This window comes from Centruroides vittatus, unplaced genomic scaffold, assembly GCF_030686945.1.
Source record: "Centruroides vittatus isolate TY-2023 unplaced genomic scaffold, ASM3068694v2 scaffold_149, whole genome shotgun sequence".
Classification (NCBI taxonomy): Eukaryota; Metazoa; Arthropoda; class Arachnida; order Scorpiones; family Buthidae; genus Centruroides; species Centruroides vittatus.
In genome coordinates this window covers 3,180,949-3,469,306 of record NW_027122681.1, presented here as the reverse complement: position 1 = coordinate 3,469,306, position 288,358 = coordinate 3,180,949, and the positions used below count along the sequence as shown (strand labels likewise).

The following is a 288,358-nucleotide window of genomic DNA, read 5'->3' as shown; positions in this document are numbered from 1 at the left end:
TTGACTTAAAAGCTCACCCTATTTCTTCTTCTAGCCGACGCTTCAGTGCTAAATTAAAACCTAAGTGGTCAGGACCGTACGAGATAAAAGATCCCCACACTGGGGCCAGCCACAGAAGTCAACATATCGCTAATCTGAAGCGATACACCCTTTTCCCAAAGAGAAAAACTACTACACCCCTACCCGAAACCGATAGGGGCAACGATAGAGGATCACGCTCCGTTACGGGATCGTCGATGGATCACGGAACCCTCGCACCATCCATCGCCAGAGCCAGACCATTTGGAGTCATCCAGCGACGATTACGACCGATACAACGAGTGGATTACAGACAACTTGCCAGTCTCACAAGGAAGCCGAGAGCTCAAAGATAGAGAAGGAAGCCAGAGGTGAATGTAGTTTTCTTTACATATGGTCCTTGACCAAACTAATTGTAATCCAAGGATCCCTAAGGGGAAAGGGATTTTGGCTAAACGGGGATGAGAGAGAAGAAGGAAAAAAAAAAACTACGTTTTTCTCACAATAACGGACTGGAGTAACCACTCACTAAAACAATTAACAATGCTAAACTATAACCCGACAATCAGTCCATAGCGTGAAGAAAGATAATAAATCATTAGGAAAAATTTTGGGGTTAACGCTTCACCCTGTGCACGCCAACCCAGAGCGTGAAAATGGCAACAAACCTTGGAATCCGCACATGATTGTATGTCAACATTTTCCCCTCTATTGTATAACTACATTAGAATAAATTTATTAAGCAACGAGTCACTCTCGCTTATGTCAAATCACTGTAAGGGATGTATTCATTTGTAAACCTGGCAGCAATTGTATATAAGGCGCACTCCTTTAGAAGAAATAAGAGTTGGAGGATTTTGGCTTTAAATAAAAAGAGAAATAGATTTCTCTTTAATCTAAAGGGGAAAGGGTGTAAAGAACCAAGTCCGAGCGTTATTTTTATTTACTTTTATTTTTTGCTTATTATTCTATTTTTTTTGGGGCTTATGTTTTGTTAGGACGAAGGTTTCCTCACCATTCACCTTAAGAACTTAAAAATAGAAGAAAAAAAACCCAACTCACCCACGAAAGAAAAGCGCCGTAGAACTCGCGCACACTTGCGCTTCCGAGCAGAAAAAAGTAAGTCCGCACCGAGAAAGAAGGGGGGAAGACCCCACAAGCACGAAGTAGGGACTCGCTAAACCTTAAAGAATAAAAACGTCCCGAAAAATTGTGGAAACAAATAGTGTAAAAGGTTAGCGAGTATTGTCGGAAAATAGGCTGCCAGACAAACGAAAAAAGTTTGTTGTTAGCATTAAGTATGTAAATGAGGGGAGTGATCTCATTCAGAATTGTGACGTCACCTCACACTATAAATCCAGAGTCTCAAGTGAAGACGGAGAAGTGAATTCCTGATAGCACCGAGTTTTGGTGAGCTTCGTATCAGTGAACGAGAGAGGTGTCCGATAGGATCAAATAGTTCCAAGGCAATTTTGAAGTTATTCGAATTGTGGATCGACGATTATAGGAAGTCGAGAGTTTGAGAAAATAGGTTCCGAGTATATTGAGGTGACGGTTAGGATCTGTAATTTATAAGAATTATTGTTTATAAGTTAAGTCTTTGATTTTGTCGGATTCCCAAGGGGAATAGAATTAAGTTAGAAATAGATTGAATTGAGTATTGTCGGGTTGATTCTTGAATTTCATTGAATAAATTATTGTTTGATTTTTTACTAAATACTGTATATAGTTTATTGCTAGAAGATTAATTAAATATTTGATTTTGTTATTGACAAACCTTGTCATTATTTAATTCGGTGCACGCTTAAAGTCCAGGCCTGGCACGCCAACGTGAATCTGCGTAAAGTATCCGTTAGGGAATGGTTATTTCCGGCACACAGTAGTGTCAATAATCATTGGAAGAGTCAGAAACTAAAACAGTACTTTACAATAGTAAGTATGAAAAGCCTTGTAATGCAGATAAAGTTATAAACTTCAAATCTTATTGTCCAATTAGCCAAAAAAGGAATATTTATCTGATAAAAATATGTAAGATTCTTTCTAGAACAACTAGATTCAATAAAAGGGAAGAAGAAATTAAAAAAGTGAACAAGAAGTACTCATTAAACGGTTACCCAAGAAGATTGTTAAAAAGTTGGTACGACAAATATTTAGAGAACAAATATCAAGTAAAGAAAAGGCAAGAAATCAATAAGTATGTCTCTTTTCCATATATTAAAGGTTTTTTATGAAAAATATCAAAAAATTTTTTGTGAAAATACAATTAAATTGCTCTGACCCAAAAAAAATAGGTTATTTCAACCGATAAGGACAGAACCTTATAAGGATAAACAGTTATTGAAAGAAAGAGTGATCTATAGACTTCAGTGTACAGTACATGTGGAATACAGAGTTACTATGTTGGAGAAATGAAGAAGAAATTAAAAGTGAGGTTGTCAGAACATCTGGCTGCATTGCGGCTTAAAGTTAATTCCTCTCCAGTGTTTTTACATTGACATGAATAATTGCCATATTGATATTAATAATATAAAGATCTTAAATAAGGAAAATAATGTAGTAAAAAGAAAATTCAAAGAACATTTCGCGATTGTTATACAAAATAATGTAATGAATTTAAATAATGGCGTGATATCCATGAAATGCTGGGAAGATTTGACGGTAAGAGCAACGGTTTGTCTGAAAGGGGTGGGAACCCCCCAAATTGTAGACCCCCCTGTGCAATCAAATAATGCCTAATGAACCACACCCCTACGAGCGACCCTTCACAAGATATAGCCCCCCAAAATCGGGCCGCGTGATGAAAAAAACAAATTTTTGGTATATGTAGGTGTCACGTGACCGGAAATGACATAGGTATAGCTCTCATCACCCGATCGGTCGATCATCGAGCAGCCCGATTTTGGGGGGGCTATATTTCGTGAAGGGTCGCCCGTAGGGGTGTGGTTCATTAGACATTATTTGATCGCACAGGAGGGTCTACAATTTGGGGGGTTCCCGCCCCTTTCAGACAAACCCTTACTCTTACCGCCTTTGAAACGTTTTGGATGGTTCTGATAAGGATATAACAATAATTAATAAAAAATGCAATATATAACTTATACAAACATTAAATAAGACCTCATTCTTATAAACGTCTCTAACACTATACAAAAAATTTTTTAAATTTATTTAATAATAGTTTGATAAACACCTGCATACAGTAGAGACGTGAACTCCGATAAGATCACCGGCTACCCTCTGGTAGCTTCTGGTGGCATAAAATCGTAATGCCGTCAATAATTGTTGTTCGGTAGTTAATGGCAACCCTCTCCCATCTAGATGCCTAATTTCATCGCCAATGTGATTTAACCACTTGTTGTCCGGACCCGAGTTAACTGGGGCAAGTTTCATAGCGTTACAAACAAAACGGTACTTTTGGCCCGGAAAAATTTTTTTTTTTTTTGCATCTTTGGAATGTTTTCTAAGTCTCCAAATTTTTTGAAAAATTTTTACCCGCGCGAAAAAATTTTATTGCGATTTTAATTAACCTTTAATGACGCACGATTAACGCTCAATTGTTTAAATATGAAATTTTTTTATAAAACTTCATTCATCCTTCTAAAGTTCTAGAGCGCCGATTTTACTTCGGTAAAGTTATTTAAAGCTATTTTCTGTTGTCAAAAACAACATCCAATAGTTTTTAATTTTTTTAATTAATAGATTTTATTATATATACGTTTAATTAAGTCGGGGGAATCGAAAATTTCAATTAAAATCGTAATTTTAAAAAAATATTTAGAAATATACTGCCATCTAGTATTCACCCTACTTTTTACCCTTCTCCTCCCGAGAGTTTCATGAGAATGTCCCGCGAAACACGACACCAGCTGTTCTCAAGGTCATCCAGCTGTGTAAACAATGACTCATCAGTGTCAAGTTTCGCACTAAGGCGAGAAAAAGGAAATTGTACTTTGAAGCTTTTTCTTCAAAATTAACACATTTCTTTCGTTTTTTTTCAGTTTTAAATATTTTTTATTGCTTTTAATATAAGGTTCTAAAAAAGTCTGCGTTAAGAGGTTAAAATGCAAACGAATCCAGATTTAGAAAATCTATACCGAATTCGAAATTCGTCTTCAGAATAGATTTCCATAGGATTATTCCGATCTCGCATTACCCTCTCTCTTCGTAATTGTCGAGATGAATAATGTTCTTGATTCGTCCCATTTGCAAGATGTATTAAATTGAGAATATCCATTATAACACAACCAACAAATGAATATGGCATCTTATACTCAAGTAAAATGCTCTCTAAACCTGCTATCGAGGGAGTCTAGAAAGTAGGTCAAATAACTTGTTTCTAATCGCTGTCTACATTGTGGCAAGCATGAAACTCTGTCTCTGCAATGAAATTTTTCTGAACCGTGGTCTACTCAATCTGTAAACTGCCGTTGGCCTCTAAACGTTCTCTCTGCAATCGGCCCCCAGTGTTCGGGGAACGAAGACCGCTTGGCCACTGGTGGGCAGCGTGAGGTTGGTGCTCTGTAAAGCGTATGCGCGAATGCATAAAATCTTCTTTACACCATTCAAATATTTTCGCCGTGGAAGCTGTTCCGTATTCGACAAATGGCACTTCCGTTGGGAATACGCATATACAGTACGAATTGGTTAAAGTTTACCTAGGGAACCCCAATGGCCGTGCTTCCGGTAATCTCGACGGCAGGTGATGTTAGAAATTTGGTGTAGGTGGCGCAATTTTTAAATAACGCTATCGTATGCAAATTTTTTGTTTTTCGTGATGGCTCGACTGCTGCGAGTGGTTTTTTTTTCACCAGTTAAACATTTTTGAAGAAAAATTGCTACTTTCTGCTATTTTTAATAGTAAATAGGTAAGTTTTTATTCTGTCTACTTTTCGTGATGCAACGTGCGGCAAATTTAATAATTCTATCGTATTCGTAATTGTTGTAAAAAGTTTTTTCTTTTTTTTTTGGCAACAAAATGGAAACTGCATACATTAATTCTGAAAATTTTTGGATTAATTGTACCTCCGGTCGTTTCTTTAGATTAATGTGCTCTGGTTTCGATGATTTGGCAATAGATAAGAAAATACCTAGTGATGTGAAATTTGCAATATTCTTGAATTTGCAACATGTAGAAGAGGTAGGCAACAAATGTGGGAAACGTCGTAAATTAATGTATAGAGCAGATAAAAACTCTGTATTGATGTGATGTAATGTTTGCAAGACGAATTATTCAGCTTTCCAAGGAACCTTTAAAGGGAGATGTGGTCGTTTGTCGTGGGAGAGTATTTTGTCATTTATCTGGCACCTACTGTGTTTAGAGTGTTCGCTAACTGTTGCTGCTGGAGCTTCGGGAATCTCCAAAAAAACAGCAGTCAACTGGGCAAACTTTTTACGTTTTGTTATGATGGTTTCCATTAATTCCTATGTACTTTTAAGATTGACGGGATAAATAAAGTTGTGGAAATAGACGAAACAGCAATTGTAAAGAAAAAATACGAGAAAGGTAGAAAATTGAAGAAGACAAGGTGGGTTGTAGGAGGTGTGTGCAGAGAAGAGTCCGGAATCGAGCTGAAATGGAAAGAACCAGAGTCCATTCCAGCTGCTCCACAAAGTGACGAGTATAAGAAGGGAAAAAAAAGTAAGGCACATTCGTGTAGCAAAACTAAAAAACGTGTAAAAATATCAAGTAAAAAGAGAAACATCAGCAAATCAAGGAAAAACGAGAAGAAACGGAAAGGAAATGTATGACAGAGCGTCAAACATGTGAGTAACAGTTTGTTTTATATTTCATAGCTATCTGAACTTGCAAAATAATCTTAAAACATTTATTTTTTACTAATGTAATTATTATTTTTTCAAAAAATTATACATACTAACTAATTTGCATAATTTTTTGAACGTAGTACAAAACAAAACCGTGCGTAGTACAGCAAACAAAATGGCGACCGGAAGCGCGGCCATTGGGGTTCCTTAGGTAAACTTTAACCCGAATTTATATTCGAATATGAATTTTAACTAAGTACTTAAAATAATTGATCAAAAGTACGAAAGAAGCAAAGATATAAGAATGAGTAACATAGTTTAAAATGTCACATACTAAGCTAATTTTCACAGAATCGAAGAAACCTCATATAATATGAAAATAGCGTGCAGACGATTGGGTTATTACAGAATTGTGATACTATTGTAGATACGTTCAGAAAAATCACTTAGTAAAAGATATTGTCTGTATGGAAAAGAAAGATTGGATCGAGATAGCAATGATGAGTCCGAGTTCAGAAAATTTCTGGATCCAGGCAAGACTAAACAGCAGTGTGGAGCTGAGAAGAAATAGCGTCATATCAGGCTTGCCGATAGAAACAAAACTAACTCCAAAAGCGCTACTTTTCACTACGACAATCTTTATTATCCGAGGTCTATAAACACAAAGACATGAACGACACAAATATTGCAAATTCGGTTCCTTGGTTCATGGCCATGGAATAGCTTTCATTGTGCACTGTACATGCAGTAAATTGCATGTTTCTTCAAGTTGAAGCCGAGAAATTCCTTATATAATTCCAAATTTAGTATCTTTTCATTCAAAGGCTATTCTGGACTTTATCCAATTAATAGTGTGTGATCCACAAATTAAGGAATTAATTATTATAAAATATTATAACAAGATATTTTATTTCTTTGATAAAATTTTAACAAAATGGATGTACATTTTTCATTTCCAAGAAAGGGAGGAAACGAACTTCCTTTCTAGGCTGACTAAAAACTACTCACCGTCCTAAGACGATGAGTCAGTTATACAGCCGTCCCTATAAAAAGGGGTCGATTTCTCGCCTTTTCGCGCAGTTCTTTGAGGACAGAATTCGCCAAATAACCGGGCAGCGGCTGATGAAAGGTTCGACCTGCCATAGGGCAGCCACATAGAAGTCGGCAATACTTTACAATGCACACGTAGAAGTTACGCTACAAGATTCACATTCTCCTCCCAATCTTCTCTCAATATAACAAACGCAAAGTCAACCAAAGACAAGAATAAGCCTCATACTGTAAAGGTAGTATAATATGTAGATTTATGTAAAACCTCTCTCACGTGCATAGATTAGATTAATATATTTTAATCTCTCAGTATATTGTATTTTATTCCATTTGCTTTATTAAATATTGTTGTTGTTTACTGTATATTATGGTCTGGTCGATTGAGCTCGTACGAAGCCAGTACCGCAACACACTCCATTAATAGAAAAGCTCTCCTAGAAATCAGCTTTAGTTTAGGCGTGATAGGGCGTGAACTCACAACCTTATCTGGTGTCAGCATCCTGACATTGATCGGGTTTCACAATCTTGATCATCTATTACCGCTCATAGAAACACTAACCAATTAATGGTGTGAGATGCAGTGAGCGGATTTAACGATTCGATAGGGTGAACACATTACAAGTTCTTAGTAAGGACCCCCGTATTCTCACAATAGTATCAGAATATTAGACACTTCAAAGAATTAGCTCAAGTTCAAATATTTTCAAAATAACCTTAATTTTATTCATAGTTCACGTTATTTTATGAAAGCGAACTATGTATGTATGTACTGTACGTTACGTGTATGTATGTTGCTTTGCCTTATTCCATAGATCCAATTATTAACCTAATTTAGAATAAAATACCATAAGATTATAAGAAAAAAATAATAATAATAAATTTTTTGGGACTTCTAAACTGGCGGGTCTCTTTTTCATTTGCCAACCGAATAAATCTGCGCGCCATTGTGTTTTCATCTGAATTGACAAATTATTTCGTGTTTTTCCGCGAAATTCTTGTTAAAACAAAAAGTTATTACGAATCTTAATAAACGTATAAACCCTCGTTTATTTTGTTGTAAATAAACCAAATTATCCATAATTAACAGTAATCAAATTTTATTGATGTAGAATTTAAACGGAAATTTTACGGCAACGAAACATTTCTTCTACTGAAATTATTCATTCAAATTTTATGGTGTCTTAATTTAATAAAGAAGAACAGAAGATAATTTAATAATCTCTGGGAAAGATTCTTCGTCCAGCATTCCAAACAGATAAATGGGTTTCTACCCCTCTTCTATTTTAGGAGCTTTAATATTCATTGCCAGAAATGTTCTTCTTGCATCGTACACATTTTATGATTTTCTTAAGAGTTGATCTCTTTTTTTCCATTTTTCACGGCCTTTTCGCATTTCTCTGAGTGATTACGTAATTGTGATAAAATAATTACTTTTTCACAGCAGTTACAAATGAGGTAATGGGTCCACATGATTGACTTGATTTTGTCTATTTTATCTCCTCGCTGTTCAATGCGAAATATTGGAGTTCTACAAAGTGGACACCGATTTGTGAGCTCTGTGACCCTATCGATGCAAGACTCGCAGAACACGTGTCCGCAATTTGTGGAAACTGGATTGATGTACACTTCCAGACACACAACACACATGACTTTGGAAAGGTATGTAAGTTCTTGGCTGGCCATTTTCGTGTCCCGATCTTCAAGAATGAATCCAACGAGATTGTTTTGCAATACAAATTAGGTGACAATTGTTTATTTATTCAATTAATTATTTCGTATCTCAAGCTTTATATAATTTAGTTACCTAAATTTACAAAAATATATTTTTTTATATAACAAGTTTATAATTATTTATTTAGGATTATAAGTATTTCATTTGAATTTTAAAATAATTCTATAATTATTTATTAGATTTGTTCCGCTTTTACAGAGTTAATTAATGTTGAATAATAAATCGTCACTGTCAAATATGAACTCAAACTGTGGTCCGCGGACTGTCACAAAAATGGAAAATTGTTGATGACGTCACTTCAAATGTTCAGTCCAAAAAAAAAAAAAAGTCTTCATCCAGGAGAATAAATTGTCGGGAATTTGTCGCAAGGTTTATAAACATAGGGGCAGGAAACGATACATCGTGGCAAGAGAAGACTAATCTGGTTAATCTGTCAATCACTGTTTATCGTCATACACATTAACGCTATTAAACTTCTGTCTTATTGTTGGAATTAAGCTCATGACACCAAAAAAACCATAAACTTTTTGAAGTTATTCATTCATTAGACAATAATTGTAGTATAACAGTAATGATAATAAACTTAAGATCATAAATGGCGTCATAAATGCGAGAAAACCAAATATCTTCCCGCACTTTAACCCTTTCCATGCGGTTATATGCCTTTAGGCGTATGTCACATGACCTGCCGTTAATTCGTGATGCGGCATACGCCTTTAGGCGTAATTAATAAAAAAAATTTGATTATTTTGCGTTATATTCGATTTTCCAGCAATCTTAGCTTTGATTCACTCTTCTGTAGGTCGATTGACTTTCTTTAAGCCAAAAAGTGTTTTGTGACCACCCCTGGGCCATAAATATTTCGGTAAAATGATGATAAACTTTTACGTGTTGCTTTACGATAACAATTGACTCCGCTCCCTGCCAAGTAATTAGAGACATAGTGTAAATAATAGCAATAACCTCTCCCCCGCTCTAGCTAGAGAGCTGCGGTTTCTTTTATTTAGAAGAAGACAGATGTATCTAACTAACAAATGTACAAAGTTTAGCGATTTTCTGTAAATTAATTATTTTTTTCTTTTGTTCGTAAGCTTCAAATTTTAATTTTATTTTAAATTTCTATTAAACTAAAAATTAAACAATCGTAAACTGTGATATGTTTTTAATCAAACACAAAAAACAGATTAAACATAGCGCGATTTTGAAGCGAAATATCGTGATTTAAAAATTATCCAAAAACTGCAAAAAATGCGCCACATGACGAATTCCACTCAATTATTTGCTGTAGATCGCCAGCATGGAAAGGGTTAAAGAGGATAGTAAATTGCCTTCGCAACTGCGCATTCGAATGGATGTTTACAGCTGAAAAATATATAATATATTGTCTATATATTTTAATTATATATGCTACCTCTAATTTTCGGTATATTCACATTTCTAATGCAAATCTGACGTTTTCGTAATCCGTCATATTCCCCACTATACGACAGGGTTGGCAAATTTGTATTTTTTGTTTTTTTTTTTTTTTTTTTTTGCATTTAACAGGTGCTTATGATTATATACTCATGGGTCCTGAAGCTGCCGGTCACCGACGCCGCGTTACAATGCGGCGTGTCACGACAAACAGTGGTAGACTGGTACAACTTCTGCCGGAAAATTGCAGAGATTTTCATCTCCAACAACCAAAATCACCAGCTTTGCGGTAAAGGGCTGCACGTCGAGGTGACGATCGATCCAAGTTTTTGACTTCGCCGATATACCGTCTATGTCTAAATACATATGTTTTTCTTTCCAGATTGACGAAACTTTTACTAGGAGACGAAAATACAACCGAGGGCATGTAACCAAAGGCACCCAAATAACTATATTTGGTGCCTATTGTCGGGAAACGAAAGAAGTTATGTACTGGCATGTAAGTAGTAACAAAACATTATTTCTTGTTATTATTTACTTTTAGTGGAAGTTTTGTGTTATATTTTCTCGTATTCTTTCAGGTGGAGAACAAAAGCAGGTGCGTTCTTTGGAGCTACATGTCCAGATACATACATCCTGATTCCATAGTCCTTTCCGACAGCGCGCCCCAATATCGCGACTGTACGAAGATGGGCTTCTCGGAACGTAAGACCGTGAATCACAGCCAGCGGGGCCCTGGGAGGCAGTGTTGCCAATTTAGCGAAAAAGTCGCTAAATTTGGCAAGTTTTTGTTCTAGTTGGCGCCTTTTTTTGAAATTTAGCGGAGATTTTTCTAGAGTTTTTTAAAGTAAATTTAGCTACATTTTAGAGATTTTTCACAAAATCAAAAAATTTCATAAAACTATTAAAATTTAATAAATTTCTTCATTTATATTAGCTTTTATGTGCAATAATTATGTGCATGAGTCGCAAATCTTATTTTTAATAAGTGGCAACACTGATCAGAGCTCAAGTTTTCTTATCATGACCAAATATGGTAAACATTTGTAAAGGGGACGGAGCTTAATGGACATTATCGTCGCGACTACCAGTAGCAGGTCCAATCCTGATTCAAATAGTTTGTCAATTTTCTTAAACTTAAAGTTTGATAGTCATCATTGTTACATTCAAAATTTGGGAATCCTTATAAGTTACCTATCCTGCATCATGACTCTCGTGAGTAACCAAGTGCTGTAATATAGTGTCATTTTGTGATAATATTATTTGCTATTATTTATTGGTATTGCAATTTATTATTTATTACCCTGTTATCAGTGAAAATGCCAAATGAAAGAAAATACACTCAAAAATTTTGAATAGAATGGCTATGTGACGATAGGTATAAAAACTGGTTGCAGGAAATAAAAGGAGAAAATACAAAGTGTCGCTGTAAATATTGTAACTGCATTTTGATAGCAAAAGTAAGTGATTTAGAAAAGCATAGGAAAACTCAAAAACATAAAAGCCAAGCCATTGTTTAGTATTCAGCAAAGTGCAAATATTCTTCCATTTATGAAAAGTTCAAATGTTCATAGAACAGAGGGAAATATGGCACTTTTTGTAGCAAAAAGTTGTCCTATAAGTCATGTAGACAAACTAACTAAATTCTGTACAACAAATTTTTCAGATAGCAAAAGTTGTAATAATCTGACTATTGGTCGAACAAAATGTTCAGCCATAATTTCAAATGTTTTAGCACCACATTTTAAAGAAAATTTAATAGTTGATATAGGTGATAGCAACTATAGTTTACTAATTAACGAAGTAATGACATTTCAATTTCCAAGCTTTTGGGTATTGTAATTAGATATTACTCTGAAAATAAAAAATGCATAACTACAACTTTTTTAGATTTAATACCACTTAAAGAGTGCAATGCCGATGCAATTTGTGAAGCAATTAAATTTTCCTTGAGAAATAATGCCTTGGATTTGCATAAACTCATTGCAATTGGAACAGATAACGCTTCTGTAATGATAGGAATCAATAATGGTGTATATGCTAAACTCAAAGCCGAAGTACCTGCTTTGATTCTGGTACGTTGCCTCTGTCATTCATTACAATTAGCTATTTCCCATGCTACAAAAGAAGGCCTTCCAAGAAATATAGAATTTCTTATTAAAGAAACATGTAATTGGTTCTCTCATTCTGCGATTAGACAATCCAAATACAAGGAACTCTATTCTTTGATGAATGATGGAAATGAACCATTGAAATTAGTACAAAGTACTGAGACTCGGATGTCAATTCAGACCACTATTGATAGAATTTTGAAACAATGGAATGATTTAAAGGTAAATTTTAATTTGGCCAGAACAAACGAAAGATGTTATACGGCAGAAATTTTGTTCTCAATGTTTGATGATCAAAGAAATTTCTTATTTCTTTTATTTCTTAAACCTGTACTTGATGAAGTTCAGAGATTAAATAAAATATTTCAATCTGAGAATAATGATCCTATGAAGTTGCTACAGGACTTGCTAAATTTAATAGAATCTTGTTGTTCTAAGATTGTTGTTCCAGGAACAAAAATAACAAATGATGTAGTGATTGAAAACCATTTAGCACTCAATCTATATTTGGGTTATCAGTTTGAAACTGAAATAAACAATTCTGCACTGTTAGATGAAGAAAAGAAAAATATTCGTAGTTGCTGCATTGCCTTCCTTTTGTCTCTTATAAAACAACTTCAGCAAAGGTTACCTGACAATATATCAATGTTGAAAACCATGACGTCACTAAGTATTGACCATTGTCTCAACCCAATTAAAAGTGATATAATAAACCTTGCGAAAATGTTTTTCACTGATGATGCAGTATTAACTCGCATTGACTTTCAATGGAAACTGGTGGAAAGAAACTTCCAGCACGATAAACCTGTGGATGGAGGTAGCTCAATACAGAGATGCTGCCACAGAAAATCCTTTTCAAGACTTGGTCAATTTCGTTTTAAAAATTCTTTTATTACCTCACTCAAACACAGAAGTAGAGCGTTTATTTAGCCAGATGAATATTGTTAAGACCAAACTGCGGAATAGATTGAATATTATTTCGCTCAGTAGCATATTAACGATTAGATATGGTTTGAAAAGATTAGGAAAATGCAGCTATGATTATGAATTGCCAGCAAATGTCATTCGAAACATAGGCACTTTAAAATCATATCAACATTTACAGTTTGAAGCAGGACCATCTTTTGAACACAATAAAGAAATTGAAGAAGTAATGGAATTTAGCGACGAATGGACTTTTTGAATAAAGTTAAAAATAGATTAATTAAAGGTAGGTTTTTATTTTTTGTTTAGCTATTTTTTTAGAGAATTTTGAAAAATTTTTAGCTATTTTTAGAGAGTTTTTTTGTTTGCTTTTAGCTACTTTTATTTTTTCCAGTTGGCAACCTTGCTAAGAGGTAAGGAGGATGATACCGTGCTATGTGCCGCGTTTTCCCCCCGAAAAAAAAAAACTTAAAGCGTTACAATAGAAAACAATAGCGTGTACATCATTACAAAATCACAAATAAAAATTCTAAAATAAAGTAAATTCAAGCAAAAATTCGATCGAGAACAGTTCAAAAATAATTAAAAAAAACTCACCGGAATTTCATCTCCAACGGCCGATAGCGTGAGACGTTATTCAGGAACATGTGGTGATGGCAACTAGAAAATACTGTCGCAACACGTGGTGTTCCGATAGGAATTCCGTGGTAAAAATCTAAAACAGTAAACATTTCTGAAGAAGTAACGTATGCGTAGAATCTACTTAAATTGACAGATCGATGTCTAAAGCATGTCTCTCTATTCAGACATTTTTCAGAAACTTTCCCGCTTAATGTAGTTTACTTTCTGGCCACTAGAGGCGGTAAGGTCGTGGTGCGAATTTTTAATTTTCATTCAGTAATTGTAAGTTTTTTTGGTTTTTAGAATCAATTTAAATTAGGGATACGCTAGACATTTTCTGAGCAGATAAATAAAATTATTTCTGTTTTCAGTCCACTTTCGGTGGACTGAAAACAGAGTTTGGCACTGCTCAACTTCTTTATTTTCGTGTACCACGCTACACCTTTTTGCTTTTTTAATACTAAAGAGAGTAACAAGCATTTTATATGTAATCTTATATTAAATTTTGTATAAACTTTGTAATAAAAATACAATATTTGTTTATTTAACGTAAATAAATCAGGGCCGTACCGTGCTGTGATGCAGAGAGGCGCCGCATCAGCAACATAAGCTGTGATATCAAAATATTATTTGAACCATTCAATAATTAAAAATTTTTACGCAACGCTTTTCTATATTATATTGGTCTATGTTATTCCGATATTGATATATATGGTTTATGATTAATCGCACGCCTCTGCCTAAGTGCTTTCGGTACCCTTTGATTTCGGTTTATGGTGCAGATGCATTGCTGGCGAGCGCTCGCCAAAAGGTTTTTGACGTAACAGCGCAAAGCTATTGTTTTTGCTTGTAATATGCCGGGCGACTGCTCCTAAAAGCTGAGGCGGCAATTATCATAAAAGACAATACATTGACAAGTAAACCCTTTCCATGCTGACGATCTACAGCAAATAATTGAGTGGAATTCGTCATGCGGCGCATTTTTTGCAGTTTTTAGATAATTTTTAAATCGCGATATTTCGCTTCAAAATCGCGCTATGTTTAATCTGTTTTTTGTGTTTGATTAAGAACATATCACAGTTTACGATTGTTTAATTTTTAGTTTAATAGAAATTTAAAATAATATTAAAATTTGAAGCTTACGAACAAAAGAAAAAATAATTAATTTACAGAAAATCGCTAAACTTTGTACATTTGTTAGTTAGATACATCTGTCTTCTTTTAAATAAAAGAAACCGCAGCTCTCTAGCTAGAGCGGGGGAGAAGTTATTGCCCCTATTTACACTATGTCTCTAATTACTTGGCAGGGAGAGGAGTCGATTGTTATCGTAAAGCAACACGTTAAAGTTTGTCATCATATATTTCTGTTTAAAATAGTGAATATTTGACACTTTTTTTATATTTTTTCAAGGCTTTATACAATAGACACTAAAATAAGCGATTAGTTAATTTTTTCCTGCAATTACGCAATATCCGGAAGTAATGAGTTATTCGGTAAATTTTTCAGATAGAAGCTTTTGGTAAGAAATCTTCTTGTCTAAATAAAGTCAAATAACATGAAAACTAGTAGAATTACGGCTCTAAAATGATGAATATAGCTATTTCTTAACGTTTGTTTACATTCTGACTTTAATCACGTGGATTGGTTCTTCGCGGGAAAATCCCGACCAAATGGTTTTAAAAGAAACTCTCATTCGTTGAAGTTGATTTAGTCATACTATAAATTACCAATTAGAGCGTAATAGGCGTAGAAACAAAATTTTTAAGCCAATTAACAGCAAGAAGATTTTCCATAGATTTACTATAGGGAGGTGGAGTTTCCTAGAAATATTTATTGCTAGATAGTTTTAAAAACATATTTACTAGCCGAAATATTGTAGAATTAGCTAATTTAATGTCTAAGTACATTAAATTAGTTAATTAATGCTAAAAAAACGATTTAAAAAGCGGATTTATTGCGATTGTTCACATTTTACTTGGAAGGTTGAAGACGGGATTTTTCGCGGCAAATTTTCCTTTCACAAGTCTGTTATTAATTAAAGTAATGTCGACAAAGACAGAAGATAAACCAATAAAACTGTAGAAGGAGTTTCCCTTTCATTGTTTTCAGTCAACTCTGTAGTTAACGGGGAAGATTTGCTGTAGAATGGTAGGGGGTCTATTTTACCGAAATATTTATGGTCCAGGGGTGGTCACAAAACACTTTTTGGCTTAAACAAAGTCAATCGAAGAGCGAATCAAAGCTAAGATCGCTGGAAAATCGAATATAACGCAAAATAATCGAATTTTTTGATTAATTACGCCTAAAGGCGTATGCCCCATGGAAAGGGTTAAGGAAAGTCATATGTCAAAACGGCTGCTAGCTGTCAATTTGACAGATATTCGATAATTATTTACTAGCAGATGAGCCCGGCATTGCTCGGGCAAAAAGTAACAATAGCGAAGATTGAATTTTAGATTATAGCCGATCTTACCCGTTTTCACCGGGTGCAAGAATTAGGTCTCCCTCTTCCGAAATTAACTGAAAATAAGAAACAACTAAATTATTTCCGCTGTTCCTTGCAATAGAAACGATTTTATTTATTTGTCTACTAGTTCAATCTTTATTTCTTTTGCTTTATTGAGCTTCAATTTAAAAAATTTGTAGACAGATTATATATAAATTGTTCAGAAAATAAAAATTTTCAAGTATGATTTTTCGCATTGAGACAAACTGTTTTAAAAATATATTCAAATTACTTTCTAAATTCCAAGATTTTAGGCATTGTTCGTTTGAAATTCCTTCACGAGTATTGTCGCAAGAATGGAATTTAGAATTCATTTTTACATAGTAATTCGAATTTATTTGATATTTTTGAATGATTAGAATACATTTTATTTAGTAAATGCCATTATTAGAATAATTTTACATTCATTGAATATTTCTTTTGCTAACCGTTGGAAATTATGTGAAAGCGATTTCCTTCAGTTATGTACTTTTAAAATATCTTTCGCAAGGTAAAGAGCTTTCTACAGAGATTATTAATTAAACTTACAGGGAGAATCTTAAATACTTAAAAGTTTTATGCTGTTTAAAAACGAAAAATCAAGTTAAAATATATACAAAAAATAAAATTTGCGCAAAATTTTCGTAACGCAGCAGGCTATGTAAGTGGGTACGAAAAGTGGAATTTACAATAAATTGGTTTCGACTACGAGTTAAAATATATTACCCTATATCTATTCTAAAGCATGGCGTACTTTATGAGCTGCAATATCGGGTTTAACAGAAGCGCATATATTATTGAATTGGTTTCACGGTAAAAGTAACAAGTCGTGTCGTGAATATTGCAGACAAAGAGAGAGCGAAAATTAAATTTAGTATAATTTTGTGGTAAATGATACAGTGACTCATAAACTGGATAAAGGTTCTGTATGACTTAGCCACTGTACGAATTAGCCATACAGAAAGTGATATTGTAAATACTTAGACGAAGAATAAGTAAGAAAGTAACTATATAACTGTATTTTTCATGATTTTACGGACAATCTTATATCGAAATCACATAAACACGTAAAATCCACATGAAATTCCGCAATATACCGTTAAAATGCACAGTGTGTAAACAGAATATTTGCAATATGTTTTAGGGTTATTAGGCCGTAGTTTAAAGCCGAGAATAGAGCCAACGTGCTATTTAATTATATTTAATCTTTCTCGTAAAAGATATTTGGCCGCAGGGCCGGATTTACATAAAGGCATTTGGGGCCTGTGGGCCCCCACAAAATAGGGGCCCCCACAAAACTAAAAAAAATTATGTTTAAACATAATTTTTTTTCTATTACTGCGACAGCCTAGTGTGGCCTAATCCTGTTGCCCTCATGAGGGCAACAGGCAGAGAAAACCAAACCGGGAAAAAACCTATCAAACATCGGAAAATTTCGGGAAAAAATTTCACATAGGTATTTTTCAGTTAACTTAAAATAATTAGTTTTACGCTATAAAATATATGTATGTTTACAATAACCTTATTTTTAAATGAAATTTACAACTTCCTAGTTCAAATCTAATTGAAAGTACAGTATTTTGTGTAAACTTTCTAAATCATCAAATTTGCCTACTCTTAAAGGGGGAACCCCCACCGAATTTGTGCCCAGGGCCCCTGGATTGGTAAATCCGGCCCTGTTTGGCCGCGTTTCTTTATGCAGCGAGAGTGTAGCGAAATGACGTCACGAGCAATATTGGCCAATTAGAAACCAGTTTCAGTGTGTTCGCTGTAAAGCGCTTCTCGAGCGCTGCATAAAGAAACGCGGCCTATTCTACACAATTAAAACAACTAGACAATATTTTTACGTAACACGTCTGCATGCTTTAATGAAATTCTAAACACTAGGCGAATTTAGTTCTAAAAATGTCTACTTTCACGAAAAACAACGATATACAGTCGAGTCCGCATAAGTCGACACCCAGATAACTCGACACCGTCGGTTAAGTAGTCATTTTTCTGTGGTCCCGGCCGACTTACATAAGCATTAATGTTAAAAAACTCCGGTTTACTCGACACCGTTTAACGCCTCACCACTGGATAAGTCGACATACTTTTGCCGTCCCATACTCCGATAAGTCGTCACCCCTCCTGAAAAAATGGATTCACTCCGCACTTGTGGTGCGAACTCATCTTTTTTCAGGAGGGGGAGTCGATTTATTTATTAATATATAATTAATATATTTAATAATATAATAATACATTAATGTTATTAATATATATACATATTACGGTTAATGTTACTTTAGGTAGCCAAGATGGCGGCTCGTCTCTAATTTCAGCAAGGAAACATTGGGACGCACGTTCTAACCTAACCTAACCTATTCTAATGATTATGGTAATTTATTAGAATAGGTTAGATTAGGTTAAAACGTACGTCCCACTGTTTCCTTGCTGAAATTAGAGACGAACTGCCATCTTGGCTACCTAAGGTAACATTAACCGACTGGGTTTAAAAAGATATTAAATACATTTCTTCTACTGTAGCAGCAGTTTATTTGTTTTAAAAACTTGCGCTTTCCCATAAAATTGTACACAACATATAAAACACAAACAAAAGATATTACAAACACTCGAAGCATTTAATCGATACAAATATAATCGTTTGATTAGGCACGTGTACTAAGTCACGTGGCATAAATATATAGAAAAACGGTTGATAAATGCGAGCGTTTAGAAGCAAATTGCAGTTATATCTAACGTTGAAGAATAATTTACAGTACCGAAAACTCTTCGCAACAATTCTATTACCGAAGTAATTACTAAAATTGGTCAATTTCCGTAACGAATCGATACTTCGCAATGGATACGGAAAGCAATATTCGGATCGAATCTTCGAAATTCGAACTTCTTTGCAATCTCGGACCTCTAATATCGGTAGGAAAAGTATGTGGAGGAACCGAACCGGTGCTTTCGTGTAATTGTCACGGCAGAAAGAAAAATTCCTGGTTTAAGATTTATACAAATATTATAGAACTTTTGTTATGGTCCATGGTGGTTCACGCTATCGTTGTATCGTTCGATGATAATTTGTTATGCGGTAGTTTAATCAAAAAATTAGAAAGTGATGAATACTTTCAAATAGCAAATCGATTATTCGTTGCACTGTTTATTGCTTCTACACATAGTATCTTGAAAAGAAGACAATTCGTTTGGACAATGGATGAGAGTGGATACGAAGGAGAAGAAAAACATTTCCTACAAACACAATTAGTTTCTCTGATTTTTCTTATTCAGTATTTTACCGGAATATTTATTCTTGTATTGACTTTAAATTTCGAATATTTTCCGAGACAACAAAGAAATGGTACGAGTTTGTTCGCTTCCCTTGCATGCGACATGTTCTTCTTATCGTGGTGTTCTATCGAGATAGGCTTGAAGCATTTTATAAATGCGATGTTGGTCACAATGAGTATGTTGATATATAAGAGATTTGTATTTTTGCAGAAAAAGTTAAATTCGATTCAAAATAACGAACGAAATCTTAAGAAGAAACTGAATAAAATAATGGAAATCCACACAGAACTGTGGGAAATTTTTCAACAAGTGAACCATATTTGGAGTGATCTTATCTCCATTATGTACTTTTTTTTCACTCATCTATGTTGTTTAAACCTTTACATCTGTATATTTCACAGTTTAAAAAAGAAGTCTTTATCGGAAATAATACTTCATTACAGTGGATTTACTTTTTACATTTTAGTTTGTATCGTTGGTTCATTAATTATTTCAAAGATAATTTCTTCGGTGAGTATTAATTAAAATAAATATAGGCTTATAACTGATCATTTCTGTAGCATTATTCTACTTACGAGACTCTTTATTTATATAAGAAATTTTCATATTTACTTATTTATACAAAAAATAAATTTTTCAATGTTTTTAATTTGCAGATTTACAGCAACTTTGTATCAATCCGAAAATTTTCAGATGCAAATCTCAGCATAAAATACAAACTGAAAGTAATTATTAACTATTATTATACTAATTTAACTTTCGTTTAAATCTTGCCTATTGCATTATATTTAATGTGTTTTTGTTAATTATTATCATTTATTTACTTTTTTCATCTCTTCTCAGATTTTAGATTTTATGAAGCGATTCAATGGAATGCCACTCGGTATTAGTGTTGGCGAATTTTTTGTCATGCAACCGGATTTCCCAATAAGAGTAAGTAATGACATTTTTAAAAAATCCACCACTGCGTGTCGCTTCGTGTCGCAGTTGATTAACCTGCTATTATACGATCTTATTCAGAAAGTAACTTTTATAATTTTAATTACAATATAACCTAATAAAACTGTGAGTGGCGCTATTGTTATAAGATTTTGTAACAAGAATTTTATATTTTTAATCAGTACAAAATGGTAAAAACGTAATTTTGAAGGTAGAGATGAGTTTAGAAAAAAGCATAAATGCTGGTAACGGGTAAAATAGTCTTTCAGTCTTATCTGTTTTTGAAACCGTGTTTTACTATATATTGAGTTTTCAACACAAGATTGTGTTATTTATTAAACACTTGGCTTTTTCCACCTTTAATTAGTTGGTACGGGTACTTTCACTTGTTTCGGGCATTTTGCCCCTTTCAGTCAACTTGCTTCCTTTCGATGTTTAATAAATAACACAGTCTTGTGTTCAATACTCAACTTTCAGTCTTACTCTACAGGAGATAGACACGATCCCATTTATCTGCCCATTCCCCGACTTTTAATCACCAAAATTTAATATCATCAAAGCCCCTCATATGCAAGCCACTATGCCAAATTTTGTTACTTAAACTTTACCCCATCCTGAGATATTAAGTGAAATAGACGCCAACGCACACACACACATCCATGGAATGTTTTTGCCGGTTTTTTTTTTTTTAACTTTTTTGGGTTCATCGGAGATTTGCAAAAAACCCTAAGGGTCAAACTTGGCTCTTAGAGTTCCCCTTGTTCCCATATTTTCCCTTGTTATGTATACAGAACATACAGGAAAGTAAAAAAAAGGTAATTTTTTAAAAATTTTGTTTAATTTGAACATATAGAAGGGTATGGGTAGTTATTGTAGTAGCGTTGAAATTACAGTAGAGAACCGAAAATCGCAATCAATTGGGGACTGGGGTTGTTCAGATTAGTGATTTGTTCCGATTACCGATTATGTACGAAAAAATACATTAACTTGTCTGATGTTCAAATTTTTCTCCGTTGCGTGTCGCTTCGTGTTGAATTTTCGTCGACTTTAAGCCTAACGAAAAATTTTATAATAATAATCGAGGCTATCGTATCGTTAAAAATTATTTCTTCATTTTGTACAAACAAAATAAATATATTAAAAAATATAAAAACAAAAAAAAATTTATACTTTAGAAGTTAATTTAGTATGAAAAACGTTCGATTCAGCACGACACAGTCCGACTGAAAATCGTTCCGATTACCGGCGATTCCGATTACCGGGATTCCGATTAACGAGTCTCTACTGTAGTTGTTTGCCGAAAGAAAAATCACGAAGTCTCAGCTGAAAATGTTTTGGTGGAAGATTCTCTCATTTTGCGAAATTCTCAATTTCTCTGTAACATCAGCATTTGTACTGAAATTTATTCTCGAGGGTATTTAGCTATATCCTACTATCCTACTGGTAACCGGACATTCAAAATTTCGTAGAGACTGTGAGGAAGAATTAATATGTCTTGAATTAATGTGCCTTAATTTTACTTTCGAACAACTAATTCCAGTTATTTTCTAGCATGCAAGAAATTTTATACGTTTATCTTATGGAAATATTAATTGCTTATCGTATTTATTATTAATGTTTTAATTAGACAATCATTAGCGTATGCCGATGAAATTAGCGATTGAATCATTACTTCGCCACCGATGGTTCAATTATCAAAAAAAGTTTTTCGATGAATATATGGTTTATATATTAATAAACACTGCATTATATGGGATTTTTTCAGATATAACTAAATGTTGTATTTCATGTTTGTACGATTTTTTAAAACTTAAATCTGTTCTGTAGATAATTGAAAGTCTTTATTCGATCTTCTCTACTCTTCTGGAACTGAGACAATTGACTGAAAAAACAACATGCCAAAGAAGAATTGAAATGGGTAATTCCACAAAATGGAATGGTACTTCTATTTAATTCAACTGAACAGCAATAACAACTAATTAAATATTCAAAGAAATAAACACTTAATTTCAAAAGAATTTAAATTTTGTTTATATTATCGATACTGTATATTGAAATACGCTTGTAGACATAACGTATGCAGAACTATAAACAACTGTTATGCGCATACGATAGAGGTAAGCAAAGGGAACATAGTATATATATATATATATATATATTATGCAAATAACGCATTACGTAACGTATTTCGATACGTTAATTATTGCAATTACAATAGAAAATGTTTGATAAAACTTAACATGTTCTTACCCGGTTAATAATCAAGCCCGAGTAATATACACATAATAAACAAAAAATTAAATGAGATAACAATAAGAAAAATAAGAAAACACGCGAAACAAATTACTAATGAGAAGTTTTAAGGATTAAATTGAACGTTTTTACAAACGCCTAAAACAATTTTTTCATTAATTTTTTAAAGCATGTATTAAAGAATCATGCATGTAACAACTACTATAGCCAACTTCCTCCTATTCCAATAACAGAACGAGAAGCTTTTATAACACTATAATGGCCGTGACATGTTTAACAAATGACTACGAAACCGGAAGTAACGAGCCACAACTAAACGATTAATGGCTGACGCTCATTAGTTAAATCCTAGGTAGATTCTTTCCTTACACAGACTATAGTATCCACGAGTAGTAAATGTTAATTGTTAGCAATGTTACGAGAAATACGCTGAAACTATAATCTTTGTGAGATGAAAAGTCTGAAATTATTATATATATATATGTATATAAAATATTGCATAATGTAAATGTTTCAGTTCTTCGGAGATTTTATTTAACTGTAAGGAAAAGCCATGGCCAACATCAAATAAAAACAATGTATTTTGAGAACATTTACATTACACTTTTAACACCTCTTGATATTCTGCACAAAAGAACTGCAGGAATTTCTGCAACAGTTATACAAATGATTTCATTATATTAAATATTAGGAAATAACTCTGATACATTACGAAATAAATAAAGATAATAGCGAGGTTGAGGCCGAAGTTTTCAACGCGAAAACGTGCACATCGGACGTTCAGCGTAAGCCTAGAAGTTTGACAATGGCCTTTGGAATGTCGAGCATGATTCCACTGTCTTTTCAAACGCCATTGTCAAACTTCTAGGCTTACGCTAAACGTCCGACGTACACGTTTTCGCGTTGAAAACTTCGGCCTCAACCTCGCTATTTATTATTTCCATACTTCTGTATATATACATATATGTACCGATGTGCTGTAAAAATTTTTAACCATCAGAAATTCTAAAAGAAGAAGACTTTAGGAAATGTAATTATTAATCACCTGCTAGCCTACATTATTCCGAAATTCAAGCACTTTTAATTTTGAAATTATAGTAATTTACTGTACGAATTTACCAATTTCTGTAAAACTAAGTTGTATGTGAATCGAATCTCCAATATTAAAAAAAGACTAGAAGTTTTGCAATGAATGTTATAATTTGTATTGTAACTCACAAATATGTCGCAAACCAATATTACTCTATAGTTCCGCATTAATAAACATTGATGTCAACGATAAAACTTGTTTCTATAACTTGCACAGATTCATAGTCACTTAAGAAGAAAAATCAACACTTTAAAATTTATTTAATCATGAAATTTTTAAAAATTTAATTATATTTTTGTTTTTATTTTTCGTTAATAAACTTTGCATTTATTGTTCTACCTTTTACTGTACTCGGATTATTTGGGACCGGTCATCCGGAATTCGGTGGCCGCTCCACCGGAAGTGAGGGGACTCTCTCGCTAGAACAGACAGTGAGTACTGTATGAATTTTTTAGGGTCTTGAGACCAATATTTTGTGATTTTTAAGATGACCCTACGCGGGCTTTGGAGGGACGCATCGGGCCTATTTTTGGTGCTAACCAAAATTTTAATATCCATTATTAAGAAGAGTTATTCGGCATAGCTGTACCAAGATTTCAATAATGTAGTGTTAATAGTATTTGAACTAAAGCGATATAAACTTTTAAAGAATTTTATCACTTATAAAGTTGAACGGTCTAGCAGCCGTTGCCGTAACATTTGCCGCGAGCAGGAATTTGTGCCGATTGTTGGGACACGTTATAAAAAATAACCTTTTTCGATAAGTTTTTAAATTGCGATAGTTCGCTTGAAAATCGCGCTACATTAAATCCGTTTTCTGTTTTTAATCACAAACAATTTGTAGAACTTTATTTAAACAGATTCGGTGAAATTTTTATATCAGTTTTCTTATAAACAAAACAATCTGCAGTTGTCTAGCTATAGCAGGAGAGAAGTTATAGCCATTATTTACACTACATCTCTAATTACATTCTTAGCTGATATAGCATAAAACTGTATACCTCGCGTTGTCAAATTTTCATATCGAATCCACAATGAAACCCCTTTTCACTTCTGTATGGAAATCCTGTTAAACCCCGATGAATGAGACGATGTATAAAGTAGTAGTACCCCCGATCGTCAGAATGTGACGCCCACTTCCTCACAAACTGGGATGAATTTTGTTTTTGTGGAAAACGGGAAAGAACTGTCTTGTGTTCGGCTTGGATGGTTCTATTATTTAGGCTATCTGAGCTGTTCTACATGAGAACTTTTTTACTTCCATACCGAATACTTGTTAAACTCGATGGCATGGATAAGTGAGAGAACAACTAACACACAAACACTTCTCGGGAAAGACCAAATAGTCCATCTGTAAGGAAAGGAATAATGAGAAGTCAAAGAGATCTAGAGGATCAGAGGATTAAGAGTCCTGCCTCTGGGACTCTTAAATTTAGTTCCCGTGACCAGAGACTTCTTAGGAAGGATTTGCCTCTATCTACCCTCACATCTCGCCTCTCTGAGTTACCCGCCACCTACTCAAAGCATAGTGACGACGGAACGCATCCCACTGCTCTTAACTCCTACCTCGGTGGAATTGAGATTTACTCTAAATACGAATTCGGAATTTCCATTGGAGGAGCTTACATTATTGACGAATTATAAAATCAACAATCTTCCAAACCCATTAGTTTCGTTCACTTTACCGAAGGTTGACTTTATACACAGCATCCGGAAAGGTATAATTGACTGGAAAGCTGAATTACTGACTTGTTGTACAAGTCTACTTGATTCCCTATGTGGTTGAGAATCAAAGATGAACCAAATTTGTTACATACAAAATGAATTCTTGCAATACACATTTTAACAATGGCAAAGGTTATGCAAATTTCAGAATCTGTATAACTACATTTGATATATTTCTTTGGTTCAAGTTTATATATTTAATGCAGACATTAAATTCTTTAATACACAATTTATTTAACAAAAATATTCAAAAAGTACAGTACATTATAATTAAACATTTACAACTGCTACTACATATGTTATTTTACAGCATTTTAAGCAACTTTAATACAGTAGATCTCTGTTATCTGACACATATCAGACTGGTGTATCAAATTACTGAAGTTTGTGTGTATTTACTGTACAGTAAAAAAAAATCACTTGGTTCATGGGATAGTTTACTGTATTAATCACAATTGAGACTGTTTTGCTGATCACATATGCAATCGCTAGCGACTGACAAGTATAAATGTACAATGCGTCGGTCTCTTTCCATCACATACATCAACAAGTAGTAACACGAACACTTTATGTGCGCCATCCTGCAGAATACTGGACTTATCAGACTGGCAGGTGACAGACTACACAGAGACTACTGCAATTACATCTGAAATATTTTAGTAAAATAACAACTTAGTAAGAATCGGTAATAATTTGATTTTACCAGATATGAAACTAAGGCACATTTTCCTTACTTTAAATTAAATTTCTCATTTATGTAAAATATTTACAGTTATATATTACAAAAGAGAAACAGACTAGACATTTTAAATGATTAATACTGAAGACTGCCTACCACTATGGGAATGCGGAATTGAATTCAGACTATCAAAATACCCCAAGAATTTTCTGGGGTAATCTGACCTGAATATATTGGCTCCATTCCTCACCACCTGGTTGCCTCCTGCTTCCATTATGGACCTGGCAAACTCATAATGGAAACAATTCTTAGTGCTCATGGGAAAGAAAGAGTAAAATAAAAACAAATGTAAACAACCTTATTTAATATACAAAGACGGAACCATCATTAAAGTATTTTATTCAGAAAGAATATTTAAATGGTTTTATTCTAGTAAAACAGATTAAAAACAACAAACAAGAAAAATTTGATTTATTTCAAATTCACAACAACTAAAAATATAAAATTTCTTATTATAATCAAAAACAAGAACAGAATTTAAATTAATATCCATTCAAGTATTTTAATTTTACAAATTTTCTTGTAGACCCATATCCAACCAGGCTTAATTACAGGCTGATCTTTACAAAAAGTTGTGAAAGTAATAAACAAGGGTAGACAAAGGGTTGTAAAAAGAGAGAAGGAATAAAATAATGTAGACAAAGTCATAAAAAAGGGAGAAAAGGCAGGAAAAACAGGAGAGAGGAATGAGTCGGAGAGTCAGAGTAGAGGTTGGAGGACAATTGAGTTAGTGAAGAGAGGAGAAGTGGTAGAGTTTGAAAGTGGGCAAGGAAGGGTAAGAAGGATCTTGTTAACTTCATTGGATTGTTTCTACCATACACGATCAAGTGTGATTAAAGTTTGGTTTTTTCTAAGATATTTTACTGTTTCTCTACAATTATGGATTCAAGGATGGATTCTCTACAATTAGGTATCTTTAAAAATAAAAAATGCTGTTCTTTTCAATCATTTGTAGATTTACTTTGTCTTTTTAATGCATTATCCAGAATATAACAGTAGTGGTTCTACCATATCTACGCACTTTGCTAGAAGTTTCAGCACATCACAGACTTACTTATGGAAATATAAATTTTGTGTCCATTGTCTCAGTGCCCTGTGCAAAATAAATTTGGCATGCACAGTAATTTACTCAAAATAATGGGCATGTCAAATTACTTCTTAATTACAGGCTGATTTTACTTTGGAATAAAATGTGCAAATTTATTTAATATTGTATCAGTTTTGAAATTTAAATTTATGTAATTTGCTGGACAGAAATTTAATCTACAGAGTGAATTTATGAAATGTGAGCATCATATATATATATATATATATATAAAGTATTATAATTATATATATAAGATAATTGTCTTGAAAACAAGCTCAATAAACATATTTCATTCTTTCAAAATAAACAACATATACGGTAAAACCTGTGTAAAGAGGAATCACGTCATGAATATTTTTTTCAGTTTGGCAAGTTCGTTTTTTAACACAAAATTGCTCCATTCAAAAGAATTTTTTCCATTTAGGCATCTTTCCTTTTTATTCAGGATCCATTTTTGACAGGTTTTACTGTATATTCAATCAAGATTTCTAGGATTAGCAATGCAAGCATTAGAAAAATTACTTAAAAATTTTATAAATGTATATATATATTTACATAGTATACAGTATTAAAATAAGCAAAAATATTCTTTTTCCTACTGAAATCCTCTTTTGATTGTAAGTTTTTGGTGTTCAGTAGAGCATCGATTATCCGAATCAATTGGAGACTGGGGTTGTTTGGAAAATCGATTTTTCAGATAACACGAAAAAATATATTAACCTATCCCATGTTGAAATTTGTTCAAATCCTGGCACATCCCTAAGTACCCTCTCATGGTCGTGCCAGTGCTGCCAGCTAAAGCACGCACATCAACAAAAATAATATTGGAGTAGCTGAAGACATAGCCAAAGGTTGAGGTGCCACAGCAGAAATTTAAATTCGCCGACTGGTAAGGTTTCGGTTGCCGACTGGTAAGGATAATTGATGCTGTACTGTATTTTTAAAATTTGTTTACAAATTTTTTACAATTATTAAAAACAGAACTCTCAGTAAAGAGTTGTAAATTTTATATCACAAATATTTATTTCAAATTCATAATGTTTATATAAATATTAAAGACATAGTTAAAACATATGTAACTATGGCTGTCTCAAAATGTTTAAATAGTACACGACGATAAAAATAGAGTAGTTTGTGATTTTAAAAATGATGAAATGAATTTACTGTTGCCAAGTTTCTCCATGCATTGTTTTAATAGCAGTTTCTGCATCATCCGTACGATATTTACAATGAGAAAGTTTGAATTATTATGGGTGCATATACTTCTGTAATCAAACTGATCCAAGATTACTCTGATCATTCAAATCGTGTAAACAAATAAACTATAGCAATCCAATCAATCTCTATCCGCATATACAAATGTCATCTAGGAACAACTGGATAGCGATCAAACTAATCCAAGTGGAGGGTAGGATCACTTGGATTGGAAAAAAAGAATTAAAGATGGCCTCCGTGGTTAAAGTCAAGTTTATAGTCGAGAGCAAAGAAATACATTTAACTGTCAAAATAAAAAGTATTTAAAACTTATAAATGGTAAGTACAAACATAATTATTAAAATATCAGATAAACTAAGGTGAAAAAAATAAATATTAAGAGAGAATTTTGAGAAATTGTATGTGTGGTTTGCACTCTCCCATTTTGCTGTTTTGTGAGCAATTTCGTTCAGAGTATACACAATTTGATCTTGTATACTTTCCGCCAATTAAAACACACGACAGTAGTGATCTGTATCAAGTGAGAAAGATCGATCTTATCTTCCAGATCAATCTAGCTGAAACAAAAAGTATAGGCACCCTATGAGAAAGTACATTGTCTTTAGAGATGTGTGCGTGCCAAATCATATCAATTACCATTTTTTACAACACAAGATGTCGAAAACTACATGGATCAGAAAGACCATCTCTAACTGGTTTGTCCAACAGGTTTGACATAAGAAAAATGTTGATTTTAGAAATGCTTGCAAGCACCTACCACTCTAAGTTAAGAAATGGTATAATTTGATCTGGTTAGACAACATTGACTTTAGAAACTCAGCATGTGTTTTCATAGCAAATAACTTTATATCACAAACTTCAAAATATATCAGTATATTTTAAAATAGTTTTACTTTCATATATGCTTAATACGAAATAATATATTATTATTATTTTTATAAAGATATGTCTATTGTATTCCTCCCTTTTACATGTAACACAAACATAAAAAAAAATTATGAAAAATCAAAAGCTTAATACTTTCTTAATCTATTGAAACACAGCTTTCAGAACAACTTCAACTTAATATAGATATTACATATAATCATTTCTTTTGTACCAAATTAATTTTTCCTAACTTACTTTAAATAACTAATTTACAAAATAACACAACAATCATCATAAACTGGTGTTGGTGGCTGTGGCATCAAATGTGCTGGTGGATCTGCATAGTAACCATCCAAATATAATCTAAAAACGTAAATCCAACGTTCGTTGAGCTCGGAACGATTGTACGTAAAAGTGGTTTCAATTCCGTGCCTGGCTTCTCCGCCCGTTCTTAATCTCATTGCGGCCGTTTCTGCACTCAATACACGAGCCCCTAAATAAAGACTCTAATTAGTTATTAAAACTTTAGATAAATTACAAAAAGATATACAAATATTACCTGTTAATTCAACCCATCTCTTCAATCTTTCTTTTACCATTGTCAAACCTTCATATTCTTCAGAAAGTGCACCTACAGTTACTTGATAAGGAACAATAGTTTTGCAATTTAAATGAAGGGGAGGTGGAAGTGCATTTAACTCAGAACATTTTGTATAGGTCACTCGTAATATTCTCACGTAGTAGGTATTTCTACCTCCGTGTTCTGTATAACTCATTCGTTGTGTATCTACAGCACCATCTACAACAGTTTTAAACAAGTTTAAAAATCACATTCGAAAAACTCAATTGAATTCATGTATCTACATACAAGAACAATTAAAATACTCTAACCATCTATCCAGATTGTACTTTATACATGCATAAGTACAGATAAGGAGATACACATACAAGAAATTTTTACGCAGATAACCCATATTGATGTATACCTTGCAAAAGATTGCTGGAACACCATCACATAACTCATCTCTAAAGTGAAAACATGACATGAATACTAGTGCTGTAAGCTAGAACTTCCAGATATTATTAAAAACACCTTTCTCACTTTTTATAGCACCTTTTTAATTAAACAAACTAATGTTTTCAGCTATTTTGAATAGCCTTCCTCGGGTTTAACATAATTTCCAACATCAATTAGAACAAGATGTAAAATTTCCTACAGAATTTCCCAGGAAATTTTACATCTTATGTTCTAATTCAGGAATTCCAAGTTGAATGGTAATAAATTTATAAATTATTCAGTAGCCATATAATATCTGAGACTCGATTTTTTCCCTTTTATCTATTTTTCAGAAGTACAATAATATCTAAAAAACAAATATTCTATGTAAGAAAGCTGTTTAAGCAATCAACAATTTGCATGGTTTTGTTGTACCTGCCACATTGATCTATCAATGTTGCAACCATTCTCTCTTTCTATTTGCTATCAATTTTCACTTTTGAATACAATAACAGAAAATAAACATTTTAAATTTTGATTTTCTGGACTATATTAGGGTAATAAAATTCTTTTGTTTCTGTAATACTTTTGTGCAAGTGGAACTGTGGCTTTTATTTGGTGTAAATAATTAGTATATGTTAAAATCAATAATCAGTTTCAAAATAATTTTCTGAGATTCAGTACATAGAGGAAGAATTACCAGATCTTAATGGCTTTTGAAGTACAAGTTCAAGTAAAGCCTGGTTTAGGCAAAGCCTAACAAGCCAATATTCATTGCACAAAACTGTAGCTTGTGACTAAAATTTGTTCGAACATTTAGCTTAAATAATCACACTTCCATCTAGCATCACGTGTTCAACTAAGTCACAGAGAATCAGAAAATTTGTATTTTTATGGAAGTCGTGTGACTCCATGATGTGTGCATTTCAAAATACATTGTACAAAATACAGTGGCTATGTGATCAAAGAAGTGTTAACATCAAAACTATTATTAAAAAAGGTTTAAGAAGGATGCTTACAAATACTCCTTGAACAATCAGGTAAATTACATCAAATATAATGAAAATCTGTAGAATGACGTGCTTCATTATTATTAGATATTACTTTTTATGTATATATAGTAGACTGAATAAAGATTATTCTTCTTAATAATTTGTTTTTAAGAGGCTTCTCACCATAGATATATAAGTACATACAAGCTAATGAGCTTTTACACTCACTTTTGAATTATCCAAGAAGAATTCTCAGGTGGACTGACCCGATTTGCGCCGTAATAGGGGTGAGGAAATCGAGCTGGAGGGACTAATTGTGCAGTCAAGCGTGCTGCAGGTTGACATTACTAATCGCTCATCGCTTGCCTAATGCTGGGTTCGAACCATCGGTCGTTTGTTTTTTTTATTGTAAATTTCCGCCATCGATTAGCAGAAATTATGATTTTATCTGTTATTTTTATACTTTTCTTTCTTTATAACGTTTTTTTACGTTTATTTTCCTGTAATTTGAGACGATACAGCTTTAAAATAAACAGATCACGTTTCACTTGCCAATAGACTATCTTTATTGACATCGGTTTCTTTGTAATCGGAGAGGAATAGATCCTGGGTCAATTACAAGCGTGTATTGCTTTTGTAGTAATCTGAGTAGAGCGGGGGAAGTCACTTAATAAACTGCCAAGTGTTTTATTACCCTTTAAACAACTCCTTCCCACTTGTTATTCTTAGTAATCGGAGAGGGGTAGATCGTGTGTCAAGGTCAGTAAAAGTTTATTACTTTAGCAACAGGGTGTCATATGAGCTGCCACCCACTCCCCACTCTTAATGACAACAACGTGCTAAGTGTATTATTACTATGTAAACAAAAACTCCTTTCCCTGTGAGAAGTGGGTCAGATGTCAAGGCTACTGTTTGATTGTATTGAACAGAATGCTGTCCTTGATATTTACGAATCATTTTGTCAGAACTGTTTACTTTTAATACCTTTCTTGTAATTTATTTCCGTTTCGGTTATAAAATTGTTTTTATCATGTTTTAAATTTGCGCGTTTTATAATACGCTTGTATAAAGTAACGAATTAAAATTGAAATGCACATTTCATTGTTTCATAAAATATTTATTGATTATACAGAGTTGAAGTTTGCAAAAATGTTTCCATATCTCTACATCTTCGTTATTACATATATATGAATAAAATATATTGCCATTTTATAAACAGATCTTATTGAATTCAATTTGTTTTATTTTATTGTATTTATATTCGTATTGTATTCGAATTCACCATTTTATAATTTGTAAATATGCACGTATCACATTATATTTCATTCGTTTAATTCTATACTACTTATGTAAAAACTATTTTTATATCATTTAATTTCCTTTTATATGCACACCAGTCATAAAATTGTTGCACAATTAAATGTTATAATAGTTATTATAACTGTTACTTGATATTAATGTGCATTGCTGGCAGATTGGTCGCTTACATATATTTGTGATTTCTGATTGGCGATTCTGATATAGGTCGGTAATGATTTACGGCCAATACGCTTTATGCAGGGTGTGACCAACAAAAATGACCAATCAAGCAATTAGAAGAAGGTGTGGCTAAAACCATTTAACAAATCATGTTCAAGGAAGTTTTCCAATGTTTTATTGGATAATAACAAACCAATACACTTCGTGTTTTGTCTGTCAACTTTCAAAACTTAATCAGTAAGCAATACAGTGGTGAGTTTGCGAAAAGAGGAGGGGAAATAAAATTCAGAAGGAAAAAGTGATTAGGAAAGAAACGTAGATGTGGAAAAAAACAAAAGCATGTCACCTTTATAGTTAAACCCGTTTACTTAGAAAAACAAATTGGAATCTTAAAGAGTGGGTCTTCGAAGTAACACATTAGTCCCAATTTCCTGTCGTTGCTCTCCAATTAATTTCTTTTCTATATCCAGGTAACGGCAGACTAGATCAGTTGTAGAGAAAGGACAATGTTTGATATTCATCAACCGAATTGTAAGAATAAAAGTTTCATTACCTGGTTTGACATTCGTAGCATTACAAATCGTGTGTTTGTCGAGTCTACTCAGAACCCGAAAATTGATGATGACGATAATGCGATGTATCGCTCTTAATTATGCAATTTAGAATAATTATTTTCATTGTAGTTCAAAACATCTTCAGATTGTTTCCAATATGTTAACTTCTTCATTAGAAGGCTTCTATCGAAATCGTGCTCAGAAAAATGTATAGCTTTGTTAAAATAAAAAAGTATTCATTAAAAATTTAAACAAGTGTGTATATTTATTTTCTTTTAAAATGTCGAAAAGGATTCCTGAATGGCATGTTTCCCGGATAAACAACTTTACAGAGGCAACTTTACGCCTGCAATGATGGCTTTCCCGTAGAATTCTATGTGATGCGTGGGAAGCTGCCATTCGTAGATTAGGTCGCATTAGCTTAAAAAACTAATTAAAAACATATAAAAGGAAATTAAATGATATAAAAATAGTTTTTACATAAGTAGTATAGAATTAAACGAATGAAATATAATGTGATACGTGCATATTTACAAATTATAAAATGGTGAATTCGAATACAATACGAATATAAATACAATAAAATAAAACAAATTGAATTCAATAAGATCTGTTTATAAAATGGCAATATATTTTATTCATATATATGTAATAACGAAGATGTAGAGATATGGAAACATTTTTGCAAACTTCAACTCTGTATAATCAATAAATATTTTATGAAACAATGAAATGTGCATTTCAATTTTAATTCGTTACTTTATACAAGCGTATTATAAAACGCGCAGATTTAAAACATGATAAAAACAATTTTATAACCGAAACGGAAATAAATTACAAGAAAGGTATTAAAAGTAAACAGTTCTGACAAAATGATTCGTAAATATCAAGGACAGCATTCTGTTCAATACAATCAAACAGTAGCCTTGACATCTGACCCACTTCTCACAGGGAAAGGAGTTTTTGTTTACATAGTAATAATACACTTAGCACGTTGTTGTCATTAAGAGTGGGGAGTGGGTGGCAGCTCATATGACACCCTGTTGCTAAAGTAATAAACTTTTACTGACCTTGACACACGATCTACCCCTCTCCGATTACTAAGAATAACAAGTGAGAAGGAGTTGTTTAAAGGGTAATAAAACACTTGGCAGTTTATTAAGTGACTTCCCCCGCTCTACTCAGATTACTACAAAAGCAATACACGCTTGTAATTGACCCAGGATCTATTCCTCTCCGATTACAAAGAAACCGATGTCAATAAAGATAGTCTATTGGCAAGTGAAACGTGATCTGTTTATTTTAAAGCTGTATCGTCTCAAATTACAGGAAAATAAACGTAAAAAAACGTTATAAAGAAAGAAAAGTATAAAAATAACAGATAAAATCATAATTTCTGCTAATCGATGGCGGAAATTTACAATAAAAAAAACAAACGACCGATGGTTCGAACCCAGCATTAGGCAAGCGATGAGCGATTAGTAATGTCAACCTGCAGCACGCTTGACTGCACAATTAGTCCCTCCAGCTCGATTTCCTCACCCCTATTACGGCGCAAATCGGGTCAGTCCACCTGAGACGCCTTTGCTAACAGGTAGGACGACCTGGCTTATCAAGTGATCAATTTCCGGAAGCTGCGCTGTTCATCAAATATAATGAAAATCTGTAGAATGACGTGCTTCATTATTATTAGATATTACTTTTTATGTATATATAGTAGACTGAATAAAGATTATTCTTCTTAATAATTTGTTTTTAAGAGGCTTCTCACCATAGATATATAAGTACATACAAGCTAATGAGCTTTTACACTCACTTTTGAATTATCCAAGAAGAATTTCAAATCCATAAAATGTGCTTAATGTAAATGTTGAAGCAATTGATAGTGTGGGATTACAGACTACACAACGTTAACTGCTTTACACTTTTGTCTAAATCAGGCTTAAGAACGTTTATTATTATTAAAGCTTGGATTAATGTACAGAAAAACAACAAAAATCTATTTTGTCATCTTGGAATTCTCGAAAGTCCTTTCGATAGCAACCAATTGCAGATATTACTTGAATTTCTATTTCCCACGAAAAGAACGTTCTACATTTTAAAACCGAGTTGATATATGAAGGGTGCAATGCCATAATGTTATAAATGCCAAAAAACAAACTTTTTAGGAGAGAGAAAAAACATTTTTTCTAATGAACAAACTATAATCAAATGCTATAAAAATTATTTTAACAATTTACACTTTGGAATAAAACATTGGGTTTAATTTCAAACACCTAAGTATGCTGGTAAGGAAACAAAAAAAGTTTAAAAACAGGGTTAGAGCCATAATGTTGTAAATGCCAAAATTGTGCAAGTGCATAAAGTTGTAAATGCCAAAAACAATCGCAATCATAAAATTAATGTTTCTGCAGCTGAAAAACAGTTTTGAATACCAAAAACTTACATTTAAATTATTAAACACAATTTACAAATTCAATATCAATTTTAACATTAAAAACAGGCAATAATCTATTAGTGACTGCTTCCTGGCTTCAACAATGTTGAGCCCACAGTTTTGGTACTTGAACTGGGCTGTAATCTTTATCAATTGAAATATAATTATGATAAATAAAGGAAAATATAAACAATAAGGTATTAATTTAGTGTAATAATAGTTAAAATGTATTTAAAAACTTCAAATTTAAAAGATTAATGGAAGTCCGAATATCATTTTGAAATATTAAATAATAAGGTGATACAGGTCAACTATTAATAAACTGGGATTCAGTTATCCGGTTCTGCATAAAAAAACTCACTGCATTACAAATTGGAATAACAAAATGATGTAAATGTAAACCGTAACATTTTACGCCCAAAAGTCACGTGGCTTGCACTTTGGCACTTAAAACGTTATGGCTTGCACATAAATTCATCTTCAAAATATAGCCACTTAGAGCGCCACTATCGCCACAATATTTTTTTGTAGGAAAAAACATTGCATTTAAAATTCATTTCTTCAATAAAATGTATTTTGAGAAAAATGGCATTTACAACCTTATGGCATTGCACGCTTCATATAAACAATTTTTGTTTTCTGTTTGTTTTCTTTTGCAAACACCTGTAGGCGTAAGAGCTAATTGTGCACCTTTGATAGTTTTGGAAAAAATTATCTTGGCAAATGAAAGTCTGGCAGCCAAAATCATTTTTCACATTTTTTAAAATAGCTCTTGCTATTAAGTTTAAGAAAAGGGAAAGATGTCAAATGAGGTTGAATGAGTAATTGTGAGTTATAATCATTGGCGATCCATATCATTGCATTATTGATGCCAGTCTTCAAACAGCTGAGGGTTATCCACATAAAATTATAGCAATTATTTTATTTACATACTTTTTCTTCATTTCTTTCCATTTGTAAAAGATTAAAAATATGAAAAAATAACTTATGTGATGAGATTAAAATTGACACATTACTTTATCTGGTCAATTTTACTATACATTCATTTACTTTTCAGTATCATTTCATTGCATTTAATTTCAATTAATTATAAAAAAATAATACATTTTTTTGATTTGTTTAACTAACTGTAAATATGCATAAAAATAAAACTAAAAATCCAGCAATGAGTTGCATCACTTTCCCAGCAAGATTTAAAAGTTGCGTGTGATGCCATCTGTTATGAGATTATATTAAACAGCTTTTATATTATTTATTTATTTTAAAATGGCAAAAAGCTTAATTTTGAAAATAGATATGAGTATTATAAAACATTGTAAATGCTAATAACAAGAAAAATCTTTATTAAGTCTGACTCTACTAGAGATACAACACACAACTCCCTCTATCTCCTCCTCAATTTTTAAACCACTAAAATTTAATAGCATCAATGTCCCTAGCACACAAACCATCCTGCAAAATTTCAGAAATTTTCAACAAAAGGCACAGAATCTTAGTCAAAAGTCAAAACAAAATATCTTTATTTTCACCTGAAAATAAAGATATTTTGTTTTGACTTTAGACTAAGATCTCCTCTATTTTCTAATCAAAAACTACAGCAGTATATACAGTAAGACCCTGCTTAACGCTGATTCAATATAACGCAGTCTGCTTGATGCCTAAAAACACTCAAAATTTACTCTGATTTGAATCAGCATAAATGTTAAAATGGCCTCGTTTAACACTGTTTCGCTTAGCGCTTTGTCGTCTAGGAACGCATCCCCCGTGTTAAGCGGGGTCTTACTGTAAGTCCTGTCAATAAACAAGGTCCAAGTAGACAGTATATACACAGAAATGTAAAACAGTAAGGACACAGAGGTAAAAAGAATTAATATTTTGTTGTTCTATTGACGAAACTTGTGTCAAGAGACATTTTACTCCATTTTTAAGTATAGCACATATTAATGCTTACAGCATTATTTAAACAGTGAAGAATCTATGAAAGGTCAACCATGCTGTGTGATATCATTTTCCTATGATGTACACTATGAAGATCAATTTTTGTTGGCTGTCTTTATTTTTGAATTCTTAAATTAAATTTCAGTCAGAGTAATTTAATTAATTAATGTTATATAATTTAAGATAGTATATACTGTACTTAATGAGAAGGTTCTAGTAAATCCCATATTTTGACAAATAGTGACTATTAAATGCTGGTTAACATGGTCTATAAGGTTAACAAGGCATCCAGTCCACCAATCAACAAGCATGCATATTTCAAATTGGTGTGTTCCATCTTGTACAGTTCAAATTTGGAATGTTAAGAGCTCAAAGATGTCCATTTAGTATGGAGGAAAATGTGAGTTTTTAGCATTTCTGTTGGTTTTTGGTTTTTTTTGACAGTAGTTTATCATATTTTGACAGTTGAAAGGACTAAAATTTTATTAGTTTTGCATTTAATACTAAAATATGTAAAGAAATGATATTTTACTATAGCTTACCATATTTCACCTTTAATTCCAATGATTGGGCATTGCAATATCTGATACATCTTTGTGCTGCACACCACTGAGATGCCATTTTAACAACATTGGAGAAAGGTTCATATTCTGGATTGGAAAGTAATCCTCCTTCATATATTGTCCGAGGAACAAAATCTGCTATACCTATTAGAATTATTATTATGGTTATTATTCTTTTATATGTTAAAACTACTAGAAATTAATTATTGAGTATTATTAACTAATAAATATAATGTAGCAACAGCAATACACAATGACTGTAAGTATAATTTGTAAGTTAACCTTGAACAGGCAACTGCAGGTTACAGCTGTTTGAAAGTTGCTCACTTACAATATAACAATGTGAGTACCTTTTGATCAGCTATCAAGTCGGAGGGACTTGCCTACTAGTCAGAGATGGCTTATTTTTCTGTAGTTTTTATCTCGAGGGGACGGGACTAATTTTTTGTCGGGTCGAGTGTAGGAGGGAGGAGGGTCATTGGTAAGGCAACAGCCAATATATCAGCAAAGGAAGACACCAATTAACAAGGAAACGACGGTTTATTGGATAACTAATTAGACATTACAAAAATCTAACATTGAGTGAATTTACTAATCCCTAATTCGCAAAGGGGAGAGAAGTTCACAAAAAATGGTTCCATACCTCTTTGATAATCCGTATATAATCCTTATATAATCCGTAGGCAATTGGAGGTTAGGAACAAGGGTAAAATTTAAATCCACAGCGACTCGTTCCCAGTCAATGATTGACTCCCCTGAGGGGGGAGAAGTGGCTTTTATAGTTTTGCAGTGGGAAAACTGTCGCGTGATCAATGATCTTGGAGGTAAAGGTATGTGTGGAGGTTAAAGTTGTCCCTGAGATCTAAATAAAGTGACAGAATCGGATGGTAACTATAAACTTTAAGTCTTGTTGTGTGCAAATAATTGACGGTATAGGTGAATGTTTACATTAATAAAAAGGGAGGTTAACATTCCTTAGCAATATCATTTCTTTGTGTTTCATGTTTGTTAGGAAAATAGGAGATTAATCAGGGAAAAAAAATCGGTATAAATTCCCAGATTTCACAACAATAATGAATGAGTATGTGCCTTAGTGTTCCAAAGACAAGAGTCAAACTTTATGTTGCTTTGGATTACATCCCTATCACTATCAGCATAGCCAACATTTGCTTCTGGGAAATGCAACTTGCACTTTGTCAATGGACACATAATCATCATCACTGAGTAACTCAGAGAAATGATGTTACCTTCAGACACGAGTTGTGAAGTATATCAATGTTCACAGATCAATTTTTGAGCATTCATTGAGAATGTAATAAATATGTCACTCATTATTATTCTATGTATTTGAGCAACTTCCAAATAACTAAATCTCTAAAAACTACTAAGAATAACACACGTGTTTATGAAGTTCTTTTGTTTACGATGCCCATTCTATAGTCTCCAAACTGATTTCTTTCTCCTCCTGACTCACGCTGTTTAAAATTTATAATTGAAATAAAAAATTTACACTTACCAATTTGTTCTCCTTCTGGTTCACCATGTTCAAAAAATATTCTTATAACAAACAAAAATTTTGTTGCATATTCTCCACTCTCTGACCAGTTTGAACGATCCGGATCAAATCCTGAACTCGACTGTTTCATTTCTTGCGATTCAATAGAAATAATTCTTCCTAATTAAAAACATTCTGTTATAATCAACTTTTTTATTTTTAAATTAAGAATTTAAATCATCACAAAAATTTAGTACACAACTGAATAATTCAGTATGCTACAGTCACGTAATATAGTTTATGCAGTCCAAATTTATTTGACGAGAAAAAAACAGACCTCTATAAATAAACACTTCTCATTTAAATGCTTGAAAAATAAAAAATTGGAAGCATTTTTTAAAATCATACAAAGTAGAACCTCCATTAACGGACACTCCCAAATAGTGGACATCTCTACTTAACAGACATTTTTACAATCTCCAGACCCTTCAAATAGGTCATCTGTTATATTAACATCTAAATAGCGGACACTATAAATAATGGACGCCGTCGTCCATAACCAACCTTACGAAAATGCAATGTCTCACCTTCAATATTCTGAAAGAAATAATTACAAATGAAATATTTTAACATGAAAACAAAGAATCAGTTCAAATACTCTTACAGACGATGAATTTTGACTGTAGGCATTAAATAAAGACTGGCTTAAAATAGGAATAGGGGAAGAGGGCAAGTTATAAAAAGTCAAATATTCTTTATCTGTTTGATTAAGTTGTCAGATTAAAACATCTCTATCACCATTTATCGTATACATATTAATGCTATTAAACTTCTGTCTTATTGTTGGAATTAAACTTATGGTACGAAAAAGCTATAAACTCTCCTGAAGTTATTCATTTGACAAGAACTGTAGTATCTTGATTGATCAAACACACATCTCTCAACAGACTTTCTTATAGACTAATGCTGAAGTTAGAAAGTTTTTTTTATTTATTTAAATGAGAATCACTGGAACATGAATCTGTCTTTGAATCAGGACAAAGATGGATGCAAGTGTTTAATGCAAAACAAAGAAATGAGTCACAGTAACACTTTCCCAGAATGAGAATGAGTGTAAGTGTGCAAGATGCTGCAAGACAATGAAATCTTACAAAAATGGCAAATATTTAGTGTACAATTAAGAATTTTTATTTAAATATTTTTTTTTCAAATTGCCAATAGCATAAATGTGAAAGATGCATGTAGAGTGTCTGCATATGACAGGATTATACTGTGTGTGTGTGTGTGTGTCTGTCTGAGTGGGGAGTGTGTATATCATCATCAATGGATCATCATGCTAACAACTCTGAAAAGTGAAATCCTTTTCCAGAAATATAGGAATAATGATGGAAGGGTGAGTGTCTGGATATTCTCACAATCCAGGGCCTAAGAATGAGGGACCATGGTTCAAGTCCAGATTACATCCTGTAAAATTTTACATTAAGTTAAAACCAATATTTTTCAAAACATTTTGCACATCTCTAACTTTTCATAAGTAACAATAGGTATAAATCAGTAGATTTATAATGTATATTAGAAAACTACTGATTTATACCTATTGTTATTTAAGTACAACTGTATTTCATTCTTAATCTTACTATAAAATGGTAATGCTTATAAAAATATATTAAATGTAAGTATCAATCATATCAAATTTTCTTTTTATTCATTAAATAAACATAAAACTGTCATTATTTAATTGATTATTATTTCAGAAGCGTCTAGTACAGTAGTTCTCCAACTTTTTCGGCTTGTGGCACACTGTGATAAATATTTTTAGCTTTGTATACAAAATTAAAAATATATTAATGTATTTTAAATTGTAAATAGATTTGTACTATAATAAATGTATCTATAAACCTAACCTAGCTATCAGTTTATCACAGATGTAAAAAATTTCTGTACAAACACTAGTTTAATAGATAAAAATCAGATTTTGCAACTATGACAAATATAACTCTGGTTTGATACGGAATATCTTGTGTATACAATATAAAGACATTAAAAATTTTTAAAGTTGTATTGCTTATCTTGTTATATAAAATAAATGTAATTTTATTAAAAGAACATTTTTAATGTGGTAAGGCATATTTACACACAACAGCAGTCTGTTTTTACTTTAATGTTTGAAAGAATACTCTAAGGAGATTCTGGCCTCTTATGAGGTCATTATATTAATAATAAAATAGCATTAAGTTTATGGGAGATTGACTAAGACCTTTCCTTAATCATCGTATTCACAGACTGTTATCAGAATTAATATATTCCAAAGTTTAGAAGTTATGTTTATATTTAAAAAAAACTGCTTACCGTAATCAAAATTTCTGTTTTAGTTATTATTATCTTCATTTATAAACAGGCATTTTTATAAATATGCTATAGTAATAGTATATTTATAAAAACAAAGATGTGGTAACATTTTTAGCTATTTTTGATCAACATTTGGTGATTTTTGGCTACTTTTGAAGCATATTGATTGAAAATATCTGGCGACCTTCTATCCTTCACATATATAGTTGATTCATTACAATACTTAGGTTTTCTCATGTATTAGTTGCCTTGTGCATAGCCACATGTGATAAATTTTGCAAATATAACCATGTATAGGCTGCGACCTATAGTCAACATTTTAAGATATTTAAAAAATAAAACAGAGTCAAAATAAACCAGTCTGAAGTGAAGGTCTGGGAGTCCAATTTGTAATCTAATGAAGTTTTCAGAATTAGTTTATGGAAAGCTGTTTAATTTATTAATTAAAATATAAACTTTATTATTGACTTTCTAAATTAGATAAGGAATGGCTGAAGATGATGTGGCTGTCTGCCGTGCTGTTTTGTATAATTGTATATACAATAGGAACTCCTTTCTTCTTTCCTGTAATTCTTCTTCTTTCTGTCTTTAACCCTTTCTGTCATGTGATAGGAGCTGTACTGTTAACGGGTCCTGATTGGCCAGTGTACAAAGGGAAAGGAAGGGGACCTGGGGAAACCAGGAGTTGATGAGAATCACTTTTGAGTTTTCCACTGAGGAGATAGAGGTCTGATGAGAAGTGACCGAGAGACAAGCTACAAGGAATCAGGCTTAGGAGGAGAGAGGGTCAATATAGTTGACATAGGGACGAGGACTTGGAACTAAGTAAGCGAGCTGTTCCATACAAGTAATATAAAAAAAATTTTTTTATAGTCAATTCCTACTTAGGTCAACAAAGAAAAATTTTATTTTAGTTCACACTCTGCTAAATATCTTATATAACAGAAATTTTTTTCTCCCATATAAAACTAAAATTAATTAATTAATATTTGAAAAAAACTGTATTAACATCAAGTGTCATCCACTACAAGTTTAAAAAAATGTATTTGAACTTGAGTGGATGAATAAAAAGTATTTTATTAACGATTGAAAATTTGAACAAGATATATATAGGGAGAGTGTGAACTAATAGTAGGAATTTAACAAGCTCAAGGACTTTCCTCGGCACCTATTTAAGGGTAACTGGTTTTTATTTCTCTGGATGCTTATGGATTGGATATTCATCATCCATGAAGCGACCATTGTCGACATTACCCTAGTATCAGGACCCATCGATCTAAGCTACCACTAGACTATCCAACTATCCTTCATCCTTTCTTTTCTCCTTCTAGTTGTAAGTAGTAATAGTATTGGGTTTAAGATGAATTGTAATTGTCTTAGTTTTAAGTGACACTGTATGTAAATTAATTGTTGCGGGAAGTTCGTGCGAGAGCAGGGACGTAGTACATATATATACTTTTGTTCTCTGCAATGGGCAGTCTGACCTCTGTTCCCTCATTTCGATCAATAAAAGCACAATTTGACTTATTTGTGTTGTCTTATTATCATGTGTTTCCCACCCTTTTACAATCACATCAGAAGACAATAATAAATTATAAGGGGTGATTCAGCTAAGAACGTACAAACTTCTGGGAGGGATAGATTGAACAAAAGATAAATCAGAAGCAATATAGCAATGTTTGGTCAGAAACACCATCTTCATGCAGTAGATGGTGTTGTTCAGCCACAAGACTGCTTGTATGTTCTTTCAGGATACTGTCAGTTGTAGATCTCATTGGCCTGCAAGATCATTGGACTTAATATGTCTTGATTACTACTTCTGTGATTATATCAAAGGACTAGTGTACAATACCCCCATTGAAAGTGATGAGGACCTTGAAGCATGCATCGCTGTGAATGCTTCAGAAGTCCAAGACACACCAAGAACAAGGACGACGCCAGCCAATGGATAAGGGGGGGCAAGATGATGTAAATTGATAGAGGATATGAATTGTATTTAGGTAAAATAAAAGCGATTCATAAAGTTTTAATCATTTACTATGTACCGGAAAAGAAATATCTCAAATAAAACATTTTCTTTAACTTATAAGAAGCCTAAGAAGATTATTTTAATTAAAACTTAGCATTTAAATAACTTTTTCAAATTTCTAGGGGAGGGCAGCTGCCCCTCTGCCCCTCCCCCTGGCAATGCCCTTGACCAAGAATTTTCCAAACTGTACATGAATCCATACACTGGCAATGTCAAGCATGTGTTACAGTTCACAATTGCAATTTTGAACACCTTCCGTAACTTCGATGCATTTTGCAAATGTCTTATGAGTAATAAAAAGCATTTTGTTCTCTATGTGCTGCTCTTTCATTTTTTGTTCTCTCTGTACACTAGCACATGAAGATGGCATTTCTGACCAGGCATTGCTATATGATTATGATTTGTCTTTGCGCAACCTACCCGAACCAGAAGTTTGTACATGCTTAGCTGAATCACCCTATAGATTAAAAATCAGTAAAGAATGATCTTGAATAAACTGTACTTTTTGAAGAAACACTACTGCAGTGTTGCAACAACATCCCCACTAATTAGTGAGATGTTTTACTAGTTTTTCCATATGGTATTTAAACATGAATTTATAATAAAATATTACTCTTAATCACTAACAGACTGAATGAAAGAAATAATTGTTTTGTGAATCTTAAACTCAGGTATTTGAGAACTATATGTATACTAAAGTCTGAAAGTGATTACAATCAACAGATATTCTTATTACATTATATATAATTTAGTCTTCTTCCATCTTTACAGATATCTCTACTTTTTAAAAACTTTATTAAATATAATTAATGCTGTTGAAGCTTTTTAAAAAATATTTGAACCTCTGCTTCCACGACTTATAAAGTATATATGTTTAATGAATTTCAAGCATTACCAGAAAATATTTTAAAAAATAATATATAAATATCAACATTACCTGGAATATTACGTAAAATGGAATTGTTAAATCTATCCAGAACTTGATTTAATTTCTCATACTGAGCAGATCCAAACATTGGGTTGTCTACTACATTTGGAATTAAATTACAATAACCAATTTTTTGAGGTGGTCTTTGTTCCAATCCATTTCGAACAACGAGCCATAATCTAAATTGAAAAATAGATATTAAATATTAGGCTATAAAAATAAGCTTTTGTTAATATATTTTAATTGTATTTGAGAACAATGAAATTAAAAACTACTGAAAGATAAAGATCTTAAATGGTAACTTATAATAAATTTCATTTTAAATTCTGTGTAAGATTTAAGTTTAATTAAATTTTCTGTTACTGGTTTTGTTGTGGATTTTAAAGAATTAAAAGCTATTGGCATTTTTTCTCAGTAACACATTATACAAGGAGCATTTGTTAATGTAGGTTTTATTAAAGGAAATGCATTTCGGGTCTTAACGACCCCTCTCCAGTCCTTATAATGGTTGATTATTGGTTATAAATTGACATTAACATTAAAGAAAATATTGGGTAATTAACTGGGTAGAATCTGTTTACAAGGATAGAAGATACAAAATACCAAAAGCCAATAGTTTTTTATTCTTTAAGATTTGTGTGTTTGTAAATATTCACTTGCCTTTGATGAAAGATATAATTTTATTGGTCAAATTGCCTTCAGTGGTTAGCTTTTTAAATTCAAATTGGCATATTAATTCAATAGCATGTTTAATTTGTATGAGTTATCTGAAAATGGCCTATAAAGAGAGCCGAAAACATATGTACTGTGGAGAAATAAATGTTGGGATATTACAAAAAAGTGTTGAAATTTTGAGCTATTTCATTTTCCAGTTTTAAATTTATAAGCTGATATCTACAATGTACATTTTTTCAAGTAAATAGTTTAAAGATGAGAAAATGAAACAGCTCTGTTTTCTTTAAAAACTATGAATAAGAATAAACTATTATTAAGTATTTTGTTACTATTATTTTTTAAATCTATAGCATCATTTAAAGCATATCGTAAGTGGAGACCAATTTTCAGATTTTGGTTTTTATTTAACATTAAAATACAATACTTAACTAAATTTTGCAATAAGATTCACAGCCTATTAACATATATGTATTTTGGCATCATGCTCTTATCAGTTTAATATATAATAAAACAGCCAAAAAAATGTAATGTATTTAAAATTTCTAGACATATTTAGAATAATCGTGTTGGATATACAGTGATACCTCAGTTTTCGTCGATAATCCACCCAAAAACAATCGGCAAAATCCGAAACCGACGAAAACCGAGGCAATTATTTCCATATGAATCAATGTAAATCCAATTAATTCATTCTAGACACTCCAAAATACATACCAAAAACACATTTTATAGAGAATTAATATAGCATTAAATACTAGAAGCAATAAGAAATTAACATAAAAGATTAATTAGCATTAAGATGAAAGCAATGGAATTGTTCAGCTAGACACGTGGGGTCTTATCTTGTAGAAGCTAGTTGGACATGAGCTTCTAGCATATATCGCCCCATGGTAAAGTGTGACGTAATTGTCATATAATAGTAGTTGTATGCATTATGATGGTCGTATCAAAGAGAATAATGCCTTCCAGGAAATCTGTTTAAGGGTAACTGGCGTTTCAGACGTTACAGACGTGGAGAAAACCAGAAAATTCCATGTGGCCAGCCCGTCCGGACGATGCGCAAACACACAACCGAACTCCCAGTGTTCAGGAAATGGAACCATTAACCAATGGTAGGCCGTCGCGAGGTAATGTTCACACAATGCAAAATAATGCCACACTGTGCCTGGAAAACACGAGTTGCCCTTTGTTTTCGCAAAATTAGCAGTGAGGTCACTTGAGCACGCTGACAAGATCCGAGGCAATCGACGAAAACCGAGACAAATTTTTCACGACAAAAATTGACGAAAACAGAAACCGCCAATAACCGAAGTCAACAAAAACCGAGGCATTACTGTATTTAAAAAAATTCAACAGTATACTGGACATGCTATTACATTACATATGTTCATTACATATGTTACAAAAAAGACTTAAAGTACACTATTAATAAATTAATATGATTCTTTGTTTTCTTTTCACCAGATTTTCTCATTCCCTCTTCGTATCAGGTTTAACATGGACTTTTGCAGTTATCTGTACCAATTAACCTTAAATTTAACATTACACTCATAAACATTACTACTGTTAATACGAGAAATCCTCGTTAATTAGAACTCGAATAGTTCTTAGCTGTACTTTTGTCCCAGCTGGGGATGTAGAGATTTACACGTTAAGATATTTGGTTAGTTCAAAATTTGAAGTAAAAATTCTGTCCAAACTCTGATATGTGTATGTTGACTCATTCGTTTAGATCGAAGAGCCTCCACGCTATACGAAAACAATATATCAAGTAAAACTCTAATGTGATCAATACCTTTCCTTTTACAGTAACAATTTTTTGGGTGTCACCTTACTTACAGAGTACACTTTTTTTCTCTTGTCTCTAAAATATGGCCGGATTTTGGGATTGCAAGATTGATTTACAAGTAGCAGATTAAAATATCTGTAGGGCTCTAGGCTATTAAACTTGGATGAGTTACTATATTTTTGGCCACTTTAAAAATAATTTGAGCTACATTTCTAGGAATTCTGCTTAACTTTTTATAAAACTCATCTGGCAACCTGTGAAGTTCTCACTGGAAACGTACTGTTTACCCACAGGATTTAACGAGGATTTCCATTATTATTAAACAATGTAATATAATACTTTATTAGGCTTACATTTATTAAAACTTCTGTGCTATTAATTTATTTTTTATATTTTTTTCAAATTTTAACCTGTTGTACACATTACCTTAACATATATGTACATAATTTGTTTAAATAGTATTAAAATAATAATCTTTCAACATATGTATTTATTCATGTCCAGACTGGATTAATTTCAATTCTTTTATTCTTACTCTACCAGTGCCACTTATCATTCAATTGTGTTCCATTGTTATTATTTAATTTTATTATTGCTACATGTTCATGTAATTTTCTTGTAAACAAATTTTTCTCTCTTTTAACTAATTTTATTGAATTTTTAACTATTTCGCAACCTGTATTGTTGCAATATTTTGCAACTGCTGAATTGCATTGATTATTTCTAAATGTGTAAATGTGTTCCTTAATACATGTTTTTAATTTTCTTCCTGTTTCACCAATGTATTTCTTTGAGCCACAACAACTACAATTAAATTCATATATCACTCCTTCATTTATTTTCTAAATTTTCTTCTTTTTTCTTTTATAGACAATAATGTGTTTTTTTGTATGGTATTATCATGTTGTGGCACTATTTGGATATTATATTGTTTTAACATACATTTTAATTCTTCAAATAAATTTTTTATATATGGTATTTTAAATCTTTTAATTTCACTGTTGTTTTTATTTTCATTTTTGTTCTTGTTGTTTATAATTTTTAATCATCTTTTTAAGGTTTTAGGTAATCATTAAGTAAATAATTATATATTACTTCATCTATTTCTTTATACTTATTTCCTTTGTTTGTTGTTCTATTCATTATTTTATTTATATACATTTCAGACGTACAGGTATTCCTTGATTAATGCGGTTAATTAATTCCTCGACATAACTACATATATCAAAATTGCGTTAATCCAATATGGTATCTATATTAAGTAAAGATGGTAAAGCTGCATTAATTAAAACTTCTGCTGCATATATAAAAGGATTACCAGAATTAATTATCACATTAAATCAAAACCAGGTTAAGCAAAGGATACCTGTATTCTTTTTGATGTATCTTGGTACTTTTGAAAAATAATTAATCACCTTTGGGACTACACATTGTTTTGTATTGTTATATTCCATTATCCCCATTTCTGCTAAATTTGGTCCAATGCCCGTTCCCAATACCTTCATTTTGTGTGAAATATTTATCTTCAAATTAAAAGTGATTATTTCCTAAAATAAACATTACTAACTTATTAACAAACACAGATAACCCATGTTATCTATGCATATATCCTTGCATATATTCTGCCTAATAATGTTTTTCCTTGCATATATTCTGCCTAATAATGTTTTTCCTTGCATATATTCAAGGAAAAACATTATATTAGTGTTAGATTAGTGTTAGATCAAGTGTTAAATTAATAGCACAGAAGTAATATATAATTCAGTTCTTAAGTATGTAACAGTAGATAAAATGAAGTAAAACATATATAAGTTAACAACAAGAATAAATATTTAATAATATCATGTAATGTTACATTAACAACCAAATTGTTAAATACTTCTGAACTGAAAAGAATCTGAGTAAATACTGTTTATGTACCTCAAGATACATCTATTTATTAAATCAGAAAGCTCTAGTCTTTCATGTGATCTAAGCATTTATTAAAACTTAATAGTAAATTATTGTTATGAATAAATCATATGATAGGTCAAAGTAATCAAACTAACGTAACAAATAAAACTATCCACAAAAAAACGTTAAATATTTAGTTAATACAAGTAACACTATTTAATTAAGAGTATCTATTAAGTTTTATAGACATTTTTATAAAGAAAATTTCTTACATACTTTTTATTAAATAATTACTGTATAAAATTAGAGCTCGATTTAGATTAGATTTCTAAAAAGCTATTTTAGAAATTTATGTTAATATCTGAAATTCTTATTTAACTAAAACCATATCAACTTTTATATTTACCTCAAGGCTCTCATATAATGTGTGAACGTTTTGCCATATTCCACATAAGTCATTTTTTCAAGTGAAGGCACTTGCCTGGATTTAAATTCCACACTTTCACATGTTTTCACTTCATATAATGGATTCCCTCTCAGCCAAACATTTGCTCTTTCAATAAGACTTCTATTTCAGAATAAATAAAAGTGTCTACTTAATAATTTGTTTTAATTAAATTGTTAACTTATTTTCTTATTTATATTTTCAATGCAAATAGCAAAATAAATTAATAAGCACTTTCGGACACTCCTCGTACGTCTTCAGAATCAATACAAAAACTTCCAATGTTCCAAATAAACACGGACAAGAAGTGTCGAAAGACAATTAGGTTATAGATTATAAAAAATATGAAAAGGATATTTACTTAAATTTCTATTTGTGTTTCTATATCATACCAATAAAATTTGAATTTATGACCTATTCAATTTTTTTTTAAATTCTTTCTACCCTGTGGGCACAAAGAAAGTCTTTTTAGAAAATTCCTTATGGGTTTGGCCAGGTCTACAATAGGGGCAACCAGATGGTGAGGGACAGACCCTTCCTAAAAAGTTCTGGGGGGTTTTCAACCCTTCTAGATTTGATCTAATGTCCCCAGAGCAGTAGACTGCCACCTAAACCACTTGACTATCTGGTTGTGTATCCTGCTATAAAATCACCATATTTACCTTTCTATTTGACCTCCTACGTTGACAATTGTCACTTCTTGAACCATATGGATGGTATATAAAGGAAGTCAAGGGACGAAAAGTGCATTTTCTTGGAACAAGGTGTTCTGGCTTTGTGAACAAGAAAAGGCAAGGGGAAATGGGAGTATTTTATTGTGTTTGTCTCTTCACAGAGACACAGACTAAAACCTTTCACAATGTTGTATAAGATCAAGAACCAACTAACATTGGGTGATTGTACCTGCTCAAAGAATTCAAACGGTGCCGGGCGGAGGGGTGAAATACGACACGTATGTTGTTTATTTTACGGGCAACGCCGTTCTCGCGGTCTGGTAGGGACGACTTTTAGTTCTCAACCTGAAGAAGGCCTTGGTGGAGGCCAAAAACGTTAGTTGGTTCTCTATCGTATACAACACTGTGAAAGGTTTTAGTCTGTGTCTCTGTGTTACGCACTACAGTGTTATTAAAAGAAGTCGTTTATTGTGTTTGTTTCTTCCTTGTTTTTTCGCTAGCCAGCTGACTACCAAAAAGTTAGAGCTACTAAGTATCTAATTCAATTTTGACCTGTATTCAGAAAATAGTTTTGCCATTGATGCAATAAACTTTTGCTAAGTTTTTCATTCCTTACACAGAGGGTGCCAAATTATTGAAAATATATAAGACAAAAGCCAATGAATGGTATCTGTCACTCTTTAGTACCAATTGTTTTGGAAGGCAGGCAGACAGGTAAATAATAAAGTATGTCGTGAACGTGCATCCCCACTGTTTCCTTTCTTCTATTTGGAATCAGACGAGCCGCCATTTTGGAACCATAGGTAACATTAACCAATTAAATTTAATAAGGGTAACAACGATTATCTATAGTTAAAAAAATAATTCAATATACTCACCCAAAAGATTCATATTTTGAAGAAAAAAATCCCTGTTCAATAATATCTGGTATGAAATCTATAAAAGTCAAGCTTCCTCCGAGAGAAGAATGTTGATTAGTCGCTTGACTATACGAAGGCGGGGGTATGTCCATGCTTTATTTTCTAATCTGAATTAAACAAATCTCCAGTTGTTAAACATATAACTTACTCGCACGCTTACTACACTGCTTCTCTAAAAGTGTCGTTCTATGACGCTTTTGGAAATTCCTCTTTTACGTCACACCGATAACCCAGACAATTGTTGCATCACACATCGAAACATACCATTGACAACACGTGATGTAAACAGGCATGTCTTTGCTCCCTAGCGCCATCTGACGAGTGCCGTCAATTTCTTCTTCCAGTTATACTGAGCTTTCGTGAAATTCCCAAGAAGTTTTTACTTTTGCCGCTATTAAGAAATCACTTAGAGACTGATGAACATTAATTATTGATTTGTAACCACGTATATAATAAGAGTTGTCGTCATATGATTTTTAAAACGGTAGAATTTGAATGTACTGTACAGTACATTGGGTGATCGTAATTAATAATCTTATTTAACGATCTCTGGAGGAATATTTAGCATTTAAATGCAGCCATATTGGCATGGTTTAATTGATATTATTTTAATGTAATTTAAAATGTTATTTAAATTTAAAAATATGAGAAACGCACTTCGGTAGAAAAAAAAAAAAAAATTAGTGTCAAAACTTGTCATTTGTGGCATCTTTCAGTGGTGCAAGCGACGAAAAAGAAGCTATATTTGTGAAGACAATAAAAAAATATAGGGTGTACTATAGATTACTCCCTATGGAATTTCAGGACTTTGATTATATATTTGAACTCAGGGGTCCGAGACGAGTTCAACGGTACCCTATTTTTGGACCGGAGACGAAAAATAAAAAAGTTATCACACTTTTTAAGTTACCATACTTTTTTAATGCTCTCATGCAGACGGCACCGTAGTTGCTAGTATTGCCATCTTGCGGTAAAGTCTGAAAACCGTGACGTCGGACTACGGTCATCTCCCGGAGCGTTAAACACGCGATACGAGAGCGGAGATAGCGACGCGACTTCCGATCATCGCGCGATCGCCATTTCGGTTAATCTTACTTAGGGCAGCGAACATGGCGGCCTGACTGACCTCTCGTATGGGCGCCACCACACGCCGCCATGTGCTAAACTAGTGATCGATTTACGGTAGTTCTTGAACAAAGTAAAAAAGGGGGAAACGTCTAAAGGCAATTTTAACGGCAAGCCCGAACGCGACTCACGATCGCGATAGCGAGGCCGACTTAGCAACTCCCTATCATCGCGCGATCGCCGGAAAACTTTTTTATTTTTCGTCTCCGGTCCAAAAGTAAAGTATAGTTGAACTCGTCTTGGTCCCCTGAGTTCAGATATATACCAAACACACGAAATTCCATAGGGAGTAATCTATAGTATACCCAAAATATATAATTTATAGATGTATTGTTGTTAAATTGGCAGTCGGGAAAATCACGATCACACTTTACATCAGGCATGTCAAAGATACGGCCCGCGGGCCGTGACTGGCCCGCGAAACAATTATTTGCGGCCCGCGACATCAATTCAATAATGCTATTCGTTTATTTTTTTTATTAACTTGATACCAAAGAAAATGTGATATTTTGTACTTAAATAATACTTAGTAATAATTGAGTTCAACAATTAAGTTTATTATTATTTGTTTTTGTTTAAATATCAATTTCTTTAAAAAAAAGCTTTTCTTTTCTTAAAATTAATTGATTTAACTTCACAGTTAGCTCAACCGTTGTTATTTTGTCTGTACCACATTTTATCTGAGACAAAGACTATTGGGTTTTATCCTCGTCATTCTTTATTCCACTGTGCATTTCGGGTGCAATCTTTTTTTTTTTTTTTTTTAAAGAAATTGATATTTAAACAATATAAAGAAACCGCACCATTAATATCTACTACTTATAGAAGATAATTATAATAAGTGCTATGGAAAAAAGAGACAAAACTACAGTATTTAAGAAAACTTCAGTCAAGATGCAAAATAGACATACAATATTTTAAATGTTTTTTAAGAGAAGAGTCCACACTAAATACGCTAAACCTACCCAAATCCATTTCAACAAACATACAACGTAGAGACATATGGGAGATCGAGAAACAAATCATAAAAGCCACAATAAAATTCAAAATAAAAAAGATTTTCATATTGAAACGACAAATAAGAAGACTGCAAGGAAATACAGAACCAACTAAAGAATTTACCGATTGCAAATACAGTAGAGCATCGATTATCCGACTCCCGATTAACCGACCGCGTTCTAGTTTGCAAATTCAAATGTCCCCTAGTGATGTGGCGCTACAATATTTGGTTATGTCTTGGCTACTTCAATATTATTTTTGTTAAATTTTTGCATGTTTTAGCTGGCAGCACTGGCTCGACCGTGAAAGGGAGGCTAGTATTTAAACCAGGCCTAATACACTATACTAATAATGTATTTTTTCATACTTTTCGGTTATCCGACTTTTCAGTTATCCGACCAACCCCTGTCCCCAATTGAGTCGGATAATCGATGCTCTACTGCAGGGGTCCCCAACCTTTTTGTACCTAAGAGCACATTCCAGAATACCGGCTGGACGACGGGCACCATTTATTTTTTCAAGGTGAATTTATATTTGGACATAGTTAACAGCGCCGGATTAAGCCTCTAGCGGGCCCTAGACAAAATTTAAATTGGGGCCCCATTTAAATAAGTTGCTTCTAAACAAATCTTATATAATGTGACATTAGCATGGGTGACACCCGGTGCGGATACCGTGGTGTCAACCAGGAATATTTCTAGATGGTGCGAGAGATCGCGTGGCGGAGATTACTTCTGACACACGGATGGCTGTTGACTTTTTTTTTTTTTTTAGTTAACGACTGCTGAAATTTCTAGGTCACTCCAAGTTACGGGCCCTACACGTTTCCCTACTTTGATTTTATGGTATTCAGAACGGACCGATTTACTTCATTTCAGGTATGGGAAATTGAATTGGTGCAGATTTGGCGGAGGGGAAAAAGAGATCGGTCTCATTTCGATTTGTGCTTTCATCTGTGTTGGACGCCATTTCTACTTTTGAATGGTTAATCATTCAAAGTGAAAAAACTTTTACATAGCATTTTATTGAAAACCGAAATATTTTTATTTTTATCGTTTTACGTGTGGTCGCACAGTGGCGGGCACACGTAAAACGATTGGCGGGCGCCATGGTGCCCGCGGGCATAGGGTTGGGGACCACTGCTCTACTGTATATAAAAAAAAAAAAAGAAAAAACCGGAAACTAAAAAAAATGTTCGGATACCCAATGCCAAGTGAAAAAAGAAGATGGGAAAGTAAGTTAATTAATCATCACGGTGATGATCCGAAGCATTAATTACTGGCTGTTATAAAGGTATAAATCTCCACTGTAGTCTGTCCGTGTGATGTCCGACTGTCCTTCCTTAATTAATCTCGAAAACTGAATTAAATAGATGAAATCCGAGACCGAATATGGAAATCTTAAGAGCAAGAGCCCGATTAACTATTAATATATATAAACTTAGGTTTGCAAATCGGAAGTGATGTTATTTTAATTCAAAAATAATCCCCGAAAAGAGATAGATAAGTGGTACGGCTCTATTGCTAGCAGCAAAGTTTGATTTACAAGGGCAAGACATTAATAATTTGAGGTGATGAATTTCAGATATTTAGTCACGTGGTTTAATACGAAGTGTAACTTCATAACAATGAACTACAACAATTGCTAACAATACGCCGCATTTGACAATATTCTATTGTTTAAATAGCTTGGCGATAATTATGCGCTGTGTTCGAAAGTTCGTTTTGCGAATGTGGAGTGAGAGAGAGAAGAGAAAAAAGTAAATTCCGTCGTTAATTACATTTACAATTACGATTTATTTAATATCAATTACGAAATAATCAAATTTCTTTACAGGAGAGAAGAAAAGGCCGAGCCAAATGGTCGGCAGGATAAAAATTATCCTATAAATGTAAGTCGTTACTCTCTCTATACAAAAATCAAACACATTTCTTACTAAGATTCAGTTAATAACGATTTTTTATGATTTTATAAATATTCTTCCGATAATGCCACATTCAACAACAGTTTTTGTTTTTCGCTTTTCTTAGATTGACGATAAGTTTCTTGAAACGAAGTGTCACCCTTTCAAGAAAAAGGAGTCGCAATTCCAAGAAACGAAACCCAAGAAAAAGAAAAAAATTTACAGAATTCTGCAGAAATGCATTCTGCAAATTCTTTTGTTGCATGTCGGACGACATTTCCGATTCTCAGGTAAGACGTCGTTCTTTCTGTCGCCCTTCAATTAACTAATTATACAATTGAACAACTCCATCACTCTAGAAATGTGAATTGGGAAATAACCTGGAAAGAAATTCTAAAATTGAACTCGAAAAATTTAATCAAAATGTTACCGAGGATTTTGAATTCAAAGAAATTGGAAAAGGCAATTTCGGAACCGTTCATTTGTCTCTATGTAAAACTTCCAATGAACGAGTGGCCATAAAAACGATGGAGAAGAAGAAGCGGTTTCGTCTACAAGTACGTTCTTAGCATTATTTGCGATATCCTTCGTTTTCTCGTGGCTAAAAAATAAATACCCGAAGTTAATAAAGTGGATCTAATTCAATAATAAACCATTATATGATTTTAGCAGAAAATATTTATTTTACGTTTTAAAATCACATTATTTAAAATCTTGTTATTTATTAACACTTCCAAAACTATACGTATTGATGTCGCACGAAGAAAGCAGAAATTGTTCTTCTATAAATACTAATTAGAAATGTCTACAGAATATTCTTCATTTGTATTTAGTATATATTAAAAACAATTTCTTTATTTACAGAGGCGCGAAGTAAAGAGAGAATTAGAAGCATGGGCATCCTCATCCAGCCATCCCCATGTTGTTACTTTATTTGGTTGCTTCAAAACCAATACGAGGTAAATTTTAACCCTTTCCATTCTAATTATTTGCTAATATTAAATACATTATGGTTGTATGGACTAATAACTCTCTATTTTAGTTTCTGTTTCGTCTCCGACTACGTGGACGGACCGGACTTGACTAATTATTTAGAAACTAATGGCCGCCTTGGAGAAATCCAAGCCAAATTGATTGCTTCGCAAGTGGCTTCGGCCATTATGTTTATTCACAATAAAGGTAACTTTATAAATCTATTTATTCATTCATTTCGTCAACTAATGGCAGTGTATGAGAAAATTTCTTTCTCTCTTCGACAGGAATAATTCATAGAGACATAAGCTCCAGTAACATCATGCTTGACAAGACCAAAGGAGCCCAATTAATCGATTTCGGTCTCTGCACAGTAAGTAGTGTGTACGGCAATAGCCTAGTTTTCGTTAAACTAGAGAATTCTTATTGATTGATTTTCTTTTTGTCAGTTCGAACCAAACCCGAACGAATTTTGCGGGACTTTGTTCTATCTCTGTCCAGAAATTCTTCAGGGAATGCCATATGGTAAGGTGTTCTATTCGAATTTAATAACCTCATTTTGTTCGCACTCGTGTAATCAATATATTATTTTTAGACGCTTACTGCGATTGGTGGTCATTTGGAACCGTATTATACGAAATGTTAATCGGAAAGACCCCACTGGACATTTACTTAGAAAAAATGCAGGTTGAAATCAGTACATTTTCTCTTATCGACATGATAAACAGTAAGCGAGTATAATATCGAATTTATCCACAATAAAAGAACAATGATAAATATAAAAATGCCTTTTCAGTTGCCCAAAACATGGACTTAGTGTATCCGAGTCATTTGCTACTGTCGACGGATGCAAAACTCATAATCGACGATTTGTTACAGAGAGTAAGTTTATACTTCATTTTACTTAACTCATTGAGTTTCGTCGTGTGACGTAATCCTTGTTTACAATACTTATCATTACTCCTCGAGCATTGAATATTACATCGGCCTTTTTACGATGTTTTATGAGAGAATTTCATAAACTTTATGTAGTTAATGAGAGAAACGTTTGTTTATTAACACTAATTATGTTTATCGCATTTTCTACGATAAGTTGTGAATGTGTTTGCACTTATTTAATCATGTTAAATAACTTTTTGCTATTGACTTATTACTGGGGATTTTAATGCATTTATTCAGAGATAAAAATATTTCTCCAGTAATATTACCACAGCTAATTATTCTTCTTGATCATTTTAGGACCCAAATAATCGTCTTTCGGAAACAGACATCGGTACACACGTGTATTTTGATGGAGTCCCGTGGCCATAATTAGTCCATTCTTGACTGATGAATGAACATATTCAAAAGCAATACTTTGAAAGAATTTGTTATTTGATTTTGTTAGTTTTACTTATAATTATTTTATATTTAATTTCATGTTTAAATGGTTTAGACTGATCATTGTAAATAAAGTTTAATTTACTTCAATTATTTCTTGTAGTTTGTGTGTTGAATTTTTTTCGTTAAGCGTTCGATAAGTGTTCGATGTACAAGTATATTAGAAATAATTATGTCGTATTTGTAACGGTTGAATATGTACAAGTAAGGATAAAGTATATAAGAATACATTATGAAAAATGGCCGACGGTAACTTAGACAGTAAAAGTATTTTTAAGAATACAAATTATATTTTGTCTTTCCTCTCTGTCGTTTCAGTCCTTATTGACCATGAATAAAATACACAAAACTTCACTGACATACACTGATTCTTATTGGAGGCTTTCCCTGTATAAAAAAGAAATAAAAATTACTTTATGAAACGTCTTTTGGCGACGATACCACAAATTAATACAAGTGGTTTGTTGAGAAATGAAATTATGAAAGAAAATTTGGTCTTTTATTCATTTACGTAAAATTAATGTAAAATCATTATGTATGTAAGAGCTCATTCATCGACGTAAAAGCATGTAAGTACAGTACGTACGAGGGATTACGACTGAAAAATACATACTGTATTTACATAATATACGACTTTGATATTAGTACATTGCGATTAAGGTTTTTTAAACAAAGAATAGCTCAATTCTTACCGCGAAACATTTAAAACTAGTTTTTAAATTGTTTTTATAAGAAATTCGGCGTTATTTAGCGGAAATTTTTATGGATTTTTAACAACTTTTAGGAATTTTTCTGTCGATTGTTTTAGATAATCTTCTAAATGACGTCTTGATTTTTAATTTTAGTATATGACAAGTGTAAAATAGAGCATATCAATTTATTGATTTATTTATTATAGGAACGTTGACTCTTCGAATCTAGATAACTTTGGATTATGGAAAATTTAATATTTTATATTTCACCTGTCGAATTTGGTGTTTGGTAACGTAGTAATTAATGAATCATTTTTTAGGAATTTAAACGAGAACATTTTTACTTTAAATTAATAAATTAGAGACAATGGTACGATGTAAACAAGTTCAATGTACAGTACTTGTCTACTTCGTGACGTGGAAAAAATAAGCGAATGAGTGTCTCATTCTAGACATTCAAGTCGTATAATAATGGTAAAACTGATTAGTCGAAGATGAAAGCCGCCAGAATTTTATTATGTTTGCTTATTGTGAAATGGTCTTACTCCGGGGGAACACCAGGATTTCAAGTTACCAATTTGTTTATTGTTTACCGCTTACTGTTTCAAATATTAATTTAAATTATTTTAATAAATATATGTTAAAATAGCTGAAATAAATATAGAAATTTTGAGTTATTCTATTATATTTTTTTTATTGTTGTACATAAGGTGTCAAGGATTTAGAGTTATAAAGATTACTTATATACAATTACTTTTCTTTAATTATTTTAATTTAAGTATGTTCTAAATTATTTAAAATGCTTACTTTTAAGTGGTGATTTTTATGTTGTACGTGTGTAAAATGGTTATTCTCAAGAGGATCTTCAGGAGGCACAATTAGATATACGTTTATTTTACTGTGTTCTTTAATATTAGATCAAAAATACTTAATAGTCAATAAAACAACTAAAAGCATACCGGAAAACATAACATACATACTGAAACTAGGTCTAGAATACAATATGCCACTAAACGATAAAGCAATCAATACAGTGTCCGAAATCGATAAAGCAATAAATCAGTTAAAAATACGGGACAGGAGCAATCTAAAACACCAAATAAAAAATGACATGAAAAGACTAGAAAACAGCACTAATCTAGGTGAAAAAATGCTAAGAGATAGGGGAGGAAAAGATTACTCAAAAAAATGCATAATATTAAAAAATTATTTAAAGAAAAATAACTTAAACCTAATCAAAGCTGACAAAACCAACCAAATTATCATTGTTAATAAAGAATGGGAAAAAAAGAAAAAATCAGAAATAGTCCTAACAGATGACTTTGTTGAACTAACCGAAGACCCAAAAGATGAAATAAAAAATGGATGGGAAAAGAAATTACAAAACTATATAAACAAAAAAAGATAACACCCAGGGCCGGATTTACCAATCCAGGGGCCCTGGGCACAAATTCGGTGGGGTCCCCTCTTTAAGAGTAGGCAAATTTGATGATTTAGAAAATTTACACAAAATACTGTATTTTCAATTAGATTTGAACTAGGAAGTTGTAAATTTCATTTCAAAATAAGGTTATTGTAAACATACATATATTTTATTGTGTAAAACTAATTATTTTAATCTAACTGAAAAATACCTATGTGAAATTTTTTCCCGAACTTTTCCGATGTTTCCTAGGTTTTTTCCCGGGTTTGGTTTTCTCTGCCTGTTGCTCTCATGATTAGGCCACACTAGGCTGTCGCGGTAATAGAAAAAAAATTATGTTTAAACATATTTTTTTTTTTTAGTTTTGTGGGGGCCCCTATTTTGTGGGGGCCCTGGGCACAGGCCCCAAATGCCCTTATGTAAATCCGGCCCTGATAACACCAGTGGAAAAAGAAACAAATATTCAACTACAAAGACATTAGAAAACCGCAACTTAAAATTCGACTTAAAACACACAAACCAGGCGATATATGTAGACCACTTGTAGATTTTAAAAACACAATATTATCTAACCTAGAATTATTCATAAAGAAAAACTAAAAATAGTCCCATACTCAACTTACTCTATAAAAAACACCGACGAATTAATAAGAAACCTGATGACTGTTAAAATGAAACCAACATACAGGTTACTAAGTTTGGACATAATTTCTATGTACCCATCAATAAAATGGCAACTCATTGAGAAAAGCCTACGCAAGATAGACATACATAACTGGGGTGTACTATAGATTACTCCCTATGGAATTTCAGGACTTTGATTATATATTTGAACTCAGGGGACCGAGACGGGTTCAACGGTACCCTATTTTTGGACCGGAGACGAAAAATAAAAAAGTTATCACACTTTTTAAGTTACCATATTTTTTTAATGCTCTCATGCAGACGGCACCGTAGTTGCTAGTATTGCCATCTTGCAGTAAAGTCTGCAAACCGTGACGTCAGACTACGGTCATCTCCCGGAGGGTTAAACACGCGATACGAGAGCGGAGAGAGTGACGCGACTTCCGATCATCGCGCGATCGCCATTTCGGTTAATCTTACTTATGGCAGCGAACATGGCGGCCCGACTGACCTCTCGTATGGGCGCCACCACACGCCGCCATGTGCTAAACTAGTGAGAGATTCACGGTAGTTCTTGAACAAAGTAAAACAAGGGGGAAACGTCTACTAAAAGCAATTTTAACGGCAAGCAACGGGACTCCCGATCGCGATAGCGAGGCCGAGAGCGACGCGACTCCCTATCATCGCGCGATCGCCGGAAAAAAGTATGATAACTTTATTATTTTTCGTCTCCGGTCCAAAAGTAGAGTATCGTTGAACTCGTCTCGGTCCCCTGAGTTCAGATATATACCCAAACACACGAAATTCCATAGGGAGTAATCTATAGTATACCCCATAACTGGCTACTAGAACTAATAAAATACAGTTTTTACAATAATTACTACTATATAGAGGAAAAAATATATAGACAAAAAAATGGCATTAGTATGGGAACAATAATCGGACCAAAACTCGCCGAAATATGCATGACAGAAATAGATAAAAAATTAGCAAACACAAATGGGATAGTTTTTATAGCTAGATATGTAGATGATATAATAATAATATACGACAAGGCAATAACCAATGAAAATATAGTATACAACTATGCGAACACACTAAGCAATACAATAAAATTTAAAAGTGAAACTGAAAGTAAAAAAGCAATAAATTATCTAGACATAACTATAACCAGGAAAAGAAACATCATCAACATAATACCATACAAAAAGAGCAACAATGTAGACAAAATCCTTAACTATAAATCGTATTGGCTCATAACTATTAAAAGAAATAACTTTATACTGTAACAGCATTATCTAAAATATGGAACAGAACATCTAAGGTTAAAGACAGAGAAAAAAAAAAAAAAAAAAAAGATCTAATAAATACTTTTATTTTAAACGATTACCCAAACAGATTATTAAAAAAAATGGATAACTGAATTTATAAAAGACAGATTCAATGTCAAAAATAACAATGAGAATATTACATATACGTCTTTCCCCTATATTAAAGGCACATATGAAAAATATAGAAAGGTCTTCAGAAAAAATGATATTGTAATAGCAGCCAAACTAAGAAATAAAATTAAAAATAACGACGAACTAGATAAAGCGGGAGTGGTGTATGAAATAAAATGTACAGTACATGCAAAAAACCAGTAATATACATAGGAGAAACAGGAAGACAACTAAAAACCAGAATAAAAGAACACGAAGCAGCAATCAGACTCAAATATAACCAATCACCATGGACTAATCACTGCAGCAAATTCGGATGCACAATCGATAAAAAAAAGCGTAAAAATAATCCACAAAGACAAGGACAACTATTTACGAAAATTCAAAGAACACATCGCAATAGTTAATAAAAACAACACTATAAACTCAAACAATGGCACGGAGATAGATGTAGTGTGGGAGGAAATGGGAGGGACTTAAGAAAAACAAATAAACTGAAAGAAGGACCGTTAGAAATGCCTTAGGGGACAGAAACATCAACAAACATCTCGTAACAGAATGTCTAAATGTTATTAAAAAAAAGGTTAGTTCACTATAATATTAATAATAACGCAATTTGTAATAATCTCTTGTAATAATTCTAATTTGTGATAAATTAATCTAAATAATTTGTAATAATTTCTCGTGACATGTACAAAAAATTGTAATAATTTTATATAACTTGTATAAAAAATTCAACTACAATAATCAATATAATAAATATGTTCTCTACCAATTGTAGAAATGTAACCCTGATGAGGGGTGCAAAATAGACAAAAAAGATTGCACCCGAAATGCATAGTGGAATAAAGAATGATGAGGATAAACCCCAATAGTCTTTGTCTCTGATAAAATGCGGTACAGACAAAATAACAACGGTTGAGCTAACTGTGAAGTTAAATCAATTAATTTTAAGAAAAGAAAAGCTTGTTTTTAAAGAAATTGATATTTAAACAATATAAAGAAACCGCACCATTAATATCTACTACTTATAGAAGATTATTGTTTTTGTTTTTATTTTTATTTATTCATATTACTTAAATCTACTACACTCTGGGAGACCCGGGATCGAATCCGGACGGGTCGAAAAATCCCCAGGAATTTTTCGGGGGGTGGTCCGTCCGGATATGTCGCTCCCCGTCCCTCACCACCCGACCGCCCCATTGTGGGCCTGTCCGAACCCATAATGGGCTTGTTATAAGAAGGCCTCTTAGTGCCCACAGGGTGGAAAGAGTTATAAAAAAAATATTACCTTAAAAAATTAATTGTTTAATTTACCTTTTTGGTTAATATTTAAATAATATAATATTTTACCGATGAAAGAAAAATTGAATAATGAAAAAAATAATTTAAATAAAAGCCAAGATAGTTTAAAAAAAGTAAGAATATAAATACTAATAAACTTTATTTAAAAATTCAGAAAAGTAAACCACAGGTAACCCCCGTTTAATGTTACCTTAGGTAGCCAAGATGGCGGCTCGTCTCTAATTCCAGCAAGGAAACAGTGGGACGCACGTTCTAACCTAACCTAACCTATTCTAATAATTTGGTTGCTGATAATTATGGTAATTTATTAGAATAGGTTAGGTTAGGAAAACGTGCGTCCCCATTGTTTCCTGTCTTCCGTTTGCTGGAATCAGAAACGAGCCGCCATCTTGGAACCATAGGTAACATTAACCTTTATTTTATATAATTATAAATTATATTCGTGCTTACGTTAACCCGGAGGTTCCCGACTTATTTTTGTCACGGAACCCTTTTCGGTTTGGGATGTAGAAGCCTTAATAAAAAGTGTTAGATGTTTTTGAATTTTCAAATTTCAAATTAAGCAGATTTAACGATTGTATTTTTATGTATATGTTGGGTCCTTTTTAAGGTTATGATTTTATAGTTTTAGAGTATGTTTTACTGTTTTTATGATTTCCGTTACCTTGTCAAACATTATATCGCGATTTCGGTTCGTTCCATTACCGATAAATTACTCTTCGCTGTTTATAAAGTTGTAAATAACTTTAGCACTTGTTTAGTCTCGGATCTGAGACTAGAACACCTCGTATCCCAATCTGCATTGGCATGTTCATACATCAGTAAACTGAACAGTTTTATTGTGGAATCCCAAATTTTTATTAGTGTTCTGTGGAACACAAGTTGGAACCCCTGCATTAACAAGTATTGAAGGCATTTATTTAATTTGAGATGTTAATCTATATAAATAATAATGTAATGTGCGTTTGTTCCTAGCCGCTAATCTCCGAAAGTTCTTCACCGATTCCTTTGAAATTTTGACACAACGTTGCATTCGAATACACACGTGTTTTTATATAATATACATGTCGAAATTCCCCACCCACTGGGGGAGATGGACGGGATTAAGGCTTACCATGAAGAACTCGGCTTCTATTTATACTATTTTAGATGCGGTTTTTTGCGTTTTTGATTGCGTTTTAATAGGGTTCGTCAAGAGAATGTACACTAAGAAGGGATTTCTTAAAATTCCCCCCACGGGGGAAGTTTCATACATTTATAATAGATACATTTTGAGCCACAACAACGCGTGGCCGGGTCTGCTAGTATTATATAATCTATAATCACTTTTTGTAAAGCAAACTTTGATATAAATACAGCGTTACAAATAGATTTATTTATTTTTACCACGTGTTAACATGTTAGAATTTTATATGTTAAGATTTCAGTTTGTTCAATGGTTCGTTATTTGATTTACTGCGGTCGAAATTTTACAGTACATGGTTGTCATTTTACTGTACCGAATCCGGTGGCCACCGTTTCTACTGTCACCTTTGACACTTAATTGTGACATTCTAACCATGTGTTGATCGTATAGAGATTTTAAATCGGACAGTCGCAGCCACTCACGCTATAACGCCTCGTCATATACTGGTATACAGGCTGATACTCCATTCTCTTTAAAATTATTGTCTAATTTCCGATGCACATTTTACTATGTATTAAATATTTCACCGAGTATATCAGTAACTGTAATTGTATACACGACGAAAACAGCCGCATTTTGAATTTTCATTGATACATTACTGAATGCACGCTTTAATATCAGGCATTTCATCATTGTGATATGCCAACTTCCGTCTGAAATTTTCTACACAACTCTGAAAATCTCCATTGTTTCCTATAAGCGACATATATACGGGCTCTAACACTGTCGAGTTAATTCATCATATTAATTATATTGGACTTTGCATTGCATATGCTACACATAAGGCATACAACATGATATCTAATCTATCGTCAGGCATTTTCCACACATTTTCGAAATTCTATATACTAGCATATGACTATATCCATCGGCTGTTACTCTGTAACTGTAACTAGTTACACAATCAAACCAATTATTTGAAACAAATCCTCACATGATATTCACAGAAATTATGAGTGGAAATCATAGTTACGCCTGGGGCATTTCTGACATCAGGTGGGATATGACGGGTTTCGGCTTAAAATATCTATACGATCAACACATGGTTAGAATGTTATAGTTAAGTGTCATAGGTGACAGTAGAAACGATGGCCACCAGATTCGCAATGATTTCTTTTTTATTGTCTTTCTTATACAGATCGAGAATCCTTTATTTGAAATGCTCGGGACAAGAGTTGTTCCGGATTTTGGGATATATGTATCTGATTTGATTTGATAAATATTAGTCTGATTTGGCTTTCCTCCTGAACGGAGTTAGTTGGATGACCGGTATGATTCCATTGGTAACAGGTAAGGTATGGTGTACGGGGCAAGACACTACTGAAATGAAAGTCTATATTGTAAATGAAATAAATGAATAATTACAGCCGGCATTGTGACAAGCTGTAATTCAAAGAGTGTAAAGAAAACTGCAACGAAAAGTAATTGAAATTTAAATATTTACTCTGACTTATTTATTTTACAGAAATTTTTAAAAAATGATATACGGTATTTCAACTTAAATTATCAAATCACGTAATAATTGATAATGATTCATTTCCTAATTTTAGGTTTAACGTTTGACGTGGTAGAAAATCGGATATTTGTTTTCTGATTTTTGTTCTCTTCTTTGTCTAGCCATAAGAACACATTTATCGCTGCCGACTTTCAGAAATGGCGGATCTGTCGAAATGTATGGTTTACGCCTAGATTTCTCGTATCTATTTGCAGAATCTTGCTCGGCCATAGCATAAGTTTTAGGTTCTGGCTGAGGGCCCTCGCGAATTCTCGACAGATTTAACGATTCGTAAACATTATTCAGTCTTTTTGATTTAAAATCTTCCTCTTGGTTTCCTCTTCGAGGATGCGATCTCGTCCATTCTTTACTCCGAATGCTTAATTTTTCCGGAATTGTTTGGACGTATCGACTTTGCTCGTTTGTTTCGAGAATCATTTTGTTCTCGTGGGCGTAGACGTTTTCATCTTTTTTGGGTTCATTTAAAATAAAACCTTCAATGACTCCCTTCCCTTTTTTCGGAACCGTTTTTAGTCTTTTGTTTAATTTCGGATCGGTTTCCGGTTTATCAGATATTTTCGGTGTCACATATGACGGTAATAAATCGGACAGAGAACAACATCGAACAGAAGTGTCTGTTACGGAATGTTCATAATCTAATTTCGGTTTGGGCTTTTTGCTTATACGTTTAGTCCGAACTTCAAATATATATTTCTTCTCGTCATTCTGTTGGCGTTTCCGACATTTTACATCTTTATCTGTATAAATTTTAAATTATAACAATCGTATAAATAAGAAATATAAGATATTATTTTAAACTATTTCAATATTTACATTCGAACTTACTAATCCGGTTAGCGATTTCATTTCTAGAATTGAGAAATAACTGTTCTTTGTAATAATGGTTGTGAAGAGGAATCGCTTCAGCTCTACTCATTTCCTCGTCGTATGAATCGGGTATTTCAAGAGGAACGCCTGATATAAATTCCTCGACTAATGGCCCCTTTAAGGGATCGGGAGTGGAAGTTTCTTCAGAATAATAATATATTTCCTCATTCGTGCTTTTTTCGGGGATGGAAACAACGGTTTCCAGTGGGCATTCGTCATTATCCAGAATTAATTCTGTCTGTGTTTCCTTTACTAACAGTGGAGGAACGATCTCCATCGTACTAATTTGATTCCGTCGTTCTTTATTTTCGGGTGTTCTGGTATTTTCTGGCCATGCGCTGACTTTTGGCACGAACTCAATATCCGCATCGTGTCTAACCGTTAATTCAGATTTTAACGGTACTTCGACATGTTGAGATTTATCCATTGTTTTTTTAGGATGTTCGTCAAGTTCGTAGTCGGACGAGGAAGTAGTGACGATATTGTAATCGGCCGGAGTAGACATTTTATTTTTTATAAACGCTGGATTCGTTTCTATCTTATTTAAAATAAATACTATGCATGTAATTAGTAAAATCAATGCTACTCCTCCGATAAGACCGGTGATGACGGCATAAGTCTTTCTTCTATACGAAGGCTCGACTGTATTTTGAAAGATTATTCCACGATTCGGAATTATTATTTCTTTTGTCACTCTTTTATTCTTGGAATTTCCTTTTCCGATCATATAAAATTCTCGCGTCTCTTCAATTCGAAATTTTTTCTCGTTTTTCGCTTGCTTAACACGTTTCTTTCTATGGCCGATTAGATTTTTAGGCCTATTACGCTTATGTTTTCCAATTATTCTGTCGTCATTTACAGCATCTTCTAGATCTTTTGGGACGCGATATTTTTTAGTGTTACCGTCGAATTCTTCTAATGGCCTGTAGATTTTACTGTATAAAGTAAAATAATGTTTAAATATATTAAGATGACCGTTTTTCGAGTCTAGGAATGGAAACTTGTTCGTTTTGTTAAAAGAATCCTTATTGGTTTCTTCGCTTCTAGACGATTCGTTATCGTTTTTACTAATGGTGCAACTTGCACGCAAAATAAAGAGACTTCCAATGATCAAACTTAAATGCATAATCGACTTCGTTATCTGTTTAATATTGTTGCGTAAGTATAGTGAATTAAAACAACAATACAGTATTGTTTCAAATAGAACTATTGAGATTTTATTAAGCACGTAACAATAGAAAATGCGAGTAAAAATCTGCTTACAAATGAAAATTTAAATTATAAACTTTATTATTTTTTGTGTAATTTTGTTTTTGTCTATTAGCCTTCGATTTAACGACAATTCGTACTTACAACGCCCGTAATGAAAATATACAAGTCTGCAAAAAATCTTCAAAGTTACACAACACTGTTTTAACACTTGTCTAATTATCTTAATATCCTCGTTTTTTAACACAATACTCAGACTCAGCTGACAGAAACGATCCATTTTTATCTATACTAATAAAGAGGAAATGTTTGTTTGTATGTAACAGGTAATCTCCGATACTACTCATCCGATTTCAAAAATTCTTTAACCAATATTTAGAATGGATCTTCAGGGTGGACATATGCTGTATATTATTCCGTTAAACATTCGTATAAATTATATAAATTAAAAGATATCATCTAGGATTAAGGCGCTAACTCCGACGACTTAAGTTTGCTTTACTGTACGGCATTACGCTTTTCTGTGAGGATGAACTAAAGCAGATCATCTTCTATCTATCTATATAAATAAAAATGTAATGTTCGTTTGTTCCTACCGATTCCTTTGAAATTTTGACACAACGTCGCATTCGAATACGCACGTGTTTTTATATAATATACATGTCGAAATTCCCCACCCACTGGGGGAGATGGACGGGATTAAGGCTTACCGTGAAGAACTGGGCTTCTATTATACTATTTTAGATGCAGTTTTTTTTTGTGTGTGTTTTAATAGGGTACGTCAAGAGAATGCACACTGAGAAGGGATTTTTCAAAATCTCCTCGCAAGGAAAGTGTTATACATTTATAATAGATACATTTTGAGCCACAGCAACGCGTGGTTGGGGCCGCTAGTTTCAAATAAAATAAGAAGTAATAATGGACAGGATATTTTGGCAAAACCATTTCAGAATATTCGAACCGCTATCAATTACTATGTGTGGTAAATAGATTCAACTATTGAGATATATTTGACTCCATTTATCACTACATGAACTAAAAGAGAATAAAAATGCTAAAAAAATTTACCAAATGCTTCTACAAGCTGGATGGTTTGATTAACTCACCAAAAACCTTATTTTAACACCAGCAGAAGATTAATTTTTCATGTGGACAAATGTTTTCAACCTAATTAGTGGGCTACTTTAGGTCTTTAAACCAGCGGCCGGATGGCCGAGCGGTAAAGGTGGCAGACTACCGCTCTGGGGGACCCGGGATCGAATCCGAACGGGTCGAGAAATCCCCAGGAATTTTTCGGGGGGTGGTCCGTTCGGATATGTCGGGCCCCGTCCCTCACCACCCGGTCGCCCCATTGTGGGCCTGGCCGAACCCATAATGGGCCTACTAAAAGAGGCCCTCTTAGTGCCCACAGGGCGGAAAGAGTTTAAAAAAAAAAAAAGGTCTTTAAACCTTCGAGAATCTTCAAGTTCCAAAATAGATCAAGTTGTTTTTAAAGTACAGTACATCAATCTTCTGACTGTTCTAATGGCTTTCCTCAGGCGTAAGTACCTCAGTTTTGGAAGGTGAAGGCATAGCTATTTATCAAAGAGTTTATTGATGTTATGCAATATCAATGAGAAAGCAATCCTACAGGAAAAAGTTTCCAATACATGAAAAAATTAAAATGGATTCTGATAAAGCAACTAATGAACCTTGAAACGAATGGTCATTTTCCCTAATATGTTGGGATGACATCTCTCCTCCGGATTATCTTATATCGATGGAAACAATCAGAAAGTGACCCACGTATACAGTGACGGATTTAGCACTTTAGAGGTCCAAGGTGCAATTCAATTTTGAGGCCCCGTCTAAATATTTACACTACCCCTACACCCTACAGTGTGCGTTCTACGAGCACGTTTTTACTCTGGTAGGCACTATACCGATGGTCCAAAAAAGTGAGTCTGGCTGTATTTAAAAGATTGTATTAATTATGAAAATTGAAACTTATTGGTACAAGAATTATTAAGTTTCAATAGGTAAAAGCATTAAATACAAAAAAAAAATCTAGTAATCCATGGGTATAAAAAATAGTTTATTTTTATATTTACTACTGATTTGCATTTCAAAAATCTAGTAATCTACAAATAAAAATTTATATATAAATTATCATAATAGATTTCACTATTGTTTGGTAAATAATGGAGGACAGTTTGAACATTTGTTATAATTAATTTTATTCCAAATATTCGATTTTATCTTTTGAGTTTTCTGGGAATGTGCGACCGTCGGTAACATTGAAGAACTTCAAACATTTTTAAAAGCCGAGAAATTCTGCTGTAAATTTCGACCGGTAGGTATTTGATACTATTTAATATGCTTTCACAAGAATTAAATTTATGTATCATATTCTGTTGTGTTTATTTCGTAAATAATTATTTATCATTACGAAGTACAGTATAAACTTTTAAAATACAGTAGCAGTCGGAAGTAAGTGGTCGGAATGCAGAATGGAGAAAAATGTCGTGTTTAAATGCACGAACTAAACTTTGTTAAAAATTGGATTAAATTGCGAAACTATGCAAGTCTCGTGTTTTCCGTGATCATTGCTAAGTTTACACTAATTGCTTTATTTAAATAAATGGTTTTTTTATATACCCTGATGCCAAAAGTACATAGTAGTCTGAATAATACCAGATTTATTCCACCTATGTCTAATAAACAAGAGAGTAATTGTCAATGAACTTTTGTAATGTTTCCAGACAAAAGATACAACGAAGCATAAACACTAATAGTTACTTCTTTAATATAGACTGCATCAATACAAGTTAAACTGAAAAGAACACGGAAATCACACCGTGCACAGTACGTGGATGCCATTCCTCCCACCAAGCATTCAAACAGACCAAACCTTTGTTTGCGAATAAATCATCCAGCACCTGTCAAGTTTTCCACCATTAGCAAATATTGGACTGTAATGATATTCGCTGAATCGCCGTCCATTATCATTTACGGAAAAAAATCAACTTTAACCTGGATTGAACCTTTTTAATGCAATCTCAGTTCGATCTACATCAGTAATTGTTAATAGCCACAAACCTCGGTCATTTTGAGGATTCAGATTTTCAATTCCACCAGTCATGGATGTAGACATAGACTCAGATACGTATTCTTGGCTGGTAGTGTTGCAGCAGTGGTGTAAGAGACAATGATGTTGTTAACTCATTATCCTCGCTATTGTTACTAGGTGGCAGCGGCACCCATGACGATGTGGAAGGAATAATTTCAGCTGGGTTAGGGTTACAGCGCAATAATGTGTCACTTTCAGTCAACGAAGGGTTTTTAGAGGTTTCTTCACAATCATTTTTTATATACAGTGGTGCCTCATATAACGTACTTAATCCGTTTCAGGTGCACGTCCGTAAAGTGAAAAGTTTGCTATACGAAACGCATTTTCCCATAGAAATACATGTTAAAACATCTAATTCGTTCCGCAGTATAAAATAACCGTACTGTATCATAAAAAAATGAAAATGGAGCAGTCACCAATTGTGCCAAGTAGTCAGATGTTGGAGGAGGTGAAGGAACACTTTCTTCATACATTCATACAGACACACACTTTTTACACATTGCAGCAGATCTCTTTTTATTGTTTTTTAATCGGCGTCAGATTCAGGAGAGGCTACTGGGGCTTGTTCCATTCTTTGTTTTTTGGCAGCTGGCTTCTTGAAAAACATGTCCAAGGTGGCCTGTTTCTCTCTCTTCTTCAACACCTGTCGGTAATGACGGGCAAGGGTGTCATTGTAGAAATCATTGATCCTGTTGGCCTCAGCTGTGTTTGGATAGTGAGTGTTGGTAAACTCCTGAACCTCTCCCCATTTGACAAGGAAGTCCTTGATGGCAGCAGTTAAAATTGGTTGATTGGATTGCTCCTCTTCCTCATCACATGAAGCTTCCCTTTGAGCTTCATCATGTTCCTGGGCCAGAAGTGCTTGGAGCTCTTCAGTTGTCAGCTCTTCTTGGTGTTCTTCAATGAGCTCTTCCACATCTTCCACCTCCACCTCCAATTTCAACTCTCGGGCCGTCGAGATAATCTCCTGCACCACTTCTGTATCCTCAGCTGGTTCTTCCTGGGTCCATTCAGGAACAAGCCTCTTCCAGGCTGAATTAACGGTCTTCTGCGTGACTTCTCCCCAGACCTTCTGGATGAGTCTGATTGCCACATCAAACTTCTATTTCCAGAACTTTCGGACAGTCATGTCTCCACAAAGCTGACATTCTTCAAACACATTCATGAAAGAGAGCTCTGGTGTACAGTTTTTTGAAGTTGGCAATGACTTGCTGATCCATTGGCTGAAGGATGGCAGTGGTGTTTGCTGGCAGATACTGCACCTTGATGAAAAGATAGCTTTCTTCCAGAATCTCCTCCAGGTCTTTTGGGTGACCAGAGGCATTGTCCAGTATCAGCAGGGCTTTGAACGGCAGCTCTTTGTCCAGCAGGTATTTCTTTATAGCAGGAGCAAAGGTTTCCAGGATCCATTCCTTGAAGACAACGTGGGTCACCCAGGCTTTTTGGTTAGACTTCTAATGGACAGGCAGGTTGGACTTGACAATGCGGTTCTTCTTGAAAACCCTGGGATTTTCAGAATGGTAAACCAGCAGGGGTTTGGCAACCCCTAGCAACGGCAAAAGAGTGGAAACGTCATTCGCTCTTGTTCGCAGAAAGTCCGTTGCTCACCTCACGTAACTGCCGAACGGAAAGTCCGTTGTTCGCAGCATCCGTTAATCGAGGCACCACTGTATTTATATAAAAACCCACGTAGATATTCTTCTACCCGCTTTCTTTTGATAACTTGCTTCCTTTTTGAACTACCCGACTCAAGTTTTCTACCACCATCACGATTACGCGAACTCATTTCGTAAATCTTGTTTTGCACACAAATCTGATTCAGAAATAATTTACAAGCAGTTTTACACAGTTTTTTTAACAATTCACTCTATACCTCTTTACTGTAAGTACTGTTAATAATGTAAGATTCACTAAAACTTAATATCATTTAATGTTTATTTACCTACTGACAGATACTGTGCCTTACAAACGATTATGTAACGCATACAGCTGCTAGCAAAATAAGCGTAAGGTGACAAGAGTTGACAAAAGAAATAAAACACGAGGATTCCCTGAACGTAAATCGTAAACACGATGAATCATGAAAGTAACAAAACCGCGCGTTCAAGTGGGTTTTCTAATGCGCAAGGCACAGGATTCAAATAGTAATGAATTTTTCAAATATGTTTAACAGTCAAATTAGAAAAAATATTATTATTCACTGATTAATTAATTAATTTTTATCATTAATCTTACTTTTTATATGAATGTAAGATTGAATAAATCTAAATGAGAGATTTTATTTAGGCACTTATTAATATTAATATATACTGTACTATGAATTGATCAAATTTATTTTATTGTTATAACTAATAGCTAAGGATAAAATAAAAAGTTTTAAATATCAACTCTTTTCTACTCGGGTTGTTGCGCGAGGCCCCAGGCGATTGCCCGGCTCATCACCCCCTAAGGCCGCCACTGTACAGTACATAGGTACACGGAAGTAGGCTAGTAATCGTTTATTCGTTACATACTTAATTTTGTAATTTTATATTCGGACAAAGTAACATTCTGCATTTATATTTTATATACTGTGTAGAATCTAATTGAAATTTTCTAAGTGGAAGAGGTTCACAAAGAGACATAAAAGTTGCCTTTTATTATTAAAAATATGATAAATTCTGTATTTTTTTTAGTAAATATGAATAAACCTTGTTGGTAATAACAAAATACATTACTCTTGTATTATAAATAATACTCGTTTGTACAGTACTCAACAGTTGTAATGTAAAAATGGACAATACAATGTAGGCTATTTGATTTTAAAAGAATCTTAATTAGCATTAATAAAATCAAATTCCTTCGTGTATAAATGTTTATAAAATCATACTATGTAATAATTGATTGTTTGTGAAATGACTTATTATCGATCTACATTCTTTTACTTAGCACATTACTCTGCTTAAAAATTCCATTTCAAACCAATATAAACATAGGATGATATAACCAGTGCAACACAACGACTGACAGCAGGGCCTCTTGTGGCAACCTCCAATAAAGGGACAGAAAATAAGCTCGATTCTGACACTATATTTTCTAGCCACTTTATCTGTGACACAGTTGTTATTCTCACGGTAGAATCCATTCTCTTTGCACTACATTTTGCAGGAATCACGTGATAGAGCAAACGACGTCTTATTATTAATAATAAAACTCTATTCCCTTAAACTGTATAATTATCTTAAAAAGAACTCTACTCATGAATTTAAAATAAAAAATCAATGCTTTTCCTAAATTTTATCCCAATAACTTTCCAAATAATCCACTTGTAACATTTGTGAATTTCTGTTATATGTATGCAAATTAAAATTTTAGTTGCTTAATATTGATTTAAGTATCTTGTACAATGTAAAAATCAAACTTACTTTTGAATTAGAATTACAGTAGAGAGTCGAAAATCGGAATCAATTGGGGACTGGGGTTGTTCCGATTACCCATTATGTGCGAAAAAATACATTAACCTGTCCGATGTTCAAATTTTCTCTCCGTTGCGTGTCGCTTCGTGTTGAATTTTCGTCGATTTTAAGCCTAACGAAAATTTATATACAGTAGAGCGTCGATAAGTGAAACCAATTGGGGACTGGGGTCCTTCCAGTTAATGATTTGTTCCAGTTTCCGACTTTGTACGAAAAAATACATTAACCTGTCCGATGTTCAAATTTTTCTCCGTTGCGTATCATTAACTGGAATTCTGAATTTGACTTCTCTATATCGATATCAGTGGATTTTTGTTATTGCTAAATCATGTTTTTCTTCTTTTTCGGCAATATTTCTTTCTGGAGAAACAAAATTAGTTATTGAAGAACATCTGGTTGCATTACTATTCTTGTTTTTACCCTTTCGTTGGAAAGGTGTCTGCAATGCTGTTCTCTGCTCAGGATGCAAATCGAAAGTGTTAATTTTCGGAATGATCTTTTTAATATAACGTTCTTTTAGCGACTGCCAAGAGCGTCGAGGTAACACTTTTTGTCTTGCATACTTTTCCGGAAACTACGACCTTTCACCTTATTATATGCTTTCCTTTCCAAGACGTCACTTATTATGAGTCTATCGTCTTCCGGTGTGTATTGCTTCCTTCTTCTGGAAGTAGTAAGTGCTTGATGTTCACTATCATTTGTGTCATTAACTACAACTTTGTGTGAAATTTTTGTCAATTTCGGAATTTGAATTTTCCGTTTTTCCTGTTAAATACGCTGCCAGAAATAATTGGCGAGTCTATTTTAATAATATATTAATAATGAACAAAAAAGTTTAAATTGCAATATAATCGATTATTAAACTTTATATATGAATTTAATGTTTTATGTGTTTGTGTTAATCGGACTAATTATAAAATAATACCATCCAAAAATAAATAAATTAATAATAATAAACAGTGAGATAGTAAAGCATTGTGTTGTCTCAATACCTCGTCTTACTTTCCTTACAACTAATAATGTAAATATTTTAACATAATGAAAGTATTTTTAATATAATCATCCATTCAAACGTTTTTGTATTTTTGTTTGTAGAAAACTATTTCATATAACTGGTTTTTTTTTTTTTTTTGTGGTTTTAGGCCCTTTACCACTCTGAGAGCACAAAAAGGCCAATCATATAACTGGTTAAAATGCTTTTGTTTTTATTCTCTCTGCCCTGTGGATCTACCAGATATTTTTTCCTCTTAGATCCACAGAATGAGGCTCGACATATCCAAAACAGATCACCTATGAAAGATTCTCAAAATGCTTTGATGTGGACATGAACAATTTTCTGAACTTGTGAGAAAAAGCTTTAAAAACCTAACATTTTAACTACCTTGTCAGCAAGGTAAAATTCACTGCTAACATTAACAGTAATATTCATAACAATGTGTAAAAGATTAAAAGAAAAATACGGTAATTGTAATTATTTTAAATATTTCCACAGATAAAACGATAGTCGAATCGTAAAAAAATGCCCCAAAAATCCGGGGTCGTTTTATAAGAGTGAATAGTTTTAGAATACAGTAGAGCATCGATTATCCGACTCAATTGGGGACTGGGGTTGGTCGGATAACCGAAAAGTATGAAAAAATACATTATTAGTATAGTGTGTTAGGCCTGATTTAAATACTAGCCTCCCTTTCATGGTCGAGCCAGTGCTGCCAGCTAAAACATGCAAAAATTTAACAAAAATAATATTAAAGTAGCCAAGACATAACCAAATATTGTAGCGCCACATCACTAGCGGACATTTGAATTTACCGACTAGAACGCGGTCAGTTAACCGATAAGTCGGTTAATCGGGGGTCGGATAATCGATGCTCTACTGTATTTATATTGGTTTAAAGTGTAAATCCAAGCATGTATATATGAGGAATCAGTGAGAGGTGGTACAAGTGTCAAATAGTATAAACTTTAATATATTATTGATAAAACTTAACATTGGTTAAAATGCCATTTTTACTTTTCTGGCTGTTATATATAACAGAAGAAAAGTATGGAGATTGGTCAAAAAATGGCCCCTAAAGATTTTTACATTTTTGAACTTAGGTCACCTTGAAACGTCAAGAAATGCTAAAAAGAATTTGGGGGTAATTTCTGTATGTATGAATGTTAGTGTGGCTGGGAGGGCACGATTATGTTTACCTTCTTTGAAGCTTTATAACTCTTGTGCTTTTTATCAAACATTTCTGAAATTTTGCAGGGAGGCTTGTTTATTAGGTGGATTGATACTATTAAATTTTGGTGGTTAAAGAGAGTGGGAGATAAAGGGGATCCTATGTATGTCCAGTACAGTCTGACTTAATCACGATTTTACTCGTTATTACCATTTACAATTTTCTATAAAACTCATCTCCTACCCTCAAAATTAAGCTTTTTGCCATTTTATAATAGTTAAAAATATAAAAAGTTTTTTTAATAAAATAAAAGAACAGATGAGAGCCACCAAAATTTTAAATTTTGCTGGGAAAGTTCAACAATTCATTGCTGGTTTTTTTTTTATTAAGCTAAATAAATAAATGGATACATTTATTTACTTGATTATTATTGGTATTATACATCAATTTATTTCAAAATTAATACTTTTTTATTTTTAATAAAGAAAACTTTTATCACTCCACTCATCCCTTCTTATGTTTTACTCCACTCTTTCTGCTCTGTAGCAGTAAAAAAACCTATTTGCAAGCCAGATGATAAGGGGATCGGCATATCGTTGTGCAGCATTCCCGAAAAATTTCTGGGGGTTTTTTGACCCATCTAGATTCAATTCAAAGTCCCGAGCGGTAGTCTTCACCTTAACCACTCGGCCGTCCAGCGAGTTTTGTGTATATGCTTTACAAAGTTTTTTCTTTACTATATCGTAAAAACAAGACTTTTCTTTCAAAAACCTGTTTTGTGCAATGAATAACAATGAATCTCTTTATTTAAATAGTAGAACCTTCTGTGGTAAATATACAAAGAATGAAATATACAAACTGATTTAATGTAATAATTAATTAATGAATCATATACACAATATGACTTTTTTTTACATTTTAAAAGAAAATGAAGTTAAGTATAAATAATGATCATACAGAAAGATACTACAATACTTAAAATATTAAACATAGAAATTTATAACAGGTGCTCAATCATCAAGCATTGCATAGTTTAAACTTAACAGTATATAACAAGTGAGAAATTTCACAAATATTGGTGTATTAGGCTGATGTATTTATTAGTGGATAAGTTTGATTTTTCTGATATACAAAGACAAGAGTGTTTAACATTTCACAATATTCATTTATATAGATTAAGTTCATTTGCTGCTGCTTTATCATAATGTACAGTACATGTATTATTTTTTGTAATTATGTGAAAGCAGATGGAAAATGTTCAGTTTTTCAAACTTCATTGAACAATTTTAAAGTTTAAGTAGATGTTTTAAAACTTTTTCCAATTGAAACTTTATTAGGATTTGAAATATATATATATGCATATTAAATTATTTCTGCTTTAGAACATTTTTTCATCTATATTTGTTGTTCTTTTTTTCAATTAATTCATTATTATTAGTTCCGAAAAGCTAAAATAAATGATTTAGCTGAAGTCTATTCTAGACTGTTTATTAATGTAAAATTACAGAAAATAAAATTCACATTATTCAACAGATTAAATATACTACCCTAAATGTATTCAAAAATTTCCTTTGTTATAAGCAAATATCAAGCTTTTTTCTACGAATCTAATAATTTTTTTCTTTCGGAAGATGATCGGATTAAGGAAATCATATTTAAAATATTCAATACGTTCGGTTACGCACCTACTACGGAAGTTACGATTGCAAACTTTAAGATGTATTTTGAGCATAGTCGTGCAGGCAGTGAAATAAGAATGGATTTTTATTATTGTATGACTTCTTATATTTTACTAGTTAAAAAATGTCTATGATGTATAATTATTCAATAAAAATTTTAAAATAATGCATTGATATACTGTATTAAAACAACATACGAACAGAAAATACAATTTAAACTTTTAAATGACTAGTAATTATTGATGATATAAGTAATGATTATGTTATATTATTGATAACGGCATGCACTTTTTCGTATTATCGATTTTCCGACAAGCTTGTTTCGTCTTAACGTTAAATACTTCGTAAAAATCTTCAATATACATTAAACACTTTTCAAAATATAAATTAACATTCAAGCTACCTTCTACATTGTGCAACAATTTAGTTGATTTTTAATTCAACTAAATTTAAATTTTGTCAAATACATAATAAAAAAATAACAGCCTATGACTGTCAAAATATATAAAAGAATTTCTTAATTATTTTATTTGATTGCATATATATTAATTTGAAGGCAATTTAAGAAATATTTCACATGTAAAAGGATATTTGCAAATATAAAAATATAAATACTAATTTCTTTTAGAAAAAACTTAAATCTCGAGATTTGCATTAGATAGGGCATGTGCAGAATTTGACGAATTACTGCTCTGTTTATATCACAACTTATAAAATGGCACAAGTTTTGTTTACTACTGGAGGTGGCGGTGGTAGCAAATGCGGCTCAGGTTCTTTGTAATATCCGTCTAAATATAATCTAATAATATAAATCCAATACTCGTTCATATTAGCGGGATTATAAGTGAAACTCGCTTCGATACCGGATGTAGCTTCTCCGCCAGTTAACAATCTCATTGCAACAGTTTCTGCACTTAACATTCTTGCTCCTAAAACAGACTAGTCTCAATGAACTCGCCAAAAACTATAAAAAAGTTTTTTTCAACTTACCTGTAAGTTGAACCCATATTTTCATTCTTTCTTTTGTTTGAGTAAGGCTTTCAAATTCTGGTATAAACATGCTTGTATTCAGTTGATATGGTATAAAAGTTTTGCACGTTAAATGAAGAACCGGCGTTCTAATCGAGGCTTCCATAATTAAAGACTCAGCGGGTTTTGTATACGTCACGCGTAAAACTCTAACGTAATAAGTCGATTTGCCACCGTGTTCTGTATAGCTCATTCTTTGCGTGTCAACAACTGCACCTGCAGCAATGAAAAATAATAACTAGATAATATTGAAAGTTATACTCTTTTAAAATTTTAAGCAAAATAACCTACCACCTTTCATTTTAATTTCTAATGATTGAGCATTACAAAATCTAAGAAATCGTTGTTGTTCGCACCATTGGGAAGCTCGTGCTATAACATTAGAAAAAGGTTCGAACTGAGGAATTGAAAAAAGTCCACCGTCGGCAAGCATCACCGGAACAAAATCTGCAATTCCTAAATGTTATTGTAAAAATAAATTAAAAACTTATGAAAGAAATTATATATTAAAATATATAAAAACGGTATTTTAAGAAAATATATTTTTATTACCAATTTCTTCTGCGGCTGGGGGACCATATTCAAAAAATATTCTAACAACAAATAGAAAATGTGTTTGACCTCTACCGTGTTCTGTCCACGATGAGCGATCTGGATCAAAATTAGACCAGCTAGGTAATTTCATTTCCTGTGATTCAATAGAAAGTATTCTTCCTGATTAAAAAATAATATAAAATATACTTTAATTCTTTATAAGTTAAATATCTTTTAATTGATACCATATATATAAATATTTCAATTAACAGAAAAAAATTACCAGGAGGATTAGTTGCAGCAGATTTGTTAAATTTTTCTAGAATATCACTTAAAGTTTTAAACTGTCCAGTACCAAATAATGACGATGGTTCTTTAGGCTGTGGCACTAAATTCAGATAACCAATTTTTTGAGGAGGATGCCTTGCATCACTTCTTGGTACCACCCATAATCTAATCAAGTTAAATGCAAAATTGTAAATTCTCTAAATAATAATAAATTGATATCTAGTTAAAATTTGTAATTCAATCATCATATATACAGGGCATCCAGCAGTTTACCTACCATTTGGCAGGAGTATATTCTACAAGTGAAAATAAGAAAACAAAATTTTATGTATGAACTTTGGCTAGAATAAAATTATAAATAAATATTGAAGCAGAATGTGAAAAAAGTAATGATGGATTTTTAGTTGCAGAAAATAAAAGATCAAATGTGTTTATTTTATCTTTTATTTTATTCATATCATATTTACCAGCTTCAATCTTTGCATGTCAATACAAACTTGACATTGATATAGTGCAAAACTTATTACACTACAAATTTCCTGAAAATTCTGTTGCACTTTGGTATTTCAGTTATTAATTCTTTGTATTAAATCTTGACATGAAAGTACTGTATTTCTGTGGTGTAAAACCTCATCTTTTAAAGTTCTATACAGTAGACCCCCCCATAACACAGTAGATACATTTTGTGTTATATGAATCCTTGTTGTACGAGTCACTTAAATATGTGAGCCAATCACAGCCCAGCACGTGTGCAGTTTAGAGGCTACGGCTGTTTGAAAGGTTTTCTTCCATAATATTAATCAATTCTAGACTAATTTGATTCAACATTTCCAAATCACATATAATTTTTTGCGAATAATCCATATAAACTATGCTATAAACAAAAAATTGTAGGATTACTTACCGAGTGTGCACCATTTGACGACTCCATTGCTTAAGCTTGTTTTCGTCACGGAGCGGCTCGTCAAATGGCAGGTGTTTCCCGATTAGCGAATTTTTTGCAGAAAAATAACTTAACTTTGGAGACATCATTAATAAAAATATAATTTTTATGGCCGTTGAATAATAAATGTTTTTTAGTAGGTCTAGTGCTCGTTTAAACTCAACAGTTTGTACAATATCCGCTATTGGTCCAGATTTGACCAATCCTGTCGCGACACGAGTCGGCGATGACGTTTTACCGTGTTATACGAACACAACTGCAAATTTTTTGCCATGTTATACGAATCCATGTTATATGAACCTGTGTTATAGAGGGGTCTACTGTATATCATAAGTAAAAACCTAGAGTCATGAAATCTGGCAACTTCAGAGGCTAGAGAACCAGTCCACTTTGAATAACCTATGAGGATAATGTTTATCAACTAGTTTTTAACTTGTGTAGCATAGTGTGATGGAAAACCATATAATTATATTCAACTGTTTAGGAAAAACAGTAATGAAATATTTTTTTTCAAAATTGATAAATCTTTTCATAAATTTTTGATTAAATATCATACTTTTTCAAAAAGTATGCTATTTAATCAATCAGGCAGAAAGAATGGCAACGAGTAGGCCATTAATTATACCGAACCAAATATTACAGCAAAATTCATTTTGAAAATGTTTTGGTAGCGTGTGCAATATTATGGGTCCCATAATACTGTTATTATAATTGAATATGGCCCTTTCATAAAAGTTACTTTACTTTATCTGTCCATCATATCCTTGATAAAAAACAATTATCACTTGCTACTGCATTTACATTTTGTTAGCTTGCAATGTTCTCAAATAGTGTTTCATGACATCTGCAGTTGAGATAAAGCAGTCAATACTTTCTACAGGTGTATCATCAAAAAGAAATACAATTCTTCCATTATTCAAGGTCAGCATGAACATCATGAATTCATTCAATGGTCAAAATGAACAAAAGTTGATAAATGCGTATGATATAAACACAGTAATATTCTTCTCTAAGATACCTGCATTAATACTCTTATATGGCAGTAATACATTTTCCCCTCAGAATCTATACATCCTGGACTAGTTGAGAATCATTACATTCCATGAATATAATGAGACTCAATCAACCCAGTAATACAGCAATGATAAAAGAAAAGCAAAAAGTTAGAATTAAAAAATAATTTCATTTAAAAATCAGGTACAAGTACAGAAAAGGTGAGTTATTGGTAGACCAAAGGTTTTCATGACTGTTTTTGCAGAGTTGTCTTGACAAAACACAATAAGAAATAAGGAAGATACTGCATATTGAAGAGGGGATAGATAATCCTAAAACATGTCTACAGTCATTAGACAAGTTATAAAATAAAAATGCTTGACAAGACAAGCATTGACATAGACCAGGGATGGCAAACCTTTTCGAGTTTGCATGCCGTATAGTAAGCATACTTAGCTTTAAAGACGTTTATGTGCCAAAGATTTAGACTTTGTTTAATTTCTTTAAATATTATTATTCAAACATGCTTTAATTAGAATACATTAAAAAAACTGACTGAAAAAAGGATGATTAGATGATAAACTGAAAGGATGATTGAAAAAGATTGATAATAAATTGAAATCATTTGTGCCAGATGCTTTCTCCTTACATGTCACTTTGGGCATGTGTGCCATAGGTTCACCACCCAATATAAAACTAATGTTAATTAACATAGAAACAATTTGCAAAAAGCATTCCTATTCAAACTTCATGTAACATTTTTTCCTCATTTCCACTTGTAGAATATATTTCTACTATTTGGCAAATAAACCCTAGCACACCCTCTACATATAATGTTTAAATTAAATGCTTTTTACTACTATTGGGTTGTTCAAAAAGTAATTTCGTTTTTTTATTACTAGAGGGTATTAGATGTATTTTTATCAGCCAATTTGATTTTAAACCACATTTTCATTATATAATTTGACAGCTGACATTTTAAGGCTTATTTGTAAAAAATTTTGTTTGATTCTGTACAATTGTTTTTTTTTTCGGTAACCCATCAAATATGGGCAATTGAAAGCATCATTTTCGGTATATTTTGCTTTTTTATAACTAAAAAACCAAAATGCCGTTCAAACAAGAAAAAAATTGTGATACATGTTTGGAGAAGATGTGTTGAGAGAAAGACAGTGCCAAAACTGGTTTACAAAAATTGTGTTCTGGCAATTTTAATATCGAAGATACACCACATTCTGGATGGCCATTTGAAGCCAACGAAAACAAAATAAAGGTACCGATTGAAGCAATCTGCCGTATAACAACACGTGAAATCGCTAAGAGATTAAATCTGTTAAATTAAACCGTTTATTATTTCTTAAAACAAATTGGTTTCGTTTCAAAGCTCGATATATGGGTTCCACATGTTATTAAAGGGAGATGCTCTCTATGGTGGGATTTTAAAGAAATTTTTTTTTTTGAGCTTTTACCAGACAATTTAATAGTTGATTTGAAAGTGTACTGCCGTCGAGTAAACAAATTGAGTAATATCATCAAACAGAAAAGGCCAGAATTGATCAACAAACAAAGTGTAATGTTTTACCATGATAATGCCAAATTTCACACGAGTTTGGTAACTCGTCAGAAACTGTTATAGCTTAGATGGAATGTGCTATCACACCAACTGTATTCGCTAGATCAGGCACACTCAGATTATTACTTGTTCCGGTCTATACAAATTTTTTTTAACTAAGACATTTACTTGAAATGACAATGTCAAAAATCACTTGGATCAGTTTTTTGTAAACAACAATCAAAACTCTTATGAATGTGAAATCATGCTGCTACCAGAAACAATGACAACAGGTATTTGACCAAAATGGTCATTATATAATTCAATAAAATATATACTTGTTATAAGAATATTGCGTTTATTTTTCTATGAAAAAAACGAAATTACTTTGCGAACAACCCGATAAATTATAATTGAAATAAAATTAATACAATAAAATTTTATTAATAAGAAATTTATAATTTTATAATACAGATATACCTCGAGTTACGTCGTTCCCGATTATATGTCGTTTGTCAAAAAAGTATATGGAAAAATAAAAATCAAGTTTAAATCAGTTTATTCGACTTTAAATCCGTCCGCCACAAACATTGAAGTCGTAATATCACTAGAAAAGCGTTAAAAGCACATACAATCATATTAAAATATGTATATTTACAGTAAATGTTAATATAATCATCATAAATCCCAGAGAACGAAACATGAAAACATCTGTGTTCCTGTGTTGTCGTCTTATTTAGCGGTCTTTAAGTGCTCATTATAGGCGTTTCCTCCATTATTGGCGTTTAGTTACGACGTAAGTCGAAACTACGACTTACGTTGTAATTACACAAGTAAATTCGACTTACGTCGTTTTTCGACTTACGTCGCCTCTCCTGGAACCAATTACCGACGTAAGACGAGGTATACCTGTACACATATTAAATGAAAGAAAGAAAGAAAAATATTCAAATTATATTTTTTGTTCATATCTTCTCAATTAAATTTATCTTTATTTTTACAACTGAAATATACAGTTACGAGAAAAGACAAAGGAAAGAATCCATATAACAGGTAAAATGGAGAATATCAGATTAAGTTCTGTCATGTGGTATCAAGTACAAGTAAAATGGGAGAAGTAATTTATCCCACATTTGAGAACATTTCAATATGATTTTTGTTCTTTACGTAAGTGATATTTGTTCCATTTGTATGTTAAATGAGTACAGTAAGACCCCGCTTGACGCAGGGGATACATTCCTAGATGACAAAGCACTAAATGAAATAGCGTTAAACGAGGTCATTTTAACATATGGTTAGGGGAACACGTGACCAAAAATAAACAAAATTTACTTTAATTTTAAGTTATTTTTATATTAATTTGCACAACAATATATGTTAAATAACACAAACATATGCTCACAGAAACGTAAAGTTCATTTTTTGTGATGAAGGTCCTGGCTCTTCTGAAATTCTTGACTATTTTGCGATGAAGTCGTCTAGTGTCATTTGTTGCTTTTTTATTCTTTCCTTAAAGCAAATGTTGGTAGCAGGAGATTGCATCCAAAACACCTCATCTTGCTTTTGCACTCCTTTCAAAATCTGGATCGTTCGCTACAATTTGATCAACAATTCATGTTATCGTTACCAAACTTTTACTAAGGAAATATATAGAGAAATTCCTTGGGTTCTTCGTTTTCAGAATCACTATTTTCCAGTTCTACATGAATTGCTTGTTCTGTCAGTTCTTGAAGGTTATCATTGGTAAGGCTCTCACCAGAAACTTGCAGTAACTCTTCAATATCCAGTTCACCTACATCTCCTAGTCCTGCTGTATCGATTAGGTTGACAATTTGGTCAACAATAGGCTCTTCTTGTTGAGAATTCTTGGATACCTCCAGTCATACCTTCTTCCACACTCTGTTCATGCACTTATCAGTTAATTCTTGCCAAGCTAAGTCGATATTGCCTACGGCATCCATGATGTTATATTTTTTCAAAAATTGCACCAAAATTGCAGATTTAAGAAAAGTATAGCACTATGACGAATTTTTGACCACCTTGTGCCGATTGGTTCGTGTTCGGGAATAATCATATTATACACGAATCGGTCAAATGATTCGTGTATAATATCACTGATGAGATGAGATTATTTGATATTATCATCACATTGTTTGCATTTGTAGATTTCAGAGCAAGTAAAAACAAACATTTTCTTAAATGAAATAAGAATTATGAATTTGGCAGAGATAATTTGTATTTTGTTCTATCATTAATTTGTTAATAATAATAATTTACTTACAGGAAGTATCCTCTCTTTCTAGAATTCGGTTAACTAGTTAGTAGTATAGGATACAAATAATTGCAAAAAGTATATTTTTGGAATTATGAAAAGGAAAAGCTAATCAGCTACTATGTTTTCCCTTCTGGATCTATGTTACATTTGAAATTTGAATTGCAAGGCATTAATAATGTAGCAAAATGCAATTGTTTTTAGATTTTGCTGATATAAGCTGTGTTATAAAATTATCATCTATCAGATTAAAGGATGTCCAAGTGAACAGATGCAAAATCTATCAATGATGGTCCAGCAAACAGCAACATACTCAAGTTCAATGCTATGGTAATGTGTTTTGAGATTTTCCAATGAGCATTATTGAATTACATAAGCTTGATTTTGAATTAACCATCATCCAAGTCCTTCACAAAATACATTTGTTTTAATGAATGTTGATAACCTTTCACAACAATAATCTGAAATTTAAAGTGAGGTAATTAATTTTTGAAATGTTTGTATGGTCAAAGGTCGTGCTGTATAGCCCCAAATCACCACTAACATGTAAGTTATATTTTTATTAAAGTGGCGATAAAAATCCAAATTCGCTCGTTTTGACATTCAATGCAAAATTGAGTCACAAATCCTCAATGCACTCATGTTTCTTACACTTGAAATATCACAATACTACCATATCTTAAAATAAATATGAAGAAATAAAAATTTTATGCAACAACATAAAAGAGTTAATCTACAGAGACTTGTTTTTACTGAACAGAAAATGATGTCACAATGTATAATCTCTTATTTTGTAAGCTTTAAACGTGAGAAATAATAACGGTAATAATAATACGGTAAAATAATAAAGTTACACATTAAAAAACAGAACTAAACTAAAATTTGAAACATTCGAACCTTTATCATCTAGCTCCGGTGCATAGTGTCTTATCCACTTGGCTATTGGTGCTCAGAGAAATGAACCTTTCAAAGACTTATAAACTAAACACTAAATTTTCAGAAGCCCACTTTTGGGAAATAGTTGAGAAGTGGGTTCTATTATTTGGACAAGGAATGTTTGTGTTTAAGACTACGTGCTCACCAGGTTTCATTCAAATTGGAGACCCGAACGTCTGATCCTCTCCTTGTAAGTGACAGCTTAACATTTGCTTTCCAGGCACCAAAGTGATAAGGTTACCAGCACCTGCATTAATTAGGAAGTAAAACTGGTGGCAATAAATAATTTGAAGTGGCAAAAAAAAAATCTTAAAACAAAACTGGTGAATGGTTGGTGATATTTTTAAATTTTGTATGAAGAAATTTCTGTTGAATTTAGATTTTTCAAAGGAGTAAAAGATGCAGGAGTGTGACTTATTACTTTTAATAGATCAGTTAAAGATTTAGCAGCTAACATTAATAACCTTAATAGTTCTTCTTCAGACGATAAAAAAGAGAAGCAATGTGAGAAGAGAAATTTCATCGCCATCTATCCGCATCGAATGCACATGTCCAATCCAACGATTTTAAACGAGACGTGGGTTCGATTTCATTTTAAATATCGATGTTCTATTTTTGTTCTGCATTCCGTCACTCCTCTTTTTTATCGTCTGAAGAAGAACCATTAAGGTTCAAAAACATTTACGATAATTATTCGTCTTTTCTCCAACACCGGTAACTGGTTCAGGTACATGTTGATTTCAGCCCGGTGTTTTGTAAATGTAGAAGTTTATTTAGCAGCTAAGTTGAGTCATAATATGGTTCAGGTTTTTTTTTTTTTGCATTTTTATCTCTTTTAAATGAACATTGTGTGGCAGTATGCCATAATCTGTTTTAGTAGTTTTGTTATTTTTGTATTATTTCTTTGTTCTTTCTCCTTTCTAGAACTTTCAAATTCCCTTAAATCTTCCTTTATTGGAGTACAAGTCACTTCACGGATGAACCGATTTGAGGAGTTAAGGGAAATGTGGTGAAGAAGGGACGTTTTTCAGCTGGTGCTTGATGAGAGAGGAATGGAAGACAGGAGTGTGAAAATGTCCTTAACCCAAGTATATGTGTGAAATTGGAACTTCATAAAAGAATCTTTGAAATTCCTGAGATGAAATGTAAGGTAGATTGACATCGACTGAGCCAAGTTTCATTCCCTGAGCTAAGTCCTACGAGGAAAAGAACTCCATTTCTCTCATATCAAGTGGTGAACGAGTAGTCCTGGATTGAACTTGACCATTTACAATTCCTTGCTAAGTAAATGACATCTTAGTAATCATAGATTATATGAAGTTCCACATGGCCTCTCAAGACAATAGAAATTCATAGATGACTGAAGGACCTGGATGCCTTTGTTCTTGCCTATCCTCCACTTTTCCAACTTCTTGCCCCCTGGCATCAGTTTTCATATTACTTTTAAGTTTAGTCTTAAAGATTAGTTGTAAGGATATTAATTTTGTTACTATTCTATAAGTTAGTAATATTGCAACTTGGTATATCATGGGGTTGGATAGAGAAAGTTTTGTAATTGTTCTGCCGATAATCAGGTTTTGGGTTACTGCCAGTGTAATTGCAATTGGCCATCTGTAAATGTAACTGCCAGAGAAAATCATGTGTAAATTAATTCTTTTTTCAAATCTACTGTGTTTTGTTTGTTGTGTGTTTGCCTTAGAGGGCTAATGAAAACACTCATATTTCACAATTGATATAAACAATAAGTCAATTTTGAAAATACACAGAGAACAATCAATCAAACTAGCACTAACCTTTATCTTTAGTTGTTATACATTAACTTCAAAATGTTTTCATCCTTGTTAAGGCCATCATAAGTGAAAATTCTTCTAAGATGCATAACAGAACACATACAATATATCTATTTCAATGTATTGGTTGTGTATCTATCATTCTTCCAAGGTGCACAATATATTTATTGTGCATCTTGGAAGAATGTTCAATGATGATAACCTTAAAAAAGCTAAAAACGTTTTGATGTTAATGTATAGCAACTGAAGATAAAGGTTAGTGGTTACTTTGATTGACTTCAGTTTGGACCCATCATACACAAAGGACAAGTTTCTAAAACATTTATATTGTATACTCACCTTAATCCCCTTATGTAACGTGTTCCATATTCGTTGAATTCTAAATATGTCATTTTTTCAACCATTGGAGTCCGGCCTTGACATTTAAATTCTATACTTTCACATGTTTTAACTTCTAATGATGGATTTGATGATAGCCATGCATTTGCTTGTTCAATGAGGACACTAATTCATTAAATAAATAAATAAAAACCATATCATATTTATATTGAATTTGTTACAAAGTATATATAAATACTGTGTAGGCCTAAGAATACAACTATATTATTGTGCAAATTGAAAAACAAATGTCATTAAATAAAGCAAACTAAATAAAATTATGCAAAAATAACATTAAATAAACCAAAAAATACTAGTTTAAACAACTACATTTTATCTAAATAAATTAATTTCACTGTTTTCAGTACATTATTTGCTGTACTATATCTAATTTTTATTTAATAGCACCTATTTTTTTTACACAACAGCCCTGTCATTTTCTAAAATTTATCACAGTTTGATGCTCTTTAGTTTTACTTAGGTAAACTTGATGGAATAATTAATATTAACAACTATTAGTGATCGAGTGAAATATATATTTAATAATACAAAATGTATGAGAGACTTGATTGTTATCATGCACTTATCTTATGCATCATTATTGGTTAAGTATTATGGAGGAATAGTGTAAATGCTAAGATATTTTCCTATAGTTTTTTTAAAAATGTGTAAATATTAAGCAAATTATGTTTTAGATGATGCAAATGTAAAATAAAGTGTGTAACGTTACATACAAAAGAATAATTGTAAAAATTAAGATATTGTCTCGACATAAGTTTTAAAATTTACAAAAAACATTTATGAACAAATTTACAAAATAAACACATTTTTAATCATAATTTTTTATGTAAACTAATTATAATGTTATCTAATAGAAGGCTTATACCATGTCACTAAAAAGGAAGTTATTAGCCATACAGAAGAGTATAAACCAAAATGTGTACATGGTCACAAGTTACAAAACATCACGTCTGTTCTATACCAAAAAAATGAGTGTTGCTAAGTAAAAATTGTATTTAGCATAGCAACTCATGCATTGAAAACAAACTTTATATTATGTATATTGGTTTCTTCTTGTTTCTTTAATGTGTTTATCATCATGGTTCCTTCTAATTCACAGTTGTTTCTTTTCAATTTAATTTTCATATATATTTAATAAAAAGTAAAAATATATTACAGATGGATACTAGTCCAATCTTCACTACTTGCCATGTCCAATCACCAGGAACAACTATTTCCATTGCAGAGACAACCTTTCTTTAGAGGCTATGCCTCTGCACAAATATGCAAAACAGTTTAAAATGTCCACAGGTGACAATCCCAACACAATTAAAAATATAATATTTCTTTGTAAAACATTTTAAACTGTTAAACTGTTTTGCATTTTGTGCAGAGGCATAGCCTCTAAAGAAAGGCAAACAGTGAAGATTGGACTAGTATCCATCTGTAATATATTTTTACTTTTTATTAAATTGTAATTCTGCCAGCCCTTTTTACAAACAAATTTCATATATATTATTTCTGTATGTTACAGTATTAAGAAAGAGTTTTTGTAATTTTCAATATTTCTTTAACATAATTTTCAAAAAAATCTAATTTTAATTAATTTTGCTGTAGAGATATGCATTCTCCAAACTGTGATAGAAGTTACTTGAGAATGCAGATATTATAGAAAACAGCAGAAATTTATTTTAAAATCAAGAATATTTTAGATGAGACTGAATACTTTCTTTTTCATTCATTTTCTAATACTTTGTACAAGCATTGATGTAAAAAATATAATGAAACCTTTGTTTTCAAAAAACTTGTTTATAACATTGAATGAAAAAAAGACAATATTCTGAAAATATAAAAATTTTTCACATGGCATTGGCACTAATATAATACAGGATAACATTGGTAAGAAGGATCACGCAACATCAATTAAAAAATAAAATTTACGAATGCTTTTAAGTAAAACAAACGTTTCCCTCTAATAAAATCTATCTTCAAGATGAAGAGAAGTAAGTATTGATTTTCAAAATAGATTAAAACAATTTTTAATTATTAAAAATAAAACTTTTGTATGAAGACCGATCTGACTAATATCCGAATTTCAATAATCTTTTGACTATCAGAATTGAATAACGAAAAAACTGATACATTACTGGACCAAATATCCTACTTCCAGAAATCCAGAATTACTAAAATTTTGTGTTTTGAATTTGATGGGCTGTATTACAGCTTTAGTTTGTGGCATAGCCACTTTGTTTTGGTTTCCACGGTGTATGCATTGCACAATACCAATTCCAGTGTGACTACTGGCATACAGTTTGTTAAATACAATTTCATTCTTTACAAAATAGTACTCGCATCAAAACCAATAACCGGTGCGAAAACTTTCAAAAATCAAACGTTTTCGACTCCCCTTCTGAGATCTTCGTCAGGCTTATTTATGTTTTCCATTGAAACCCAATGGAAAACATAAATAAGCCTGACGAAGATCTCAGAAGGGGAGTCGAAAATGTTTGATTTTTGAAAGTTTTCGCACCGGTTATTGGTTTTGATGCGAGTACTATATTTTAAACAATCTGGTGTGCTGAGGGAATATATTCATTCTTTACTTTCCACTGTTTATTTTATATTTTGTGTATACATCTAGCTTACGTCCAGAAATATTTAGTCGGATAAGGGAAGTAACTTTGTGATCTAAGGAAACGTGTCGATCGACAAAGTCATATAAGACAGAATGGTAGTCCCAAAGAATATATTGTAAAATTTATTTAAATAAAGTTTTGAAAATTATTAATATTCCATAGGAATAACAGACCTATGTACAGATTCTGCATGGCTCATGTATGTGAAAAATAAAACGTATTGTGCCTAATAGTGTTTGGGAGAATCAAATCTTATATTTAATTCTCCCAAACACTATTCTTTGTATTTAAAAATTATAATACAGTTACCTAGAATGTCGATTATCTGAAAATTATTTATCCAATAAAGTCTAGAAAAAAACCTTAGATAAGTTCTGTGTAAAAGTGTTCTACAGTGGACTTATCTAAGGCTTTTTGAGACTTTATTAAGTATCATCCGGTTTGAGATAAGTGTGTTGTGGTTCAATTACATATATATATATAAAACCCAATACTGAAATTGACTTTAGAGAGTACTAATTCCAGAAACCACAAAGTTTTTACATAATAACAATTGTCAATGATCTTCTGTAGGCCCACTATTGAGTTATCTCATTATTAATTTTACTATAATGTATTTTTTTATTCTGAATTCAAAGTTTCACCAGTGTGTTGTAGACTGGAAGGAAAGACTAGTGCTTTTTTTAAATACATCAAGCAATTTTTCATGATTTCTAATCAATTGCATGTGTCAAATTTCTGCCTTAAATTTTACTAGAATTACAAACAAATTTTTGATTTGTTATTTTATTTATAATCGGTAAAAATTGTTAGATTTCGAACTTTTCAAGTCAGACTTTTCATCAAGATGAAAAGAATCCTGTGATTAAAATAAGTTGGAAACTGATGATTTAGAATATTACAAATTTATCTTTTATACAATTAAACTTCATTTTCAACTTACAAAATTTCATTAAATAAAGAAATTTAACCCTTTTTAAAACAGAATTAATAAATATTAAATGGGGCAAATTAATAACGAGAATATTTATATTCTTATTCAAAATAAAATTTAAAAACTTCTGTAAAATCATCAAATCAATGATTTAATTAACTTTGATTATTATTATAATCAATAAATAATTCTTTAAATCATGTTACTTTTCCTTAAATAAGAAGAAAACAATCACAATTAAATAAATAATTCAATTATGATTCCTAAATCTCGTAATCTCTAATTCTCTTTATCTTATCTGTTGTCAATGAATATATTATAATGCATAGAACATTATTTAAAACATTAAAACGGCAAATTAAATTCCTTTTTTTGCTGTTTATACACTTCACTTTCACTGCTTAACTCCAGTTAAGCATTTAAATGAGTAATAGATTTTATTATGTTGTGAAATACAGTGGAAGATCGATTAACAAACAGTTCAGTTAACGAACAAATCGGATAACAAACACTTCGCGAGAGTTTTATGTTCAGATAACGAACACCTCACAAAACAAACACAAGAAGCAACGTAAAATAATGAATATCGATTGATCTTCCCTTGTCTTCGGGCAACAATTCGAAACTTTTCGGAGTGCGGAAGACATCGACGTCGACACTCAACCCGGTATATACTGATCACATAGTATTCTTCCGAACTTTGAAACTCTTCCTTGTAATTCCAGCCTTTTATTTTTCTGACAGAAACAATTCTTTCATAGTATTCACGAGACTGCCGAGCGAGCACTCGTTAAGCTTTGCGTCAGTTTTTATTTTCGAAAGGTGAGAGTATAATAGCAAAGGTAGAGAGTGGGCAGATGTCTGATGTTGCTGGGCAATATGGCCCGAACAGGTCTACAGTAGGTCACAGTTCAATCTTATCTAAGAAAGATACCATATAATCAAGAAGACTCAAGCAGAGTAAGAAGTAAAAAATATCACATCTGAGAAATAAAGAACATTAAAGAGCTCATAATGGAACCTGAAACTGATCTGATGAGAGAAGAGTGCCAAGAACTCTTGAATGAAGAACACCAAGAAACTAGGCAAAATTTTTCTTCTGAAAAAGAGGATTAATGCCAATGCAATATCTGCTATTAAAGATCTTTTGAAGAAGTGGGAGGATGTCAGAACAATGGTCATCCAAACCAGGTTAATAGGCTTGGGGATCTCTACAATTACAATGATGTTAATTATTTCTGAAAAATCTTGAAGAGAGAAAAGCAATCGACATTAGACAGATTCTTTAACCCCCACAAACAGAAAAAACATGACTAATAAAAATGCAAGACTGTATATATATATATATATGTATTTTTATTATTACATATAAATAAACATAGTAAAAAAGTATATATTTTTTATTTTTGAGGTCTCCAGAACAAATTAATCAAATTTCCATAAAAACGAAACCTATGGTAAATCGATAATCGGTTAACAAACAATTCGGACAGTGAACAAAGTCTCGGAACGGATTATGTTCGTTAACCAATCACCCACTGTAGTAAAAATTAATTTTCCAAAATAATAACTCTGTTATCAAAAGCACAATTGGCAAAACATTCCACTGCACAATAGCCAAAAATTTATTTTCTTGGCTAAAAATGCACGAAAGTTCAAATTGGGCATCCGAAAAGTAACTTAAGGTATGACAGTATTACAAAAGAGTGAGTTGTCCAAATGTCAAATGTCAATATTTGAAAATCAATGGCTATCCTGCCTTTATTTTTCATTTTTGATTCTTTCTGTCCCGTGGACACTAAGTGGGCTTTTTTTCAGACCCATCTTGGGTTTGGTCCACAATACAAGCAACTGACTGGTAAAAGATAGGGCCCGACATATTTGGTACAGACTGCCGACTAAGAATTTCTGAAAAATTATTCATCCAGATTGAATCCCAGGTAGTAAGCTCGAATCCACAGCAGTAAGTTTGCCTTGGCCATCTGGCCATCTGGCCATCTAGCTGTCTGTATTAAGAATCATTAAATTTAATTATTGTTCTATTGAATAAATTATTTTTTATATTCTTGATTTATCTAACAATTTCTTTTATGAGTGTCTGAAAAAAGAAATCAGCAATTTAAGATTCTAAATAAATTTTCTAACTCAGAACAGCAGCAGAAAAGTTGACACTATATTTAATTCAATTATATAAATGTAAAACAAATATGAATTCAGACAAAGCATTTGTTCTCGTGGGATTACCAAGGAAACTATGAATTTATAAAATTAATATAACCATATTTGTTAACTGGAAATATATGAAATTGGAATATAATCTGTCTCTACAAAGGTTTATTATAATAATATAAATTTGTCATCACAGCTAAAACACAGTTTAATTATTTATATAAACAAGAAATTAAACAGATTACATCATTATAATACAAATTATGTGTTTAAAATAAATTTAAATTCAAACATGCGATGTGATGCATCAAATAAATTATTAGATCTCAAATAAATAATATTGTAAATATTGTGCAAGTTTTTTCCATTACTCGGATAAACAGTATTAATCCCTAATACACTAAAACGTTGTTTTGTGACATCCCTAAAATTTCCCTGGAAAACTGCACAAGTTTTAACATAAATCATCCATCTTTGTGGCCACTGGTAAACTCATTCAACTGGCCAAGATAGGAGTGTACAAAAGTGATATTTATCTCCATTTATATAAAGCCAGCAGAACAGGAAAACCTAACATTAAACTTTAAATGGAATTGAGTTTTGCCACTATAGTTTTGGAACAGTTTGCAAGGTTACCAAACTGCAAAAATATAACCGTAAATAAGGGACGATCGGTCTACGTCGCTCGAAACGCTTGGCAAAGAAAAATATCTACGCGCTTACGTAAAAACCAGTTTAATTATTAACGCTTTATCTAACTCTTAAACGCTTCTGCAAAATAACTTTTTTCTGAATTTTCCTGTTAAAATAAATCTTTACTACCATTTCATAAACATATCGATTCTGCCTACCGCTACTAACAATTCCACTTAGTACCGTACTTGAACGAACACAATTGCAAACGGCTCGCATTCACATAAGCACATATTCTGTATTTCGATATTCTATTGGTGTTAACCCACGTTAATTTTTCCACGGCCCCATTTACGTGACCGTTCCGCCAGCGCAGGCGGAAGTCACGAGCCTAAAAGGCGGCCGCGTAAGCTCGATTTTATCGCACGTAAAACCGAACGAACCGCGCAGGTTTTTCTAAATTGGATTCGGTCTCGGTGGTATCAAACATGGCGGCGAAGCGACGGTTCACACAAATCACTTTTTGAGTATTCATAATTTTTTTTTCTCTTAATAAAACTGCAAAATGTGAAAGGAAATATTCAAAATGATTATTATTAATCAGACTAAAAGATTTATATAAATATTTAACAGAGTAAAGGTGTAAAAATATATAAAAATTAATGGGAAAAAAATGTTTTCCTCACCCAAAAGGTTCGAATTTGACGTTGAAGATGCCCGATTCGGTGGGTTGAGGTATAAAATCGACAAAAGTAAGATTTCCTCCCAAAGAGGCATGTTGTCTGGTCGCTTCACAGTAGGAAGGAGGAGGTTCAAAACCTGCCATTTTCTAATTTAATTCTACTTGTCAATTTCTCCAAAATCTCACATTTTAGCACACTTCCAATCACATTTGAAAAAAATGTCGATTTCCAGCCATTAGCGACGACGCTTACAGCTAAGGAAAAGGAACACAATCGTAAATTAAAGATGGCCAATCAGACGTTACGATACAGATCGTCCAGATGTCGCAACGTATCCGCTATTTTCTTCCTCCTTTCCCGTGTATTTAGTCAACGATGAATTTTATCGAAATTATCGTTTACGAATTAATGAATTAATGGACAAATTCCTTAGTGCATTTTAACAGAAATTTTCTATTGGGTTTATATAAATAAACAGAAAAGAAAAAGATCGGATATATTCCGAAACACGGCTTTTATTAAGTGATTAATTAACATAAAATTTATAAAGAAGGCCAAATGGCAGCTGGGGATCCGGAAAAAAATCGGGAATTTTTCGGGAATATGTCGGGTAACCTAATGCGCTATTGTGGGCCCGACCGAACCCGTAATGCGCTGGCTAAAAAGGGTCCTCTTAGTGCCCACATAAACTAGTTTAAATAAAGAAAAGATCTAGAAACGAGTTGCGTAACTTTTCCGGCTCGTATGAGATTTTATTTTAGAGAGAACGTTCGTATTGTCAATGAAAATAAATAAATGAAATTGTTCGTGGCGCCATCTGTTATAACATTTTGTTATATAAATTTTATATATTTCCAATTATTACAAAGACTTAATTTCCAGGGAAGATGTCAATGTTATAGCACAGCGTAAATGCTATCCACAAGTAAAATCTTTCACATTAATCATAACTGTGATAATATCATTCGATATCACCAGTTCCACTTATTACATTCATTAGTTGAATCAGTTCAAATACTTATAACTTTAAACAGATCGATTACAAAAAATTTTTGCATAAATCACGAAATAAACGATACGTTTGATTTTCTTCTTTAATGAAATTTACTTGGTTTAAATTCTCTTTCTTTCTTATTAGTTTATAATTAGTTAATTTCATCGATCTCGTCATATTCTCCTTCTTCTTCAAAATACTCGTATTCTAAAATTTCATATTCGGATTCTTCTTCGTCGCCTTCGTCTTCTCCGCTTATCTTAATTTCTTCACTCGTAGGTTTTTCAATATATTCGTAAACGGATTCTTCTAAAACATTTAACGGCGTTTCACCTTTAATATTAACATCTTTTTCACCGATACCGGTTCGAACATCAACGTTTTCTTTTTTAATACTCGTATCTTTCTTACTCATTATGTCTTCGTCCTTCGTGCAAATTTTTAACAGTTGTAATTCCTCGTTATCTCGTTGTTCCTTTACAGAATCGAATGGCATTTGCATAGACGACGAAGGTTCGGTGTGGACGATGCGTTTCGATTTTATCTTTTCTGCTTGCAATTTACTAATTCGTCTCTGCAGCGCGATGGTGTCTTCGGGGGATGCCGCAGTTTTTACTACGCGCTTACTCGATTTGACGAGGATGGACAATCCTATTACGAAGATGGCAGACATTGCTAAACAGTATCCGACAATTATGACGACATTTATTACATTGGTATCAAACGCGGGTGTTTCTGTTGTTATTTGGGACTGTCCACTTTTAAGTCCTTCGATCCTTCTCTTTGCTTTAATTTCCGAAATGAGTTTTTGAATTATTTCTATATCTTCTATAATATTTTTATATTTATCGTATCTCTTGTTTTCTTCGGAGTCATCCGTGTTTGAACTCCGCTCGTTTCCAATAGCGAGTAAATTGCTATACGATTTTTCACTTACGGGAAACGAGAAAGACTTCTCCAGAATTATTAAAAGCAATAAAATCTTCGTGTATAAAGACATTATTTATATGTTATTATTATTTAATAATTGTTTATAACGCTTAACAATATTACGATTTTTCTTGTTGAAAATGATATAAGATGAATTTATAAGTATCTGAACAATAGAAGATAATAAATTTTTCATTTGATTACGTATAAAAATTCCATGTTTTATTTTTAAGTATAGAGGGATTAAAACACTTGATTCTTGTCAACCTTTCATACGGGCAATTCATATGGATGCAATCTTCCAACCGAGTTTAAGCAATTTTCACAAGTTTTATATTAGTTGCTGTACTTTCCCGGCTCTGTTACATACAACAGGGGAAAGTATTGTGATCGGTCAAAAAATGAGCCCCCTCTCCAAGATTATTACATTTTTGGACTCGGGGGACTTTGAAAGGTCGAGAAATGCAAAAAAAAAAAAGAAATTTAAATCCAGGGTTTTTTCTGCATGTACGGATGCGTGTGTGGGGGGCACGATTTTGTTCATCCTCTTTGAAGCTTAATAACTCCTTTGTGTTTTATCAATAATTTCTGAAATTTTGCAAGAAGGTTTGTGTATTAGGGAGTATTGATAATAATAAATTTGGTGGTTTATGGTCGAAGAGGTGAGGAGATAAATGAGTGTCATTTGACCATATATAAACAATCAATGATTCTGTTGAAGAAAATGACGTGAAAAACCAATACTTATCTTCCAAATCTGGGCGAATTTTGTACAGTTACTCTCTACAATCCTACAGAAAACATACATTACTTTAAAACTCATTTCTTCCTCTGATTTCATTCCCCACAAATTGCCAAACCCTTTGATAGATGTGGACCAAATTTTGCATAATTACTCTATGCCACGAGGACAACTCAACCTTCTCCCCGAGTTCCTGGGCAATGCTGTGCATTCTTTGCTAGTATAATAGTAATGAAGAATCTTAATCTACATTAATGGCTAAGACAAAAAGTGGAATTATAAATCCATTAGTAAGCGCCTACAATTGTAGAGAACAAGGCAAAGTATGTCAATGAGTCATACAATAATATTCTATTCTCACTTAAACTGTAGACCGACTATAAAACTGGTTTAAAAAATAACAGTAAATGTGGATTGTATTGAATTGATGGAATAAGGCAAAGTAACATATCCTGGGAGGACTTTCTGCGGGAAATTTAGGTGTTACAAACCTGAAGAAACCCCGGAAACCTTCACGTGTCCAGGTGCGAACTCGCCACTAAATACCAGTGTTCGGTGACTGATGGACAACGATAAATGTGACGTCAGTTTAGCAGCCATACTGAAAAATTAATTCGATTTCATTATTCAGAAGCATTTTAAGTGCATCTATGTCAATGCCAGATTCGGCATGCTCTACTTATCACTGGATTAAACATTTAAAATTATTTATAAAATAAAAATTATATTTGTTTGTTTTGTTTTGTTTCGATGCGGGAACACCGAGGTGCGATGCCTCTCGGGAGGGATTTCTATCGAAAACTGGCCCATATTTAGGTGTTATAAACGTAAAGAAAACCCGGAAAACGCCTCATCTTTGGCGAGATGCGAACCCACGACAGTGTTCGGCGGGTTTTATACACCACTCCGGTGGCCCCAAATTTTATAAATTTAAAGAAAAAAATAAGCACGATTAACCAGTATTTTCTATATTAATTGATAACTCGTAAGCACGTCTACAGAACAGGTAAACAATGCGGCTCTTTCGATACTAGTAAATTAGGTTAACTTTGCTTAAACAAGCGATAATATAACCTGTATAACGTTTTGTAATTATGGAAACAGTTATTGTATCGGAAATTTCGTTGAATGTTGCGTCGAATACCTTTAAATTCTCGTTGCATTAGCTAGCTCTTTAAAGGGGAGTCAACATTTTCACGTGCTATTGTTACGTAGATATGACGTATTTTTAAAAAACCAATTTTTATAGCGAAATTTTGTATGTTTCTAAGTATAAATCTCGTATAAAAGTAGTGTTAGGCTGTAGGGCTTGTATTATTTTTTTGTATCTATTATATATATATAACGATAGGTTTTATATAGATTATATTATATAGAATTTTTTCACCGGAATTTCCTGTCATATCGATCGAAAACGGATGAAATATAATTACATATTTAACGAAGGGTGATAGTAATTTGCTGTGATTCACAGATTCCTCTGCAAGGTAATAATCACAGTTAAAGGGGGAAAGTTTTCCAGGAACTTGGGCAAAGTAGAGAGTCATTTTGTGACGCAACACAAACCTTGCCAGACTTATTTCTGTAGGTTTTGGGACACAGAAAAAAGGTACTTTCGTTTCGGCTTTGTATCGGAGCGGTCGAAAGTCATTAGTACTCCACTCCGCATCTCGTTCCTAACTGTTCACATGCTCTCATCACTATTGACGTTACTCTCTGTTATCTGCTACTCTTACGCCTTCCAATGGTGAGTTTACTCGCTTAATTCTACTTTATTTATTTATTTATTATTAAAATTATCCTTAATATAGTTAAGTTATACAATTAAAGGTACTGTAGTGAAGTTACGCTTGTCGGAATTATTATAAAACCATAATTTTTGGGGAAATTTTCAAGTTAAGGAAATCGTTATAATTTAAGTAGTACAACGGGGTTTTTTTCTTCTATTATTGTTTGATTTACAATAGTAATTGCTTAGCATGTATCTGACACTCAAGGAAATCCGGTAGATTGACGTCTTAAAATTTATTTTTTGATTGTTAGAATACAGGAATTTGTAGGTTAATAACTAGTGTGACTCATAATAGTAAGCCTCGGCATAATAACGCTTGTACTACTACTCTAATGTTAAAGTTATGTTTTATAACTTAATTTACTTATAATAAACATATATAAACTATAGAATTATAGATAGGTAGACCTACACATAATTTACTTATATATTAATATATAGTGTAAAAAATGTAAAACATGGCACAACAAGGAATAAAATATGACAATTATATAATAGAATAACAATTTATAGACCCCTAGACGAGCCCCAAATTCCACGTCTGTGCCCTTGACTGAAGGCATCAAGTAGTTAGTGTCGAGAGACTCGTATTGCACCTGGCAAACAGTATTTGCTGCCAAGTCCGGGGATGGTGCCAAATTTAAATTTATCGTTATTTATCACGTTTCGACTCCAAATTATACTCATAAATTCTCTCACTTTTTTTTACGTAGTTCCGGAGATCGCTGTAAAGGGTTGAAATTAGGCGATATAGTACCGGAAGGTTACGACAAGTTCAGCCCTCCTATCGAAAATGGTGAGTATGTTTTAAAATATCACGCACTTCCCACCTTTCGGTGATATAAGTAAGAACGTAAATTGCATAATTTAAGCTGATGAATAATTAATTTAAACGATTAGATGATTTATAAAGGATAGACATATCGACCTATTTTCAAGGACTTCATAATCGCCTTAACCTTTCAACACAAATCAAGACCCGTTCCGTCTTTATAAACGGGTTACTAAATCAAAAATTACATAATGCATACTTATTATAACATAAGCTGCGGTGCAGAAACTGTTCTGCACATAATTAACTACACCAGTGCACAAATTGTATCTTTTATGGCCCTTTCTACGAGGCCGTAATTGCGAGTAAGATAAACAAGCTGCAGCTTAGGGCCTGGCATTTTTACGTGTATCATTCGGTGGGAGGAAGGGCCCGTTATATTTTATGGCTTTGGGCCTTTCTACACTATTAATATAAAAAAAACCACTCTTACATAAGGGGCCTTATAACGAAATTGCGCCTAGGGTCTGGAAGGAACTTAATCCGCTACTGAATTCGGCCATGTTTAATGACTTTCGTCGCTTTTGGTAGTGTTAAAATACACGAAGAGAGATCGCTGCTGCTGATAAATCTTCTAAAAATAAATGCACCTGTCTACTGTTTATGACATTAATTAGTTACTTAATTATGAAATTGGTTAAGTTTTTATGTTAATTAGAAAAAACATAGAATGACAAAACTCAGATTTGTTTTGCTGGTTATAGCCTATATGAGTAAGGCCTTGGTGAATATAGGGCATTAGTCGCTTAATCAGAGTTTGCAGCTGGAAATTACGAAAGTATTTGCGAATACGAAGCGTAATTCGACAAACTGTGGGGGGCCAAATCGTTAGGTTATTGACTGGGGTATATTTCGAGTGAAAACAAGGTTGTTAACCTTTTTTCTCAGTTATTTTCATCTCCAAACCCTTTCATCTTATTCGACCATTGCGAAATGCGGTGTAAAGAATGGGTCTTTTTTTTGTCACCAAGAAGAGGAATCCAAATTGACACTTCTGAGGACGGAGTTTATTTTAGGAGAAACGTGAAAAAATGTCAGGTCGAAAACTTTCAAAAGTGGGTGCAATGCGTATTGGCAGAAGGGTAATCACGCGATCTTTCCACTCGCATCTATATTTATCAAAGCATGCAGTTGCATGTCGGTGTACTGTTACGAAATTAATCGAATATTAATAACTCGATGCCAAGATGCCAACTTCGGATTTCTTCTAAATATATCGATGGACGATTGGATGAAACCACCGAACTCCTGTCGTGGGTTCTCGCCTGGTCAACGGCCAGTGGCGGATTACTCAATAGGTGCGCTAGGGCCTCGTCGTCTCGAGGGTCCTCAAAAATTACGTAGCAAAAAGATAGGATCATAATTCTCTACTACCAACGTGGATTCTCTTCGCACGTATTCCTATAGAAAGTCAGCCCGGGTGTCATCCCTGTTGGCAGATGGCCCGTGTATTGCATTGCTGTATCGTAAATTCCGCTTATTTTCTAAGTTTCTAAAACGGTAAAATACATTAAATATTTTCAGGTAAACCAACCGAAGTTGAGGTTTTCATATCGGTTCTTAATATCCGATCCATACGCGAGACGACAATGGTGAGTGATAATAAAATTTGATATTAAGTTGAAGATAAAGGGCCTTCACGGTTACTTTCCCTTGGCAGTCTTATCACGCTGATATATTCTTACATCAGTATTGGAAGGATAACAGATTAGAATACCCCGAAAATGCTACTTACAAGATACTTTTAGACGAAGCATGGGCGAAACAAATATGGAAGCCGGATATTTTGTTCAAGAATTCCCTGGAAGGAAAGGTGCAAAATATTATTGTACCTTACACTTATGTAAACTTTTATCCAGATAAGAGAATATTCTTTGCATCCAGGTAATTATTAAACATTTTTAATTACATCAAAGAGGGGTGTAAAAACTTTAAAATGTCTCCGAATCTTCAGGTTGTCTCTGCAGCTGAGTTGCGAGATGGATCTTCATAAGTTCCCTCACGACTTTCAAACTTGCGATATTTCTATTATGGGGCGTAAGTAACGGAGCTTTTCTTAAAATATTTCACCAGTTAATTTGCTTAATTTCATAAATATTATTAAATTTCACTCCATAGTTACGCATCAAGCGGACGAAATGGTTCTCAACTGGAAAGATGGATGCGGTTTGCAAATCACGGATAACGTTTTACTCCCTCAGTTCGACGTGGTCAATAGCAGTTGCGGCAGATGCGAAAAGTCCTATCAAATCGGTAAGGATTCGTTATAACCAGGTATCTTCTGGTACGTAACTTAAGCAACGTGTTACGCTGTTACAGGTACGTTTTCGTGCATCACCGGATTCATACGTCTGAGGCGAAGAACCGGGTATTACACGATTAACGTCTACGTTCCGAGTATTCTTATAGTAGGAATGTCCATGTTAACATTCTGGATCCCTCCGGAAGCGGTTCCAGCGCGTGTTACTTTAGGCGTAACCAGTCTTCTAACCATCGTAACTAAACAGTATCAAGCATCTCTACCATCCGTATCTTATATAGTAGCTATGAATGTATGGATGTCGTCGTGCATAGCATTCGTCTTCTGCAGCTTACTGGAGTACGCTTTAGTGGTTTCGCTTAAGAAGAAACGAGACAAGAGAGCAAAACTCGAAGCCAATTTATCACCCTTAACGACTACCGAAAAGGTAATTTTGCACGTAAATAAGAAAATAAATCAAATTTTGAGATGATTTTCGCGTTTTTTTGCAGGTTGCAAGCCGCGATCCCGAGTGGAAGTCGAGGATTAATCGATACTTCAAGGACGTGGATCCCGATAGAGTGTCTCGAATCTTATTCCCCGTTGCATTTCTCTTCCAAATTGCCGCTTATTTTTTAAGATACGGTTTATAAAAATCGATTATTTTTAAGAAAAGAGGCGTATCCGGATCTCATACTTCATTATTTTATCAGCTATCAACTAGGAAAAACAGCGAAAACGCTCGTAACTTCCGTAGAGTGTCTGATGGAATGCACTTTCATTTATTTAAATCTCATTATTTTTACATAAAACTAAATTCATTTCCGCTGTTTTGAATAACTAAAAATAAAACACTTCATTATTTTTAATAAAAATAATTAATTTTTAAGTGTTATCCGCGTCGCCATTTTGTTATTTTTTAAAATAAACGCGTGTTTGTGTGTGTTGTTTTTTTTTAATTTGTTATTTCGAATCGAAGTTATTACGTTAACAATGTATTTGTCCAGTACGTGACACGTTAACAAATTATCCTTGACCTATAAAACGTCACCTATTTAACTAATGTTAGAGAATGTAGGATAAGGATGGATATATTTAAACTTTAATAAAATATATGGAAATTAATAAGCATTTTTACCATACTGAATTTCCATAAGGAAGAATTGTGTATCGTGAGACATTATGCTTATGTATGCATTATTTTGTTTTTTTTACAGTTGTAGATACATATAAGAGTTTAATTATCGAAGCACGACTCTGTTTACATGCGCTCTCTCCCTATACGTTATCGGATTTCCACAAGAATGGCTCACAAGTTACCAATATAACACGGGAGTAGTGAGTCAATATGGCTCTTATACGTACTTCTAATGCAATTTTCTACGATATGCAGTTATATATTCGACACACACTCCCACATACTACATGGAATTACACAAAAGTAGCATAAAATTGAGCCTCGTGAGCCATTATGGATCTTACTTAAATGCTTCTGCTAATGCAATTGTCTGTTTTTATAGTTATATATTCGTATAAAAGCGTGACTATTGAAGTGACTTTCTCTCCCCCCACGTACTTTCATCAAGAATGACTCAGAAAACAAGTATAATGTCGTGCCTCGTGAGTCATTATGGCTCACCTATGGTATACATATATGCCTATGTTCTTTTATAGTTCCATACATCGTATAAGAGCATAATTATTCAAGCGTGACTCGCTCTTTACAAGTTGTCCAGCCTATGTATATAACGTATTTACATGACTCTTGTATTATATATGACCTTTATATGTTTCTAAGGTGTATTGTTGATTTTGACTAATAGTATACAGTTACAAATAGATTGTTAGTTGTGAATAAGATTTGCGTTTATCGTGTTTTTGTGTTTATTTATTTAGTAATTGAGTATTAACCTTTAAAAACAAATTGTTACGATTTGTTAAACGTGTAACTTTTTTAATAAAGATATGTTTATTATTTATAAAACGGGAAAAAATAAGGCCTTACATTCTTCGCCATCTCCGTGCCCCGTACAAGCTCTCGATTGCCCCATTCTTGCATAATTATATTCACGTGTTTCCTCAATATTTCCTCACAATTCACCAGAAAAATATGATTTTTGTAATTTTCTTAATAGAAACTCTACGTAAATATCGTTCTAAATAAATATTATTATATTCAAAATTTAATTTTTTTCCATGTTTTTATTCGCTTGTATCATAAAGACAATATTTTCTTGTTAAAATTAATCACTAAAACTGACACGTGATGTTATTCAAAAAATACTATTTGTAGCAGATCGGAATCGATGTCAGGAAACTTTTCGCCTATGGGCGCTTAAAGGGCCTTTTACACATGCCTTTCGTGGGTTCGACCAGGCCCACTACAGAGCGGTTGGATAGTGAGGGAAGGGATATATCCGAACAGACCGCCCAAGAAAGATTTCTGGGGTTCTCGTCCCGATTCTGCAATCCCCGAGAACGATATGCTGAGGCCTTAATTACCTCGAACATCTAATTATTGTTTGTATACGTCAACGCAACTCCTGGAAGGACTGTATACGTTAATCGGTCCTAATTTAGGTGTTACAAACGTGAAGAAACCCGGAAAACTCCGTTGGAGCTCGAACCCAGGACCAGTGTTCAATGGGTTTATCCACTCGGCCATTGGTGGGAGCTTATAATTATAATGTATTATTTAATAGTTTTTGTCTCGTTTTCGGTCCTGATTTGCCAGATTTTAATTGTTTTTGGCAGATGAAGACAGAAAACAGGTACTGTAACTGTTTTCTGTTTGTTCCGCTGTCTTCGTTGTCTTTCCGGTATTTCTTTCTTTTAGAGTGTTTAAAAGCATTGTGATTCTCGTGTAATCTGAACAATCGAACTATCATTGTTGATTATTAAAGTTAAAAAGATCATTTGATAAAAGAATATATAGACAGTATATATACACATGGCGGCCCAATTGTGTAGGGCCTTACTTCCTTAAGGTTCTGGGCAATAAGCTCCTTTTGCACCCTTCTACCTGGACGTTCATGTATATGTAACTTATATGTATACATAAAATATAAGAGGTGAGAAGGGATCATTCCAGTCACAAATGTGGTCTTCACCTCAGTGGCGTAGCTAGGGTTCTCCGGGCCCGGTGCGGAACCAGATTTGTGGGCCTCCGAAAAAAATTTTTCGGGTTTTTTTTTCCTGATTTTGGGGCCCCTATAAGCCTGTCGCTTTCCAGGGGCCCGGTGCGGACCGCACCTACCGCACCCCCCTAGCTACGCCACTGCGTCACCTCTGCCCAAACCCATGAAAATATGCAAATAGGAGCAATAAAACGAAGATTTTTTCGTCAATTCAATCATTTTTTATCGTAATTTTAATAAAACATAACTAAATTTTGGGTACTCAGTAACAGTAATTCGGGCCCAAAGACCTTATTGATCTTTCTCTATATAAGATTGTACGTATATATGAATTTATAACTGTATTTATTAAGATTAAAATAATACTTTTTGTCTCTCTAGTTAGCCTATATAAGCTTTAAAATTTCTTATTACAACCGAATTTACGTATAAGCTAAACAAGCTACAGCTTAGGGCCTCGTTTATATACATTGTCCATTATTATTTGTAAAGAAGGAGGGAGGGCCTTTTGTATGTTAGCGCATTGCCCAACATGTCTAAATCTGACTCTGAGTCTCTCTTCCAAAATAATTTTCGGGTAATTTAATAAAAACAATCATCAACAGAAGTAATTATTGCTGATGCTGAATGAAAGTCAAAATTTATAACCGAGTGACACTTTAAAATTCGGCAATTTTCCACTTGGCATGTGCCACAGGTATCGAGTAAGTCTTCCATTCACATCCATTCGAAATAATAATAGAATTGATCATATCAAATTGCAAAACCCGTAGCATATAATTAAAATATAATTACTTCCACTTTCGTATCACCGTAACTGGAAGACTTACAATACAATGAAAGTTTGAATTATCCACGACGTTACGGAGCCTTCGATGCTATAAATAACACACGCACGAGCGAGAACAACAACCTCTCTTTGTGTATAGAGTACTCTACACATCACGCTTCCCCCTCCCTCGAATTTAGTGCCAACATTCGAGACGTTCAACTTAAAAACTCTCGGATTTTCTTAAGTTATATAATATTTATTTATTTATGATTAACATGTAACTAGATTCAGTAAGTATATTTGAATGAAGTGGAGTGATTGTATAAGGCAACACAACACCACCTCCTCCAGCTTCTATCCTACAATCTTCATAACTGAGGTAGAAGCATACCTCGATATTCTTGAACCAGTTTGTTCTGGGCTTCCCTGTATACTTTCTCGTTAGGCCCCTTGTCATCCTGTAACCTTCTGTGTTTCAAGATCCAAATAACAGAGTGGCACAACACTTGTGAAAAAGGAGCCTAGCAAGTTTCCTTCCGTGTATAACATCAGAATAGGAATCAGTTTCTCACGGATGGTAAGAAGACCTCCCCTTGGCACATGGCTCTCGTGTTGCGTTGCCAAATCCCATCAATCTAATCCAAACCTTCTTTTAACAATACAATTAAAGCGAAGAAAACAATGCTCCATTACATAACTTAAATTTTTATTTTAATTATATATAAATTTACAATTTTGTAATTAAAATTTTCAAGAAAAAACAGCCATTTCGTTTCTGTTTACTGTTATTACAAATGTAATTATTGTATTTTGTTCTTTAACGGTTATATTTATTGTGAAATTCAAAATGTGTCTCGATACGCGGAAAATATTACTCTAATTTCAAAATCAAGGATAATTACGGATAAATATTTCATTATTGAAATAAATAACAGACTTGAATCGAAAAACAGCGCGTGATTTCTACACAAAACAGTAACAAATAATAAACTCGCTGTACTTAAATAATGTTAATTTTATTTTAAAAAGAAAAACTGAGATTATAGTTCTTGATTCGGCTTCTATATTTAACGGTTTAGATTTGAGTTAGGCCCACTTCTAAAATTTTCTTGTTAACTCTTATGAGAAATGTACTTTTACAATACCTCAAACAACGCATATTTATGTTATTTATATATTATTATGATGACAAGTGTAAATGTAGAGAGAGTGCTGAGCCAGCCAGTGGCTCACTGGATATAACTAATGAAGGATCAAGTATGATCTCAAGAATTTTTCCGGGTTTCTTTCAAGTAACTAATGCAATCTGCAGGGAGGAATCTCTTTGGCAGATTGCTGTGGTGTTTCGTTGTCTTATCCCATCGTACTAAACCGGTGGTTTTAGGTTGAGATGCCGTAACGATACTCCAGAGGACCCGCAAAATACAGCACACCATTTTGGAGGACGCGACATTAAACTACAGAAATGTTTCGTGGGCGGTGTCGACCCGCTCCTTCACCACCTAATCGTCCTCATCGTGTCCCTGGACGAACCCACGGTGTGAAAAAAAGACCCATAGAAAGGAGAGCCAAACGAAAAAAATTGTCTCTGTCTCTCGACGTGAAGTCAATGAGATGTAAAATAGTTTAGGTTGATAAAGACACATAAGTCAGCTTCACTGATGACTTACCTGTTTTTATCAACTTATCACGTAGAACTTATAAATGTGGCATCCCTAGGTCCGCAATATGCAGCCCAAAATAATAGAATCCTTCGGTGCAAAAGTGGCACTATTTTATAATTTTAATTCCGCAATAATTGCATTTATTTTACAATTTTTATATATCGAAAGGGCAAAGGGCACTGCTATTGAAAACCCCTCATTAGTACTGCTGTTCGAGCAAAACACATTCGTGTCAGTTATTATTAGCAACCATCTATGGAAAAAATACACTCGATCAATAATTTTTTATGAAGTTTTATGAAGAATTATACTGAAAAGACTTTATAAATTCTCAAATTCTTAGAAATGTTTGTACAGTACATCTATCGATCAGAAAAAAACCAAGTTTTAGTAACCGATTCCATTAATTTAATATACATTTTCCAGAACAATATTGAATGTGTATCACTCCGCTTCCGCAGCTAAGCAACAAATGAAGCAAGCCAAAATAAAAGAATGGTTTCACAGACGTGTATTTTCTGTACTACTTAACTTATACATGTCCCAAAAGAACTGTCCAAGTGTGATGTGCATCAAAGTCCCTCTTATGAGCAAGCTGTAGTCAAACTTCAGCCAGACCCAATCGAGTATGTCAGGTGTGATGACCTCCAGAGCACAAAAGATCCTTACACGAAGATTCTGAAGAGATCTCTTGGTAAGGTTATCACACCAGATATACTCGATCGCCCGTCCTCTTACGTGAATCGTCTCTTTCGAGTACCCCACAGGAAGAGGTCACGTGGAATTAAGTCTGGAAGCTGGGGTGCCACTGATGAAGGTTGTCACCTGCCTCTGCAACACGTCTAATCCTATGTCAAGTAGGAATAAAGAGAAACAACGTCCACCCCAAGTTTCATCGAGTTTCCAGATGAAACTTGGATTATATTGATGGCAATGTGGTTTGATTTGGTATACGTACATGGCAACGCGACACACGGGCGATCTGTCGAGGGCTTTTATGGGAAATTAGCCCCAATTTAATTATGATAAATCATGATTAATTTAATTAATGACTTTATTTAAATACTTATAGTTAATTCTACATATTTCTAATCAGTATATAAGGAAGAACACCCAGAAAGTAGAGGAGTCCTTGATAGAAATTCGAACTCGGATCCTCCGTGACAGGTCGCACGTGTTGCGTTGTCTTATTCAATCAATCAAATCTAAATAAGTCAGCGTGTCTGTTCGTGGCCTAAATCCAATTTGGTTTTAAAATAGTGTGGAAAGATTACACAATGCACTTTCTCGATGTATCAATACGTTTTAAAAATAACATAACCGAAAATGTTTTATCATGACTAAGACAGAGAGAGAGAAAGAGAACTACGTAACCATTCAAGATGGCATGTAAAATTCTATATTTTCAATGAGAAAACACAAGTTTCACTTAGAATGTGTGTGTAGAATTTTCAATTCAGAATATATGCACAGATATATACTATATTTTCTGCACCATTTTCGTTTTATTTATTTATTTTGAAGCCGTTTCAATATACAATAGCAAATGCTGCCTAGAATTGAAGGTTCATTTCCTAGTTCCAACCTGCATAAGACAGAAAACCTTCTTAAGCAAGAAAGCTTAAGCTTATCCTGGCTTTTACAGGTTTTACTGTATATTGCCATGTGCTAAATATGTTTTCATCAACAGCTTGGCTTTAAAATGATTAATTATATATGTAAAAAAATATAATTGAACATACCGTTTCGTGTTAACAAGGATGATTTTCGTATGAAAAGCAAAAAGAAAAATACATTTTACCAAATGTGATTCCTATTTTTCTATCTATAACTCTAAATAAAAAATTTCTTAAACTTTTTAATAAAAACAAGATTAATTTTAAAATGTTACACATTTATCACGCTTAAAGTATGATTTGTAGTCCAGTAGTGGTCAACGCCCACAAACCAGGTGGTCCGCCGATTGGCCTAATCATTTTTCTTATGTACCGTACAATTCTATGCTGTTTAGTCACATGAAAGTATAATTTTACACACCACTTACCTCTTATATTAGGTTATTGAATAGACAAAATTTTTTGACATGCACTCTAGATTTTACAAGTTGGTCCATGTTGTCTTGCAACTCAATCTATCCGGTTTGCAGACCCAATAACTTTTTCGAACCACTGATCTATACTGATCTAACATTCACTTTGATATACATATTGTTATTGAATTGATTTATCATTTATATAATGTCTAACAGTAACAATTTTCTGGCATACCGCAGGAATTCTCTCATATTTTGAAAGTAATGTTATTTAAAAAAAATTATTACTGCTACTGACTTTTCTATATTACTTTAGGCAACACATTTTAGTCAGTAATCTTATTTAAACAATTTGCAATCATTAGTTTGGACAGAGTTTCATTCGTGCAGGCAGAATTTTGAAATGTTTTCGGTTCGTAATCGGGATGATTTTTAAAATATTTACAATTAAAAGAAAAAAACAAAAACAAATTTCGAAGCCTTTACAATTTGTTCCTTCAGACAGAGGAATAGACACAGTCAAGTCAATCTTTATTTTTACACATGTCCAAAACTTAAAGATAGATGATATTTGTACACAAATATGGCAAGAACTGTATTACTCTATGTCTGACACAAAATAATACACAACAACATAATATTTTAAAGATTAAAGCAATAAAAGTAAGTCTTTGGTGAAAAAAATAGTTATGGCAGATGGATGTTAAATGTTTGCCAATACCTAGGTAGAGAGACTTGTCAGTATGGAACGTGTCCACCTTAAACTATAATGCAGCAATCACAATGTCATGGTGGGCTCGTCACCCAACTGGCTTGGCGACTTTAGCTATCGCTGCTAGCAATTGTGTTCATTCTTTTGGACGTGCATATGTAAATTTGCTAAAAGTTCCTTCTGGAATTTATATAGTTTATAACTTGCTACACAAATGAAACAAGTTTTGAATAAGAAGCATCCTTTAAAACATCTTAATTTTATGAAAAATTTTAACCCGAGACAGTTAAAAAGTCACAGACAAATTTGTCTTCCACCAGAGTAGAAAACTTTTAAGACCGAAATAACTCTGTATAAACTAATTAAACCTTCTATATCATTAAATAATCAATTGAAAGAAAGGTTCTAATTGGTATAGTTAAAATAAGAGGTTAATTAAAAGCAGAACAAATTCCTAATACTGATCTAATTAGCTCTATTCTTTGACAACTAATCAAACTGTCATAATAAGTATATTGACTTCAATTATTGAGTAAAGCTACAATAATAATTGGCACAATTGACAGCCATCAGTTTATTTGTATGTGGAAACAAAATTTAGATGACACCACTTGACTGACCAATAATCATAGGGCCAGTAAAAATACACAGCAGGTGCGCTTTTTGGCATCATTAAATTGGCATGTTCCTGGTACCAATATTCATTGCATGTGAAAACCTACTTTAAACCAAGTGTAAAATGCAAAACTCTTTCTTAGTTTTTCCCCTCACTTCTTATTGAGGAACTAGTTAACTTACTGAGGAAATCTAGTGAACTTTTAGCTCATTTATCCCATAAACATTGGAATAATAATATAAATATTTTAAATTATATTTTGTTTCTTTTAACTTACTATTAATGATTCATTAACTTTTTGTAAAAAGCTATAATAATTGATTTCGTAATAAAAAATTGATTAACAACAACAGTAAGTAAATTGGCTTCTCCTATGAGAATTTTTAGGAAATTTCTTGATGATCACAATATTTACAGGAAAAAATATATATATATTTAATAGATGCAATAATTATTTTGAAATAATATATCTAAATATTTAGTTACTTTCATATCGATGGTCAAATACAATATAAATATCTTGCACACGAGACAATCTTAGCTTAAACAACCTGGAATTTATTACAGAATATATCCACATACCTTAAACCTTCAGCAACAAACAGCTTTAACAGCAAGCAATTAATTTTCCCAGTCATTTTAAACGGGATCATCATCACGTGAACTAAAACTACTACTTTGTAATTTCAGTTCACCTAATGACAGTCATTTAAATGAGCCAAAAACGTTAACATGCACTATTAAAGCTGTTTGTTGCTGGATGTGTAAGGTGTGTGAATATATATCAAACAAGTAAACATATTTTGTTTCAATTGTACTTATGTATACGATATTATAGGTTTAATTTAAAAAACATTAAATATAAAAATAGCTTCGATCTGCTGATATTAGTTGGCTTTGTACATATGTATGTGTATAGATTTGTGTTATACAGAAAATTCATACTATATATACACTCAGAAGGTTTATCAGAATTTAAAGATTAGCTATTTTGATGATATAAGTAACTAGTATCAGAACAATGTTGTTAACATTAATAAACTTGTACACACAAATTTTCCAAGCAAAGTTATAAATTAGTGATTTTGTAACTCCAAATACAATATAAATATATGTTATCATTGAAAACTAGTAGCTAAGTTCTTATCGATAAGCATAGTATCTATGCAGTTTCAGGGAAGAGCAGACAGAGAACAAAATCAATTCAAGAACATGAAAAATACACAAATATAAATCATTTATAACTTAAACGTTTTGAATTTTGAAACAATAACATTTTAAATGAAATTAAAGCCATTTTTTATATTTTTACTTAATTTTTAAATCCAGAATATTTTTTGAAAAATCATAGTTGTAAATATACATAAAACGCTTGAAATATGTAAGTTATCACAAAGAAAAAAAAATGGATTTATTTTAATATCATATCCAACAGAAGCTAAAATTAATTCCAGTCAATTATATTTTATTGTTTTGGAAAACAAATAACTTTAAATAATTTAATTTGTTAAAGCAATTATTATAATTATAAATAAATTTATTCAGTTTTGTTTATAATACAATTAGTGAATATTCCATTGAGACAACTGTCGTTATTTAATTATTGAAAGACATATTTAATAACAGAATAATTAGTTGTCGAATCACCATTACATTTTGGTCCTTTATGTTTGCTAAAAATGCACTTATAAATAAATGCAATCTATATCTATATATAAAAATTGAATAAATTAGTTATAATTAATAAATTTTTATGTCCAAATTTTAAAAACAGCTAGACTTAAACGTGTATCAATGTGATGAAATGTCCCTTTATGTTCAATAATATTTAGAAAATAATGATTTGCAATGACTAAAAATATATGAAAATTTGAATTCGTACTTTGAGATAAAATGTAAATTATCATTCTAATTCGAAATCACTATCAGTTTTTTCATTTTGTTTGCCATCCCTTTTGACAATAACGGGAACCAAACTCTGATCGGGTAGCATACCATGTCTAGAAATATACAATCAAAAATATATTTATTATATTCTTAATATAATAACTATAATTAATTATAATAAAAAATATTTGTGTCTTTAATTTTAAGTAAATATAAAAGTTTTAAATACATCTGTAAAAAGTCATTTTTTTCCCTTCAATTTAAATACATTTCTTTATAAAATATTTATTATTAGCAATTCTGTAAGAAATAATTTTTTTATTTAGATATAATTAAGTTTTATTCATCCTAACTTTGTCTTGTTATCGGATTTATTTAAACTGTGTTAAAAAACAAATAAAACTAAACCTGATATACGTTAATTATCAAACAACGCAGCCAGATTTTTATTAGCTATAATACGGATAATTAATTATTAAGATACTAAGTAATTTGAGCTAGGTGGTAGGTGGTTATTGGAGAAATTAAATTTAATTCAAAATATTCTGATAGAAAAGATCAGCCTGGAGCAGAACTCAAACCGATAATGCCTACTTACTACATAAAGACATTACTAGTTACATTACTCATATTTCTGTCTGATCTTTGCTTCCAAATTAGTTAATTTAGAAAATATAGCAGATTTAGATGCTTTGGAACCATAATTTATATTTGTTTTTTAAACATAACAAACAAACAAAAAACACTAGACTGTTGAACAATCTAATGTTTTTGCCTGCATTATCATTGTGTTTTAAAAATGTGTGGATAAAACAAATATCATATCTGAGATGGACTGCCATGAAAAATTCCTGGGATTTCTTGATTGAATTCTATCCTAGGGAAGCTAGAATAGAATTTCATCAATCCTAAGCTAACAACCGAAATGCCTTGGTCACCCGGCCACCAAGTTATCAATAAAACCAAAGACAGGATTTACTTCATTTATGCTAAACTCTAAATTTATGTAATTTTACACAATATATTAAAGTTCAAGTCATAAAAAATATACCTTATAAATATGAAAAGGTAATAACATTATCGGCATTTTACAATTGTGAATTCTTAACAATTTACTATAACCGAATAAACAAAAATATTTGGGCAAGTAAGCTCTTAATATCAGTAGAATATCTGAATTTATTACTTAAAATGTCATACAATAGTAATAAATTAAACCTCCCGTAAAATTGCACAATAAAATAATTTTTTTGTAAATATCACTAAATGTGTATTTCTCTGTGTTATAATAAGTTCTCTGTATATAATGTAATGTAGAATAACAAAGTATTTGACTTTGATTATGAAGGTGCATTGAAAAGGAGCTATCATTTAAAAAATTTAAATTAAGGAAATTTATATTTTATTTACTTGCTTCTATTTAAAATTATTTAAGAATATATAATAAAATGAAAACTCACTCTAAAAGAAAATTTTCAACATCGCCAGCATAAAAGTCGTCTCCAAATTCATCTGTAAGGCGTACAAAATTGCCTATTAATTGTCCACCTTTGTATACTAAAAGTGCTGGAACTCCGTAATTTTCCTGCAAAGAGTTTTAATTCACATATAATTATAAAATTGAATTAAATAAAAATTTCCTACAATAGATTATACTAGGAGAAAATAAATTTTCAATTATACAATCTATTTCATATTCTGCAGATTGTAATTCTAAACTAAATCAAAATATAATTCTTACAAAATGTTTACTCATCCCTGCAGATGATGCTTCTAACCTGCAAAATTTTACAGATGGATATTCTTGTGCTAGGCACTGAAGACAGCCATTCATAGCTTCACACCCTGGAATATCCTTCAAAAATGTAAAATTATTCTTGTTTACATACTTTAGTATATTTTACAAATACTAAATAAAAAACATTTTTTATGCTTAAATATCTAACGTTTAAAAAACATTACTATTAGTTAATTATCAATTCTAATGCATCATAAACCCATCAACTAATGTTACTCTTGAAACGATAACTTCCATTCAAAACTTACAAAGAAAAGGTCCAAGTTTATTCCTAGAGTAGAATTTGCAAGCCAGAAACAATGTTTTACTACACTTTGCTAACAGATTAGCAGTGTTAACAAAAAATACTGTTCCAAGTTTACCAGTTCATCAGAATTATACAGGTATGCCTCGCCTTACGTCGGTAATTGGTTCCAGGAGAGGCGACGTAAGTCGAATTTACTTGTGTAGTTTCGACTTACGTCGTAACTACGGTGGAAAACGCCAATAATGAGCACTTAAAGACCGCGAAATAAGACGACAACACAGAAACACAGATGTTTTCATGTTTCGTTCTCTAGGATTTATGATGATTATATTAACATCTACTGTAAATGTACATATTTTAATATGATTTTATGTGCTTTTAACGCTTTTATAGTGATATTACAACTTCAATATTTGTGGCGGATGGATGTAAAGTCAAATAAACTGACTTAAACTTGATTTTTATTTTTCCATATACTTTTTTGACAAACGACGTATAATTGGGAACGACGTAACTCGAGGTATACCTGTATAACGACGAACACTATAATAAACTATTATAATAAAAACATCATTAAAAATTACAATATTTAAACACTACTAACTCCTTTGAGATTCAAATTCTGAAGCTAATAGTTCAATATTTGGTTCCTAGTTTGAATTTTTTAACTTTATGCACATTTCCAAATTTTCTTCAGCTAAATGATTTCTATATGAATTTATAATACATTCCATCATTTTGAATGTTTGCTCACAGTAGGACATTGTACCGAAAATGGTTAAAAGAACAAAGAAGACTTTCTTCATACATGAAAATCTGTCTGGAAGTTTATTCCACCTTTTAGTTATTAGCGAGATTGAGGCCGAAGTTTTAAACGCGAAAACGTGTATGTCGGACGTTCAGCGCCGCTTTCCTGTAAGCCTAGAAGTTTGGCAATGGTGTTTGGAAAGTCAGTGGAATCATGCTCGACATTCCAAACGCCACTGTCAAACTTCTAGGCTTACAGGAAAGCGGCAGTCAACGTCCAACGTACACGTTTTCATGTTTAAACTTTGGCCTCAACCTCACTATTATAACAAAATTTTAATTTATATCTTATAAATTGTATTTTTATCATTAAAAATATTTTTTATAAATTACTTTTTATTAGAGTATTGAAAAAGTTTCATTAATTGTCATTCTCTAGGCCAGGGATATTCAACTTTTTTCTATGTAAGGGCCACATTTCAAAACTTTTGAACTGAGGCGGGCCACATACAAAAGAAAATAGAAAATAAATTCTGGTAAATCACAATTATTTATTCATATATAATTATAAATTAGCATAGGTATACTTAATTTAGCTTCTGAAACTAATGTGAATGTAATATATCAGAAATATTTGGTTAAATATTAGTCGCTGCTAGTTTTAAATTAGTTTCGATGCGAGTCTGTTAGCTGATTTCTTGTTTTAATTTTTACCAAATTCATTGCAGGAAAAAACTGTTCATATACATAAGTTGTAGAAAACAATGTTTAAATTTTTGCTGCATACTTCCTTAAACTGAGAAATTGATATATTTATTCCTATTTTATGCAGCACGGGTGACAAAAAAATATTAATGCAGGCTGCTGGTCGTCCATCCCTGCTTTAGGCCATGCCACCAAAAAACCTCCGCGTGCCATAGGTTTCCAACCACTGCTCTAAATCACATTCTTTGATGATTCGCAATGCAATTTGGAGATGTAAAATCATAAACTTAGTATGATTTACTAGATTCAGAGTCTAAGTAATTTATTTATGGGGAGTGATCTATTCAGAAATATGAAAATGATACTAATTAGGAAGATGCTGTTTCAAGGGTTGACTGTATATAACTTACATATACAGAATGTAATAAATTTTTGTTAACAACAAATTTTAAAATGGCTTTTATATAATATAAAAATTTTGCTAAGTTATATTTCAAATGTTATAAGTAAAAGAAAATGTTTAAAATGTCTGCTAAATTTTCATAATATAAATAAATAAATTACAATGTATCAATATAAATTTCTAACAAGCCCAGACTAAGTAACATTTATAATTTCTTAATAAAAAAAAAAAAACTGAATGTAATATTTAATAATAAAAATTATTTAAATAACTTTAAAATATATTTTTAAATTTATAACTTAAACTTCAATAGATCAAAAAGTAACTTACGGCAGTGTAAATATGAATAACTATAGTTACGGTGGGTTTCTCCTTCTCAATTGCTTCCAAATATTCTTGCCCGTTTTTTAGATTATATAATGCATTAAATTTTGGTCTGAAAAAAAGGAATCAATGTTTATAAAGTAATTATCTTTTGAAATGTATTACTAATTATTATTAATAAAAATGGTCCTATATAATGTGTATCTTTGGTCTTAATAGAGAGAAATTCAAAACTGGGAATATTAATTAGGGTTGTAGGAAGGAGAGAAAGTGGTCCAGCCCAAAAAAAGAGGAGTTACTGCCAAGATTACAATCACAATCTACTAGTTTCTTTATTAAGATTTCACTATCAATATTTATCTACTCATTTCAACTTTTCGCCATCATCCATTCCTGCTGATAACCAGAGGGTGTACAAATCAATATGGTGAAAAATCAAACTTTTATACTACTAACCACTACCTTTCTCCAAACTCTCCTATCGACAGACAAGTTTTTAGCCTGGAGTAAAGTTAAATTCCTTTCCTCTAAGGTCTGATTAATACTATCAATCTTTGTCTAGGATATACTTTTGGTTTTTTCCTTCTGATTTTAGCTTCAAATACCTGTTTGGCTAGTTGCTTTTCTACCATTCTTTCTAAATGGCCAAACCACCTCAGATTAGCCTCAATTACTCTCGACTGAATATTAGTTACCTTAGTTTTTTCTTATGTCTTCATTTTTAATATGATTTTGCCACTATATCCATCTATTAACACCACTAATTTTTCAAAATACTCTCATTTCCGTTGTTTCTAATTTTCAGTCAATTTGCTTATTTCTTGCCCAACTCTCAGAACCATATGTCAATACAGGTTTAAAAATTGTGTTGTACATAGCCAGTTTTGTCTTATGACTTATTCCTTTCTTGTTCCAGATATATTTGCTCAATTGGCTTTCTGCTTGATCTGCCTTGCTTAATCTATTGCTTATTTCCAAATCTAACTTTCTGTCTTCACTAAAAGTTGTTCATAAGTATGAGAACCTATTGACATGTTCTAAGTATTTGTTATCAAGTTTACAAGTCTCTTTCTCTCTACCAATAGCCATAACCTTTGTTTTCTTGTAGCTGATTGACATACTGAAAATTCCTGCAACTTTCCTCTAAATTATTTAAAGATTGCTGAAGGTCCTTGGGTTTATTGCTTAATAGGACAATGTCATCTGCATAGAATAAAGAACCAACCTTTATATTTCCCAAACTGAAGTTTGTCAATTGTTTTGATTCTTTTATTAAATTAACCATGAAACTTATAAATAATAAAAGTGAAAGTGTATACTCTTGCCACACTTCTAGTTACAGCTGATTTATAGTTCTTATACGAGGTTTGGATTCACCTTACTAGGGTATCCTTTATGCCATATTTCTCAAGAACTTCAAAAAGTAATCCTCTAGGCACTCTATCAAATGCCTTCTCCAGGTCAACGAATCCCAAGTATAATTTATTGTTATATTCCCATATTCCTTGTCAATTATCTTACTGTAAATATTTGATCCTGGCATTTTCTATTTGGTTTAAATTTTATTAAATTATATTTGATCCTTTTTCCTAAAACACTGGCATAAATTTAGCCGGTACACTGAGAAGTGAGATTCCTCTGTAATTACTACATTCTGTTTTACTTTCTTTTTTATGAATCGGTGCAATTAAATCTTTTCTCCAAGCCTCTGGAACCTTCCCTTCAGACTAACATATTTGAATAATGTGATGCAACCACTGTACTACTGTTATTTCTCTATACTTTAGCATTGCTGGTCTTGTATCATTTACATCAGCAACCTTCCCACATTTAATGTATTTGATGGCCTTATCCACTTCCATGACTGAAATAGAGTCTGATAATTCAAAAATTTCAGTACTTTTCTCTTGTTTGGGTAAATCTGTAAATTTAACTCCCTGTGTTGTCAGAGAGATAAGAAAGCAATACTTTAGGAATAACCCTTTCCTCCTGAAAAGTCTATTGATTTGATCTGACAGTGTTTCATGCTAGCGGATGATTTGAAAGTAGTATTGTGTTCAAAACATTCACAGCAAAAATTGGTCTAGCCATGGCTGGACTGGCTAAACTTGTTTCTAAAGCTTTGTCAATAAAACTTAAAACTGAATTTTTGCATGCTATTCTAATAATTTATGAAAATAGCATGCAAAAATACAATTTTAATCTTTTAATCAACAAGTGCATGGAGTAAAACAATAAAAATGTACTGAAATTTAAATTATCTTCTTTTCTCTTGGCAATGTGACATTCAGTCAGATGCATGCTTTCTATAAACATTTTTGTAAAGTATGTAACTTTCATTATCTGTTAGAAACAATATATTCATAGCATTATTTATTATTTTAATTATTTTTAATACACTTTGAGTTTATCTTGCAACAGATTTAATATACTATGATATAAATTCACTTTTTTTAAAGAGATTTATAGGAAAAAATTCAAATAATTGAAGTATAGTTTTAACATTGGTAAATAAATGAAGTAAAAAGGAAAAAAAAACATTTGAGGTCTTGCAAATGTCTATTCATAACCTCGAAGCTGATCTAATTTGTATGGTCTTCTCTACCTATACATGCAAATTGTTTAAAAATCCTGGCATCAAAAAATTTTACAAAAATCCAATGCCAGAGGGAGTTTTAAACAATTCATATATGTATATGTAGACAGAGAAGAATCTACAAAGAAAGGTTGATTTCATTAATGTCTGTCATATTCTGATGGTATGAATGAATGTTTGGAAGATGATTTAAAATGTTTTTAGTATTTAGCCTTTAATTTTATAACGTTTTATTAATATACAGTGGGTGATTGGTTAACAAACAGTTCAGTTAACAAACAAATTGAATAACGAACACTTTCACAAAAGATTTTTATATTCGGACAACGAACACATGTTTTCAGAACATACACAAGAAGCGACATAAAATAATGAATACTAATTGGTCTTCCTTTGTCTTCGGGCAACAATTTGAAACTTTTCGGAGCACAGGAGACATCAACATTGACGCTCAACCCAGTATATACTGATCAAATAGTATTCCTCTGAACTTTGAAACTCTCCCTTGTAATTCCAGCCTTTTATTTTTCTGACAGAAACAACTCTTTTATAGTATTCGCAAGACTGTTGGGCGGCACTCGTTAAGTTTTGCGTCAGTTTTATTTTCGATAAGGTGAGAGTATAATAGCAAAGGTAGAGAGTGGGCAGATGTCTGATGTTGCTGCGCAGTATGGCTTAAACAGGTCTACAGCAGGCCACAGTCCAATCTTACCTAAGAAAAATACTGTATAATCAAGAAGACTCAAGCAGCTAAAGGAATAACAAAAATTACATCTGAGAAATAAAGAGCAATGAAGAGCTCATAATGGAACCTGAAACTGATCTGACAACAGAAGAATGCCAAGAACTCTTGAATGAAGAACACCAAGAAGCTCGGCAAGATATGTTTTCTTCTGAAAAAAAAGATTAATGCCGATATCTACTATTAAAGATCTTTTGAAGAAGTGGGAGGATGTCAGAACAACTATCATCCAAATGGCATCCAAACCAAGTTGAGGTTAATAGGCTTAGGGACCTCTACAATTACAATGATATTAATTACTTCCAAAAAATCCTGAAGAAGAGATAAAAGCAATCAACATTAAACAGATTCTTTAACCCCCACAAACAGAAAAACATGACTAATAAAAATGCAAGACTGTGTGTGTATATATATATGTATTTTTATTATTACATATAAATAAACGTAGTAAGAAAGTATATATTTTTTTATTTTTTGGGGTCTCCAGAATGAATTAATCAAATTCCCATAAAAACCTATGGTAAATCGATAATTGGTTAATGAACAATTCGGATAGCAAACAAAGTCTTGGAATGGATTATGTTCGTTAACCGATCATCCATTGTATTCCATCCTGAAATTTTCATTTTTACTTTTACAAGAATAGTTTTAACATTTTTATTCTCTAATAAACTCTTCATGATATATTTAAAATCATGTAAAAACTAACATAAAATATAAAAGAAAAAGACCAATCTTTCTGGAAATATAATACTGAAATTCATAAAGTGTTATTCAGTTGACAAGCTCATTTACACATGCTTTCTATCTTTGCTTATCTGCAGAAATTCAAATTAAATATTCTTTCTTTCTTTACATTACTTATGTTTGACATTACATTTACTTCCTTGTTCTCTAAAATGATGATTTCAAGACTTTGAATAACAAATATCCTAATTTAATTAGACAGTGAACTAAGCCCAAAATTATAAATCAATCAACGATAACAGATTCATCCAATGTTATCATTTAATTACTATACAGGGAGATTTCGACATTTTCTCCTTTTGTTGTCCAAGTTTATTTAAACTATTCTTATAATTTTTATTGCAAAATTTTATATGGATTTATTCTTTTTAGATCATTTACAATAATTTAGGGTAAAGTACATTTAAATAAACCATATTTATAAACTTTTGTTATTTAAAATAACTCTATTTAATAACCTGTTATGTACAAAAAATTTTGTAGTTTAGCATTTTATATACAATTTATTAATTTTGTAACATTTACAAACAAGAAATTTTAATCATCGGCATTCTTCTGTTGTCAGATCAGTTTCAGGTTCCATTATGAGCTCTTCATTGCTCTTTATTTCTCAGATGTAATTTTTGTTATTCCTTTAGCTGCTTGAGTCTTCTTGATTTCTACAGTATTTTTCTTAGGTAAGATTGGACTGTGGCCTGCTGTAGACCTGTTTAAGCCATACTGCGCAGCAACATCAGACATCTGCCCACTCTCTACCTTTGCTATCAATTATTATAAGTTAATATCTTAACTTATAATAATTGTATTATCTGTTATGTAAAGTATTCCTATCAAAATCTTCTATTGTCTGTCAAGATTATGTTTTGTAACTTGATATTAATAAAAGTTTATTTTGCTTACTTATTTTGAACAGATTTCATCATTTCTTCCATTCTTTTTTGCATATATTCTTTTAAAAATTCATCATTCATTAATTCTTGAAGATCCTTTTCTATGGCTTCTTCCTTCTGTTTTGCTTGTTCATCATCCAACTAAATATAAAATATTCATGCATTAGTAATCATCACAACACATTTTAATACGGAAGTGTTTATTATCTTCGACACTTTTTAATCTACCCAATTTTATCATCAGATGACCATAACAATTAAGCAAAACAAATCTATCTTATATTGAATACCAGAATCAAGTACATAATATTCCATGCATTTGAAACAAGAAACATGTTATGAAGCTAATTAATAGTATAAAATTCCTAAATAATTAAAATTTTTACTCAAAGTAAAAAAGTGCATATAAATTATAAAAAATATTTGGTAGACTTCAGTGGCATGCCATGACATTTGACGACAGGGAAGCTGTGTTTCTGTAAGAAGCCGACTTCCAGGGGCAATCAGTTAATTACGCGTCAGTGATGGCCTAGGGTCCATTCGTACGTGCGTGGTGGTGGAAGAGACGTATTTGACAAAAACCGACAAAAAAGAAACACAAAATAAACAAATACTATGTACAAAATAGTTTGCTTTATGACAATCAGCCATTCGGACATCCTGGGCGTCAATGTGGTTCTTCGATGGTCGATCGAAGGTGGCCCCGGGACAGTGGCATTGACAAGCCTGTACGGTATGAGGAGAGTTCCTCTGTTGGCGTTGGGGACACGGTCTCAGTCCGAAGTGGCACGGGTTACGGGTTGGTACAATAGACGAGAAACTGTTTTTTTTTTTTTAGTTTTTTTTTGCACGTTGACCCACGACATTTTGGTTATTCGAAACATTAACAGAGTGCCAGGTGTCCTCGATTGTTGGGGATTATATCAATCTTCGTTTCTTTCGTCCATTTCATTGGTCATTCTCCCTCAATCACGCTTCCTGAGTGGTTGGCCCCTGGTTACTAAATGTAACAAGACTCTTACCTGGAGCGGGAGAAAAGTCAAAATAGAAGACGAATTCAATCTTCCACCGATCGTACGATGACTTCCTTCCGCGATTTATGGTTTCTGCCTCACAGTTTGATATAAACAATGGGTGTCTGACTACAAACGACTTTTACCTATGTTTTTCTAAACTAATAAATTTTTTTTTAAATTAACCGTTTTTTCGTGTCTTTCGTGACGAGTCAGACCTGTCCGGTACATGACATTTCCATAAAAGTTTTAAACAAATACTGGAAATGACAAAAATAAACAATTTATGTATTTTAGTTCTAAAATACAAATAATACATACATAATACAAATTGATACGATACAAACAATGATAGAAAAACTTGTTTTTTTTAATTTTTTATAAACTAACTCTATTTGGTGATTTTTTCCGCAAAGTCGTTAATTACTTTATCATAAAAGTCGCTGGTCGTCAACTCCATCAACATATTTAAAAGCTCTTTTTCTATTGAAAGCAATGCTAGTGACAATAATTTTTCCCCCGACCGAGTGTTCCTGGCCAATGTATGAATTTGCTTCGTGGTCGAAAAACTGCGCTCAGCAGACCCACCAGTAGATGGTACCATAAATATTAATGATATTAAATCATATAATTCTTTTAGTACGTCTCTGTTCGAATCAACATTAATTACAATATGTTTTATGTTTAAGAGTTACTTGTCAATATAGTCCGGACACGAATATAAATATTGCAATTCACTACGTAATTCAGATAAATCAAAAAATTTCCCATAAAATTTACTTAATTTATAGAATTAAAACACGCTTGGAAAAATTGTTTTTCATAATATTAAAATTATTAACATCTAAGAGTGATAAAAATTCTAAAGATTTTATGTCTGAAAATCTGTCAATATAATTACAGTACAATAAAAAAAAAATTATAATTAAATATAACTTTGCAAAAAAACGTACATAAAATTAACATTAATATTTAAAAAGTAAAGGGTATTCAAACTATTCACTTAGTCAGATAGCTCCCTACCCAGTGGCTAAAGGATAGAATCATTGGAAGCATTACACGTGTGTAGCTTCCACCAGCTAAACCAGCTGAGGTTAGTGCTCTGTAAAGCACATGAGCCAATGTCCTCTGGCTGCTTTACACCATTCAGTTATTCTCGCCGTGGAAGCTGTCTCATAAGCACTTCCATTCCACCACTGATATTCGAATATACAATAGCAATCTTATCGTTTTTTTCACATGTAGAATAGAAATTTGTAATAAGATACATAATGCAGTTATAATAAAATATTAATTTTAATTAATTCAAAGTACGTTAAAATATGAAAATTTATATTTTAGAAACTACAAGGGAAGGTCATTGGAAGGTGGAAGCGGCACTTCCACCGCTTCCAATGACGGTACTCCACTGGTAGACTCTAACACTTAGATATGTAATGTGAAAATAGGGTCCTAAATCAGTCGTGAAAAGTCTTAAAAACCACTAATAACGAACTTCAGATTATAATTTTCTTTTCACTTATATGAAGTTTATTACTATTTTTCTGTACATTAAAAGTTAAATAAAACAAAATTTGCAAACATATTTTGTTATTTTTTAACTACTCAAATTCAATTTTGACCCACTTTTAGAAAAAATCCAGCAATGAGTTGCTTAACTTTCCTGGCAACATTTGGTGGTGCATCTGTTATCACATTTTATTAAAAAACTTTTTATAGTTTTAACTATTATAAAATGCAAAAGGCTTAATTTTGAGAGTAGGAATGAGTTTTATAAAAAAATTGTAAATGCTAATAAAAAGTAAAATTGTCATTAGAGTTTGATTTGAACGTTCATGTTTACTGAATGTCAACACCAACACGTGTTTACTTCCTCAACCCTAAGATCGACAATGCCCTCTGTCGGAAAAACAACTCGTTAAATTTTAACTAGTCTAAATAATATTAAAATAATTTTATTTATATTTAAATCAAAAAATCAGTCGTAATAAAATAAATTTTTCAAAGTATTTTTTTTTATTCTTAATGTAAGATGGCGTGAAATTATTCGACATAAGGTCGCCAGATTTAAAATGTTAGCGAGGTTGAGGCCGAAGTTTTAAACGCGAAAACGTGTACGTCGGACGTTGAGCGCCGCTTTCCTGTAAGCCTAGAAGTTTGACAATGGCGTTTGGAAAGTCAGCGGAATCATGCTCGACATTCCAAACGCCATTGTCAAACTTCTAGGCTTACAGGAAAGCGGCGCTCAACGTCCGACGTACACGTTTTCGCGTTTAAAACTTCGGCCTCAACCTCGCTATTTATTATCATTAGAGTACAATTTTCACTCAAGCGGCAATGGTATTTTGTGCATAAGGAGTTCATTTTGAATAATATTATACTAAATCTACTTAATAAAACGCAATTAAAATTCAAGGATCCACACCCAATAAATGGGTTTCCTGTTAACTGGCAATTAGAAATTATCAGAAAATATTTCTAGTTTTCTGCCAATTGATCCTCTGTTTAGAAGAGAGGTGAGAGTTAGTGGTACGCATTGAGTGGTTTAAGATTATGCGATTAAAAATGGCTAATGTATTGTATTCCGGTGCTACATTAAGGTTTTTCATCACGCTACGTCATTAGATGCTTAGTCTTAAAGAAAAGGTAATTATAATTTTATCACATTTATCTATGTTTTTCCAGCAATAATTTTCGCTTTAACAAAAATGCTTTTTTACATTTAATTGTACACTGTTATATAACTGACCAAGGCACTCCCGTTTGTCGATAATACTAAATACAACTAGCAAAAATGCGTAATGGAAAAATACTTAAGAAAATGGCTGTCACGGGGGCATGCATTTAAAAAAAGTATGCTGTTCTGCTGCTCTGAATCAATGTAGTAAATTCGGTTCGTTAACTTTTATGTAACCTACGCAATTTCTTCTAGTAAACACGAGTTATTCAAGTGCAACGAACATAAAAATGTCTTCCGATTGTGGGTCTCAAAAATTGCTTGGCCCCTGGATTGAGGGGGAAAATTGTTACGGCCTTGCTTTTTACAATTTTGACCAATAATATAACTACGTAACTTATATTTGAAACAAAATTTCATAGATATTTTTGTAATTTTCTATAATGGACACGATTTTCCACGAATTCACCACTCACACTGACATTTTTCGCAAATTTATTACTATCTTCCAATTGCTATATCTTTATGCTTTCTATCGGACAATATGTGTACCACGACGTGTGTTGCAGGACGACATTCGGTCTCACTACTATTTCGAAACCTTAGTCACAGTGTGACGTATTTCCCGAAAACTTTCGAACTCCGAACAGTCCGACGACGACAATTTTTTTTTTTTTTCGTTTTCGGTAATATTCTGAAACAAAATTACGCTTTTACTGCCTTTGACCGGTGCATTCTCTACAAGTTTTTTACAGAAAAGACGTACGATTATCGTTACGCTATTCCTTACGACGTTAAGAACTGTAAACATAATTGAAATGTCACGCACAGATAATCCCTGATATCCGAATTATACGAAATTTAAAGCTTATTGAATATTCGTAGTAATGAGTTAAATGGTTTATCGTAGAAATTTCGAGGTAATAAGTGACGTGATTGATGCGATAAAATACTCAACTAACAATACTGTTGTTAGTTGAGTATTTAACAATACTGTGTTCAATTGTTCTTTTTCATATTGTTTGTAACAATAAATGATTTTTATTGTTGTTTCTTTTCAGGAAGTTTCTGCTGAATTCTGTTTCGGCGAGTCTCACGGAGGTAAGTAATCCTTTGTTTTTGTTTATGTAATTAATATTGAGTATAAATTCTAATAAATATGTTACGGGTCGATGCTCTATGTCTTCAAGTTGAGATATTTATATAAATTATTGTTGAATTAAATTAGCGAGATTGATTTATAAACAGACTTTTGTTAGATTCGAGCTTCTTTTCGTTCAAATTGAGATAATTACCCTCAAATTATTAAAATGAAGGTGCGTAAATGTGCAATAGTTTAGACAGAAATCTGTTGAAAAAATAATGTTAGTTCTCTTAACATATTTTATGTAAATTATAATTTTCTATGAAAAGTAGTTTAATTCCGAGATTTCTAAGCTATATTTCGTGTTTGATTAACAATACAAAGTACAAAAAATAAAACAAAGCGTCTTATGTAAAAATGAATACGCAACGTCTTGATTATATAATCGATACATAAAGCGAAATTCTGCCAAATATAGATAAAATAAGAAACGTTTTATTCAGTTAAGTCTAATTTCAGTATCGAAGTGGAATAAAACAGTGAAAGGAACACTATCGCAGGGTCAGTGTCATCAATTCATTTATAATTTAAGCAACATGAATTGTGTAAGTTATATTGTTGTCTTATAGAACTTTTTCCAAATTTTTACAAGAATATTACTTTCAGGTTGACGACCTTCAACTTGAAATTTTACTTAAAAATTTCTCTTCCCGACGCCAGATAAAAGAATCAGGACAAGTAGCCAGGATAAGTAGCATAATTTCTACACATTCTTTTCATTTAATATCGTAATATTTAATTTAGAAATTTTAAATAGTAATAATCAAATTTATTCCAATTCCAATTAGTATATAAGCTTGTATTTTAGTAATATTTTCCGTTTTAATTTAATTACATATAGCATTTCCACGATAGACCTTTTCAAAATTCTTTTAAAAATATCTTTAATGATTTCTAACGCACACTTACGTCATCTAATAACTTCTAACGCACACTTACGTCATATAATGACTTCTAACTCACACTTACGTCATTTAATTTTATCAGACTTTTTCAAAATTCGGTTAATGTGAGCTTAGATATACAAAATGGCGGCCGGAAGTGCCGCCATCTTGTTTGCACACGCAAATGTGCAAACAAGATGGCGACCGTCGAAAATATCCTAAACGTGCCTATATTTAATCGTTTTTAAAACTAAAAAATTGTTAAAACGTAAATTTGCTACTTACTTTTCCCCCTTCTTTCGGTTACTTTTCCTACTCTTGGACCAGAAACGAAAACTAAAAAAGTCCTCATACTACCTATAAATTCGATCATGGGCGATGTGAATTATGAGATTCTATACATCAGTGGTTCGAACAAAATTTGCCTGTATTGTACATAAATAACACTCCTCTTAAGAACTGCAGTCTTACGATTCACATCTCTCGACTTTTCATCGACGATAGGCAGCGTCTCCATAGAGGTTGACACCTGCAATCCACGGCCACGTAGCCTTCCATGTGTCGTTCACGATGTCTTTCGTGTCGGAAATCACTATTACAAATCCTTGGTTATGAGAAATTTAACACGTTTAACACACATTTGCACACTATAACCGCACATTTTAACTAAGTTTAAACACATTCATCTCACATTTGCACATTTTTAAACACATTAAACTCACATTGGCTCACTTTAAAACACGTTTAAACACATTGTCACACTGTAAACGCAAATTTAAACCTTGTTTAAACACATTTAGCTCACATTTGCACACTTTTAAACACATTTAGCTCACATTTGCACACTTTTAAACACGTTTAACACTTATTTAACACATTTACACACTTTAAACGCAAACTACAACCGCATATAAATCCTTTAAAAAATTTTTTACCTCACTTACACAATGTTAACACACCTTTAATACACTTTTATGACATATAACACGCATTAAACACATTAATGACACGTTTATCATGTTAATTACCATTGACAAACTTTCCTCCTCAATAACTTTTGTCTTCGAGTAAATTGTACAAACTTTCAAAAATACACAGACACTTTTAAAAAAATAAACCCCGTACATAATCCGTCTACATCGAAATCAAAATTCGAAATTCACATTATTCCTCATGTATCCCGAACGGAATTCTTTAATGGATATTTGCATACAAATGCATCATTACTATCCGCGCCATCTACATTTCTTTTCTAAAAACACTTGCCATCGAGGCTACCGGAAGCGCCGCCATTTTGTATACCTAAGCTCACATTAACCCAAAATTCTTTTTAAAATATCTTTAATGACTTTTAACGCACACTTACGTCATATATTGACTTCTAACGCACACTTACGTCATCTAATGACTTCTAACGCACACTTACGTCATATAATGACTTCTAACGCACACTTACGTCATTTAATTTTATCAGACTTTTCAAAATTCTTTTAAAAATACCTTTAATGACTTCTAACGCACACTTACGTCATATAATGACTTCTAACGCACACTTACGTCATATAATGACTTCTAACGCACACTTACGTCATATAATGACTTCTAACGCACACTTACGTCATATAATGACTTCTAACGCACACTTACGTCATCTAATGACTTCTAACGCACACTTACGTCATCTAATGACTTCTAACGCACACTTACGTCATCTAATGACTTCTAACGCACACTTACGTCATCTAATGACTTCTAACGCACACTTACGTCATCTAATGACTTCTAACGCACACTTACGTCATCTAATGACTTCTAACGCACACTTACGTCATCTAATGACTTCTAACGCACACTTACGTCATCTAATGACTTCTAACGCACACTTACGTCATTTAATTTTATCAGACTTTTTCAAAATTTTCTTAAAAATATCTTAACGTGTAGAATAGGATATTTCTAAAATAGTTATTCTACACGTTAGAGACACAATAAAAATTGCAATGTTTCCCGTTTTAATTCCATATAGCATTTCCACACTACACTTGCAATATTTATAATTTATAGTTATTTATGTTTTAAAAATAATCTATTATTCGTTGCTATGTTTATTTTTAAATTAAAAATTTGTATTGAAAATTTGCATTTTTCAATCGGAAAGTTTAAAGAAAATGACATAAAAATTAAATTTTAGTGGTTTATTTTGGTTTACCGAATAAATCAAATAGCAACGAATATCCAGTTTTATTTCCCGATTGTTTTCTGTCGAGCAATCGGGGTCAGTTTCTGGAAATCAAAAAACTACCACAAAATGGGTGTCGCCTTGACGTGGCTTTGTGGCTTAACGTGTGAAAATTTTATCCAAGTTCTAAAGATAATGTTTTCCACAGACTAAGAACACCCGACAGAAATTTCATATGTTTTTAAGTACAGTACAATTTTTTTCAAGCTGTTTTTTGTCAATTACACTGAAACACGAAGCAATGTGTTGAATCTATTGCTTTATTCAGGTAAAAACAGAAACATAAAATGTACTGTTCTAATTTGAGAACGATCATGGTGATACGATTAATATTTCATATAGTACATTATAGGCATAAATTTTAATATAAATATTAAATATTCTACTAGAGCAAATTATTATTTGTTAGAAAGACTGAAAACATTATTTTAGATTCATCTTATGGGGCTTATTACTTCTAAAAGAATAGAATAGTATTTCTGTAATTTTTGTTAGCCCTACCAAAACTTAATTTCCTGTTAAATCACTAAATATAAACAAAATTAATTTCTACAGAAATGTTTTTCATCCATTTCCAGTGATTATTAAGGAATAAACAGAGGGAGAAAACATCTATGTGGAGTGCCCAACAGTGGATTAAACCACCGAACACCGGTCCTGTGTTCGTGCCTCGCCAATTGGCTAAACCGCTTGGAGTTTTCCAGGTTTTATTCACGTTTGTAACACCTATATAGGGTTCAGTATGCCATAGAAAATCCTCTCGAGAGGTGGTAGTACCAACTTTGACAGATCGCTCACGTGTCACGTTGCCGTATACAAATAAACCAACCAATATACAGTACTCAAAAATTAAGACATTTTTGACAGTTATATGCTCGATTTAATAAATTATTTCAGGAACGATTTAAATTTGCTTAAAATGTATAGAATTGATAAATAATTCTATGTAATTTTTAAATTTAAAAAAGAATTCTTTAAATTGTAGTATTTTTAATCGCTAAGCGATGTTTTGGTTAGTTTCAATTAGTGGTGTAATCATCTGCACTTAGGGTCGAGTTATAAACTCCGTAACGTAACCGTATCCGTATTCGTAAATGTTTGCTACACTGGATATCTATAGTGATAGTTATAAACTAGCGTAAGGTCTTTTTCTTATCCGTAAAGGAACAAAATTTTTTACGGTTTACAAAGCAGTCTATCGTGAGCATGCGCAAAATCATCGGTAGTTATTGCCAGATCTAACACTATAATTATTTATTCATTTTATTATTTTTCTATTTTTTTATGACCAAAGTAATTCTTATCTTAAAATTTTATATTATTCAGAAGCAGCATTGTCAGGCAAAAGTTACATTTTAACTAGGGTCCTACTTTGGGAGGACATGTCCTACAATTTGACCTTCAGTCCTTCGTCCTTCCTCCTTTGAACAAAAACAGCAAATGTCCTATTTTTGGAGGTGATCCATGTGTCATCACTACACTTTTGTATAACTTCATAAATGACAGAATTAAAATTAAACTTAGTAGTTAAAATCTGAATACATAATGTAAAATGTTCATCACCGTGTTAGTTATTGGTTTTTTATTTGATTTGTTCAACATACTTCTGTTTGGACTTTCACCTCACTGCATGCTCTGAACGGTGTAACTGTAACCCTTGTATATGTTTCTGTAAAATGAACTCGTGACAATGACCTTAGCTGTCCAGTATCATTCCTCCAGCACGACGACGACACTACTCGTGGATGTAATCGGTGACCGATTTAACCGACTAGCTCCTCAAGAGGAACTGCTTAGTGGCCTCCTCGGATTCCACTGTGAAACAACGTGTTCAGCTGCAAGTGAAGTGCAGAAGTAAGCTGAAATTTAATTTTTTTATTCCCATCACTCGTTAAAACTTTAATTTGAAATATTTATTATCATCTTAGAATCAGAACGAGTAGTAAGCGAAAATGTAAATTTAATGAAAAATTTCAAAAAAGCTTTAAAACGTTTAAAGCTACTAACAAGGATGATGAAGCATTTTGTCCAATTTGTAACCTAACTCTGAATATTGCTTATAAAGGAAAGACATCGTTAGAGCAACATTTAGAAACAGATAATCATAAGAAAAATATTACATCGACTGGAAGTAATGTTCAGATTGAGAAATTTATTGCACCACACAATTCCAAATTAGAGAAGGTTGCTACACTGAATTAACATTAGCTTACCACACAGCCATACATCATTTCAGCTTTAAATCTGTAGATTCCACAAATAAATTGAACTCCAAAATTTTCAATGACTTGATGGTAGCAACCCGAATTTCTTCTGCCAGAACCAAGACAGAAGCTTTGATTAAAAGTGTTTTGACACCCTATTCATTAAAAAAGACATCAGAAGAGTTAGAAAATATTCCATTCATAGGAATTGCAACTGATGGTAGCAATCACAAAGAGGCAAAGATATTTCCAGTTATAATTCATTATTTTAATCACAAAACTATTGGAATTGAACAAAAACTTGTCTAGATGACATCAGTCTCAAACGAAAAAGCAGCTACCATTAAGGACTTGTTAACAAAAACACTGAGAAAAATTAATTGTTCACAAAAATGTGTTGCTTTTGGGGGAGACGACTGCAACACAAATTTTGGGTCATGTGGACATGTCGGAAAAAATAATGTGTTTGCATTGCTAAGACAAGACATTAAGCATTTAGAAGGTAGCAATGTACAGTGCATATTTTAAATAATTGCATTCAACATGCTGTAGATTCTTTACCCATTGATATTGAGAGCATTTTTGTAAAGATCTTTAAACACTTCTGTATTTATACTGTCTGGGTTGAAAAGTTAAAAGAATTTTGTTCTTTTGTCAAAGTTCAATATAAGCAAATTCTTAGTCATTCCAAGACCCATTGGTTATCCTTATATCCAGTAATCACACAAGTATTGTATGAGCCACTAAAAAGTTATTTCTTAACTATTGAGAAGCCTCCAGTTGTGCTTAAATCGTTCTTTGAAAACCCATTAAATGAAGCATATCTAATGTTTGTACATTCATTAGCCTACAGTTTTCACCAAAGTTTTTTAAAAATAGAAAAAGAATCTAATTGTGTTATAGAAACGATGTCTATTTTGGAAGAAGTTTCAGATATTTTAAAAGTTCGGTTAAAAACAAATTTTTTCCTGTTGACAGTGAATAAAATTCTGAAGAAAAAGGCTGAATTGGAAAATGAATGCCAAAATATAAAAAGAAATTGCTTGATTATGTATCAAACTGGACTAGAATATACTTAAATCATTGGACTGTTCAATTTTTGCCATTCAAAGTTTTCAATTGGATGTCACTTACAAAATTCCCTGTCTGGGAGGATGTTATGGAAAGTATTGAACGTCTAAGTGAAAGGAATATTGCAGTTGACGAATCAAAGTGCGTAAATCAGTATAGTTCTTTGAAAAATTATTTTGAAGAAAGTTCTAATTTAAATGAAAAGCCAGTAAATGAAAAATGGCTTGGTTTTTTCAGGCAACAGACAATCCAGAATTAAATTCTAAATTGCTTAAAATTTGCAAATATATGTTTTCAATTCCTGGACACAATGCCGCCACTGAAAGAGTATTTAGTCTGGTGGAATCTCAGTGGACAGATGAACAAAACAGAATGGCAATTGAAACAGTAAAAAGTCTGGTTATGGTGAAATTCAACTTTAACAATTGTAATTGTTTAGAATTTTATGATAAAATCTTAAGAAACAAACAACTGCTAAACAGAGTCAGCACATGAGAAAAATATGATTTTGTGCAGCAACCTTAATTAAAACAAACAATTAAGTGTCTGTTTCATTGGCATTTGTATATGTCAGGGATGGCGAACCTATGGCACGCGTACCCAAAGTGGCACGTAAGAGAAATCATCTGGCATGTAATGTATCATATGATTTCTGTCTTTTTCAATCATCCTTTCTGTTTATCACCTGATCATCTTTTTTTTCAATCAGATTTTTTACATTTATTCAAATTAAAGCGTATTCGTTTAACTTCTTTAAATATCATTATTCGAAGTCTAAGACATTGGCAAGCATTAACATCTTTAAAGCTAAGTATGCTTACAATATGACATGCAGACTCAAAAAGGTTTGCCATCCCTGGTACATGTAAAGGTTCCATGAAAATTACTTTTTTTTTTACAAAAATTTTTGTGTCCTCCCGTGTGTCCTACTTTTTGACTTTTTCCTACAGGAATTGTCCTCCTTTCACATCTGGTTATTTGGTAACCCTAGTTTTAACCAATTTGTCAAAGTTTTGTCTGTTGCTTCCAGCACAACTTCCAATTGTACATCGACTGACGGCGACCTAGCGCATGCGCAGTTGGTCAATTCTCTGTATCCCTACCGTAAAAGTTTGACCAATCCAAACTTTTCTTACGGAACACAGTATGGCCATATGGATACAATACGAAGTTTATACCCACATTATACGGATACGGTACAGATACAGTTACGTTACAGAGTTTATAACTCGACCCTTAAATCTGACTTACTAAAAATACACATATCTCCAGTAAGTCAGATTTATCTCCCCACTCTCTTTAATCACCAAAACTTAACAGCATCAATCCTCCTAATACACAAACCTCCTTACAAAATTTCAGAAATTTTCGACAAAAAGCACAGGGGTTAAGCTTCAAAGAGGGTGAACAAAATCGTGCCACACACTAAAATCCATACATAAAGAAAAAACCTCCAAATTTTTTTCATTTCTCGATGTTTCAAGATGTCCCGAGCCCAAAAATATAAAAAATCTTGGGGCTAAGGGTTTGCCATTGCTCATAAATGTAACACTATTTTACTATCAATATAATGATCCTGTAAATGGTCAGGATCTTATTAGAATGACTTTTCAAAACATGAATTAACAAACTGAAAACAAGAATAAACTCTTAGGAAAATATATGCCTTAATATTTTTAAATCAAAATAACATTTATTGTACTGCACATAAAAATAGTGTGTACAGTAAATAAATAAAACTTCATTAGTGAATTAAATAGAAAAAAATTACAATACTTAAAACCATTAATTTCTTTCAAGATTGGATGATAGATTCTAATAGTAATAACAAACTTCATGCATATTTGATAAACCAATTAACTGTCATTTCACTGTTTATTTTTCATATTTCACCTATCATTTAATTTTTAAAAACAAATTTACTGTTTCGATTAATTTTTAAAATTACTTTAAATAATGTAATTTTAAAGAGTATTTTTCTTACGTAAGCACAAAATAGCTTGACATAATCAACATCTTCCTACCAGTATCCAAAAATATTGAGAAAATTTGGTATATTATGTTTTTTTGATAAGTCTCCTAAACGTTGCTATAAAACAAGTCTACTGTATAATTTTTCAACAATAACAAAATTACATTATATTAGATTATATTTAATAAATCCGTACGAGAAAAAATGAAAATGTGTTACTAAGACTTAATGAGAATAGTACAATGCTAAAATAACTGAAGGAGTGCAAGATTATTTTGAATTAAATGTTTTTGGGACCAAACATCCCATCAGATTTTACAGATTTAGAATAAAAATGTCAAAGAGGCATTCAAAAGTCTTTAAGCATTAAAATGGGATGTTTGTCCTGAAAAATAGTTAATATCAAATAAGTCTTGGACTCTTTTGGTTATTTTAACATTGTACTATTCTTCTTACTTTGTACAGAGTCATGCAATCAGCTTAAATCTAAGATTTAATGAATTGAGGTATTTAAAACCTTTGCTTTTAATTTTACATTTATATTAAAAGTTTTGTTTTCTGCAATTTTAAAGTTTAAGTCTTTATGAATACGAAAGAAATGAATTCAATAATCGCAACAATTAATTTTAATAATCAGAAGTGATTATTTTCAATTTAAACTTGAATAACTTCTAATAAGTATCAGAGTAAAATTTCTTAAAAATTTAATTTTATGAAATAATTTTGTAATTATGTAAGCAAAACTTTTACATATTCTACTTTAAATATAATACAAACTTTTACAAGAAATATTCTAATTTCAATTTACTTACATTTGATCTGCATGTTAATGATAGCTTTTTGAAGAGTTCTAACTTCTCTCTTTCTTGTTCATCTCTTTTTTCATTTTCTAATTGTTTGTATCTCTGCCAATCTTTAATCACACCTTTAGGCCCTGTCTTTATAAAATTAATTAAATTAACAACATTAGACATTATTTAGCAAGAAAACTTTCATATTAACAACATCAAACAATAAAATAAGTGTTAAAAAACAAATTAGTTAAGAAATTTATCAACTTCGGTTCATTATAATATTTAGCTTTAGTTTCTATGTTTTTACTCTTTTAACCTTGGAACCAGTGGAAATATCTAGCATTAACATACCAAATATTAAATCTTTACTTTATTGAACGCCTTGCCTTCTATAAAATCTGTTATCATCTTTATATTTACAGCAATTATATAAATCTTCTATGAACTGTTTTCTAAACATCAATATTCTATTCAACATACACTACTGTATATCAAAACTAATTAGACACTCATATTTGCAAATTGAATCAGACATTAATCATATTTTAATTGCGTACCACATGTTCTAAATTGTACAATATAAAACATGGATAGTTGCCATTCATTATTTACATGCCACTCATAATAGATTCATGTACTTAGAGAGTCTGAATGTGGTATCATTGGTTCTCAGATTAGTAGTTTGTCTGCTTGTGGCACTTCCACTAAATGAAAGTTTTTCAGATTAACAGTGTTTTGTAATCACCACATGGAGAGACAAATGAGGATAAAAAATTATGCAAACTGCCCATCATCTGTTGAGAGACCTGACTGTCCATTTGCAGGAGGAATGGAGGAAAACACCACATGAGATGTATCAGAAGTTAGTGGAAAGTATGCCACACAAAATTTTTAGCATTTTGTTTTTGATCAGGTATCCAATCTCTTTTGGTAGGATAGTGTATATTTAACTTATTCAACAGTATATTTTTATTTAATTATATGTGATATGTATCATATTGATAAATGCATCTCAATGTACTGTTCATACATGATTCAGTACAAAATAATAGTAATGGTATAAAATATAGTATAATCATAAATGTACTAGTATTTAACAATGACTGAATTGTAGTAACAGTACCTGTGTTTTTCTTAATGCTATTATGTATTTGTTCCAAAAACATAATAAAAATATTTTTATAAATACTCTGAGAGAAACTAATTATTGTTCAATAGGAAATCAAATAAAGAGTGAACATGTAGTTGGAGAAATGAATTTTTAACAACTGTAGCAACAAATTATGAAATTAAAAATTTGATAAAACTTTTCATATATAAATATGAATTTTATTGTTGTTGTTTAAAACAAACTTTATTAAAGATGCACTCATCTTTTAAGATTATTATATAGCATCATCTGCAAAGAGTATTTCATTTATAAGAAATATTTATATGATTTCATGATGTACTTTTCATAAGATTAATTGAAAGAAAACTTAGCAATTTTCAACTTGATTTATCTTCTACTATATTGGCTATATCCAAATCTCATCAAATCTCTTCAGTATAATGATCATATCAGTTCAGATAAACTTTGCTGATAACATTCAATTTAAATTCTTTTTCAACATTTAAAAAGCCTTCAAAATGACATTATGAATAATATTACTCACCAATCCTGAAACAAAATTCTTTAAATTTATATTATACTAGCCTCCTTATTATATTATATTATACACAAACCTCCTTACAAAATTTCAGAAATTTTCGACAAAAAGCACAAAGGTTAAGCTTCAAAGAAGGTGAACAAAATCGTAGCGGGTGGGCCCAGCGTTGCTCAGGCAAAAGTAACGATAGCGAAGATTAAGATTATTACGTTATAGTCAACCTTACCTGTTTTCACAGAATGCAAGAATTGGGTCCCCCATGTTTCCAGACTAATTACAGAATTTTTAGATGGGTCTAAAAATGTTCGATTTCCCGCAAAAACGAAAAAAACTGCACCTGTGTTTTGCACATTGCTTTCTCTTAACAATTCCATTGTTACATAACACTTCCAGTGTTGATGGAAGTGTTAAGCCTTAATCCTGTCCCTCTCCCCCGTGGGGAGGAATTTCTCGTGACGTACCCTAACTGTGTACAAAATTTCAACTTTCAACTCCTAACCATTTGGGCTCTGCGCTGATTTTATTATTATCAACTTGTCTTGATTATATATATATAGATAATAATAATATTTATTAATATATTCCTAAATATAGAAGAAAAAATACTTTTAAAACTAACATTTGTTGAAGAACCTTCCCATTCATTATAATCTGAAGAATTAAATTTAGCTGTTCTAATTAAAGTTGTTTCATCTTCATCATCATTGTTGCTGTCTTCATCATCATCATCATCATCAATTTCTTCATCACTACTACAGTAATAATGTAATTTCTCACCAAGTAATTTGTCGTCAAGGGTAGCCATTTTTATGATAATCTGTTAAAATATAATAATATAAATAAAACAACAAAACACTCAAAAGCACATATTTAATGCATTTAATGTATATATATATATAACCTATTTTAGTAAAATAATATAGAAACTTTAATTTGTTAAAGTTAAACATAAAATGTATCATAAGTTCTGATTCTAGATTATAATATGTCTCAAACAATATTATGATAGAGAGATAGTTTATTTACAGTATTTAATGTTTTTCAAGTCCATTTAACTCGTTTTCAAATACAAGTTTCAAAGAAACTCAATTTTTAAAGGGATACTGTTGAGCTGAATGGACTTAAAAAAGGTGGTTAGATTTACCTTAGGTAGACAAAATGGCGACCCATCTCCGATTCCAGCAAACAGAAGAAAGGAAATAGTGGGGATGCACGTTCTAACCTAACCCATTCTAATAAATTACCATAATTATTACCAACCAAATTATTAGAATAGGTTAGGTTAGGTTAGAACATGCGTCCCCACTGTTTCCTTTCTTCTGTTTGTTGGAATCAAAGACGAGCCGCCATTTTGTCTACCTAAGGTAAATCTAACCAAGAAGGTTTAATACCATACGTAAATGTTAACATAATAACGTTTCAGAAATTATAATAAGCATAAAAATCTCTTAAAAGTAAGTATTAATAATTATAAATTATTATCAAATTGAACCATTATAATTGATTTAGATGAAAAGTCTTAGTATATATTAATTTTAATATAAACTGTTTCTATCGGTATAAGTTAGTAAAACTACATATTCTAGTCCTTTTCTGGTTTTAGAACTTGTGTATTGGTTCTCTCGCTTATAAAATTTGGTTTTAATATTCTTACCAAGTGTCAATTGTGATATTAAATAGGAATTTCTTAAAGATCAGACTGATAAGGGACATAAAATTTTTCAATTATTGAAATTATCATTAGTATGAAATAAATCAACCAAAAGCGCTTTATATATTTTAAGAAAAAATTTTAATAGCTTAGCACACAAAATATTGATAGATATATCTATTAACAAGAAACTTACTTTTTAACTTTTTACTGTTATAAGGTATATCCAGATATCTAAGAACATGTCATAAATATTCTGGATAAGCAATAACTAGCCTTTAAAAAATAAAAAGTTTGTAAATTATTCTATATTTCACATTAATACAACATTATTAAATCTAATAAAGAATTAGGGCTGTACTATAGATTACCACCTATGGAATTTCAGGACTTTGAGTATATATTTGAACTCAGGACCAAGATGAGTTCAACGATACCCTAATTTTGGACCAGAAACCAAAAATAAGAAAGTTTTGATATTTACGATTTCTTGCCTTTCACAGGGCATTCCATGCCATTTCAGATTTTTCCGCTGCCTAGCGGTGATGGTCATCTCCCAGAGGGATAGGTTAGGTTTGTTGGACAAGTCGCAATAGTGGTGCATAGTACTAGCCAACCACGAGCAATAGTGAGCGTGCCGGTGTCTGAGCAGCCGTATGCCCCAAGGTCAAGAAGCGCGAGGGTGTGCGAAAAGAACTTAACTTCAACTGTAGACGATCAGTATGCTCGTGGATAAACATCTGCCTCTGTTGAAGGTATATATGGCCAATTTGCCAGACTGCCTGTTAAACAGACAATAGGCTTAGCAGAGAGAGCAATGCAACTCCCAATCATTGAGCAATCGCCAGAAAAAAGTATGATAACTTTCTTATTTTTCGTCTCCAATCCAAAAGTAGGGTATCATTGAACTCATCTCAGTCCCCTCAGTTCAGAAATATACTCAAAGTCCCGAAATTCCATAGGTGGTAATCTATAGTATCCCCAGAATTAGCATTAATCCTACATTTTATATATTTAAGCACTTAATTTTAAAATTAATTCAATTTATATTTAATATTCAATTAATTCATTATTGGAATTTTAAAAACAAAAATTAGAATTATATAAAGATAAACAGCAATAAAGAATTTGCTGATTGTCTTTATATAATGTCATTCAGAAAATGTCAATAGGACTTATGGAGCAGATTCTATGGTATATTTGGAAAAAGAAAAATTCCATATGAATGTGGATCCTATCATGAGTTTAATAAACAAAGCAGAAGTGTAACATTGGTTTTACAGAAAATTTTCAAATCATAATCTGCCAACCTTAATGCATTCTGTACACCGTTCACATAGCAGAAAGGAGGACAATGCAACATCAGCCAGTACTCAGAATGTACAGTACATATTTGAAATGTAATAAAATAAACTGTCAGCAAACAAGATAGCCTTTTTCAAAATATTGTAATTAATAATTACATAGCACACGTCTATTCCAAGTGATAAAAGTTGTCCAAGTTGTTTTTACACTTAAATTCAAATACTATTGAATATATCTGATATTCATGTAGTATTTTTTCCTCCAAATATACGATAGGATCAGGCATCTATACATGCTTAATAAATACATTGCTTAATGATTCCTATGTTTTTATTTGCATGGGTGCTGTATTTATAATGCTATCTTTTAATCCCTTTAATCCTATTATTAGATAGATTTTTCTCTCAGTAAATTTTGGTTTGCTGTGAGACTGATGAATCATGCTATTATGATGAATCATGGGAGGATAATTAATAAGACGCAGGCAATTACAAGAGCCCAGGAAAAGAAGACAGAGACGGCAGAGATCAAAATGCAGAGACAGACACAAGACGTGACAAAGAAGGATAGAATCGGGAATGATTACATAAGAGAAACAGTAGAGTCCTAAAAGTAAGGAGATGCAGGGAAGTAGATTAAGATGGGATTTGGAAATGTGAACAGAAGTGAAGACTATGTTGAAAAGAGGATTGGGATATTAATAAAACTTTTTAAAAAACCAATGGAGTCAGATAATCTGTCTTTACCCAATTGTACTATTAACCAGTTCATGGAAAAATAATTCTTTCTTTTCTGACTTTTGGAGCATGGGGTTAAGTATAATGTAAAATAATAGTTATTTTTTCTCTTAAAGTTAACCTGTTAGTCCTTTTGTTCTTATACCAGTTACCTACTTTCCACTTTGAGTGAATGGATTAAAGATTTGGGATTTTTTAGTCTCCAAAAGTCAGAAAAGAAAGGAGAATTGTTTTTTCCCTGTACTGGTTAATAGTACAATTGGGTAAAGGATTGGGATGTTGGAAGTAATGGAGAGGAGGAAGAGGGAAAATCAAGGCTGAGATGGAGAGAGAAGGTGGCACAGGATTTGGAAGAAAGAATGTTCTGGACAGAAAATGGAAAAGACTGATTAAAGATGGGAATGCTGACCCCATATAAACATGGAAAAAAGCTTGAACAAAGAAGACAGCAGGCCTTTGGTAGAAGTTACTTTTAGGTTATTTTATATATCTTTATGTAATTCATGTAAAAGCAGCTTCTAAAGCATACAAACCATTAAATACTTCAGCTTAATGTGTCAAAGTGACTGTAATCACTACATGTATGAAATATTTGCACTTTCTTGACAAATTAAATAATTAATAAATTTATTTTCACAAACCATTATTAGCTGCTTGAAATTGTATTAAATTAACCAATTTTACTGAATAAACAACATATTATAAATTAATGACTACCTTGTTACATATCCAATAATTTTAGTTCTGTTGATTTACGTGTTGGTTTGTAAACGATACGTATCCATCTGGCGGCAAAAAATTCAAATTAGTGATTCGAAATACAATTATTTAAACTAAATCTTAAATAACATAATTTAATTGCAAATAAAAAGATAAATATAAAAAATTGTATTTTAAATAATTTCTAAATGTTTTATTTAGCGAGATAATCTCTGTTTTTTTATTATTATTTTTTTTAATTTTTTGTTAACACTTTCCTCTCCCATTTTAAATGCTTTCAGTCCTGTGGACACTAAAGGACCTTTTATGATTATACTTATCGTAGATTCGGCCACCCAAATGAGAGCTGACAGGTGGTGAGGGACGGGGCCCGATATATTCGGGACAAACCATCCTTAAAAGTACCTGGGATGCCGCGCCTGGATTCGATTTCCAGTCCTCCAGAGCCATGGGACAATGCCTTGACCACAGATTAGACGAAAAAGGCCTTCTAAGTGCCTATAGGAAAGAACGATACCTTCGCGATATCGTTCTTTACCTACTTACCTGCTTAATGTCTAGCTCTATATTACTGCCGCGATTCAACGTTATATTATAATCGATGCCGTTCCGTGAAACTAGATAGCCAGTAATGGCACTTTACGGAAACCATGAACCCAGCTGGGTAATGTAGCGCGCTATCTGTGGTTCCACCCCATTGTCTATGTACCTCACACCCTTTTAGTAACTATTCATCACATTCAACTCTTGTATTTGTAATTGTTCTGTAACCACAAAGCTTTTCGTACATGTAACGCGTCATAACTATTTGTACACTCTTTTTCTGTAACCTGTACATGCATTATTCTATTTAAACTACTGTGATGCTCGCGCTGACGGTCTCTCCCATCTTCACCATCTTTCCTATCACACTTTCATCTCACCTTATCCATACCCCACTCTTATTTTTCTTTTTCACCCCGGGCGACACCTCTGAGTAGTCCTGATCTTCCGCCCCCTTTCATTATAAAATATCAAATATATAAGAAGGAAATAGATTTTGATTAAAAAAAGAACAAATTAACTTCCAATGGCGAACGGAGGAGTGTATTCATAAGCAGAACTATCCCGTCTAAAGCAGGCCATCTTGTCACTGTAGTTCAGCGGTCTCCAAACGTTTTTGACTTACTTCCGACCCCGACTCTCGATTTTTTAGCAACCCCTTTCGTTTTATTTTGCTAATACAGTTAATAATAACAATTATAAATAGATCTGGGGCCCAGTATTAATCCACAATTCATCGTTTTCATAGAAAAGATGTACTTTATAATGTGTAAATTTACATCCCGAACTGAACTGTCATATACATAACCTACTAGACTAATTATTTTTAATGAATTGTTTTCAATCGACTTCGACTAATTTTCAATCTTCGAAAATGTTTCATCTATTCCTCGGAATGACCACTTTGGGACCCTTGCGCTAGCATTAAATTGAATTGTAGTAATAAAGGATTTTAAGTGGCTTGTTAGCTCAGTCGGTTACAGCGTCGTGCTAATAACGCGAAGGTCGTGGGTTCGATCCCCACACCTGCCATGTTTTTTCACTTTTCTAATTGCTAAGTATTGACTTTATCTGGAGATGTTATTTTGTTTTTTCTTTATCAAGAACTTAATTATTCAATTTTATAAAGCTTTTTATAATTTGCTAGTATCGCCTTTATATTCTATGAAATTCGTATACCTCATTCAAAATTCATACAATAATAAATATATTTTCGTTTAAAAAGTTCTCAAACTTAATGGAATAAAATAAATGTAGTGTGAGTGTAATAAAGCTTAATCAATGAATGTAGTGCAGATGTTTTTATCTTATAATATTTTGATTTTAAAAATATCTTTATACAATAAATATTTAATTTTATATAAATAGAATTTTATTTATATATTAGTTATAATTTATCTTGTTCCCTCTCTATTTTATTCACTACATTATATCGACAATGTAACGATCATTGTCCATGTTTTTCGAGTTGATGTAAACATCAGTAACGACAAGGATATACTGTACAAAATTCATTTTTTTATTAAAATAAGTGACATATTTGAAACGAAACAAGAATAATAATTGTAACTATTTGTAATTAAATGGTAGTTAATTAAAATAATATAGGGCCTATATCATTTTTCTAGATATATATTATTTGAATTAATTAGCTGCGGAAAGATGCCTCCCTGGAGGACTTTATAAGAGAAACTGGCTCCTATTTAGGTGTTACAAACGTGAAGAAACCCCGAAAACTCCAATTGACCAACCCGTTGGCGAGGTGCGAACCCACGACAGTGTTCGATGGTTTTATCCACTGGGCCGCTGGTGGGGACCTTAACATCTATAGAAATATAATGCGCAAGTACGCAGCTTAGAGGGAACGTTTTGTTGATTATTACAATTATTTTTGTTCTCTATCTGTATAATGTCTCTAAGTAAATTGAGTTTGAACCTGGAAAATACTTAAAATATCATAAAAAAATTCATAATAAAGTAATAATAAATATTATATTGAACAATATATAATTCAGCCGACACCCGAATAGAAAAGATATCACAATTTTTTATAATCTACACATACAATTAAAGTATTATTTATATAATTTTATCACCTATGGAGGCAATTTTATGGAGTTTTACGCAAATTTTGTTGGTTGTAATGATCATTTAATCATATATATTCATCGAAAAAGTATTTCATACCCCAAACATCAGCCATTTTTGAAAAGATAGTCATTTATTTTCAACATTAGCAAATCGGCTTATTATCTAAGCTGGTGGATAGATATTTTCTGTAGTTTGTTCAAATCAGGTGTAGCCCACCAATGGCCAAGTGGTTCCGTTTCCTGGGACTCTCATTAATGAATTTTACATTATTGAATTCTATTTGTTTAAATGTTGTATGACAGTGTTTTTCAACCTTTTCCATTGAGTGGCACTCTGATTGCAAAACAAAAAATCGTGGCACCCTTGACCGGCGGCGGATCTAGAATCTGAATAAGGGGGCAATGGGAGGCAGATGAATTTTTTGCGAAAACGAATATTATGCACAACGCTGGGGTGGGGTCCGGCGAGGGGACGCCCTCCCCGAAAAAAAAAATTAAAAATTGACAGTTTGAAGTAGCATTTTAATGCAAAAATAGTGTTTCTAGTGTTTCAAAATTTAAGTCCATTGAATTTTGTCGAAATACTGACAATGAGTTATCTTGAACTACACTTAAGTAAATTTCCAAGAAAATGCTCAAAGGCCCTAAACTTTGCGACACCCCAATCGTGGCGCCGTGGCACCCCGTTGAAAAAACACCGTCGTATGATATAAACAACATAGCATACTTATCAATGTTGAGTTTTACAATGAAAATCGGATTTACTGTATTCAACTAAAACATTGTGTTTACTAATTTATTAACATTTAATACTTATATATTTTAATTTTAAATAAAACGGTTAAATTCACTAGCAATTTTTATAATTATTATTACATAATTTTAAGTTCTCAATGTGTATTTTATTAAATGTACTAATTGTGAAAACATATACTATAATCAGTTTCTGTAGAAACTGATTATAGTGCATGGGTTTAAATGCATTATATTACATAGTAGATTACTGAATAGCATAGAATATTACATTACTGTTCTTCAAAATAGAGAGAATATATTATAAAGTGTATATTGTATGCATGAATTTATCAAAATCCTTGTTAATCTTTCAGTCAAATACATAAAATCTTGTAATTTTAATTAACTGTAATGTTTGAATTTCAAAAAATTTATATCAAAGCTAATGCATACTTAAATATAATTGTTTTTATTTAAACGAAAAATACGTTTAATACTTAATATATGATTCATAAATTACAGAAACTGTCTAGTAATCTAAATAAAGCTTATACATATATCAATTTTAAGATTTTAACTGAAAATTCAAAACTTTTATGTCAATTACAATATTCTAGAATTATAGAACATTGAAAAAATTATATAACATTGGATGCATTTCAAATAAGCACAACGAAGAACGAAATGACACTCGTCACACCTTCTACTTGAATGTAGAATACTTGTTAACCGCTTTCATTCCTTCGGAAACGGCATGTTTAGCCAATTCTCCCGGCAACAATAATCTAACGACGGTCTGAATTTCTCGACTGGTGATGGTGGATTTCTTATTATAAGCGGCCAGACGGGTGGATTCCAAAACGATTCTCTCGAACACGTCGTTGACGAAACTGTTCATTATGGACATGGCTTTGCCGGATATTCCGGTGTCCGGATGAACCTGCTTCAGTACCTTGTAAATGTACACGTTATAGCTTTCCTTTCTTTCTCGTTTACGTTTCTTCTTCTGCGATTCTGCAATTTCCACATTCTCCGGACGTTTCAGTTTTGCACCTTTTCCAGATTGATGCATAAATGGAGCCATTCGGGCTTTGGAAAAATTCGAAGAGCTTCCGGCTTTAGCGACTTCTTTCTCCATCACAAAAATTCGAATCGACCAATTGCTGAATACGTCTAATTAACTACAAACGTGAAGTGCGGCGATTGGACAATTTGAATGACAGCCGTTAATTACGAGTTTTCAAATTAGATTATATTTATCGCCACAAGAGGGCAGTCGCGCGTTGCAAAAATGTAATGTTAACAATATTTTAAAGAATTTAGAAAACAGGATTTTGTATTTTTCACTTTACAAACATTCGAAAAAGTGTAATAAATAAATAATAATAAATATTTAGAAACGTTGCTTCTCAGATCTTCGGGAGGATGAGGTACCAGAGACTTCAATCCTCTCCTCTCAGCTTCCGGTTGATCACTACACAATGGGCCTTTTATGCCTCAGTTGCTGAATAACTTCGTCCACACGGTTTACAAAGTCTCCCTCACCACCCGGCCGTTCCATTGTGGTCCTGACCGAATACATAATGGTTTTGCTAAAAGAGGACCTCTTAGTGCCCACATGGCGGAAAGAGTTAAAAATAGCATTAAAAATTATATTATATTTTTTTAGATAATAAAATTTGACAGAAAATGGATAATTAAAGATATTTTTAATACACAATGAAATGAATAATTTCATTGTGTATTAAATGTTTTTGATATTTCAGTAAATGTGAGAGTCGGGCTAAACGGACCCGCTGACTATCTTGTGATGGCTTCGTGTTAATCTTATTAAGCATCATTAATCTTTATATACTTCCTGGATTCTGTAATCTAAAATTTTCTCATACTTTTTAATTGCTGGTACACGATTTGATATTTTGTGGTTTCGATTATTTAAAATATTCGTCGTTCTGAATTTGATCCTTCGTAGATGTTCTTGCACCAAGGCGTTTATTTGAAATTATCTCAAATGATCGTAGTAAAGAAATATTATAAGTAAATTATTAACAATTACAATGTATTGTTTTAATTCCTTTTGTCATGTGGGTACCAAGTGGGCCGTTTACTATTCCCATTATAAGTTTGGTAATGAATGAACCCATAATGAGGTCAGTCTTATGGTGAGGACGAGGCCCGAGGTATCGGTAACAACTATCTCAGGAAAAATATGAAATTTTCAACCCGGATCGTTCCTGGGTCTTCCGAAAGCGCAGGTTGACACCTTTAGTATTTCTGCCATCATGAACATGGCGGTCATATATAAATTTATTATTTTATAAAATATAGAAAACAAACGATCAATTATTTATTATGAGATGGCCACAATGCCAAGCTGCAATTTTGAATCATATTTTAAAATTTATGTCATTTAAAATATATGCTCTCCACCTCAAATTAGTAGTGTCTTAGCCCATACATCATACTTTTTCTTTAACAATAGATTCATGCTAGTCATGTATCTAACTCCTTTCTAAGGAAATATTTGAATTAAAATAACGTAAACTTTAGTTCAAACCAGAAGTTCTTTTATAGTTAATCGGGGTCTCCTGCTCATAAGCTTTTCATATTTTGTCTCGACTTTCATCTCTCTAACACAATTCTCGAGATTAAAAGAAAGACAGTTGGACTGACTGAAACAGTGGGAATTTATAGGTCTACAATTTTTCAAATAGCAGCCTAAAAATATTTCTTTTAATTTAGTATATACAAAATATATTAACACTTTTAAATGTGCATTTCATAGTTTTCGAATTAAGTTGAATTAATTAAATTTTTGAATTAAAAAAGAAGTTGAAAATCTAATCGAAGAACTATTTACATTGTACTGTATTTTACTTTAAGCCATCTAGAGGTCATGCCAGAATGGTCACTATCTTTTACATACATGAATACAGTGGTTTCTCATACTTCGGGGGGGTGAAAAATCTAGTTTCGGTTCTGAAACTGGAACTAATCCGACGGAACGGTTCCTCGGAACTGCTTAGTTTGTTGGAATAGACGGTTTTTCGTCGTTTTTTAAATATATATAATAGTGGTTTTCTTTGTTCTAAGCTTTTTGATCGTCTGCTCAAAATATCAATATTTCATGCTTATGTTCTAAGACTCTTTTCATTCTTCTGATAAATTTTTAAATTCCTATAGCGGGCGAGCACACAGATATACATTCAAAAATAGATATAAAATCTGTTAATTTTTTATATTTAACCACCCCAATTTTGTCCACAAGTGCCCGTGTGGATAAAAATCACCCATCTGATAGTTGCGCCTGAGTTCGTACTTGACTAACAGTGCGGTTGGAGTTTACTAGATTTTCTTCACATGTCTAACTCCTAAATAGAAGCAACACTATACAAGGGCGATCTTTCTGTCGTTGCCTCTTGGAAGATCGCCCTTGTATAGTGTTGCTTTATTCCGTCACACAAACAAATCAACGTCCTCTTAATCTTTACCTCATTCTGAGACATTAACCGAAATAGACAGCAATGCGCACACATGGAATTGTTTTCCTTTTTTTTTTACTCTTTTGAGCTCAGGAGGGTCTCAAAACGTGGAGATTTGCAAAACCCCCGGAGGGTCAAATTTCATACTCTTCCAAATCCTTGTTACGTATACATAAAGCCGGAAAAATAAAACAAATAATCTTTTATGGCAATCTACAACGTACTAACGAAACTATGCATCAACCTCTGGATTCGTTTTGCGAAGACGGTTTTCTTTATGTATTAGTAAACAATATTATAGACCTGTTAGTTTCTTTGATCAAGAAGCTAAACGATTCGATGAATGCTTATGTTGAAGTAAAATATCGCAAAACGAGAAGACACGAGAACTCACGTATTCGTGTCTGAAAGAAAATTGGGTGAGACACGAAAACACTGGTCTGGGTCAATTCGTTCAGTCTCTTTATCGAATAAACTAATGAGATGCTGATAATATCGTCTCTAACAGATAAGAATTAGGTATATCTCGCGAAACATTACAAACAGGAAATGAACAAAACATATTTTTAATTTTTTGTTATCTGGATGCATCCTAAGTTACCAGAATACTTCATCAGAAGTCTTTAATCACCACCGTACAGTACATAAATTCTCTACCATATTTGCCGATCTGTTCGAGACATAAACAAATCAGTTTTGAGATGTCACAATGCCAGGCTGCAATTATTAATCATATTTTTAAATATTTAATTTAAAATATATGCTTTCCATTTCAAATCAGTATTGGCTTGCCCCTGTACACCATACTTTTCCTTAAACAATAGAGTCGTGCCGATCATTTATTAACTACTTTCAAGGGAAAAGTTTTGAATAGAAATAACATAACTTCCAATTTGCATCGGAAGTTCGTATATTGTTAATCTTGTCCTCCTGTTCTCAAGCTTTCTATATCTGGTCTTGACGTTCATTTACCAAACTCCGTTCTCGAGATTAAAAAAAGACGGACAGACGAACGGACAGACGACAGTGGGAATTTATAGATCTATAATTTTTTTTAAATTGCAGCCCAATTATATTATATTATTTATATATATTATTATATTATATATTTTTAAAAAATTTCGAAAAGTCATATCTTCAAAATATTGGCAACGAAAACTATACATCGTATTATCGCAATAAAATGAATTTGAATTATCGTAATTTATAGATTTGATCCGTAGCAAATGATAAAAATCAAATTAATTCAACGTACAACTAATAAAAGCAACCTTTAAATTCCTCTATAACTAATTATAACTACCCTTATTAGAAAAACGCCACTCGATTGGCTTGTTAGCTCAGTCGGTTAGAGCGTCGTGCTAATAACGCGAAGGTCGTGGGTTCGATCCCCACACGAGCCAGGACTTTTTTGCCTCTTTATTTTTTTAAAATTCTGATAAGATAATAATAAAACTCGTAAAGCTTTTTACGTTTTGTAACTATATTTTCTTCTTTATCAATTTTCGTTGGATAAATTGCTTTGTTGCGATCGAATAGGTCTTATAGGCTACTATCAAAACAATTCTGGATGATAAAACTTTAAAATAAACGTTAAAAACGTGTTTTTGGAAGTTAAGAAGCATTTAGCTAGGTATTAATTAAGTAATAAAAGAAACATCGCTCATCGCGAAAAAATACGAACCGAGCCAGCCAGGATTCGAACCTGGAATCTCCTGATCCGTAGTCAGGCGCGTTATCCGTTGCGCCACTGGCCCCGGTGTTCGTTTTTCTTCATCGAATAATAATGTACAATATACTACGTATTTTTAGCTTGTATAGTGACTAATGTATTTATATTTGAATTCACCGAACCGATTCTTCTTTATCAAATTTTGTTCGCTAAATTGCTTTGTTGCCATCGAATACGTTTTGTAGGCTACTGGCAAAACATAATTCAGGATAATAAAACTTTGAAATAAATTTTAAAAACGAATTTTATTAATAACGGAAACATTGCTCATTGCGAGAAAATATGAACTAGACTCGGTTCATATTCAGACCTAAATCTATGGTTCCCATACTCGCCTTCCCATGGTTACGCCTTTGGATAGTGGCAAGTTATATCTTCATGGGACCAAGGCAAACTTGAATTAGGGGTCTTATCTATGTGTTGACTTCAGACATTTTTCTTCGAGAGAATTTTTGAGGGAAATTTTTTTTATAAAAGATTGGTTTGGAGCCCCCTGTTGGCGGGCCACAGGCAATTGCCGTTTTTTTGTCCATAGGATAACGCGCTACTGTCTCTAAGATGATAGTAAATTAAAATTACGGTATATTTGTATACAGTCCAAAATTTATATTATTTTTAAACATATTTTGTTCTTGTATTTTTGAATTTTTATTTACTATTCTTAATTGATAGTTTAATCAAAGCGAAAACTTTTGGCAAATAATTAAAAAATAAATTTTTACTTTGTGAATTTTTACCTATTTTTACCTTTGTAAAAGAAGTTCGTTCTTTAACCATAGTGACTGTTACTTCTGGAGTAGTGTAAAGGATTAAGATAGACTCGAAAATGTAAAAAATTTTTGTAAAGAGTCTTAACTTCATATTTTGAATTAAAAAATAAATTAACGTATAATATACATAAAACATTCTTTTCTTATTGTATCAAATTAAAATTTTAACTAAATGTTTCCTAATGAGTAGTTTAAAATATTAATTGAAAATTAGTTATAATAAAATTATATAATGATTAATTTAAAATATATGCTCGCTATGTCTTGCCCCTGTACATTATACTTTTCCTTTAGCAATAGAGTCGTGCCGATGTATCTACCTCTTTTCAGAGGAAATTTTTGAATCGAAATAACGTGAACTCTGGTTCAAACCCTGGGAACCTATTCTGAGCTCTTCCGATAACTGAACGAGAGCGATACACGGGACATTCGATAAGTCGCCTTAGCGAAAGGCAGTTAACGAAATTTAGACAAATCGCTATTCTGTGCTCCACGTTAAGTGGGTTTCGCTACGGGTAGTCGGTCGAGATGCGTCTGGGTTCCATGCTATCGATAGCTATTACGCTTTAACCAATCACAGTTTAGTTAACATTGTATTTTGTCACGTGACTGCAACCCGCCATTTTCTAAGCGAAGCACGTGCTTTTAGCATTGTCGTGTACTAGCGCTAGTGATATAGTTTTGTTTTGTTTTAAAATGTCTGGGTCATTACTGGCTATTTTGTCAGCCCATCCGTTAAGCAAATATTTGTTTTTAAAAATTATAATTTATGTGATAGATAGTCATTTATGTATAGTGTATAGTTTACTGTTAAGTTAAGTATATGGAATGTATTTTTTTTTTTTTTTTTACTAAAACTAATGAATTAAAGCCGACATTAAACTTAGATAAAATCTACAAAATAAAGATTTCTATTATTACATAATGCTAACATTTTACAATTATACAAAGTATGTCTAAGTTTCTTTGTATATTTCTATATAACTTCATGTAATTAACGTATTTTTTTTAATTCATTCATTAAGAATAAAATGACAAACTTAATTTAGCCACAAGTTCTACTTCTATAAACCTTATAACCAAATTAGAATTAGTATTATGATTAAATGTCAAATGCAATACATCTTATTAAATGTAAATATTATTTGCATAGACATGGAGTGACTGGAAAGCAAACATTAAAAGTAAAGCCTCACAAATAAAAAAATATCAACGTTTCAAACAGGAGGTGGGCCTTCAGTTAATCAAAAATTAACTGAAGTTGAAGAAAGAGTATTAAATTTAATCGGTGTTACTTCTGTCCTCTCTCTCCAATTGCTCGTGAAGTAAAATCATTCTCACACGAAAAGACGCCATGTTGTTTTCACTTTCGTTACGTTCCTAACGGCAGCTCGAGAGTGACCGATAACAAAAGCTTAGTTATCGCACGTGGCTATCGGCACCGAAAATGAAACGTACGGCTCGGAATAGCATTTTCACAGTTGATTAAAAGCGAATCACGTGGTTCCGATAGCAAACTGGTTTTTATCGTATTCGTTAGGGTTAAACGATACTACTCAGAATAGGCCCCAGAAGTTCTTTTATAGTTAATCGGGGCCTCCTGCTCATAAGCTTTCCATAAGATTGGCCTCGACTGTCATCTGATACCATTCTCGAGATTAAGGAAAGACAGACGGGCAGACGGGTGACAGCTCTTCAATTGGGCTACAGTTTTTCAAATTGTAGCCCAATTGAAGGGCTTTTTAATTATGAGTAATAATCGAAATTCATATTGTACAAATGTTAATATTATCTTCAGCAAAAAAGAAAACTACAGTATTTTATAAGTATAAAATACTAAAAATATTGATATTTAATTATTAGATATAATATTTTTGCTCTAGCGAATAAAGAAAACATTTAGATAAGATTAAATAATCAATTAATTTGATAATATTACGTTATCATTTACAATATTTAAATATTAATTAACAAGAATAGAGTTATTGACGTCATATTCGTTCTTCCATTTGATAATTTTACATTTAATCGGTTCGGCAAGTCTAAATATAAATACATTAGTCACTATACAAGCTAAAAATACGTAGTATATTGTACTACATTATTATTCGATGAAGAAAAACGAACACCGGGGCCAGTGGCGCAACGGATAACGCGCCTGACTACGGATCAGGAGATTCCAGGTTCGAATCCTGGCTGGCTCGGTTCGTATTTTTTCGCGATGAGCGATGTTTCTTTTATTACTTAATTAATACCTAGCTAAATGCTTCTTAACTTCCAAAAACACGTTTTTAACGTTTATTTTAAAGTTTTATCATCCAGAATTGTTTTGATAGTAGCCTATAAGACCTATTCGATCGCAACAAAGCAATTTATCCAACGAAAATTGATAAAGAAGAAAATATAGTTACAAAACGTAAAAAGCTTTACGAGTTTTATCATCATCTTATCAGAATTTTAAAAAAATAAAGAGGTAAAAAAAGTCCTGGCTCGTGTGGGGATCGAACCCACGACCTTCGCGTTATTAGCACGACGCTCTAACCGACTGAGCTAACAAGCCAATCGAGTGGCGTTTTTCTAATAAGGGTAGTTATAATTAGTTATAGAGGAATTTAAAGGTTGCTTTTATTGGTTGCACGTTAAATTAATTTGATTTTTATTATTTGCTACGTATCAAATCGATAAATTTTAAATATTTTAAATTGCCATAAGTAAATGTTTTCACATCTTTAAAAGATATTAAAATTTCGAATTAACATTTATATATGGATACTTTCACAGTATCGATTCATATCATGGAATGCTACCAATAATAATATAACTTGTGATTTTAAACATTAAACCGTGTTTCCATTGACATAATTAGTAAAATTTTAAATTATATCTAATGAATGCAATGATTTGCCTGTATTTTAACAATTCATATTATCTGTCAAAACTTTTATAGATCCTTTGAAAAAGCAATGTTTGATAAAGGTATCAGAGATCTCGTCAGTAAATAATAATGGTTTCATTGGCTATCTTAATGTTCTCTTCTGTTTACCTATACCTATTTTTGTAACTCCGCCATCTAGGCACTAATAACGCCTTTTTGTCTATGGTACTGTACTGTACGTCCATAATGAGGTATAGAGAGGTTTCAAGTCGCATGTCACGTGATAAAACACACGTTTGCTCCGCCCATTCGCCATTTTTGTGGTAGTTTTCGCTCGCTTAGCTTGCACGTGGTCTGTTATTCGACGTCGTTTTTTAGTTTAAACGTACAAAAATACTGCAGTTCTATTATCATGGATTAAGTTAAAAAAGATTCTTTTCTTGCGGGCTATTCTAGCGGTCTAACAGGACGAGATGCAGCTCTGTACGAAGAGAAAATTTCGTTATTTCAAGGCGATCCATACGAAGCCAGTTTATCAGACTTCGTCGTAGATCAAGAGTTGTGGCCGAAAGTAGAATTTGGTGACATTATAAACTATTTGGTTTTGACAACAAATTTCTACACCCTGTCACAAATGAAAGCTTATAAATCTTTAGAGGCCCATAACTATTTAACAAGTGGCTGGGTTTCTCCTGATATAAAAGTAAAAGTAATGAATAACAGCGAAGTAATATTGCTTGGAAAGATATGTTTTCTTTTGTTTGTTTAAACTCGTGTTTTTATGTATTTCTTAACTAAGAATTTTTGTCTGAAAGTAAAAGTCTAATTAAAAACAGCTGTGGAAATTTTTTAATTCAAATTGTTCAGTACCTTTATTTTCTAGTTGAAACTAGCATATAATAAGCCTACTTGCTTTTAGTTTTAACGTGTAATGTTTATAAGTTTGCACTAGCTAAAGCCTGAAATTACATTAGTTATTCGTTTATAAATGCACTATACCTAACTAAATTAATATAAGCAAATCAGTAAACTCTTTTAGGTTTTAAAATATAACTTAGTGTTTATTAACGTAAATATTGAAATGAAATGTTTCTGACAAACTCTTGTATTGGTATTCACTTTATTCGTAACGAAATTTTTCCGGTTAATTCTCGAGAGCCATGCAGTTTACCTTCGTTGTGAAAGCTCCTCGGTTTGGGATCCTCGATGACAAATAATGCCGGGAATTTTAAAAAAATGATGTTCCTCTGTTCTTGAGTGAACTAGCATTACACCCAATTACACAACAAATCACCATAGTGATATTCGCGACGAAAAAAAACAACACCAGAACTCCAGTTAAAGCGCACGCGAACTCACACAAAACGTAAACAAGTCACAAACAGTCACAAAGATGGCGCTGGACAATTGCGCATGCTCATGACGTCACTCGTGATGTCGACATGAAACCTCTCTATACAGGTAGTGAGAGAAAGACCTCACGTATCCAGGATAGACAACTCATGAAAAATTCCTAAGGTTCTTTACCGGGATTCGATCTCGGGTCTCTCAGAGGCAGGTTCAATTTGACGGTATAGGCCTAAGAACGAAACACGAGGGCGATCTACTAAGTGAGATGCCTCGCGTGAAAACATTCTATAGGAAAATGGCTGCTTTAGATGACACACACGTGAAGAGAACTCGGGAAATTACACATGGCCAGTCCGTTGGTTCAGGCGAACCAGGTACTAATTACAAGTGTTCGGTGGTTTTACCCATTCGGCCACTGATGGACAACCTATAGAAGCAGACTGATGCTTTACCTCTGGGTCATCCATTTCTATAGTTCGAAACATAAGGGTCGATTTACACACAACAGTGACGTGCCGGCACAGTGACCGTTTGGTGCATAAACATCGATAAATATCACACATAGCCAATCAGAGTTTCATCTACGACACGTGATCTGTATTCTATCAATCATACAAGTGTCGTACATGAAATTCTGATTGACTATGTGCAGTGGTAATATTCAACGGGTTCGCACAAGTTCGGCCGAACCCGTTAGTAAAATTTTCAGTTTCCCAAACCTTGTTAAACACACGTAACATTTCTCAGTGGTTTTGTTTCTTTTAAAAAAATATATTAAAATATACGTATTATACTCTGTAACACTACTAAACTAGAGCCTTATACCCCGTTCACACCGAGCATTTCAATCTAGATTGTGAGCAAGGTAGGGGACTATGCCTTGGTGCGATCTCTCTCGACCGTTTCAATCTCGACCGAAACGAGGTTTAATCGCGATCATTCAAGAGAGTTCCTGAGACTAGATCCAGTTATAAGAGAGATCCCACAATCTCACGCGCGCGAGATAATACAAGATGGCCATGGAACACGTGTCGGGATATGGACAGCGAAATAAAAAGGATATTGTATTTCGAGAGATTATGACGTCTGTCTATTATCAGCAGTGCCATTCGGGGTGAAAAATTTCTCTGCCAAAAAAAAAAAGGTCGACAGCACTAATATACTATTGTTACCTGGTCTTCGCCCAGGGCCCCTTACGTCCCAAATACGCCACTGATTATTAGATATATCGCAAGAAAAGGTATTGTATTTATTTCTAGCCAAAACTTCCATTTTGTTTGTCGGTGATTGTTAGGGAAAAATTTTCTGCTAGCGAACCCTTTGTTAAATATTTCGAATATCACCACTGACTATGTGTGATATTTATCGATGCTTACTGCACTGTGCCGACACGTCACTGTTGTGTGTAAATCGACCCTAATTCTCCAAACAGCCACGAAAGTGCTGGTAATTCTCCAAACAGCCACAGAAGTGCTGAAACGAATATTTTATGGACCAGAATTGACTAGCTAAAACACCGCATCATTTATGGATAGTGTGTCTCAATATCGGGACGTACGGCAATGATTAAACTCTTGCATAGACATCATCTGGTAAGAACACATCCCGGTGTCCACTTACAGACAACTTCCACGCATTAGAAACGTTTGTCCTGGAAACAGGCAGGAAACTCTAGCCCGACAGAAGAAAAAGTTGCAACGGTTACTATTTCTATATGAAATAGCAGCAAAAGCACTGGTAATTAGGCCGAATGATGACGGCCGGATGGCCGAGCGGTAAAGGTGGCAGCCTACCGCTCTGGGGGACCCGGGATCGAATCCGAACGGGTCGAATAATCCCCAGGAATTTTTCGGGGGGTGGTCCGTTCGGATATGTCGGGCCCCGTCCCTCACCACCCGGTCGCCCCATTGTGGGCCTGGCCGAACCCATAATGGGCCTACTAAAAGAGGCCCTCTTAGTGCCCACAGGGCGGAAAGAGTTAAAAAAAACAAAAAAAAAAAACAAAAAAAGGCCGAATGATAAAATTTAATCGCTTCTCTCCATACATTTTTTCAACGATACAATGATATTTTAATAATCTACGATGGAAAAATTAAAACTTCCAAAAATCAAAATCTTATTGTTTTCTCCAAAGCACATCTAAGGCTTTTGACGGTTTGCTATTAATGTCTAATAATATTTACAAGATTTCACCCCTTTTTCTAGAATATTTTTAAGAAATTATTTTAGAATGTAAACTTCTCAACTTAAGTTAAAAACAATTTAGTAATTTATAAAAGTGTTTTCAATTCTTTATCAGAGATTTAAAAAATTGCAAGATCTTAAAGATGGGTTTATAGAATCTTGTTGGTAGCGAGGTTGAGGCCGAAGTTTTAAATGCGAAACGTGTACGTCGGACGTTCAGCGCCGCTTTCCTGTAAGCCTAGAAGTTTGACAATGGCGTTTGGAAAGTCAGTGGAATCATGCTCGACATTCCAAACGCCAAACTTCTAGGCTTACAGGAAAGCGGCGCTGAACGTCCGACGTACATGTTTTCGCGTTTAAAACTTCGGCCTCAACCTCGCTGGTATATAGATTCAACTAACGTTGTTACATTCAGTAATGTCGACATAAGTCAATAAATTTCATTTAAAATAAGATAAAATAACTGTTCATTTGTCCATTTCGTGCTAGACAGTTCAGACAAGTGTCATGACATCGTAATTTACTACTTTCAATTAACGTTTGCATCATAACCGTGCGTTTAATCATTGCTCTTATGTAATCTTTTGATCAATATCCAATAGTGTGTTAGCGCTTAGAGCACTTCATATAAATTCCTCATCTTAAATAAAATTTAAAATACAGTATAATCTACAGATTTACTTAACAGCTTCAGATTTATTCAAGATAATGATTTTCGTTACTCACGTTCTTTAAGAATCGTATTCAGGCCGTATCGTGAGTATCGTGACTGGATAAAATTCTCATTAATTCTAACTTCTACAGCTTTTATGTTCTTGTGTGTATTCCAGAAAGAAAATTAAGTTAAGCTGTCTTTAAAAATTTTTATGTCATAATGATTGTTTAGTATTAAATCTAAACTATTAATATTGAAGTTATTATATATAATTATAATAATTTAATTGTAGAAATGCAAGAGATGAACTTAACTGTTTTACCAGTATCAATATAACCTTTTGCACTTATCTTAATGAAATTTTTATGATAGCTGTCATTAAGGACAGTCTATTAATTACAGTGTATTTTTTCAGTGTATTTTGACTCCCTCCTTCCCAGTTGTGTACAATGTTGTACTTGTACTTTTGGCAAAATACCCTTCTTTTTATTAGGCGTACAATAGTTTACAGTCACTTCTTAAGTGTCGGAAGCCTATAAAGTCGTGAAAATATTTTCTAACTGATAAATTAGTATACCACTGACACCACTACTAAATAGTCCACCTAGATCATCCCGACTTCCTCATAGCATACAATGATATACTTTTCGTATCCCCTCCATAACTGTATACATATTAAGACCAGACTTAAAATATAAATTTTACATTCAATATTTAACTTATTGTTAATAAAGATAATAAAAGAATATAAAACAATATTGTCGAATTACTGTATGTAACTAAGTTTGAAGTGCTTTATAAACATACTATTATAAAATATATATATATATTCTATGAATCTATTTTGATAATATAATTTATAGTCAAGAAAATTTATAAAAATTTGTGTAATTCTTTATTAATAATTTAATACTTAAATGCAAAAAACAATGCTGCTTTTTTATTTCTTCTAAAAGAATGTTTTAACATAAGAGAAGAGTAAACACTTAATATGTTAACTAAATAAAAGTTTTTCAAAATTAATTAACAATTGAATTATGAATTAAACATAAAACACAAAAATTAAATACATTTACTTACAATTTTAGTGAAAGACATTCAAACAAAAATCTCTTTTTAAGTCAACACTTTATTTTCTTCAAGTAGACAGCTATGTGCATTTTGTTATTTACAATGTTACCAACTACATTAACATTCATTAACACATAAATCAGTTTTGTATTTTCAATGCAGCACGGACACAATTGCTATATGATGTAATGCTTATTTAGAAAGAAAAACTGTCCTTAAATAAATCATTATTTTAACAGAATTATAAAAAAAACCATTTCTGTAGAGTCCGAATTAAAATTTCCCATTATTCCAGGCCAACAATCGTATATATATCATCTTCAACAGAAATGCATCACAATAACAAAAAAAAATATATACTTCCCTGAATAGTAAAGATAAATAAAGATTCAAAGTAATTGAGTACATGATGAAATTAAATATTTTTTACAAAAAAAAGTGAAAAAATATAATTTCTAAATCTGCCTCAACACTAAAACAACTTATACAAACACAGCAATCATAGACTAGTTCTTTTTAGAATCTGATACTGTCTTTTAAGCAAATAAATTAATGCAAGACAGTTTACAGGTTAGGAATTACAACTTATCAAGCTCACAAAGTAATGATTCACAGCAGTTAGATTAATTAGTAATACATAACTAAAATGATTTATTCGACGTGTTTGTGTCTTTTTGGTTCTATATTTTTGTGCCATTTGCTATCATCGTTTCACAGTTTCCGACGTAAGAATTTTATTCGTTAAAACAAACCGACACAAATTCTTCCAACAATATGCAAGTTGCATCTACACTACTTTTAATGAACTTCATTTTTTTAGTGGCAATATTCATAATTTATTCTTTATAATGCCAATATGTATGTACAATTTTTTTTTTTTTTTAAATTTCTTAACCTTCACATATGAAACAAAACTTCAATTGAAGGAAGACAATTTCTTGCATAGTTAATGAAACTTAAATTAATATAATTTGTATTTTATCATATATATATATATGTATATATATAACGTTAAATAATATATATATATTATATAGACTCCGTAATATGTTTCGCTCGGTAAACACGTTAGGAATCGTTCAAAATTATAAAATTACATTCAATATTCAATAGTATATTTCACTTTGAAATGTACCAGATTGTAACTTTTACAAATAATATCAAAAAATTTAAATAAAAAATCTTATCTTTTTTACAAACTTCTTCCCACAAACCAATTAAATACAATGAAAGTAAAACAATAAACAATATAAAATATGTCAAGGTAGAAAACAAGAAATATTTTGCATTATATATATTTTATCATCCTGAATTTTTTAAATTATTTATTTATTTATTATTTTGTATCTTAAGTGTAAACAGTAATTGAAGTATTCTGATTTTGATAAAATTTGTTTTAAATTTTAGAATCTTTTTAGAGAATGAAAAGTTTTGTCAATTTTATCAATGACATTAACTAATTAATATGACAATTCTCTGATTTGATATTTCTTGATACTCCACATGACAAGACAAACTTAATTACAAATACGCATGATTCTAGAAGAAAACACAGATGGCTCCAGCAAAATGGATAAACAGCGTCAGTATTTGAAAAAAATTATAACAAACGTAGACAAAGCTAAATTCTATCCATTTTTATGTTTTCTCCTTCTCTTCAAAGAAAACTTTTGTAATGACAATATCACCTGTAGAGAGGGTTTGAGAAGAACTATCTGATACATCAGAGCAAGTTTTTGTTAGCTGTAAAGAAGACTTTTTGTGACAACCACAATTACAACACTGATCATTGCCACTGCATAGACTTCCAGCTGGTGACCAATAACCACTGAGATTATCAAAATTTCCATTCGTTAGAAACAGATCTGGACTCTGTATCCTTACATTATAAAATGAATGATTTGGTGATCCATGTGTGCCAAATGAATGAATTAATGAATCAAAAGAATTCAGATTTTCTGATTTCTCGTAATCCTCGTAATCCATATTTTCGTCACCACTGCTATCGTCAGAATAAGCATGACCAGATCCCGAATGCACAGATCCGGAGTCGTTACTGGTTCCTCGATTTCTTAATCTCTCTAGTTTCTTTGCCACTTTGTACGAACCTTCAATTTTAGCTCTTTCTTCGTCAGTTAATTCGATGTATCTACATATATTAAAAATTAAGTAAATTATAAACTAAATTTTATCTGTTCAATATATTCTTCAGCTTTATTACTCGATACAATTTAAATTCATTATAAGACTAGGCTAAATTCTTAATAAACTATTACTTGAATATTACCTGAGAAGTCTGATTTCTCTATTACTTAAGACAATTTGTTTATTAGTAGTTTGAGATAACTTTTGTTTTAAATCTGATACTTCCATATCTATTTTTCTTTGTTTCTTTCTTGCTTTAACTTCTTCAGGTTGAATGTAAGCCAAAATTTGTTCCTGACATAAATCCTGAAGTAAATTGAGTGATTCTGGCAGTAATTTCCTGATAAAATAAACATTTATAATTAATTTTAAAGAATATAAATAGTAATAAATTTTATTAAAATATGCAAACTTTACTAACTATTTTAGATAGCTACAAGATTTGAAAAAGATTTAAATAACTGGACTAAAATTAAAACTAATATTTGATTATATGATTTTCAAATAAAGCCTATTAAATTTATTATTATTATATTTTTAAAATGAACTTTAATAATATAAAATTAGATTTTAATGAAATTTTAATAACAAGTATTTTTTAAAATTTGGCCATCTAGTCAACTGTCTTTGTAATATTATTATTATGTAGGTGCGCTATCCTACTCGGCTTATATATTGATGTCTAATGCTTTCCAGACCAAAGTCGAGACATAACTACAGAACAAGCTATTATTTCGTTTACATACTGTTTGTGTATATATATGCTCATAAGTTTACTATGTGACAAGTGTTTAAAATGGTAGCTTTCTGTATTGTGAGGTCTGCAAGAGAGGTCTACAGACATAAATACCTTATCTATTCTTCATGGCAAGTTTATTTATTAATTTTTTCAGTACAGTAGAGTCCCACTAGTCTGAACTAATTGGGACCAAGCCCTGTTCAGATTAGCCAAATAATTGAAATAATGCAGAAGCAAGCAGTAAAACAGGTCTGGTTTATATAGATCCAACACCACCAATGGTGTCAGTGCCCCACCCTTTATTACGTCTGACTTGTACTCAATAGAGATGCCACAATAACCAACTGGAACAAAACCACACAAAGATCAAGCAGTTTTGTGCTCCTACTTCAGAAAAATCAGTTGAAAATCAACAAACAGCAAGGCCCTCAACGTTTGACAAGCTCGATGAAGCCTTATTCACGTGGTTCACTAAGAAAAGAGAAAGGGGAATACACCTAAGTGGACTCCTTGTTAACGAAAATTTCCTATGCATCGATCAAAACATGTTCGGAGTAGGTGGACGTTTGGATTAGCGAAACTCTACTGTATATGTATTTTGTATGTTATGAATGCTTGGTATGGCTATGTCCAAGGCCATCACATCAATAACTTGTATGGGGCAGGAGTAGAGTGGGCCTCTGTTGCTATATTTTAGTTTTTGTTAGTAAAAATAACATTGATTTACAGGGGATAGGAACCACTATAGGGCCCTAAATTTTCTCCAGGTCTGAGGGAAAATCCATTTCTCTTCTCTTAATGGCCATGGCTATGTCTAAGATATATGTGATTTTGCTTTGTTTGTCATTATGTGATGTCTGATGTGTTTATGGCTTGGTCATAGAATGTTTTGTGTTGTTTTCTATGACCATCTGTGATATGCATTTAAAGTATGGTTCTCAGGTGTGTAATAGTTTGTGTTTGTGCCCAACTTTTGATGTATTATGTTTGCTATTTAGTTATATTAATGTAAGTACTCTGTTGGTGCTAAAAGCTTGCAACTTGATAAGACGTGTTGTAGTTTCATTCATGATGTGGCATTCCTTATAGGTATCATCTGTGAGTGTTGTCTTTTAAGATATACTTTCTGTAGTTTTTATTTATGACCTATGACCTAATCTTATATGGCAATCATAAAATTACTATTTTTAAAATGAGAAAATTCTTCTATATTATCTTCATTAATTAATTAAAATCACTTTTTAATATGAAGAAATTACTTAAAATCCTGAATTTTATGTGAACTTCTAAACAATATTCTATAATATCCATTAATTCTAAAAGTAATAATAAAATATTAATAAATAAATATTCATTGTGACGTCTATGCGAGCATAAAACTGCTATAACAGACTTATCATATAGGAAAACCGACAAAATGGTATAAAAATAGGCTTTAATCGAACAGAGTATGCATTTTGGGTATTTTACCCTCATCATCGCAACATATCCAGTTCTTTTCAGTATTCTTTTCTATTAACTGTTCATGATGAGCTAGATTGCTCATGCTTCTATTCAACCGTTAATGCTTTCATGAGAAAGTAATTAAATAATGTAAATATAAGTTTAATAAATCATCCAAAATCATTGTTTTTATATAATTTTTGCCAAGAAAAGTATATAACATTAACTTTTCTTACAAATATATCTTAATATTTCTGATTTTTTCATAGAGACATAAGTGCTTTTAAAATGAAGCTTTATCTGTATGAATACTTTTACTATGTATATATATATAAAGTAATAAAAAAGTTTGTATATTAAATTTAATTAATATCTATCATATTAATAAATTTATAAACAAATGCTTTTTTTAATATTAATAATTATATGAAATTTTACTAAATTACTTTTATTAAATATTCAAAAGATAGTTATGTCGCTATTTATAATGACAATTTTCAAGTAATTGATTATTAAAATATTTAACTTTCAAAAACTCCATCAAAAATATTTATATGTGATTATTCCTGTAACTCAGTTGAGATGATAAATTAGGCTATTTTTAGAAATTAACATTTTTAGTACAAATGAACTATTTTACCCTTTTATATTATGATAAACATTCGGTAAAAGACAAACGACATCAAAAGCTGCGTGAAAAATCATGTCGTCTGTGAGAGGTCGACGACTCCAAAATTTTTGATCTCTTCGGTACAGATTTTTCATTTGATCTTTGTGAGGATTAACAGGGCCACCATACATACTACATAATGTGTTTAAAGATACATTTTTTACTTTGTACACTGGTTTATTTGCATCCTGTTGCTGAAGAACAGCATGAGCAGCCTGTAAAGAAATTAGTAAAATTCTTCAATTTATCTTAAAGACTATCTATTTAAATATTCTTAATAATTAATATTTTATTTCTAAACTTATACATTACATAACACACATATTTTTAAAATTTGTTATCAAAATTCAAACTTGGTCATTTAAAATTTATTTTTCTCTTAGAGATTATATGACATTTCTGATAAATAAATCTACTAGATTAAAAATGAACTAGTTATTGTGTTACTCGGATAAATTAATCAACGCACCTGTAACAGTGGGTGAAGTTTAAACAACACTATCGTTTTCAACCCTATTAACAAGCCCTCTTTAGGTGTTGAAATTAGGATCCTAATAGTATTCCACTTTTAACTTCCATGCCTGAAGACAGAGTTGAAAACAACAGCAACATTTAAATTCAACTCAGTGTTAAAGGTGTATCAATTACTTCAACACTAAATCTAAAATTTTAGAAACAATATGAGAATCGTCATTTGTTTTCAAAAATAACTTCTCATATTTTCCCAATGTTACAGATTTAATAATTATAAATTTTTAAAAATCACATAGATTTTCTGCATTTAAATGGAATTTGTCACTGAACACTTCTATTTCCAGACTACTTGTTTACTGATAGTATAATAGATTATTCTTATCATTTTTGGAAGCATTACAAAATTTGTAGGATATTATCATGCTAAAGAATTTTATAAGACACTACACAAGTGTATACATTCAATAAGAAAACGAATTTAGTAACTTTTAGCCTTAAAATTAATTTTACATTATATAAGAACTTAAAATTTTTTTCGTTAACTTTAATATTTTCACACTTGCGTTGCAATTAAGTAGATATGCTAAGTCTTAGTTTACAAATAGGTATTTCACATACTACAAGTCATTTATTAACTCATTGAAAATATAAAGAGAAATGAATATAATAAGTAGTAATATACAAAATAGCTATGTTATTATGTAATAAGATGAATAATTTAAACTAACATCACAAAATAAATTCATTGTTTCTAAAAAGTTTATTATATAGTATACAATTTCAAATGAAATTATATACTGTAAAAAGTGTATGTAAACTTTTAAATAGTTTTAATTACGTTTTAATAGAAATTTGTTTTCCATCAAAGGAAATTTTCATCTTTATTCACACTAAAAAACAAACTGATAAATCTGAATATGAAAATACTTTGATTTTTCAATGTTTTGGGTTAATGCAATTATTAAATTTTGACTAAAGTGCATGAACTAAAAGGAAAATTACAAAGTTATAGAATAACATGAAATTCTGCAAAACTATTTATATATAATGCTACTGAATTGTAAAAAAAAACAAGTTTGTATTTTTAGAAATAGTGTGAAGCATATTATGGAAAATTGTAACTGTATATAAGTAAAGTGCTTAAGTTTTCAGAACTAAATAGTTTACTTACATTCTAATGTAATAAAATGATACAGCAGCAAAAAAGGTTTGCTAACTAATTTATAGAAATTATTAAAGAAAATTTATTATTTTCTAATTTTATTAAAAATAATAAGACTAGTAATTATATATTGACATAAACAAACGTCAACAGCCAACCCGATATATTAAAGCAATAAACCAATCAAAGCCGAATTTTCGGGCTGGAATCGGCTATATTAATAATAAATTATGAGATAATTTGGTATTAGAGGTAAGCATTAGGCACCATCTCTTGCTAAATTTAATTAGATAATTTAAATAATTTAGAACGAACTGGAAGAAACGTAAGCTTATATTTACTGGAAGAGGAGATCGGCCCGGAGATCCAGGTAGCGTAATTGGCAACGCATCTACACGGTGAGCAGAAGTTGTGGGTTCGAGTCGAACTTCGGGTCGATTCTTTTCTTCCAGTTTGTTCTAAATTATTTAATTAAATTATAATTATTAAATTTAGCAAGAGATGGCACCCAACACCTACCTCTAATACCAAATTATCTCATAATTTATTATTAATATAGCTGATTCCAGCCCGAAAATTTGGCTTTGGTTGGTTTATTGCTTTAATTATATATTGATAACTTTATAATATAGAAAATCTTTTGCTATTCTGAAAGAAAATATTTTTTGTTCGAATATTTTTTTCAAATAATTATGATACAATGAACAATGAGTATAATAAATATTTTCACTCTATAGAATGAAAAAAAAAATTAATCTTAATGGTACTGTACCCAAAAACAGTTGTGGTCACACATTATTTTAATTCCAATGTGCTTCATTGGAATTAAAATGACAACAGACTGCAACTTTTAATCAGAGATAATACAATATTGTATTAAGTACAATTAATATGGTTGTCATTAAATATTAGCTAGTTTCATTATTAATCACATCAATAGAGTATTTAAAAAGAAAAAAAAAATCAAGAAGGATAGTTTTGACCTTGTAACAGATTATCTAAATTATAGATTTAAAATTAAATGTTTTTTTTATAATTTTATATATATTTATGCCAAACAATTGCACATTATATATAAATATAAATTTTATTAAATATCTTGAAAATGAACTATCGTTAATTAGCGAAAGTTTTGAAGGTTATTAAATGACAAAATAATTTAAATTAATAAATATTTTTCTTGAATCTAAAGTGTAAATGACTCTAGAACGTTCTTGACCCAAGTAACTTGATTAAGTTGATTAATGCTAATTTTTGTGATTCAAATGAATTTAATTTTTTAGCTTTCATCACTTAGAAGATTTATAATGAATACCAGAAACATCTTCCCTAGAAATTATTTCTTGACAAATGTATTAAACAGGTAGCATTTCTTTATGAATAAGCTGATGAAGCAGACAAATATTATCAAACTGTGTATATATCAATGGTAATAGTAATGATAATTGGCGGTAAATGAAATTATCACTTTTTAATTATTAGCCAATAACTGATTTTATATTTTAATGATATAATACAAATTTTTTGTAACTAATACATTATTAGTATCAAGAAAAATATATAAAGCAAACTATTTAAATCTTTTTAATATAAATGTGAAAAAATTATGATAAAAACTAGAGATGTATGCAAGGTTCCCACTAAGCTGCGCGCAATTGTTGCCGCACACTAATTTGAATTGTCGTTTACTGATTTCTCACTCTGTCTACGACATGATTATTGCTATGTATATTTCGATTAAATACATTAAATCATTGACAAAAGATAATACTTTATATGAAAGTATGTTTTAAAATGAATTTTAATCTTTACTTTATAATTAATTGTTTTAATTTTTAAAGGAAAAAAAAAATAAGATTGTCTATGTATCTGGTCAGCAAAAATTCTTTTGCTCAGAGAAGTACATGTTCCACTCGGCTACAAAAAAAAAATTAGAGGGAATGTTGGATGTATGTACTAATTCCAGAAATTATGAAGTTTTCACATAATAATGATTGTCAGCAATGCATTGTGAAGTTAATACACCAACCTCTGCCGTAAATAAATCGGGCTAAATTTTGGATATATGATTAAAGATTAGAAATTAATTTGGCACTAGAGGTAGGCGTTAGGTGCCATCTCTTATTAAAATTAATGATTATAATATTTTAAAATAATTTAGATTAAACTGGAAGAAAAGAATTGGTCCAAAGCGAGACTTGAACCTGCAACTCCCGCTTACCATGCGGACACATTGCCAGTTACACTACCCGGACCTTCAGTCTGATCTCCTCTTCCAGCATATATAAGACTAAGACATAACCATCGATGGCTATTAGTGCCAACCGAGGACACCACCATGCCCACAACCAGATACATTCACTCAAGGCACTCAGTCGGCCATTGCAACCCTTGCAAGATATATATACAGTAGAGAGTCGTTAATCGGAATCAATTGGGGACTGGGGTTGTTCAGATTAGTGATTTGTTCAGATTACCAATTATGTACGAAAAAATATATTAACCTGTCTGATGTTCAAAGTTTTCTCTGTTGCGTGTCGCTTTGTGTTGAATTTTTGTCGATTTTAAGCCTAACGAAAATTTTTATAATAATAATTGAGGCTAACGTATCGTTAAAAATTATTTCTTCATTTTGTACAAACAAAATAAATATATTGAAGAATATAAAAACATGAAAATTATACTTTAGAAGTAAATCTAGTATCAAAAATGTTCGATTCAGCACGACACAATCCGACTGAAAATCGTTCCGATTACCGGCGATTCCGATTACTGGGGTTCAGATTAACGACTCTCTACTGTATATACAAATAAACATCAAACTAAACTCGATTTAGCCCGATTATTTACGGCAGAGGTTGGTTTATTGGCTTAAGATATTGGGTTTAGTTTGATGTTTATTTGTATTATGGAGTTATTTCATTATCTACACTGGTGTCAAACAAAGCAAATAAATAACTTCTTTCAAAATCAAAAAAAAATTGTAATAGATTATTTTCATCTGTGAACTGAACTTTATTATTAATAATTTTATTATTGAGGATTTTTCCTTCAAATTCAAAGTTTCATCAGTATGTCAAATTGCAATGAGACTAGTGCTTGTGTTTAATAATTAGACAATTTGAATGCCTTAACCTTTTTTAGTATTGTATTTTTCTAAAGTTGAAATTAACATTTAATCTTAAGATATTTATCTTTTTCTTCTTTCCCTACTAATGTGTTTGATTATCTGAAATTATCCTGCCCTAATTATTTCAAATAATCAGCATTACTGTAATTCAAATAATTTCATAATTCTAACATTTCCCTGATAATGATAAATCAATTGAAAATAATAATTTTAAGATATTCCAATAAAAAATAATTTAACATTATATATATATATATATATATAAATGTTAAATTATGTGTTATATACAGTGGTGCCTCGTATAACGTACGCCTCGAATAACGGACGCTGCGAACAACGGACTTTCTCTTTGGCCATTACGTGACTCGAGCAACGGACTGGCTGCGAACAACGGACTTTCTGGCATAATTGGTCACTGCTCCATGGGTGCGTTCTTTAATCGCAGTCGCTCTGCTTCTCCATTGTTACGGGAGTGCGCTGCTGTTTGTAGGCATTTGGGAACGACAGTGAAAGAAAGAAAGAAGGCGGCGCCCGCGCTATTGATAGTATCGTGATGGAGGAATCTATAATTCTAAAATATGAGCTTTAAAAGGCAAAAGAAGAGTCCCAATTGTAAAATTTAACTATAAAATGGATTATTTGTTGAAAGAGCATTCAAAATAGCCTAGAAAAAAAATTCGTAAAGACAGTTACATCACCGCGTGCGCTAACTCGCGCTTTCACAATTTCTAAATTTTCATTCATAAAACCACATAATGGATCCGGAAACGAAACTATCTGAGCCATGGAGGACGCCAAGTTGCTTTCCACAGTAAATTACTGCTACAAGCGGCTGTTTTTGCCGTTAGACGGCGCGCACTCCCACTGGAATTTAGGAACGCGTTCCTCAGGAATTTTTAAACGGATGTCGCTCACGCAGAGTTACGCGGAGGAATAAAAGAACGCGCCCCAAGTTCATTTTTTTATGATACAGCACAGTTATTTTATGCTGCGGAACGAATTAGTTGTTTTAACATGTATTTCTATGGGAAAATGCGTTTCGTATAACGGACGTTTCACTTAACGGACGTGCACTTGGAACGGATTAAGTACGTTATATGAGGCACCACTGTATATGTTAAATATGTGTTATATATATATATAACACACTACCAACGGACACTTTCGATACCCAATTTAGAAAAATCAATATAAAAAGTTTTAACTGGCATAAATTTGAGTTTTTGTAATTCTGAGTAACATTTTGAATAAAATTCATTTGTTTTCATGCAATTTTATCCTTATAAACATAAAATTATCTATGATCTATTAGATCTGTTAGATCTATGGGAAACAACTGTGAACTTTGACCTATCTATCAAAGTTTCACAAGCACCTCACTGATAACAAGAAAGGCTTAAGTTTTAAATTTAAGCTTTCTAGACCCAGTAGTTTTTCTCTAGCATCTGCAGTGCCTGATGAAGAAAAAGGAAAAGAAAATACAGCTTTTTTTTTGGCAATTTTTGCACATTTCAATTGCTTATATTTCAGCAACTGTTTTATAGAAAATCTTCAAATTTTGAACACTATCTAAGAAAACAATTTTCTATCGAATGGGATGTTTGGAATTACTATAGGTGTTTGGGGAGCAGAGAAATCAACCCCCGAAAATCAGCAACTCTAATTCCTGTATATGTTGTCAGTCAGTGACTTTTTTACTTGGCTGGGAGTCACTGCCATGACTCCTGATCCTAATTCTTTTTGATAAATTTTACAAAAAAAAATATTAAGGCAGATTATTAAAAAAATATTGCATTTTAAATTATTTCTTTATAATTTGTGATTCTTGAATATGCTTGATTTTGTTTAAAAATGAAAGGATATTTGAGATTCAGATGTTTTGCAGTTATAGACGATATTCTCATCAATACTTCTATCTGATTCTTCAATTTGTTATGCAGGTAATGGGCCAAGGGGCCCAATACCCCCAAAGTAAAAGGAAAAGAAACACTAGTAAATTATCCAAAAACTTTTCTTAATTAAAATTCATTTTTTATTCATATTGTGTCGCATGTTCTATTTCTATGTTACTTATGAATTAGTGGTCACATAAAGTGGAAATTTTATTGAGTTTGCATTAAAAATTTTTTTTTTATCTGTTCAACTCGGCTCTCCAAGATTAAATCTTCTATGCCATTGAGAAATATAATTTATATAATTTTTTGGAGGAGTAATATATATTACTATATTTACTCCAAAAATATATATATATATATATATATTACTATAAAAGTAATAAACAATTATAATGCAAAATAATAGATTTATAAACATATTTTTACAAAAATATGATTAATGAGTTTGCGGTATTTAAGAATATATTTGTAATATATATTTATCATTTTATTTCATTATAAAATTACCATCAAATAATAAATATTATTTCAAGAATGGCACATTGGTTGACTGCTCTACCAAACTGCTGTATATTTTCAAGCTATCATCATAATATTCAAAGACAGATCAACAGATACATGTCAAATCCACTCCCACTGAAAACCACTTAAAATACAATGTGGTAAATAGTAGCACCCATTGATGAGAAATTAGAATCAATACTATATCTCTGCATGCCATGGTTACTTACAGTAACTGCAGCCAGTTCTAATATGGCAAGTGTGTTATATCAGTGTACATAAGAACAGTATCAAGCAGTTGTGTTTTTTCTGTGGGCCAAAGGACTGATCACAAAGGAAGTGCATAAAAAAATAGTTGAAGTGTACATTGAAGAATGTATGCCAAGAAAAGCAATATATAATTGGATTCAGCATTCAATAATGGATGAATGAGAATCACAGACAAGGAACATCAAGGTCATCCCATGGAAGTTGCAACTGAGACCAATATAGCATGTGGAGGAGATAATTCATGCTGACTGATATGTATTGATGAACAACATAGCTAGTAGTGTGGTTTATTCTCATGAAACTGCCTACATTGTGCATGAGCAGCTATAAAATCCATAAAGTCTATGCACAATAGATCATATGCCAGTTGTCTGTTGAACACAAAATGAACAGATTGAGCTTATACATGCAGGACCACATGTAGTATCATAAAGAAGGAAAGGACTTCATCAAACAAATTGTTTTAGGATGAGCTATGGATACACCACTTTCAACCTGAATTGAAGTATGGATGCATGGAATAGAAACATCTCTCTTCCTTATCCACAAAAAGTCTAAGATGCCATTAGCATACAAAGTTATGTTAACCTTTTTTGAAAATCACAGGCTATCATACTGGCAGAAATCTAGCCTCAAAATGAAAAACAGTCAATGCCATTTTGTAGAAACTGGAGTTATCCATTTTCCAAAAACAGTGATTCTCCGGGATAATAATGCCCGCCCTCATATGGCCGACCAATGCAGGATCTGTTGAAAACTTTTGGTTAAAAACACTTAAAACAGCTACTTTAAAGCCTCGACTTATAAGTCAGACCCCTTGATTTCCATCTTTTGGGTCTCTGAGAAATCACACAGATGGGTTGCTATTTCAAAGATCATGATGCCTTTGCCAACAAGATGATTTGTTGATTGCAGAAGCAGCCAAAAAAATCTTTGCTGACAGCTTTGAAGCACTTGGATAAGTGTCTTAATGTGTGTGGAAATTACATAAAAAAAAAAAAATTAAGTCAAGTACTCACAGTCTTTTTTCTATCCCATTTTTTTTACATATATTGACTTACCCTCATACACTCAAGTCCAAAAACAGGATGAGCCAAAAGTACCAAAATCTGATTTCAAAAAATTCTGATGGGTTTTTTAATGCAAATAAAAAAAGTTTACATATCATAGCTATGTTTCCTGATTCCTTAAGCTTTGAAAACACTATCACAGATGTTAAAGTATCTGCCATGTTCATGCAAGCACAAATGCTTGCAGCAACATGTGTTTCTAACCATGCATCTTACTATGACTGGAGAAATTTTATTGATGGTAGCACCAATGTTTCCTTTTAAGAACCACAGATCTCTAGGATTATCCCTGTACAAGTATTCCTTTAGATTATTCCATTTATTGTGGACTTGCTTACTAACCACCTGAATTTACAACAAAAACTCTCTCTGAATTGTGCATACATGTTAAAACATTTTACACCAAATTGGTGTAAAATGTTTTAACATGTTGCTGTTTACACGTTCTAAACACAGTACACAAATTATTTATAACACAACAACAAATCCATTTGTAATTTATTTTCAACACTAGTGAGTAACACTCTGGCACTCCACAAGCGAGTAACACTCAGGCACCCGACAATTAATTAATAAAGGCACAACACTGGTTCTTTGCCAGCCACACAGCCACACTCTCTGGTCAGCACTGCTACACACTCCGGTCAGCACTGCCTGGCCACACTAAAGGGAAAGCACAATTTTTCCCTCTCTAGGCAGGACAATCTCTCCCCGCATTCTCAAGTCTATAGTTACACAACACACCTGACACGTGTGACAGAGCTGTGGACTGTACATCAACACTACGTAACATAAACACACGTGTCACAATTTTGTTAAATTGAATATTGAACTTAACATTTAGTTTCAAACTATGTCTCCAAAAAGAAAACACATTATATTTGTAAAAAAGACATGCTTGTGCATGTGGATAGCCTGTATTGCTGCATTATGACATTGGAGAGCCAATAGAAAACTGGTGCAGGTCAGGACATCAGCATGTCTGTGTAAGGAGAGATATCTGACATGTTTTGGAATTTGCCCTTTGCAGAGTTAATTTAAATGCTTAGGGCATTGTTATTGTCTTTACATGTTCTCAAAGATGTGAGTAAAATAATGATTTTAGAAATTCATAGCACGTCAACATTACCATCATAAAAAAAATATTACAATCCGAGTTTAGGGATTTTCGGCTCACCCTGAAGTGTGAGAACCAAGTGACTTTACAAACAAAGTCACTTAGTTCACACACTTTCCTTTAATCAACTTGAACAAATGAAGTCTCAAATTAAACCTCATAATATCTAGATGTGCAGAAAACTATAGAAGTGTGAATATATTTTGATATGATTGAACTATTAATGATTTTAGTGATTTTCAGTTGGACACAGTTGGTTCAGAAATATAAAGAATAAAATATGTTTGTATATATATATATATACAAATGTATTTTATTCTTTAAATATAAATATATATTTGCAAATGTATTTGAAAGTTTTAAAATCTATCAAATTTTTCTTTTTTTCATTTCAAGCTAGCTGATAGTATTTACATTTTTATTTAGTAAATTACAAAATGTCTTCAGATATCAGTCTTCGCAATCACCAAAGATGATCTTTTATAGAGGTTACACCTCTGCAATAATGCAAATTGGTTAAAACATCCTGTGATGACATTGCCATTACTAAAATAAAAATAGTTCATTTTCTTTTTTTTATAATTTATAAAAAACCTAATATATTCTGTACATTCAATGTTGATACCTTGAAATTGTCATGTCAGTCACAGGTTTGTCATCACTAGTTTAGCACTTTGTTAAATATCTATTTTAAGTTATAGTAAGTTATTACTTTCTTTCCTTTTAAAGAACAATTATCATGTCCAGTGGATGTTCAAAAAGATATCATTTTTCTTCCATATTAAGTTGCATCTTAAAGTGTCTGGAATGTTCTTGGTGAAGACCAACAAGATGCAACTCTACAACTTGAGAATCCCACACATTCTATGAGACTCAGATAGGTTGCAGCCATTCCATGAGCAAATAACTTCATTGTCAATAAAGTCATTGACAAATACTGCCATATATATATATATATATATATAGGCATTGTCATCCACGAAAATTAAATCTGCAACCACTGCTTCTCAGAAAAGTCTCACTTGAGATTTCTTTGTCTCTATACTTCCTTGAATAATGGCATCTCTTGCATATAGCTCAGTGCTGTCCTTAAAACATAGTGCTATCTATTCTATAATGCCACCAACTTCAAACAAGTCTTTCCACGATTTTATGGGACTGTATCAGATTTTCTGCTCTCTCATGATTCTAATCTGACAAGGACCATTCCGTAAACTGTACCTAGACTCCGATGTATGAACTAGATGATTATGTTATGTTTGGACATGAGTACAGATAAAACATTATATATACATTATTTTAATTTCAATAAATTTTGTAAATACATTGCTTAAAATAATTATTTCTGTAATTTGTTAATGCATTTAATGAATGCATATTGTATTTGGTTATTTACCTATAACTGGTTAATATAATAAATATTTAATTATTTACTGTCTGACACGTACTTCCTTCAATCTGTCTGATTAGCAATATCAAGCTTTCAGACCCTGTTTTAAAATTTCTGAAATATTAACTATTGTATATATTTTATAGCAATAGATATTTTTTATTTTAAACAATAATTATAAATAAAATGAGTATTTTAAAGTTTGGTATTTACTTTTCTTTCTTAAATGAATATTATGTTATTAAATATTTCCAAGATTATCATATAAAATCAAATATAACAATCTTCATATTTGAAAATTCTACTATCAAATTTATAAAAGATAGTTTAAGTTAATATTTTTTTTACGTTAAAATAATACAATATAAAAATTAAATAGAACTTTAAATTTTATAATATACAGTACTTAAAATAAGAATATAATTCTGTACTGATAACAGTTTTAAATAAAATAAAACTGTTAATACAAAGCATATAATATAAAAAAATATAATCCTATAATCACCTAAAAATTACGATAAATATGAATATCAATTTCATTTCCACTGAATAAGTTAATTAATACTTGTCACATGCTGACAAATAGGAGAGCACTCATAATTTGCAATGTCAATATCAAGGGTGTTGTAGCAGTCAAACAAGTTACTATAACACTATATATATATATATATATATATATATATATATATATATATATACATGCAGTCTTACCTGTGTATCAAAAACATTTTCTAATTTTATTTCAAATTGAAAATAAAGTGCTCCACTATCGTTCCGACAATCGTGAGCAACCTGGAAAAACAAAAAAAGCATATTTAAATTATTCTGTTCGTGAAGTTGATTAATATTGAATTTAATTAACACCAATTTAAAAATATCAAGAATTTTTTAAATATTCTCTCTTCGAATAATTGATTAACTAAATACCTAAATAAATTTATTATTATATTTTTTATAAAATTCAAGAATTTCATCTTATCAATAAATAACAAATAATTTTACCTTTTTTAAAATTCTGATCAAATAACTTCCTTAAATATTATGTTTAACAAGCTAGATATTTAAAAAATGCAGACATAATGTGAAACAAGTTATTTTAAATACAACCTTGACTATCAAGTTTAACGATAGGAAGGAAAATGGAATCGTAAAAGACTACGAAATAATTCGTTTTCACAAACAAATTCTTTTTAACTTTAATATTTTTAAATACGTTTATTATTTATTGACTATTATCTTGTTAGGTAAACGTTGGTATCTTGGTATCGTGTTTACATTAGAAGATCTATCAGATTTTAATTTATGTTATTTAAGATGTAGAATAAAATAGATTATCGTCTGATAAATTAAACATTAAAATTTGTAAACAAATCATATTTAGTTGAGTAACACTGAAGATAAAAACTGAATATTTATTATGCTTGAAAGAAAATGTTAATAAACAAAGTGTAATATAAGAAATAAAACTTTCATTCTTAAATTTAAAATAAATAAATCGTTTTAAACTTTTAGCAAATTTTGATTTCTCAAAATCAAATGTCCTAATTACTATTAAAGATGCTTTATTGACGATATGGATTTCTTATCAATCGAGCCACTGAACGTATTGATAACACGTTACAGATAAGACGAATGAAGCTAATACTTGTTGGCAGATATCATCAAGTTATGGGAATTAACGATATGTACAGTCGAAACACTAATTTTAGAAACGTGTTATTTTGGCTAGAAGACTTAAAATTTAAATTTTATCACAACATTATTTTTAGAATAAAATATTCAAATGTATAAAGATATCGCAGATTATATTATTTGTTCGTCGGATGCCGATCTAAATTATACGAGAGAAATCTATTTAGAAAATTGATATCAGTTCATATCACTTAAGTGGAGTGGGGTAGATTATTTATTAAAGAAAAAGATAACTTTTAATGATATTAAATACATGTTTTGGAAATTATTAATTACTGTTTTACACATTTGACGAATTAATAAAAAACTTGTGTGTACAACAACAAACATTACCATCAACAGCTAAAATGTTAAAGTATAAAGATAACTAAATAAATATATGTAATTTATATGATAATATAGCCAATAAAATTATTAGAATGCATAATGCAAAATTTATATATAAATATCCCATTTTAAAAAAATTAACATGTATAAACTTAATGCTAATATGAATAACAACATAACACATATCTACTTTCGGATAAAATTATAACTAGTTAGAAGTCAAACTATATTATCTTAATTAGTATTGTTTTAAAAACCATTTATGGAATAATTATAGTTTAACTTTCAATAAAATTAGTTCAAGAATTTATATATAGTCTGGTATGCTATTCACGCCAAGTAATGATAGTAATAAGAAGTAAACTCACTGTGTACGGCGTCGTTTTATTTAAATTCATGTGTGTTCTTCTCTGTTTCGAACGTGAACGTTCGATATAAAAATGCTCTTATTCGCCCGAAAACGACGGAAATACATTCATTGAAAGCGCTCAAAAGAAAAATATTTTGTAACGCCGTACACGGTGAGTTTACTTCTTATTACTATCAAGAATTTATTTTTATCATCATCAGAAAACTGGTAATTGTTAATGATAATTTTTTAAACAAAATATTAAACATATATTTTAAAAAAATAACTGATTTTCAACTTTCTTGTTTCTCATTTTTCAGTTTCATAAAATTATTACTCTTTTAGTTGACTTATGACAGAATTATTGACGAAATTTAAATAATTAATAACAACAAAACTACAATATTTAATATTATATGAGCTCAAACTAAATACAGACAAATTCAATAACGTACGGAAAGATTTATTTAAAAGGAAAATTAAATCAGTGCTAATTTAAAATTAAAGAAATTTCTACAATTACCACACGATTTCAATATTTATAATAATAATAATAATAATAAATTTGCTATATTATAAATATGACAAAAATTAAAATACAAACTAAATAGAAACTACTAACAAATAGACATTCTGTACAGGTCAATGATCCTTTATCGGAAAAGTTTCAAAAACTGAATTTTTTTTTGTATTAAATGCAATTCGACACAGGTTTGAAGTATCATTTGTGAATGAATATTGCTACCAGTCAAATGCACTTTTTTTACTCTTATATTTTTTACTTTTTACGATTTTGAACTCATTTTACTGTTAAAATATCCAGAGTTTGCAATATCCCAATAACTTACACTGATATGAAGAAAAGAAAGGTTTTATTGATATTTATATATTGCTCTCGGTATGATCATTAGTAAAATTAATTTCTCTCACTCTAAAATCTGAAACACATCAGTTCCAAGGACTTCTTATAAGACATTAAAACATTACAGTAGCATTTCTATTTGCCTATTAAATTCTATATATTTAAACCTAAAATTAGTTTAAAATTAAAATTTAATTTGAAATAAATTCAGAATATAATTAGCCTTATTATATGAAAACTTTTTACCATTGAGATCATATTTGAAATAATCACTGAAAACAATTGATACGAATTCATGACTTTGTATTTGACAAAAAATTATTATTCGGTAAAATCTATGGTAAGATTTGGCATTTTAAGCAAAACGTTTTTTAAGACCGATTTAATATTCATGCAGAAATAAAAAGTTCACACATCAATGAATTCATTAGCAGTGATGTTAAAATGTTTATCTGCATAAACAATAGGTCTATCCTAATCCAAAAATGGTCAACTAGATGGTGGTCAGCTGAGGAATATTAAAAATATCCGCTTAATATAAAATATAAAAATAACCAGTCTGACAGACACACGTTCGAATTGAGATGAAAATCTCGGAAGTTTTTCACGTATAATCTGATTAAATATGTTGGAACTCATCCCTTACCATCCAATTGATTTTACTATATATATATCTAGTCTATCCATAATGGAAAAAATTTCAAGTTGGGTGTATTTGTTGACGTGCTTGGAGCTTCACATCAATGAATCCAACATCAGAAGAAAATCAAAGCAACAATCAAGAACAAATAATTCAAATATTCCACATTTCCAAGATAAAACACGTTGCAAGAATTCTATAAGTTAAACAGATTCAGAACAATATATTTTCTAATAATCTACTGGTAGATAAAGTCATTCAATTATACTTCTTGATACAACACACCCAACAGCCGCAAGTGAACAGGTCAATTGCTGTTGGGTGTGTTGTTAACTTTTATTATCTGGTTTCATTGGTGTTTATTTGTCTTCTTGATACCTTTGTAAAACATGAAGTTCTATTGGTTATAGTGTAAAGAAAATTTGTATCTAAGCAAAAGTATATATAAACAATGTTACTCTTAAGATAATGTTATGACATATTAAATTGGAATAACATATTACTGTATTCCATTGTATTTAATATAATTATTTTCTTTTTTATTAGATGAATATTCTTTAGTAGTATGTTCTACACCAGATATGTGAAAGATGATGATGTCCTTTCCTCCTCACTTTATAAATTCTCTGAAAGTGATATGCAATTTGAAACTTTCATTCATTATTTGTTACCTGAAAAATGAGGCGTAACTATTATAATCATTCATAACAGCATAATCATTAAAAATAGAAATGAAGATGGATTTAGTTTCTTCACTGTATTTTAATATGTAAATTATTGTTAGCCATTTTAATCAAAAGCATAATCATAGTACACTATAGATCAGGGGCGGCCAACAAGTCGATCACCAAGCCAATTTTGGTCAATCGCTTGCGATGTCTTGACTTAATGTATTATATTTGTAACCAAATGCAACAGTATGCATGCAGTTATGACTCAACTCATAAGCAGTGCACCTCGTACTGAAACAGTGTATAAACAGTATGTATTTCACACCTCCCCTCCCCACTTAGACAAGTTGATTGCAACACATTTTTAAGATAAAAAGTAGATCATATGTACACAAAAGTTGGCCACCCCCGCTATAGATTAATACTCACATCAAATATTGTATAGTAGGACGGAGAATTCACCGAGTTCGATGTTATTTATAAAGCCAAACTCGGTGAATTCTCCGTCCTACTAGCATAATCATATTATATATGATTATAAAAGCATATTTATGTTGTTAAAAACAGGATTATAAATGAGATTTCAAATTAATTTGAAAACGAAACTGTAATATTTAAACACTTAAATACTATATTTAAACTTTTGCAACTTTTTAAATCAAACAAAAATTTGGTTTCTATTCATATTCAAATAATAAACAAATATATCTTACAAGATCTGTCTAAAAAATAGAAAAAATAATAGGCCTACATTTAAATCACTCAATGTGGCATTTATAAACAAAGAAATTTGCTCTTTAGTGTTACTTTACAGATAAAACAGAAAATTTTTAGTATTCAAAATGAATACAGTTAAATTATTTTATCAAAAAACTGCAAAAGCTTTTTCATAAATATTCTAAATAACAAATTATAAATTTGCATGATGCAACATATTACAAAATCAGTTTAAATTATTTATTATGATTACTTTTTCACACACGAACTGTTATAAAAACAATAAAAATTATTCATCATTTACAGATAAAGTAATATAATCTATTTGGCAACCTTCTTGTCAACAATTTTCTTCATATAAAAAAAATTTTATTACGTGAAATTATTATAAAACTAATATTCTGTTTTTGTATAATCTTTCAGACAACGATTCAAAGATAAAGGTGAATAACTGTTAAGGTAAACTCTAAATCATTATTAACTATTGCAAAAAAAAATGTTTATAATGCTTTTCCTACTGTAGAATGAGTGTAATAAACTTTTGTTCTACAATAGAACCACTAATATTAAAGTGGTAATTAATAATATAGGCCAATCAATAGTTTTTCTATTGTCTATGTGCTCAAAACCTCTCTTCCAAGAAATTTATCATCTGTCATTATTACGATAGAGATCCTCTATCCAGTTAATGTGTTCTAATATCAATATAATTTCTCTCCTATATTATTAATAGAAATTCCATAAATTACATTGAGATAACTTCTAGAAAATGGAAACACAACTGAAAACCATTAAAAATTTATCAAAGTATAAATAGACACTTAACACATTTTCTTGTATATTTTAATTCCTAATTAAAAGATATGAAAATGTTAACCATTTGCTTGCACTTTTAATTATTTTATTTTATAAAAATATATTTCAATTACATACAGTTTACAATTTATCTTTATTCTTAGAATGTTGAACAAGTTTAATTTTCGTTAGTGTTTTTTTTATTTATTTATATTTTTATATACTAACTGAATATAATTATCCCTTGTGTATATGTATGTTTTAGGATAATTGACAATCATCATTGGCATAGCCAGGGTTTTGTTATGGGGGGCCTAGTAGAGGCTGTAATTTTCTGGGGAGGGGCACCAGGTTAACTGGGAGGTGGAGCGTGCCCATCCATGCCCCTTCCTGGCTACGTCCATGACAATCATATGTGTTTGCAGGCATATATGTATGCGTTCTGTTAATTTGTATTATCCTGAAAACATATAAAAAGTGTTGGTACTCCTTGGTTTTTATATCTAATTCTAAGAATCTTATCTTAATTTGCAAAAAAATCATATTTATATCAGAATATAGTTGTTTTTACTTCATCAGATTGTGATAAAGGTATAATATTGTATTAAAAAAAAGTCATAGGTAATCAAATTACACATAATAACTTTGACCACAAATTTTAACTAATTAAGTCATTTAAATAGGCTAATTGACTATCTGTAGTGACAATTTTTTCTAATCATAAATAAACTGAGCCAGCTAAAAAATCCTAATTAAAGTTATTATGTTACATATTATTACTATATATTGTGTAATATTATTCAATGTAATTAATAACACAATTACTATAGTAAATAACAGATTCTATATAATATTCAAATATACAATGAATATCCAATTAATACATATATACATATAAATTAGATGCATATATAAATTACACTCTATAAATTAATAATTAGAAATTATATTATGATTACTGTACAGAATCTGTCATTTAATGTAGTATTATTCCTTACACATTATGTTGTAAATAATTTCATATATAAAAAAAATGAGTTGAGTATAACAATTATGATGCTAAGATTTTTACCATTTAAAATTGCCTGATATATTGCTTTCTTTCAATTAGAAAATCATTCCTTTATCTATTTAATACAGAATAGAAATTATTATCTTAAAAACTGTATTTTAATGGACTTATAAATTCCAAAACAATATATAATTTCTATTTAATACTACCATGCAGATCATAGTTGTCGATTCAGAAAGACGTCTCCCATGTAAAATGAAATAAAATGGCCATTTTTTACTTCTGACTTTGAACATTTATTAATTTAATTTAAAACTGACATATTCAATTGAAATTGTCTCCATCACATTAATACACTTTTCCCAATGCAATAGAAATGCATTAATGCCAATTTCATAGAAATCACGAGAACGAGAGGCCAAAAAGTCATTAAAGATACCTTTTATTGTCCCCTCTTCCTTGAAGACTTTCCTTGCCAAAAAACTGTCCAAATGTATAAAAAAAAAGTGATAGTCTGTAGGCAAAAAGTCTGAAGAATAAGGTGTGTGGGTAAGAATTTCATTTGAATACTTTCATTTTTGTGACAAATAATTAAAGAACTGCAGACCTCCAAATGAGGGTACGTGACAACTGGGCAATTCACAATGGGCGACTGTCATCTAGGCAACAGAAACAAATATTTTTGCACACTTGGCAAGTATACAAGTTGGCAGATATTATTTATTTATTTTTTGTAAATATTGGTAAGATATATATATAAATATAAATATAGTTAAGATTAACAAAGTATGAATTACAAGTTATTTCCAACTTAAGAAAAGGAAATGTTTTCAAATAAGGTACTGTAGCATCATTAATTATTTTATGTCAGAAGTGGTTAACAAAGCGCATAAAAACAAATTTTTTCGAAGAACTTTTATACTTTTTTAATTTATATTATATTTAATGTGTAATGTAACAAATTCTTATTTTTATATAATTGTTATCTTTGTTTTTACATATACAGTATTTGTTAATTTTGGGGTAGATATAAACTGTCCTTTGAGAAACGAGTTCATTGTTTCTTAAAAAATATTATTTAAATTTACTGGGTAATAGATCAATAGAAAAGAATGGTAGCTTTTATAAAAACAAAAAAAAAACAAAAAGCCTTGTATTTTGTCTATTGATCATCTCTTATTTTGTCGCCCAGTTATCAATAGCCTAGTTGTCCGTCGTCCAGTTGTCCGTCACCCACTTGATGTCGCCCAGTTGACAGTGTCCTTCCAAATGATACTCCTTATCTCTCTCATTGAATTTGTGTGGTACCCATTTGTTGAGCTCCTTGACTTTTCCTAACGTATTTACATGTCGAGAAATGGTTGAATAATGTCCAATATGTTCAACCTTTCCGTGATTTCCCAGATAGTCAAGTTGATGTTAAGATTTGATGATGTTTTTCACTTTTGAGTTTTGAGATTTATATTCCAAGAATGAAATGTTTTGAACCAATACCTGGTGGCCTGCTCACTCGCAGAACCTTCATCAAAAGTTTAATTGGTATTTCGGTTTGCTTTGGCTGCATTATGAGATATAATGCAGCCAACGTCCCTGCTAATACTAAAAAAAGAAAATTATTCAATTTCCTTTTTTCCATGCCATCAAAAAAAGTACTCTTAAACATGTAGAACTCACAATATAAATGAGATTACATTATTAAATTCAAATATTATGCATGTACTCTTCCAATTACATACAGTAAACCATGTTCAAATGGAAAAAAGTTGAACTGCAAGACCAGACAGTTCAAAATTTTAAAAAACAGCCATTTCATTTCCAACGACACAATAGTATTACTTAATTTATATGCAGGAAATTTTGTATTCGTAATCAGTCACATTATACATTAAAACATTAAAATTAAATCATAATGAATACGAAATTATTATTTAAATTAACAAATCTTCGAAAGTCATTCCATTATAAAGGGAAAAAAATACATTTTTAAATCTCAAACAATGAGAATATATCAAAAAGTTAATCTTTTTTTATTTTTTTTTTAATTATGATCTAAATGTTGCTCTTGATTGTTATAAAATGTTTTAAAGATTTTGTTTAAAATAATATGAGAAAATACCTTAATGAATGATCTCAAACATTTACACACACAAAAAATGATGTACAATCTAAACTCGCAAAAAAATTAATTGATGCGTCCATCAAAAATGATAACGAACAATTAATGATAAGCTATTAAAATGTTAAAAAGTAAGTGAAAAAAACATTCAAGTAAAACTGATTGACAATATTTAATAACATACATGAATAAAATATTGAATATTCTTACTATACGATTGATATATTAATTTACGGAACTACGTAAAATATACAAGAAAGAACAAATGCTATCAGTGTGTGACAAACTATTACTGATTTAATACCAGAAAAAATAAATTAAAAGAAAAACTAATAATATATTTAAAAACGTATAGTTATGCGTATAACAAATATGCTGTAATGGAAGAACTGGTGCATGAATACTGTATAGTTCGTGACATCTCTCTCTCAATTCAACAATAGAAAAAAACTGAATTCATATGTTTATAAAGAAGTCGTAAATCTTTAGAAACAATTTGATTGAAGCTTTTGAACAATACAATGAATATTTTCTGGTTAGAAAATAATCGAGTATAAACTGAAAGTGAATGAACATTATGAAAACATGTCCGAAATGCATTCTGTTAATAAAATAGTGTTTTTTAAGTCTAATTTGATGTCCTGTGGTGGTATAATAACTCTAGCGGTAAAGAAAAGCCAATCTTAGTGCTCACAAACTATTATGAAAACATTTTTGCAATGAAAATAATATATCGGTCACACTTAAAAATTTGTATTTGTGTAATTTTAATTAAATTTTTTGAAAATTTTTATAATAATAATAACATTTCTGAATGTTGTCAAAATATTTTTCATAAAAACTATTTCTGTTCTAAATTATGACTGCTACGGTTATCATTACGTAGATGTAAATTAAACATACTAACATAAATTAATTTTGCAAATAATCGGTCCAAAAATTTTATTTATTTATTTTTTTTTGTTTCTTATAAATGAAGTTAACTTTCAATAACAATTTCTTAACCCAATGACTTTGATACAATATGCATAATTTCACGAAGTATTTTAAGCATGGCAATGCTCATCGTCGACAAATAAAAATAAACATGTCAAGTAACACATTATCAATTAGTGAAAATAAATAAATTATTGCAGACTACTGGAAATAGATTTGTAGTTAAAAAAAAAATCGTAAACGATTTAAAAAACACTTAAAATTATTTAAAATATATTTTTAACAAAACTGATAACAAAAATAAACAAATCTGTCGATATTTTAAATACGATTTGTTTGTTTTTATTAACAATAATAATACTTTAATTACTACTACTTTGATGATCAAATTCAAATGTATTTCAATTTGTTTTATTTTATTTTACTTTATTTCTTGAAATTAAGGAATTTTATATATATATCTGTACATGAACACAAAGAAAACAATTTAAAAATATCAATTAATTTGTATATGTCTAATTAAAAATAATTTGTGTGTGCTATTAAATAATTTTATTTGTTTCATTATTTTTCATGCTTAAACTGTAATACTTTATTTATTAAATGCTACTTTAAACTACTTTAAATTATTAATTGAAGTTCTATTAGTATACTAAACACCCCAACATACATAGATAATCAACCCACGATTGCCTTAACGATTTATAGCCCGATTGTTTAAGGCAATCATTTGGTTGAAGTTCTATTTAAAAATTCTTAAAAAATTAATATCAACATAAACTAAATAACAATTTAACATTATGGTATATTTAGCAATACTCATTTAAATTTTTTTCTTATCCGTTTAAGCTGGAAGTATAAATATATTTTAATAAGTAATCACTTTAATATTTGCTAAAATTCAAAAGTGACTGATAATATATGAAATATTTAACAGTAAACAAATTATATTTTAATTTATATGTCACCAAATAACTGTTTACATTATTCTGATAATTAAAATTGTAATGAAAGTTTCACATAAAAGTGAATTAAATTAGAAATCCCTAAACTTTTTTGACTGTTGATCCTTTCAAGGATTCTTCAAACTATTATCAATCCCCTCTTTTCTTTTTGCTTTAATACAGTCAATAATTATAATAATAATAATAAATTAAATTATTATTGAGCCAGTATTAATTCACACACCTTTTTATAGAAAAGATCTACTTATGGTGCGCAAATTTACAGTATCCCGAACTGTTACCGAACTAACAATTTTTAACAAACCGTTTTAAATCGATCCCCAATTAATTTTTAACCTCCGAAATGCATTATTTAACCTATTAACCACTTCGGAAACCTGATTTAAAATAATTAAAAAATGCCTATAGAGTAATAAAATGCAAATTAATAAAAGAGTAATTATTTTTTTTATCAAGAAATAAATATTCGGTCTACATTGAAATTTTAATTACTTCAAATTAAAAACATTTTATTACTTTTTAACTGTATATTTAATTTTAGAGTAAAATACAATAATTTAAAATTATACTCAAATTATACGTAAATAAATATTTTATTTTATAATGTGACATTATCACGTTAAATACAAATAATGAATTTGTTTATACGCAAATATTTATATTTAGAACGACACATAATTGCATATAATAAATCTTGCTATATTATACATTAATATAAAATGTTGTACAATATTAAATAATAAATATTCCAAAAATAATAATGCAATACTTCATTTTTTAATATTTGATATATAAAATAAATTTAGTATTTTCATGCTGATACAAATGTAAATTTTAGATGTATAAATTGCAAAGTTTAATTAAAATTATCTATCTTCTTAATAAGATTCAGTTTATCTGTCAATTTGATTGTTTCTATACTAGATGATATTATCCAAGCTTGTGATCAGCAGGTAGCAAAAGATAGTTTACAGAAATTAATGACAGAATTCAGAACTCAAATTGATTCTATACTACTTTGTAAGAATTCTAGAGCAGTTTCAGTTAATATTTATATATATATATATATACATACATACTATATATACATTCTTACAATTTAAGGTTAATGTTACCTATGGTAGCGAACATGGCAACTCATCTCTGAAACAGTGGGGACGCACGTTCCAACCTAACCTAACCTATTCTAATAAATTACCATAATTATTGCCAACCAAATTATTAGAATAGGTTAGGTTAGGTTAGGTTAGAACGTGCATCTCCACTGTTTCAGAGATGAGCCGCCATGTTCGCTACCATAGGTAACATTAACCCAATTTAATTTTGCTAAATTTCCATTTTCAAAACAAATTTTCAAACTAAGATCATTATAATTCTGTACAAGAAAGAGAAGATGCTAATCAATCTCTGTTTATTTTTCTATTGAAAAAGATGAAATCAAGCAAACTATTTTAATATTCACATATCTATTAATGGAAGATTTTATTTCAACTTTGCAAATGATTCATTTTGCTTCTTGCATCTCAATTGAATTTTCTCCTTTTTTTTCATATAATTCTGTTAACTGCACTTAATTAAAGTACAAACATGTGTATATAGGGCTATAAAGCAAAACGAAAAACAAATAAAACCAATAAGTTTTGTAATAGGTTTATATAATTATAATTATCATTATCATTATTAGTAATAGTAAGAATTCATACAAATGACATGCAATTATTAAAATGGAAAAACTATTGCAATTCTACAAATATTATAGAGAAAATGCAGTTCACAGTACAATACCAAAAAAAAAAATGAAAGAATATATTGATAATTTCAAAATAATTTTCAATATTATTATTTTAAGTTTATTTCTGAATTTATTGCAATTAATTTTTAATTGTTCAAAATTAAAAACAATGTGTCTAGTAAATACATTGCAGGTTGCTCTTGTTGACCACCAATCTAAGATTTATGCAAGATGAGCAAATACCCCAATATACTAGATAAGCATTCACAAAAATTCCTTACTTCAGCACTCAAAAATATCAAAAAACTTATCTTAAAGAATTCCATTATCTCATATTAATAATTTAAAAATTGGATAATTATACTATTACACTTTTAATTAAATATACTTTATTTTTTATAAAATAAATAATAATAAATAGCCTATATTTAACATGAAACAAAACATGTTATGGAAATATGTAATATAAAATGGGAAAAGTCAAAATTGTAGTACCATACCAGTTAATGTTACCTATGGTTCCAAGATGGCAGCTCGTCTGATTCCAGCAAGGAAACAGTGGGGATACATGTTCTAACCTATTGTAATAATTTTGTTGGTAATAGTTATGGTAATTTATTAGAATAGATTAGGTTAGGTTAGAACGTGCGTCCCTGCTGTTTCCCTTCTTCTATTTGCTGGAATCAGAGACGAGCTGCCATCTTGGAACCATAAGTAACATTAACCAAAATACCTTAGCACCAACAAATCAAATGTGACGATTGAACAAACAGTAATTGAAAATTGTTGTTATCTGTAAAACAATTTAATTTCACGTAAAAATGATATTTGTGTAATTTTTATTTTCATTCCAAACAATTCTTTAATTTTTGAAAAAATTCAGCTTCTTGAAATTTTAAGAAACTGAACAGGAATTGTAAGATCTTGCCAGAAGGTTCCTGTAATAGATTTTGTATTATATATCCAATATTGAAGCTGAACATATTTATAACCAAGCAAAATACAAACACTTAAATTATATGTAGAGCCTACACTATATTTAACTCTTACTATTATAAATTTATTCTAAAAAATGATATAAATATTCTTTTCACATATTGCACACACCCATTATTATTCACTATAAATATTTTACATATTTCTCTCACTTATAATGAAAGCCTTTATTATTCTAGTAATTATTGCTTATTTACACAGATAAATAATTGAATTTACCTTTGTAATTGTTTTGGATTCTAAAACATCTCGCAAATTACCTTCCACCATCATCTGTGGGCAAGAAAGGAGATCGAATAAAAAAATATCTTCATTTTCAGTGGCAATTTGTAAGAGAGTAATGGGTCCCGACGGACCTAAGTTGACTCCTTCGCCGTCTAGAGAAATCACGGAATATTCAGGCGAAGACATCAGCTGTTTTACAACAGTGCTACATTCTTTAACTTTTGTAATAATTTTAACAGTTTTCATTACTTTCGCAAATAAATTGTCATTGGAAGTTTCTCTAAAGCAATGGCTAGTCGGCCCAAAAGACATTCTTTCTTTATAATCTAAAGCCGAATTATCAGCTACAGCTTTCATAATTTGGGTTTTTAACCTCTGCTGAAACGTCTGCGATTTATCGGAGTAACGACCGCTGCCACTAGAGGGGGAAGATTGAGCCGAAGAGGAAGCGGTCGTGGGAGCGGTCGACATTACATTAGTCTTATTATTCGACGACACCATCAGCGCCTGTTGTCGTTCCGGAGTTAAAGATACGACGTTCGACTGTACATGAAATATCTGAGAATTCATCTTCAAGAATGCAATTAGATCTTGAGAATTTTTTACCATAATGGACCACATTTCCTTCGGATACCTTGCACTCAAATGAGCAAATAACTGACCAACAGGTAAAGGTCCTCTCATTCTTATAACATTCTCAAAAAATGTCATTAGTTCATTCGTTAACTGTGGATCCAACGGTTCTTCTTCAGGTACTTTAGTAATGTTAACTTTTTCTTCGCCGTCTAGGTTATCGAGTACATTTTTCAGGACAACGTAATCATCTTTTACGACAAACACATCCGGAAATCTGAGTAAGAAATCTTTGAATTCCTTCACGTGCTGGCCCGAAATGTGTCTTATTTCTGGCGTAGCTTGAGATCTATGACCAAGTAAACTTTTTATTGGCACTTCAGCATTACCGTATTGTTCTAACTTATTAGTAAAGTATTCAACTGCTTCTAAGGCATAATCTCTCTTCCCCTTCTTCCCACTCGGGTCATTACTGGATGAAGTATAACAGGTTACAGTCACTTGATCACCATCTATAGTAAACAGGGAAGGATATTGGGAAAGGAACTTTTTAAGACCAGCCTGGCTACCACCGGCGATCTGTCTCATTTCTTTGGTAAATCCTTTAGTACCAAACTGACAGGATAAATCGTGTAATGTCCTAGGTTGCCCTTTATCGATTAAACGATCTAAAAAGAACATTAATGTTAGATTTCTAGTGTGATCATAGTCTTTACTATCCATTTCTGACCTTGTACAATTATTATCCTATGTTGATTTGGCACGAAATGAAGTCCAATGCAGCAAAGAAGCCGCAGATCAAACCGTCACACAGCTGCCATCTTGAATTGTTGCACTAATCACGTGACATAACAGCAACGATACGTCGAAAAGATTTAAGCTGTAATAAAGGACATTGATTTGACGAAATGATCTGTTAAGCTATAAAATGTTTATCTAGAATAAAATTAGATTAATAACCTACAAAAACGTCTTAATTATTAATGATTTTATTATAAACGAAATAAAACTATTTAATTCGGTAAATATTTGGATAAAAACGAAATATTTTTGCAATTATATAAATAATAAAAAATTATTACATCGATTTAAAATTATTTCGATATTATTTATAAAGTCTAAAATTATTAAAATGAAATTATTTATTTAAATTTTTGTATTTTGTTACTAAAACTTAAGTTATACAATTTTTTTAATATGGTGCGAAATGTTGCCGACAGGGGGACAAAGTAGTTTTTTCGTTTTTTTTTTTCTTATTTCTTATTTCTTAATTTTCGCTATAAATTAGCTTTTGTTGTTTAATTGTAGAATAAGTACAATTATTACGTTGATATTTTTGACCAAACCAATTTTAATTTATAAATTTAAAAATAATAATAAAAATTTTTAAAGAAATTTAAAAACTTTAAAAATAATTTAAACTATTTATTATACTGTATATGCATACATAAACGCGTATATATTGTGTATATAATATTGTAATATATTAATTTCATCTACTAATTGATATAAATTATTTAATATTACAGAAATCCAGAACACTGGGAAAAAATGAAAACAAACATTATTTCCTATATAATGTAATAAAATATTTCTATACCAAAATAAAATAAAATAAATAAATAAGTAAACTACATGGGTATATTTGAATTACTTGAATTATTATTCAAAAATCTAAAGAAATAAATTTTAAAAAAATTGATACCATAGAAATACATATTTAACTAATTAAAAAATTTGTAATTTCATATAAAAAATTTTTTATACATGAATTAATGTATTCAAAGATTTTTTAAATTTTAATACGTTATATTCACTTTATTATTTATAGGTCAATAAATAACAAGAAATTTTACTATGAAGTCATCGGATACGTATAAAAATAATGCGTCATGTTTATTACGTCATCAAACATTATAAAAAAAATTTAATAAACAAACAACTATTTTTTGGATAAATTTTTGAATTTTAATAAATCTAAATTTATGTATAAAAATAATAAATTGAAACTTTTTAGAAAATTGATTATCTCGGTTAATTATAATTATTTTTTTCCCGCCTTTTATCGTCTACTGGAAATTTGACGTCATTTTTATCGTCTGCCTTTTCTTAAAGCAGAAAGTTTTTCGAATAAAGAAAAAGAAGGAAATGATAGCAATTAGAGTCGTAAGAATTGTGTTTATCCTTGAATTACTTTTGTTTTTAGTAAAATAATTAATTTAACTTATCCTTGAATGAGTTTAAAGGTTTTATAAAAATTATTACTATTTTAATGATTGAATAAAGTAACAAATTACACTACATTCATTGTTTTTTGGTTTACAACATTTATAATAATAATAATTTTGAAATCTTTAGACTATTCTGTTGACAAGTAAGTATTGATATATTTATATAAAACTCTATAAAAATTTAATATATTTAACAAAATTTATTATAATATGGATGTACAATTGTTCTATAACACATAAAATACTATTTTTATATATTATATTACACATAAAATACTATATTATATATACAGGGTGTCCCAAAAGTCTCCATACATTAACACAAATCAAGCTCACCAGTGGCCGAATAAATAAAACCATTGAACACTGGTAGTTGGTCATCGGTTTCTGCCTGACCAAGGGCTGGCCATCATGCAGTGTTCTGGGTTCTCTTCATGTGTCTAACACCTAAACACAATCCAATTTCCACATAGGAAGTCCTGCTAGGAGGTACCCCGTTGGCAGATCACCCACGTGTTCCGTTGCCTTACTCCGTCAAACCACTCACACTAATCTTAATGCTGACAATAAAGTTACATTTTACCTTTGTATGGAAACTTTTGGGACACCTTGTACAGTATTATAGATAGAACAGTGTGTACTATATGAAAGACATTAGATGCATTAGTTTTCTGTGAATAGTGTTTATTTTTACGTCAAATTCACGTCATACCACACATTTTACAGAAGAAAGGAAGAAGAATAACGACAAAATAGATACATCCTATGTTTATGTTGTGGCTTTATTAAACCTTATTTATTTTCTTTTCTTTACTTTCCTTATACTATCTTCCTGTAGTAACAATTTTACTTCCGTTTTCTGTTTACTTAACCACGCGGTAGTTAGTCGACACATGTGGCCTGGACGGTAATAAAAACAAAAAGGGTGTGACACCGAGGGGTCGAGGGGTTACGTCAGAGGAGATAGGAGGACAGGAGCGAGAGGAAGGAAGATTTTTCGGAGAGAGAGAAAAACGGGACGAACAGAAACAAAGAAAGTTATTAAGGAACGGATCCGAGGTTTTTTTTTTCTTATTTATTACCGCCAGTCACCCCTTCGAACCAATTTTCAGTCTTATCATCTCTGTTTAATTCTCTTCCACCTTATCTTTCTCTAGGGCCCTGTACTTAGTTAAGCTAGATATAAGTTAGAATAAGTTCTTTGTCTTGTCGGCACGCGGGGACTAATTGATGACATTGTTACGCGCAGTCCCAAATGTATTTGTATTAGTAATTAGTAAGTGTGTGTAATCGTTTCTTTGTAAATTATTTATGTTCGCTGAAATTAATAAACCTTTTTTTTTATTCTATCAAAGCCGAGCGACTCTCAGGGTCTTGTTATTTCATATACTCGGCTAACAATGGCGTCCGCGACAGGATTCTGTTAGTAACGGGATACGGTTTTTATTGTATAGAACGTAGCATTGTATTATCGTGCCTGTAGATTTAAGGCCCTACAATTTGTAATCAATTGTATTATTTTTATATCATTAATTATGGATGATTGTAACCAGAACAATCTTGCTACATCCTCAGGAGGCGAGGGTGAGGGGATCCCTCCGGTAGTCACAGGGTTTCTAGGAATGGTTCCCATTTTTTCTAATAGTGGCAGTGATTTGGTTAATGTCCGCCAATTCTTCAAGACCATAGATAATATATCTCGCCTGGCTGGGTGGAACAGTGAAGTGAAATTGGCTGTCTTACAAGCTCGGTTAAAAGGGGGGCCATTATCGACGTTCTTCAGCTTGGCTGACCAAGATCCTTGTACTTTTGAGGGAATTAGGCAAAAATTAATTCAATGTTACGAAAAGCGAGAACTTAAGGAAAAGAATGCACTCGACCAACTCTTAAGTATTAAGCAGAACCATGATGAGACGGTATGTGACTATGTCATCCGCATGAATACACTGTTGTCGAAGGCCGCTTCCAATAACGAAAAAATTGGTGCCTTGAGGGATGACATTATTAGAGAGAGATTTATAAAGGGCCTAAGGCCCCAGCTAAAGGGATACGTATTAAGGAGAGAACCCCAGACCTTAGATCAGGCAATTAAGGAAGCGGAGAGGGAAGAACGGGTCGAACTCGAGTGTAACGTTAGTAGAGAAAATAAATTTGTACACACCATTGAAATAAAGAACCCAACCGCTAATGAGGATCCGAATGGTGTGATGAATATTGTGAAAACAAAGGAAGACGATAGACTTGAAAGGTTGGAAAAAATGGTGGGGTCGTTATGTAGTACTGTTAATGGTTTGGTCGAAAGACTGGGTGGAAATCTAGATAAAAATAAGGATAGCCCGAACCGATCTGTCCTAAAAAGGTGTTACATTTGTGGGAATCCTCGCCACCTGGCCCGCCAGTGCCCTCAACGGAATATAAATGATTTAAACTAATTACGGGGCGTGATGATAGCCAGTATCACGTCCCATGCATCGAGCTAACCCTGGCCCCTAATGTGTTCTTCTCTAAAAAGGGCCTTCCCCTCATTCTTGGTGATGCTTATGGTACCAGTATCAAGTTTCTGGTCGATACGGGTGCGGAAAGGTCCGTGCTAAGCCTGAAGATCGCTCAGAGCGAGATATGGAGTAGGGGACCGAACGGTGCACTTCACAGGAGTTGGAAACGACTACGAGGAATCGGTGGGGAGGTTATCGAATGCGAATGGGAGTCTAATATCAAGATCGAAAGAGGAGGGAGAACTCAAAATGTTCAAATGACTTGCATGCACTTGCCATCCGAAGTCGAATACGAAGGAGTATTGGGTATGGATGTGTTAAACAGGTTCCCGGAAGTATTAATTGAAACAGGTGAGAATGTAACATCTTGGAATAGAACCGAAATTGATGACTTTTATCAGTGTTGTGGATTCAGAAGGGAGGAATCCGATAATACGATGGAGGTTAATTTATCCCATTTGAAAGACTACGAAAAAAAGGAAGTGGAGCGTATCTTTAATGAACACCCCGGATGTTTCGCACGGAAAATAGAAGATTTGACCGGTACTAAGGAATTTCTTCATACACCTATCATTAAAAGTAACCAAATAATTAATACAAAACAATATAGAATACCGCAATGTTATTTGAGTGAACTAAAGAAAATGATAGTTTCATATCTGAAGGCGGGGATTTGCGAGGAGAGTACTTCTGAATGGAATTCCCCCCTTCACATTGTCCCGAAGGAGTCCGGCGAGTTAAGGGTTACTCTCGATCTACGAAGAATTAACGAAGTAACCCAGTCCCAGGAGTTCCCTCTAGCCCGTGTGGATGAGATCTTAACGAAGTTTCAGGGAAGCAAATTCTTCTCGGTAATCGACCTAAAGTCTGGATATTTCCAGATACCCATACATGAATCAACACGTCATTTCTTTGCTTTCTCTACTCCTTGGGGAAAATTCCAGATGTGCCGCCTCCCGCAAGGTGGAAAGAATAGCGGGAGGTATTTTCAATACGCCATGTCTAGGCTGTTGGGGAGATTCATAGATATCAATTGTTTCGTCTTTCAAGACGATATTGTGTTGTTCTCCCAATCCTTTGAAGATCACGTGAAACTCCTAAGGGAGGTAATCTCTATATTAGACAAAGCCAACTTGAAATTGCACCCAAAAAAATCGAAATTCATGGTGAAAGAAGTGCGGTATCTGGGACACATCATCGATAGTAAGGGGATACGACCTGATCCCTGCAACGTGGATGCGATTAAAGAAGTCCAACCCCCGCGTAATGTGAAAGACGTCAGGAGTTTCCTCGGAATGGTGGGATTCTTCCGCAACTTTATCCCAAACTTTGCCGAGATTGCTCTTCCTCTTACATATCTGACTAAAAAATATGTAAAGTTCTTATGGGACGACCAGTGCCAATCAAGCTTCGAAAAATTTAAAGAACTATTATCTAAACCCCCTGTGCTATCTCATCCCGACTTTAAAATACCTTTTTTCATGCACTCGGACGCTTCAGATACCTGGGCTGGTGCGGTCTTAGAACAGGAAAGCGAAGGGAAACTCATTCCCATTGGCTACTTTAGTAGGAAGTTCCGTGGGCCCGAACTAAAATATTCCACTATCGAGAAGGAATGCTACTCAATAATCTTAGCCCTCCGCCACTTTAAACATCTTATTCTTGGTCAGAAGGTCACTGTGCTTTCCGACCACAAACCTTTAACCTTTGTGAAAAATATGAAAAATCACAATAACCGCCTCATGAGATGGGCCGTAGAATTATCTAATTTTGATTTGGTCATTACGCATGTTCAAGGGAAGAGTAACCCAGTGGCTGATTTATTGTCTCGACCACATGGTAGTAGAGAAGAAGCCCCCTCAAACAGCGATGTCATTAATTGCATCAGTGAAGAGTTGTGGAAAAAGGTAAAGAAGTCCCAGATTGGGGACAGAATTTTTGGTCCAATGAGAAATCATTTAATTAAATTCCCACCCTCTTACAATGATTACCCGAGTAGTGGCATACTTCCTGAGTATCAAGTAGATGGTGATGTATTAGTCCACGTACGACCGGGACGGTTTGGAATACGTCAATGGAGGCGTGTTTGTGTAGGGGAAACAGCAATTAATGACGTAATTAAAGCATTCCATGAATCACCATTAGCCGGACACTACGGCAAAGAAAAAACGTGTGACCTGATCAACCGTTACTACTACTTCAAGAAGATGAAAAAACTCGTCGATAGATTCGTGAAGTTCTGCAAAGTTTGCCAACAACATAACTTACATCAAGGAAGAGCCCCCTTTCAAGAAACGGAAGTCGCTAATTATCCGTTTCAAAAGGTGTCAATCGACATAATTGGCCCTTTAAATCAAACACATAAGGGTAATCGTTATATTCTCACCATAATTGACATGTTTACTCGATACACAGAAGCCGTCCCTTTAAGGGACCAATCTGCGGCCTCTGTAGCCAATGTGTTTTTCGAAAGGATAGTCTGCAGATATGGCAGTCCCGAGATCATCATCTCTGACCGGGGCACGAATTTTACGTCCTCCATCTTTAATGAAATGTGCAACATCCTTACCGTCAAGCACAATGTTACGACATCATATCGCCCTTGTTCGAACTCAGTTTGTGAACGTGTGAACAAATCCATCAGTAACCTTTTGGCCAGAATATCAGGCGGCAGCAACAACAATTGGGATACCTTCTTACAGACTGCTGTGTTCGCTTATAATAATGCTACACACTCCTCTACTAGTGAGTCACCTTCATTTCTTCTTTACGGATTTGATCCTAAATTCCCTCATGCGTTCCCTGTTGAACAGACAAATGACTACCCGGGTATTCGGGAGTACCGTGATTTCCTTATGGATAAGTTACGATGCATCCGTGAATCGGCATACGAATTAAGTCGCAACCGTAACAAACTTAACCGTAACCGCATCAACACAGGGAGGAAGGTGAGGAGCTTTGAGGTAGGGCAGAAAGTTTGGATGTTAAGGAAAGGGAAGAAGCAAGGCAAGTTTTCTCCAAAATATTTAGGTCCTTTCCGTGTCTCTCGCCTCCTGGGGCCTGTTAACGCGGAAATCGAAAATTGTAATAAAAAGGAAAAACTTGTTGTACACATAGACAGACTAAAACCGTGCTTCTCAAACTTCCGTGAGCCTAGACGGAAGCGTAACATCCCAATTGGACACGAAGGATCACAATCCGGAGAGATCGAGGAGATTGAAGAGGAAGAAGACATCCCTCACCTACCCACTGCGCAACGGGCGAGCTACAATAGGTATAATCAACATAACCAGCAGCATCAAGGAGACCGCAAGGATTCGGGTAATGAGACCATGCTGGAACAGAGGGGTAATATCTCCCACCCGTATAACTTACGGGGGCAGAAAGTGGACTATCGCCGGCTTCACTTTGGAAGATGAACTGTAGTTCATCATCCATTAATGGTTGTGTATCTCCATATTAATGTTTCTGTTAATTGTTAATATGTCTTTTGGTGGGGACGTATGTGGCTTTATTAAACCTTATTTATTTTCTTTTCTTTACTTTCCTTATACTATCTTCCTGTAGTAACAATTTTACTTCCGTTTTCTGTTTACTTAACCACGCGGTAGTTAGTCGACACATGTGGCCTGGACGGTAATAAAAACAAAAAGGGTGTGACACCGAGGGGTCGAGGGGTTACGTCAGAGGAGATAGGAGGACAGGAGCGAGAGGAAGGAAGATTTTTCGGAGGGAGAGAAAAACGGGACGAACAGAAACAAAGAAAGTTATTAAGGAACGGATCCGAGGTTTTTTTTTTCTTATTTATTACCGCCAGTCACCCCTTCGAACCAATTTTCAGTCTTATCATCTCTGTTTAATTCTCTTCCACCTTATCTTTCTCTAGGGCCCAGTACTTAGTTAAGCTAGATATAAGTTAGAATAAGTTCTTTGTCTTGTCGGCACGCGGGGACTAATTGATGACATTGTTACGCGCAGTCCCAAATGTATTTGTATTAGTAATTAGTAAGTGTGTGTAATCGTTTCTTTGTAAATTATTTATGTTCGCTGAAATTAATAAACCTTTTTTTTTATTCTATCAAAGCCGAGCGACTCTCAGGGTCTTGTTATTTCATATACTCGGCTAACAATGTATATGGTACACTATATCCTATACATAAACATAAGATGCATCTGTTTTGTCTAAATAGTGACTAAAATACATATCTTAAAAAATTTATAATTTATTAAGATATAAATTTTACACTTTCTATTTTCCAAAAATTATATTTTTATATTATATTATATTATATGCAGGCTATATAGTCTCTGTGAATAGTATAGATAGGGTGCCCTATATACTACACACTATTCACAGAATACTATACTATAATAGCCTATATATAATATAATATAATATAATATAAAAATATAATTTTTGGAAAATAGAAAGTGTAATATTTATATCTTAATAAATTATAAAATTTTCATACTATTTAAAATATCAAATTATTTGCTAGATATGTTTTCATTGATGTTGTAAATTCATAATTAATTAGTTGAAACTACAAAGTCGTTGCTTTATATACAAATTACGTTTTTAGTAAAATTACATTAGACTGCTCTATCAACACTCATAGGTATTAATTCAAAGAGTAAATAATTGATAAATAGAATGGATATGTTTCTTTAGATAAATATATATACATATTATTCAGATATATTTAAATGAAGAATATTTAAACTTTCGCCTCAGTCAATCAAATACCGTATTGACATCGTTACGCTTTGCTCCGATTAATAAGAAGATGGGTGTGCCATGACTAATCACACTGTTCAGCATCAAAGTGATGTATCACGGTTAAAACTTTCAGCAATATTAACGAGGAAGAACCTGTATAGAAAATTAAACTTAATTACTTTTTACATTCCTCATCAGATATCAAATTATCCTTTTCTCAAAACAGTTTTTTTTTAAAAATATGATATTGAAATTCTTATTATTATAAATGTTTTTCGATGTTCTTAGCAAATTCAAAATATTACTGTGAATTAACATCTTCTGTTTATCGTAATTCTAATAACTATTTATCAAATGAATACATGTTTAATATCAGAAATTGTTTGTATTCATGTAAAGGAAAATTATTGATTTTTAGAGAGTATTCATCATTCTATTATATATCATCATTCATTCTTGTCGAGGTGCATTCCATTTAAAATAAATCGAATTGTGTTGTGTCTAGTTAGAGTTCTTTTTCTTCTATTTTGTTTTTGATATATTCCATTTAACCTCAATTAACCTCAGAAAACATTACTTAATATTTATTTCTTGGTTCTAACGATTCATTGCATCAACGTCATAATCATATCAGAACATCTATTGTATTTGCTTGTGGGAAAGTTACGCGATTATCACATATGTTTTGATAATACGCTCAGCAATTCTATGCTTTAATTCTGGTATTTTTATGGTATCGAATTTTTCTTTATACATTTAATATACTGTACTTTCACGCCCTACTATTTTCCGATTAAGATCATCGTGTAATTTATATCAGAAATACAAAAGAGAAAGAATAATTGGGACAAATACCTACCCGAAGATTTATATTTAAAAACTGAAATGCTGACCTAAAAATAGGGAGAATTATTGAAAATATATATCAATACGAGCTGCAATTTTAATCATATTTTAAATTTATTTAATTTAAAATATACGCTCTCCACCTCAAATTAGTAGTGGCTTGCCCCTGTACATCATACTTTTTCTTTAACAATCGAATCGTGCCGGTCATCTATCTAACACCTTTCAGGGAAAAATTTTTGAATTGAAATAACGTGACTATAATCAAACTTCTGATGCAAATCGGAAGTTCGTATATAGTTAATAGGTGGCCTCCTGCCTCTAATGTCTCCACAGCTGGTTTCGGATTTCATCTATCTAATTTCGTTCTCGAGATTAATTAAGGAAAGACAGACGGACAACGGAGGACAGTGGGAATTTATAGGTATACAATTTTTTTCAAATTGCAACTCAATAATAGTGATTTTATAAGCTTGTTTGATTTTTAATTAAGGGAAATATATATAGGCCTATATTCTATATATATAAACATTTATTTTGCTACAATTGAGAATGTGAATGATTTAAAATAATAATAATTATACTACAATGAAAAATTAAACTTTAATATTTTATTATTAAAGTTTAATAATTAATATTTAAATTTTTCTATATTTTTATTGTTTCTATTAATAGTAGTAATTGAATATAGAGGATGTAGAGAAGGAAATATATTGGTGATCAATATCCCCCTATATATTAATAAAAATAAATTTAAGAAATCTGTAAATAAAGACAATTTGTATTTTTAGCTAAATTCGAATGTCTATGGCTGGGGAAAAAACTAAAAAAGTGGCAAAAGACTGATAAAGGAATAATGTATATATACAGTATATATATGTAAAATACAGTTGAATATTTTTGCCTGGCATAACGGCTTAATGTCTAACTAATAAGCTATAGTCTAACTAAGAAAGTCTAAGTAATAGCTCTATATAAAGCGATGTTTATGGTAGAATTTTATTATTTTCTAGTCTTGTTGCATCATTGAAAAAGAGAAGAGTTTTGGCGATATTTAACAACTTGATTATCTTAGTGAGTTAGATAATCTAAACGACATTAACTTTTACTTTTCAATAAACAAACATTTACTGGACTGATTTCCAAATAATGTACTGTAATTTAATTTGCAATAATTTTCATTCTTTCAAATCTTGGAAGTACAGTATGGCTATTTTTCAATCAAATCTATTTACTATAGTAGTATCGATTCAGTTTATATTGAGAGTGTAGTAATTTTACAGATCTTATATAATAATTCTGTTTATATATATATATATATTTGTTATATATAGGCTATATATATATAATAAAATAAGTTTAAATGACAGACAGCAAGCGACGTATGGCGTAAATAAATTTTTCTCCTACTGGAACAAGTCTAGTTTAGTGGTCTCGTGAGTGCGTCACATTGCATTAGTGCAATATTTCTGTGTTTTGCGTTAGCCTTAAAATACCACTGACAACCTGTAGGAATAACAAAAGTTTGTGCAAAATAATTTAGAATTTAACAATATTTATTGATTTTATAATTGCTAATATTTTAATTTACACATTGTATCTTTTTATTATATTTGTAAGTTTTATTTCTATCAGATATTTGTTTTATTTGGGAAAATATTACATGAGTTGAGGCGTTACCTGATTGTATGTAAAATAAAATAAATAGAATTTGGAGCAGTAATAGAGTGGTCATTTCCAAATCTCCAAGAAGGAAAACATTTCGTGTGTGTAGCTTTTACCATAAGCGTACAGCTTCATACATAAATTTTTCAATTCCTGTTCTTCGTCAGTTTGAGGTATTTGAGATTTAGGCGTAAACTTTACTCCACACCCACGTCTTCTAACACTGTTGGAAAGTGAAAAAACTTTTTTCGTTGCTAAATATACATCTTCGCAGTAACTATCTGGCACATGACTAGCTTTTACACCTCTCAAATTTGTTTTTCGTACGAATCTGTGTCAAGGCTGGTTTGACAAGAGGTTTTACCCTAAAACCATCGTCTTCTAGAACAGTCGACAAACTTTTTAATTGTGTACGTTATATATATATATATATATATATATGTGTGTGTGTGTGTGTGTGTGTGTGTGTGTGTGTGTGTGTGTGTGTGTGTGTGTGTGTGTGTGTGTGTGTGTGTGTGTGTGTATCTTTCTTTATCTGTAAAGAAAAATATCACGCGCCCTATACAGCAGAAATCATCAGGAAATTTTAAGCTTTAGATTTAAAATAAAATTAACACATAACCTACATAGTTAAATATAAGATTAGAAAAGATTATCAAATCAAAGTATTTATTATTACTTTAAAATTATGAAGTCGCTACTTTATACTTAAAAACTAATATCGACTGATTGCAGACTTTCTCGCGTACCCCTTGAAATTTTTTTATGTACAGTAGGCTTAATTAACTTTTAATGAACAATATAACTTAACACGCATTCAAATACAGTTAAACTATACTATAATTACATTAATAAACCTAAAATTTAATTATTTTACATAAAATATAGTATTTCGAAAGCTATACAATAGCAATATAAAGTAGAAAATTTAAATGCTTCAATGACCTCGGCAGTATGTAATGTTTAATACTTAAAATTCATAACAAACACTAGGAAAAAGTACTTTGAAATTCGTTTCAATTAATTTTCTTTATTTTAATGAGAAACTATCTAAGATAAATATTTATTTTATTTTATTTTTTCTGTTAATATCTTTTTTAAATGTTTCGAGAAAATTGAAATCTTTATCGTGTAAGAAATATTTCAATAATAGACAATATCTACTATTGTTTTCTGTCAAGGGTTACAATACTTGTAAAACAATACGAGATTAAAGGAAATTTATGTCTAAAATTATTTCCATACATTTGTAACTAAAATTATGATCTTAATCCTTACTTTTCTTATAAAATCCTTTAACATGGAAAAGTTGTAATTTTATTTTATCCGTATTCTGGATTTTCGACAATGACTTTTTTAGTTTCTTGTTTTAAGAATAAAAATTACGATTTATATACCTCATCTTGAGTAATTCATAATCTTTAATACTTTATATCCATTCTATTTTTATCATATTATGTTTTCTACAGTTTTAAATTGTGTAGGAATTCAAACATAATAAAATCAAAATGAAGTATTCCTATTTTTAAATTTTAAAACTTTATTTTTTTAATGAAATTTTTCATCCGATTAAAATTTTTTAACAAATAAAATTAACTGAATATCCTATTTAAATTTTGACTTTTACCGACTATTTTTGTAAATAAGCTTTCTCTTTAAAAGTAAGCCAGTGGACTTATTTTTGAAAGTATCTTACTTTTGGCGACAATTTTTTTTTTTTTTTAATTGAAGAACAAAGAACGTGGATGCCTTTTCCAAACAATAGATTAGCTCGTTGTTATAATAACAACAAAGTGGTTTTCATCCATTTTTAAGGATTGCACTACCTGAGACATGCAATCCTTAGCTGCTTAAGTAGAAGCTAATATAATAGTGTAAATATTTTTTTTTAATCATGTTTTTAATAGTGTTCTTTGAGTTATTTTGTCATTATTATTTCTTGCACATTATATAAACTGGTTTTATTTTATTAAGTAATATTAAATGACTCGATTTTGCTTCGTAGAATTTAATAGAAAGATAAAAAATACCTTTTTCAACACTGATAATAGAGTCCAATTGAAGATTCTAGAAATTTCTTCTTTTCTCGATTTTTGTGACCAATAGGAGAAATTTTCAGAATTTTAAAATTGCAACTTCAGTTGAAGGATTGATAAAGCCCTTATGATGGACTAAATCTATCGTTTTTTCTCTAGTACAATATTATTCTTCGTGGCAACTACGTCTCTAGTAATAATGAACGAGTTTGGTACCATAATTCTTTGATGACATTGAAATTGAAAATATTATAAACAGATATTGTTTATAACACTTAAAACTATCTGCAGCCTCTTGATACCGTGTCATTTAAAACTTGAACTCGTCGTTTTAAACATTTCGTCGCAAATGGGAAAGTTGGATCGTTAATAGACCCAACAGTTCAGTGGGATATAGAAGACTACAAAATTGGGAAACTGTTTTGAAATTCGTTTTCACTGCTTACCTCAGTCTCAAAATAGACAAAATTGTAAGAACCGGCAACCTTGCTAAGAAAATACAATTGTAAGAAGATTATAAGGTGTAACCAGAAATGAATCCCCAGGAATTTTTCAGAAGTGGTCCGTCCAGATTTGCCGGGCCCCATACCTCATCATCCGGCCGCCCCATTGTGGGTCTGATCGAACTCATAATGGGCTTGCTTAAAAAAGGGCCTTCTTAGTGTAGATAGGACAGAAAAAGTTAAAAAAAAAAAAAAAAAACAGAAATGTAATACAAATGTCGGCCTATCGCTCTGAAGACTCGGAATTGAATTCAAGCAAGCAATCTCGGAACTTTTTGCTGCTTGGTCTGTACCGGATACGCCAGACACCATTTTTCATTATCCACCCGCTCCATGGTGAGTCTATCCGAATCCTCGCTTCCGTCTGGAATAGAAGATCTTTTAGTGCCATAGGACAAAAGAGACAAAATAAAAACAAGAATTATATCAGTGAACATGATGATGATGAAATGATGAGTAAGATTCCTCTCATAACGAATGATGTAATTTTTACACTAAAGTTGCTTAGTTTCTATAATTAAACTCGCGTCTTATTTATGGAAATATCCAAAATACTTGTAATTCAGATTCTTTCTCATATCAATATAAATAATTTGATCATATAGGCCCTATTACTTTGCCTGCAACTCGTTTATTTTTGTTTACTTACAATATACGAGGTATTTTAATCAAAGATAAAGTTTCATTCTATTTGTCACCCATGAATTGGAATGATGCTCATCGTTCTTCAATTAGTATTAACTGTTTTTATTTGAGTCTTTCATTTCTCTTTTTATTCTATACTTAACATAGGCAATTAATCAAGTCCGGTTGATTTTGGCATCATCAAATAAATCCGATGAGAATATTATTTCTCATCGGATTTATTTGTAGCCTAGTAACCTAATTAGTAATTCAATAGTAGCCTAATTCTATTATTAATTAGGCTACTATTCTATTCGTTATCTGGGTTAACATTTTGCTTCATGCGCTCTTCCCTCCGATACTACGATCGTACGATCCGTTTTTGCCGACCAAACTGCTTGGCCATACGCGGGGAGCGGAGAATAATGCCTTCCGGGAGGTCTTTTAAGAATAACTGGCCCCTATTCAGGCGTTACACACGTGGAAAAAACCCGGAAAATTCCACGTGGCTAGCTCTTCCTGGCGAGGCGCGAACCACATGACCGAACTCCCTGTGTTCAGGGAATGGAACAGCAAGGCTACCGGTGGTCTAATTAGGCTACTAAATTTTTATTTCTAATTTTAAATATTTGAGTTATATCGAAAAAGTTCCATTAGGAATGTCCAATTTAATTTTTTTTATCATTATCTTCAATTTTTCTTCTGATCTAAAAAATAATCTACCAGCATTGAACTAAGATGCTCTTAGGCACTAAGGAAAACAATACTTTTCTCTATCTGTAGCAATGTATAAAGACACGCTTTCATTAAAAGTATATTCTGCCACTTTAATTCTGTAATATATTATCAGATGTATCAACTTATAGAGTATTATTACTACATTATTCAAACTATGTTCCGCTTAACTCCTTAAAGATTTCTCAAATTTATTAAAAATTTTTATTTTTATTATTTTAACTAAAAGTATTGAAAGATAAGATAGAATTCAGAAAGTTTTGTACCTATAAGGAGCTTAATTATTTAGAAAAATAAAAAACATTGCGTTCTTTATTTTTTTAAACTTTTGTATTTTGTATTAAACTTTTTAAACTTTTTTTAAACTTATTGTATTAGGTTTCCTCAAAAATAATAGGGCCTAATTACATATGAGAATCCGTAGATGTTAAAAGTTTGAAGATCACTGATATAAAGTATTTGTTAATATTCAATTATCTTGTTTATTACGTTCAACTCGGAGTAGACGAACTGCCAGATCTAAAATTTTCTGCTTTTTATAATATTTTATTGTAAACCTTGATGTTTCTTTATTTCTCTTACTTTCTTCCTGAAGTTTTTCAATAAAAACTTTTCTGTGTGGCATTGTATTGTTCATATAAAACATTTTTGATTACATTTCTTCAATCAAGCCTATGAAAATATAATTCAATATGCTTTAGTAAAATAAATTATTATTACGCAATTACAACAATATAATTAATTTTTGGGCTGCAATTTGAAAAAACTGTGGATCTATAAATTCCCACTGTCGTTAGTCTGTCCATCTGTCTTTTCTTAATGTACAGAATGGTGTTAGATAGATAAAAATTGAGACCAAAAATGGAAACCTTAGAGGCAGAAGGCCCCTATTAATAATATACTAACTTCCAATTCAAATCGAAAGTCACGTTTTTTCAATTCAAAAATTTTTCTCTGAAAAGGTATTATATAAATGACCGACACGACTCTATTGTTAAAGAAAAAGTATGATGTACAGGGGCAAGCCACTACTAATTTGAGGTGAAGAGCATATTTTTAAATTGAATAAATTAAAAATATGATTAAAAATTGCAACTCGGTGTTGTAACGATGTCACAATAAATAATTGCTCGTTAAACGATAGGATAACGATAGATTTTTAAAAGATTAATTTTGTTGAAAATAAAAAAATTATATCTAATCACGTTCAATTTCAGATAAACCGATTTTTTAAATTTAATTTACTAAGAAATCTAAATAATTTATTTCTTGAAATTTTAGTAAACAAAAAGCAAATACCCGTAAAACTAATGCTTTAAGAGTAATAGCTTATATATCAACAGATTTTCTATATACTAATTACACATAATTAACTTCACCTTTTATGTATTAGTTGTTCACAAACATTAGAAAACGAAAAATAAATAAAATCACAATTATTCCCACCCTCCTCGTAAATCAAAATAACTATATTCTTGCCCTACTTTCGGCTACAGTAATTCCAAGAAAACTGACTGATCACAAATACCGCTCACAGTCCAATGTAGTGTAAACGGCTACTAGCCATAAATAATAATAATAATAAATATTGTCGAGCCAGCTTTTTTATTATTATAAATTACTGATTATTCTTCTTGTCAGCAAGTTACTGGAACAGCAAAATCGTTAGCTTGTTGTTGATTTGAACAACATACGTAAAGAAAAATAAGTTAAATATTCCTGGAAAATTATCTTATTATTTGTTAATTAACCTGCATCCTTAAAAATTTGCTACTCCCAAAAAAGATGCCACTCAGATACAATGCACCTCTTGCGCCACCGGGTTGGGCGGCCTTGTGCATATATTTAATGTAGTGTATATTCTCAGTCCGAAATTTGTCGTCGGTTCTACGCTGGGAATTCCATACAAAGACTTCGGATTCAAACCTTTATGGCAATAACTAAGTCAATTGGAACATTGGATTTTGATGGGCAGTTCTAAATCGTGATGTACAGTACTTGTGCATACTTATTCATTCTGATTGAACTTTTTGAAATTAGACGTATTCTTATAAAGCACCAACAATTTATCCCAATAATTCGTGTACACTAGTGATTCACGAAATATTCATTTATTGTTAGCCTATGATATTGATTAATCGCATGTAATATAATATATTTAATAAACAAAATAAAAATTAATGCATCAAAGCTGTACACGCGAGGATTGTTTTGTGTTTAACTCGTTTGACAGTACAATTCAAACAAAAATGTTACTATGCTAATAAAACAGTATGGCAGCAGTCGCCAAGCTTTGATCTCACGGACCACTACACTCAATTTTAAATCTCGCTGACCAGCACCATGAATTTTTTTAAACGATACAAACATGTATAATGACCATAAAAGTTCCATTTTACTTTATTAATATGAAATTCACTAGTTTAATTATAACGAATTAATGCTGCTTGTTTGAAATAAGTATGGATTTTTTGCTCTTTTCCACGAAGGACGACATTCGCTCTCAATATTATTTATTGATAACGGTTATTTCGTGTTTGATTTTAGATTCGAATTAAAAAAACATCTAATCAGTGAAAAAAACAACTAAGCATTTTGCATTTCTTTCGTAATACTTCGCGTAACCTGAGTTGATCAATGTCCAAATTTCTTCAATGACCACCAAAATTTTCTTGGCGGCCGCTGGTCTACTGCATATAACATTTATTTTGTACTCGTCCAGTTCCTCATTATACTACTGTACAGTATTATATCATCATACAAATATTTGTAAAAATTAACAGACTACGTTATGAAAAATAATCTTTAAAACAATCCTTGCGCAGCAGTCTGTGATGCATGGTTCTTAATTCGCATTCGTTTTTATTTAGATCGTTTATGTTTTACCAATATTATTTTAATATTTCCTTTTTAAAATATTTCTTCCTCTCCGCTTTAACTCTAATCAAGTCTCCGCCATCTGTAAAATTATCAATATCCTTAATATATTAACTTAACCCTTCTATATTGTAATAATATAAAATTTCGATTTATCTATACGATTACCACTATTATTTCTCTTTCAGTCTTGTAGGCCCTAAGATGACCTTTCATCTGTCATTTTGGTCCATTAATGACAGTGTATAGAACCACAATTATCACCTGACCAACAGACTGGCTGCGTGGCGTTTTCCGAGTTTTCATCGCATGTCTAACACTTAAAATAGAGGCCAGTTCCCACAGAAATCCATTTGGAAGGCAACCCCTTGGCAGATCGCGCTAGTGTTGGTTTGCTTTAATGATAAGGCAATAAGTCTATTTTCTCGAAACCATCCCTCACACAGTAGGTTATATAGGCCTACAGGTAGCTTTTAGTTCTTCCCATTCATTTTCTATGAATCAATCCACCTTTTCATTGATATTAGATATATTTCTATTTGAACTTTCTTCTTAAAGACTGGTAATTTTCCAATAATTTTTCTTTCTATATATAACAACTCAGAAGTATCTGGCAGGATGTTTAGATGCAGAATGATAACATCCATTGACAGATTCAAATTCTATCTTAAATTTTTTGTTTAACTTTGTTCGAGTTTATTTTAGAATTTATTGGTATATGTCATAATAATAGTTATTATTTCAAAAATAAAACACAAACGAAGCAATACGATACAAAATATTCACAGGACGAAATTTTTGTATTTTCTACACTTATGAAGTTAGTAGTTTGTCTCATAAAACGAATGAAGGAGAATAGTATCTAGAAGTGAATGTTAACAGAAGTGAAATAGAAAAATGTTTTTAATGTTTGAGATACAATATCAGTATATAATTTAGTATAGCCAAGCTTTTAATAGCAAGTCGGGAGGCGCTGCATGCAGGGCCGGATTTACCAATCCAGGGGCCCTGGGCACAACCTGGGGGTCCCCCTTTAAGAGTAGGCAAATTTGATGATTTAGAAAATTTACACAAAATAACTGTACTTTCAAATAGATTTCAACTAGTTGTAAATTTCATTTAAAAATAAGGTTATTGTAAACATACATATATTTTATTGTGTAAAACTAATTATTTTAATTTGAAAAATATCTATGTAAAATTTTTCCCCGAAATTTTCCGATGTTTCATAGGTTTTTTCCCGGGTTTGGTTTTCTTTGCCTGTGGCCCTCATGATTAGGCCACACTGGGCTGTCGCAGTAATAGGAAAAAAAAATTATTTTTAAACAGTTTTGTGGGGGCCCTGGGCACCGACCCCAAATGTCCCTATGTAAATCCGGCCCTGGCTGCATGTACTGCGATACAGGTTTTGCAAATGTTTGTTTCTAGCAATTTTCTGCCGGAGTACACTGCAGCAGTTATCCACAAGAAATTAAACTAAAATGAACTAATCAAGTTTATGCAATTTAGTTAAAAATTGAAAATTATGTAATAAACACAAACAGAAGAATAAGAATCGTGACATGAATTCAAGTAACTCAGTTTTTTTTCATTTTTGACTCTGCCTTGTGGGCACTAAAAGGACCTTTTGCCATGCTCATGAGTTCGGCCAGACTAAGAATGGGGAGCCCGAATGGCAAGAGCTGTGGCCAAGTTATCCGGAATAAAGCTTCCATGAAAACTCCTGTGCGCTGGCGAGAATCCAATCCCAATTTTCCCAGAGCGTTAAATTGACCCCTTAAATGCCTTTCGTGATGATTACATTTTGGTGCCTATGAAATCCTTATCTCAATGTAGTAGTTTATATTTTCGAGCAAAAACAGGAGTAAACTTTTTAATATGAAAAATTGATTAAATTATATATATTTAATCTCTGATTATATATTTAATCTCTCTGATTCCAGCAAATAGAAGAATGGAAACAGTGGGGACACGCGTTGTAACCTAACCTATTCTAATAAATTACCATAATTATTACCAACAAAATTATTAGAACAGGTTAGGTTAGAACGTGCGTCCCCACCATTTCCTTGCTGGAATCAGACGAGCCGCCATCTTGAAACCATAGGTAACATTAACCCGATATAATTTTCATTGCTAAAATATCTAATTTAAACTGAGATTGTAAATAAAGATTAATTATTAATATTATTACATCTATCATACTTTCTTTCAAGAATTTTTTGAGTCTGAAATTTCATTAAAATAATTAAGTTATCTGTAATCTAATATTCAAAGCAACACCAAATTCAACATGTATATCTGGTTAAATTTATTGTCTTATATAGAGAAAGTAATATTTGTTAAATGATTTCCAAGTTTAAAATTCGTTTTTGAGACAAATGAAACCTATGGTCTCAATAAATTAAACACAGACTTCATCTTTATGCTGTCAGAATTTTTTTTTGTGTATACTTTATGTAAATATTTTTTAATTTAAAATAATCAGCTTACATGTTTTTGTAAATTTGATTTTCCTAAAACTTTAATATAAAAATTGTTTATTTATTCTATTTCAAAAATTTATTTCTGAATTATAATTATCTATTAACTAAATGTCAGTTCACAGCTAATTTGAAAATTAGAATAAAAATTTGTATTGAACACAAGGAATTTTATATATTGACAAAATTGAAAACTAATATAAATTAATTTCATAAATTTGTAATGTTTGATGCCTATGAAATCCTTATTTAATTATTACTGTACTTTCAAGTAGATTTAGAGAATAGTATCTAGAGGTGAATCTAAATTTACAGAAAAAACTGTAAATTTTTTAAATTTTAGCTTATCAACACAGTTAATCTTAAATTAATCATTTTAAAATTTGCTAGTTAATTTTTAAATATATGTATGTTTGTTTTAAGTTATGGCAACACAACATTTGGTTGATCTGCCTAGGAGGGGATGCCTTCCGGGAGGTCTTTTTAAGGGACACTGGCCCTTCTTAGAAGTTACAGATGTGGAAAAACCTAGGAAACTCCACATGGCCAGTGAGCCCATCTGAGCGAGGCGAAAACCCATGACCGAACTCCCAGTGTTCAAGGAACGAAGACCACTTGGCTACTGGTGGACCTATTTTTAAATATAAATTAAATAGATTGTAAGTAGACTATTTATAAATTGTTTCATCAGTCAAACATTCAAAGATACTTTAAACATTCTACAATAGTCAGAAGTTCTTAACTCCTGCTCAAGATCATTTCAATTTTAAATTTCTGATAATCAATACACTGTTTTTGATTCAATTTTCAAATATAATAAAATAATTGCAAAATTTTAAAACATTTATTGCAAAATATTGAAATAGAAAAATACATTCAGTATGAAACTATCTTCAACAACTGTTGCCTATTATTTTGGAGGAGCAGTGCTTCGTGATCCAAATTTTGCCATATCACCATTCAGAGGCCATTTGAGGAATCGATCAGAATTCATATATTTCTTGATGGTGGGCAAATCCTATTTGAAAAGTCAAAATTACATAAAATTTGAAAAATACTTATCATAATTTAGTAAAATTTTAAGTTAAAATATAAAAACTATTTTAATTAACTTACAGATGAATTTATTGAAAAATTTCAATAGCAACTTTGCAATGATGAAAGTTTTATTATAAATTTAAAAAAAATGCTTCTGGATTACTGTTAATTTTAACAAATGAAATTATATATGGTATTTGCTTTTATACACATGTTATGGCTAAAGCTCCCAAATCAGATATAAGATGGATAAAGTTGGCATTAGCTAGTTAATCCTAAATCTTTTGGTTGAAGCAAGTAACAAATCTATAATTTTTAAACTTTACCTATATAAAGTGCACTTTATCCAAGTCACAAGTAAATAAAACTAACTTCATTCAAAAAATGGATGGAAAAAGCAAGAACAAATTGTAAAATTTGGGCTTTATCCATCCCATTTTAGATAAAATAGGGAGAAAATTTAATTTCATTTTAGCCATATAAACAGATCTTTTCAATGCACGTTGAATGGATAAAGCAAAAAAATTTTTTTTTTAAATTAACTAGAATTTATTATTTTATTAATATTAATCTATTGTAACCATAATTTATTAATAGGACTTATTATACTGATTTAATTTGCAAACGAAATTAGAGACTCATCAGTGGCATAGCCTGGGTGTCAGCCGCCCGGAGCGGAAGAAAATTTCGCCGCTCCCTTATTTAGGTATCTCAATTTAAAAAGACTAAAACATACGGTAATTCTAAAGAACTTTTCAGCAAGAACAATCACCACTATTGTGTATTGTACAGGTTCAAATTTTTACAAGATATTATTATTTATTGTGAAATTTTGCCGCCCCCCCAAAAGTGCCGCCCGGGGTGGGCCGTCCCTGCTGCCCCCACTACGCTACGCCACTGAGACTCATTCATTCAAACCAACAGACTGATTCAATGAACTTTTGTTTGCAACTGTAGGGTGAAATAAAATTTCATTTCAAATAAGAGACTGATTATGGGCTATTGGCCCTTAGTCATCCTCTGTGGCGCCATGAGTAATAGTATAGTTATAACTAAAGCAAAAAATTAGAAGGAGGTCCAGATAACTTAACTGGCAATGCATCTACATGGTAAGCAGCAGTCCAGAGTGGGTTCAAATCCCATTCTGGACTGATTAGAAATTCTGGAAGAAAAGAATTATTTAATAAATATTAATTTAATTATAATTATTAAATTTAATAATATATGGCACCTAATAGCTACTTCTAGTGCCAAATTATTCAGTATTTAATAATTATTAGTAATGGTAATTTAGTCTGATTTAATCCAGTAATTGTTTAGCTTTGACATAATTGTCAGGCTTTGAGATGTTTATATATTGTACAGTACATTATGCTGTATGTGTGAATGACAAAGCTGATGGAAACTGTATATAATATAAGCACAAAAACAGGCAAATTATAATACATATGGTTCATTAGCTCTTCACTTCATGATTTGTTAAAAAACTGTTCCATTTTGGTTTGTTTTGATGCCACTTTTCTGCCCATTGCTAATACAAGTATTTGTATTCAATGTCATGTACAGCCTGTTCTTTATGCTGAAACTTATCAGGAAGGTCTTTTCGACTTGAAAAGATGGCCTTGCAACATTTTGGCACTCCACTTGGACCAGAGCATCATATAACTCTGAGTAAATTGTTTCTACTCTGCCAAATGGCACTACAGAGTACAAAGACTGTATTTTAATCATAGGTCTGGTTTGTCACCCAGTAATCATTGAGGTGTCTGGACTTATAAGATTGAACCCAAGTTAAATGCTTGGGCTCTGGTGGTACTACCCAATTGGGACATCCTTCCTCACTCCCAGGTCCAACCCTCTTACATTGAGATACAGTTTTGGTGCAGCCTGTACTACACAGAGTTCTCTACCAGAGAGAAGCCAGCTCTTATAAACAGTCAGCTGGGTCCCCTCCCCTTGAAAAGGGGGCCTACCCAGTGCATTCACTCAGCTTATAGGTTGAAGAGGCCTATTACTTTCCTCAAATTCCTTTGGTTTCAATAGGTTTCCTTTACTTGCTGCTAGCGTTTGAAGTACTTGTTCAGAAGGCTTAGACCGGTCAATCTGGTCAGCCACTCAGCAAGTATATAGTGCCTCATGTCACTGCAAGGGCACCCACAGGAGCAGCTACCATCTCCTTGTCCAAACTTGGACTTGAAGTGGGGAAATCGGGAGATTTCCCCACTTCAAGTCTTGCAAATACTGACCGAACATGTTCGGTCAGTATTTGCATCATATACTAATCACAATTCATCAGAGTTCGACCAACTTCAAGCATGAAGGTAAAAAGGTATGTAGAACAGATCCCCATTACCTTTAACCCATACTTAAGATCCCTATGTGCCGAAGTTGCCAGGAAACACCGAATGCGTCTCACTTACAGGAGGTGCCCGACTATTTTTGACATGCTATGTAATGGGAATAACCCTCCCAACACAAACAGACTTACTGGCATATGATAGAGACCTGGTATACATAGGGTCAACTAAGCACTCCATGGGGATTAGATTACAAGAACATCTTGCCAATATAAATCATGCAAGAACCACCATGGCCCTCTCTACATATGCAACAGATCAGGACATTGTAGCAGACTTTAACTGGGCCAGACTCACCCTCACTTCAGCCCCCACAGAACACCTCAGATGGTTGGAGGCTGTGCACATTTTTAGTCCAATTTTACATCAACATACATAAATTATGAAGAGGAAATAGTTTTGTCAATGGCCTGGCAAGAGTTGAAGAGTTGATTGACAACACAGTTTAGCCGTTCATTGAGTCCTGGTAGGGGCAACTCATCGCACAAGCACAACATGGTGTTAATAATTTTTTCTAACTTATATTTAAATGCTTGTTCGAATTTTATTCCAAAAGTTGTTAACGAAGAACCATCGAGCAATTGTTACAAAACCTGATGAAGAACTCAGGAGTTGGAAAATGTTTGTTTTTGTTTGTTTTCTTTATCTTCATGCCGTAATTGGTTCAGAGTATGTGATTAACTATATCCCGGTGTGGCAAGTGGTTGTTGATTTCGTGATTTCAAAATATATATATATATATATTAGTATTAGTTTATTTTAATTTTAATTCTAGTTTTATTCTTTCTAATATATTCTCAATTTTCAATTTACATTTAGTGAGTTTAGCACTTTGTAACAATAGGGTCACTAAATAATGCAAAGTTTGCATTATTTAGTGACCCTATATATATATATATTGTGCATATTATATACCATTTATATATTATACTATTTTAAATACAATAAATGATTAATTCAAGAAATAACAGAACTACATATATTTAAATATAAAAAAAAGTAACTTATTAAAATTGTTATTGTAAATTAAAAATTAATATTCAGCTTACTTCAAATCTTGTAACAAATTCATCTAAATTTGAAAATTCTTTCAAACAGTCTGGTGCAAACAATTTATGTTGAGCCAACATTTCGTAAATTATGAAGTCAACATGAGAAAGCTTTTAATAACAAATATACAAAATTAATTTCAGGTTAAAATAAAAATATTTTCTAAATAATTTATATTTTAATATTAAGAACAATTTACAGATAAATCATATTATTTTGTTTAAGTTTAAGAAAATATTATGAAACAAACCTACTTCTGGAAGAAGAAAAACTTCTACAGTTTTTAACAAAATATTTAACTATAGGGTAAGATTTTTTTTAAATATATAAAATATTGTTAATTAATATGGTATATTAAAAAAACTTTCACATGGTCAAACTTTATTGCATGAGGATCATACAGTGATTACAAAGAACAAATATAGAAGAGTTTCTTATAAAATGTTTGTAAATGTTCAATAATTCACTATAAAAAATAGAAGTTTTTAGAATTTTTCTTATTTCTCTACGAATACATATTGAATAATACAATTGAATGGATAATCATCATGCTGGTAACATAATTTATCTTCATTTTAAGAAGTTAACATTGATATATGCCAAATGAAGTCTATGTTTCTATTTTTACTAGCATTGCCTTGTGCTTCATTGCAAGTTTTGACATCAACTCATTCTCTCATAAAAATTTTAAAATTATACAGTCAAAACAAAAGCTTTGCATACCATAGAAAAGCTTCTTATGAAATGGATTCAATTTATGGACTGCAGTTTGGCCATGTCTATGTTAAGTAGTGGCATTAAATGTATTAAATACAAATGGTATTAAAATTAAAATCCACTTAAAAGCAGTGAAATAGTGACTAATTTTATTCCAGATTTTAAGTATGTAGTGTAAATTTAATGATAAACTATTAAAATTTCAGTTTTCATAATTGAAAGAAAGTTCAACTAAAGTTAGAATTATAAAATTAAAAATTTGCTCAGATTTTTCAACATATAAAATTTACATTTATTAAATAAAATTTAAAAAATTCATCACCATAAAGAATATGTACAAATTTGAATTAAGAAAAACGAAATCAAAGATGATGTGGTCAAAAATGTTTGATTAAAATAATAAACAGATGATTATAATAAAAAATAATTGATTAAATAATCAATTATTATTGTGTTAGTTTTTTTTCCTTTAAGGAGGTAATAAAACTTGAGAAGTAGCCTAACACTGTCTGGTGAAGACAGATTCTAAGGTCTTAATTAATTTCTTCTATCATCAATTTCACATGTCGAATACTGTTGACAATATTGTCTATTGATACAAATAAGAAAAACTGCTAACAACTACTATTCATCTCAAACAGTTTCAATTTTCATACTATTCAGAGTTGTGCTTTCACCAGCAATTCATGATCCAATCTAGAATGGACTCCTTGTCCTGTTCTGATTTTATCCCTGTATCTTTGCATCTAAAATCACATATTTTTAAATTATAATATCCAGGTTCTTTCCCTTTTCATTTGCTCCCCTTTCTCATTTGTTAATTTAGAACAATAATCTTCTCACTATTTCTCTTAATTGTCTGATGATCAAACAAAATAAATATTGAAAATCAGAAAAATAAAGTTAAAGAACAAAACTAAAGAAGCAAATATTATATACACACATATTTTACACACAAAACAATACAGTACAAATTATATTAGCATCTCAAAATACATACAAACCAAAATATTGATAACAAAATGATCAAAAAATATATACTGTTTATATGATATATAAAGTACCATGTGATACAGTGGATCCTTAAATAATGTTATTAACTGATGCAAAATCAAGTAATGTTATGTGAAATATTTTATATGTAAATTGACTGACTGGTGAAAAATTTTCAGCTATCTGCCATCTATTAAAAAAAAAAAAAAGTTTATAAAAAAGGTTATGGTTGGTTTTAAATTATACTAGTAAAAAGTAATAAAATATTAATAATTATTATTATTTTATTACTTTTTACTAGTATAATTTAAAAACTGTATGCAATTACAGTATGCAAAACTAATGCAATGCAAACATTGAATTACATGGGGAGGTCTTCTGTACATAATTTGTGTGTAATATAATAAATACACACTAGTTGCCTTACGTAATTTTCCAGCACAAAACAGTTTGTATAACAAAAGTTAAAACTTTTCATGCTGGAAAATTATGTAAAGTGTTGATTTTCTTACTAGTTATTCATTTCAGTTGTAATTTTGGACTTTAAATATATACTGCATATATGTAGTCTTTACATATTGATGTCTATAAAGTTTGATAAAAAATTAAAATTAGTTTTGTATTTAAATTTAATTTTAGATATTGCATTAACATTTAAAGAAACTATATATATCAATATATTAATTTTCATAAAAACTTTTCACTTACATTATTGCCAGCAAACCATTTGTTTTTTCCAAGAAAATTAGAAAATAACTTCAATTTATCAGGTAAACTCTTCAGATAATCACCCTTTAAAGTTTCCTACAAAATTATTTTTTTAATTAAAATATTCCTATAAACTATTCAATAAAATATTTTATTTGAATTAATGAATAATAAACTGGTTCAATATTACATTTAAAAAAACAACTAACCACCAAAAATATGTAAAATAATTTTAATATTTTCTTAAAATAAACATAATAAAAATCAAACTAATAAACTTATAAATATTTATCATTAATGACTATTTCATTTATTTTAGATTTTAATATGATTAATTTTGTTTCAGATATAATATCCCATTCTACAAATATTTATTCATATATAATTATATAACCTAAAACAGTTTAAACCTATGAATTATTTTTCAGAATTACAACAACAAAAGAACATACAATATTTTAATGATTCCATTTATTGCTATTATGATATGCCTTTTTAAATTGAGAACATTTGAAAACACCTAAATATTTTTCATTAGAAAAATTTTACAGTAAAATTCATATTTAAATATAATGTCAAATGTTGGAAATTATTGAAAACAAGCTTTTTATAATTAAGTTAATTAAGTAAAATTGATTCATTAATTTAATTTATTACAAGTAAACAGTTATAATAAATTAAAAATTAACTTCAGATACAAAAATAAAAATATAAAATAGTTCAATAGTAATAAAATCAGATTCTGATTAAATTCCTTCTGTTTATTCAAAGTACTGTACTTACTTATTGTATAAAAATTTTGTCAGTTTTAACAGATGTTAAAATAAGTTGTTGCCAATTCATACTGCAAACTGACATTTTGTAATAAAGTATGTAATAGTTGATGATAATATATCAAAATTCTAAGTCAATGAAATATAAATATAACTTGCTATAATTAGAATGGATTTGAAAAAATAGACTATGTCAAATAAAATAGAAAACGAGTGTTTATTTTTACAACATTGTTTAATGTTCTAAAATTTTCCTACAAGGAAACAAAAACTTTTATAATATTAAGGCTTTATACTTACAAAATTTGGATTGTAACACAATTGAACAAATGCCATACGAAAATCAATCAATTGTTGCTCAGCCAAATCTATTCTTATTTTTTCTTCTTCAGTTGCTCCATCTAGAAATTTTATTGAAAAATAAAACATTATATCTCTGATTTAAAGAAAATCAGCATACTGAAATTTTATGCAAATTTACTTCATTAAGTTAAAGAAGTTTGAATAAAATTGCACAATTACTTCTTGCTGTGTTTTTAATTTGTATCAGTATCTTAGAAAAATCATACTATATATACACACACACTAATATTTGGGAACTATTATGAATGCTATATATATAGCATTAGCTTCATTTTGTAAGTTTTCCCAGAAATGCAAATTTAATGGCTAAGGAGATAAAATCTAATATATTTCAAACATATTTTAGCATCTGAGTTAAATTCAAGTCTCCAGAGTGGAAAGCAGCCAACTGATCTAAAAATTGTATAGTCTAATAAAATTAATAACATTAGTTTTATATAATATATTTTTAAGAAAAATTGAAAAATTTCAAACTTGAAGTAAATCCAAATTGATAAAAGGTTAACATTTGTTTTTCTCTAAGCTGCAACTTAAATTTTTGCTTACTATTCTGAATATTTTTTTTAAATTTATACACTTCAGAGAAGTACAAATAAAAATTATCTAGAATGTAGCAATAAAAAATTAACCATCTATGATTTCATACTGTTACAGAGAAATGAGATTAGCAAAGCCTACACAGCAGATTCTTTTAACATAAGATTGTTTTTAAATTTTATTCTACTTCAGTATACTTGATTATAACAAATATAACTAAAATATTAAAAAAAAAAAGCTATAAAATGTAAAATAGTTATTTAATTGCAATGCATTTATCATCATATTATTAGAGAAAGATTAGATAACTAGTTCCAATTATTGCCAATGACTTTTCCCAGAACTTTTATCTTCATTATATAATTTCTTTATATTCATTATAATAGAATGTAATATAATAATACTTTATTTTCAAGTACAGTATAACTCCTATTTTTATTTTTAAAAGTTAATTATTTTTGTATTATAGTTTGTTATTGAAATAAGATTTGTTCAACTGTAGCTTTTAATTAAAAAGCTGATAAAATATATTTAAATACAATTTAAAATTAAGTAACCATTTTAATTTATGAAGTATTTGTAAAGTACAGTTCATTATTTTCCTATATGTTTTCTTAAGTATTATTTTACATACGATTTTAAATATGAATAAACAAATTATCACATTATTACTATTGAAAAGAAAGATCATATCTAATAAGAAAATGAATTTATTTTACGAAAATAAGGTTTTCTACATGCTTAAATTTTAATTATTCATCAGTTTTAAAATAACTAAGCACAGGTAATTGTAAATTTACAAGGACAAAATCAACCTAACAATCATTTGCAAATTGAGTAACTTATTATATTCAGAAAAAGAATTTATATATTTCATAAATTGCTTAACATATAAGATTTAAGAATTTTTGAAAATATATGTATTTTATATAATGTAATTTTAAAAAAGCCACTTTTTTAAATTTATAAAATGGTTTTATTATTATTATTAGAATTTTATTTAAAAAAGGCATAGTCTCTGGATAAAATTTACTGAGTTCAGTGTTACTAAAGTTCCTCTAGCATTAGCACAAGTACTTTCAACGATTATATACTCCTCGAAAGTACTTGTGCTAATGATAGAGGAACTTTATTAATGCTGAACTCAGTGAATTTTATCCAGAGACTATACAAATCTTGGCGGGAGTTTTTAAATACCTTTTTTTTTTTGGTTAAAAAAGGCAATTTCATTTTCTACAAAAAATGACAAAAACATCTGTAAAATTTAATATTTTTATAATAAATATTTACTTTTTGTTAAAGTATTTATATTGTAAATGTAGGAAGAAAAAACTACTTTTCAAGAATTAAAATGTTAAAATTTAATTTTTCCCTTTCCTATTAATTAACATTTGCTTTCTCAATATTAGATAAGCAAATGTGTAACATCTGCTTTGTATTTATCAACTAGGGACATCACTGTCATATCTTGATAGAATTGAAGCATAGAATTGCATTGTAGTAATTAAAATTTTGGGTTTACTATAGATTACCACCTATGGAATTTCAGGATTTTGATTATATATTTGAACTCAGGGGACCGAGACGAGTTCAACGGTACCCTATTTTTGGACCGGAGACGAAAAATAAAAAAATCATCATGCCTTTTAAGTTACCATACTTTTTTAATGCTCTCATGAAAACGGCACCATAGTTGCTAGTACTGCCATCTTGCGGTAAAGTCTGCAAACCATGATGTCAGACTACGGTCATCTCCAGTAGGGTTAAACACGCGATGCGAGAGCGGAGAGAGTGACGCGACTTCCGATCATTGCGCGATCGCCATTTCGGTTAATGTTACTTATGGCAGCGAACATGGCGGCCGTTCCCACTGTTCGTGCTCCCAACTGACCTCCCGGAGGGGAGCCGCTGGCAGGCCACCATGTGCTAAACGTCACTAGTTATTGATTCACGGTAGTTCTTGAACAAAGTAAAAAAAGGGGGGAAACATCTACTAAAGGCAATTTTAACAGCAAGTGATGCAACTTCCGATCACGATAGCGAAGCCGACTTAGCGGAGAGAGTGACGCGACTCCCTATCATCGCGTGATCGCTGGAAAAAAGTATGATAAAGTTATTATTTTTCGTCTCCGGTCCAAAAGTAGGGTATCGTTGAACTCGTCTCGGTCTCCTGAGTTCAGATATATACTCAAAGACCCGAAATTCCATAGGTGGTAATCAATAGTATCCCCAAAATTTTTTTCAATTATTAGTACATATAAATTTATTTCACTTCACCTAACCCAAGCACTGACATGTGTTTGACTGTGTACATAAGGGCATGCATAAGTGTATGGATGTGCATGAGTGAGAGTGTGATCAGAAGAAAATGGTTGTTGCCTCAAACAGGCAATCTTTGTACCTGCTGGAAAGAAAGGCAATCCTTACAGTTGCCAGGCACAAACAACCAATTCTCATATTCAATAAGTGTCAACTGCTTTATTCTTGTGTACTGTTCATTTTGGCAATCAGAAGAAAACAGTTGTTCATTTTTGACACCCATTTTCCACTAGGTATGCTCAACGTTTTTTTATTTATGCCTCCTAAATTGTTCAGGGAGCATGGACATCATCACTGACCAAACTATCTGACAACAGTCATGGACTCCCATTTTTTCTATAATTTTTGGCCTCCTTATTGCAATTAATGGAAATGGCAAAGTTTTATCAAAATCCATTAAATTTTAGAACAAACAATTCTATAAGCCATATTAACATAGAAGAGGCTTCATCAATGCTCTGCCTCAATAATTACAAAAAGTATATTAAAAATGCTGTTTATAAGTCAATTTTATAATAAACTAGCTGACCCGGCCACGCGTTGTTGTGGCTCAAAATGTATCTATTATAAATGTATAACACTTCTCTAACAGGAAGGAATTTCAAAAAATCCCTTCTTAGTGTACATTCTCTTGACATACCCTATTAAAACGCAATCAAAACCGCATGCAAAATAGTATAAATAGAAGCAGAGTTCTTCACAGTAAGCCTTAATCCTGTCCCTCTTCCCCCAGTGGGGGGAATTTCGACATGTATATTATATAAAAAACATGTATTGGAATGCAAAGTTGTGTCAAAATTTCAAAGGAATCGGTAGGAATAAACGAACGTTATATTTTATTTATATAGATAGATAGAAAATGATCTGGTTTAGTCCGTTCTCACAGAAAAACAATGCCTCACAGAAAAGCAAACTTAGGTCGTTGGAAGTTAGCGCCATCTGTTGGACATAAAAGCCTTAATCCATATATAAATATATTTTTGAAAGGGGGGAAATAGTGGTCTTCACATATGCCAAAAACCTTCGTGGGAATATATTAAACAATTTCCCAAAGTTTCATGGCAATCGGATAAATGGTGTAGTAATGCATGAAGGACAGACAGACACACAGACAGACAGACACATTCGTTTTTATATATATAGATATATATTAATATTGGAAAAATTAATTACCAAGCTTATTTTTCCGAGCCAAATAGTGCATAATTGCAGAACTTTGGGTGAGCTTCACTGAACCATCAATATAATAAGGCAACTAAAAATAAAATTATTATAAATACATATTTTAGTGTTTTGATTATAAATATTTTAAAAATTGTTATTTTCCTTAAAGTTTAAAAAACAACTTTAAGATATAATAATTTTAAAAAGGTGTTAAATTTTTGTATCCTTTATTTAAAAAATGAAAATAGATTGCTTTCTCAGAGGACTTAAATAATTTTAATATAATTTAAATTATTTAATAGTCAATTACTTAATAAATTTTAATATACATACATAAAAAAACCAAAACCAAACATTTAAATGTTTATGTATAGTAGTATTTAAAAATAATTTGAAAGGATGTATCAGAATTTTTATAAGTTAAACTGTACTATTTGATATGAGTTTTGAAAGCATGTGGCATTGTGTAATTATCTCAAAACTTTGTTTTCATTAGTTATATTTTAAACATTTTTTTAGTTCATAAAATTATTGAAGTGACCTCAAGAGATTTTTTTATAAGAAGTAAAAATAATACAAAAATCATTATGACAAGCATTGTCAGTGAATAACAATAACTTTTCCTTTTTAGTTTTGTCAGATCAAAATTACTAAAGTATATACAGTTTAACCCAATTATAATGTCATCGGATGTAACGACAACCCTAATATAACATCAAATTTTTATCGGTCCCACTAGATAATGTTAAAAAAACCACTTGTAATGACAAAACCCTGTTTTAATGTCATATTTGAAACACTCCCAAATTTACAAATTTTATTATCAGTTATTATGTACTCATTTTTAAATTACTTTATGCTAAATTGTTAAATATTTATTATTTTTAATACAACATATTATATTAAATAGTTTATAAAGAAATAATTGAACCATTTTTAATTGGCGTACATTAGTTTAACCTTTTGTTGCCTTTTATTTTGACATTATTCTCAAAACTGGAAGTTCCGCCATTATTGAAACTTAAGACAAATAGAAATTTCTTATAAAAGATCATTTTTGAAATTTTTAATTACATTGATGATGTAAACTTAGACAAAATAATGTAAATAAAGTTGATTTAAACATATGGTTTGCATCTTTATACATACAATAATAAATTATTATCATAAGTATTACCATTAAGAAACAATTTTACGGTAATACATACAATGTTAAATTAGAATAGATTTTATAATAGATTCTTAAACACACTTTGTACTTTTTATGAGACTGAAATTATGACCCCACAGATAACAACACTTGGTTATAACGTCAAAAACTTGCCAGTCCATAGATGTTATAATCGAGTTAAACTGTATTTGATTTTGTTTTGTTAATAAATTAATAATCTAAAGTATAAATTTAACATAGTATCTAATCTATGTAAAGTACATTAAATACTATTGAAATTCAGAAAATTATTATTATGTAGGAACAAGCAAAAATTATTGTGATATCACAATGCCAGGCTGCAATTTTTAATCATATTTTTAAATTTATTTAATTTAAAATATATGCTCTCAATCTCAAATTACTAGTGTCTTGCCTTTGTACATCACACTTTACCTGATAACAGAGTCATGCCTGTCATCTATTTAACTCCATTCTAGGGAAAATTTTTGAATTGAAATCATATGTCTTCTAGTCTAGACCAGAAATTCATTTATAGTTAATCAGGGCTTCCTGTTCATAAGTTTTCTGTATCTGGTCTTGACTTTCATCTATCTAACACTGTTCTCGAAATTAAGGAAGGACAGACAGATGAACACCAGTGGAAATTAATAGGTCTGCAATTTTTGAAAATTGCAGCCCAGTTACATATACAGTATATGCAAGACATGAAAATCTGAAGTGCACAGGGCCTCTAAAAGTCTTAATTATGCCATGAGTCTACAACAAAGTTAATCTCGTAAAATTTTCAATTATGAAAATGATTTATCAGATTATACGTGAAATACACAGTTTTGTGTATAACTGATTAATTTATTAACAAAATAAAAATCACTTAAGAATATATATTTAAATGTGAAATTTAATTTTAGTTTTGTCAGATCAAAATTACTAAAGGAAAAGTTATTGTTATTCACTGACAGCACTTGTTAATAACATAAATTCCACAAAGAATATAACCTTATTTCCAAGATTTCACTGCAAAACACCACCTTACAAATAACACTATTTGAAAATAACCACTGAACAGTGAATAGTTTTTTTAATTGAAATTTAGCTGGAAATAGAAATAGTAACATAATTAATATGCACACTGATTTGCACATATAATACCTTTACAAATATTCTGCTATTTAGACTAGTATTGTTGCTATATGTAAAACATCATCATCTCAGTTCAGATTAAGTCAAGTTTGTGGGACTCTACTATACTTAAATTTCATACCTAGTATAATTGAAAATTATCAAACCTCCTAATTAATTTCGTGTTCAAGTATCGGAAAAGTCAAGCAAAAGCCCTTGCCAGCCTTTAATACTCACACTATATAGCAGGAGTAAATATATGCTCGCCACCTCAAATTAGTAGTGTCTCGCCCTGTACATCATACTTTTCCTGTCAGCAATCGAGTCATGGCAGTCATCTATCAAACTCCTTTCAGGGGAAAATTTTTGAATTGATATAATGTGACTTCCAGTTTGCATCAGAAGTTCTTGCATAGTTAATCAGGGGCCTCCTGCCCATAAGGTTTCCATATCTTATCTTGGCTTTCATCTATCTAACTCCATTCTCGAAAGGACAGACTGTCAGACAGACGACAGTGGAAATTTATAGATCTAGTATTTTTTCAAATTGCAGCCAAATAAATAATTATGATTTATTAGCATTTTTTTTCTTTTTTTTCCTTATGTATGCAGCCCACATCAGTTCAAAGTTTTGAAATGTGACCCTTACATAGAAAAAGGTTGCCCATCCCTGCTATATAGTATTATAAGAAAGACTAACATCTTATATAAATTATTCTATACATTTGGTAGATCAGGGTTTTTTTAAAATAATTGTATAAAATTTAATTTAAATAGTCATGCTTTGAAACCATGTTGTATTATGAATTATTTTTATAGGAAGGCAAGTGTTGGTGTGGATTGATGTTCCTTCCTACAAAAATAAAATTTAATTGTGTTTATAACAACAGAATCATGTTGTGAATTAATAATAAAAAAATGACAAATTAAATTTTCACATCTACTAACAAAAAAAAATGACAAAGTTTAAATTTTTAAAAATATTTTGTTACTTGAGAGGGGAAAAAAAAATTACTTACATTGGGAAAATCAAGACCAAGAGTGAATTTTTCATTCAGCCAAGCACTACGATCAAATGTCGGAGGTGGTCCATATGAATATTTTTTGTCCTCAAACTCTGTTTCAGTATAAGCTAACAATAATCTGATGGGTTGAGCAAGCTAAAAAATGATTTTATGTTATTACTTTTCTTTATCAAAATAATTTTTGAATACTTTCAAGAAAAATAGCTTATCAATTAATAAATATCATAAACAAAAGAACTTTTTACAAGTTAATAAATAGAATTTAATATTTTAAATAAAATAATCATAAATTTTTATTATATATTTTTCTGAATTATATATTAATTAATATGTGAATAAATTATTTTTTAATTATGAATTTTATCCACATCACTTCAATGTTTTATGTATTAAAAATTTTAAAAAATCATTAAAACTAAAAATTAATACATGATTAAAATTCTAAATAACTCTCATACAAAATTCTCAACTATTTACCTTGCCGAATATTTGGATTTTACTTCATTACAAATTGATAGCAGCATATAGCATAAATATTTGACAAAAGAATTGAAAAAACTTACTTAAACATTGATTAGATTTTACGTCAATGATGAATGAGTTTAGATTTAATTTAACTTTTAAATATCTAAAAAAAAATAAATATAACTTAATTTATTTAAATGCTATGACTAATAAATGCATTTTGAATTTTTTGATACTGTTTTTAACATTTATCATATAGAATATATCTTAAACCTTTTAAAAAAATTCATCAATTATCTTTAACCAGTGGTGCATATCATTCATTAAAAAGATGAATTTATTATTACAGACAAGGTCAGTTTGTTATCTCTTTGTATCTTGTGTGTGTGTTAAGAAATTAAACATTATAAAGACTATTGCATAATTTACAATAAAATGCTGTTGTGTTAAACTTTTACTATGGTTAATTGTTAGTAAAATGTTATAAGCATTGAACTTTGAAATATTTTACTCTGTTCAAGAAGTTTGGTAAAGAATGATAAATAACCCAGATGTGTCAGATGACAAATTATTCATTTGTTAAGATATTGTATAATCAATGTATTATAAATGATTAAGTTGAAGAAAATATTTTTCATTTGTTCATTTATTTAAAAATTAATGCTGTATCATTATTCAAATAAATTAATCTTAAATCTAATATGCAATTAAATAAGTCACTCACTTAAATTCAAAAGAATATATTTTTGTAATTCCTCTGACAAACGTTTTGTAAACATGATTGATTAAACCTACAAATTCTTATTAATATCTTGGTTTTCTATTACATCTATAATTATCAGAAGAAAAATTATAAATTTACTAAATTTAAATTTAATTAATTAGACAGGCAAACACATAGGCAACGTTCAAAAGAAAAGTCGCTAATCTAACCGAAGGCAATTCAAGGTATCTGTAGAACAATTTTGCATATGTAAGTAGGTAATATTAAAGAATATTTTAAAAGTTTTGGAAGATTATATATTATATATTAATTGCTGTAATTCTTTCATATATTTTGAAAATTAGGGTAAATATGTGATAGCTTTAATCTAATGTTCTGCTTATTATTTCTGAAAAGAACCACAAATAGCAGTTATAAAATTTATTGATACATCAGGTTCTGTCACCTTTTAAGTCTTCAATTAACATTTCACTTCAGCATAAGAATTGTGATGTTTCACAGAATTAACTATTAAATTCAATTATTGCAAATATAGTTTTTCAATGTTTTGAAATCCTTTTTCATATTCACATATGTACCATCAGAATTAAGTAATTCTTTTTTGGGATGAGAAAAGAAAAACTATATAAGAAACAATAAAAAATGTATTATAACTTCATTCAATTTGCATGGTTTAAGTATTAATTTAAAATAAATCATCAGTTATGACCAAATATTTGTTAATAGCAGTTCTTAAGCCAATATGAAAACATATTTTCCATCATTTAAAGCTATTGTTTTAGTTATCTGAGAGGGTAATATCAGAGCTATATAGGCTATAGTCCAAACAACTGCCGAATTATCGGGCTAGCAAATGGCTATAGTAATATTAATAATTAAAGTTAATTTTGCTACTAGAGTTAGGCGTTAGGCACCATCTCTTGCTAAATTTAATAATTAGAGTTTTAATTAAATAATTTAAATAAATAAATAAATTTAGGCTTAACTGAAAGAAAAAAAATATAGTATATAGGCTATAGTCCTTGTAATATAGGTTTTGTATCCTTAAAATATTAGTAGGCTACAGGATACAGTCTAATGATATTTCAAGGATACAAAGACATTAAATTTATATCTAGACAATGACCAAGACAACAGACAATCAAAATAAAACAATATCCCATTAACATTTAGACAACTGAGCTGAAATGAGATTTAAAATCACATTTTTGAGAGTAATATGTCTGTAGTTTTTCCAATAATTTTATTTGTTTTATAAACTTTAAATTATATAAAAGTGTATAAATTTTTTTGCCTCAATTTTAGCAATTGATTAAAAATTATTACCATGAATCTTAACTGCTTACATCTTTTTTGAATACAAAGAGGTGAAACTAAGTTTTGAAATACAAAGTCAAGCCAAATATTCAGTTTAAAAAGAAAACAGAATGAGGCATCAAAGGTATATTTAAGGAGAAACTGAAACAAGGACAATAAACTGACAAAAAACAAGTCCTTCCATCCCAACAGAAAAAAAAGTTAGAGGAAAGTTTCTTTGTAGTTACTTCACCACCACCTTTTTTTTTTGCCAAATATACTGCACTTTTACTTAAGTCAGACTACAAAACAGTTGCTTCTGGCACAATAGCATAACCTTATTCCATGTAATAATTTGGGAATACTGCAAAAACATCTTTAATTATGTTGCTACTATAGATTAAGAATATTCCATGCAAAATTTATTACTTAGGAACTTCTTTATTCCACACCCGATCTAAACAAATCTTCATTCTGCTTTAAAAAAGAATTATGCAAAGTTTTTAATGCAATATATATATATTGGTTTGACAAGCTGCTGGTTTACATATACACTGTAATTAATAATTTAATATATATTATAAAGTATAATAAATTTTTTTTAATTTCTAACTTATGATTTAATAAGCACGAATACATAATATAATGTTTATAATTGTCCATCTTTTTAGTTTTAAATTTTTTACCTTAAATTTAAACTTGACAGGAATTATATAATATACATTGTGTATATTATATAGTATATTATATTATTTCAATGGATACTCTAAATCATTTTAAAAATATACTGAAAATCTGAATTATTAAACATTCATTAAAACTAATAGCTGTTAGAACAAAGTTTGGTCAGAAGGACAGTCAAAACCGGTTTCAATAATCGAAACTAGAATAAATTTTGTGGCATTCCACCCTGTATCAAATTCAAATTTAATCAGTTTCAAAAGTTTTATTATATTTATTACAGGTTTCTAAGGCTAGTGATAAGCGAGTACGGATAATTACTTACACCACGGATATTCCAATAACCTAAGACAGGAGCCATAACGGAATTTCTCAAGGACTCACGACTTGGATTGACACGATCAGAGACCTAGATAATTTGAAGCCAAACATGCCTACTTAAAAACCACTGCCACATTCTCCCTCTGGCGGCGGCAAGAGGTAACTTTAAATATTAACATTTATTGATTTTTAAATTGATAACGATTAAATATTCTGTCCATATCTTTCAATACGATGTGCGTCGAATAGATTTAATATTAAAGGATGCGATTATATCGTTTATTATTATTATGAAAGTACGTATTTTAAATTCGTTCGCGTTTAATGAGTGAATATTCGATGCGATTCGGATTTTAAGTGATTATTTGATGAATTGTGCATTACTCGGATGAATGTATAAAATATTTTTAGGTTTACTGTAATAACTATCGTTTTAAATTAACTTCTTTATGATTTTAATTAAATCTTTAAACAGTTTTTATGGATCCCAATTTCACTATACGCAGTTTAAAAAGAATACTGTATTTTGCTTCGAAGAGAGGTTTTCATCTATCGTTTCCTTCATCAGTATATGTAATATTTTCTAAATGCTTATACAAAATGTTTACTTTTTTGCATTATACAACATAAATCAGGAGGAGATGCCCGCTAGGGAAAGATGGCAGGTATTTCAGATATCAATAAAACATTCTATAGAACGCGTTGAGAACACGTAAACCCCGAATGACATCACTTCCTGCATATAAAAATATTCGCAACGTCAAGTAAAATAATATTTTACCGCTAACTCAAATATCAGACACCTATCCCGGACCCCAGTGTACTGTAGTGTATACTCTATACATTCTAATGTGTAGATGTTGAGTATTCAACATTGAAACTGAAATAAATTTAAGAAAATATATTCCCTTAAAACTTTGATGTATTTTTACTTTTCCGGCTGTTATATATATTCTAACAGAGGAAAGTACGGCGAGCGATCAAAAAATGACCCTCCAAGATTTTTACATTTTTGGACTTAGGAGACCTTGAAACGTCAAGAAATGCAAAAAAATCGGGGGTAATTTCTGTATGTATGGATATTAGTGTGTGGGGAAGCAAGATTTTTTCGCATACTTCTGTGCTTTTTGTTGAAAATTTCTAGAAATTTTGCAGGGAGGCTGTTTATTAGGGGGATTGATACCATTAAATTTAAGTGATTAAAAGTCGAGGGGGTGGGAGAAAAGGAATTTCGTGTATATCTTCAGTATGGTTAGAATTGATGACGAGTTTATTCGCTACTAGCATTTACAATTCTTTATAAAACCCATCCCAACCCTCAAAATCAAGCTTCTTCCCATTTTATAATAGTTAAAAATATAAAAAGCTTTTAAAATAAAATATGATAACAGATGGCGCTACCAAATGTTGCCGGGAAAGTTAAGCAACTCGTTGCCGGATTTTTTGCAAAGGAATGGGAATAAAATCTAATTCATTTTTTAATAAAATATTCAAGCATTATATGATTTTTAATTTTTGCATTTGACAAAGAGGAAATATGGAAAATATATTTTAGAATGATTTATATCTGTGGCGAAATTTAAAAATTTATTCTTGAGATCCACGAAAATTACTGTTGATTACTAATAGTTATAACTCTTAAATATGAATGAAGACCGAGTTTGAAGATGATTGAAGAGTTCATCCTCTTCTGCAATCAGTTAAATGTTCACAATGCCGTAAAGAAGACCGAGAAATGTTTAGAAAAAACCGTCAGTTATGCTTGAAAGCTGTCTTTGTTGCGACTGTTATGCATTATAAAAATGATAGGCATCAATTATTTCACCCCATTACATAACAATATACAGTATTGTTATATAAGATATGTTTTGTTGTATAATGATAAAACAAGGTCAAAGTCAAAAGAGGACTTAAGAAGAATTAAGAAAATATTTTATATAAAATAATAATAAAATGTCTTTTAACTGAAAAGTTTATAACTTGATTAGAGATAAAATTATTGATTAAAGAATAGAAATGTTTATCCATTTGTAATGGAAGTTTTAATGTTTTTTTATATTAAATTTATTTATAATCTCATAATTATCCCATAACGTTATTGCTATTGGCAAAACCAAAAAAATATATGAAAAAAGAAAGTAAAAAGCATTAGTGATCCAGATCACGAAAAACAAAACATAACCTTACTAAGTACTTCAATACAAATACCATATCATCTTCACAGTCAACAAAGGCTTATAGTAGCCCAAAGTAATGGATATAGCTGCATTAGAAAAAAAAATTGAAAGGTTTTTTTTGTTCTTTTTTGTCAAACGTGGCTAACAAAAGTATTTTTTATGGTCGTTACATTAAGGGATGATATTACTCATATAAAAGCCATGAGCTATTCTTAACAATTAATCAATATAAAGTTATACTGAATAAAACGTAATATAATGTAATAGAAAGGTCCGAAGTATTTTAAAATATGTATGTATAATTACAATCAGATATTTTTGTAATTATATTCATTTATATTATATCAATGTATAAACTTTAAATTAACTGGAAATTTATATGCCGTACATAAAATCTTTTAAGTACGGCATATAAATTTCTAGTTAGTTTAAAGTTTATACATTGATATAATATAAATGAATATAATTATATTAAATATTAATTATTAGAATAAATATAATTAAACAATATAAAAGTATTCTCTATTTTAAATCAATTTATAGATTTTCTTTTCTATTTTTGTTATTTATTTCTCAAAAAATTAGATTAAAATTCTTATTTATTATTTAATTATTGAAATACACTTCGTTAATTTCTAAAATAATGGTTAAACTAAGAAAAGCATACAGAATTAAGTCGTACTATCCGTTAGTTCATTATTTATTTATTTAATTGAATTTTAAAATAATTATTTACTTAAAATTCAATTATAGTATCTTTTATATGTTTAGAAAAACCATTGTGATAATACAATTTTAAAATCTGATTATGATGATAAATAATAAATTAAAAGTTAATATAAAATTTAACGTTTAATTTTTGTATTTTTTTATTTTTTTAACTCAAGATTTAAAAATATTATAAATTAAATAATTGAAAAATGAATTTTTTATTTATAAACAATTATTTAGATATTGAAATGCATACTTAAATATATTATCAATTAAGTATAATAATATTAAAAATTAATATAAACTATTAAAACTAAATTAAAATTACAAACTTATATAAGTGTATGTCAGATGATAAAATTATGTTCAAATAATAAAAGAGTAAAGCTAAATAATATTTAAACTTTATTGTAATTCAGTAAATACAACAAATTTCCCCTTATATTAACATATTTTATATTTATTTTGTAATAATTAGTTTTTAAAATATTTTCAAATTCTATCCGACATGTTTTTTATTGAATTTTTACTATAATTCACTTATACTGTTTACATTACAATTAATAAGATCCTATGTAGAAAAAAACAAGAAGGAAACAAAGGAAATTTATCCTTTGACTATAGAAAACTTAATTAACAACAAGCAAAATGGATTAGAATAACATAATTATTACTTAATTTATAGATGTGTAAATCCAATAGTGGTTAGTTCTAATGCGGATGAGGTACATTAAAGCTTACAAAGAGACGTAAAATTCAGTAAAACTTCTCTAATATTAACTAGAAAGGCCTTAAATGCCACAACACAATTTATGTGTAACCCATAAAATTCAAATGCTCTGAGAACACGAGAAAACTTTAAATTAATAATCCATAAAATAAAGTAAAGAATATAATTTCTTGAACAATAAATTAATGTCATTTATATATTAATATCCTTCATTTATTTGAAATATTTAAAGCTGTTTAGATTATTAATTGAGGTTATATTTAACTACCATTTCTCTATTGTATTCTGTTTAAGATACTGAAAAAGGTAATAAAAATTCCCGAAATTGCTCAATTTCTTTTTATTAACATAAATTTTCTCTAGTGATTATTAAGTTAAATATTAAAATAAAAATATGAGGAAAATTAATTGTTCTATTTTTATTTTTATTGTATTTTAATAACTAGTTGCTTGTTAGATTCCTATTATATAATTTAAAAAATAATATAATATAATTAATATTTCAAAATATTTCTGTTATTAATTACTTTTTTTTAACTTGATAAAACCAAGATATTATAAAATAATTATATATATATATATTTTTTTTATTTATTAAAAATTCAAAATATCTTAAACATTTAATATTGTAAACGTAATTTACTTTATTAAAAAAATGTACTTCAGATTTATATGACGTTAAAAATCATACAATTAATTTTATAGTTATTAAGTCATATATTTAATAAATTTTACATTAAATGAGATTTTAATTATAATTTAAAATTAACGATTTAGATTTCCCATTAGATTTTCCTTAAATTAATAAATGATTTGTTTAACGTCATTTTCAATACATTATCAAAATTCAAAATATGTTTTTTTTTGTTATTTAAATTTATATATTAAATAAATTAAATAATATCTGAAATATTTAATAAAAATATTCTAAATTAAAAATATAATTATAATTTAATTATACTTTTTTTAGTAATTATAAATATAAAATAGTTTTAAAATAATAATAAAAAACATTTTAAAATTGTTAAATTAATAAAAAATGCATTAAAAGTATTTTGGTGTTTTTATTTAAATTTAAAATAAATCTTTTTTGAAAATTAATAAATTATTTTTTTGTTAAAATTTTTAAATTAATGAATTCTTTATTGTCATTTTAATTAGTATTTTATCTTTTTTACGGTTTATATTTAAAAACAGTCCTACTTGGATAAATTAGAAAATATTATTATATCAGTACTTTAATATCTAAAACTCTTTCATAAGCTTAATAATAATAAGTTTATCTAAAAAATTAAGGTAAAATACTATTGCAAAAGAAAATACTGTCATTAAGAAAACGAGATTCACGACTCATGATTAGATGATGAATCTCTTTCTTTAATAATAATGGCATTCTCTCTTCAATAAGGCTTTTTCCTTAATTCTTAACCTAAATTCCTTAAACTTATTATTCTTCTGAAAGAGTTTTACTTGTTAAAATTCTGACATTATATTACTCTTAAAGAATCATTAAGATTCATATTGTAATCACAGTAATCCTAGAATAAGTCACCGTACCGACATATGCCAAGTACAAGATAAACATGAAGCCCCCCTTTAAAAAATATATATATATATATATATTTACAAGACAATTCACACGAAAAAGTAATGTTTTATCTGACGATGAGTTGTATTTTTCTTGAAGATAATCCTTCGTTGTATTATTCTTCCTTGGGAATATCTTTTGCTCTAATTCTGTAGGATTGTATGAATTGTTTCTATATATAGGTTTTGTCTAGATTCAATTATCATGGAATGGAATTATTTATTCATTCCAATTTTAATGCAAAATTATAATAAGTTATTTCGTTTTGTTTTTAGTGATAGATCTTGTGAAATTTTTAATTTAATCGTTTTCTTATAATATTAAAGTTTTTAAACGTATTAGCTATGGTTAGATGTTTATAGGCTGATGCCTAAGTTGATGTTATAATTTTAATTGTCCATCTATTGGAAATTTTAATTTTAGTATATAAATACATTTATTTGACTATTTTTTTAAATACATATAATTTATAGATTTCTATTAAGAATTTTTTAAATCTCACAATAACAAAAACATATAAGAAGAAGAATTATATCTAAATTAATTTATATGTTTGTAAATTAAAATGCCAGTCATTAAGTTTTTGATTTATGTACTGCACAGTAACAAGCAAGCCTCATAGACCAACAATACATTTCTATTGTTAATTATGTTAACCTGTTCTGTTAAGGAGCAGGTTAATATGGTAAACAATAGGTTCATATATACATAAGCTCATGTTTGTTAATTACTTAACTTACTCTCAATTAATATTTTTGACATGTTTTAATTTAATATAGCGGAATGCCTATTTTATTTATAATTTTGTTTTTATTTTTATAAAATTATTATTATTATGATTATTATTATTATTATTAAAAGTTTAGAAAATGCTGTTAAAAGTCAAAAATAATTTTAAATTTGTATTTTTTTTCTTTCCAATAAATTTTTCCTACATATTTAAGCCTTTTTTTAGTAAGGATAAATTTTATTAAGTTCAGTTTATATTTGGTCTGCTTTGTGTTTATGAGCTTTATAATAGCAGGTAGATGCGTCTTACTATGATGACTTTTATGACCATTAATAAAACTGGAAAGAAAAACAATGATAAAAAATTTTTCACATAATTATTTATTGCAAGAAAAAGTTAACTCACGCTGGGGAATTTTAGATTAAGAATATATTTTTTTTGTAACTTATGAATTGAAAATCCCTAGACATAATATTTACAATAGCATTACTCAGTTTTAGTGTATGTCAGTAAAGTGATGAGTTATATTACAAAAAATGTCGCCCTTTTTTTTAATTTATGCGCTATTAATTCTCAAAGAACTAAAATCTAGAATGCATAAAATTGACCTAGCTTATATTGTTAAGTTTCCACTTTTCTTTTTTTTTCTCTCATATTTTTGTATTTGATGAATCATGTTTGCAAAGTTAAAATTTGTCTAACCTACATAATGTACAAGGTCAATTTTTTTCCTTGTCTGTCTAGTATCTTATCTTGTTTAGAAGGACATTGATAAAGAAAGTATAGTATTTTGAGATAAGATAAAATAACACAACTTGTTCTATTATAAAAATGCTGAGATGTGATGAAGGATTTTTTAAATTATAAACGACATATTAAAAATACATTAAGCAGTTGTTTTTTTATATATATGTATATATATAAAAGCTGTTTTTATAATTAATGTAAATAATGCTGTGAAGTTAGTTTTATATTCCTTAGTAAGCAGAAACTTTGCTTGAATTATTCTGTGCAAGTTAACGATAGTAATGGAGCATGTTATCACGCGATCATCAATTCGTGACACAACTTTGCAGTTAACAATATAAGCATAACGCATTTTATATTTGCCTATTCTTTAATGTATAAAGTGGACAATACATAACTAAAACACGGTATAATTTTATAAATTTCTTTCGTATATTTTTAAAGTGTTTAAATGTATTTAATTTCAGCTTTATTCATAGTTCTTATGATATGCTTAATTATGTTTATCCGCCTAATTAACGAATCGAAAATAGAATTTAAAAATGTAAACACGCGTGTAATTAAATACATTATGCATATGCCTATAGAAAACTGTAGTGTTTTAATAAAAAATATATGAAGAGCTTGAATTAGTGCTGTTAGTTCTCAACTACTTGTCGACAACCGGAGATAACAATTTCAATACTTCCTGCTTAATCACTTTTCGCTTATCACCCTTGGCTGTTTGAAGTAGATAAATACAATGTTTCTGGATGAAATTTTAATATTTAAACACACATTTACTTCTTACGTGTTGCTTCTCAGCCTACTTACAAAAATATATACTGTAGGTTTTGGTCTGGGCATTTTTGTTTATTTATATTGTCGAAAAGAAAGATTTGCATCCCCAAAATAGTTACATTAATATAAAAATTTATTAATCGGCCAGTGAATAATAAATATTTTTGTTGGGATTTTTAGTTTTAAACTTCGAATGTTAAGCATATATTTTATTTTAATTTTTTTGTAATTTAATATTAAAATGGATACAATCTAACTTTATATATACATGTATAAGTATTCTTATAATATTAATGAATAAAATTATTAACAAAAAAATAAAAATGTATATGATGTTCAAGATATTGATATTAAAATATAAAATCAATAACCAATACTAATTTTATTTTCTTAGAATTAATATATCAAGTTAAGAAGCACGAAGCTCCAGAAATACGAGATTTTCTTTTAATTTTGTAATAGAATGTATTAGAATTTAGTTCTTATACCGAAAATGACCATTGTGAGCGAATTAAATTATCACAACAAGCAATAATATACAGTATAGCATCGATTATCCGACCCCCGATTAACCGATCGCGTTCAAGTCGGCAAATTCAAATGTCCGCTAGTGATGTGGCGCTACAATATTTGATTATGTCTTGGCTACTTTAATATTATTTTTGTTAATATTTTTGCATCTTTTAGCTGGCAGCACTGGCTCGACCATGAAAGGGAGGCTAGTATTTAAACCAGGCCTAATACACTATGCTAATAATGTATTTTTTCATACTTTTCGCTTATCCGAATTCTCAGTTATCCGACCAACTCCAGTCCCGAATTAAGTCGGATAATCGATGCTCTACTGTATAACACAATTATATTGTTCTAAATGTTTATTCAGAATTTGTAGGTTTTTTTTTTAGCAGTTGAATTTTATTTTAAGTTTTTTTTTCGTATTCTCTAATTAAATAAGAATTTTTTCAACAGTATTCTACATTAAATAGCATTTATAAAAGAGCAGTTTACATAATGAGACCAAAAATAATCATAGTTAAAAAACAGAAACAAATTTCCAAAAAATTCAATTGTATCATTTGTCTTTGTTTTTTTAGAATCATTAGTAACTTGATTATATTTAGTAAACGATACTACAAAGTCGAGTTAAAAATTTTTCTATCATATCTTTCCTTGTCTCTGTTATTTAAAGCTTTATTCTGATAACATCATTTATCATCATAAAAATTGGAGCCCTTCACCTGTTTGAGATAAACATAGAAGTCTGTTATTGATCGTTTTTTTTTTTTTCCTTTTTTTCAATTTACAAAGTAAATCTCAGTTTATTTTTTAAATTTCAAATTTAAGGAAAAAAAAGGAAATTCTGTTTATTGTTTCAGATAAAAAATTGGAAAATTTTAAATGGCTTTAGTATAGAAAATAAATTGTTTAAATCGTAATATTTTATAGAAGTGAGGTTTAGAAGATTTATATAATTTTCTTTCAAAGGTCGGAGGATTAAAGTTAAATTTATTTTAAATACAATTGATAGAACCATTATCAAAATAAATCTGGCAAAAGCGAAAATGTGGAATATGAATTTGATAGATTACGGTATTAAGTTCCATTATTTTACAAATGAAAAATGTGCATTAATATTGTATTAAGTCTTCGGTTTGTAAGTATAGTTGATGCAAGCGACTGTTGTATATTTTATGATGATGAAAAGTAACCCAAGTTACGATAAACTCGCGACAAGTGATGCCATCTAGTACTTCGAAACGTAACCTTATAAACAAGCTTTAAATAATTATTCTACCGCATAAAAATTCAAATTTTATGCAAAATATCTGTAATTTTTTTCCTTATTTTTATTGAATAAATCTTCTTTCCCCTCTTACAGATTCTTTGCGTGATAATGACACGGTGGCTTCTGTTTTTAACCAAATGATATCATTAAGAAATCATGAAGAAAGTCAACCTAAATTGTAGGTATTAATTTTAAAAAATTAAGTTTTTAATTTCTTTCTCTCTTTCTCTTCAGTTAAACGCTAATTTAGTAGCTTTTTTTAATGGTATAATTTTATAATTTCTATTAAAATAATCACCTTTTGCAAATCTAATATTAGATTCATTAATATTAAAGCAAATTGTCGTCGAGTTAACGCATTATAATCTATGTTTAAAAATTAATTTCGGTAGGATTGATGATCTTGAATAGATTAAAGTGATAGTGAGGAATGCCTGCTACAGGATTTTATTGACCGAATGTAATTTTATTTAGCTTTATTAACATTTATAAGAAATGCTTTGCATTGAATATTTATTAATATTTGTTAATAGTATTCAATGTAATTATTTTCGGTTCGTTTGTCTGTTTTTCTTCTTTATTTATATATTTAAAGAATTTGGTTTTTTTTTCTTGTTATTGTTAAAGATACGTGGATTTTAGTTATGTTAATCAATAGAAACTAAATTTTTTACTATCTAAACTTAATATTTATTTATTTTAAGAAGCAAAGATAATAAATTTGTAAAGTTTCTTTCTTGTACTGCTGAATTTAAAATTGTGTTTATTTAGTTTGAAACGTGACTATTTTTCATTATTATCATTCAAAATATGAAACGTCTATTGTGTAAAGAAAGGTCAGTAGATGGTGCCAAACTTGATTTTTCTCTTAAATCAAGTGTACTTTTTTTAAATTGTTATTTTTCAAAGGTAGGAATTTCTATTATACTAATCATAAGATGCTACTAAAATCATGTCGTCTAACATTAATTACAGATTTGCATTAGAGATTATTTTTCCATTTAGTTAAATATTTTCACAGATTGACAATGGTCGATAGAAAATACTCAACTAGATTTCACTCTTAATAAGTTTAGTGTAATTTCTATAGTAGAATATCCATAAGATTTGAGCAGTGATAACTCATTCATATCCAATGGATGGATGATGATAACTGTGAGTAGGGAATACCAATTTGATTTACTCTAAAATCTTTTTTTTTTTTTTTTTGATAAAATTATTATTATCATCTGCAAAGATATTTGATATATGACCTTTCGATCACCTGAATAAAGTTTATTTTTTCAAAGAAACAGATATGATATGAAGTTTTTATTTTGAGGTCATCATATCTTCATGAAGAGAGTAATTTCAGTTGCACTCTCATCACAAAGTTCTTGCACTGCATACAGACAGAAAAAATAAAGAAAAAAAAACCTTCTACAAGAATAAAGTAATAGCCTTTACTTCTATCAGTCGATAATTCGATCAAGACTAAAATCCTGCAACCTGAACCGAAATCCATTTCGATTCACAATATCCAGTATCGAATTTCTTCCAAATAAATTTATGAATAAAAAATTAAATTTACTATTTTCCTCTCTTCTCCGTTTACTATATAAAAATTTAATATATATCATTTATTAAAATGTGAAGTTTCATAGTAGCTGCCGTATAGATTATAAAGTTAACACGGATCGATCCGATAACATCACCAACTCGAAGAATTTTTGATCAAAATTGATATTTTCGGATTTGTACAAATATTATAGATTGACAAGTATATTCAATAAAACGCTAATACGACCGAAATTTTGTTTACAGTTTTAGATAACTTATAGCAAAACGATAAATGTATACAGATAAGTAAAGTATACCAGAAGAAACGGGGGGAAAAATCCCAAAAATAAATTTAATATACGCCTGACAAATATATGTTTCAAGTTGAAATTGAAAGCGGTAGAAATACGTGTTAGGAATGAAAAATGATCGAATCCACACAATAAATAAAAGATAAACCCATCCTATAAAATAAAAAATAATAAAAAAAAGAAGTATTTGATTCCTACATACGATACAAATTCTTATTCTTCAAACTCATTTTCTGACTCGCTATCAGGCATTTATGTAATACTTTCTTTACTCGCTTGTCTGTTCTTTTTTTTTTCTGTATAGGCATATCCCGCACCAATTATATTTTCTTAAAATTACCAGTTGGACCATTTAAGTGCACTTTGCAAAGTAAGAATTTATTGCAGGAACATATTTAAGTGAACAAGCCAAGCGAAACATAAAAGGCGGACGAACATGTTGGTGAGAGTGCTTCTACACACCAAAGACATAATTGATTAGGAGTTATGTACTCAGACTTAACAGGATGCTTTTACACAGCAGTTATATTGATCTTTTGAAGACATATCCACGGCTTCTTCCAACATCAGTAATGGCATCGAACATTTTGATGTCACTTTATTTTAAATTGATAGATTCTTTGACATTAATGTCTCTTAAGCAAAGCGCTGGAGGCGTCTCAGTAAGTTTATGTTACATAAAAATCAAAGTATTGCGCGTTTCTACCATTTGGAAGAGTTAAATACGTTTTATCTTTTGTTCTTAACTTCTATACAACAGATTGAGATTAAATTTAAATGTTAATTGTGTTAAGTTGTTTTATTTCTTTCGATCTCTTTCTCTTCTATAGCAATAGGGAAATTTCTCATCGTACATAGAAATTGACTCGTCTTTAAGGAATTTTGCAAAAAAACGCACATGTTTCCCTGTTCGTATTTAACAATGAATTGTATTTATAATGTGAGATGTTTATATTCACTATTTACGTCTAAAATACTGTAATTCTAGTCAAAAAAGTGATTATAAATGATTTACTTGATAAACTGTGATAAATAAAAACGATCTGTTTATAAGTGATATCAGTTAAATGGGGTCTTCTTCTTCTATTATTATTATTATTAATTATGAAAACTTTCCCTTATATACGAAACTATTTTGAAAGTGGATAATTTATTAATTTAATTTCCAGTTTTAATGTAAAATATTTCTGATATAAGTTAAACGGTTAATGTTACCCTAGGTATACAAAATGGCGGCTCGTCTCTGATTCCAGCAAGGAAACAGTGAGATGCATGTTCTAATCTAACCTAACCTAACCTATTCTAATAAATTACCGTAATTATTAGCAACCAAATTATTAGAACGTTAGAACGTTAGAAGGTTAGGTTAGAACGTGTGTCCCACTGTTTCCTTGCTGGAATCAGAGACGAACCGCCATTTTGTATACCTAGGGTAACATTAACCAGTTAAACGATGTTACTTAAATGAAAATAATTAGGGAACAATTAATGATATCTAAAAATATATGAGAATTTTATAATGATAAAATATAAATTTATAAAATGTAATAGAGGATAATTATTTTGATAATTGATTAAAATAACTCTTAATATTGTTAATTACAAAAAAATTTGAATTGAAAAACGAATAATTTAAGAAAATTCTTAAAATATTCCGAAATATTTTAAATTGTACATAAAGTTTGAATTCTTATTCATTAATGGATAATAGACTTCAATTATATTTTTTAAATTTATATTTAAAAAAAATTAATACGCATTAATTACAGCCAAATCGATCAATTTTAATAGATTTTATTATTTTTTAAAGAAAGCTTTAAAAAAATCTGTAAAACAGCTTTAAATATATCTAAAAATAATGTTAAAATATAAAAGGGGCACGTTGAAATTAGTAAACAGTGCGCCATCTGTTATCATAAATTTCCAACTTAAGAGGAAACAGACCGAACTGAAGAAAACAATAGCCCTATATATCATGCATGAATTATAGTTTTCGTTGTTTTAAATTGGGCGGGTTAAGTGACATATGAAGATTGTGGGTGGTCTTTTTTTTATCACTGCTTGAGATTTATTAATTTATATTCGGTAAATATAATAATTTTAAAGAGGGAAAAAAATCATGATTAATGATTAAAAGAAAGAGATATTAATTAGAAAATTGTAGAGATGAACAAATACATTATTTTCATAACTTAATTTTTCAAAAAATGCCAATATTTAAAAAAATCAAATGATTTTTTACATAATTATGAACTTTTTTACCGTTTAAAATGAAAAAAAGTTCATTAATATTTTTAATTAATTAAATGTTTTTTTTAACAATTTGCACTTGAGAATATAATTAAAATTAGCAAATTAAACTGTATTTGCACAAAATATTATAATTTTTTTTCAGCATTGTTAATGACGGTTATATATTATGGAAATTATATTTTTTTAATAAATCAATTAAGAAAGAAATGATAAAGTTATACAGACCTTATTAGTCTTTATAAAATAATTAATAATAAAATATAATATTAAAAATAACACATATAAAATTTCAAGAAAAATTCAAATTTATTCCAGAAGAATCTCCATATAAATAAGAAGAAAAATTGAAAATTTTGTTTTGTTTACTATCGTTTTTTGGGAAGAAGAAGTAGAGATTAAAACAGAATCAGTTACATAAAAAATTAAATTATGTAAGTATAAATATATATATGCTTACATACTCTATACAAATTGTAAATAATTAAAACAAACAATATATATAGGTAATAATAAACCCATACATATATTTTATTTATTATATATTCTATATACATGAATAGTATATACGGTTATGTATATAAATATATAATCGCGTATGTTTCTCTATACACTTCTGTATACATATAATTATGCATATTCAGATATAAAACTATATGTATATAGTTTTATATCTGAAGACATATATAATATACACATTTATATACAATTATGTATCTATGATGTATATGTAAGTTATATAATGTATATAGGCTATAATATAAATAAATATATCAGTTTTATACTTGTGTATATTAGCTATAGCTGTTATCGGTTTATATATGAATGAATTAATTATCAGACAGATCTATTTGATTTTTTAAAATTATTTTTGCAAAAAACATAACGTTATTTTCGCGTCAAATTAATGTTTTAAAAAGAAACAATCTTCGTTATTGTTCTACTGATAAATTTGAAATCAACTGAAAAACAAAGACGGGAAAAAATCATTTCGAGTAACTTGTGACCCAACAAACGAGCCATCAAAGTAAGTTTTAAAGCTAAAAAAAAGAGATTTATAAAGTTAAACAAAACTCCCACTTCATTCTGTCACTAGGGGTGAAAACTTCGCATATAGATTTATCACTCGATCAAGCGGCAGAACCATATGTCTTTACTCTTAATTGAACACGTCTGTATTATTACCACACAGATGCCCCACTGTGACAATTATTATCCAATCTACAGTTACAACCGGGATAATTCGATAATATCCATTATGACGTCTTTACTATCGTCCATTTTTCGATCCAACAAAATTGACATTTTTATTCTTTTTTTCCCCTCCAACGAAACAGTACTTCACACAAAAATAAACCTTCCATTCGGGCCAACGAACAGCTTTATCCTAACCACGCCTCGGTCATGTTTGGAATAAGTGATGCACTCAACCCTTCATAACTGTCATTAAGTACATCAAAACCCAGAATAATCGATACGAGAATATTCTTCTTTAAATAGCTTTTCAGTTCTTTAATATTAAAAGATGTTGGCTAAACGAGTGATACGAAGATAAGCTTAAATTTCTGTATTAATTTTATGACGATGCAGAATAAATTATTGTCGTGATTAATGGCAAAGTTTTCTTTTTCTTTTTTTTTTACCTTCATACACGTAATTGACAGGCACAGTTATAGTGCTGCAAGGCAAATGGCAATAGCCTTTTACCATTGGATGAGTCGATAGTTAGGACTGCAGACTGGCAGATCGTCACTGCGGGGCATACATTCTCCGAACTTAATCTACACTGTCGCATTTTGTAGTTCCTCCTTTTATATTTATTTTTTTTAAATTGTAGAATACGTTATGAACGTGTCATTTAGATCAGGAATTTGTTCGGTTTTGTTAATTTACACACGCTTTAGGGGATATTTTTCGAGTTTTGGTAACTGGAAATGATACATTACAATGAAATTTATGCAACTTTTAATTGAATGTCCGACAGACAGTTTTCAAATGGTGGAATTTCTGCTTTGTTTGTTAAATAGTGACGATTTCGTTCGAGGAATCTATTCACCATTCGTCAGAGTTGATAACAAATGGTTTTTAATAACTCTATTTATTGTCTTCTGTAATGTGATATTCTATCAATTTAATAATAAAAGTTTTCTAAATGCCCAAATATTAGTAACTAAAGTTTCATTTACAAATGGGCCTAATACGTGTATTTAAAATACATATCAAATTATCAAAGAAAATCTTAATTTTATAAAATTCTTTAGCGATTATTTGATTTTAATATGGTAATTATTGATCGACGGATCTATTTGAATATTGAGAACTTTTGCATTTATTAATGAATTTTCTTTATATACGACTAAACAATTTGAAGAACTTCGTATCGAGGATAATTAAATTTAAGTATTTGTTTAACGCGATTAATTATCGTGGAAGCATTTTTATCTAACAAGAATTCATTATTTTTTAAACTGTGAACGACTCCATAATAATCATTGAAGCTTAAATTTTGTTACATGTAAAGTTTTAAGACTTCTAGAAAGCAATTACAGATGTTTAATGAGAAACTTAATGATTTTAAATACATTAAATTATAAAAATTAATAATTCATATGACATTTAAAGTGCAGTATGCCATAAGAGTAGGACATTTGGAGCTTCCAGTTTAATAAGCCCTACAGTATTTTGGGAATTGTATCAAAATGGCAGAAAGCTAATGGTAGCTACTGAGAAATAATTAAGTAACACTTTTATCTGAAATTGTTCTTAAAGTAAGACAGATTTCGTGAACATCCACTACAGCAAAGTAAATATGGGGCTCAGGAGATAGCCTAAACTTTAATCGCCTTAACTGAAACGTGTGTCTTTGCTATCGATTCCCTTGACGGTAGAATGAAACATTTACTTGCTTTTCTTATTTTTTTTTTTACTTTTATATATTCATTTATTAATGATATCTAGATTATTATTAGATTAGTACATTCATATCAGTGTCAGTCGGAATAACTGTAAACTCCCTTATGTATAATTGAGTGAATTATAGTGGCTAATCATGTAAGATAAGATAAGAACCACCAGAGAAGATTAATGAGAGAAAAAAATAAGCAAAAATTTTTCTTGCTCATATTTCTTTCAGAGTTCATTTTGTTATAGTTTTCTTGAATTATGTCTACACGGCGATCATTTTGCTTTTAAGAATGTTCGTTATTTTGTAATAATTATGCTGTGATGTACTAAATTATATGAATTTCTGTCTCGATTCATATATTTCATCACTCCCGATATCATTAGTGAATTATTTTTTATAATACCAGTCAGAAATTTATAATAGTTCATATATTAAATTGTAAAAAGCCAGGATAAAATTCAAGATTTATACGTTTACAGAATATAATTTTGTGGATTGAATTAGATATTTAATGTGTTTTCAATTTTATTCATTACAATTGATTAAAATTATTTTAAAAAAATGTCGGCACGCAGAATTACAAAAGGTAAAATATTGTTTGTAACTGTAAAAACCCATAAAATTCCATATAAAAATAGCTAGATAATTATTTACCAAATTTACATGCAAGTAACGCCCTTTTAAACGAATCCTTATCTGATTTCCAACAATTTTTATCATATATCGCAGATAGGCAGAGGTTTAAAAAGCCATAAAACTACCATACCGGACTACTACCTTAGTCATAAACACGCACGAAAGGGGGAAAGAAATCTTCAAAAATTGATGTGCCACTTTCAGCAAAGTAGACTTAATAACTCTTTGGTACCAGCAAACCACTCCCACTTTAATTGATATGAGGTTTAGGTTGTTGTCGAGCAAACAATCATCCGGATGAAACCGTATTTCGATAATGAATAGAAACGAAAACCCACCGAATGGAGGAAATGCCATTAAATTGTAATCAGGTTGACCACCGTGCAAGCAAAACTCACGTGAGACATTCACCTGACCATTTGTAGTCGCTTTTTCGTCCATCTAAAACTGACCAATCGCCGTATGGGTATAATTCAATTGTGACAGTTAGGTGGAGACTACAACTCTGCGAGTGATCGTAAATCACAGATATTTCGGTTTGTGTATGTGCTGCTGCCTCACCCCTACAAACGAGAGCTCTGCGTGTGATTTTTGCAACTGAAGCTACTACAATGGGATTTTTCCCACTTTCTGTTCTACCACACGAAACTTTATTCGATCAACTGTGTTGTTATCTAAAGATTGTAGAAAGTTTAGTTTCTGGAGAGCGATCGTGTAGAAAATAAAAGACGAATGCTTTTACGGTTGTAATGGTTTCGTTCTAGCGAAAAGTTGTTGTTTGATAGGTCTTCCTTTTTTTTTCCTCTGCTACAGATAAGGGCTTTAAAGCTGGGGTATATGGGCTTGCAAAGTTTTCTGATAAAATTCCATTGCTAAACAAAAATACGACCGCGTTAACTTAAATTTTTAGCCCAAGTCGCTTTAATAACACGCCACTGTTTCGCTATAAAATTATGATATATGTATATGTTATTTTAAGATATCGGCATTTTTAAAACAGTAAAAATACAACTAACTTTAAACTTTGTTTGTATAGTTAATTTTGTGTAATTCAAAGATTAAATTATCCCGAATATTTACGCATCGATTCGTTTATCATTTATTTAAACGTGGAAAATATATACGTTTGTTCAACAGAGTAAAACTTGTTACGCTTGATTCTTCCATTCATGCTGTTGCTATTTTAGTAAGCGCTGTAATGACATTTTTGAAAATATTATTCCTCTTCTTACCTTCAATAAACCGATAATTTACTGCAAAATGTAGACAACTATTAATAGACCATATAAGGATTTTCTTGTTTGAATTACAACTTCATATCAGCGGCGATGGAAAAAGTATCAACGATCATCACTCATAAGGATAATAACGATAATATGTCTACCATTTGTGATCTACCATTTTGCCAAATTGTCCCGTTATATATGATTGACCAGAAGAAAGTTTGTCGAGAAGGGAAAAAAAAGGCAAAAACGATCGACAATGTTGACATCAGCGTGACTAGCAACCAGTCGAAGTCTAATTGCCCCAAGACTATAGTGATTTATGATAGTGAAGTTGGTGTAGGCGTGGCAAAAGCTGTATAAAACAACACACCCGATGTCTTGTTCTCCAAGCTGCTCTTCTTCGCATAAGACGTGCGGAGCATAACCAATTGGAAAATTGCCAAGCATATGTTCCTTCTTGATTCTACGCGAATGACAGCATGCCACATGTGCAGCTTTATGGAAACAATTATTCCCTCTTACATATCCTAAACGTTTCCGAAAATTACTCGGATCCCTACGCTTGGGATCTGTTCTAGTACAAGAAACGAGAGCTCGAACCGGGACGTTTTTATGCGTTTATTCCACCTCTGCATAACTGCTGTTACATAGGGGAGAACAATGAAGGATAGTGGCTGTGTTAATTTTTTTTCCTAATTAAAACACTCATTATCGAAACAGATTTTTAAAAGTCCATGCCAGATACAGCAGTTGTTATGTAGAATAAAGAATCAAGTCAGAAGAGACGAAAAAAAAACAAGACTGGTTGCTATACATTCCGGGGACGTACGAGAGACACCGTTAAAAGGCGATTTTTTGGACGTCGCCACGTTATCAGCGATGCAATATATATGCAAAAATTCTCAATCTTCTCGCTAGCTTAGTCATGTGAAGAGATCCGCACAAATTCGCACAGAACAAAGAAACCAGATATTTTCCTCGCAATACCTTAATAAATGTTGAACATCGGATGAAGTTTAAAACTCTTGCTTAACAATTATTTTTACTACAGGATATAAAAGTGTAATTTTATTTCAATATTACTCATAGCAAAACCTTGAATTCCCGGTCGTATTTATTACAAACATGTACTGCCAAGGGGTAAGAGACCTGCCAAAACAAGCGCAACATAAACATTAAGTCGTATTCATAACTCGATTTAATGATGACATTTAACATGCAATATTTATGAACCAGAACCAAGATTTGTCCGGTTTTACTCTCATATCGAACCGTATTATTCTTTACACTTATATAAACTTATATAGATACTTTTCACAGCGGGGCATCGTCCTACACGAACGTAAAAACTGCTACAATCGTAAATTTCAAGTATATAAATCTAACAATGTATATTAAACTTAAATATATTATATTTATTCGATCGTGCCTTTAAAAAAAGAAAGAAAAAACACCTAAATTATGGCTCCATCTTTGCTTCCTCGATAGCTTTTCATATCAGCAGAAAAAAAAAGAAAGCTAGCTCTATCTAATTTATAATAATATAAAGAGATAAACGTCCGTGTGTCTGGCAGTGTCTTCTACAAAATTTATCAATCTGTCACGCTAATGTATACGATGACAAAATTTCGTGACTGGAGCCATATGTAGGTTAAATTCGAGAGAAGTTAAAAAATGAACTCGGCTGCTCTCGAAACGATAATTTAACCCATTCTTATCATCGGTTTCTGCACAACTTGATTGATACGACTGTAAATTAGTAGCGTGGATAACTTCGTTACTTACCGAATAGATGTATTAATAAATAAAATAATACAAAAAAGTACTCCCGTATAGGTTGGCACGTTCGTATAATATTTTTTTACGTCCGAAGTAGTATAAATGTTAATATTTTATTCCAGAACTCTTCTTAGGAGGAAAATGGATGCGGAGTGGCATTGACCAAGTGCGATGGCAACGATCGAAAGTTATAAAAAAATCATAGATGGGAAGGAAGAAGGACAAATGGTAACATGACTGGTAACTATCCGGCAGGACCGTGATTGCTACTATCCAACTAAATAATAACTCGTATGTAGTTTGGCTTATATACGGATCCAACAACATAATTATGTATTGATGCATTATATTATTGTTTGACGTCCCAAAGGTAGAAGAGACAGAATAAAATCACGTCAGCCACCAGATGTAGGAACACATACAAAGGCGGAATTTGAGAAGAGTGTGATTGCAAAGGGAATTGCTAACACCTGTCTGCTTGTAAATGTCAGCTGTTTGCAGTTCTATCAGCTTATTTTATACAAAGAATTGATGGTTTTTGCTTCCATTTTCTAATGGTTTGCTTCCTATGATGGAGATGTTTATTAAACTTTACGTTTTTTTATTTTTTATTATTATTATTAAACTTCCTTTTTTTAGTTTTATAGATCGATAATAATTTAAGTTTTTAACATAAATTTTCTTTTCTGCTTGTTTTCTATCCTAATTTTGTAGATTTAAATTAAGTCGTTATTTAAATTTTTTTTCCCTCTTTGTACTTTGTTTTACATAAAATTCAAAGAGGAAAGTTTAATAGAAAATTCTGTAAAAACAAACAAAAAAGTAATACATTTTTTAAAGCAAAACAACAGTCGAATTTAAATACTTACATTTAAATTTTTTTCTAAAAAAATGAGATTTTTATAAAGATTTTAAAGAATTTCTAACAAGAAATTTTATAAAACGAATTTGATTTTGTTATAAAATATTGAAATTTTCATATTAAAAAAATCGATAAAGTTAAATTAATTAATGAATAATTAGTAATTTTTTATCTATAAAAATAAGTTTGAATTGTATTAATTTTTTTTAAAAATCTAGAGTTAATTCTATTGTTCTTTCGAAAGAAAGGGTGGACCAAAACCATTCAAAGTAAAATACCTTTAATGTGGTTTCTACCGTTTTGTTTCGGGCACTCTTTCTGTATACAAAAATTTATAAATTATTACGAGTTAAAAATCGAGAATAGATGAAGTACAATTAGATTTTAATGAAATATAATGGATTAAAATTAAATTCTTAATCATTTGTATAGAAGAAGAGTAGTAAAGAAACGCACACAATCTAAGAAAAGATAAATGGTTAAGTCTGTAAGTTTGTCGATCCAAATCCGATATATCTCAACCTCTGATAGTGAAACAACGCATTCATGCTTGTCGATAACGTCTATTTTTAAATGGTCGATAAACATTCTTCGATTACTCGCATTATTTTTCAACGCAATAAAAACCGAAAAATAAAGCGAATTTTTTTTTAAACTAAATTTTAATAAAACTTTTATCTAAAAAACAGTAAAGCCAGAAACGTTAAACAATGGCTAATAACGTTAATCAAAAGTAAAAAAAAAATCAGGAAACTGAAATAAAAAAAAGTTCGCGCCTATTGAAAAACATATAAATAAAATATTTTTCTTATCAGAAATTGAAAAAAAGTCTAGAAAAAAAAAGAAAAGGGAAGAAATTTATCCGGATTTTCAGCAGAGGAATCCCTTTTGCATTCGTTTTTATTTATTCGTATCGTATCCGATAAATATTGGTTATTCGTGCAATAGTTGTTGCTATGGTAGCATCACCGAAAGAGAACCATCTGTTAAGTTTCCGAACTCTGACAGATGGTGACACTGCAGGGGTGACGCTTACTTTTGTTGTCGTTTAGTACCGTGTGGGGGTGGATGAGACAAAATCTACTACAGTAGTATCTAGCCGCTGGTACAGATAGCAAGCAAATTGGCAAAAGCCATTAATGGTGGTCATTTGTTGTGCCAGCTGCGACCAGCCAATAATGGAATGCTGGGAATGTCCACGTGTTACGTCATTGGTTTTTCCGCTTTTGTAAACCTTAGATAAAAGCTTGATGGGTTATTGTCAGTCTTTATTGAAAGGGTTAGACAGCTAGTAAATATTATTTCCCTCATAATGGTCTACGAACTAGTGTAAAATATAGTTGGCCCATTTATCTGTCAGTTGATGCAAGCTGGGCTCTTCTTTTGTGCTCCGGGAACCCCCTACTATTACTAGGGGGCAAGTTAGTCGGGAAAATATACTCGTCATTAGCTAGATACTGTTACCTTTAAGAGGAGAGATAGCTGCTTGTGAGTTTGCAATACTCTCCATTGGGTGGTCCGTGTGTGTTTCTTTAACGTCTTTGTTACGTTTACGCGCACATAAACACATATTTCTCCCAGTTTATGATGTGGTATATTCCACAATTATTTCTGACGCGAAACATAATCCGCGTATAGCACACGAAGAATGTTTACAGACAAAAATTCCCTGTTATACAACAGCAAAATGGACGGTGATTAACTACTAGAGATGTTAGATGTGATGATAACGAGTATCAACAGGAACTAACTACTTAAAGACGATGCTGCTCATCCGCATTATTTTTTTCTTGTCAGTTAAGGGGCTACTTGCTCAGATAGGTGGACAAGGTAAGACGTATGGCAGCTCTTATTTCGAAAATGGAGGGAGACAAATGTAATTATGTTGCACATTTTCGGGTTTATCTTCCAGTTGACTTTCACCTTAACAACGTGCAATGATACTGGACGCGTTTTACGCTCCCATCCGATTGGTGGAATGTAATGATGTGCCCACCTACACTTTACTTTCGATATTATCTGCCGAAAAGTCTTGAGAAAACAAGTTCAACTTAACTCCCACCAACAGGTAGATATTATGCGGCTGACAAAGACTGTTAACTGACATAAACGGGAATCGTGTAGTTAGATGACATCTTTGAATGAGATCCTTACTGTGCCCACGTCACGTGACCGCATTAATCAGTATCACACGAGCCATATCAGAGAGCAGTTAAATGAGAAATATTTAAAATCTATTAAAACGTAGTTAGCAATGACTTTTAATAAGATCCCTCCATTGTTTCGAAATTATGGTGGATGCCTTTAACAAGCAATGATTCAGACCATCAGCTGTTCATTCGACCAATTCTATTGTTGTTTAGGGAAGATTAGCATACAGATTAAACAGTGCTTAGCCGTGCAGCTGGCACATTGTTTGATAGTTGCTAGATTCACTTTCTGTCTCTCACTCTCGCGGGGATTAAGATAGATCCTCTTTTATAGAGTTGCATAGGGGGCTCGATTACTTTACAAACCAGAATCGAATGAGGTGGATCGTACGTTTTATTATTAAACTGTCGTTAAATATGAATAATCGTTCCCACGGTTTTATGTACTAGAAATGAGTAATGGTGTCTCCTGCATCTTCCAAAGCCGAAAATACCTATTTTTTCACCCCCTTTTCTCTTCATTATTGATACTATAAATGGGTCTCTGAGCCCTTTAAGATCTCCTCCCCCGTGGGAATCGAAGTTTAAAGTTTAATTACAGCCCTTTAAATCGACCAAAGTCGGATCTTTCTAGGAAATAAGTCGCATATATTTTTAAATTTCGTCTCGTTTAATAAATTATCGGCTCTGTTGTTGCGAATTCCTGGAAGCTTTACTTAATTTATAAAATTGTTAATCGCAAGTTAACTCGCGATAACGGGAGATAACGACTTGGCAGTTAAATTGTAATTATAATGTTTGTTAATTTGACGTCAAAGTAGCATAAATTCTTTTCAGATGTTTGTCAAGAGAGATTTTCCAAGAAAAATCCCCTACAGGGAAAAATCCTTCTTTGGCCTCGGAGTAATTCTATCTAAAGATATATATAGGTTTAATCCTTATAACAGTCATTTCTCAACTATGGGCGTCTAACAAGCGTGCAATACCTAAACACGTCATTAATTACTGCAGAGAATGGCACATCTTCTAACAGCAAACTTTTCCTATTTTTGGATTAATAATAATAATAATAAAAAAGAGGGAGAGTGAATCTATGGTAATTTACTGAAGCGAAAGTTTATTCAAGACAATTTTTCGAGTAGAATGCAAGTTTTTATACGGTTAGTAACTCGAAAAAATGGGAAAGGGACTATGAAAACTTGACTTATTTTGACAAGATTTAACGCATCTCTAATTTCAATATTCTCTTCGCGTCAAACTTTTTTCTTCTTCTTCTATTTCACGACCGGATAACCGTTTTTTCTTTTCTTTTCTTTTTAAGTCTAAATAAAGCTATAGAGAAAATTTACATTTTATAAACTAATTTACCGAACGTTATTCTTGAATATTTTAAAACTGAATAATCTAACGCTTAAAAAGAAAATGGCGAAAAAACTTGAAAATTTTCAAGTTCATTTGAATGAAAAACGTGACCTCGACCATTGATAAACATAAGATAATGAGCTAAGTATTGCATTTCACAATTAGCATAAATTTCAAGAAGCCGGATCGTTTTCTTTCCAGATTAGAAAGTTAAAAATATAATTTTTTTTTTTCTATATATCTTTAATGGCTCCTCGTTAAATTATTCGGAACGTAAGGAATAAATTGATTTATCTTTGAAGTTTTTTATTGTTTATATACAAATATCTTACATTTTACGTATATAGAAAGAACACATATCAATGCAAAGATCAGACAGAAGAATTTTCGAAATCAATCAATATATATACAATGCAATAAATGACCTTATATATACATAAGTCATACAGTAGTAACGGATAGAAGACCTAACGGTTTCGTCCCTGAACTCTGACCTTTCGTTCCATGAACTAACACTTCCTGGACGGTAGTAAAATCATCGAAGACAGCTTTACCTCGCTTCTTCATCATTTTTTTATAAGATAACTCTAAAATGTTTGTTTCTTTTCTGTTCTGTTCGTCGCCATCTTCCACATACTCTTTAAGGCATGACATCTTGGTTCTCATGATCATCTCTTTCTTTTTTCTATCTCTAGCTCTTTCTAGATGACGTTTGCGTTCTTCTTTCGACCAATACTTTCCAACTTTTAACTCGCTGACTGCATCGTCATCTGTAGTCAGCCCGGACCTTTCTTCCGTTATCTTAATGGCCCGTTCTCTTAGAATTCTGTTTCTGGCAGGTCGACGGGTGATGTAACGAGTTCCATCCGATCTTCTTTTAACTTTCCACTCCATTTTCATCTCTTCGTCTTCTTTAACAGTACTTAACCCTCCGACTTTCGATGCGATGGATTCTCTCTTGCTACCACAATTGGGTAATTTTTTCTGCTTCGACTGCTGCTGCTGCACTAGAGCTTGGCGGAATAGTTGCTGTTGTAGCCATATTGTATGCTGTAGATTGTCCTGATTGGTGTACATGGTCGTACAGGGATAGACCGTTGCACATTTTCGCTTTCTACTCGATTCGTCTCGAATCTCTTCATTATTCTTCTTAGTTTTCGTTGTTTCTTTCTGCGAAGTTTCCTCGTATTGGAAAAGGGCTCGACAACATTTGCGACAACTATCGCAACTGAATATACTGGCTACGTCGGATTCGTTCAGCTGGGTACTTTTATCTTCCATTTTTGGAGAGATGAGCGATATCATGGAGCCGTGGAATTCGTTATTACGTTCTTCACACGGCAACGGAGATAATTCTAATGTTAATGGGGTGCTCCTGCGACTGTCTCCTGTGTTATAGGCGCTCGAACTTTCGTCGGTCTTCTTATCGTCTAGAACCATGCTCTTGACCCAACGTTCCACCGATTCTTTTTTGTCCATGGAAAGTTTCGTTTCTTGATCCGGGAATCTGTTCGAGGTACGTAAATCTGCGAGGTTAACATAAACGTGTTCTAGTTGACACCTGAGGCGTTGCTGCTCTTGAAGGTGACGATTTACTAGCGATTCACATTCCAGTTGTATGTTTTCCATTTCCTGATTGAGAAGTGCCATTTCGTGATCCAGGCTTATGTCGGATTGAAATCGACAAAGTGGTCCGAAACATTTAGTTTCGCTCGTTTCTTCTTCGCTTTTCAGTTTATTGTTATCGTTGCAGTCGTCATTTTGAAAATTTCTTTGCTGTTCGATAACGGATTCTGCCGCTTCGTGTTCAGAACTTTCTTCGTTTTTGGTGCTGTCGTCTGTTCTGCCCACTCCGCTATCTTTTTCGTGCTGATTTTCGGCCGTTCCTGTATCCGTGTCATCCGCATCCTCCTAAAAGTTACCATAACTTTAACCATGAAATTCCCAAAAGTTTAGTAAAAGGAAAAAAAATTCATCACTTACGAGATGTTGACGGCAAAAAGCTAGAGGTAATTCGGAAGTTTGGTCTTCCAAAAGATAATCTTCCATCTGGAAAAGATTAACACTGTTAAATATTACGAAAATATGCACGATACGTCCGTTTGTCTAGCCATTTTTCCCGGCACCAAACTCGACTTAGACCATTTGTAGGTGCTTTTACTTCGATAATAGATCATCAGTTAAAGGAATTCGGTTCTTTTTTAATTTACTTTTAACGGTTTCAACGTATAGTCGTTAGTTAAATGTTGTGATACATTAAAACTACCGTAAATATCATCTATAAACTTAATGGATTTTCTTCAAAGTTTACGAGTTTTTCTTAAAAAAAATATATTTTTATATTTTTGTGAACATCTTTTTCTCTTTTATACATCTTAATAAGTTTAATGATAGTAAAGAGGTGGGAAAAGCACTCGCCTGCATCTGAGGTCGTGCAACCAGAAGTGTAAAATCTTGACGTTTCTCGGAAAATAACGAGATGGCCTGTTCTCTGTTGCAAACTTCGACGCCGTTTATCTAGTAGAAAAAATACAAGGAAAGTACCGGTTTTTAAACATGAATTTCTTTGATCTTCTTTTCTTTTTTATGGAGTAATAACAAAGAATGGAAAAATCCCTCACCTGCAACAACTGATCCCCTTTCTGAATTCGACCATCTTTAGCAGCAACACTCTCCGGTTCTATCTGTAGAACATTCACATTATAAAAACTTATGGTAAGTCATAAAAAAAAGTCATGAACACGGAAAATTCAAATATATAACAATCCCTATTGACTTTTTATGTTCTTTAAACTTTTGCAAAAAGACATTTTTGTTAAAGATTTTTCCCTTTTTCCCCCTTTCTTCCAGATAGGTGCAGTATTTTTTGGCAAACCTCCAACACTGTCAGTTTGAAATATTGCAATAGAGAAAATTTATTCGTAGTAAAGGAGGATTTTTATATGTAAGTAGAAGTGACATAGACATATACAGATTTCTTATTTTACCATTTTCCAAAGATAAAGTAAGTGGATTTCTGAGAGAAAGTTATTTCTAGGAATTCCTTTCCCTCTTTTTTTCTGTTATTTTTGTTTTTTTTAGAACCAAATACTCAATCGATACCAGTAAAGGAGCGATTCAAAATCCTTCTAAATCTCTTTCAGTCATTTTCTTACAAACAACCAAAGTCGCTTTATTTACATATTCAATATATACGTGTACCCTTTTTTATATCCATACACAGTATAAATACTCACTTCGCTAACAAATATATCTGTTTCCAATTCTTCTGGTGCACCGTAGCATAGAGTCAATCCTAATTTTTCGGTGCTTCCACTCCTTTGAAGTATGACTTCCTGTCCAAAGACAAAATATGTTGTCAAATTCAATGATATACAGATTTGCAGGGTGAAGTTATAAATAGATATAGAAAGAACTATCAACGAATTCTAAAGCGCTGTTTCTCTCCGTGCGTACAGTGGATGATGATGTTTGAGGAAGAAACCCCTGACGAGCCTACTACAGCTGCCAAGTCTCTATATTTACACCCCTCTCCCTGTAAATTACGTGAGAATTTTGTCGCAAGTCTGGTAATTTAACTCTGGAGTTAAACAATTGTTGTAGAAATGCAATAGTTTGTTTTTATAGTCACACGATCGCTCTATTTAAAATCCTCTGGCAGGGAGACGAAATTACAGAAAAGAGCCAAAAATTGATGGTGGACGCGAGCTAATGCACCAAATCATTCGTCATGATTACGTCTGTCAGGCGAGAGGGATGAGGAGGGAGGAGGAAAATTTTCAATTAATGATTTCTCGCTATCTAGGGAAATAATTTTTGTATTTTTGTATATTTAGAAAAGGAGCAAGACTCGATCTAGCGGTCCGAAAATCGCTTATTTTTAGATAGCGTTGACAATATTGTTCGAATGTTCCACCATTGTTCTGTGCACCTTGGGGCAATTATGTCTTCTCTTTCTTCCTCTTTTGATTAGAAAGTTGGCCGAGAAGATATGGAAGGCAATTAACTGCGAGTTAGTTCTGCGTGTAATTACTTCTTTGCCTCGGGACTTTCAAACTCACAAAGCTTTACAACCAATCAGATTAAGGTTTGTCATTATCGTATCTGCGAGATTTCAGATTGGTTCTTCGTCCCGTAACACTTTTTGTTGCCGGCTCGAATTTTAAGAATAAATCATTTCTTACCTCGTATTCGACCCCATCGTCGTCTCCGTCGGGTTCGCTTCCCAGAGAAACATAATGATCGCTTGTAAGCAAAGCGAGTTGTGTTGTTTGTGACATGGTACTGAAATTGTGAGGGGTCGTAAACATTTTAAACAGGAGATAACCGAGTTATATGGAAGGTTCCTACTTACTTATTCTGTTCTAGCGGTAGCAAAGGATCCCAATTTCCAGACCATTCAGTTTGTGTTGTGATATCGCAACAGTTTGGTGATTGAAGGTGAGAAGATTCGGTCATGCCAGGTTTTGGCGATGATCTTCTTAATACCTCTACCAGAATCGGTTCTTTAGCTTGACGAAACGCTTCAATTGCTTCTTCGTGACTCGCCTTTGACAAATCTTGTCCATTCACCTGAAAGATACGAGAGAAAGTTGTCAAAATTGGGATATATAGCCAATATCGAGACCGGGGAGCAACGTTTACGTCTTGGCATATGAATGCAGACGCCAGCGTGGATGGAATTTTAAGTATCGAGAAACAAATGAAATTAAAGAAGGATCTTTACTATTTAATCCTGTTGGTGATGGTCTCGAGAGATGCGAGAGGACTATCACCTGGAGACAGTCTTGTAGGGTCAGCGAGGGCGTAATCAAGCAGAAAAGCTTGCAGTCCTGGTAGCGAAGCGATAAGAGATGGCGAAGAAGGGGGGATTGTGTTTCTTCACGTCACTGAATCTGCTCATCCGGAAGATAACTGATAAATGGATAGAATATTGGAAACTGGATTGATCCCTTCTTTCCCGTTTAGGTTAGAATACCAGAAAACGATAGAATGTTTTCCCAAAGCTATTCAATATTTAAAAAGAATGAAGAGTGCCAGATGCACTTTCATACGTCAGTGGATAAAAGGGAACGATTTTAATTTGGTTCACTTTTTTCTCTCCTTCCTTTCTTTTTCAATGCAAAGGTATGATCTGTGAATAGAAAGCTTCTAAACTAAAAATAGTATCCCGGTATAAAGAAAGGAATAAAAAAAATTGAGTTACAAGCAAGTAAACAGATGCAGAAAAGTCGCTTGGGTGCAACAATTGTATAAAAATCGAACATTAGCATAACAAAACGTGCTAGTGGGTGCCGGATAATGGGGGAAATGCTATATAAAAGGAGTTTCGGAGGCGAAAACATTTCGATCTCATAGGTTAACTTCTCGATGCGATAGTTGTGTTATGCTGAATAGTACTCCTCGTAGGAGCCAACTTTGATAATTGCGGGATACAAAATAAGCTTATTATAAGTAAAAATAACAATTGGGTGATCGATAATAGAGAGGTCCTTACCTTTCAGCGGGACCAGTGAGCATGTGATCAAATGCTGCAGCCTTCAATGAGAAGACTTATATATCGGAGCAGGATTAGTTCCATCTGGCTAAAGCGGGGGTGGACAGGTAGACAGCATTGAAGAGACTAACGAATACCCACCCTACCGACTCCCTATCAATGATTATTTGAATAATAATGAAGGAAGGAATTCTTTACTTTCTCTTTTTTCTCCTCTCGCTATTTTTCCTCTTTAATCGATGAGCTATAGAATTTCCAACATTCGAAAAAACTAATATTTATGCTTTCTGCAGTTATAATTTCGTAAATTATGCACTTTCGCTTCAAATATTAAACGCAAATTTTCTTCTTTATCGTGCTACGTGTTGCTCGGACCAAACTTAAATACACAATTTATTAACCGGAACACTACACAAACTTTTAGGTAATTTTAACCTTTAAAAACACCGTAATAACTACACAAAACTTAATTTTATACCGATTATTTTTACATCGATGTTCTAATTACTTACAGCGTTACTGATATTTCTGTACGCACAATACAATCTTATCGACTGTTTAAATATTGCTCTGATTAATTAAGGTGTATAATTATTTACATATTGTTCTAATTATTAGGTGTCACACCTTACTACGTGTTACTCAGATTATTTACGGCTTCGTGCCGCGTGTTTCTATTCATATTCGGGTCGTTTTTATTGTTTTTTTTATTTTATTTTTGCTATTCTATATTGTTCTAGATATTATTACGTTGTGTTCCACCTGCGACTGTTGTTTATATGTCGAGTTATCTCCGTCCGACCATCTTACAATAGTAAATTTAAACAATATTTCACTCTAAAAGAAATGAGTGAAAAGTTTAAGCTTAATTATAAACTTCTAATCAACTTTAAACAAACATTGTTGAAATTTTTACATTATTTATAGCTGAAGATAAGATATCTATTCTTTGTCGTATAATTAATTGATATAAACACTTTAACGATGGTGAAGTTTAATCCACTCTAACTAAATTAAATCTCATTTTCATCTAAAGGAAATTTAACCTTTGGGACGACGGCGATAAATTCATTTTATAATCACGCCAGCTGATGCCAAGCATACGAATCTAACGAAGCTGTAGTTACGGATAGAAACGAAACAAAACAAAACAAGAAGTTCCCGAAGCGGGAGGAAGAAAAAACAAAAAAAAAAAAACAAAAAGAAAACCTTTTGTTCGTCCTATTTTTAGTTTCGAACTGTATCAAAAAATGTATATTTATAACAGATAATTGCATCATTATCGCGAGTCATCGAATCGAACGTGCCGAGGTTACTTCCTGAAGTCATTAGCTACTGTCATTTGGCATTTCTTTCAATCAGATCCCCGAATTGTGTGGAGCCTTCTATACAAAAACCCCACTTTACCGGACTGTAACACGAGCCCCGTTTCCATAAAACCCTATACGACTATCGAGGGGGAAGCGTGTGTGACGTAACTGTCTAACTTCTCATCCAATTTACTGCTATTGACAGAAGATGCGAAAAGACCTACGACGTTGTCGAGGAGGGATATGCTCCCCTTTTTTTTTTCACTTATGTTATTGGTTTAACGGCGTGTGACGTCAGTCTCCTTATGACAGTGTGTGTCAGATAGGGAGAACTTAACACCGAAATTTACAGTTTTTCTCTGCCGGCAGCAAAGATAAACAAAACAACTAAAACGTCTCCCAAGTAGCCTCAACACGGACATATACTATTTTCTTTTCTTCTTTCTTTCGTAGCAGAAGGAGGGAGGGGGGAAAAAAGAGGAACCGCGCCATCTTCTATACGGGATTTAATTTTAAAACAACACCGATTTAAAATGGTATTTTTAAAGGTTTTTAACTTAATTGATGGTCATTCGAGCGATGTTTACGACTTTACAAGAGTTACTACATACTTGGAATGTTTTGGTTAAAGAGAATTCCATGCCGGTGAAAGATTTTTAATAGATTTTGATAAATAACGAAAGGCTCCGTTCGCATACCTGCAACTCCCGACATACTTTTTGCATGCAAGACAATACCGGAGGTCAAGGTGTTGGGTCGAGCCGCGTGACCTCGGGATTGAAAAAGGTTGTTGCTGATACGTTACACACGCTTAACAGTTAGTAAGACACAGAATCCAGATTACAAGGACACTAATATTTTTCGATAGTAGAAAATCACGGTGTCGAGAGAACTGGAAGGAGAAACTCGGAACGATGTCAAGGTTTACGCAGGGGGAAAGAAAGAAAAGAAATAACAACAAAACAATGGATTTTCGACGATGTAGGAAGTGAACAACCTCTTCCAGCAAAAATTTGGGTCAAATGAGGCACGTTAAAAATTCCTACAACACTCTATTGTTAGATGTTATTACACAGGAATTGCCATAATTTATAGTTGTTTATGATGTGACGTTGCTAAAAATGTTTATAAGCAAAGAGATGCGAGGAATCTCTGTAAACGAAAAGTGCGAGAAGGAACAAGAAGAAGAAGAAAAAAAAAAGCAATTTGCTTCCGGTGTAACGGATTAAACGAGACGGGGATGTGACGTATTCCAAACAGCTGAACTGTTAGGAGTTTTAATGTGTAGTTAGACGTGTCTTGTTGTTGTAACACATATTTCTACACGAGAGTCGATTGTAAAGTGACGTTGTGGCTAAACCGCCCACAATGAGAGCCGCGGTTAATCTTTTACTACCAATTACACCAGTTTAATAAAAGAATGTGGTTTACTACGCAGCATCCGCGTAACCGATTTTCTAACTACGATTCTGTACGATTCTGTACCGTTCGTATAATAATAATACAGCGCGTCAGAGATTTGTATCCGAACTTTAGATGGTTATAGATACAATATAATTATCGATACAATAGGGACGTAACTAATTTACGATGTCGACGAGCGCTATAATTGCATACGAGAGATGGACAGCTTTCGTAACCTAATTCGCGCTTATGTACAGATTTATACATAAGATTTCGTAACCGGTACGTTTGTTAAATGAACGTAGTAGATCTCTATCGCCACCGGCGCAGCTGCATTTTTACAAGTTTGTACGGCGTAAAAAGGTTCCTTTAAACTATAAATACGCCGGTTTATAATTTATAATTGGTATAAATTTATTCTTTTAAATTTGAGCTTCTTATTCTAGGAACGGGTTAAAAACCGCCGGTATGCAGATGCAATTAACGCTTGATTTAACCGCTAGGTGGGCATCCACTAATTATGCCTGTCACGACGTTGCCAGTCGTATAGTAACTAGTTGCCACTGTTTTTTATTACTTTGTTTTTTAATTTGTATTCAATTTCCGATATTCATAAAAAATAAGAGCGGCAGTGTGCGTTTTTTTCTGCGAAGAAACTCGGAAAAAATTGATTTGTAATTCCGTAATAGAGTATCCTACTTTTGTTTTAAGATCACCAACAAATGGTAAGAACCCATTTACAGTTTGCGGCAAGGGAGCAGTTCGCTGGCCTAACAGATACAGCGTGATGGGAATACCAGACTGCGGGAGGTTAATGGTCTTCGGTCGGGCGCCATAAAAGTGGACCGGATGACTTATGGATAGAAAGCAGGCAAAAATTTGAGCAAGATATTTGGCGGCAACGTTCCACTCAAAGAAGCAACTAATCGTCACCCCTGGCAGACCGACTGTAAATTAGTTATGGGACTCTTTACGGATCTTACGCTGCTGTAACCCGGGTTACTGTCAGTTTTTAGAAAAGTTTTTGCAGTATTAAATTTTACTTGTTAAGACTCTCGAAGAGTGTACTTTTCTAATGGGGAGAGGAGGAAAAAAAAAGCCGGATAACGACCGACAGTAGACGGTGCCGTACAGAGCAGGTGACTAGTCTATCCTGTCTCCTTCGAGTCAGATCAAAGGCCACCGACCGTCCCCTTACTTCTCGCAGATCATGTTTGACAGCAACTGCGAGTGAAAGCAAAAACAGGAAACAACGTTTTTGAATCGGAAATTCAAGGCTTTCATTCGGTTAAGTATTTGTTGTATGCAATCGCTGCTAGTCTGGTCTGGACAAGGTGAACGCTGACAGCTTTAACTATCGTTTACATTACTATTTTTACCTTCTCTTGGTACAGGAAATTGAAACAGCCATCTGGCCCTGTAAATGATAAATGACTGTCTCGAAAAGAATATCTCTTAACTTTTTTTTATGAATAAAAATCACTAAATAAGAAGGAGTTTCATTCGTTTACATTTTTGCAGCGCGGCGGAAGTTTTTGCAAAGCGAAAGAAACTGCTTAATCTATAAGTAGGATCTAACCGAACGAGGCTTGATAAATTATTTCCCTCGCTCATCCTACAAATGTCAAATTGAACAGAAGAGTCAAATGATCTCATTGCAGGAAGCACTGCCAACAGGATGGTGTCACTTTCACTTAATTTCACCGAGGGGATCCCGAACTCTACAATAGACTAGGCCTCATCCTATCCTTTTTTTACAATAACAAGTCCCACGAGTAGAGTAGTTTTCTAAACCAAGTATTGCAACCGCAATTCTAAAATACCCTTTTCGCATAATAGCACTTTATCTAGGTGCAGGAAGTGTATTGATTGCCTCTGGCTTTTTAATACCTAGTTATCCCAGATAAGAAAGATTTAAGGCCGTGTTAAATTAGAATTTTGAAAGATAATAAGACACGGCAAAAACTAAAAATACAGATTGAGTCGTGTCTTGCCTTTTTCCGCTTTGTCAACTCACGTGTTGTGCACATGGCGTTGTGTAATAACAAGCTAAAACTTATAGTAACGTGGCGCAAAAGTTTTGCAAAGCTCTTGGCACGGCATAAATAAAAACAACGTACCTTTAAAATAATGAAATCCATAGTGTCCGGCCCCGTGGCAGGAAGTACGATGATTAAGGGAGAACCGACAGATGCGTGTAGTCCATTGGCAGCTCCGCTTCTACTGCTGCTCCACTTGACTGTGTAGCCCGGTCCACCCCCTCGTCTTGAGTGAGGCTTGCTGGGTAAGCAGTCACTATGAATAGTAGTATATCGATAGCTCGCTCGTTGATTAATGAAATGATATATACGAACAAATCATCACAATTGTCTCCGACGCTTTTTGTCAAAGTTTCCAGAGTGGTGTCGACAGAGCAGTTAAGTTTAATGAATGAGTGAAACGTAACGGCTAAATATGGATATCAAAGTATCCATTCTTCTTCTTGGAGTGACTCTCATTCTTCACGTGGCGTTGGCACTAAGCCATTCTGCAAGAATTTCTCTGGTATGAGAACTGACAGTCTCTATTCTTTGATCAGGATCCACTACTTTAAAGGAAAAAAAGGCCAAATCTGCCCATTGATCCCATCGATCTTATCTAAGTGGAGCAGCTGGATTTAAGAATTTAGTTATCGGAGCCTACAAAAGAACCTATTCTCCACACCTGCCATGTTTATGTAATTATGGGATATCCCCAGGCTGCTCCTATTTGGGACGCAAAATTTACTCTTTTAAAAATATCCTCAGTTCATAAACGATAAGCTTAATTAACCGGTTGTACGAACACACGCACTCCTCGGAGTTAAAGGTTGAAGTTGACAAAAGAATGCTGATAGAGCAAGAGTTTCTACCGTATTCTCGTGAGAGTAAGGCACTCTCTTCGTCGCTATTATAAATCATTCGATCCTCCAGAGACCAACAAGGTTGCAGGAACCTTTGGGAATTGACCCGGTCATCCCTAGATACCTGAGCACTTTTTAAATCGTATTTACTTAGGTTACTCTACAAAGGATTTAATCCCGGATTAAAAGCATCCTGTATCAATATTCAGAGTACAGCGGAATTACACTCGGTTAACACATCATTGAACCATCAAACGATTGTCAGAAAGGGTTACCAACGATTACGCTTGGATAGATAAAGTTCCGATAAGGTTTTTCTGTCACAAAGGTAAATTTATTCAGGGACTTTTTCACCCTCTGGTCACGTATAGTGATATATAGCGCACGGTCGAATTACAGATAAAGGCGGAAAGTGATGATCTAGAGTCGAATCAGCCATTTCTTGATTACTCAGAGTGAGTTTTACGAGTTTGATGGTTCTGTCTGATCTTGCCACTTACTAAATTTCAGTCATAATCGGAGTGCTGCAAATGGGACAAATTTGGTGGCCAAGCTAAAAGCCAACACGTTCTACAATCTGATAAGGAGGTTTTGGTTCCGGATCCAAGACTTGAATTTAAGTTTTCTAGTCTTTCAGCCATTAACCTAGCTCGGATCATTTTTTTTCTCAACGCGTCATGCATTATTCAGCCACATGAAAATCGAAGTTACTTATCAAATAAATCTTACCCAACATAGTTTTCTCCTTTTATTTCTTAAAAAAACTTTTCCGTAGTGAAACCATCAATAAATAATTATTATTTGGTATTAGTTTTACAAGAGGTTAAACAATAAAAAAAAATGGCGAATAAACGATAATGTCTATGAAAACGTTTTCTTATCGGCGCCATCTGGTGAAATAAATTAAAATTTCTACAAAATATTTTTTTTTATTTTAAAGTATAAACACTTATATACAAATTAATTCATATAATTATTCGAGTAGAATATGTAACAATTTGTTGTTTATAAAATCATTTTTTTATAGAATAAATAAACGCGATAAAAGTAAGTTTTCCATTTTCTCGAACAGAGGGCACCACTGATATTTTCGAAAATTATTATTATTATTTTTTAACGGGATTTTTTTTAACGTCATAAATTTCGTAATTAATATATTAACGAGTGTTTGTTTTGTTAAAAAAAGCTATTAAGCTAAAGAAAGCTACATTGTATCTACCAGTGGAGGAAAAAAATATATAAAGTCTTTTCAATTATCAAGCCAAACAAATTGTGTCAACAGAATAAAAGTCTTCGGCGAAACTAATTTGAAGACTCGATTGTTGTCTTGTCAGAGAAAGGCGATTAATCAATTACAATAAGAACTGTTGACCTCTTATTTCTATTCACTTTCTTCGTGTTTTATCTGTAAACTATTTTTCTTCGTTTCAAGTCTCTATTCAGGAAGGAAGTCGAGTAACTAAAATCAACAAACCGAAAACATAACGGGCAATTTTATTGGTAAACAAACCGACAATTTAAAAATTATCTCGTATGGCAAATTATGTATTTAACCAATAGTTGAAAAATTCTAAAAAAAAAAAAAAAATTAAATATGACGCATCGCGTCTTAAACCAGTTGACAATTTCACCAACCTGTTACTGCATGATAACGCCGTTTTAGTCACATGATCGATTAGTTTGTTACGCATTCGTGACGAAATTATCTATTATAACCAATCACCGTTAAAAATTCGTATAACGATTTTAAATTACGTAAACGTGTATAACTTAATACGTATTTAAATTTAATAGAAAGTAATTACTGTAATGTATTTTAAAATAAAAGTGATTTATTTTTAATTATCGCTACTGTTCTTTTTTATTTTTATTTTTATTTTTAATTTTTAATTGAAATATTTTAAAAATATCGAAAGAGCGCCATCCGGTGCTAATCGATTAAAACTAACCGTGACGAATAATATGTTTAACCAATCATTTTCCAGTATTAATCAAATTCAAAATTCAAATGTATGACATATATTTCACGGCAAATATTGACGATAAAAATGAGTATTACTACTTCTAAACACGAATTATATTTGGTTCGAGGCATTATACATTCCCATTTTCTTTTATTTACATTTAAAAATGGTTTTCGATGAATCTAAAATTGACATTTACTTTTCTCTATAAGCGATCAAAGTAGATTTCTTTTCAGAATATTCCCCCACTTCTCCTCTACATAATGGAGTAGGATTTAAAGTTGACCTTTTATTCAACCAAAAACTTCGATAATATATATATGTGTATATATATATATTTTTTTCCTCAGAGTTTTTGCCGTATATTCCAAGAAAACTTTAACGCACGAACGAATTTGACAACCATCATCATCATCATCATCATCATCATTGTCATCCAAACACGTGACTTGGGTATGTAAAATCGTTTTGTTACGGTCGAGAAACGTTGTTTAAACACTTATAAATGTGAAAAGATAATGATATAATTATGAATTTACTAATTAGATAGGATGATTATTCGTCACGAAAGTTTAAATCCGGCGTAAATGGTGTTTTCATATAATTGAATGACTTGGTAACTACTAATCTAGGTAAGAGATAATATAACTTGTAATTATGACGTCTAGCATAATCGAGTAATATCGATAGTATTCGCTAATATTATAATCTAAATATATCTCTAACGATTTAGACTTTTGTAGATAAGTAAGATTCCTTACTTTGATAAATATTTCACTTCAAGAGATAGTTTTCCGTAAAATCTAATTATCATTAACCCAACGTAAACTTCAAAAGGTATAGTTTTAATATGTTTCGTGTATTGTGATTCATATCTCTGTGAAATGGCCAGAAGGGAAATTATGAAAATGAATTAAAATTCTCTTCCAGGATGTCGAGGGAAAAAAAATCCTAACAGGTTATTAACAAACATTTGATGGTCTTTAAGAAGCTGCAAGAATTAATAGTAGGATTGCCTACAGAAGCGACCTTCTGCGGGCCGTAAACGAAATTCGTAGGCTTCGGGCGGGCCGCGTGCATTCTTGCTTAGTTGCAAGTTTAGTCGCTTCGTCACGAATATCAGCTTAACCAGGGTTGCATAATGACACCAGGCAGAAAATAGGAAAATAAAATTACATTTACCGTGCCACAGAATTAGGATCTTGAGAGCCACGCGAGGCCCGCGGGTTGCTTATGACCGGCCTACAGGTTTTGTTTTCGGATAGCCTTACAGGTCTATCATATACAGTGTATCATAAGCCCGCCGAAAAAGGAGGCTTAAAACAGCTTAAATAACGAGTTAAGGCTCAATTAGATTAATAATTTTTGCTAGTAGACATAAGAAATTATCGATAAAACTAATTTTAAATCTTTAACAGACCTACTTTTAGTACACAGGATGCTTCAAAATTCTATCGCCACTTAGGAGGGTGTTTCAAAATGGAATAAAAGTAACGTTAATCCTTTTAAGGAATTGAAAAATTGGCATATCTCTATTAAATAGTTAAAAAATTCTTTTAAGAAAAGAATAAAACTATTGACATTTAATCTATAAGTGAGGGAGGAAAAAAAAGATATTAAATTGACAAGATTGAAAAGGAACTCCACCATTGTAATAAGTTCCTGTAAAATATTTCTATTAGTAACTTAAAATTAAATTAAAATCTGTAGAAGAATACTAGGAATTTCATTTCAATTTTTTAAAAAGCTGCTGGGAGAGAATATTAATGAGAATCTCTGGCAAAAATATGAAAAAAAAATTAACGTACTTTCATTATTTTACTAAAATTGCATTCTAAAAACAACCTAATGACATTTAGCTTGATGCCGAAATAGAAACAAGACCAATGAAGACGTCTGTCTGTCAGGCAATACAGAAAAAGAAGAGGATTGCAGTCGATGGTTTGTTTCCTCTAGAATTTCATTAAAAACAGCAAAATTAATAAGAATAAACCTTTCGGGTAAACCATGCAAAGAATTGAATGACGATTAGTTTTATAGAATGGATGAGAAGTGAGGGGGGGGGACAATGGAAGCGATAAAGATAACCAATAACATATCACATTTCTAGAACATTATATCCGAATATCTAGAAACGCATAAATGGCAATATACTGTCTAATTTCGGAGATAATTAGATAGTATCATTGCAGCGTTAATAATTATGATCTTATTAGGAATTGTCGCATTGAAAACCATTGTCTTATAAGGTATAACCGTAGGGTAAAATGAAAGCGAGATGATTTATAAAACTTGCTTAAAAAGTAGTGCAAAAGTGGAAAATAAAAGAAACGTACTTTGAATATTCGGGCGTGTAAGACTTCATTAATCAAGCATTGGTGTTCAACAAGAATTGTCTGATATCGATTTATCTCCAGTGGAGGCAACAGATGTAAGCTTTCATTAAAAGATAGGGACTTTTTCTCATTGATATTTAATGAAGTTTTGCAAACACATCTATGTTGTAACGAAGTATCGTTGTTTCGAGATTTCTTTCAAAAAGAAAACAGAATTAAAGGAGATTCATCTCGTGCAATATCGGTGTTAACTTCCTTTAATTAAATTTTCCCTTGCTTCTACTAATAATTTCTGTACAAACTTTTGTGTGTATCTTGCTTTAAGATGTAAAGATTTAATTTGGGAGTTGTGACAAGTCTGATTAAGCTTTACTTTGAAGAGAATCTTTAACAAGATTTTACACGGAGGGGAAACAAGAGCATTATTTTTAGAAGAAATCCAGAAAAATAATGATTTAACGCTTTCTATTCGAGGCATTGACTCGTAATTATTTTCCTTTTTTTTTTTTCTTTTTAACAGTCGGAAACGTGCGATAATCCACGTTCTTAGTGTGGTATTACGTGCCAAAAATGTGCTAAGCGACTTCCAAATGTGTCTATACGTAGAAATTCGGTTTCGTTAATTAATTTAATTACTACACACGTGATTGTCTAATTAAAACATTTGCTTTTTAACTACAAACTTTCTTCCAATTAGAGGCGCGTATCCCTGTTTAATGAACAGCAGCATTTCGGTGATTAGGACAATTGTGCTAATGAAGTCATAAATGGCAAGCACCAAACTAATGAACAAAGAAATTAAAATTCGACTGTACCTGTTCGTTTCAATAAGTTTCCGTAACAACATCTAATTTATAATTATTACCCTGGCAGAAAATCAAATGGGGGAACCGAAAAATACGAAAAAAAAATGTATCGAAACTTTTAAAATTGGGAGGAGGAAGGAAAAAATTTTCAAATGGAGTATGCTTTAGGTATAAACAACTTAATCATATTAAGAATTTCTTTTTTTTTTAATCATTCGTTGACTCGAACTAACGTGCAATTAGTAGGACGTGGGTGTGTAAGCACAACTCTTTTGAGGAGTAAAAAATTAAATTAAATTTCGTTCTAACTCTTGGAATTTAAAAAAAAAAAAAAGAAAAAAGTCATTCGATTCCCAATGATTTCTTAGCGGAGAAGAGGAAAATTAAATTATTTTAATAATCGCCGACGTTTTTATTTATGTCCTGCAGAGATTTACTCATTAACTTTTTGATAATTACACGTTTACGCCTAGAAAATTTGACATTTTGACACGGATTCTTCTATCTCAATAAATTTAAAACACGTTTCTTTCTATAGTCGAATAGGGCCTATTGTATTCTTTAAACCGTAGCTATTTACAAAAATTATTGAATGGATAATTTAACCGGAAACTAATATCAGGGAGGCGAGGATTACCCAGACAACGTTTCAAAATGTCATCACAAGGCCGAAAACGTTTCCTAGCGGGTTAGGGGGTTCTTAGTGGGTCCATGCTGATTAACGAACCAATGTGACACGCATTGACTGACTGGTCTCCCTGCTCCAGGCGCTAGACTACACTGAATGAACAGTTTGTTTGTTCGGTTAGGGCATATATTTTTCATTTTGTCTAGAGAATTTTCCTTTCTAACGTTAATTAAATTATATTAGCTCGTGCTTTGTGAATTTAAAATTAATTTTTTTTTAGATAATAAACGGGAAAATTTTACTTACTCCGTGTACTCGAATTTATCTTCTCACTTGTTTTTACAGATTAAAATCTGGCGATTTCTTTATCACTAGTTCGGGCGTAGCTTCTCAGATTCTTCGCTTAGTATTTTGCGAGAGATATTTTCTGGAAGAATTTTCATAGATCTAATAATAGCATCATCGCATTTTATCGCCGTCCTCTCGCATTCTCCTCTTTGCTATCAATTTCTCTTACACGTTAGAAACTCATTTGGTGTTGCTGCCAACGCAATATCTCTCTATTTCTCTTACAATTTTTATATTTTTTGTATTCGAAAAATATTAGAAAAACAAATTCGCAAATAGTTTCTACTATTTTCGGGTTCTACACATCGAATTTTCGGTTATTTATACATTAATCTATAATAGGAAAAAATCTAGCTCGAATGCCAAACACGTCTCCTCTAACAACTACCATTTTCTGTTTTTCCTTTCCCCCTTCTCCCTGCATTCATTCTTCATTCTGACATCAATAATTCGTTGTGTTTAACGCGTTAAAAAATAGGAAAAATCTCGAGCAATTCTTTAAAAAAAATTGAAGTCAAACTTGCGTTAAACGGAATGGTTTTTTGGTCTCTCTCTCTCTCTCTCTCTGATAAACGGAGGTATGCCGTGCAATTTCTTTGTAGAAACGCATTTGTCTTGTACGAGTTAGCGGCTATAATTCAAAATGTAAGAGGCGGTAAAGCACAAACGATACGAATTTTAGTTAAATTTCGAATTAGAAATCGTATATTTTTCAAAAAAAAAAAGAAATCTCTCCACCTTTTCGAGCGCAGTTTTGGCAACACGTTTCACACGACGGCGGCGGCAGCGGCGACATTATTATTAATCGTCACTAACTCCGAATCGCATAAGCTAGTTATGAATAATGCATTTTCTCCATTTGTCCTATCAAAACTTGATTAGCGGCCATTTAATTATCAATTATTCCGAGATGAAATTTCAGAAACACAACGATAAACCCCCTCGATACACACATATATATATAAGAGATTTTTATCGTGTATTAATTACGCAAATGCCCGATTAGGTTATTATTAATTGTAAGGCCGAGTTGGTAAAAATGTTCGAGTCCTCCTTAAATCAACAACACACGTCATTTACGGGCCATTAGGTGAATCATCCTAATCAATAATAAAGAATCATTACGAAGGCAACGGAGCGGAAAGAAGGCGAAAAATACGACAGGGATTTAATATATATACGTATATATATTTTTTTTTATTTTCATTTTTAAATCCAACATTTTATACTTGATTTATAAGGCAATTTTAAACATATCAGACATTTTTACTGTAAACAATCTCACGAGAAAGTTCTACCCCCGTGTCACGTGACATCCTGATCACTCGCCACCAGGTGGCGTGATGGATGAGGCCGTTGAAACCACCCCTGGTGACAACAACAGAATGTCATCGCATTAGCATCATTTATCCTCTCTCTACCTTCGAAAATAATTATTTAACTCGCTTCTTTTTTTTCCTTTCGTCTTTATGTGGTATAAATAAATAAAATTTGAAATATTTTAAAAAATTATATTAATATTTGCCTCTGGGAATTATTCCTACGGGAGTGGAAAACGATCGAGATTGATCGCTCCCGGTAAAGCGATACAACACGTGTAATTTCTTATTGAATAAATAAACTTTAAAATTCATTTTAAATCCGAATTTCGTTAGAATATCCAATTTCTTGTTTACTTAAAACGAAAAAAATGCAGCCAAATAACCGCACGGAGCATCGAATTAACTACAAAGATAATTATATTTAAACTTCCACTGTAAATTTTCTTTATAACTTTAAAGCATAATTGAACAGAAGCGAGGAAAATCCTTTTTAAAACGCTTATAATTAACGTAATAAATGATAAAATTAGTTCAATTTTCTAGAAAGTATCGTAATTGATAATCGTTACACTTTTTATTTACGCGTAAAATTCTAGAAGCGTTAATAAATTCTAGAATTATTTTCAAAACCAGAGCCGTAATTTACGGAATAAATAAGAGATTTTCGAAAGTTTTACGAAAGATTTTTAATTCCAGAAATTGCATCTGTCATAACTTTAAGTTTATTTCGAAAATCTCTCGAGATTCTGTTAGTAATTTACAGGATTTTTGAACTCGTAATTTCTAGAATTAAAATAAGATCCGTTCAGAACTTTTCAATTTCTGGAATATATTCGAAGTTTACGAAGAAACTCGTTAAAATTCACTGGAATATCCATTTTATTTATTTATTTATTAAGTGGTTGAAGGAAGAATTTTAAATTAAATCTTTAAAAAAAAAATATCAATTATTCTCGTATTAATTAAGACTCGATTTAACGTCTAAACTAGTGATTGAAGTGGATGATTCGCATACTAAGCGGGCAAAGTAGCTTTAAATATTCAAATTTTCTCTGTATTTATATATATATATATATATATATTACTTAGACTACATTTTCTAAATTAAAATATTCAAATTTAAATAACTCTCGCTCGCTTTCTACGGAATTTCAGGACTCGGAAACGTGATTTAAATCAATTTTTTCAATATTTTAGATGGATACGTAACCGAGTTATACGGGTTTTTTGAACTTGTATATATACTCCCTTAATGCCTGTGATGTATTCCAGAAACTTGGATAGAGTAGAAGCTTACCCTAGACAAAACATTTGAGCCAGACAAAATTGTTGATACAATACGAAGTGTAGACAAGTCGGAGCTTGAGTAGCTTCTTTGGTTACCTGGTTTATTTTACGCTTTCTACAAATAAAACCGAATTTATTACTGTTGAAAGTCGGTAATAAACTGGAGTCAAAAGTTAATTAAAATATTTTCCCCCCTTCTCGGCGATTACAGTTTTTTTTGTTCCCCCGATACGCCATGTTTCTTCCTTTAAAATTCGAGGTAAATAGTAAAGAAAGTCGAGATACACTTTGCACGTATTTAAATATACAAAAAATACAAGCTTGTAGGCTTGTTAAGATTGCTTTAGGCTCGTATATTACCGTACAGGATAATTAATTATCTTACACGAGAAAAAAGAAATTGTATTTTTTTGAAATCACGCGAGAGGAACTCCTTAATTTGTTACAAGAATGTAGTCTGTGGGAAAGATCAACAAGGAAATATGGGAGCTGTTGCTCTTATTAGAGTTGTGTTGATTGCTTAACTTACACCTGGTTTCTTAGAAAGGAGGTTGTACCCCAGAAATAACAACATTCCCTTTAGAAAGTATAAGGAGTTTCAGAAATAACACGAATTTGTTGTTAGCTTGTAAAAACATTGTCAAATATTAAAAATTCGGATTTTCAGTCAAAATAACAAGATTACTTTATTCCCATAGGTTTAAACCGATAGATTCTCCAGTAGATCTGATTAACATGTTTCAATATTCAGTGGTAACAATGACTCATCTTCGACCAACAATCGTGTTATGACTGGTATTATTTAGCATGAGGATTTGCGGTCTTTTTTATTGCAAATTTGCACTTGTAGAACGGATGATTATTAACACGCAAGTCGCTCAGATTAAATATTTTTAAACTAGAATATATTTACGCGTGTAATTAAAATATTATTATTAGAATAGAAGGATTAAAATCCTGTAAAAACTAGCACAAAAAAAGATTTCTTCTGTTTGCTAATTGGGCTTCGATTTCTTGATTAACAAATCATCCAACGCATTGCAATCAGCAAAACTGGTGAAAACAACAAAGGAATAAATGTATTTTATTTATATTTATTAATATTATTATTGTTTTGTTTCAAACGTTTATATTTAGTATATGCAAAATACTAACTTAGTCCATTCTTTGCTTACATTAAAATTAAATACGATAGAAATCATTGTAAATTTCGTCGTGAATTTCTGTAGAAAAATAGTTTTTAAGAAAGAGATTTGAAAAACTAACAGAAAAATCTTTTTTTTTTTTTTCCTCATTATTGTTTAGATCTGAGACATTCAGTCCCTGATTACCAAAACGTCCAAGGCATTACAATCAGGAAAACCGGCAAAAATGACAAATAGCAGTTCCCCTATGAGCCAATTACGACACTCCGTAGGGAGAGGTGTGACTCACCCCTCCCTCCTGAGTCATTCATGAGGGATCTATCCCTACTGTCTAACCCTATCATACCCCAGAGGTTCGACTGTTTTCGGCTTTTTTTTTTCGAGAAATGCAATATAATCTGATGGAAAAACCGGCAGTCTGTCTATTGTATGTAGAAGGATAAAGCTTCATTAAATAGAGAAAGGAAGGGTTTAACAATTACACCAGCGAGTAATGAATTGAAGTTGTCGCCATTTGCCTTGGAAAAATCCCATTTCGTCCTGAATACAAACTGTAAGCTTCTAAGCTCCGCCAAATGCATTTTAAATGCAAATTCATTATGCCACAACTGCAATAAAGTTTTAAATGCCTTCTGCCACGTTTTTATCAATTTACAGAGTACCTAATGCTGTTTTGAATTTGAAGATCTGCATAATTCCGAAGAGGGAGGAGAAAGGGAAAAAAAATCGATTCGTGAGTTTTTCCCCTCCTCCACGCGACTCAAGATTTATGCGGATATGGCTAATTGATTTATTTCTGAATCTGTAGCTACCAAATGACAGATTCTCTCTCTCTCTCTCGCTCTCTCTCTCTCTTTCCTATTAAGTCAGAATGAGTCACCGAATCATTTGTTTCAATTATAAGATCAGTCACTGAGACGTTTGAGGTAAACCACGCGATCTGTTCTCCCTTGGTAATGACTTCCCGATGCATATACTTAATTAATTATTCAATATCTTATAAATACTAGATTCGAGTAATAAGTTTATCCGCATATTTTCGTCTGAAGTTGAATGAGCGAAGGCGCCAATTGTTAGAATACAATATACATGTAATTGTTTCATCACAAAGCGCTTTTCTGTTTATCCATCCAATATGACACAACCACTTGCCCACATTCACTTCGTAAGCCACTTCAAATCCACTTCATACGATAGACAGTTAATTTCTTACTAAATAACTTGTCCCTTGTGTCATTTCTTTGTGTAACGTGATGTTTTTTTTAAAAAATAATTTTCCAGAAAACTGTTTAAGATATTGTAGCTCAGTGAACTTCTTTAGTTGTTTTGATGGCAAATTATCCGTGTAACTTGCTATTCATAACTACGATGCACGGATAATGAAGATCGAGCAGAGTTCCTTATGCAACTGTGTGAACTTCTAAATTAATTAACAGCCAAAAAAAGATTGCATTTCTTAGATATTTTAAATGTTTTTTTTGGGAGGTGTAAAGAGAATGCACCACCCATTCCCGTTTAAACTGTTGAACGGTTCGCTTTTCAAAAGGTGTAAACAGTGAGATCGAGTGTTTTTAAACTTCAACTTATGACCTCTTCAGAAAAGAAACGTGCTTTTAGTAGCCCCGATATTAACATTTTTTCATCCACATAACTATTTTAACATCTGGTAACATCGGGTGAAAAAAAATGCCACTTTGATCCCAACTAATAAACGTCCAACGAACATGTTCCTCTTTATTTTTTTACTATCGAGTTTGAATGGGAAAACCGTAATTTTCTCATATAATACGGTACGCATAACTTATATATATTATTTTTTAGACGTAAAACACTCGGCTTAAATTATTTTAAAGAAAGATTTACATCGCAGCCAATTACAGTTGGAGGAGGAAAAAAGTTTAAAATTTACAACCTTGGGCTTTATTCGTTGTCAGGCGGCACGTATCCTTTTATATTTGAGATTCGGTAGGGTTTCACTTTATTGCTTCTCACAATGGCGACCGTATTTTAAGTCTCTTCAATCAAGAAAACATTTAAGACTTCGGAAACCCACCAAAAACCACCTCAATGTCGCTCATAAGTTCAAACCCGCCATCTGCTATGACGTGTAACAAGCACTACTTCTGTCTAGGGCGCAGTCCCCGACAGTGAGGAAGACAACTCTATAAATCATTTGGTAACAAGATGTGCCCCGTAAAGTGTCGTTTTCCGCCCTTTCCGCGCCCTAAACTTTCGTAGAGATGGAGGGAAGAAAAAAAGAGAAGAAAACCGCCCAACACAACTCGACCTTCTGTAATCATTTGTTTGAATTGAACATCTGCTTTCATTCATTACACACAATAACTTATTATAAGTCGAAGAGCGGCTCCCATCTTCAATTTTTGATCTTTTTAATCCCTAATTTGTTACGGTAGCCAAAGAGAAATTCGGTTTTTGATCGAGGTGTCCGGTTACAGAATGATCGCTTGTTGCTTAACAATACTCGAAGTGAATTTAGAATGTCAAAATTATTGATGGATGGAACACGTTCGGGTCTAAGTGTGGATCATTTTGATTCAAAGTCTGACTGGAGGGGAGTTATGTCAAAAGACACCGAAATTGATTTAGCCAGATTTAGCCTCATTTATCAACTGCTGCCATTCTACGGGTATAACATGTACCGCTGTCATCCGATCTTTCGTATGAGTGTTCCTGCTGTGGTCGCTGCAATAATCCTCTTTTAGGAACTTTTAAATCTTGGCTCCACGTTAAAGCTGTCGAGCCAACTCTTCGTTACGCTTGATTAGAACTAACGTCAATCTTCCGACCGACACGTCAACTAAAGAATTTCCAAGATCTATTAGTTTCCGCAAAACGACAGGCCCGATAATTGCTAGCGATTTCTGAAGTTGTTTCCTCTTAATGTTTACTGCCTATGCTTGTCAATACGCGTGTTGTTATGGAAAATTACGAGTTGTACACTTTCGTAAGAGGTCGTGCCCTCTTACTTTTTTGTTCCTGACTCCAACGTAAAAAAGAAAAAAACACTAACAAACCGTTTGGTGTGCCTTACCTGAGAGCACGTGAACGTGTCCCTGTTCGCAGACTGCCACTTGTTTATCAATTGATGGAAACTCGACATCTGTCTCTGGATCTCTTTATGGAGAGAAGAAATTTGGGTTAACAGTACATCTTCCCTCTGCCCGAACACTACGGCCAAGCGTCGCAACTCCCTCTCCAGGTTACCTATCTGCTGTTGCTGTACTTGTACCAGTTTTTTAAGCGACTGTACACAATTATGCTCCATGTCTCGCTAACTTAATGCCGTCTACATGATCAAACACATTCGCCTCTCCATCGTCTAAGAGTTACAACAAACAGTATTCTCTGTTAGGAACTAGTGTCACGTGATTGGTTGACTGGTAGCCCTGACGTCAGTAGACAAGCTGTACTTTTGTAAAGGAGGCTCGGCATGACGTCATGCCAGTAGAGCGAGAGAAGGCGAATGGAAGAATCTGTTTAGCGTCAAAGGTAAAGACCGCGAATTCTTTACCGAGACACGTCAATCAAAAAATGCTCGACTTTGAGCTTCGAAGAAAACAGTTAAAACTTTCGGTTTCAATTACAGAGATTTTAATCAATGGCGGATCGCCTTTCGTTACTGTTTAAGGCGTAGAAGGGGGAGAGAACGGCATTATACTGGGTGTAATTTTAGCGTTACACCAACACGTGACCCGTCTTCTCTCTTTTATTTGCATATTCGGGGTAGGATACAACCCAACACAAATCATAAGGGTCGTAAAAATGGCTTTTCATATCTCCCTTGGTTCCATTGACTGGCAGAGTTTTCTACTTTCTGCAAGGGTGTCGATGTTCTGCGGGATGATCCCTACATTTGCTACGCTTCATAAATTTTATGAACCGAACTCACGACAATCGGCCGGGAATGGCTTTTTAAATGGAGTTTTCCCACCGCCGTTCATCGTCCTGTCAACGTCCACTGCTAAAATGGCTGCCGGGGATATAATATTTTACAGTAATGAACAAAATGATTAAAATCGAGTTACTCTCGCAATTTCTATAATTAAACCCGCACCAAAAAATATATATATATATATATAATTTCAAACATTAAACGGATTATTGTAAAAACTACATTCGAAAGTTGACATCTGTTCGCTATCACCTGCCTTACTGTATTTTCGCTTCCTTTAATTAACACAATTTTAACGGTTATAAGTAACGGATTTTTTAATTATTTAAATTAAAATTAATCGTTTTAAGTTTGTTTTTTTAGTATGCCAGAAAAAGGAAGAGCGATTTCTTACACTAAAAGTAGAGTTTGCATTAACTTATGCAAACTCTACTATACGCGGCATTTTAAGAAAAAAATAAATTCTAAATACCTTACTGAATTAATAAACAATTCTTTTTACTACATTTTTCAGCTTTTTTTTTTTCCTTTCCTTTTTATCATAATGGAAAATATTTCTTTCACAGATATAAATGCTAGTCAGGTACTGGTATGTAACCAATAACATTATCTCGTAGCATTCCACTAGAAAGTGTTGCTACTGCAGTAGCATTCCTCACATCAAATTACCCAACACTGCACTCCCAGTCACATTACTACTGATGTGATATTTCCAGATTACGCTAAAAATTATCGTTTAAATAATTCCAGATAACGTACGTATATTATATATACCTTTTTTTCCTGTCTATTTCTGTGGAGCGATGAAATATTTAAACGGATTATAGCAATTTACATGACTTTAGGAATGATAAGAAGCAATATATTTGCTGATAGTTCTTCGTGAATATTGTCTGGCTATACCTTAACTCGAGTCTCTCTTAAAATCCTTAACGTGATAATTTGATAGTTATATATTGACCTATATACAGTTTAAATCGGCATGACCTATATAATTTAGTTAACTGATAGTTTATCTATTGGGTAAAACACGAGATAACTATCGAGACCAACAACCTCTCCAACTCAGACCTTATTTTAGGGAATGTTACCTGTAGTTTTCTCTTCTTACAATATAATCTTACAGTGGCATCTTTACAGGTTACAGTAGGCTATCAGTAATTTTATTAATCTGTATGCTCGTCACAAATGGTAAACAATGATAGTGATTGTTATTGTTAAGTTTTTCGTACACTTAGCTATGGTAAAGTATAAGCTTTAACTGTAACCTTTAACCTTTTTTTTAACTCTTCAAATGTGGGAGAAAGATAATAATAGTGCAAAGATTCTAGTCATTGAGTATAACTTGCCTACTTGGACTTTCTAAATAGGACTTGTTATATCAAAGGAAGAGAACGTACCCCTTTTGATATACACAAGTACACATAAGTAGACAAGTTATACTCAACATATTCAATAAAATTAAGCCCCCTTTTCACGATTTGACGCTTTAATATAAGCTATACGAGTTATTCCAACAAAATTGACAGTTTTCAATCCTTCACCCCCCTATATTTAGAATTTTAGACATTTTTAATCCCTGTTTATGGAAATTACATACAAGTTAAGGTATCATTTAAAGCAACAAATATTCAAATTAATGTCATTTATTATTATAAGTTTCCTTGTACACTTAACTATCTTTTTAATTATAATTTGAACTAAAATTATGAACTTTAACCTTATTTTTTTAACTTTTCAGTGGGGTTCAAATGTAAGAGACGTCCTATCTTTGATTTAATGACAATATATCCACAATTAGTTTGTGGACAGTTTGTTTATTTCTGTCTTCTATCTCACAAGAAGTAGAAATATGGGGATCTTCTATGCCAAAAACTCACACCAATCGAATCAAAAACAAATAAACATTGAAATAATCACGAAGACAATCCTTAATATTTATTCATTTCTTTATTTTTATGGCTATAAATTCATAATTAAAGAAATATTAATTAAAATTTGAGTACCATTTCTATTAACAGCTCGTATTTTGTTAGAATAAAAGCATTTTCTTTTGTTAAAGTTGCTGTTAAGAAATCGTTAATTCCTATTAATTAAAAAGTTTACCATAAAAAAGCAAAATTTAAATCCAAGTTGATCATCATCCGACAGCTGTCATTCTATTTTAAAGTACTTGGAAACATTATTAAGAGAGGATTATTCATGTTTTAAAGTTAACAATGTCTTGAATGAAAATCAATAATCTTTACAACAGAAGCTAAAGCCTTTAACCTGTCAGGACGTCCTCTTCGTTCATAAATTAGATTTTTAATCTTTTACCTTATATATTAAGGAGCAAAATTTATTTTTGATTATAAAAGTCAACTGTAAATTCCGTTTTTCAATCCTCTTTCAAAGTAAAAAAAAAAAAAAAAAACATTGCTTTATACTTGCATAAAGCATAACTTGTGCAATTAAAACTTTTGAAGTATTTTTATTAATAATTATTTATTGTAGGTTCAAATAAAAATTTTACAGATTGGCTTTTATATATTTTTGTTATGTAACTCTTTTTAAAATCTGTCTTTCCATATGTAAAATTTTTCCTATAGACTTACACAGGCTGCTTGTAGACTATATTTTTTCCTACAGACTTACACAGGCTGCTTATAGAATAGATTTTCCTATAGACTTACACAGGCTGCTTGTAGAATAGATTTTCCTACAGACTTACACAGGCTGCTTGTAGACTATATTTTTCCTACAGACTTACACAGGCTGCTTGTAGACTATATTTTTTCCTATAGACTTACACAGGCTGCTTATAGAATAGATTTTCCTATAGACTTACACAGGCTGCTTGTAGAATAGATTTTCCTATAGACTTACACAGGCTGCTTGTAGACTATATTTTTCCTACAGACTTACACAGGCTGCTTGTAGACTATATTTTTTCCTACAGACTTACACAGGCTGCTTATAGAATAGATTTTCCTATAGACTTACACAGGCTGCTTGTAGAATAGATTTTCCTATAGACTTACACAGGCTGCTTGTAGACTATATTTTTTCCTACAGACTTACACAGGCTGCTTATAGAATAGATTTTCCTATAGACTTACACAGGCTGCTTGTAGAATAGATTTTCCTATAGACTTACACAGGCTGCTTGTAGACTATATTTTTCCTACAGACTTACACAGGCTGCTTGTAGACTATATTTTTTCCTACAGACTTACACAGGCTGCTTATAGAATAGATTTTCCTATAGACTTACACAGGCTGCTTGTAGAATAGATTTTCCTATAGACTTACACAGGCTGCTTGTAGAATAGATTTTCCTACAGACTTACACAGGCTGCTTGTAGACTATATTTTTCCTACAGACTTACACAGGCTGCTTGTAGACTATATTTTTTCCTACAGACTTACACAGGCTGCTTATAGAATAGATTTTCCTATAGACTTACACAGGCTGCTTGTAGAATAGATTTTCCTATAGACTTACACAGGCTGCTTGTAGACTATATTTTTCCTACAGACTTACACAGGCTGCTTGTAGACTATATTTTTTCCTACAGACTTACACAGGCTGCTTATAGAATAGATTTTCCTATAGACTTACACAGGCTGCTTGTAGAATAGATTTTCCTATAGACTTACACAGGCTGCTTGTAGACTATATTTTTCCTACAGACTTACACAGGCTGCTTGTAGACTATATTTTTTCCTACAGACTTACACAGGCTGCTTATAGAATAGATTTTCCTATAGACTTACACAGGCTGCTTGTAGAATAGATTTTCCTATAGACTTACACAGGCTGCTTGTAGACTATATTTTTCCTACAGACTTACACAGGCTGCTTGTAGACTATATTTTTTCCTACAGACTTACACAGGCTGCTTATAGAATAGATTTTCCTATAGACTTACACAGGCTGCTTGTAGAATAGATTTTCCTATAGACTTACACAGGCTGCTTGTAGACTATATTTTTCCTACAGACTTACACAGGCTGCTTGTAGACTATATTTTTTCCTACAGACTTACACAGGCTGCTTATAGAATAGATTTTCCTATAGACTTACACAGGCTGCTTGTAGAATAGATTTTCCTATAGACTTACACAGGCTGCTTGTAGACTATATTTTTTCCTACAGACTTACACAGGCTGCTTATAGAATAGATTTTCCTATAGACTTACACAGGCTGCTTGTAGAATAGATTTTCCTATAGACTTACACAGGCTGCTTGTAGACTATATTTTTTCCTACAGACTTACACAGGCTGCTTATAGAATAGATTTTCCTATAGACTTACACAGGCTGCTTGTAGAATAGATTTTCCTACAGACTTACACAGGCTGCTTGTAGACTATATTTTTCCTACAGACTTACACAGGCTGCTTGTAGACTATATTTTTTCCTACAGACTTACACAGGCTGCTTATAGAATAGATTTTCCTATAGACTTACACAGGCTGCTTGTAGAATAGATTTTCCTATAGACTTACACAGGCTGCTTGTAGACTATATTTTTCCTACAGACTTACACAGGCTGCTTGTAGACTATATTTTTCCTACAGACTTACACAGGCTGCTTGTAGACTATATTTTTTCCTACAGACTTACACAGGCTGCTTATAGAATAGATTTTCCTATAGACTTACACAGGCTGCTTGTAGAATAGATTTTCCTATAGACTTACACAGGCTGCTTGTAGACTATATTTTTCCTACAGACTTACACAGGCTGCTTGTAGAATAGATTTTCCTATAGACTTACACAGGCTGTTTATAGATTAGATTTTTTTCCTATAGACTTACTATAGTATTTTTTTTTTTTTTTTTGGTGGATATTTTCCTACAGACTCATTACATAAGATTTATTTAATTTTTTGTATAAGATACTGTATTGCAATATTATACTGTAATACTGTATATTATATTAGGCTATATATTATAATTAAAATATCATTTAAGTGTAGAATTACATAAATATAAACTACAAAAAGCCAGATATCAATTACATAAAATAACCTTTTTAAAGTATCTTCTCCCAAAAAATATTATGAATAAAATTTTAGGAAAAATGTCATTTGGATTTTAACTTAAATGTGCATTGAGATAATGTATCAATAAACATAAAATAGTAGAAATTATGACTCAGAAACATTTCATTTCGATATTTATCACGTTCGCATTTGATCTTTTGTTTTCCATATTAGAAAAATGGCGGCCATTTAAAATAATGATCATTTTCGTTACGACTAATTGCGTGTAAGAGAGATAAAAACTGTACGAACAATTACAGCGTGATGGATGGAACTGAAAAATCAAAAAATGAAATAGATCCCCTCTTTTACTAGTAGGATAAATTTCTACTATAACTGTATGATATTCAGTATTTTCGTTGGTCATCTTTGCGTGATAGTACGTAAATAAACTGACTTTTCGGGAACATAATTTCAATTTATAACACAGCTTACGGGAGATGTAGACTCGCTTTACGACGGATCATTTAACGATTGCTCTCCGAGGACTAAACAAGTCGTAAAAGCAAGACTGGACTTACAAATAAGCTACATCTCAGGGACTCGTGCCACGAAAGGCCTCTCTTCCTCCTCAAAAAATGATAAGTATTATCGAGTATACTTTTCCGGCTCTGTTATACATATGTAACAAAGGGAAAGAAAGTATGGCGATCGGTCAGAAAATGATCCTCCAAGATTATTTGTTCACCCTCTTTGAAGCTTAATAACTCCTGTGCTTTTTGTTGAAAATTTCTGAAATTTTGTAGAGAGATTTGTCTATTAGGGGGATTAATTCTGTTAAATTTTGGTGGTTAAAGGCCAACGGGTTGAGAAAATAAAGGAAATCGTGTCATATCTCGAGTAGGATCGGACTTAATAACGATTCGCAATTTTTTTATAAAATCCATCTCTACCCTCATTAAGCTTTTTGACATTTTATAATAATTAAAAACATCGTAACGGATGGCGCCACACGCGGTTTTAATGGTTGCCTGGAAAGTTACGCAACTCGTTGCTGGATTTTTTTCTCCCGATAGAGAATGTAGGCTTCTTAGGGTCGCACGTTTGAATCCAGCTCTGTGTACAGGTGATTCTATACTGTAATTATGTATTGTATTACATAGTTAAAACTATGTTTAAAAGAACTCGATTTCGATTTATAATTTAGAAATAAGTAGGCTCGTTTTACGACGGCTCGCTTAATCACGATTTTCCAGGAACCAGTAATCGTGATCGAATTAATTAAATCGTAACTTTTTAATAAAGATGTTTATCAATATATAATATAGCCTATTAAACGTAACCCGGTGTTGTTTATATGTTAATAATAAGCTTATAGGAAGAAATTTTCTTTTTGAATTATTCAACAGTTTAACATATTACAATACAATTGATACATACAGTATTTAGAATAGCTATTCAAGTAGATTTTGAATTATAAAGGAAATTTTAATGTTTCAGATGCTTTCAGTCGAATTATGGATCGAATTTCCTGTTGATTCGACGGCCGATTGACCTAAGTCGTTAAGGCGTCGAGGAGAACTCGGGTTCGAATTCTGGTCAGAGAACTCGAGGATTTTTCGGGGTATGGTTTGTCTCGAATATGTTGGACCCCGTCCCTGATTAGCCAGTCGTATTCATTGTTGAACTGGTCAAATCCATGGGGCCCACCAGTGGCCAAGCGGTTCCGTTCTCTGAACACTGGGAGTTCAGTCGTGGGTTCGCGCCTTGCCAGGACGTTTTCCGGGTTTTATTCACGCCTCTAACACTTAAATAGGATCAGTTTTAAATCGAAAATTTTCCCAATTGACAGATCTTCCATGTTTTGTATTGTCTTATCCCAATGAATGGAAGGAAACAGCTTACTGATGAATCAAAATGGATAAACCAGATATTTCGATACGAATTAGAATGAAAAAAAATAAAAATTTTGATTCAAAATGAAGAAATTAGCATAATTTTTTTATATAAGTTTTTAAAATTTTAATATTTATTAATTTAACTTTTAAAAAATTGCTTATTAAAACGATTAAAAAATAAATAAATTTGCTTGTTTTCTACTCTAAAAAATATCATTATTCTCAATATTTTTGTCTTCTCACATTATTCAATTGCATTTATTAGAAAATGTTATTTATTAAAATAGCGAAAGAATAATTTTAGGAAAAAAGTAGTTTAATATTTCCTGAATAATTTCGAAT

At 31.5% G+C, this 288,358-nt stretch overlaps 9 protein-coding genes, 1 long non-coding RNA gene and 5 other non-coding genes across 19 annotated transcripts; 6 read left to right on the top strand and 9 right to left on the bottom strand.

The window, feature by feature from the left end:
- Positions 1-29,408: 29,408 nt before the first annotated feature.
- LOC136987331 (uncharacterized) lies at positions 29,409-51,766 on the bottom strand. 2 transcript variants are annotated; one of them, XM_067285060.1, is made up of 7 exons: positions 51,425-51,766; positions 49,834-49,995; positions 45,080-45,249; positions 39,786-39,944; positions 38,249-38,413; positions 29,869-30,108; positions 29,409-29,802 (listed from the first exon to the last, which is right to left on the bottom strand). In XM_067285060.1, the coding sequence occupies exons 1-7, from the start codon at positions 51,556-51,558 to the stop codon at positions 29,579-29,581; spliced, it is 1,254 nt and encodes a 417-aa protein (XP_067141161.1). In that variant the 5' UTR covers positions 51,559-51,766; the 3' UTR covers positions 29,409-29,578. The 2 variants fall into 2 exon arrangements, with proteins under 2 accessions (XP_067141161.1, XP_067141162.1); XM_067285061.1 differs by having other exon boundaries at positions 49,834-49,992.
- Positions 51,767-55,756: 3,990 nt separating this feature from the next.
- Positions 55,757-57,796, top strand: LOC136987214 (serine/threonine-protein kinase Sgk1-like). Its single transcript, XM_067284903.1, has 9 exons — positions 55,757-55,783; positions 55,853-56,050; positions 56,358-56,452; positions 56,536-56,672; positions 56,753-56,838; positions 56,915-56,990; positions 57,061-57,192; positions 57,262-57,347; positions 57,705-57,796. Exons 1-9 carry the CDS (start codon positions 55,757-55,759, stop codon positions 57,774-57,776), a joined length of 909 nt encoding a protein of 302 aa, XP_067141004.1. The 3' UTR covers positions 57,777-57,796.
- Positions 57,797-78,680: 20,884 nt separating this feature from the next.
- LOC136987321 (uncharacterized) lies at positions 78,681-96,631 on the bottom strand. 2 transcript variants are annotated; one of them, XM_067285047.1, is made up of 7 exons: positions 96,291-96,631; positions 89,194-89,358; positions 80,364-80,533; positions 80,099-80,260; positions 79,838-80,002; positions 79,508-79,762; positions 78,681-79,446 (listed from the first exon to the last, which is right to left on the bottom strand). In XM_067285047.1, exons 1-7 carry the CDS (start codon positions 96,428-96,430, stop codon positions 79,226-79,228), a joined length of 1,278 nt encoding a protein of 425 aa, XP_067141148.1. In that variant the 5' UTR covers positions 96,431-96,631; the 3' UTR covers positions 78,681-79,225. The 2 variants fall into 2 exon arrangements, with proteins under 2 accessions (XP_067141148.1, XP_067141149.1); XM_067285048.1 differs by having other exon boundaries at positions 79,841-80,002.
- A 3,867-nt stretch (positions 96,632-100,498) lies between these two features.
- LOC136987225 (glycine receptor subunit alpha-2-like) lies at positions 100,499-105,658 on the top strand. Its single transcript, XM_067284917.1, has 8 exons — positions 100,499-100,700; positions 101,459-101,541; positions 103,102-103,169; positions 103,238-103,461; positions 103,532-103,614; positions 103,696-103,830; positions 103,897-104,264; positions 104,329-105,658. The coding sequence occupies exons 1-8, from the start codon at positions 100,642-100,644 to the stop codon at positions 104,467-104,469; spliced, it is 1,161 nt and encodes a 386-aa protein (XP_067141018.1). The 5' UTR covers positions 100,499-100,641; the 3' UTR covers positions 104,470-105,658.
- Positions 105,659-114,265: 8,607 nt separating this feature from the next.
- LOC136987322 (phosducin-like protein) lies at positions 114,266-143,948 on the bottom strand. Its single transcript, XM_067285049.1, has 9 exons — positions 143,893-143,948; positions 141,330-141,409; positions 140,102-140,299; positions 137,852-137,977; positions 123,846-123,976; positions 118,867-118,972; positions 116,378-116,491; positions 116,097-116,221; positions 114,266-114,749 (listed from the first exon to the last, which is right to left on the bottom strand). Exons 3-9 carry the CDS (start codon positions 140,285-140,287, stop codon positions 114,653-114,655), a joined length of 885 nt encoding a protein of 294 aa, XP_067141150.1. The 5' UTR covers positions 140,288-140,299; positions 141,330-141,409; positions 143,893-143,948; the 3' UTR covers positions 114,266-114,652.
- A 1,448-nt stretch (positions 143,949-145,396) lies between these two features.
- Positions 145,397-145,470, top strand: TRNAI-AAU (transfer RNA isoleucine (anticodon AAU)). Its single transcript has one exon. It is a non-coding gene; the product is annotated as a tRNA-Ile (tRNA).
- Positions 145,471-147,956: 2,486 nt separating this feature from the next.
- Positions 147,957-148,493, bottom strand: LOC136987338 (histone H2B, gonadal-like). The gene has a single exon (XM_067285073.1). It carries the CDS (start codon positions 148,399-148,401, stop codon positions 147,967-147,969), a length of 435 nt encoding a protein of 144 aa, XP_067141174.1. The 5' UTR covers positions 148,402-148,493; the 3' UTR covers positions 147,957-147,966.
- Positions 148,494-152,074: 3,581 nt separating this feature from the next.
- On the top strand, positions 152,075-152,148 carry TRNAI-AAU (transfer RNA isoleucine (anticodon AAU)). The gene has a single exon. It is a non-coding gene; the product is annotated as a tRNA-Ile (tRNA).
- Positions 152,149-152,429: 281 nt separating this feature from the next.
- Positions 152,430-152,502, bottom strand: TRNAR-ACG (transfer RNA arginine (anticodon ACG)). Its single transcript has one exon. It is a non-coding gene; the product is annotated as a tRNA-Arg (tRNA).
- Positions 152,503-155,378: 2,876 nt separating this feature from the next.
- Positions 155,379-155,451, top strand: TRNAR-ACG (transfer RNA arginine (anticodon ACG)). The gene has a single exon. It is a non-coding gene; the product is annotated as a tRNA-Arg (tRNA).
- Positions 155,452-155,733: 282 nt separating this feature from the next.
- Positions 155,734-155,807, bottom strand: TRNAI-AAU (transfer RNA isoleucine (anticodon AAU)). The gene has a single exon. It is a non-coding gene; the product is annotated as a tRNA-Ile (tRNA).
- Positions 155,808-161,420: 5,613 nt separating this feature from the next.
- Positions 161,421-192,866, bottom strand: egl (Egl_like_exo domain-containing protein). Of its 2 annotated transcripts, XM_067284929.1 has the most exons (6): positions 192,727-192,866; positions 191,418-192,664; positions 178,100-178,180; positions 166,350-166,594; positions 163,670-163,867; positions 161,421-163,531 (listed from the first exon to the last, which is right to left on the bottom strand). In XM_067284929.1, exons 2-6 carry the CDS (start codon positions 192,582-192,584, stop codon positions 163,021-163,023), a joined length of 2,202 nt encoding a protein of 733 aa, XP_067141030.1. In that variant the 5' UTR covers positions 192,585-192,664; positions 192,727-192,866; the 3' UTR covers positions 161,421-163,020. The 2 variants fall into 2 exon arrangements, with proteins under 2 accessions (XP_067141030.1, XP_067141028.1); XM_067284927.1 differs by having other exon boundaries at positions 191,418-192,850.
- A 1,218-nt stretch (positions 192,867-194,084) lies between these two features.
- On the top strand, positions 194,085-252,553 carry LOC136987260 (uncharacterized). Its single transcript, XR_010882597.1, has 5 exons — positions 194,085-194,162; positions 231,998-232,194; positions 241,378-241,462; positions 252,053-252,221; positions 252,301-252,553. It is a non-coding gene; the product is annotated as an uncharacterized lncRNA (long non-coding RNA).
- LOC136987250 (glutathione S-transferase Mu 1-like) lies at positions 214,037-232,179 on the bottom strand. Its single transcript, XM_067284957.1, has 7 exons — positions 232,040-232,179; positions 228,543-228,683; positions 225,240-225,321; positions 221,148-221,248; positions 220,075-220,170; positions 217,656-217,766; positions 214,037-214,229 (listed from the first exon to the last, which is right to left on the bottom strand). Exons 1-7 carry the CDS (start codon positions 232,073-232,075, stop codon positions 214,122-214,124), a joined length of 675 nt encoding a protein of 224 aa, XP_067141058.1. The 5' UTR covers positions 232,076-232,179; the 3' UTR covers positions 214,037-214,121.
- Positions 252,554-256,593: 4,040 nt separating the features above from the next.
- Positions 256,594-280,616, bottom strand: LOC136987286 (E3 ubiquitin-protein ligase PDZRN3-like). Of its 2 annotated transcripts, none has more exons than XM_067284997.1 (8): positions 280,285-280,616; positions 260,659-260,876; positions 260,489-260,588; positions 259,541-259,639; positions 258,926-258,988; positions 258,723-258,821; positions 258,288-258,353; positions 256,594-258,215 (listed from the first exon to the last, which is right to left on the bottom strand). In XM_067284997.1, the coding sequence occupies exons 1-8, from the start codon at positions 280,516-280,518 to the stop codon at positions 256,746-256,748; spliced, it is 2,349 nt and encodes a 782-aa protein (XP_067141098.1). In that variant the 5' UTR covers positions 280,519-280,616; the 3' UTR covers positions 256,594-256,745. The 2 variants fall into 2 exon arrangements, with proteins under 2 accessions (XP_067141098.1, XP_067141099.1); XM_067284998.1 differs by lacking the exon at positions 280,285-280,616 and adding an exon at positions 266,636-268,127.
- Between the last annotated feature and the right edge of the window lie 7,742 nt (positions 280,617-288,358).

What these genes read in the sequence shown, in the direction of transcription:
- LOC136987331 (XM_067285060.1), bottom strand. Translation starts at nt 51,558, where the DNA reads ATGGACATACCCCCGCCTTCGTATAGTCAAGCGACTAATCAACATTCT. An exon ending in ACCAGAAGGAGAACAAATTG is followed by an intron (nt 38,414 to 39,785) that starts GTAAGTGTAAAT and finishes TAATTCTAATAG; the next exon opens with GTATAGCAGATTTTGTTCCT. An exon ending in GAGATGGGTTGAATTAACAG is followed by an intron (nt 29,803 to 29,868) that starts GTAATATTTGTA and finishes GTCTTTATTTAG; the next exon opens with GGGCTCGTGTATTGAGTGCA.
- LOC136987214 (XM_067284903.1), top strand. Translation starts at nt 55,757, where the DNA reads ATGTCGGACGACATTTCCGATTCTCAG. An exon ending in AGAAGCGGTTTCGTCTACAA is followed by an intron (nt 56,051 to 56,357) that starts GTACGTTCTTAG and finishes CTTTATTTACAG; the next exon opens with AGGCGCGAAGTAAAGAGAGA. An exon ending in TATGTTTATTCACAATAAAG is followed by an intron (nt 56,673 to 56,752) that starts GTAACTTTATAA and finishes TCTCTTCGACAG; the next exon opens with GAATAATTCATAGAGACATA.
- LOC136987321 (XM_067285047.1), bottom strand. Translation starts at nt 96,430, where the DNA reads ATGGCAGGTTTTGAACCTCCTCCTTCCTACTGTGAAGCGACCAGACAA. An exon ending in GTCAAATTCGAACCTTTTGG is followed by an intron (nt 89,359 to 96,290) that starts GTGAGGAAAACA and finishes TTAATGAATTAG; the next exon opens with TGTCCTCATTGAACAAGCAA. An exon ending in TGCTGCAACTAATCCTCCTG is followed by an intron (nt 80,261 to 80,363) that starts GTAATTTTTTTC and finishes TTTTTTAATCAG; the next exon opens with GAAGAATACTTTCTATTGAA.
- LOC136987225 (XM_067284917.1), top strand. Translation starts at nt 100,642, where the DNA reads ATGCTCTCATCACTATTGACGTTACTCTCTGTTATCTGCTACTCTTAC. An exon ending in AGAATATTCTTTGCATCCAG is followed by an intron (nt 103,462 to 103,531) that starts GTAATTATTAAA and finishes CCGAATCTTCAG; the next exon opens with GTTGTCTCTGCAGCTGAGTT. An exon ending in CGATATTTCTATTATGGGGC is followed by an intron (nt 103,615 to 103,695) that starts GTAAGTAACGGA and finishes TTCACTCCATAG; the next exon opens with TTACGCATCAAGCGGACGAA.
- LOC136987322 (XM_067285049.1), bottom strand. Translation starts at nt 140,287, where the DNA reads ATGGCTACCCTTGACGACAAATTACTTGGTGAGAAATTACATTATTAC. An exon ending in GGGAAGGTTCTTCAACAAAT is followed by an intron (nt 137,978 to 140,101) that starts GTTAGTTTTAAA and finishes AATTTTATAAAG; the next exon opens with ACAGGGCCTAAAGGTGTGAT. An exon ending in GTTGAAAATTTTCTTTTAGA is followed by an intron (nt 114,750 to 116,096) that starts GTGAGTTTTCAT and finishes GTATATTTCTAG; the next exon opens with ACATGGTATGCTACCCGATC.
- LOC136987338 (XM_067285073.1), bottom strand. Translation starts at nt 148,401, where the DNA reads ATGGAGAAAGAAGTCGCTAAAGCCGGAAGCTCTTCGAATTTTTCCAAA.
- egl (XM_067284927.1), bottom strand. Translation starts at nt 192,719, where the DNA reads ATGGATAGTAAAGACTATGATCACACTAGAAATCTAACATTAATGTTC. An exon ending in AATCCAAAACAATTACAAAG is followed by an intron (nt 178,181 to 191,417) that starts GTAAATTCAATT and finishes TTGTTTTTCCAG; the next exon opens with GTTGCTCACGATTGTCGGAA. An exon ending in GTTTATCATAATATAAAAGG is followed by an intron (nt 163,868 to 166,349) that starts GTAAAATAGTTC and finishes TTATTTTATCAG; the next exon opens with GAAATTACTGCCAGAATCAC.
- LOC136987250 (XM_067284957.1), bottom strand. Translation starts at nt 232,075, where the DNA reads ATGGCTCCTGTCTTAGGTTATTGGAATATCCGTGGT. An exon ending in GGCTCGGAAAAATAAGCTTG is followed by an intron (nt 221,249 to 225,239) that starts GTAATTAATTTT and finishes TAAAATTTCTAG; the next exon opens with ATGGAGCAACTGAAGAAGAA. An exon ending in TGTGTTACAATCCAAATTTT is followed by an intron (nt 220,171 to 221,147) that starts GTAAGTATAAAG and finishes ATAATTTTGTAG; the next exon opens with GAAACTTTAAAGGGTGATTA.
- LOC136987286 (XM_067284997.1), bottom strand. Translation starts at nt 280,518, where the DNA reads ATGGAGCATAATTGTGTACAGTCGCTTAAAAAACTGGTACAAGTACAG. An exon ending in CTACCGCTAGAACAGAATAA is followed by an intron (nt 260,589 to 260,658) that starts GTAAGTAGGAAC and finishes TCACAATTTCAG; the next exon opens with TACCATGTCACAAACAACAC. An exon ending in CTTTTTGCCGTCAACATCTC is followed by an intron (nt 258,216 to 258,287) that starts GTAAGTGATGAA and finishes GGTAACTTTTAG; the next exon opens with GAGGATGCGGATGACACGGA.